Below are 257,858 nucleotides of genomic sequence, written 5' to 3'. Positions count from 1 at the left end.
ATAACAAATAATACCTAAAAATTAAAATAAATACACAAAATACAAACCAACAATACAATAATATTCATATATGGATAAGAGTAATGCCAAGTGTAGTAGGTCAGGTCGGACTAGTTTATGTTAGCAATTTTTTACTAATACAAAAATAGGAGTTCTAAACTTTAGCAATTTTTTTAAAAAAAATGAGTTTTAAAATTGAATTTCATTTTCCCTTTTTTGGCTAAACATAGTATTCATTGGAATTTCCAATACTAATTGATATTGTTGTGACTATTTGGTTTATACCGGAACACTTAATAAATTATTCACAAATATGTTAAAATCGTATGTTAAATGAATTGTTACATAAATTTGTAATAAATATATCATATGAAATGATATTGTATTTGGATAAGTTCTTTTGAAAACTAAAAACAAACTTATGATGTTCTACTCATTGTAGTTAGTTCATAAAAAATGGATTAGGGAAATAATTATAGATTCAAAGTATCACAGATTAAACATTTAAATCTAAAAATCACTTAATGTTTCAAACTATTTTACTTTAATTCAAAATTAATTCAATAAATTAGATCTTTTAGTATATTAAATTATAAAAAAAATAAAATTGAATTATAATCCGGTTCCGATTCCGAACCGGAACCGGTGTTATTTAAAAAGTTGGAACCGGTACCGGAACCGGAACCGGATTTTCCGGTTCCGGTTCCTCAATTAACCGGTCGGTTTCGGTTCCGATTCCGGTTAACCGAGAACCGAAGAACCGTTTAAGCACCCCTAATAAAAGTAGTTAAAGTAGTGTTATTGGAACTCGTATTATTATTAGTGTTTAATGAGTGCAATGATGAGTTATAGAGGTATAAATTATAAAATGAATTAATATATGTGGATAATGAGTGAGGGATAACTTTTTACAAATAAAAATTCTTCTATTTCTATGGAACAGATGACACATATTTTATGAGACAGATGGAGTAATAAAGTAAGCAGGCGACGCCTATAGCGTATAGGTGTATCCCTCCTAATAAAAAATCATTTGAGTTCACAAACTATAATTTAAAATTCTTGATTGTTAACAATGATGTGTTTGAATTGCTAAATTGAGATATTTAGAGTGTATTTAATGGTCTAATTTGGTGTTTAATTTATTGGTTAAATTTTCTGTGTGGCTTGCTCAATTGACAAAGGTCCATTGAATAATGGCTGAAAAATATTGTTTTATTATCGTGAAAAATTCACCGATAATAATATGAGTAACATTGTTTCAGTCTTAAATTACTTAGAATTACAAATATAGCCTAAGATTAATACACTCTTTACACGTTGATGTATCTCCTCAAAATTGGAATGCCCCTCTCACCCACCAACCTGCTATTGACGAAATCTCCATAGAAGGCGACGACAATTGCTAAGAAGAACCACCGTAGGTTAGAAGTTATGGGTTTGAATTGCAAATGACTGAAAATTTACATTATTCAATTTGAAGATCTTTTGTAAAGATGCTTTTATGCTCCTAGATAGTTTGATTTAACTGCAATTTCTCTTCTGTGCCAAATTAATTCATTCTTTGAATCATGTAAATTTTTTTACGGTCAATAGAGCCGCCACTTGCAAAATGAAGGGGCTTTAGCGAGATTTACATTGATTTTGTTGCTAGGGTTCATAAGGACAGTCTTAGAAATACCGAAAAAGTCATTTTTTAAATTTCCTACTATAAGTATAATGTGGCTGTAAATACCAATCAAACATGTGTGATTAAGGACTATAGATAACATACCAAAAATTCAAACACCACAAATCTATACATATATAAAAGGCGAGTTTTGGCTTTTTTTTGAAATATTTATATGTTTTGACCTTATTCTGAAATATTAAGTTATGGACCAATTTGAATATTTTAAGTAACTCTCATGAATATTTATTTAAATATTTTAATGAGCATTTGACTAATTCTTAAAGCACTACAATGACTCATTGGTGGTTACAAATATTTAAATAAAATAATGAGCATTTAACAAATTTTGTAACCTATATTGTCTTGATTTTATAATTTATGATGTTTTAATTCCGTGATATATCATGTACTAATTTTGTACCTATAAAAGACATAGAGTTGCGGATGAAATACACACTAACAAAACATTCTTCATTCTCTCTCAAGATCTCAACATTTTATTGCACATTTAGGAACACTGTTTTGCTCGATTTTGAAGCCCCATCAAGTTTATAGGTGCCTAGCAGGTTTGATCTTATACATTAGGAGAAAGTCGTTTCATCTTTGGAAAAAATACGTCAATCCGAGAGCACTAACCGTGACGTAATTTGTCTTGTGGAAAAAGGGTTTTTCTTGACTAATTTTCATTGTAATTCCATTACAATAGTTAGAGTACCGCGTGTATATAGTTATAGAATTTTATACCAATATTTTTTACAGTTCTTAGAGAGGGAAGAATTTAACATTCTTAACTCAAACATACATAGTATTTATCTTCATCTTTACACAATTTATTGTTTTTAGTAGAGAAATATGAAGGATTGTTTTAAACATATTTTTCAAAAATGACAACACTTAATATAGTCTCTTTATCATTGTCCACATAATTGTATTTGTCTTAATTCCATTATAAATATGTTTAATTTAATGTCTTTAGGTGTAACATGAATTGAGGAGTATATATTTATTGAATTTTTATTATATAGTAGTATATTTTTCCATTTTAAATCTTATAAAATTATATTGTTTTTATTATATAGTAGTATTTTTTTCCATTTTAAATCTTATTAAATTATATTGTTTCTTATTTAATTAATCGATTAACAATTTAAAATCGTATGACAAAAAGATATTCCGTCGTACATCACACGTGGGTTAACACTAGTGATTTAAAAAGTCAAGAAATGCATATATTGAAAATTCCTCATAAATCGATAAATTGAGTGATTTAGCTATACTATAATCACCCTATAATTAGCGGTTACATATATGTTACATTATACTATTATGAATGGTATTAACATTGATTTGACCATAGATTTGAAAAGTCATCAAATTTAATATTTTTCCTACCCCATCGGCAGTTACATATGTTTAAATTATTATTAGTAGTATATTTTTTCATTTTAAATCTTATAAAATTATATTGTTTCTTATTTAATTAACCGATTAATAATTTAAAATCGTATGACAAAAAAATATTCCGTCGTGCATCGCACGTGGGTTAACACTAGTAAAAATAAAATACCAAGAAAAAGCATTGCTACAAAATGATTGTGCTCTTATTTAAAGGAAAGATAAACTCTAATTCAAACACAACTTTAATATAAATTGGAAGAATTAGAAATGTTAGTTTTTTGTCCATGAAAAATGACGGTTTCCATGAAGGCATATATAGATGAAAGGTTTTTAACTATGTTTTCACTTACAAGTGGTGCTAGTCTTGAATCGAAAAAATTATTAGTTGAATTATGTTGACTGTAGATTGTACTACTTGTGATATATTTTACACATGTACTCATGAATTCATAATGAGTATTGGAGAGATGGGAATTGATAATCCTTATCTCTTGGTTGTTAAACTTATCATATTCATTCCTGTTTGCAAATCTTGTGATTGAGAAATAAAGAAAACCTCATTCTTTTGTAGACATCAATCATCTTAATCAAACCACATAATTGTTTGTATTTTTACTTTTACTTTTAAATAGTTGATCGATACTAACAAGAGTACTCTAGTTCAATGGTGGATCTACTTGAAAACAAAGGGATACGACTTTATCCCAAAATATTACTATGTACTCCCTCCGTCCCATTAAAAATGCAACGTTTATTTTTGCGCACTTGTTTAGAAAAAATTATAATAAATAACTAAAGTGGTGAAAAAATAAAGTAAGAGAGAGATTAATGTAGAGGAGAGTCCTCTTTATATTATTCTCTTTTTTACTTTATTTTTTCTCCACTTTAACTATTTATTATTATTTTTTCAAAACATGTGTGAAAAAGCAAACGTTTCATTTCTAATGGGACAGAGAGAGTATTTAATTATCATTTATGATTCTTTCATAACATATTCAAGGCAGTAGCATAGTGATATTGAGTACTTCTGGTTGAATGCTAGGAACTAGGTTTGACTCTCCTTCGAATTTGATCACACACTAGCTGGCCTACGTGCCAGCACACCCGGCGCAAAATGGAGTTGGGTGTGACGCCCAATTGCCCCCTACGAGTTAGCGTCGTTTTTCACCCTTTGAATTTTGATTATTTAATAAAACAAAATCGGTGGAAAAAATTTCTCACTTCCCCTAATATTACGGCTTATTACTATGTTCTCCCATTTTTCATTTAATCCCCTCAATTTATCCTTGATTTATCTGTAAATATCTCATTCATTAAAAAAAAAATTACACCAACTCTTAACATTTTTATTCTCTCTCGAATTTTCTCTCCACAATTTCATTAACAATTATGCAAATATGTCTGACCAACAACCACCATCCAACCCGAGCTGGAGCTGGAGCCAATGGAGCACGCCGAAGCCGAATTACTTGACATTGGGTACTCAAGGATCAAAGATGCCCAACATGTCTGGATCGCGGCAAGTTGTCTCTCGACCTTACTCGGTAGATATGCAGCACACTGACGCACCATTTGGGTGGACTGCCTACTCGATGGCCAACTACGTCCTGACTCAATCTTTGTCCCAATGCTGAAGCGGATAGCGTTCTAGAGTTCAATGTCTGCAAACCGTACTCCTCGTGCGATACTGTAAATTGTTCGAAGTGTGGGTTGCCACTTCGGAAGATCCGATTGTAGGAACCAACCAAAACGCGAAGAAAATTTTGGATTGGGTCACTGAAAGATACGAAGTTGCCCAATCGGGTGGAAATCATGGAACTGTTGTCCGCAGTCCAAAGATGCTTCGCAATCATTTCAAATTAAACAAGCAAACAAAGATATCCTAAAGTTCAGCGGCATCTACGCCATTGAAATGAGGCGGAGCGACAACGGATCAAGCGAAGCCAACGTTATGGTTTCTGCCATGCTTATCTTCCAAGAAGACACCCACAGAGCCTTCAAGTTTGTCACTAATTGGAAGAAGGTTCAAAATCTAGATAAGTGGGTGGGTGACACCCAATCCTTGTTGGCCTCCACCTTGAAACGGTCGAGGTCGCAAGTCAACCCCTGACGAGGACGAGGTCGCAAGCTAGCTCGCTGGAGCTAATTTCGGTGGTTCAGACTCCAGAGCGAGGGGGACCGAAGCCGGTTATTGACGTCATCCTATTGGGACAAAGGCGGTGAAAGCTAGTCGCAGGCGAGGACAAACCCAAACCCACTATGCCCCTAAGCTCCACCCCCTCCCCCGCCTTCTACTCCGACAATTTTATTCGGATATTTAACCTACGCAATTGCAGCTGACACTAGCAGGATGTATCCACAACCAGAATGGGTGCTGTTAGCGAGTTGTGCAAAGAAGATGTTAAGTTGCCTACACAAGATGAGAAGAGAAAGAAATAACTGCCGTGTCTCTTGCAATTCCTTATGATGTTAATGAGAAATAATTAGGTGTCCTTTGTAATTCTGGAGATGTGTATATAAGCTTCATCAGCTTTTTGACAAACGGATCATCTAAATGAAAAATACATTTCTGGAAATATTGTCTACTGCTTAATTCTCTACTATGAAGTTCTTTAATTTCTTTCATGGTATCAGAGCAGGATCTTGATCCTGTCTCTTTTACTCTTTCTTTTCTTGTAATTTTTTTTTAGTTAAAGATGGCAGATTCTAGCAACATGAACGATTCCGCTCACTCTGCTATCTCAACTCCAGTGCTGCCGCAGAATCCACCGATTTCTGTCAAGCTCACTAATGAGAATTTTTTAATATGGCAACAACAAGTTGAAGCCACGATCTGGGGATACGGCCTCGAGTCGCATTTGACCGGAGATGAGGAGCCTCTTCCTGAGAAGATTGCAGGATCCACGGAAGGACAGACCGTGATGAATCCAGATTTCTTGGCGTGGCGACGTCAGGATCAAAGGCTGGCCGCTTGGCTATTATCTTCTCTTTCAGAAAGCGCTATGATCCTTGTTGTTGGTTTGAAAACCACAAAGGACATTTGGGAGGCCATTCAGACTAATTATGCTAATCAATCAATGGCAAAGGTTATGCAGTATAGGCTGCAAATGCAGAACATGAAGAAAGAGTCCCTTCCGATGATGGAATATCTTGGAAAAATGAAATCTTGTTTTGATATTTTGGGATCAGCAGGGAGCAAAGTAGCAGATCGCGATCAGATCCTCTACATCCTTGGAGGATTAGGGCATGAGTATGACCCCATTGTTGCTTCCATCTCCACTAGAGTGGAGCCTTGGACTGTGAAGGATGTTGGAGCTGTGTTGTTAAGCTTTGAATCTCGATTGGGATCTGTTGGAAGCACTAGCATGGAGGGCTCTCAACCTTCTTTACATCTAGCACAATAATCTGGCCAAAACCAGAGAAAGCATTATTTTCCTACCCATAATCGAGGAGGTTTTAATGGCAATAATCGAGGAGGTGCCAGATCCTATAGGGGGCGAGGAGGAAGAAGCTATGGTGGAAACAAAATCGTGTGTCAACTCTGTGAGAAGCCCGGACATTCAGCAAGCAAGTGTTGGCACAGATTTGAGCAGCATTTCACTCCACACCAGCAACATGCTCCTCCTCCACAACAGCCTAATCAATACTCATCTTTTCCCTCTGCTCATCTGGTTCAAGCTCGATCTCAGACTCCTGGTCCTTCTACTATCTGCCCTTCAGAGCTGAGCTATGATCATTCAAGCACAACAGCCTGGTATCCAGATTCAGGCGCCACAAATCATGTGTCTCATGATTTGAACAATCTCAACACAAGTGCTGAATATTCTGGAGGTAAAAAGTTACTTCTTGGTGATGGTTTTGGTATGGATATAGCACATATTGGAGAAACAGAACTTGATTCTAATATTCCTTGTTCTGATAGAAAATTGCTTCTTAAAAACCTGCTTCATGTTCCAAATATCACCAAAAATCTTCTTAGTGTCTCCCAATTTGCCAAAGACAATAATGTGTTCTTTGAATTTCATCCTTCAATCTGTTTTGTCAAAGATCAGGTATCCAAGGAGGTCGTCCTACAGGGAACCCTTGATCATGGCCTTTATCACTTCCTTGTGAAGCAATCCCCGATCAAGAGAGGCAGTAGCCCCAGCTTTTCCTTCAAACAAGACAAGTGTTCACCTGCTGTGCACACCACATCTCTAGGATCCAACTCTTTTTCTGCTTCATCTTCTAGACCTGTTAGCTCTAGTCTTGACTTGTGGCATAAGAGACTTGGACATCCAGCTCTAGATGTTGTTAAAACTGCACTAAATAGTTGTAATGTTTCTTTTACATCAATGAAATCAGTTTCTCTCTGTCCATCATGTTGTCTCTCAAAATCTCATAGACTGCCCTATTCTTTGTCTCAATCTGAATATTCTGCTCCTCTTCAACTGGTTCATAGTGATCTTTGGGGTCCTTCTCCTGTGATATCTAGGAATGGTTTTGTTTACTATGTTTCATTCATTGATCATTACACTAGATTCACTTGGGTATATCTTCTCAAAAATAAAAGTGATGTTTTCTCAGCCTTTAAACAATTCAAAGCCATGGCAGAAAATCTTTGCTCAAGAAAAATTAAGATTCTCCAAACAGATTGGGGAGGTGAGTATCAAGCTCTTACATCTTTTCTCAAGGAGTCAGGGATTATCCATAGAGTTTCTTGTCCATACACCCCTCAACAGAACGGTTTAGCTGAACGGAAACATAGACATATTGTAGAAGTTGGGTTATCTCTCTTAGCTGAATCTGTTTTGCCACAAAAATTTTGGGATGATGCATTTTTAACTGCAGTCTATCTCATAAATCCTCTTCCTTCAAAAATCATAAACAACATTTCCCCTTTTGAGAAATTGCATAACTCCAAGCCAGATTATTCCACTCTTCGTGTTTTTGGCTGTCTTTGCTATCCCTTTACCCGTCCTTACAACAGCAATAAACTTCAATACAGATCTGCCCCGGCTACCTTTCTTGGCTACAGCCCCTCTCATAAGGGGTACAAAGCTCTTCTTCCTCAAGGGAAAATCATCATCACTCGAGATATAGTGTTTGATGAATCCATTTTTCCTTTTAAACCATCTACTCCACCACAAACTTCATCAGTTTTCCCTCCACCTCCCACATCTTTTATCTCACCACCTCCACCTATCACTGATTCTTCTCCATCTCCTATCATTCAGAATCCTCCTGATAATTCTCCTATCATCCATTATCCTCATAACACTCCTCCTATCATTCAGCATCCTCATGACACTTCTCCCGTTAGACATAATACTTCTCCTAACACCACTTCACATGATCCTGAATCTGATACTCCCATTCAGTTTTCATCTTCAGATTCTAGACCACATATTTCCTCTACTGACTCTTCTGTCCCCCCTGTGTCTTCTTCTTCTGCCCATATATCTAGTCCACCACATGTTCAGTCCACTCATCATATGACAACAAGAGCAAAGGCTGGTATTTTTAAGCCAAAGTTGCTCACTGTTGTTCTCTCCCCATTTCTCACTCCTAAGTCTGCCTTGGAAGCCTTATTGATTCCCATTTGGAAGGAAGCTATGCTCCGTGAGTTCCTTGCTTTACTAAAAAATCACACTTGGACTTTGACCCCTCTTCCACCGGGCAAAAACCTCATTGGATGTACATGGGTTTTTAAGCTAAAGAAACATATTGATGGCTCCATTGCTATGCACAAAGCTAGACTCGTCGCTCAAGGGTTTTCTCAGCTTCCTGGTTTTGATTTCAACGAAACCTTTAGTCCTGTAAGCCCGCTACCATAAGAATGATACTAAGCATTGCAGTTTCTTGTGGATGGGATGTTACTCACTTGGATGTAAATAATGCTTTTCTCAATGGCAACCTTAAGGAGGATATATACATACGTCAACCTATTGGTTTTGAACAAGGGGGTCCTCATCTTGTTTGCAAGTTGAATAAGGCCATATATGGGCTCAAGCAAGCCTCTCGGGCTTGGTTCTTTACTGTTCATTCTGTGCTCGTCACCCTTGGTTTTACTCAATCCAAATCAGATGCTTCTCTATTCTTCAGGGTTCAAGGTCAGGATGTTGTTTATGTGCTCATTTATGTTGATGATATGCTTGTCACTGGTAACAACCAAACCTCTATCAACCAAGTCATAACTAAGTTGAACTCTCACTTCTCTTTAAAAGAGCTTGGGGAGGTGAATCTGTTTCTTGGCATTGAAGTTCTTAAAACTGATCATGGTCTTCATCTATGCCAATCATCTTACATCAAAGATCTTTTAAAGAAAGTGAATATGGAAACTGCCAAAGGATGTCCCACTCCTATGGTGTCTAACTGTGATCTCAGCAAGGCAATAGGAGACCCTGTCCCAGATCAGAGGATATATAGAAGCACAGTCGGGGCGCTGCAATATGCTGCTATTACACGACCGGATATAAGTTTTGCAGTAAATAAAGTCAGCCAATACATGTCTGCTCCATTGGACACTCATTGGCGAGCAGTGAAACGGATTCTGAGATATTTGGCAGGAACAATTGACTATGGAATTCATATACAGAAGTCCAGTGGAAAGATTGTTGCTTTTTCAGATGCAGATTGGGCGGCCGATCTAGATGATAGGCGATCCACAAGCGGGTATTGTACGTATTGTGGCAGCAACTTGGTAGCGTGGTGTGCGAAGAAACAATCAGTTGTTGCTCGATCAAGTACTGAAGCTGAGTATCGAAGCTTAGCCCATGCTGTTTCTGAAGTAACATGGATGCAATCTCTTCTTGGAGAGCTTAAAATCAAGAAAGATGAATCAGCTGTGGTCTGGGTGGATAATCAAAGTGCTATGGCACTTGCATCAAATCCAATTCTACATGCTAGAACAAAGCACATTGAGATTGATATTCATTTTGTTCGTGATAAAGTCTTGGCCAAAGAAATTGAATTCCGGCACGTCCCGACAGTGGATCAGGTTGCAGACATTTTAACAAAACCGTTGGCCCGACAAACCTTCATCCGACTACGAGAGAAACTTGGTGTAATCTCGCAATCGGCTCTCGGTTTGAGGGGGCGTGTTAGCGAGTTGTGCAAAGAAGATGTTAAGTTGCCTACACAAGATGAGAAGAGAAAGAAATAACTGCCGTGTCTCTTGCAATTCCTTATGATGTTAATGAGAAATAATTAGGTGTCCTTTGTAATTCTGGAGATGTGTATATAAGTTTCATCAGCTTTTTGACAAACGGATCATCTAAATGAAAATTACATTTCTGGAAATATTGTCTACTGCTTAATTCTCTACTATGAAGTTCTTTAATTTCTTTCAGGTGCATGGCGTGCTAATTGAAATTTGAGTCCATCCAACATGAATTGGGCCTACCGATCAAGTCGCATCCCCTGCCACAGGAGTAGTTTTAACTTTTCATTTTTAATTATGTAATTTTTAATTTTGAGAATTTAAATTATGGCAATTTAATTATTAGGATTTAAATTTTGTAAACTTTAATTTTTAGAAATTTGTGATATTATTTTCGGGTTTTTAGTGCAAGTTTTATCGATGAAATAAAATTTTATTTAATTGTATTTTTAAATTGAAAATAAATAGTGTTGTATGACTTATGAATAGTTAAGGGATGATATGAATTGTTACAAGTGTTGTCCCTTAGTTAAAAGATTGAATAAAAATTGGTTAAAAGTGGTGCGAGATCTATAAATAATTAAGAGCCAACTCGCCATGGAACGTCGGAAAGCATGTTTGCTAAAGAACGTAATAGTTTGAAAGAATGAACAATTATGCGATATAATGTCCGATTTATAGTTTAATTATACACGGGTTTCACTTAGTTAGTTTCACACATATTGATAAGAGAACGTGGGAAAATATTTGAATGTCAAATATTAGGTACGTGTTTGGATGGCGCGCACTAGCTAGTCTTGACCTTGAATATTTTTGTTTGACATTTATGTTTGAAATTTATGTAGAATGTTAAGAGAATGAGCCAAATAATATGGTTTCAATGTGGGATAACAATGTGACCGCTGCGTCACATCACCAACTTTTTTAATCTTCAACTTTTGTAAAGACATGCATGCAATAATAGTACTAACTCAAATGTTTGAAAGAGAGCATCAATTTTTTTACCACTGCTACTTCAAAGCTATTTAAACCATCTCCAAAGATACTAGTACTACAGAACTTAAAATAAGTTTGAGTTTAGTGTAATGATGAAAGATGCTCTTAGTCTCTTACTACTAGTTCCTCAATGTAAAAGAGTTTTCTTTTGCATATTAGGTCGTTCATAAAAATTAGTTTTGTCTGTTTATAATAAGTCACTATCTCTAATATAGTGGATTTCATTTTTTCATTAACAATAACCACTATTTTTTTTACAATATCTCTCTTAATTTATCAATTTTATTGTATTAAAACTAGTATTGTTAAAAAACTATTTTTTATAAATGGAAATAGTACTCTATATAAATATGAAAAAAAAAAATAAGTAGTAGAATACGGAGTTTCACTTTTCTTAAACCTATATCATCGTCATATGATTATGTGAGGCATCCTTGTAAAATGAATACCCCAATGTCTAGTATAAACTCCATTCGTCCACGAAAAATAGGGCTATTTCATTTTTATCTCTCGCTCATTTTAGAAAAATGATAATAAATAATTAAAGTTCATAGAAAGAAAAATAAGAGAGAGTATAATATAGACTTGATAGAAAGAAAAGTAAGAGAGAATAATATAGACAGAATAATATAGACACTCTCTTACTTTTCTTTCTATCAACTTTAATTATTTATTATCATTTTTTTAAAATGAATAAAAATAGAATAGCCCTATTTTTTATGGACAGAAAAATATTATATTTTACATGATACTTATTCGGTACCGGCCTCTGGCGGTACTTGACCTCACATTGATGAGAAAAAAGGGATTGTGAGATTTGCTTTCCAAAGTCAATGGCGGCACATTCTGTTTTAATGACTTTTATTTATCAAAAAGGAAGGTAAGCAAAAAGTTGGTGGATTGATTGGAGGTGAAAAATATCACATAGCTAGTATATATAATGGGGTTATTAATAGTATTATGAATGATGCAATCAGCTTTGTATTTTTTTTTATCTTCTTAATCTTATACTCCAATTAATAGTCAAATTTAAATGACGTAGAAAGCAATGCTTGTTTGTGTGTGATATCTCTTTGAAATTAAAAGAGGCATAAATGAATATAAATATACTATACTTCAATCTGTACATGATTTGATGATTATGGTCCAAATTTAAAAGATGTAAGAAACATAAATAAATGCTATGTCAGTGGCATTTGAGATAAATATTTGTAAATAAGTGTAGCATATTACTCTTCAATTACTAGGTATTATTTTGTAAAGGGGGATAACATGGTGTAATATCTAAGTTTAAATTAGTTAATTATATAGTGAAAATAATAGAGTATATATAACTACCGACGGTTTGATATAGTCAAACCAAGCGATTCAGCAGTTTAAAAGAAAGGAAAGTTTCTTGGAAGTGTTTGGCAACGTGAAATTAGAATTCAATCTCCCGTGTTCCCAATTATTTACTCCACTTGTCAAACTTCCAACCGCGGCGCCCAAGTCAAACAACCCCTATATATATTCCTCAATTATCATGCACATTTTATCATAGTCCTACTATACTTGCATTTCCACACACAAAATCTTCTGAAATATTGAAATGGCTCGGTGTTGTAAATCTGCTCATCTTTCAATACTAATTTTTCTTATCATTTTGATAATTATAAAGCCGAGAATCGTGGCGGGGAGGCCGCGGCTGGCGGATAAGAATCTTCTGATCCAATCTCTTCCGAGAGGCCGCGTGCCACCGTCGAGGGCCAACCCGTGCACCTACATTCCCGGTGGCAAAAGCCGTGGACGATGCGTTATTGCCGTTGCCGGGGAAGAGATTTCCGGCCACCCTGCAGCAGCACCCACCTCAACATGATATTCCATACTCAAACGAGTTTCTACAATTTCATTGTTTTTGTAAATAGTATACTGTGATTGATTATGTATTTTTTCTATACTACTACATTTTAATTATACTTTTCTCAGTTGTAGAATTAATTGAGTGTGAATTTGTGAATCTTGTGATGGTCAAAAATTTACAATCTAATCAATTGAATTGAGTTTCCTTTCCTCACTTTTTATTGAGAGATAGAATGCTAATGTGAAACGGATATATATATATATATATATATATATATATATATATACGTACGACGTCGTTCCCAGAAGTGTAGTTCGGCAACTACGGCGTTTGCTTTGTACTTCCTCCGTTTTGCGTTAATCGAGACGCTTCTTTTCGACATGAATATTAAGAAACACTAATAGATGTTTAATGAGTTAAGTAGATACGTTAATAAAATCGATAAAGTAATATGATGTATTTAAACTAGTGTAAGTGTAACACCTGTACGTGTTTATGTACAGATCTTTTAATTTATATTATAGTATTTGTTTAAATTTTAAAAAATTGAGCAATATCTACATTATATTGGTCAAACCAATATACTCCATCCATTCCATAATAAGAGTTCTGTTTTGCCATTTTGGTCCGTCCCACATATGAATCATATTTCACTTTTACCATAAATGGTAAGTAGGCCACACATTCTACCAACTTATTTCACTCACATTTTGTTATAAATATAACACTTTCATTTGGTCAATGTAATATACTCCCTCCGTCCCAAGGAAAATGATCCATTCCTTAGGCGGCAAGGGATTTTATGCAGCTTTATTTGGTGTGTTAAGTGGAGAGAGTAAAGTAGGAGAGAGAGAATAAAGTAGAGATAAAAGGTGTTTTCGTTTTTAGTAATGAGTCATCTTGATTGGGACAAACTAAAAATGAAAGTGGGTTATCTTCAATTGGACGGAAGGAGTATAATGGAAAGGTTAGAGCATCTCCAAGGGGGAAAAGTATATTGAGAAGGTATTTACCTTCTCAAAAAGGTTATTATACCTTCTTAAAAAGTAAAGGACTCCAAGGAAAGAATGTAAATTAAAAAGACAAACAAAAATAACTAATTTTTTACCTTTTCTATCAAAGTAAAGATACCTTCTCAAAATGAAAGAAAGTATAATAACTCCCCAAATACTCTTTCCATTGGAGCATGAAATTTTATAAAGAAGAGGTAAATATGGTAATTATTTCTCTTTACCTCTTCATTTACCCTTTCTCTTGGAGATGCTTTAAGGTTATAAAATTGCACTATTTTGACTTACGTTTTCTTTTTCTTTTTCTTTTTCTTATTGTCTTTTTCATACTTGATTATTGTATATATTTTATTTTAAAAACTATGAAAGTATATTAATATTTAAAAAACTAAAATTAGAAAATTTAAATATAATTGTATGAATAATGATTAAGTAAGGAAAATTTTAGTTACAATGCTAACAAAATGATTTACTTTTAATTAATTCATAAACAAATTAAAATATAAAAACTATGCGTATTGTGTTGTAAAAACACAACCAAGACGTTTAATCCGCAAGCCCGGTCGAGCAGGATTGGTCGGATTCCGCCAAAAGGCGGGTTCGGTACACCCGTGGTTAAACAAAAAAAAAGTGCTATTATTTCAAAATTTGCTTATTTAATAAACTTTTTACTCCATTTTTCAATTTTTAGTTTTTTTGTCAATCATTCTTCAAAACTTGTAAAAATACTTAAATTTATAAATAAATTTTTAATTATATAGCAATAGACTCTAATTTATTTTTAAATAAATACATAAAAATTAAGAACATGTAAAGAGTAAGGATAAGTGATATAAAGAAAAAGTATAGTACTAAAACTGAACAGTTTTGTTCAGAAACAACACAATTGAGTAAATCATGATTTCATACTATTATATCCCATCTTAGGTTTTATCTCAATGTATTAACAGAAGCTATAGACCGTCCATTGTCTTGCATGTTAACGCCACTAGTCACAATATCGAACCCATCCTTGTAACAAGTCGAGACTCAACCAATCCTCGAGAGCCTCCCTCGCCAAATTACATATTGTAATTGAATTTTATAAAAACAACAGTTCAAGAATTTGCATATTATGCCTAAGCAATAGATTTTGCAAGCGCCTGTTGCTCCGTCCATACTCATTATCTTCAGCCTTACCAGAATTTATAGGGAGAATAGAAAAAATTAATGGCATAAAATATTCATAATGGTCTTTTAGTTAATTTTTCCAAAACTCTTTTATATGTATAGATTGTTATTAATAATATTGGTATGATGGTATTTCTCTTTTCTAACTCACTAAATTAAATTATGTTAAATTTGAAGTAAAGTTGAAAAAATTAAATGTTGTTTTAACTTTTAAGCATAAACTAAATAATGGATGCAATTGAGAATAAATGCTTGCTACACAAAAATTAAATGTTAAATTTAAGAACTTTTCATTCATCCGTAAACAATGAATAATTAAGCATTAATTATATTTTGAGTTCCCAAAATTTGAATTTAAACTAAAATTGAATGCTGGTAAAATTGAATGCTGGCTAAGGGTGTCTCCGGCGGCGCCCCTCCCACTCGCCCTTCCCATGCCACGTCAGCACTAGCCCCTCCCATTCCACTGCCACATCACTAGCCCTTCCCACTCCACTAGCCCTTCCCACTCGCCCCTCCCACTCGCCCTTCCCACAATTAAATTAATTCACAATTAAAATTCACGGAATTAAAATTCGACACAAATACGAACGGAAAATACGAATATTTCAATAAAAAAAAAACATACATCATTCGGAAAAAAAAATTACATAGTAGATAGAAAAAAAAACAACCACATCAATGTCCACCCCTCCGCGTCCAAACCTCTTCGATGATATCCTCCTGAAGTCGAATATGGGCATTTTTTTGCCGCATGTCGGCAAATGCGCGCAACCGCTCAACCTCTCCATGAGGTACCCCCATGTTCACATTCGCGGTGGCCACGCCGTGGCTTGGACCAGCACCCGTGTCATCTTCGCTGGTCCACTGAGTCAGTTCGTCCCCTTCACTCTCGACAATCATGTTGTGCAAAATGATACACGCGTACATGATGTCGCCGATGTTGGGAATATACCACTGCCGTGCCGGACCCCTCACCATCGCCCATCGACTCTGGAGCGCACCAAATGCGCGCTCAACATCCTTGCGCGCTGCCTCCTGCCGGGTCGCAAAGTAGGACTTCTTCGGCCCGACCGCATGCTTGATTGTCTTCACAAAGATGGGCTAGTTTGGGTATATCCCATCCGCCAAATAGTACCCCATGTTGTGCTGGTTGCCGTTGGCGACGAAACTGATGGCGGGACCAACGCCATTGCACTGATCGTTGAACAGGGGCGACGACTGGAGGACGTTGATGTCGTTGTTCGACCCGGCCACTCCAAAATAAGCATGCCATATCCATAGCCGGTAGTCAGCTACAGCTTCAAGGATCAACGTGGGATGCTTGGCTTTGAAGCCGGAAGTGTGTATCCCCTTCCAGGCGGCGGGGCAGTTCCTCCACTCCCAATGTATACAATCGATGCTGCCCAACATCGCAGGGAACCCGTGCACCGACCCGTGCATATTAATCAGCCGCTGGCAGTCTTCGGGGCTCGGACGCCGAAGATACTGATCCCCGAATATCGCTCTAACGCCCGCGCAAAACTCCAACAGACACTGGACGGCTGAAGACTCCCCAATGTGGAGGTACTCGTCGAACATGTCGGCCGGGCCTCCGTACGCCAGTTGCCTGATTGCGGCCGTACACTTCTGTATTGGTGTGTGTCCGGGTTTGCCAGCCGCATCCTCCCTGATTCTGAAAAACTCATACCTTCTCTCAAACGCACCAATGATATGCATAAACAGAGGACGGTGCATCCTAAAACGCCGGCGGAATAAGGCATCCCCAAAACGCGGCTCTGGAGCAAAGTAGTCCTCATACAACCGCTGATGTGCAGGAATGTGGTCCCGGGGTACATGCCGTCGGCGATGGATTGGCCGAGGCACGGCCGCCGCCGCCTGCTGCCGCCGCTGCTGCCTCTGCCGGATCCGTCGATCAATCGCCGCTTGCACAGCGAGATCCAATTCATCATCGCTAAAGCCATCACTATCACTAGCGCCTCCGCCACTACCACCCGCACGACTACTCGCCATTACAGATAATTGAAAAAAGAGGTTTAGAGAGAGAAACTTGTCAACACAAGTGGTGTGAATGAAATGACGTTGGAGGAACCCTATTTATAGAGTTTAAAATATATATATATATATATATATATATATATATATATAAAATGTCGGACGTCTGAGTGGGACGGGCGACCTTCGCCACAGTGGCGCCCGTCCCACTCGCCCGTCGACGGGAGGGGCGAGCCCATCGCAGGGGCACTCGAGACGGGCATGGGCGCCCTTCCCGCCCACTATGGCGCCCGTCGGGTCACCCGTCCCCGACGGGCGAACGGGAAGGGCGCCGTAGGAGACACCCTAAAAGAAGTGGAACCAACAATGAGATTCTAAATCTGACGCCACTTAGTGTTATAAACGCAGGTTTAATGCACTCAATAAAATCTCAAGTTTTAACTCTACACTAAAGAAGATAATTACTCCATCTTCATTAACAACAAGTGGTTCAGTTCCTCAATTCCTCCGGTTGCAATATTTTTTTTTCCTTTCTTATTTCTATTTTAGTTTCTTCTTCATTCCTTTTTCTTCATTTTCTTCTTCTTTTTAATATTTTATCTTTCTTTCTTCTCTCTTTTTTTCTCCTTAGTATATATTTCTTCTTCTTTCTTTTTTCTTCTTTCCTTTTAGTTTTTTATACATACATCAATTGCATTAATAATATAAATCAAGAACAAAATATCTAATTTAATTAATTAATTTAAAATAATTAAATCAATTATTAAATTACTTTATACTCATTTTAAGATTGAAACACCTAACTAAAAATATTCAACTCTTTATATCATTATGAATACAATTCACAATTATATTACATAATATTATATGATTCATAATATATATAATTATACTATAATTATTTATTAATTACTACTAGCTTTTAGTATTATAACAATAATATTTTTATAATAATTAAATATAAGTATAACTATAATTATAATTAAATATATTTGAATGTTATTAAAAATAAATTAATTATTAATTTATAACATCAAAATAATAATATTAATATTGATTAAAAATAATAGTATAAAGAGTGAGGAGAATGAGAGAAGATATTACAATATCACTTTTGGTACTAATTTTATGTATACCTAAAATATCCTTTATGACATAAAATGTATTTGTTTAGAGGGCATTTTGGGAAGAAAATTGCATCAGGTAACAAAAATGTGATTTATAAGTACCAAAATCAATATAAAATAAAGATCAGGTACTATTTACGTGCGAAAGTGAAAGATTAGGTATCGTTTATGTAGTTCATTCTAAAGAATATAAAGAATGTTTGTGTTCTTCGAATAGAAGATTCGCACTAATAAAATAAGAAATAATACTCTAATGCATACAGATCACGCACGGAAGCAGCATGGCTAGTCTAAAGAAGTTATGGTTGAGTTTCTATATGGTAGTAGTATAATTTATTTTTTGAAGTTGATAGTAATATTCATATTTCTCGCAATTGAAGCAACAAGTTGCTTAGTTATCGTTTTTGTGGTGACTAAATGCTCAAAATATAATTTAAGTGATTATTACCATACATTTCTACTTGGAACTTTCAAGTTTGAGCATTTAATATCCCAAATATGCTAATTAAAAACTGACAATGATAGTAATAACGAAATTTTGAGATATAATTGGGTATATATTAGGTTTTAAACTAAACATATATAAATAAGTTTATTTAACTTTAGCTAGGTAGGTCCACTTCTCTAGCCCAAAGTAGTTTCAGTTTGGGCCAATTGGGCTTTCCAAGTTTTCTATGCTGCCATTAATTTTTATCCGCATATTTTGTATACTAGAGGTGTCGTTCGGTTATCATTACTCATTAGCATATGATTATCCATCCAGGATTATTTTAGTTGGATGACGTGGCTATAACTATTTATCATATATAAGAGTATTCATCTAGGATTAAGTTGTGAAATTCAATCTTATGAACCAAACATTATACATATTTAATCATGAGATTTAATCTTACAATCGAACAACCCTAAGAGTATCATAGAATTTCAAAGTCTAAGGCTTCATTAGGTAATTTGGAATTATATCTTATATTTATACTACTAACAATGTTTGGGATAACCCGAGAATGATTAATATTTGTGATCAGACATTGTCCTACAATATATCATAAACCAAATTAAGAAACGAGTGCTATCAGACTGCATGGCAAAATGACTAAATAGTATGGAATATATATACATGTGTAATTTGTGATGTACCATATGGTTAGAAATGAACCGTGTAGTAACATGGTTTTCTCATAGTTTATGGGACGAGCAACAGGTAAATAAAGAGAGACTTTAATCAGCCAATTTTGGACTAATAAAATAAAACAAAATAAAGAGAGACTTTGAACTGCGCTTTCAATTAAATAAACATGAATATATGCATAGACTTGTTCTAATGAATACTCCATATGTTATAAGTATAATAAGTAGTAAATCATTTTCAAATAATAGGTCAGGAAAATTCAAGGTGCCCTAGTCACATTACTCAATCAATTCCTGGTACATGATTATAATTAATCTCATAGGTAGACATGTTTTTATGGATTTATCATTTTCACGAATTGATAATGTTTTATAGTGTTTCAACGGGGCCTTTTTCATGCGATAAATTTGGTTAGGCATGAAAAAAAAAAATTGGTTGTGATGTATTCCTACTTTTTTTTGGGGTCACATGGGTGGAATGGAAGTGATGCAGAGTAGTAAAATCTTGCAAAACTGTTGGACGATTAGTTTGAATAAGAATGTGGTGGCTTATATTATATCACTACATAAGTGGAAAGACATACACCTAATCTTATACTCACTCAATCCCATTAGAAATGAAACATTTGTTCTTCGGCACAATATTTTATATAGCGTTGTTTTATGAGTTATGAATAGAAAATAAAGTAAGAGAGATGAAAGAGTAGAGATGATTTTGTTTCTATTTTAAAAAATGTTTCATTTTTAATAAGACAACCTAAAAAGGGAAACGATTCATTTTTAACGGGATAAATGAAGCATATTATACTATCACTATGGAAAGACATAACATGTAATGTGAACTATGCCTTTCTCTCTAACACACATGCACACCCATTGATATCTACGAGCATTTGCTTTTTGTTAGGGTAAGATTATTATGGAGTGATTAGTTAGTTAACCAAAAAGAGAGTAGAAATGTGTATGAACAAATATAGGGCAGCAGAAAAGCAGCAACCCGTGACATGTCTAATTACTTCCTCAGGCTAAATATCCATTTTTGAATAATCACATAAACTTTGAAAATTTCATAGGTCTAAACCTAGCTAGCTAGCTACTTCCAAACTGAAAATCTTTACAGTGGGAGTGGGACCTTATAATTGGAGAAGGATCATTCTACTCTTTATCTTTGGAGATTTTTTCCCATATGTTACAAACCCTAAATATGTGTATGTCAGTCTCCGATAACGACCATTGAGTTTGTAATGCCACGTGGGATGGCATCATACTGTATATTTTAAAAGTGTAAAAATCGAAAAGTTAAAATTACATTATTGCATACTATAGTTGAAGAAAAAATGTCCAATTGAAGATGATGGGCGTTGAAAATATTCGGATTCACAGTCTCGTGATACATAAATGTGCAGAGAAAAAGAATATTACGAGAGTATATAACCACAAAAACAAATGAAAAAAGCTGCACTGAATCGAAGATATGTAGATATATATAAAATATATGTATGTATGTATGTATGTAAGGGGCATTCACCCTTGATGTTTGCACAGCTGGGAGCACCACCAACTCATTTTTCCATGATATGATTGGAATATTGATTATTGACCCACACCACCCTCTCTCTCCTGTATACTCCCTCCGTCCATCATTAGAAGTAACACTTTGACCGGGTACGAATTTTTAAAAATGTAAAGAAAAGTTAGTTGAAAAAATTAGTGGAATGTGAGACCCACTTTTTTATATTAGTTTTATAATAAAATGCGAGTAAAATGAGTTAGTGGAATGTGAGACCTACTTACCATTTATGGTAAACATGAAGTGCTACTTTTAATTGGGGACGGATCAAAATGGAAATTAGTAACTCTTATTTAGAGACGAAGGGAGTAATCCACAAGAAAAATATTTTCATTTTGCTATTTTTTATGTCTATAAAAAATAATCTAATTTCTTAAAATGAAAAAATTGGCTCTACTTTTTCCCTAATCTCTTATACTATTTACCAACTTTTTCTCATATTTTTTTTATTTTATTAATTTTTCATTAAAACTCGTATTGTCCGCGTAAATGAGATTGTTTTTTTTATTTTAGAGTCCTAGACAGAAGGAGTATATATTATGGTGATGAGAGAGAGAGAATAGAAAGTCCAAAAAAGAGGTTCACGTCACAATAGTAAGCTAAGCATGTACCACCCAACAACCGCGCAAAAGCATGTTATTCATCTTTGACCAAAACAAAAATTGAATGGTAGTATTGGAGAAGAAAAGCTTTTGCTTCCTTCTGCACACCTACAATCTTTGCTGTTTGCAGCTTGCAGGTCCTACTTCTACATTTGATCTATAGTATACATATTCATACTCTTCTGCAAAATAATTAATTACTGTATAATATTCAGAACTACGAAAATCAAACAAAATATCTATGTACAAAAGTAACGGTACTGTCAACGTCCCTCTGAACTTGTCTTTTTATTTTTTTTTAAAAACCAGTAAAAAGATGATTTTGAATTAATTTGATTTCGTATGTGACTAGAGGTGGCCACGGTTCGAAAACCGCCGGTTCCGATTCGTCGAAAGCTTGAACCGTAACGGGCCCGGATACCGGTTATCCGGTTTTGGTTTAACTGCCGGTTCCGGTCCGGTTAATAACCGCCGGTTTTTCACCGGTTCCGGCGGTTCCGGTTCATTTTTTTTTTAAATCTTAGAGTTATTTGAATCTTAGAGTTATAACTTTTATTGCAATTCTATTGTAAAATCCAAAGAGAATTGATAACGATAACGATAAAGAATTGCAATTTTATTGATTTGAAACTTTGAATGTAAATTTCTACAATACAATTACAAGTTACAAAATACAACAATACAAGTACAACTTAAGTAAACAAGTAGAGAGCAAATTGAGAGAATGAGGTAGAGAATAGAGAATTGGAGATTGAGAGAGAAATACTTGTTAACACAGAATGGGGAGAATAGAAGTGATGAATAAGGGGGTATTTATAGATGAAAAATGGGGGGAAAATCTGATATTTAAAAAAAAAAAAATTGAATTTCAAATTTGAAAACGGTCAAAAACCGCCGGTTTTTTGACCGAACCGCCGGTTTCTGACCAAAAACCGACGGTTTCTGACACCTTTTCAGACCCTACGCTGCAACCCTACACGCCTACGCCTGAACCTAGCCCTGAACCGTCGGGAACCGGCGGTTTTGTGTCAGAAACCGCCGGTTTTCCGACACAAACCGGTGGTTTTCCGACCTTTTTCAGCCCTACGCCTGCAACCCTAGGAACCTACCGGCGATAGCTACATATTCCCGGTTAACCGGCGGTTCCGAACCAACAGTTAACCGGCGGTTCCGAACCGACGGTTAACCGCCGTTCCGGTTTCATATTTTTGGAACCGTAACCGAACCGTTATAACCGTGAAACCGGATTTCGAACCGAAACCGTCGTCCGGTTCCGACCTGCCGATTGAGAACCGGCGGTCCGGCTTGGTTTGGCCACCTCTACTGGTATTGTCCATTATAATCAGTTTTGGCAAATAATGAATACTAGTAAGTACTATTGGAGTACATTATTATGTCTATGTTTTATTACTATATCTGTACTTAATAAGAACATCTCTTATTTAATCAATTCGCATTGAAAAGAAATTTCCATTATGAAGAGAGTACTCCTCCTGATCTTCACTAATTAAATGTCTTCTATTTGATTGTTGTAGGTTTAAAAAATTGTTTGATTTTGGAAAGAAAAGTAGAGGAAAAGGTTAGTGGAGTGTCAATACTACTTTTATAATTTTATATGACTAAAATAAGTTAGTAGAATATAAAATTTAGTTATAAAAGTAAAAAAAAAGAAAGTAAATTCTATCCAAATAACAAATAATTTATTGGGATCTATCGACCAAATAAGGATATATGAATAGGCCAGGATGGAGTAATTGTTTAAAAGAGTTTTGATATCATTTCTAAATTTATATTAAAATTGGATCCACTGGTGAATACCTTTAGTAATTGAAAAAAAAAATGAAATTAGTGTAAGTACTAGTAGACAAGACTTTTTCTGGGAAGGATATCTACATTAATATTTATAGGCAATATCTGGCGAAATTAAACTATTGCGGTGATAATGAATAATCGTTATTCTAGAAGGGCCCATTGGGAATAATGCGTTATTGAGTATTATCAGAACCTCAATTACAACTTTAATTATATCTACACCCTCAAATCATGGGCCTCACAATAGTCTCTACTGCATTTCCACTTGTGTTGGATGTAATTTAGCAATATATGTTTAACGCCCGTAACAGATACACCTTGTTCTATTTATTAATCTATATATTACAAAGGTACATGATATTTGAAAAATCAAATATGAAATGCTCGACTTATATAAGTGTATTTAATTTATAGTAGTAATATGCAGCGTCTCAAAAAAAAATGCAGCGCCCATATATATAAGTGTATTCAATCGATGAGTGAAAATGGTTTATGGGCCATTTGGGAAATTAAAGTATCGTAACTCGATATACTGATAATGCAGAACTTAATAAGCCTTAATGGTAATGGACTCAAAAGTAGCACATCTTATTAAAGTTCAACCGGATCAAATAATTGGCACTTGAGCCCAATTTGAGGGATTCGTGATTATCTATCTAATTACAAAAAATTAAATACTAGTATTTGATAAACTATCACAATGTGAATATGTGAGGATTCTTCAAGAATTTGAAATTCTAGCTAACTATAAATTGTCACTTTATCAGTTAAAGCGTTTTAAATTGATATGGTAGATGGAACAAATTTGAGGAGCTCAATCAATAAAATTTAATCTAAAGTACTCCAACTACTAAAATACAATCAATTTAACTGTGTTGCCATTGGATACAGTGGCTCTACTTCACTGTCCAAAAGCAAAAATCAATGCTTATTTTAAAGAGCAATTGTATATAATGACACGAAATTTTAAAATAGTTCGATTTAAAATAGTTCGATTTTTCTCATTAATTTTAAATGTTTATATGAAAAGTCATGGATTTTATCGTATTGTGTAAATTTTCTATCGATCCGACTCGATAAATTTTCGATACAAACTTATCCTACGTAGCGTGTCGGAAGAATGACTTAGCAAAACTCCATAACTTCTGATTGTTTCTTTTCTATCTTTGCAATCTCTGACCCTAAATTTATCATAAACATACAAATAGCACAAATTAAAATATACAAATCGACATAAACATACAAATCGAATTCAGCATAAAAGTCGCATTAATTTCATAAAAATTAAATTCGAATTGAACCATGAATTTGTCATTTGCCAAGTCACGCCTCCGGCGTACCCCGTAGAATATGTTTGTGTTGGAAATCTATCAGGTCGGATCGGACGAGAAATTTACACAGTTCAATAAAATTCATGACTTGTCATACAATATTTTAAGTGAAAAAAAAATCAAACAATTTCAAAAATTATAACTTTACTAAGCAATTTGCCCTATTTTAATAGAGTAGAATTAACTCACCTAATAATCTCTTACTTTGATATTCATAATCTTTTGTCAGCCAAATTATATTACTGCCTTTTACTAGGGATTTTATGTAAAAAAAGATAAAATAACCCGATAAAATATAATCTCTCTGAAAAGCGTGATCAAGTTTGAGTTTGTAGATTTCAAAATTTCACTACCAAGAATATACAATTTTAAATACTCTTAAAAATATTAATGACAGTCATCGAAAGCGTAGAGCTGCTATCCGTGCACCCTACCTTACATGAAAAATTGCCCCGGCCCCGGCCCCATCGCATTGGATGGTGCGAGGAGGCGAAAATCCCACGCAGAGCCTGGAGCGTGCGTCTCTATCGAGGCTTCGGTTGTTTATGGGTGTGAGGGACGCGGTAGTTGGGCGCGTGATGGTGAGAGGAATTCCTCGAATGTATAAAGGGAGAGTGATGTCATGATACAAGTAAGCGACCAATCGGTAATTGTTTGGACCGAGATGGGGCGGCCCAAAGACCAATGGTTATTGTCCTTTCTTCCATTTACCTTGATCTACTCAATAATTATTTTTGTTTTTTAACCTTTTACTCCTACATCATGCTATCTTTTCACATGTTTTTTTACTATATTTATCATTAATATGCCTCAGACCCTATATAAAATCTTTGTAAGTATCAAGGGCCCTCGAACTTGTAAAATTTGGGCAATCTGCCAACTTTTATTGTCTATCTCGCTCTCGCATTCCTCACTCTCTCGCTCTCGCATTTACTCGTAATCCAACCAAAATTTGAATTGAATGTGGTCTTTTTCTCATGAGGGAATTGCTAGTAATTATATACCTCATTATGCTCCCTCGGCTCTTCACCCTGCTTCCAAAACCAATTTATAAAATTACTCCATTCGTTCAAAAAAATATGTACTCCTTCCGTCCCAAGAAAGATGACCCCTTTCTTGGGCGGCACAGGATTTTATGCAGTTATATTTTGTGTGGTAAGAGGAGAGAGTAAAGTAAGAGAGAGGAAATAAAGTAGAGATAAAGGTGTTTCTATTTTAAGTAATGAGTCATCTTGATTGGGACAAACCAAAAAGGAAAGTGAGTCATCTTGAATGGAACGGAGGGAGTAAAATTTATATGGCACATGAATTAAGACAAAATTGATTAGAAAGAGAGGCGATGAGAATAAAAGTTAAAAGTAATTTTAATGGATAATGAGACCTACATTACTAGTAGTGTTTAATAGTGGTATAAGTTGATATATATGTATATTAAATAATTAGGACAACTTTCTACAAATGGAATGCACATATTCTAATTATGGGACAGATGAAAATGGAAGTGTGCATATTTTTATGGGACAGACGAAAATATTAAGGAAAATTGGATTGAAAAATTTAGTGGAATATGAGTCTCATTTTTATATACTATTAGTTTCATAAACAGATGTGAGTGAAATGAGTTAGTGGAATTTGAAACTTATTACCATTTATGGTAAAAAAAAAATAAAAGTGGACAATTAATGGAAGACGGAAAAAAATGGCAAAAATGGACAATTAACGGGAGCAATGGGAGTAATTAATTTCGCTCGATTAGTGATATAAACAAAAATTGATCTCGGTACATAATGAATGCCAAAATTCCAAATTGTGGCCATGAGATTTATCTATCTAATAGTCAATAGTTAATCAAAAATACAAAAGATCACTATTAATCAGTTTTGAGTCATTTTATAAAATCCGTGTTCGAGGCTATTTTTTGATCATTTTAAGTCAATCTTACTAGAATGACCTATAAACAGATTAACAATGACCTAAACATGATCTACATTTGTTCTAAATTTTATATTAAGATTTAATTTTGCATAAACCATAACCCTATATACATATATAGATATAAATAGATAGACTAAATCAATTGTAAATTGCATTTTCACTATAAATCGCAAACTAATATTTGACTATTATAATTTTAAATTTAATGTTAATAGATGATAATTAATGTTAATAAAAAAATATTAAATTAATATCAAGTCGTGGATGATTGCTAATTATGTTGTTACCTTACTTTTAAGAAGTAAAGATGATGTAACTGAAATGTATAAAGACTTACTAAATGAAGTTGAAAATCAATTTCGATGTCGAATTAAGTGTGTTCGGAGTGATAGAGGTATTGTGTATGTGGCATCGTTTGCATAATTATGTTATTCATTTTTTTATAAAACCTGTGTCAAGTCAAACTTGGGCAAAATTTTATGGACGAAGGGTGTATAATTTAATTTAAATGTTAGTAATGTTTATTAACAATATACAATATGCATATCAAAATTTTCAATAATTAATATTTGAATATTAGATGTTACTCCCTCCATCCCTAATGAATATGACATCTCCTCCTGGAAGTCCTACATTAGTTGACGTTCTCTGAAGACTCGAAAAATACTCACTATTTGAAAAATTTACGGTCATATAATTCAATTTGGATTTTTCTTCTTTGATCTTTAGTCGCACTTTTTGTAATATTATAAACAACAACAACAACAACAACAACAACAAATATATGCATTTGTGTATTATAAACAACAACAAAAAAATATTTGTACAATTGTACTTCTCTCAATTTGATTTATTCTACTACTCCTAGATAAGATAATTTTGTGTATGACTTTGAGTTCTATTTCTTTATAATTTTCAAAATATTATTATGTACTATTGAATTTAATTTTAATGAAAATAATTTTCTTATTTTTTGTTTGCATTTATAAATACTTATGTTTTGTTAATAGAAACTGGTAAACTATTTATTTGTTCAAATAGTTTACTTTTTTTTCTTTTATAAATATTAGTATTACATTTTTCTTTATTTGTATGTCTTATTCTATTTCATCGACATATCTCCTCTTTTGTTATTTCTTTTATTTTATACCACTATACTCATCAAATATTAAAATAGTACTCCCTTCGTTCCATAGTAGTGGAGTCATTTTGTCATTTTGATATGTGTCATTGTAATGGAGTCATTTCCTTTTGTTTAGTAAAGTCAACATATTCTTCTCATTTACTTTACTCTTACTTACTTTATTCTCCCTTCATCCCTCTACTTTTTTCATTTCTTACTTTATTCTTTATTTAATTAATCCACATAACACAATTTTTCTTAGATTGTGTGCCGAAAAGAAACGCCTCATTACTATGGAACGGAGGGATAACATAATCATCTGCTAAAATATGAAATGTTCCATTGAGAGTGGGTTGAGAGAAGTACAAATATCTTTATGTTGTTGTTTATAATATTTTTAATTATTTTTTATCTCTAAATATATTTTAATACTTATATACTTTATTTTCTTTATATTCTTTATTTTAAATTAATATATCTTCAATCTTTGAAAATCTTTTGTCATGTGCATAGCACAGGTGTTAACACTAGTTCTCTTAAATCGAATGACGTTATTGAACGTAAAAATCTAATAGTAGTATGTAATAGAGATGATAAATACTTCCTTGATTAATTTATGTGTACCCAAAATATGAGGGAATTTTGTGTTAACAACGAATTATATTATGAACATGATTCAACTAAAAAATAGGGATGAGACTCTTACGAGTTGGGGACTGGAAAGAAAATTTCGTATGCACAACTGAAAATATGAGAGTGCTTATTGAAGGTAGGAGTGTCTACTCTAAAAGAAGTTGCAATTGATTCTTTTGCAATTGACCTAAAAGAATCAATTGTATCTTTATTAAATATACATTTTATAGTAGTGCCTATTGTTTCAAAGAGTAAGCACAACCGTACTCTCTGCAGAGAGCATGCACTTAACTATTTATAGGCCCGACCCCACTCTTCTTCGTATTTTATTCATTGTTCTTAGCTAAGGCACAACACAACAACTAGGGGATGTCAGTGCATCGACAACCCTTGGGGTCCCAAATAGTCCCACAAATTTATAGGATTAGGGTTTAAAATTTCTACCCGGATAAAATTACAACACGATTAGCCTGCAACCCTTTAGGGTCACAGCCGAAAACCCGATAAAATCTATATTGTTCTAGCTATTTGTTTGACTCCTTATTCGACAATTCATTGATTATTTTTATAATTTAGATCACTAAAAAGTAACTTTCAATTTTATATTAAATATACAAATTATATATTAAATTTTAATTAATATAATACTCCCTCCATCCCGCTTTAGGAGTCCCGGTTGATCAATTTTGGGCGTCCCGCTCTAGGAGTCCCGGTTGAGATAAATTAATAAAAAAAGGCCTACAAAGTGTTAAAAGTGTTAAAAGTGGGTCCCAACATCCACTACAACTAATAAAAAAGTGCTTAAAGTGGGTCCCAACAACCACTACAACATTTATTTATTAAACACTCAATTAAAAGTGAGTCTAAATATTCACTACAATATTTATTTATTACACACTCAAACACTTATTTCTTAAAACATGTGCCCAATTCAACTGGGACTCCTAAAGCGGGACGGGGGGAGTAATAAATAAATAAATTATAAACATCAAATTCACTAAAAAATACTTAAATTTCTAAAACATGCTTTGAAATTTCTCGATGTTTATATTTATTTTGCACAAACTCAAATATTAGTATTTGACCATGTTTATGTTTGAGTTTAAGCACATATCTCAAGTTTATTATAATTAAATGTTTTACATTTTGTAAATATAACTTATTTTTATTATTATTTATTGGATTGATCGCATGTTAATTTTTTCGGAAAACTCGATTATCCCGTTGGGGTAGCTCAAAACTCGAACTTTTAAGGTTAGGGTCGAACTTTTATAATCCAAAAAATTACAACCAGATTATCCCGCACACGATTGACTTGCAACCCGAGTAGGGTTGATGCAAAACCCGCGACATACAGGAAGTGTCGGCCACTATAGCCATGAACAACTATTCCATTAAAAGAGTTGTGGAAATTTGCGTGGTCGCTTGATTTGGTTTGTCTCGTCCCTTCCTCAAGACAAACTTGAATTTAGAAAAATGAGTGAGAGATAGTTTCGTTTGATGTTAAAAATGGGTGATGAATGAATTTATTTGTAGATGGTTTGGATGAATTGGGAAGTGGGATTATTTTTCTGATTTTTTCAACTTTCTATGAATTTCTTTTTATTAAAACGGATAAAAACAACGTCCACTCACGGATGGGGAGGGGGCAGGGGCATCACGCCAAGCGCACGACGTGTCATGTGGGTTAGGTGCATGGGCTCTTGCCGGTGAGGGAACAATTGTAACAAAAAAGTTGTTGACTCGACTCTTTTTAATACTCAAAACATCACCCGCAAGTGTATGAGATTTTGTAGGTCGTGGCTAGTTAAATTATCGATTCTCGAAGACTAAATGGTTGTTTGAGTATCACAAAAGGACGTTGAACACTCTATAGACTAATAAAAGGGATTTTTGATTTTCTTAACTAGGATCTGATTGAAACTAAGTAGACAAAATGAAAATAACAAATAAACCAAAGAGATAATAGTTTTCAAACAAATTTGGGAGGATAGGGCTTTGGATCCGATTGCAATGGATCACGGGGTATCAAGTAGCGGACATGCTTAGGTATTGGGCCTCACTCTTGGCTAGGAAAGTTGCTACAATTGGCTAGGTCCTCTCTCGACTACACCTAACACGTGGATCATCTTCTAATGTCGAAGTCTCATCCCTACGGGTCGAATCTAAGTCCTAAAACCTAAAGACTCAAGTTCTCTCTCTAACGTATGCTTCTCTCGAATACATAGACGACACGTAGTTGTTTATTACACTTCATACCCAATCATGCATATCTCAGTAACATTTATTAGGCAAAGATATATTCATTTGGTAGCTAAGCAATTGAATAATAAAAGCACTATAGTCAACAAAATCATGAAATGAGATAGATAAACATCAAATCACAAGGTTAATCCATTGAATCTTTACCAAATCCCTACTAATTAAGTACTACTTAGCTACTCATACTAACATCCATAAAATAAGAAACATCTATGAAAACATGATAAACTAGGAAATAGATAATGGTGAGAAGTCTTCTCCTTCAATCTATTGGATGGGTGAAGGTCCTTAGTCTTTAAATTCCCTTCTAGATCTCAATTTCAGCTCAATTTGGGTGTGTGAAAGTTGTGGGATCGAGTGTGTGAAGTCCCTTTTATACTTGCAGTGAGAAATGGGCAAAATTGGGTACCAGTAACAATCGCCTGACCAGGTGATTTGCATATTTGACAACGCCCAATCAGGCTTTCTCTTAGCAACCGACTTCTTCTAAACAAACGCCCGTATTTTTCAAGACGATTAGACATCCAGTTGGTTAGAAGAAATCTTGGTTTGCGCAACGACAAGAGGGTATGAGGAAGGATGTTGAGAGAGCATTTAGTGTGCTCCAAGCCCGATGGAGCATTATACGGTGCCCGACACGAGTTTGTCATGAAGATGATGTCGCTGATATCATGTATGCATGTATCATATTGCATAACATGATAGTAGATGATGAAGGTATATCCGTGGAGCGTTGGACCGCGAACGATGGTACTGGACCAAGTCACACTGTTGCCACCCCCCTTGCAGATGGGTGTACACTGTACCGCGTAGTGCTAAGGACTTGCTCCGAGTTTTCCTAGATATACACAAGGATAAAGAACATCTTCAGCTCCATGCCGATATGGTTGAAGAGATATGGGCATGTAGGGGAACGAGCACGTTATGATTACTTTCGTTTGTAATTCTCGTTGTATAATTATTTATGAATGAATTATGTTTTATATTTGTAATTATTTTTATCTAATTAATTTTGTTCTGGTTCAATTAAAATATACCAATAACTAAAAAAATGTGAGGCATGACTAGAAAAGTTTAATATGGCTAAGGCCTGATTTTGATGACCAGGCGGACAAGTTTTTTTTTTTTTTTTGGCTGAGACATGACTCTTGCACTATTGTGGACACCCTAAAGTAGTAGCACTTCTGTATAAACCGAGTACCAAATTAAATAGTGACACTCTATGTAGCCATTATTATAAATAGTAGTACTACTCCAAATTAAAAAGTGACGCTCTATGTAGCTATTATTATAAAAAGTATTACTCCACCATTTTCTTTATAGTTTATCCCAATGAAAATGTTACTATATTTTTATTTTTGGTAATTCTCTCTCCAATTAATACATCTAATCACTTTTTTATCTTTCCAATTAAATATTTAACTCTCCTTCTCTCTCCAATTTAATATTTACATCAATCCTTTCTATGCCCAATTAACCATATTGATCAATAACTCTTAAATCTCATGTCGACTAAAAGTGTGGTATTTTAGCTGGGACGGAGGAAACAATACTTTTCACGTCAATAAGGATGCCACTGGTAGGGTTGGCCCAATGGGTATTAGGCCAACCCGATTGATATCCCTCTCAATAAGTACTCCCTATGTTCCACTACAAGTGAAGCGTATCTTTTCGGCTGTTGATTTGTGAAGATGATTATACATAGTTAGAGGGAAGAGAAAGTAAAGTAAAAGAGATAATAATATAGAAAAACATCGTATATATATTATTCTCTTACTCACTTTAATTTTTCTATATATTAACTACTAATCTCTCCATCCCAGCTTAAGTGAGACGTTTTCTTTTTTGGCAACAATCAACTCACTCCTCTCACCTATTTTATCCTCTTATCTCACCTATATTATCATCTTTCTTACTTTATTGTTACTTTCTCTTTTTACTTTATATTGTCTCTTACTTTACTCTCTTTCTTACTTTACTATCAATAATTTAATTCTCTAAACACCTCTACCTAAATTCTTGTGGAAAAATAGAAATATCTCGCTTAGGCCGAGACGAAGGGAGTATTTATTAGTACTTCCTCCGTCCATGAAAAATAGAACAATTTGTGTATGACATGAGTTTTAATGTAGAATTGGTAAGTAAGAGAGAAGGGAAAAAAGTAAGAGAGAAGGAGAAAAAGTAAGTGAAAAGTATTGTTAGTGAAATGATGTGTAGGGTTATTATTTATTGAAAACTTTCCATAAGAGTGTCCACAGTGGTGGCCCTCTTGGGCATGCCCAAACCACCATTTCTTGGGCATGCCCAACAAACTTGGCCCTGCCCATGAAAACTTGGCCACTAGGCCACCAATTAAAATGATTTTCTTACATTTTTTGTTATATTTTAATTTAGCTAGAACAAAAATTATTGGACAATAATATTAAAAAAATCTAAATTAATTTTAAAAAATTTGACAATTACAAGTAAATATATTTATTGAAAATTTGAATTTTAATTATTTCCGTAATTAGGGTGTGAAATCACAATCCTTAATTAAAAAGTTGACCAATTTAATAGGGATTTAGTGATTGAGATTGATTTATTTCCTAAATTAATGCTAAATTAATGCAATTTTTTTTGAAAACTGCCGTTTAATTTTTGTCACATACACACACTCTCTCTCTCGGCTTCATCTTCTCCAAAACCCTAAAATTAACACAAAAACTGAAAAAAAAACATTGAAACCATGGCTTGGGCCGCGGCTCTCGGCCCCTGCAGTGGCGAGCCGAGTCGCGTGCCCAAGGGCCTCGGCCTGGCCGAGAGCTCGGCCCTCTCTCGTGCACCCCCTGGGCCTCGTCCACCTTGCACCTCGGTAGTGGGGGGTCGCGCCTGGGCCGAATCCGGGCCAAGGACCGCGGCCCTCCCACTGTGGATACTCTAAATGAAGTAGTCACTCTTATTGTGAGCACAGGATTTAAAAAATGTAAGAATAGTGTGTCGGAAAAGTTATTGGAATATGAGACCCGCTTTTTATATTAGTTTAATACTCCATTCGTCCCACTTTAAGAGTCTCGGTTGAGTTCGACACGAGTTTTAAGAAATGCAAAGGAAAGTTGGTGAAAAAAGATAGTGGAATGTGAGTCCTATTTTTTTATATTAGTTTTATAATAAAATGTGAGTGGAAAAATGTTAGTGGAATGTGGGGCCTAATGCCATTTATGAAATATTTCAACCGTGACTCCTAAAGTGGGACACCCAAAAATGGTAAACCGGGACTTTTAAAGTGGGACGGAGTGAGTAATAAAATGTGAGTGAAGTAAGTGGAATGTGGGAACTACTTTCCATTTATGATAAAAATAAAATATGACTCTTATTATAAAACGAAATAACATGCAAAACATGTATCGTGGGACGGAGATAGTAGGATAATACCGATGTAGTCAATTTAGAAATAAGAGTTTGGAAAATTGAAACGAGGACAAAAAAATGTGAGCAGCCATAATTAGTAATTATATGACCTCACTTACCTAACATAATGCTGCTCATATTTTTGTAAACGAAAAACTTAGGTATACCAATTAAGCATTTATAGAGGTAACCAATAACCACAAAATAACTAAACTCTGTCCACATAAAAATAGTTGTTCAATTAATTATTACGTCCACCAAAATTTATCCTGTCTCTTAAAATTTGTCCCATTTTTTTATTTTCATTCGTCTCTCAAAATTTGTCCTATTTCACTTTTATCATTTTTTATAGTGAATCCCGCGATCCTCTAATTTTTTCAATTCAATTTTCACTACGTTTTTTAAAATCTATGCCTTGTGAAAGTGGGACAATTTTTTTTGGAACGAAGAGGTGAGATGTTTAGGAATGAAGAGGTGAGATGTTTGTGTTTCTCTCTCCTGTGCGAACGAGTCTCTATCAGCATCCATCACGTGACCAACTTTTTGATCGACAGAGCAACGGCAGCAGACCAAACCCCAAAGTGAAAACTCCCCTTAAATTTTCAATTCACTCAATAATGCTGCTGCTGCTGCCTGCCTGCCTCGGTCCCTCCCTCTGTCCTTTGCCAGATTCTTTTCTCTCTCCTACACCTCACACACTGACAGCGACACACCACATAAACAATCCATTCATTTTCTATTATATTTATGAGTACAATTACAATCCACTTTTTTAATTCACGTAGTACAAGCAAATATCCTCAGCCACTAGTACCTATGTCACTGTTCCAATTATAATATACACGTTGCCCACTGCTCCCCAGATTATTACGAGTATATATTAATCTTGTTAATCTTGTTTATTAGAGAGAGTTAGGTTGAGTTCTTGAACTCCAAGTTACAAATATAAAGCGGGGTTGTGAAGAGATAGACCCAAAACAGGAGGGGCCATATTTCTCCTTGCAGCTCCAGTCTTTCTTGTTAACACAGTCAAACTTACAGAGGGATAGAAAGAGATAGTAGGAATCTTGATATTTTGAGAGAGAGAGAGAGAGAGGGGTCAGTCTGTTGCTGTGTGTGTGTTTTTGTGTGGTAGGGTGGATATAAAAGAGAGAGGCATGCAGCAGCACCTGATGCAGATGCAGCCCATGATGGCAGCCTACTATCCCAGCAACGTCACAACTGATCATATTCAACAGGTTTCCCCCCCTTCCCCCTCTCTTCTCTTCTCTTCTCTTCTCTTCTTCCCCACCTCCTTCTCTTTCTCTATCTCTGCTCTTATCCTGCTCTTTCTCTTTCACTTTTGTCTGCCTCAATACCTGCTTTCTTCTTGCATTTCTGCCAACTTTTCTGCTCACAAATCTTCAGATCAACGAGTTTTGCACATTATATACATACATGTTCCTCTCTTTTTTCGGTTGCCGATTAGTTTAATGTTTTTCATTTTATAAACTCTGCGTCTCTTAAATTAAATGCCTCCTTTTTCCCATTTATTTGGTGATTTGGTGTTGGTGGTGTAAAAGGAGGACTTTCTGCTCTTCCCTTTTCACACTGATATGGATGTTTCAGAACCTTTACAAAGACCCCTTTTTTATTTATGTCTCTCATTAATCTATTCTTCATTTTGAGATTCTTCCACTATATCTATTTGTTTAAAATTGCAATCTTTGTGGGGTTAATTGGCTATTTCTCTTCGTCTGTTGTTGTATATACATATTGGTTCACTAGAATATATGCGCATCCTTTGGGAGTTGGGGATTTTTAATTTTGCTTATTTAGGGTTTCTCACTTTTGATCAAATGAATACCCTTTTTGTCCCTCTCTCTCACTTCTATGTTCTCTACTTCCATGTCTTTCAATATTTTGATTTCTTTGTAGTATCTGGATGAGAACAAATCGCTGATTCTGAAGATTGTGGAGAGCCAAAACTCGGGAAAGCTTAGTGAGTGTGCGGAGTAAGTATGTTTTGGTTGAAAAGTTGATGATTTAGGTTTGTACTAGTAAACTTAGAGTTGTTGATTTGGTGTTGCCTGCAGGAACCAAGCGAGACTTCAAAGAAACTTGATGTATCTCGCCGCCATTGCTGATTCACAGCCCCAACCGCCAACCATGCATTCTCAGGTATAGTAGTATTATTAACTAATTAAGTTTCTAACTAACCAACTGCTTTGGCTTTGTATACTGACAAGAATAGTTGCAGTATGCGGGGGGCGGCGGGATGATGCAGGCGGGCAGCGCGCACTACCTGCAGCAGGCTCAGCAGCAGTCCCTCATGGCAGCGCGCTCCTCTATGCTGTACGGATCCCAGCCGTATCCGTCGCTGCAGCAGCAGGCCCTGCACAACCAGCTCGGTATGAGCTCCGGGGGCCTCATGCTGCAGGGCGAGCCTCACAGCGCCGCTGCCAGCTCGGGCCTCGGATTCCCGGACTTTGTGCGCGGGGGCAGCAGCGACGGGAGGGGTATGGGCAAGCAGGATATGGGGAGCGAGGGCCGCGGCGACGGAGGCGAGACGCTCTACTTAAAAAGCTCCGAAGATGGGAATTGAGGTTAAAAGGTAAGCGGGGAAGGGAAGAGTTGCTTCTTGTCAACTTGTAATCTAATTAGCGGAACAAACTTTTATTTGGTATCGGAATCACCAGGATCTTATCTAGACTACTTATGCTACTTATCATATAATGTATATTTCTAGTTTTAATTTTTTTCTTTGGCATGCTCTTTTATGTTTTGCTTCTTATTCGTTTTGCTTGCAAACATCGTCCCTATTCTTAGTTACGTTATGAATTTGCTCCATTTCTTGTGAGTTGAAATTCTATGTATGTTCATGAATCGTATGATTGATTATTTAAAAATCTTGCATAGGACCAATCTGGATTTGAAATTTTAGTTGTAGTTTTAATTAGTTCAGTTTTAGTGTCAAGTGTCATTTACCAATTACTATGTGCTAACAAAATGCTAGGTGATCACTGAATCATTTCATTAAGTTAATGCTCAAGGTATCAAACAACATAAATGAGCAAATTTTCTTGACTTTTACCAATTATGTGTTGCTTTATATAGATATATGATTTTTATGCTTATAGTATTAGGTTTATATTTGATAGTTTGGCTGCCTTTTTTCTCACTCATTATTGGCATTTGAATTATTATTTCGAATAAAAAATAAAAATTGAACTTTAAATGATTTAACACACAGTGCAACATTCATTTTTAAATAAAGGGATATTGACCTTTAATATTACAAAATTTTCAAAAAGTTAGATTTTTCCCACGAACTTTAAAATTGACAAATAATATCACGAATTTTACCTCGAGTTTATTTTTTTCCACGAATGAAAAAAATCATGTTATTTTAATAAATTGAAAAACAATTTTGGAGGGTGTGCTTCAAGGAAAACTTTTTTAAAAGATTGAAAAACTTGAAACTCTCAAAATTGTTGTCGAGAAATTATGAAAAAAATTCGTATCATAATATTATTTGTGGGAATTTTTTCATTCGTGGGAAAAAACAAACCTGGGGTAAGTTCGTGATATTATTTGCAAATTTTAAAGTTTGTGGGAAAAATCTAACTTTTTGAAAGTTTTGTGATATTAGATGCCAATATTTCTAAAATAAATTATTACTCCTCCTGTCCACTTAAGATGACACGTTTTTCTTTTTAGTTTGTCCCAACTAAGAAGACACATTTCCTTTTTTGGAAATTTTCTCTCTCTAGTTAATACACTCAATCACTTTTTTCCACCCTTATTAAAATATCCATATTTTTTTCTCTCTCTATTTTAATATTTCCATCAACATTTTCTCTTTCCAATTAAACACATTAACCAATAACTCCTAAAATCCCATGCCGGCTCAGGAATGTTTCATCTTAGCTGGGACGGAGGGAGTAGAAAGTTTAATGACCAATTTGATAAATTCTCGTAGTTTAATATTTTATGATAGTATTAATCAATAAGAGGTATCGACCAACTACATAACGGACATCGATTTGCATGTCATGTGATACGAGTATATCTGCGGAATCTTCCCTGCGAACGAATCAATATCTTCTCTGCGATCTCTCGCAGTTATCTCCCTATACGAGTTTACTCGTATCATGATTTAGTTTTTGAAATTGCAATTTACATTCAACATTTATAACATGTTTAGAGGTTTAAAGTACACATGCAGTACTATCTCTTAATCGCGTTTTGGATGATTTATAAAAGTCCCCAGCAACTTACAAAAATTTCAATTCATTTCGTAACAAAATTGCCACATGAAACAAAATACAAAAATACATATGTTATGGTTGGGAAAAAGAAAAGAAAAGTAAAGAAAGATTGTGAAAAATTACGATAGTCGAGAAAGGAAATAGAAATGGGAAAGGGTGCGTTTTTTGTAAGCCACAAATTTCCAAGGAAGAGCTTAAGATCCGAAGTTGCAGGAGCAATGCCATGCAAAAGCTATGGAGACACTTACAGAATACTCGCATTTGCATGCTTCCTTTTCCTATCAGAAGAAACGCGGCGTATTCTTCAACCCAACACATGCACACCTTTCCAGACAGATGATGAGAAGGCCACTCAGAAATTACAAATTTAAGATCTAGAAATGGTACGTTTTGTGTTCAATTTCTGAGAATAGATTGCTGTACAACGTATTCATCTAGTTTAATCGAGATGAGAATTAAGGAACCCCTATAGATAGATCGACTCTTTATTGAATACATCTTTAATTTATAGAGAGAGGTCTTTCCGTATGTGATGACTGATTTTTAGTAAGATCGATTTAGGCTTAATACTATGATTTGCCTTTTCGAAATCTCAGCTTCTAGCAATTACAACACTTAGTGGCAAGTAATCCTCCTCTCATCATGTTACCTAGTTTCTGCTACTTAATATGTTTTCTATTGGATCGATATTAACTGTGACGAGGATGCTGTTTGAGAAGGTTCAGATTGAAGAAAGTATTACTCCTATTGTGGATTGTGGTCAACTGTTTTTAAAAAGAAATTTGGTCCATATGTACGAGCTTGAGTTTGAGCTTTAAACTTGAAACTTAACTAAACTAAAGCTCACTGCTGCCCTTGCTCATGAACCTCAAATAACACGGATTCTCGAATAGTTCCATTAAAAAGATAACTTCCTTGAATGATTACATATCCTTTTCTACCATGAATAATTTTTTTAATTAAAGTCATAAAAGGGCTGGCTTGCTCAAGTGCCCTTAGCAGATGTTATAATGGGATATAGTAACATATTATTGGTTGCTGGCTTCTCAAATTCAAAAGGTCCGATAAACTATGGATTTTGTCTGAAACATTGTCACTTTATCGCATTGCATGCACCTAAATCTCTAACAAAAATGTTATCCTCCGAGTGACGAGACTTATTTGATGTTTTCTCTTCTTTTTCACTTAATGTGAAATGATTTTCTCCATTTGTGCCAAACTTGATCTCTGAACAAATCCACCAACGAATTGCAATTAGAGATTCTCCAGCAATGTGAAGGATCAATAGTCATATATATGAGCGTTGATATGACTAACCACTGTAAGTTGAAATGTTAGAATACTCAGCAACTTAAGTTAAACATTTTGTTTTATCAGTAAACTTATAATTGCTTTTGAAGAGATAATTAGAGTGACTAGGTCAGATGTATAAGATCACTGTTTTCTAGTTCAAGCAGTCTCATCTACCCAGATAACCAAACTGATGATGTCAAATTAAGGCAACTCAGTTATTAATAGTACTATAATTCTCTTCTCTAGAGGAATGTACATGTTACTTTTAGAATATAGGCTTGGTTAATCTTGTCATATACTCGAGATCTATTTTTTATGTACTAAATTTGTTGAAATTACAAGATCTTATCATTATTTAAGAATGTAACTTATCACCAGCAACGTTGAACTTCTAACAGGGTACTCCAGTGAACATAATTGTTGGATCCCATGTCTGGGCTGAAGACCCTGCAGTGGCTTGGATTGATGGGCAGGTTACCAAAATCAATGGCCAAGAAGCTGTGATCCAAAGGAGTGATGGGAAGGAGGTATGTTTTGGATACTTGGTTTACTATTTTTTATATGCTTATGTATCCTTCTATGATTAGTAAACGGTGCAGTATATAGAAGAAATCATATACCGCCACAAGTCATTGCAGGACGTACAAAATTCATCTCCCATTATGATCTTCATCACATTTTTATTCTAGACTTGTTATAACAATTCCTCATCGATCTTGCTATTAGATTTGCATCTTGCCTTCAACCTTGGTCACATTAGCTTGTTTTTTATAACATGCGAACTCTTAGTTAAACTGTTGGCATTACTTGTAACTTTCAGTATGCTACTTTAATCCCTGCCACCTCATGTGGTGCATGCTTTATTCTTGAATAAGGCAAGTGTAACATTTAGAGTCCTTTGTTGAATTTGTAGTTATGTAATCAGTTCATTTCTATATATGGATAGAACTATGACTTTGCTTGCTAGTGGTGCTTGTTACAGAAAACAATTTAGGAAGTAACAGCTGAATATACATTTGATAGTTGGACTTTACTGTTGCTGTTGTATATTTAGTCTTGTTCTATCTATTCACATAAGGTTCACAACCCTGCACCTCATGCACATGTACTTTGTTGCTGGATTACAATAGAACTCTGTAGTTAGCTTATTTTTCATATCCACGAAGTATGGTGATATGAAATTTAATATATAGTCCAGTTTCAATAACAGACTCATTGATAGGGACTTTCCTTGTTTTTTTACAGGTTGTTGCCAAGTTATCGAAACTTTATCCTAAAGATACAGAAGCTCCTCCTGCAGGTGTTGATGACATGACAAAGCTATCTTACCTGCATGAGCCTGGAGTGCTGGCCAATCTGAGAAAGAGATATGAACTCAATGAAATTTATGTATGCTTCCTCGGTTATCCAAGCTATTGATAATCATATCACTTTTCCCCGATTTGGTCTAATCATTGGTAATTGTATGTGCAGACATACACTGGAAATATTCTGATTGCTATAAATCCTTTCCAAAAATTGGCTCATTTGTATAATTCACACATGATGCAACAATACAAGGGAGCTCCTCTCGGAGATCTCAGCCCTCATGTCTTTGCAATTGCTGATGTTGCATACAGGTTAAATTTATCAAACTTTGTCAACAGATGAAGCACAATTATGAAAATGTATCAAATAAACTACATAATGATATTTTTACTGGAAACAGGGCCATGATAAATGAAGGGAAGAGCAACTCTATTCTGGTTAGTGGTGAAAGTGGAGCGGGTAAAACTGAGACCACAAAAATGCTTATGAGGTATCTAGCCTATTTAGGAGGCCGCGCAGTTACAGAAGGACGCACTGTTGAACAACAAGTCCTTGAAGTATGATACACGATAAATCTATTTAGTGATAGTAGTTAAAATTGGTGTTAGACTGTTAGCAAAGTCACTTTTGGCTTGCTATATTTTGTCACTGGAGCAAACAAATGCAGCATAATTAACTCTAGGCTTACTATCATGTGAATGCAGTCGAACCCTGTTCTTGAAGCATTTGGCAATGCTAAAACTGTTAGAAATAACAATTCCAGGTGAAACCCTTTTTACACTTTTGCACTTGTGGATTTCCTATTCATCTCCTAATGAAAGTACTGAAATTTTACATAATCAATAATGAAGTCAAGTGCCTTATGTCATATGTTGTTTACACACTGTAGCCGATTTGGTAAATTTGTGGAGATTCAGTTTGACAAGCATGGGAGAATATCTGGAGCAGCTATCAGAACCTACCTTCTTGAAAGATCTCGAGTTTGCCAAGTTTCTGATCCTGAGCGCAACTATCATTGCTTTTACCTCTTATGTGCAGCACCAAAAGAGGTATTCTAGTTCTTTGTTACTGCTTAATGCTTTTGGTAATGCTTTCCTTCACCATAATTGAAAAGAAGTTCTTATACTTGCTGCAAATGCATTCCCTTCCAGGAAATTGACAAGTACAAGTTAGATAATCCTAAATCATATCACTATCTTAACCAATCAAAATGCTATGAGCTGGTTGGTGTAAGTGATGCCAGTGAGTATCTTGAGACTAGACGAGCAATGGATATTGTTGGAATAAGTAAATTGGAGCAGGTATATCCTATGTTGTTTATGTCCATAACCTCCAGTGAAATACTATAAGTATCTATCATCTCACTCACTCACGCATTAATTCCCCTTCTCACGGTCTTAGGAAGCAATATTCAGGGTAGTTGCTGCCATTCTTCACATCGGTAATATTGAATTTGGAAAGGGAAAAGAAGTCGACTCATCAATCCCTAAAGATGACAAAGCCAAGTTTCACCTGAAAACAACTGCTGAACTTCTAATGTATGTTAGCCTCTAATTTTCATGTTAATCCTCCCATACTGCATTCTAGATGGTCAGATGGTGAAAATTTTTACTACTCTGTCTTAGGTGTGACCCTCTTGCATTGGAAGATGCACTTTGTAAACGTGTGATGATCACTCCTGAAGAAGTTATCAAGAGAAGCCTTGATCCTCTTAGTGCTACATTTAGCAGGGATGGATTAGCTAAGACGTTATATTCTAGACTGTTTGACTGGTATTCAGCTCTTTGCTTGTCAATTTTTCTAATAGATTATAGAGATCTAAAATGAAGTTAATAAAATGCTAAAAATATTTCTAATTTATGGTGATTCATGTGTAGGCTGGTGAATAAGATCAATAACTCAATTGGGCAAGATAAAAACTCAAAATATCTGATTGGGGTCCTTGACATTTATGGTTTCGAGAGCTTCAAACACAACAGGTAGGAACTTTATCTGATTTAGTACTGGTTCCCCACTTCCCCTATGTTGACCACCATAATAACCCAGCAGTGCTGTAGTTCTCGTGGTGGGAAATGCTCTACCACTGATTTCTTATAACAAAAGCATATTATACTATGCAGTTTTGAACAGTTCTGCATCAACTTTACAAATGAGAAGCTGCAGCAACATTTTAATCAGGTTATATTGATATCAGCTGGTTGTATAGCTATCTCCCATTATATGCTTGCTAAGTCTGCTCTACTTGCAGCATGTCTTTAAAATGGAACAAGAAGAATACACGAAGGAGGAGATTGATTGGAGCTACATTGAGTTTGTCGACAACCAAGATGTGTTAGATCTAATTGAAAAGGTACTTCCCAGTGAGATAGGTGTGCACAACATTGAAATGCTAATCTGCTAAAGAGAATTTTGTTAAATTTTCCATATTAATATTTAATGTCATTGGCAACTTGTTTTCCGAAGAACTTCACCTTCTCTTCTTCTTTTATGCATATCGTGTCCAGTTCGCACACTTACTTTCTATAATACTTAGTCGGTCCTTGAAAAGTATGAACTTTCTAATTTTGTACAGTTAAAAAACACATTACCCCTTACACATTATTTTAGTTACAACTTATACCATTACACTACACTACTAGTGATGTGGAGCCCACTCTCTACTGACACTAGCTTACACTACCCTTTATCTATCTCTTACTTTATCAATTATATATTAAAACCCGTGCCGAACCGAATCTTCATACTTTTCAGTGACGGAGGGAGTATTAATTTTATGATGCATACACTACCCTTGATCTTATCTTCCTTAAGAAGCATACTTATAAGCATAAGGCCTACGATCTTCATCTTATGATGTATGCATTTCATCTTTGATTTTGTATTTAACCAGAACTAAGACTAATTGTTTTGCAGAAACCTGGTGGCATTATTGCTCTCCTCGATGAAGCTTGGTAATGCTTTTTAGTTATCCTGCATTTCTTTTTTCTCCGTCATTATTTTGAGAATATATTCCTCTCACATTATTTTCCTAGTAAGCCCTAGATTTAGTTCTTTCTCAATTTGGTTTCATTTATTTCTTGGAACAACTTGTAGGCCTATGAATAATTATACATTCCATTTTCTAATATAATATCTTTACTTTTTGCAGTATGTTCCCAAAATCAACTCATGAGACATTCTGTAATAAGCTCTATCAGACTTTTAAAGTTCATAAGCGCTTCATCAAGCCAAAATTATCACGTACCGATTTTACTGTTGGGCATTATGCTGGGGAGGCATGTTATGTTACACTCGCTCTTTAACTCATTGTGCTTAAAAGCCAAGGCTTTTAATTCCGACATCATATAATTTTCAGGTTCAATACCAGTCTGACCATTTCTTGGACAAAAATAAGGACTATGTTGTACCTGAACATCAAGATCTTTTAGGTGCTTCCAAATGTCCTTTTGTAGCAGGGCTTTTCCCTCCAATAGCTGAAGAGAGCTCAAAATCTGCGAAGTTTTCTTCTATTGGTTCCCGTTTTAAGGTTAAGGCGCTCATGATTAATTCCAGATGGAATTTTACTTTTATGTGTGTGCACCAACACATAAAAAAGATAGTAGTACAATTTTGTTTAAGATATATATCTATCATCGTTATTCTCTGGGAAAATGAGACATACGAAAACTATTTTTTTTTTAAAATTCATTATCTCCTCATGCAGTTGCAACTACAACAATTGATGGAGACTCTAAGTGCTACTGAACCTCACTACGTTAGATGTGTAAAGCCAAATAATCTTCTTAAACCAGCTATATTTGAGAATCAGAACATTCTGCAGCAGCTACGTTGCGGTGTAAGTTATTTCGATATTTTATTCTCTTCTGGTCTTATCCTTCCCATTGGCTGCATTAGAACAATCTGGTTTTAGGTTTGTTATTTGTTTGATCACAAACTATTGATTCAGGGTGTTTTAGAAGCAATCAGGATAAGTTGTGCTGGATATCCGACACGCCGTCCTTTTTTTGAATTCTTGAACAGATTCGGGCTTCTTGCAACTGAAGCTTTGCAAGGCAGGTATAGCTTGATGAATTCGAGGCTCTAATCTGTACTCAGTTACATACTTAAACAAACAGCTCATTTACTGTCGTTTTATTGCTGATACAAGAAAAGCTATATACACCCTTATTATCTATCCTGGTGCTGAATTGTTGTTATATATAATAGCTTGTTTTCTTGGAAGAATCATATTGTAAAAGCAAAGTTCTTTCTTATGCACAGTTATGACGAAAAATTGGCATGCAAGAAGATTTTGGAAAAGAAAGGGATAAAAGGTTTCCAGGTATAAGGATAATTTTTTACATAAAATAATCCTTGTACTAGTACTACTGTTTGAGTGTAATGGTTCCTCTGTGTGTGTGTGTATCTATCTCTCACCCAATTAAAGTAAACCACTAAATGTGTTTCCCTCACCTTACAAACATTTAAAAAAAAAGTGTGCATTAATGTTTCTGTGGCATAGAGAGGTTTCTTCTATTGCACTGTGAAGTCCAGAATATCCTTGAAAACCATCATCTCTTGAGCTCCCCTCCGCTTCATTACCTCTGCACTACTCTCCCATCTCCCTCTGTGGTCAGCCTTCCTTCAATTTGCTTACCCCTCATTTCTCTGCTTCATTCATGCATTTCTACTCCATCCTTGCCATGGTCTTGGAGTCTAAAATGGAAAAACTGATGGTTACACCAGGATAGAATGAATTGATTAATTAAGAAACAAAGAGAGCCACATTTTTTTATTAAGACCTGCTACTCGTGTTTCTAAAATATTATTCACTTAAAACATGGTCAATAAATTTGAACAAATTAATTTAGAAACAAGTACTGGTTGTTAGAATGTCCATAAAACTAAACTCAATTCCCCCTCCCATTGTATTAAACACCATTAAACCATTTTTACCTTCACGAACCTACTGCCTGTCTATATACGCTAACTGACACCCCTTGGAATATTACACACCCAATATCAGCTCTACTTCATGGTAATTTCATGCATTGTGTACTTCTTTTAATGGTACAGAGGGAATCTTAACTCAATATCTTTTAATCACTATACAGGTAGGAAAAACAAAGGTCTTCCTAAGAGCAGGTCAAATGGCTGAGCTGGATGCTCGTCGAACAGAAGTTCTTAGTTCTGCAGCAAAAATTATACAACAGCGTAGACGGACACATATTGCTCGTAAACGATTCATAGCTATGAGAGAGGCTTCCATACAGCTGCAATCATTTTGCAGAGGTGACACCTAGAACTTTAGAGCTTTTGATAAGTATTATGCAGTGTGGTAAAAATCTGTTTAAATTACTTTGTATTTTTTAGAGATGTGCATTTGGTGTTTTGCAACTGTGTCGCCCCTCCCTTTTTTCTAGTCAAGTCACTAGTTTGTCTGCTATGGAATTTTTATGCTGTTCTACTCTTTCAGGCAGATTAGCATGCCACCGTTTCGGGAGCATGAAAACAGAAGCAGCTGCATTGAAAGTTCAACGGAACACACTCAAATTCCTAGCTAGAAAAGCTTATAACACACTCCAGAGATCTGTTCTTGTTATACAAACAGGTTTACGTAGCATGGACGCACATAAAAAATTTAGATATATGAAGCGAACTAAAGCCGCGACTATTATTCAGGTACCAACTTATTTTTATGTCACAGAAAATTTTGGCGTGTCCTATGAAACCTTCAGCTTGCGGCTTATATTTTTTAGACTCAATGCCGGAGGCATAGAGCTTCATCTTACTATAAAAAGCTAAAGACGGGAGCCATAGTTGCACAATGTCAATGGAGAGGAAGAGTAGCCAAAAGAGAACTGCGGAAGCTTAAAATGGTAGGCGTTAATAGCATATTAATATTGAAATAGTAATTCTCCTCTAACTTGTATATCTGAAGCATGATATATTGTTGAAACTGCCTTCATTGTCAATCGAAAACTGATTTTAAAGTTAATATCAGCATTAAGGCTTTCATATTTATCAGAAGAACATCTCATACACAGTCCCGTAATTTTGTCCTTGGGCATAAGAAAAATGTTTTTAATATTATTCTGTAAGTTATGACTGGTATGGCAAATATGATTTTGGTTATATGATATATTGTTTCTTTCCAACTTATAGAACACTTCTTGCAATCCTCTGCAGGCTGCAAGGGATACAGGTGCACTCAAAGAGGCTAAAGATAAACTAGAAAAACAGTTAGAGGACCTCACGTGGCGTTTACAGCTTGAAAAACGATTGAAGGTATGCTATTTTCTTGTGCAAGTGATTGCCTTCTGGATGTGTGTGTATATATAGCATCCATTGCGTGACAACTGAAAGAAGCAAACAACGAATACAGCTTGAAAATTGATCGATGGTGTGTATGTTTGCTTTCATATCATTCATTCATCATGCAGGTTGACTTGGAAGAGGCAAAAAATCAAGAGATAGCAAAGTTGCAGAGTTCTATGGAAGAAATGCAGAAGAAAGTTGATGAAGCGAATGCTCTAGTTATCAAGGAACGGGAAGCTTCCAAAAAGGCAATTGAAGAAGCACCTCCTGTTATCAAGGAAACCCCAGTTTATGTTGAAGATACTGAGAAAATTGAATCTTTAAAGGGTGAACTTGACAACATAAAGGTGAGACACTGGTATGTTAATGTATAAGTCATATTTACATGCAGAGTTGATTTCATATCCTTCAAGTTTTTTGTTTGGGATCTACCTGCCATAGCATGCATGTGTATTTTCCAGATCATAGCAATTTATTCTTGCCATTTGCTTAAGTCTCCATCCGAGACCTCTAATAATACATGTAACATCACTCTATTAGAAGCTCCATTTAATCTCACAAACATCTTGATCAGGCTTATGTGCTAAATAACGGAAAATACGGAAAATGAATTACTGAACCGTATATGTACACTTAGACTTCTAGTCAATACTAGTCTCTGGTATATGAGTATCTGCTCGAACTAGTTACCTGTGAATGATCTGCTTACACAGGGATTCTGCCACTTTTAATGGATCAAGGAATTAATCTAATTCAAAGGTCATACTGAATGCATCCTTTTCCAAACTGAGTTAGGATATGCTGGAAAAGCAGCTAAAGATTCAATAGTCTTCTCCCACGGGCTCAAAATATTTATGGTTAAACTATTTTCTTGGCAGGTTTCTTTGCAACATGAACAGGAAAGTTCTGAAGAATTGCGAAAGAACTATGCTTTGGAAAAGGAATCTAGTGAGGAGAGGCGTGCAAAATTAGAGGAGGCAGAAAAGAAAATTCAACAATTACAGGAATCATTGAAAGGGTAATCAAATGACAAAGAAGTGTTTCCCATTTGTGCTTACATTAGAAGAGCATATTTCATCTTTATTCGCTATTATAATCTATAATTACTCCCTACGGTTTAAAGCTAGAAATAGTCCATTAAACTGGTTATATGGAAAAACAGTGAATTATCTTGGAATAGTATTAGCCGGGGGGAGTGGAATGAGGCATTCACTATTGGATCATGGACAAGATCAGCTTTATTTGGATATTCCATGAGCTTTATATGTTCTCTTCCCACTAAATAATAAGGTAATTTACCAGATTTACAATGTGGAATAATCTATCCACCCTTACCATCATCCTCCACTTTTCTGCACGCCCTTGGCTAGCTTATCTTCTGTTGCTTCTCCTAATTTATTTTCAAACCATTGCAATGGACTGAACCCTCTTCTGTTGTTTGCATCATCTATCCATCTGTCTCTACATTTTCCTCAAAAGCTGTCTTTTGTTTTATGTAAATGTCACCATGAACGAATCAACAATGACTAGTTATGATCATGACTTTCAGAATTTTTTATTTCCTATTGAGCCGTTGGCATGGCCAACAGTATTCTTCGAGGGGTAGTGCAATCTAAATTGCTCCTTCTAGAAAGAAATAGGACAGTAATGGCTACCGGCGTAGCAACCATTTATAGTATCATTTGCAAATATGACAAATGCTGAAAGCTAAACAAACTTCTCTCTCGCAGGGTGGAAGAGAAGCTGAATAATGTGGAGTCAGAAAATAAAGTTCTTCGTCAACAGGCTGTGACTATGGCGCCAAATAAATTTCTCTCTGGACGCACTAGATCAATCATGCAGGTATATGCACGACTCCCTTGTGGTTTGATGGAGACCTTTTGACTATGCAGATATATGAAAGCTAATGGCATTTGCAAATCACAGAGGACTGATAGTAGCCATGGGTTTGGGGATATCAAGCTCCATGTGGTAATCAATGTTCTTCCATTAAATGTTATTTCCTTGAAAATGCTACCTTTTTAACTATGCCTTTAACTTTCATGCAATTCAAATTGTATTAGGAGGCACACAGCCCCCGTAGCCCAACATCTTTTGAAGCTGATGACAGACCTCAGAAATCACTTAATGAGAAGCAACAGGAAAATCAGGAGCTGCTCATTCGCTGTATATCCCAGCCCTTGGGCTTTTCTGGAAACAGGCCGATAGCAGCATGTATCATCTACAAGTGTCTTCTACAGTGGAGGTCATTTGAAGTTGAGCGGACAAGTGTGTTTGACCGTATCATCCAGACAATAGGTCATGCTATTGAGGTTTAATCATTCCATCCTTGTGTATACTAACCATATGACTGATATTTCTTGGTTCAACCATTTCCAATTTTCCACTTATAATCTGCATACTGGCCGTCACCTAAGTGTTTTGAACAATTAGGGAACTGGTAGAGATCAATTCTTGAGAGTTTCCATGTGGGATGTGGAGATCTCTATCCCTACTTTTCGTTTTGATAGTTATCTCGTGTTTTCCTTAATTGAAAAATTTATGTGGGGCTACACTAAAAAGGGATGGAGCTAAAAGATTTGTTCTTGTGGAAGAATTATGTAATTGAATTAGTACATATGCTGGAATTAAGATCCTGTGGACTCGCGTTTTTCATTCTTTCAGCATTATTTTCCTGGGATTCATGATTGGTTATTGTTACTTCTGTTATCAGTGATCAAGTGAGATTTTTTCTTTCTATTGCCTTTAATACCTTTCACTATATCACAATTCTTAAACATGCTGCTTTCTCCATTTTCAGAAAATCCAGGAAAACAATGATATGTTGTCCTATTGGTTATCAAATGCTTCTACCCTACTATTTCTCCTCCAGCGTACACTGAAAGCAAGTGGTGCAGCTGGAATGGCTCCTCTACGTCGTCGGTCATCCACAGCTACTTTATTTGGCAGGATGTCAACGTCAAATGTATGGATTCCTTTCCCTTTCTGATTATATTGAAAGGGTGGACAACTTTTATCTGTCTCTTCTTTCAGAGCTTCCGAGGAACTCCGCCAGGAGTAAATCTTCCTGGCCTACCTGGTGGAGTAGATACCTTACGCCAGGTGGAAGCCAAATATCCTGCTTTGTTGTTCAAGCAGCAACTTACAGCATATGTTGAGAAAATCTATGGAATGATACGAGATAATCTAAAGAAGGAGATATCTCCATTGCTTGGTTTATGTATTCAGGTACTGAAATTGATCATGTACCTACTCCAAAATAAGCCAATGCAGTCCTTTTCTAATCACATTCTACACGTTGCACGTGTCCATTAACAGGCACCAAGAACTTCTAGAGCGAGCATAGTTAAGGGGTCATCTCGTTCAGTTCCAAACACAGCAGCCCAGCAAGCTTTGATTGCTCACTGGCAGGGAATAGTGAGCAGCCTCGGGAACTTTTTGAACACTTTGAAAGAGAATCATGTCAGTAAAGACTTTTTCTCCTATAAACCATCTTTCTTGTTTAATCTGGATGATTCTTGGATTTTATTTTTATGGTCAAACTCAGCTGGTTTTGCAGGTGCCAATCTTTAAAATTTTGTTTGATATTTAGTTTATCTGAAATCCACCTGTTTGTTGTCAATATATTCCTTTTACCAGTTTTACCAGTTGTCAATATATTCCTTCTGCATCCTGTCAGGTACCACCTATGTTAGTCCGCAAGGTGTTCACACAGATATTTTCTTTTATCAATGTTCAACTATTCAACAGGTTTACTATATGTTTGCTTTTCTCTTTCAAGATCTTGAGTGTTCTCATTAAATTTAAATGTCATCCATTAAACTGTTCATGACTGCAGTCTTCTATTAAGACGAGAATGTTGCTCATTTAGCAATGGGGAATATGTTAAAGCTGGACTTGCTGAATTAGAGCAGTGGTGTAGCACGGCAACTGAAAAGGTCCGTCCAAGTATCTTCTAGTTTTTCTTTCAGCCTAGCAAATCCTAAGAGATTAATATCTTTAGACATAATGCAGTATGCAGGTGTAGCTTGGGATGAGCTCAAACATATTAGACAGGCCATTGGATTTCTGGTAATGTATTTAGTGTTGTTCCAGATCTGATAAGCATTATTAACTTTCCCTCAGACACCATATAAAATTAATTTTGAAACTCCAGGTTGTACACCTAAAACCGAAGAAAACATTGGATGAGATAAGTCATGAACTTTGCCCAGTGAGTAGAATGTTGCATGCTGAAACTCAATGAGAGTTTCATAGTACATTCATTACTTTTGAACATATTCTTCCTATCAATGAACAGGTGCTGAGCATTCAACAATTGTACCGGATCAGTACGATGTATTGGGATGACAAGTATGGCACACATAGCGTGTCTTCAGAAGTAAGTTTTTTTAAAACCAAATTAGGTTCAACTCCACCGTGCAGAGAGAGGGACTATGTAAACGTGCATCTTGGTTGCATTAATCAAAAAACATTTTTTTTGTACTTCAATTAGGTTATATCCAATATGAGAGTGTTGATGACGGAAGATTCAAATAATGCAGTAAGCAGTTCGTTTTTGTTGGATGACGATTCCAGGTTAGCATCTACTATCTGGTATTCTGCATATACTTCAATGAATATAATAAGATCAAAAACATATTTAACTGACCTGAGATGTAAAACTTCAAAAGATGTCTTGAGGTTTTTGATTCAAAAGGTGGCATGAGATTAAAACCGGAGAGAAGAAGTTTTACGTATAGACTTTTGGCATTTGTAATATACTTTAAAGGGAGAATGGAAAAGAATAAAGAACTATGGAGAGATTGAATAACCGTAGACATTGTAGCTTGAATAAATTGAAACAAAGAACATTCTTCTTCTCTCTTCTATCAATAGAGTATTTACGTCCATACATACCAGCCTTTTACTTGTATTTATGCTCTTTTATGTGGAATTTGTGGGGGAATTTAAGAGCAAGAATATGTTAGTTCTCAATGAATGTATATAGATATATATATAGAGATGTACTAGTATAACAACTAATTTTAAAGTTACAACGTACATCCAATCTGGTGCAGCCGCGTGGCAAAAAAATGCAATATTGTAAAACTAAAATGCAATATATATTTGTAGAAGCTGTAAATGAATTTCGGCAGATTGCATTTTTGTTATATGCAGATTGCATTTTTTATTGTTAAGTTTTGCATTTTAGATATTGACTGTTTAATTTGCATTTTATATATGGACGGATTGCATTTATATATGTGAAAATGCAAAACTTAACAATATAAAATGCAATTTATGTGAAAATGCAAAACTCAATACTATAAAATGCAATTTACCTACGACTAAAATGCAATCTGCGGAAATGCATATACAACTAGATTGCATTTGTGTTTAAAATATTGCATGTTTTGTGCCACGTGACAGCACCAGATTGGATGTACGTTGTGACTCTAAATAAGGGGGCACCCTAGTGCGCCCCTATATATATATATAAAAATTCTAAAATCCATGGTTCGACTCTTCTAATCTGACTCGGGATAGAACCGACAAAGAAAAGGCAAGTAGATAAACTGAAACCTAAATCCTAATATCTATGACTCAGGCAAGATATTAAAAGATATGCTCTATTCTCTTTTGTGTTTTCAGCAGTATCTTATCTTCTTTACTAAATATGGCAACTTTTGATGAAATTGATGGTGAATTGCAGCATACCTTTCTCCGTGGATGAAATATCAAAGTCAATGGATGAGATAGACATCGCTGACATTGATCCTCCTCCTCTAATGGGTGAGAACTCCGGATTCGGCTTTCTGCTACCACGCATTCGTGAGTAGGATGCTAAACAATATAAATTCTTTGTTTAAAGATGTCTGAATTCCAATTATAATTGTAATTTAGTGTTGGAGTAAGTCTGGCTTATGACAAGTACGATACATCCCCCTCCCCTAGTAAGAGTTAGTCCAGGGAAAAGCTGTATAACTGTTGAGGTTATAGGTGATCATGTTATATTTTGTTTTTTTAGTACGTCCCACTATATGTTTTGTAATACACCATCCACGGATTTTATTCGGTTTAACTTAATTTAATCCGTTATATTTTCTCCATGTACAGTTTTTATTTGTAAGAGAGAAAAAGCTGTTTACTGCCTAGGAGATTAGTTTGCCAAATATTTATGATATATGTTGCCATTTCTTTTCTTTTTTATAAGATTAAATTGCTCATAAAGTCATAAATTTTCAAAATAGTTTGGTTTTTTTCGTGAATTTTAAGTGTTTGGGAAAAGTCATGAACTTTATGGGATTGTGTAAATTTCCTATCCGACCTAATCTGATAGATTTCCGACGCAAACTTATCCTACATGGCGAGACTTGACATGGCAAAACTATACTAATTCTGATTGTTTCTCTTCTATCTTTGCAATCTTTGAAGATATACCACGAACATACAAGTAGCAAAAATGAAAATATACAAATCAAATTCAGTATAAAAGTAGTATTAATTCCACAATTCGAATTGAATCCTAAATTTGTCATTTGACAAGTCACGCCTCCGGCGCACCACATAAGATAAGTTTGTGTCGGAAATCTATTGGGTCGGATGAGAAACTTATATAATCCAATAAAGTTTATAACTTTTCATGCAACATTTAAAGTTCACGAGAAAAACCAAACTATTTTAAAAGTTTATGACTTCACATGTAATATGCTCTTTTTATAAAGAGTAAAGGTCAAAACTGGTCCTAAACATATGACCATTTTATGATTTTGGTCCTATACTATTTATCTTTTGAATTTTTGCATCCTGAACATTTCAACTCGGATCACAGGTCCTACACTAACAATTCCGTCAATTTTTAAACGGTTTTAACCCGATTTTAACCGATTTTGATGGTTTTAACGGTCCCATTCGGGTTAAAATCGTTTAAAAATCGGTTAAAATTGGGTTAAAACCGTTTAACAATTGACGGAATTATTAATGTTGGACCAATTGTGATCCGAGATATTCAGGATGCAAAAATTCAAAAGATAAAGTATAGGACCAAAATCATAAAATGAAGATATGTTCAAAATTAGTTTTAGCCTTTACTCTTTTATAAAATACACATGTATACTACTAGTTAAAATATTTTCAATAAATATACTACTATAAATTATGGCATTAAGTGTTGCACTAGTTTTATAAAACTCAGTTCTCAAATTTTATACTCCCTCCGTCCCAAGGAAGATGACCCCTTCCTTGGGCGGCACGAGATTTTATGCAATTAATTTTTGTGTGTTAAGAGGAGAGAGTAAAGTAAGAGAGAAGGATAAAGTAGAGATAAATGTGTTTCCATTTTAAGTAATGGATCATCTTGGTTGGGACAAACTAAAAAGGACAATGAGTCACCTTCAATTGGACGGAGGGAGTAGTTTTAAAGACGGAAACTACAGATTGGGATACGAGGTTTTTGTGTGTTTGGTGAAATACTTTTCTTTTTGTGAAGCAGAGAAGCTATGTTTGTGAAAACTGCGAAGATTGGATTGAAGTTTTTGTGCGTAGGGAAAAGGTCCCTGTCAGTTTTAGGCAGAGAAAGTGTGGGTTCCAAAGATGGGGAGCTGAGAGTTTTCATCGTCGCTGGGGAGGTTTCTGGCGACATTATTGCGTCTCGTTTTATGAATTCTTTAAGAAAGCTTTCCCCTTTTCCCGTTCGTTTCACAGGCGTTGGAGGGTAAGAAATTACTCTGATTTGGTTCACCCAAATAATCTAAAGCTGATTTGATTAAAGCATTAGAATACCTTTAGATTGATGATGTCGCAGCAAGGGTTGGATACCTTGTTTCCCATGGAGGATATTGCTGTCATGGGCATTTGGGAATTATTGCCGCATCTCACCAAGTTTAGGGTAATTCTAACTGCACCAATCCCAACTCTGAAATTTCCAATGCTTTTTACTTTAATGGGGTATTGCCGCTTGATATCACGAAACTTTTCAAATGTTTGTTTTTTCACACGAACTTTAAACATGTCATTTAATATTAGTTGTTGCATTTTTATCACTGGCGAAAAAATCTGAGTACATTCTCTTACCATCATAGCATGTCAGATATGGTTATCACTGAAAAATGATAGTTATATGATTACAAAGTCCCCCCAGAATGCCGGTGGTAAAAATGCAACAACTATATAAGTTTGTAATATAATATGCCAAGTTCATGCGAAAAATCAAATTTTTGGAAAGTTTTGTGATATTAGGCGCCAATACTCCCTACTTTAATTAGTAGTACTCACTAATGTTTAATTCCAGCTCAGGCTAAACCAGACGGTTGAATCAGCGCTAGCTTTTCAGCCACATGTTGTGCTCACAGTTGACTCCAAGGGCTTTTCCTTCCGCTTTCTCAAGCATTTGCGAGGTGATTTTGCTATAACTGCCCTTGCCTTTTTTCAAAGGATGTCTTATTTAAATAAAAATGTGTAGGAACATGGGAAAAATGCTTTTTGCAGCTAGATATGGTCCACAAGGACTTGCTACTCCTCAACACTTTCACTATGTAGCTCCATCATTTTGGGCGTGGAGAGGAGGTGAATCGAGACTTAAAGGACTTGTGGGGTTTGTCGATCATTTGTTCTGTATCCTTCCGTTTGAGGCACAAATCTGTAGATCATATGGACTCCCTGCTACATTTGTCGGCCATCCAGCACTAGAAGATGTTTTCGACCTCAAGGTGAACTCTCTTGTTTGATGCTCAACCGTTGATGGCCATTCATGACCATCGATGCTCGTTTTCTTCCCTGTTCCATTTTAACAAAATGAGAAACCGACTAAAAATGCTCCCTTATCCATTTTCGAGTCTGACTGATGGCCTCATGGTGCTCTAATTCGGAACAAAAGGATGGTTTACTTCAAATTTGTAGATTTTTCCTGTCTCTTTTTGTTCTAGTTTAATGTTTTTCTTCGCAGAATGACAATTACATGGACAGGGAGTGGAAGGTTCAAGGTGATGGCGAGGAATTTAGAAAGAAATATGGGGTGCCCTCAGGTACATTAAACTAATTTAATCTCTAGGTATTATACCTACATTGGTTGGTTGTCTTCTTTTGTTTAAATAATATATAGTTAGCTTTACAGATTGTTAGTTATTACATAAGGTAGAGAATCAGTAGTCAATCTTGAAGTGAGTCGATCTGTGTAAAAATTGATAAAAACATAAGGGAGTGGCAGTGGTTATGTGTTCATATAAGTTGCAAACTGATCATTTACTTTTGTTATTAAGGATCAAAAATCATTTCTGTGCTGCCCGGAAGCCGATTGCAAGAGGTCACCCGCATGCTTCCAATATATGCACGCACTTTGGAACTAATCAAGGATTCCTTCTCGGAGCTGACAGTAGTAATCCATGTGGCACCTAATAAGCATGTGCAAGAGTATATAAGTGACACTGTTCACAAGTGGCCTGTACCTGTTGTATTGGTTCCGGGTGGATCGACATGCATGAAGTACAATGCATTCAGTGTAAGTGTTCACAGTATTCTCTCTGCATGCTTGATAATGAAAGGTCTCTTCTTCATGTCAAGAAGACCAAATTGATTAAGCATGGTTGTAAATTCATTTGTTAGGTGGCGACACTTTTCCGATATAGTTTCACCATTTATTTGCTCGCTGCTGACGTAGCTTCAGAAATGATTTTCTGAATTTGCTTTCCTTATTGCACTTTGCTAGCTGTACCATCTCGCCCCCTAGTATATCATACATTTAGTATTGGATTCACTCTGAATACTTGTAACTGACTTCAAAATTTGCACAGGCAAGTCAGATAGCACTATGCACGTCTGGGACCGTGGCAGTGGAAATGCAGCTTGCTCGTTTACCTTGTGTTGTTGCATATCGAGCACATATCCTGACTGAATGGTTCATACGATATAAAGCTAAAGTACCTTACATCTCACTTCCAAATATTGTCCTAGATTCACCTATAATCCCTGAAACTCTTTTTGAAGCGTGCACTCCTCCACAGTTAGCTCCAGTGCTCCTGTAAGTCCCACTTCCTCTAACATTTTACTCGTTTTCGTGGTTTTATCCTTTTTCTCGTTAGGGCGTGTTCTATTTGACGGAAAAGTATGGAATACGTATATTTTCACGCTTTTAATATATTCTCTAAGATAGATAGGTCCCCAGGTAAGATGGGCAGAGTACCTCTAGATTGAACTTACATTTCGATATGTTGTGTGAAGTGAGTAGTGCTTAAACAGTTGTAACGCAGGGAGTTGATGCACGATGAGAGCCTTCGCCAACAACAGATTACTGCTGCCAATAAGTTTCTGAGTTTGCTGGATCCTCAACAAAAAGTAGATGCACACTCGATATGTAATCCGTCTTTTGAGTACACACCAAGTGTAGTGGCTGCATCAGCAGTATTAAGATCTACGGTGGGCACTTCAGGTTAGAGATTTTTCCTTCACGGTGATATGCCCGAATAATTTCCTACTGAGTTTCTTACATGATGTGATTGTTTTGAATACTATGAAAATTCTGGGGAAAATCTTGTCAGATATGGTAGAAAACAATGTTCAATATTTTGCTATTAAAATCATCCATTTCTTCTGGCTATTAAAATTTTCAAATTTTGTTGGCAAACTACTAGCTCAAAGTTTAAAATCTCAGCCTGGTGCGTAGATGCCGATCTCTACAGACGCTTTCTCGAATCGCCCTCCCTGATTTCTCGATGCCTCTCCATGCCCACTTCATGGAGAAAATCGTTTTACTCTAAAACATAGAGACGAAGGATCTCACGAAAATGGATTCAGATGCATTAATGGAACTATGATGTCAACTCCATGGTGTTGATGGGCAGGGTAGGATGGGGTTAAGACTTGAGTCATAGTGTCTAAATTTCTGTTGCTTCTGGCAACAAATATATTCATCAAAATAAATTCTTGCTCCAATGAAGTAGGGGTCCAGAAGTATTTAAGTAGAATACAAAATAATTTCAAGCTCAGAAGGTAGTTAGAATGTCGAATCTCTTATTAGTAAAAAAAAGGTTCAAGAGACGACAAAGGATGTAAATGTGATGATACTGAAATCAGTTGAGAAAAGAAGCGCCACTCCACATCTAATTGAGTGACTTAAAACAATTAGTTTCCCTGTATAATCATACATATCTCCAATCAATACTTGTTTCTTCTAGGGTCTACTCAAAATCATATGGTTATAGAACAAACAGGAAATACAAGGGCAAAAATGGAAAAGTATAAATACACAGCTATACCCTCTATACATCCCCGCCAAAAATCTTATGCATTTCTAATTACAATAAAATCTTAAGATGGAAATATACCAAGGTAACTCGTAAAACTATGTATAGGTGTGGAGGAAGAACCTTTGATTGACTTTGAGGCTACATCAGCTATTAACAGCTTTTATGCCTTGTTTCCATAAAACCACAATTTTTTCACCACACTGCTTGTACTTGTGACGCGCATATAGACATGATATGCCTTTGATCCGCTTGAATTCTATTCCCTCTCCAAGTTCACTCCTTTACACATCCAATGCACAGCTCTTGGGTATGTACTAATTGTAGATTCTGACAGGTTTCTCAAACGTGTGCCGATTCTACAATGCCAAGGTAAAACAGATTAGGACCAAATGTACATATATTACCAAGGAAGGAGAGTGCATGGTTAAATAACATTGTAGATTGGATTTCCTTCACCAGAAATTCCTCAATAAAAGCAACTAGTTGACTGTCTAACTTGGCAGAATCTAACAGTTCTCCAACTTGCATCAGAAGCCAGACATGATGTTGCAATACCACTAGTATATTAAAATAACATAGTGACTTAGGCATATGTTCCTTGTATTGAAAGGGCAATTTTGTCTACAGTACTAGAGAATCATCTTTCGATATACTGTGATTCACCATACAAAGGGAATCTAAAAGGAGGTGGCAAGCAGATGAGTTGCATATCATTTTAAAATGACTGTTTCATTAAGTAAAACGTACTTAGTCTAGAAGTAAAGGAAAGTTTTCCGCATTAAAGCACCAATATGAAACTGCAGTGCAGTGAAAGAATTTTAGCTGCCAAGAAAATCCCTATAAAAGACGTATGCTTTTACAAACAACGTCCATGGCATGTACCACCTAAGAGCAGGAGCTACTTATAAATTGAAAGGATTGAGGTGCCATGAAAGTATTGAGCTGCCACCAGTCATCTTTAAAAAAATTCCAATTCAATGATTGGAAGCAATAAGAAAGTAATCAAGATAATTGTATGGTTTCACTAATAAACAGAGAAAGAAGGAAAATTATAGTAGTAGTTCCCAACTATACATCTATTTTGAATTAAGAGGACCGGATATTATAAAGTGAAACAGCTTCAAATAAGTACTAACCTGGTTAGCTGCATATGACCGCTTTGGAGTGTTGTCAGAGTGCTCTAGTCCAAGGTATTGTTCCCAAGCACCGTAAACATCTCTTCTCTGCAACACGTAAGTGAAATAAAGGTGAGAAAATCACATATATATGAGGAAAGAATCTTGAAGCAATAAGGAAATCATTACCTGAAAACGACTGGACACGATGTCTGAATCTTGAAGATATTCAGGCCGACCCAAAGATAAAAATGCAAACTTCCACTGGGATGTTCCAAAATTATCAACACAAAAATGATATCCAAAAAGAGGAAAAGCAAAACATCCCCATTCCACAGGTTTTCTATCAGGACATTTCAAAAGAGAGAACAACATACCTTGGAGAACTCCTCATCAGGAACATGCAATTTTTTATGTATGCGCATTTTAATCTCACCCAAAGTCTCGTTATCATTAATGGCCAAGAAAAAGGGATCTCCAAAATTGTGGATCTGCTGTAAGGAGAACAAGAGAGGCAACTTGAATATCAATTTGAAGAAGTAAAATTTCACTATGCAGGAGTACAAATGTGTATGTCAGACTACACATTTTCAAGCATCTAATTTAATTACAACCTGATTTTGAGCAGTATCTTTCATAAAATGGTATACATGGATCAAGCGATAATTAAGACCAAGGTTTTTCTCCTCCTCGGGTATCTGCATCACAAAGAAAAATATGAATATTTTCAAGCTCATGTTTAAAAAATTATATTCATGCTATCATGCGAACAATATTTCCTTCTTTTGTATGTTTCTGAATTCTACGACAGACCCATAAATAGGGAAAAGAGATACAGAAGATGCTCAAATACACCCCATTGTTTACTGCTAGGTTCAAATACCTACTATTACTGTACTACTGCTATCCAAGGAGTAAACATTAGGTGCACAGGAACAGGGACAGGGGGAAAGAGAGAGTACCTCCTCAGCACGCAACGTCCAGTATTGATCATTTATATTTTCAATCTTTTCTTGGAGCGGGAATATCTGAAGACAAACAACAGAAATAATGTTTTCAATTTTCATAATAGAATTGCATTAGAACCTTAGAACATCATAAATTTAGTGGACTGCAAAAATCAATTGTAATAAACATCAAAGTTAGTTAAAGCACTAACAAGGATGCAAGTACGTGTGCTAAACTATAGCGAATATTTTTTAACTATGGGTTTTAGCAGCAACTCTGCAACCATAGGGTTAACAACAGCAAATCTATAGACTCCATTTACATGTATTTAGTGCCTCCAAAAAGTTTGGATGTAAAAAATGTTAAAGAAAACCCAGTATGCAAAAGAGCTAATAACAGCAGGAAAAAAAATGTACTCGCATGAAACAAAGATGGAAAATAAGCAGGCACTAACAGCAGCTATAACACCATGAACAATCATTTATGGATTTAGAACAAAAAACTAAAAGTCAATTATGTAGGATAATATGACTATGTAATACTACCTGAATAAGCTCACTCATTTATCAAATAAGATAAAGTAACTACACATTTATGTCTCAAGTCTTGCTGCTAACTGCTATACCATGATAGTAATTAATATACTCTCTCCGTCCCTCTATAGTAGAGACATTTCTTTTCGGCACGAGATTCAAGAAAAAATGTTTTAAAAGAGTTAAGTAAAAGGAGAATAAAGTAGAAAGGAAAAAGGTAGAGAGATGAAGAGAGAGTAAAGTACTTTTTGCCAAAAAAAGAAATGACTCAGCTACAGTGGGACAATTGAAAAAGGAATACGACTCATCTGCAGAGGGACAGAGGGAGTAATAAGCAGAATCAAGTACCTTATAAATCTTATGATAGAAAACCTCCAGCAATCTCAGTTCTGCATCTGGATGAGACAGCTCAACCTGAAATAGGAGTGCAATAAATTAATGTGGGATTCATGCTACTAGAAATCTTTAAAAATTATCTAAACGTGACTAGGAGCATACATTTACTAAAAAAGACTTTGAATTAATATGTGGAGTATCTTAACACAAATACTTTTATCTTTTACTCTACATGCATTTTGCAGCAGGATGATTTCCAGGTCTTACCTTACTCTTGAGATCATTAATGACGTCCCCCACACTACTCTGTTTTGGTAATCTGATAGTGTGAATAACAACCTGAATAGTTTTGGAAATGGCATTGAAAGATCCAGGGAAACATTGTACACCCATAAAAAAAAGAAAAAGACAAACAAAAAAAAAACAAAAAAATCCAGAGGACTGGTCCTTGAAGCACTCACTTCATCTTTAGTGGCATGATGGAAAGCAACTTTCAAAGTTTTTAGGCCTTGCAGTTCAGGCAAAGGGATATCCAGCACTTCATAGTATAGTATATCTGAAATCTATATATTCAACAGACATGGAATGGAAAGCTGTTGTCAACAGACAAACTCGGACCAAACAAAAATCAACTGAGAAAGCTACAAGTTTAATATCACAATCATATACCACCTGGTTATAATGAATAAGCATGTCTGTAAGTCGTTCAGCACCTCGATATTTGATTGGTTGTGGCTTTGGTTGCTGTGAATAACAGTTATGGGATGTAAGCCTAATTTTAGATGCATCATCTAAGCCAAGACGCCGGGCCACATATTCAACAACTTCATCATAATTGTTTTGTTTTGACCTGAAATTAATACTTATGTCAAGAAGATAATCCCTTGGAAACAGATAAATGGAACAGCTCAGCCACAGGAATAAATTAATAGACTTCAAAGATTTATAAACTAAGATTCTCACAATTCCAGACAAAATTCATCTTCCTTGGGCTTCTCCAATGAGCGAAAGCGAACCACCTATCAACCATCAAATAAGCTACGTAAAACAACATCCAAAAAATAACTCAATGACATAAGGTTTCAAATGTAAAGCATGAACAGAAACAATACTCCCTCCGTCCATGATTAAATGTCTCATACTTCTATATATTGGTTTTATAATAAAATGTGTGGAATGTAGGGTCCACTTACCGAATATAGTAAAAGTGAAATGGGACATTTATTGGCGGACGGACGAAAAAGGAAAAATGGGACATTTAATGGCGAACGGCTAGGTAAGAAATTTATGTGAGTTATTTCCTAAAGTATAGACAAATTAGATAGCATAATTCCATCCTTCAGTTTAGCACCTGAGGTTAAGCTATAACATCTATAAGCCAAGGTGAATCGCAAGGATTGAGTACATAATTCAATGCATTATGTCCTTGAAAATACACGCTCAACTTTATCTTGACAAATAAGCAAAGAAATAACTGAGTGAGTCATAAACTGATCACAGATTTATCTTTACCACATACTTCTATTCTAGCATTTCGGTCATTTGAATCAACCAATGACTAGGCTGAATTCAGACAACAGACAAAGTCAAATAAGTGGAAGAAAGAAACAGTATCTTTGTGCATGTGCTTTAGAGTATTATTATAGAAAATGAAGATGACTGAACTATCAGTGCTTTCAGATGAGACAATTACTTAAAGTCTTGCCACAAATACAAATGAGAGCGATCCTATTATTACAACTTAATACCTGTGTCATTTTATTTGATAAAACATATTTCAAAACATAGTTCAAGGCTTCAAGCACCAGAAATGAAGTTTCTGGATGAAAATATGACTGCTAGTGCTTAAAATAATCCCTATTTTTTAATCACAGCTGGTCGACATAAAAGAACAACTAGAATGAACTATGAGAGTACCAAACAGGTGAACCCACTAACGAAATCTACAAATGCAAATGGTTTAGCCATCAAAGAGATACCTGGCGATTGTGCACATAAATCAGAAAAGCAGAGACAGTAGGATAATTGCATTCTTCACTGCTCAGACCTTGAGGAGACTTTTGGAAGCAAATTATGTCACCATCTTCAAGCTGAGTATAGCCAAGAGAAAAAGGACATCATGTGACGCATGGCTTGAGAAATATAGAATTTTTTGGTTTGCCAAATTCAATGAATTTACAATTGATAAACCTGACTGCTACGAAAGCTGAGCTTCTTATCAATGTGCTCGCACATGACATTAGGTTCGTATTTGATTTCCTACATAAATCCAGTGTAAGGTAAATAAGAAAACTTAAAGCTTAAAGATTTAGAATGATGCAAACTCTGAAATACTCACTCCGTCCCACTAAATATGAAACATTTTCTTTTTGGCATGGGATTTTATGTAGTGTTGTTTTTTGAGTGGAGAGAGAAAAAGTAGAGATGATGTTGTATCCATTTTAGGACGTGTCATTTTTACTGTGACAACCCAAAAAAGGAAAACGTTTCATTTTTAATAGGACAAAGGGAATAGAACATAGATGAGAAGCTTCGACCTCAAAGAGTTCAATTTCTTCATCAGGAGCAAAGCCAGCCATTTCATTAAGCTTTTTCAATATATCCATTGGCTTTCCATTTCCTTTCACAAACAGCCTTCCAACATATCTAATCACAACAAATAAAAATTCACAAACTATAGTTATCTATCATGATCCCTGATGCTAGTTCCAACTTCCAAGAATTTGTCAAGAGATCAATCTATCTAATGCAATTTAGCTATAATGAGAAGACAATAGACAGCATGACATACTATGAGGTGCCAATATATTTGATGCAAAATTGGCACAAGACAAGATGAGACATACCTGAGCTCCTCTCTGATTGGATCATAAAGTTTGAAAAACAAAATAATATCCTCCTTAGTCTTCTCAGGTGGAGGAAGAGGTTGCATATCCTGTATAAATGGTAATGGGGCACAAAAACTTAAGACATAAAAGTCAGGAGCATAAATAATCATTAAGCATTAGCAAAAAAAAGCAAATTTTTTTTACCAGGCCGACTGCTACTTCCAGAAATAATTTTAGCTCGGCATTATTTGCCTTGTTGGATACTTCTCTTAACTGGCCTACCTGAGGAAAACAATAAGCAGAATGTCATAAATGCATGTAAAAGAAGAGATCCCAATACACAATGTAGAATAACTGAAAAATCTGATAAAAAAAAAACTTGAGCAGGTGAATGTCATTGGACTAGCAGTTTCCAACAACAAAGACCGTATTCTTCTTACTCTCAAATGTCAATCCTAGATGGAAGGTTCATCCCAGTTTAAGCAGTAGAAGAGGGAATTAAGGATTGCCATATCAATCAAGGCCACCATATCAGAAGCTACATGTAAAAAACTAACTATCATTGCTTTGCCCCACCTTTCAAATTTTGTCCTTTTAACTAGAGTGCTTTCTCTTATTGGATCCACCACATGGTTATTCTACTTAGCTTGAGGTTATTTTCCCCTTTAATATAATTGCTTCTAAGTAGTTTAATACTCCAACTTCTTTTCTCATCAGTCATCACCACACCTAGCATCAAGCTATTCCAATATAATCCGACTTGCCATTGCCCTCTACAAGTAGGCATCCAGCATATTGAAGGACAATTGCTTAGAGCCGTTTACAAGTTTTATGATGGAGCAGGAAGTAAATGAAGTGTTAAGATCTTAGCAGCAGTACTATAACAGAAATTAATTATGATCCAACAGTAGTTCCACAATGGCCACTGAACTCTTTTAAAACCAAGCATGCATCCATTGGAAAACCCCAATATTCTATGTTATCATGCCTTGATAGACAAAAAATATTGTATTACTCCGTACATTTTATAAGCTATTATAGACATGTAAAAACTTGACCTAGTTTTAGGTGTGAGCTTCTAGCCAAATGGATATTTTAGCAACCACCAATGTCGACAAGAACATAAGAATCAGGGTGTCAAGCATTTACAGAGAGATGATGTTAACTTGTTTCAACAATACCTACATCAACAAGGACAGCAAAACATAAACAAATAAAAGTACTTACAGATTGATTTTCCTCTTGAGGTGTGAGTGGGCGGTTTGGGCGGTATGTATGATTTTGGCGTTTGGCCCATAACCAGAAACGTTGAAATTGCACTGGTATCCCAAACTCCTTCGCAACTTCTTCCTGAGAATTGACATGATAATGAGATAAGGTGCCACATTGTAGTTAAGTATCTTAAGACCACCAAATCCCCCACCTATGAAAATCAATATTCAACGTATAGTGGTAAAGCTATAAATCAAGTTCATAAAATTAATCTTTGAGAAATTCTGCTACAGGAAATGCTCCAGTTGAGAGAAGCCTAATCTTCATCTTGTATTTTGATAATAAATGGAATCGCTAATTTTAAGAACCAACTCATGCCAAGGTACAATAGTTACATGCACTGATGCACCAAGCCTTTCAGCATCCCCAAGATCAATTGAGTTAGGTAATTAGCCCTCAAAAGGTCAACCACCAGCCATTATGGTGTTAGGTTGACAATGATATAGGTTGGAGATGGATTTCATTTCACCTAGTATTCTTTACACATTAATGGAAGGAAGTACTTAAGACGGATTCAACTGATTCTGTGATTATCCTAACCTTGGTCTCTGTGATACTCCCTCCATCCCAACAAGAAATTGTGTTGAATGAATTAAATGAAAATAAAATAAAATAGGAGAAAGGAATAAAGTAGGAGAGATAAGAGAGAGTAAAGTAAGTAATGACATAAAGTTAAGAGTGGTTAGATGTTTTTTTTGTCAAAAAAGGAAACGGTTGAACTTAGTTGGGACATCTAAAAAGGAATACGACCCAACTTCGTTGGGACAGAGGGAGTATCATGTTTCAGACAAGACCAATCAACCACATCCGTGACCTTGAAAATGATGTAAAGTGATCAACCCAATAGCAGTAACTCAAACTCCAATCTAATGTATACATGTGAGTTGTTAAACTCTTTCTACATTCTGTGTGTGAGTCCAGAAGCACACACACATTGCATACATAATACATAGAGAGGACTTCCATCACTCGCACAAACATTTTTTGAGTTTCCTTGGTAGATTTTGAGACATAAGCATTCAGTAATATCAGTTCCAAAATGATCTTGATGTATATACAACAATGTTATCAATCTCGTATGGCGGCTTATGGCGGTTTGCCTAAAAACCGCCACAGGGATATGACGTATTAGTATGGCGGATATGGCGGTCAATAATTAAATAAATAAAATAATACTTATACATTTATATATAATTCAAAAATTAGAAAATAATAAAAATATAACATCTAAAACTCTTAAAACAATTAATAAAGCATAAAATACAAGTCTAACCTCCATGTTTCTAGCATAATGCTCCATTGCTAAGTGCAGTACACACGCAATGTTGTCAAATGGTGGATATGGCGGTGCTATGGCAGCACCATGGTGCTATGGCGTTTCCACCACCAAACGCCATGGTGCCGTCATATCCGCTATTTGATAACACTGATATACAAATATAATATAATGACAAACATATGTAAAATATTGTTTGAATATGCAATAATATCAAAATACATTAATGCTAAATCAAATAAGATGCAACATTAAGAGGCTCAAGAATATGTAAAGGTGCCTTGAAAGAATAAAAGCTGTCTACGAGATGCAAGAATATGTAAAGGTACCTTGAAAGAATTAAAAGTTAGCTGTTTCTGAATACGGAATTGCCGAACTTTATCATGATCCACAAGATCAAAATATATATCCTTTCCAATCTGATGAACTAGATCCTCATCTTGAGCAACCTACAAAAGCAATCGATAACAGTTGAGAACAACCTTCCATGTAAAACATGTGAAAACGAAGAAGAATAACTACAAAAAATACGAGACCTTAATAATTGTGTAGAGGTGAGCCTCAGCCTTTTCCTTTCTCTTTTGCTCTTTTTCTTCCTGCTCTTTCTTCAAACGTATCTGCAAATAGATCCGATTAAATCAGAGTAATGAATACGATTAAGAGCCAAAACTCATAGACTTACCCTTAGATGTTCTGCTATGTCTTTCTCATCCACATTGCAAATGATTTTATCCGTGTCGCTTTCACGTATATAAACAAGCATGTAAGCGTTTGAATATTTGGTGAATTTGAATGGTGAGTTATTAAATCCAGGATTCGTCTGTGGTAGCTGTGTCAGGGAAGAGAAACTGTGATTTGTGGAACATGACCAAAATGCAACCAGCATACAGGTAGACGCCAAAATTAATGCCTTTAAGTAATTCACTAGTAAAAGGAAGCTAGTGTAATGTAAATTGCTCTACCTCTTCTTCACCACCATATTGCTCTTCTAAGGCACGTTTGATGTCTTCTTTGGTCACACGCTCATCATCAAATTTGAACCTAGAAAAACATAGTCTAGGAAATTCATCAACATAAACCAACAACCTAAATTACATAATGACACGGAAGTGGTGATCCCAAACACAGTTTGCAGCAATATCAGATTGCTATTAAGGAAGCAGAGCCAAAGAAAAGCTCCATAGCAGTCTTGCATTATTTTCCTTGGAAAGACAATGTCTCCAGTAACAGATTAATATAATGAATCTCAGCAAGTACTATTATAGCATACCATGAATAAATAATCTCAAAATTAAATTCAGAAAAACAGAGGGAAAAGGACGAAAGAGAGTGAAGATAATCCAGGATGCATAACATGGCATACCACTGATCAGAAAGTGTTGGCCGTATATAAGCATAATAGTGTCCACCATGCACTCCCCCACTGTGAACCAGGACACTGCAAACAAGGATATTATTCAGTACTTCCTCCATCCCACCCTAAGTGGAGCATTTCCTTTTCGGTACGGGATTTTATGTAGTGTTGTTTTGTGTGTTAAGTGGAGAGAGGATCAAGTAAGAGTGGGAAAAGGTAGAGAGAGTGATATTTCTATTTTAAGAAATGTGTCATTTAGGATGGGACATCCCAAAAAGGAAAATGTGTTAGGGTGGGACGGAGGGAGTATTAAGAATCAATAATATTAATCCCTGCTAGAAGTTATAAAGGTGCTGATAAGTTGGAGGAAGATGTAGAAGCAGACTTGAAAATCATCTAAAGATAAACCAATAGGAGGACATTCACTAACTTGGAAAAATTGAAGTGAAGCAGGTGACAGAAACTACACGGCTGTTTAAAAAGCATGTATTGATAGGAATACCTGTGAAGGGTGTATAGGTTGCGGACACTGCTATCTGCCTCAGGAGATAAATATTTTCTGTTCTCTCTATCAAGGTCAAATTGCAAAGGGAACTCATAACGATCATTTATCTGCTTGGTCATACAAAAGAAAGGTTACAGTTTTAAGCAGCTAGTTAAATCAGAAACTTAGATCATGTAATGTTCTAGTACAATCTAATTTATGATCACTCGTGACTGGATAGATCTAATTCCCTGGTTGAAGATGGGACATAATTATTCAAATAATACAGCAAACTATGTAACAAATGCTGCCAGTCCACAGAGTTACTATTGAAGTAATTATGACATGAGGGATCTCCACCATGAAGAACATAAGATGTTTTCCAGAGAGAGTTATAATGTCTTTCAATGAGAGAGTTATACTGGAATGAGGAGGTTAGTCCATCCAGAGGCATCAAATTAGTTGAGGATTCAAGTTTCAGGCATTTAATTAGATTTTTGCAAGATACAGCTTTCAGAATTGCATTGGCAGTACAGTCCAGAAAATTTTTGACTTGCAAACTCAACTGATTTTTTAGAAACAATGTCGTCAGTTGATCCTAACGTGTAAGTAATCATGTCGAATTAAACTAAATCACCTACGTAAAAACTATATAATGTTACGAGCAAAAAAAGGCACGCATTCATATTCTTAAAGACTTAAACTACCAAGTCTATTCTGGCAAAGATATTAAAAGTGAAAAAAAAAAAAAAAACTTCCCCCTCCATCCACGAAAATAGTCCCATCTTGCCATTTTGGGATGTCCACAAAAACTAGTCCCATTTCTAAAAAAGGAAAGTTTTTCTCAAAGACTTAATCCGCTTTTTCTCCCTATCTGTCTTACTTTACCAATTTTCTAAAAAAGGAAAGTTTTTCTCTTTCTTTCTTACTTTACCGATTTCTGATTAAAACCCATGCCGTCCACAAATGGGACTTTTTTTTTTGGACGGAGGGAGTATAATATTATACTAGTTTACTCTAGAGGAACACAATTGTATATATAACCCACAGCTGACTGCACATAATGGGATGACAACATTGTTGTGGTAGTTTTGCTTTAAGGAAACTGCTGATCACTCATCTCTTCCCAAAGCAAATAAGCATTAGCATATATCTTTGAGACTAAAGGGGAAAAAAGAGAAAACAAAAGGAAAGGAAAATATGAATCATAAGCAGTCAAATGCCAATAGGGGATATTAAGTAAGAAGTTACCTTGACCATAGTATCACGAACAAAATCGTATTCGAATCTTTTTAACTGAAGCTGAAGAACAGGGGGGAAATCAATGAAAAGGACACCTTTCCTAGCATCCTGCACAGTAAGCAGTCGCTTAGACATGAAACCAGGGGGGTGAAGGCACATAAATTTTGTTTAGAGGTATATTGTCATTTTATTTTTCAAGAGAGAAAATTCTAAAGCAAAGGTAACGTCTCAAAAAATTAAAAATTATATAATTTTTACATAAGCTTCAGAGATTTTCTCAACAGTTATACTTTCTATTCTCCATTTCCTGTCCTTTGTTTTTCCTTCGCCAATTATAGGGTGTTACTACCTCTTGACAAATATATCCAGTGAATTAGCCAAGTGATTTATGCATTCAATTAGTCTCTCAACATCCTCCTAAATAAAAAGCTAATGATGAATAGAAGAGGCCAACCTGCAATCCATACTGCTCAGCATGATATTTGTTATCACCTTCAAGACGTTCTACTTCCACATATTTGTCAAAAGAAGCATAAATATCTTTACAACCTTTAACATCAAGCTGCAGATCTGGCACCACATGTGTAAGTAACATTAGGTAATAAATAACAGCTCCAAGTCACTCTAGTCAAACCCTAAGGCATACCATAGAAAGATTCCTTTCTTGTTGATTTGTACTCCACATTAATACATTCTATGTAATTCATATGGTGCCCCTCAAATAACTGCTGTATTGTGCCCTCCACTACAGTTCCCTGAAATAAACATAAATAACAAAATAAGCATCTTATATTAGCAGCATACCTTTAAAAGGATGTTTCATATTCTCTTTTCATCAATTCAGCAACCATAAACTCTGAAGTGTCGTCATATTACTTTCATTTTGTCTTCAAGTTTTTCACAGAGAACCCTGTTCAATTCTTGTACATCATGCTGCATAAAAGAATCATATGTATCCCAACCAAAAGACTTCGTCAACTCCTTGGTTGCAACACTTGTATCACTGTACTGCAACTTATAGAACAAGCTCTGAAGGGCCAGAGGGATGCTTCCATATGGGTTATCATTTTCTGTTGTTGGCATGTGGTATACAGCCTGCAGCAGAATCTCAAGTAAGTTCCTTCCCATGTAAAGTAAAAAAAAGACAGCACAACAGAAGAGCAAACCTTTCTAAAATAAGGAATATGATACAGTGTCTGGAGAAGGGAGTTCATATAGCAAGTAGCACCCTGATTCTTCAGCCCTACATAACCTGTTTCTTTCTTTGAGTCATGGGACCAGTAATCAACAACTTTACGAACAGCAACATCAGCCTCAATTATACACGTGTCATTCACAAGGTAACCACGACCAGGGTCATAAAGGTCACTGAGTGGCATGAATGAGGTGAATCCCCAATCACTTTCTCTGGAATTGAATTGGTGTTGTGTATCTGCAAAATTAGTTAATCAATCATACAGCCAACAATTATAGCAAATGAGTTATAAAGAACCTAATCAAAATCCTGAAGAAAGAGCAAGCCAGCACGAAGCAAAAAAGTTCCAAGCATAAGAATCATACATGCACCTGAAGACTAAATTATACTCCCTCCGTTCCATAGTAGTGGAGTCATTTTGCCATTTTGGTACGTTTCATAGTAGTGGAGTCATTTCCCCTTTTAGTAAAAGTCACCAAATTTCTTCTCACTGACTTTACTCTCTCTTACTTTTTTATCTCTTCATCTCCCTACCTTTTTCATTTCCTACTTTATTCTTCCTTTACTTAACTCACTTAATGTATTTTTTCTTAAACCACGTGCCAAAAAGAACACCTCCACTACTATGGAACGAAGGGAGTATTGATAAAGTGACTGCTTTGGATTATTTGCAGTATTAAGAGACTTGCAAAGATATATTTCGTCAATGCATGTGTAACAGTGTAAAAAACACAACAAATTGCAGCGATAAAGAGTACAATGTGACATATTGTCGTATGAAGCAACTGAAAAGTATTAATAAAAAACAAGAACTATGACCAGCTTTCAGGCATATTTGCCTACTCCCTTTCATATTTTCATGGCTAGAACACTTACAATGTCCCTATCTACAGTTCAGTAATTCCTTATATTGATTGCTGAGCATAGAAAATGATCCCTATGATCACCATCCATATAAAGATATTATCCATGTAGGAAATTTAACCTCTACGTGTACATAGAACTTTTTTTTACAACAAGCATGACAGGCATTCACCCAAGTGAATTTCTTGTTCAAAGAGTGTTTTTTGCCAAGCTAGCTTAGCTAGTCAAAGAAAATTTTATAGTGCCTAGCCTTATTAACATGTTTTTTAGTTTCTAATATGTTAACAAATAAGTTGTCAGTTGACAAAGTTGTGATCAAATAAGTAAGATATATTTTAGAAATAAAATTGGAATCCCCTTACTTCTCTAGAACAACTTACAACCTCCCACCATCTTATTTTGGGAGCATATATATTTCTTTGCATAAGAAACAAGAAAGTTTCATTGAAGTTATGGAAATTGTACAAGATAACAGTTACCTACAAACTTGTAAGAATATAAGTTTTACAAAAACCTGGTAAGTTGTTCTAAAAGCTTATAAACTTAGTCAAACAACCTTTAGATCTTATTCATGAAATCTAAAACCTGTCCAGACAAACTAAACTAACAACCGGAGTGCAAGAGAGAAATTAAATTGGCATCAACCCTTTTCTGTTGACACACATAAAATATCAATAGAAGATACTTGATATACATGATAACTCTCATTATTGTATTTTCTATAAGAGAATTTTAACTACTAATAACTCATTTGACATATTCGAGATTATGGAACTTATAAGGTTTCTTATTTTCTTATGAATGAATAGATAAGTTTAAATATCATGTCACAGTGGAGTGGAATCGAACCTGAGGCCAAAACCTTTGGCCTCGGGCATTAACTACACTACCCCTAGACCCAACACAAGCACATGGCAATTGTGAAGTTTAACTGTTTAAGAGTCTCCATTATATACAATTATTCCACTGGTGGGATATATCCCATACAAATAAACAAAATGGCAAGACAACTATGATTTCCCAAGCCACACATACCAGTATCAAATATGTTCTTGGCCCAGTTTGCGTAGGCACATCTATCCATTTTATAAGAATCAAGGGATCTTATCATTGAGAAAAATAAAATTACAGAGGGGATGAGAATCCCCAAATATATAAATAAATAGTTAGCAAACTAAATGACACTGTTCAAATGTCCAATAGTAGCAAGTACAAGGAATGCTATGAAATCTATGCGGTTTGAAACTGACCAGCCAACCCCTAAATTTAATGCTCTCCCAAACTCATTGATGGATTTCCTCCGAAATTCCAAAATTCCTCCTATTCCTTTCTAACCAAATAGACCATCAGAGCACTGACAAGTATCTGTATATACAAAAAGAAAGAAGATAATTGAGTCTGATAGGCTAAAAAGATTCCCCATTACCAAAGAAACAAGGCATTACATCAGCACTTAAGACAACAAGTGGAAATCAAACTCCAAAACCTGATGTCAAAAAGATACCTCCAAATAGAAACAAGGAAAAGTAGCATCTTAAACTCCCATATAATGAATCTAACAGCTGAACACTATAGTAAAAAGAATGTAGAAATGTAGTTAAGATGCCCTTCTAGCAAACACAACCAACAATGCAGCAAATGAGCATCATTCAGCTGCATGTTGTCCAGCAAGACAGGATGCCTAATAAAAGAAATGGAGACTCGATCACTAACAATAAAAATAAAAATACAAGATTTGGCTGGTATATAATATAGTCCTTAGAACTTAATACTGAAAAGAGAGGAGGTGATCTATTCTATCATTCAGGGTTAGGCAGCAGCAGGATTTGTTCTGCTGATATGGGTAAAGACTAAAGGAAAGTGAAACATAAGAACATCAGCATTGTTCTACATGCACTAGAGGTGAAAAGTGGGAATAGAAACTGAAGAGGGGAAGCTAGGAATCAGAAATGAACAGTAAGCATCTGAAGTGACAAGATGCCTACAACTTGCTTAAGGTTGTGTGAGGACTGCTGGAACTAGAGGCGAACTCGGGGAGTTTATTTGAAATCCATACTTCCATAGGTAGGTACATTCAACTTATGCAGCGAAAATCTTAATGCTCAATGAATTTATATAGTTTAAATCACTAGTTCATTCTGGATTAATTTAAATGTTTGTACTAAACCTAGTTAATTTATATCCCTCACCACCTCCCACACACTAAAGTCACAAAGTTAACACAATCACACACAGAGTTGCGGGAGAGCGCGTGCATTCACACTTCTGCAAACACGCTACAATAACTATTCTATATGACTAGAAATATTATCATAGAAGTTCAATATCATTAACATATAAATTCACATTAAATTAAATTTTCCCTGGTTGTATATTATATAACAACCAAAAAAATGCTTGATCAAACTTGGTGTAAACAATTTGATTGTGGATTAGAATTTCTCTAAACAAATCCACCCTAAACAAATGTTTGGTACAAACAGAGGATTTTTCCCACTCCAACTGAGAACGAACAAGCATGCTGTCGCATCTTAAAGAGAAGCAAATGGCATCAAAATACCATTATTTCCCCCCTTTAGCATTATTTTTTATAATAATATCCGATTAGAATTACTGTGTAATATGTCTAAAGTGTTAGCTCTCCTCTCAGAGCTTGCATTCATCCTATACTAGTAATTCATAGAATATCTTTCTATTATGTATAGTATTTACTAATTAGTAGGAAGCCATAGGCCGAAGGGGCTAAAGTGGCAGGAGAACAGAATATCCTACAGACTTTTTCTAAAATACTTCTACGGGGGTATATTAAAAGATGTGAAAGTGCTGTAGTTTGTAAACATATGAATATCAGAAAGTGAGACAAAAAAGCTTATTTTTAAGATAATAAATGCTTTCAACTTGGCACAGAAGATCTAAGATTAATAATTTAGAAAACCACTTTAAATGACTCTCTAGCGAGATCTGGCATCAGAGAGCATTTCAGATACAACATAATGATGTAGGGTAGTACCCACAGCTGAAGCAATACTAAAGTTTTTCTGGAAAAGTTTAGTCAGTTGTACTTGTATTGAATTAGTGAAACTAAGAACGCCAAGAAAATCAGAGAATTTTTCTTTCGCCACACTACCTAATTATTCCCACATCTACAATATTTTCGAAATGAATATTCCTAAAGCAGCTGCCAATTAATTCTTACCTTTCCTTATTGTGAATTTGCTGTGAATTTGATTAATCACAGACAGACTAAATTGTGCATATCTGCTCCAACCATAGGGTAAAGCAGAAGAGTCCGCAACATCAAGATACATAGACAGATGATCAACATTGTTCCCTTTTGGGAATATAAGAATTCGCCTGACCACCAAAAACATAGCTTGTATCAGCTTGAACATAATACCATCAAAACAAAAGACATAATATGAGGAAAAGCACAATGTAAAATACCATTTGAAACCTCCAACATGAAAAACTTCAGAATAATGTTTCTTCATGTTCACCTTTGAGAAATTCTCGATTTTCCAAGTAAATCGTGCAGATGGTGGTTCATCTATCGCTTGTGCATCCACAGCATTTGTTGTTGCTTCAGTAGAAGCAACTAGATAATAGAGTACAACAACCCAATAAGAAGAAGAAGAAGAAGAATAAAACAAATGAAAAACCAGCCAAACCTCCCGAGCACCAACAACCAATACATGACAATAGATGCCAATTGCTAAATTATGAAAGACTAACCCAACTCAAAGAATCAGAAGTGCGACTGCTGAGATTCCATGATGTTGACAGAATCACAATTAAAGCAGTGGCTAGTCGAAATTAAAACGTAATGACACCTTTAATACACAAAGGCAATACCTTCCATGGGTTGAGGGCCTTCTGGAGCAAAATCAGCATGTGGCACAAGCATCTGCTCGCCTTCTGCCTGCTAAATAAATAGACCAAAGCCACATGTCACGAATATGGATCTAATAGGCCTACTGTTGTACACTTATCCCTGACCCAAACCCTAAAATTTGAGCACTAAGCGTAATACACCACAACAATCTTCAATCTCAATCAATGCAAAACTCGTAATTTCCACTTCCCAAAAAACACGCCATCAACAGGAAAATGCCATCTTACAGCTGAATTCAACACAAAAGTGAAAGAAAACTCAAACAATACAAAGCCATTAAGTAAGGCAATCATGCAAACAAGGGTATCTACGCCCACGAACTGCTATTATAAACATCAAAAAGAAATTTTGTTTAAAAAAAATGAAAAGATAAGTCACTTACGTCGATTGGGGGAGTTGTTAGGAGAGTCATGGGGCAAAACTGGGGGAGCGCGATCGATTGATCGGGATTATTTTGCAGAAATTTCAAGTTTTTGTGTGAAAAGAATAGTAGCAGTGATCGATCTAGAGAAAGAATTACTAGGGAGATTGGAGTGGTTCGAATTCCAAGGGTAGTTTCGGGATTCCAATTGCTGTGATTCCCTTTTACTGTGTTGATTTTATAAATGTTGGTGAGTTAATTAATTTTGATTGCCACGTTGGAGCCAGAATTGTTTAATCAGATTAAAGCTTGAAATTGGATTCACATTTACCAAAAAAAAAAAATGTTTCTAAGTAGTACTATTAATTTTGTTAGCTTTTGATATTAAAGATTATATTTGATCCATATTTAACAATTAATTTAGCTTTTGACCTAGATTGAAGATTTAGAATCAAAAGCTAAGAGTACGTATAATAGTGTTCCATAAAGAACACGTTCCTTACTATTTATTTATGGACCTGGCCTTACTTTGATTCATATTTATTTATTTACCATTCTTTAACTAGGGCACAACACTCACAATCATATTTTTCCCCCAAAAATATGCTCTTCACAACTTATGGGTCTCATTATTCTATTATTAATAGCAAAACTTCATTAAAAAAAAAACCCAAAAATGGCATTACAAATTCATAAAAAAAAATATTGACACCTAATATCATGGAATTTTCAAAATGTTGGGTTTTTTCCACGAAGTTTGAAATTGACAAATAATATCACGAACTTTACCCTGAGTTTGTTATTTCCCACCAATGAAAAAATTTAAGACAAATAATTTTATTTTACGAATTTTTTTTTTGTAATTTCTCGACAATAATTTCGAGAGCTTCAAGTTTTCCAATCCTTGAAGATAGTTTTTCTTGAAGCACACCTTCTAAAATTTTGTTTTTCGATCTATTAATATAGCTGGAATTTTTTCATTGGTGGAAAATAACAAACTCATGGTAAAGTTCGTGATATTATTTGTCAATTTCAAAGTTCGTGGGAAAAACCCAACTTTTTGAAAGTTCCATGATAGGTGTCAATATCCCTAAAAAAATTAAAACTTACATAATTTAAATCCTAAAAATTAAATGAAGCCAAAGAAGCAGAAGAAGGAGTTCTCTAATGTTATGACAGATCAGGTAATAGTATAATCGACAAACAAAAGAACGTAAAGAGACACAGAATTTACGTGGTTCACCAACGTTGTGTTGGCTACGTCCACGGGCAAGAACGGAGAACAAATTGTATTATGACTGCGAACGCAGATACAACGATGCTGATACTAAAAGACTGCTACTACTCTTAACAAATTCTCGTGCCCACTTCTATATAAATAGGTACAAAAGACAAATTGTGCTTGATACAACAATTAAGCCCACAAACAGAAACATATCTACTCAGTTTGATCAGCTCATCCCTTCGACTTGATCAACTCAGCAATGATTCAATAGCAACCTAACAACTGCTCAACTCAGGTTACAACCCCTCAGCTTCATCAACTAAGCAATGATTCAAGGCATCCTAACATCTAATGACGATGAGATGCGTCTACCGAAATCGGTAACACTAGCTATCAATAATTTTTTAGTGGAACTAGCTACTCATTGCCGAATTTATCCCAAACATGTTCGATTAGATCTTCTTGTAATTGGAGGTGGGCGTTGGTGTCGTGCATCGTTGTTCTTATTTCTATCCTCTCGCACACTGATGTGGCGCACCTCGGCGTAGGGGAGAGCTTGTGGTTGAGTTTCCAGGGTTATCCCCATCGAACAAGATTGTCCAATTCGGTCCTTCGTCATCAACATTCATATTGTGCAAAATAATACACACGTAAATGACGTCGATAAGATTGTTTACGTACCACATCTGAGCCGGGCCTTCACAATGTTGAATCGGGCTTGAAGAACCTCAAACACTCTTTTGATGTCTTTCCAAACCGCCTCTTTATGGTGCACAAAAAGGATCTGTTTTGGATCTTGTTGCATGTTGAGTGTCTTCACGAACATCGCCTACCTCGAGTAGATACCATTGGCGAGATAGTACCTCATGTGGTATTGACGGCAATTGGCATTGAAGTCGACCGCTGATGCGTATTTTAGAGTATCTAATCCAGTTCAAACAATATATCAAGTATAATTAATTAACTCTAACAATACTACAATACTGTAAGATTATAGCGTCGTAAGTAGTATTTAAAGCGTCGATCCACAAGGAGGTGAAAGATTGTTTAAACTTACAAGCAAGTAAAATCATAACAAAGGTTTGATTTTTAGTTTTGAAAGATGTTGACAAAATAAAGTAAAAGATTAAATATTGAAAGACTTTTCAAACGAGAAAAATATGTCACTCCAAGTTGCTCGATAGACTTGTATTGTTCTACACCTCTAACAATGAAATATATAAAGGGATTAAAACACCAATCTAATCACATACACTGAACATGCTACGATGAGTAGCTTATGAACCAATTTTCAATGACTACAAATTCCTGCTAAAGCGTAGGAGAAATATTCATCTATTATGATCACTTACTTAATCCATTATCAAATTATCCTCTGAACAAATCAAATTCAATAGCACACCAACAATCAAGAACTCTCAAGCTATGTTAAAGAGACAATAACAAAGGAAATAACAACACTATATTATCAGTAAAAAACATAGTGTATAAACATCAAACACATTGTTAGTGACAAAACACATGGATTCGATGGTGTAGAAACATCCATAGAAGCCTAAATTATAATTTGGAGCAACATTGAAAGTTTAGCCTAAACACATGGTAAATTTTGCAATAAAAACCATAGGAAACATGCTCTCGTTGAGTGGAATGGAGATTTGCAGTTGATTTGTCGAAATGATAACCGAAATTTCTTTCTCATCTTCTTTCTCTTCTCTCTCCTTTCCATCTCTATTTTCGTGTCTGATATTCTGAATAATCTCCCAAAAAGTGCCCCCAAATACTACTTAAAAACTGAATTTCGGCAGTTGGTGCGACAAGACGCCCGACCCGGCGATTTGCCCTTGGAACTCCAACTTTTGCGGGATAGCGCCCGACCGGTGGAATGATGACCAAAGTCGCCTGACTGGGCGATTCGTCTCTAGAATTCCTTTGCCTTTCGAGATAGCGCCATATCGGGTATCAGTTTGCAACACCCAATCGGGCAATTTGTCTGCACTGTAGCAGACATCTCCTAGCATGTTTCCAGCCCATCTCTCCTAGCGAGTATCAAACCACATTAATCAAGTAAAGCTATGGGAATAAAGATGATCAATTTGATTCACATCAACCATTGCCAAACCTCTTAAAACATCGTTGAAGAGGGGGGAAGAGGGAGGCACGTTCAAGTCGTTGTTCGATCTGTCTGCACTGAAAAATGCATGCCAAATCCATAGGCCGTAGTCAGCGACCGCCTCTAGGATGAGCGCCTTCGTGGCTGCTTAGGTATGCCCCCTCGAATCCATCGAACAATTCTCTCACTTCCGATGCATGCAGTCAATGCTGCCAAGTATGGCGGGAAAGTAGTGACGTGCTTCGTGAAAACGAAGCAAATTTTGGAAATCTTCGGTGTTGGGTTCCCAAAGTTACTCCTCACCGAAACTTGGTGAACACCGGTACATAACTTCTTGAGGCATTTGAGTCTAGTGGTTTCCCCCATATGCAAATACTGTTTAATGTGTATGGCTATCTTTCAGTTGCCCAATTAAAGTGATCCTATAAAGATTAAAGTTTTGGCTAAAGTATATTTAATTGTTATGGAAATAAGTGTAGATACCAATTTGTGCTTTTCTATTTGTTGAGGGACCAAATAGGAAATAAAGGAACTTATAGTACTTATAAATATAAGTTATGGTTATGGTCCCCAGACGGCAGAAGAATGTTCAATATCTCATATTCTCTCGGCAGACTATTGTGAAGAACGTCTCTGATTGTTTGGAAAATCCATAGCCGCTGCAAAGCAATTCCAACAATTCTGCGTTTCAATTCGTTATGGATCAAGGTATGCTTCCGCTCTACCATTTATGCTCCTTCTCCGCCAGTTCTCGGTTAATCATCATAGAGAGCTTTATGTAATTGTTCACTCAATTACTCCAACAAGTGGTATCAGAGTCACTCTATTGATGATTCTTTGATAATTGGAAAAAAGGAGAATTAGGATTTTGTGAGAATCATACTCCATCCGTTCCATAGTAATGGAGGCGTTTCTTTTTGGCACGAAGATTAAGAAAAATTGTGTTAGGTGAATTAAGTAAAAGGAGAGTAAAGTGGAAAATGGAAAAGGTAGAGAGATGAAGAGAGAATAAAGTAAGAGAAAGTAAAGTAGACGTGGAAAAATGTGTTGACTATTACTAAAAAGGAAAATGACTGTATTACTATGGAACGTACCAAAATGCAAAATGACAAAATGACTCTATTACTATGGAACGGAGGGAGTATAATTCTGACTACCGATTTTTTGTTGGGAACATTGAATTGGTTTCGTTTACATATATGATATGTTTTTGTGAATTGATTATGATTGAATTCAGTTCATGAACCTTTATATGCACACATATGATTTGAATGATTTTATGAATACATAATATCGCATATTTGGGGTGAATGAACTTAATTTGGTTGTCTTGTGAAAATCAATTCATGTCGTTGTGCCGCTGTTTGCGATATGTTTTATGGATCAAGATTTTTTTGATGAATAGAGATATGGTTTCCTCTTTGAATTCACTTCATAAATCTTAATACATGTAAAAGGCAGTTTTGGGAAAATTGATTTCGCTGAATTTGTGATTATGCATACACACACATATACATTATTATAGAATGGATGGATTGTTTTCAATTCATGTTTTCCTTGCTTGGTTGCTCAAATTGTTATGCACGTCTACCAGATGGTTGGATGAATGTTTTGAAAGTTCAATTCATATGTACTCACGGATAAGTTTGATTTATGGATATTTGATTAGGTATGCATATTGTGAATTGTGAACTATGAATTGAGTTTTTCTTCCATGTTTTTCTCGGTTGGTATTATTTGGCTAATCGGAATTGAGAACTCAAAATTCATGTTTATGTGTTTGGTTAATTCAGTTTCTGTAATGAATTATGCTGAGTTGTATATTCTTGTTTGGCACTACTGTTTTCGCGCTTGTACATTTAGGGAAATCCATAAAGTTTAGGATTTATGTTTTATGGATTGTTTGGCTGTTCAGTTTTTTTGTTTGGCTGATTAATTAGGAATGAAACGGTTGTTTCGTAATTATGGTAATAAATTGAATAGTGAATTTATTATTCAATTTAAATTATGAATTAATTATTCAATTTAATGTGATTTATGTACATTTATTTATTTGTAACGTCTTTACATTATAAAATTTTGAATAATTATTTCACATGAAGTCTCTCAATTAATTGGCTAATTAGTTGAGAATTAAGAATTCTTTTGAGAATTTAATTAAAGTTTTAAATTCAATAATTTTAGTGCATCTCATGTTCCTTTATTGATGTGTGTATTTTAATGCGGATATTAGTCGGTCCACAGGAAGATTAATATTTGACACGAGATACACACACACCTTTGGTGATAAATATGTGACAATTATTCAGTTTTTCGTGTAAGTAGTGTGATGCCCAAAGGTGGACACTATTTGATATGATTTTATTGTCAGTGTTTGATCACTATAAGGAGGTTGTCACTTGCAAGTTCACATTACTGTCAAAAGACTTGATGTGGATATTGTGCTCGAAACCTCGTAATGTTTTACTAATGTTCAAAGTAGATTAGTCGAAGCAAGACGTTGCAAAAGTAACCTCTCTTGTCTAGACTTCTTTATTGCGAATGTTAGGACAGTGATGTGTGTGTGCATTTTAACGCGGATATTAGTCGGTCCAAAAGGAAGATTAATATTTGACACGAGATACACATATACATGTGGTGATAAATAGGTGACAATTATCCAGTTTTCGTGTATGTAATTGTGATGCCCAAATGTGGACATTACTTGACATGATCTTATTGTCAGTGTTTGATCATTACAAAGAGGTTGTCACTTACAAGTTCATATTACTGTCCAAAGACTTGATATGAATGTTGTGTCGGTACCTCGAGATGTTACAATTTTATTTGAATTTTATGATATGAGCGTGACAATTAATTTTGGTTTTGTTATCTATACAATTATGTTGTCTGCTTCTGCAGTTTCTTCCAACATGAACAATATGTCATTGTTGAATGGGTCAAATTTTAAGGATCGCAAAGATTATATTTTGATTCTTTGAGTTGCATGGATCTGGATTACGCGCTAAATATTTCTTATTACAGGACGATAGTATTTCTTATTACAGGAGAAACCACGAGAAGTAGGGATACTCGAATCGTGTAAGTCTACTGATCATTAAGTGTAGCATCCCAAAAGTGTAACACCCGCTTTTATTATTACCTTTTTGCGTTAAGATTTTATTTTGAGAACGAGCGAATGATAGACCTCGAGTAAAATACCGTCTTTGTTTGATTGGTTGCGATTAGAAATAGTGAATGCTTGAATTGTTGTTGGTTAATCGTGTGGGGAAAGTAGTCGACGAAATTGACGTGAGATTCGTCGATGGGAAAATTGAACGTTCGTTTACGAGTATTTGAAATAACACCAAAGTACTAAAATAAACCACCACAATTTAATCAATGTTCTAAATCAAATATTTGGTCCTATCACCTTTATCTATCTTGTTCTAGCCTATTTATTTTTTTAGTTGGGACCAATTTTGAGAAGCCCAATTCTTCATTAATTCAAATTTCAGCCAAAATAACTACCACTCCTCCAACTATCCGGCGGTTTCCGCAATTCTCTCCACTCTCTATTCATTCTCCAACAAATGCAAATCTTGACAGATACTCTTCCTCACTTCAGTTCCCAACTTTTCACACAAAACAGTGAGTTCAAGTTTCATCGCCCATTATCTTTTTTCCAGCAAAGTCAAATTCTGCTTTACCAAAAGGTATACCCCTTCAATTCCATATGAATGCAAATCTCTACATTTTAATCCCATGGCACAATTTCTTGATATCACAGATTGACAGAAATAGATGGAAAGACAGTAAATTTTTCCAAACAAATCCATCCTGCAGTTGCAAGTTCTTTTTGAAGGTATATTTCTCTAATTTCAGAAATCTTCCACAGCATATCATTAACGATAGTTGGCGGACCAGAACCAAAACTGATTTTGTTGATTTCCTTGAAACGGTTGAGTGATACGTTTTTTATAAAGCTTTGATCTTTAATGCTTTTCTAGCTTTTGCTTACCTTCAACCTTAATTTTGGAATATACTTATGCATACCCATAAATAGTTGAAATCGAACAATTAGAAATTTAATAAAAGGTTTAGATGTGGGGAAAAGGCGGAGAGGTTGTGAGTAGCGGCGCTGCCCGATGGAGGAGCTGACTGCCTGGAATGACGGGCGGATAGCGGGGGCCAGAGGAAGTGGCGCCACGGTGGAGTCAGCTTTGTGCTTCTAATCTTGGGATTCTTAGTTCTTAAATTGAGACACCAAATTTGAGAGATGATTTGTGAATTGTAGAAGAATGATAGAGAGTGAGAGAGCGTGAGTTTTACTAGAGGCAGAGAGTGAAGATTTGACATAGTGAGAGAGAGAGTTGTTGCGTTTGAAATGAAAATGGAGAGAGATACGTTGGTGATGGTTGGGAGTATATTTTAGTTCATTTGTTAAATGGCTTGGGCCATTTAATTTATCTACAAATTTTGGGCATGTACTTATATAAAAATGTGTTGGGACGGGACTATATATAGTTTTTGATTACTTATTCTTCATCCTTAGTTTTAGTTTGTGCCCCTAATTAATTTTTATTCTTTTTAATATACTTGGCATCTATTAAGAAATAGGCCAACTTATTTGTTGAGTGGGTTGGCAGTACGGAGATCTTAGTGTTGGATTGAAAAGACTCATTTGTTTATTTATTTATGCTCTATTAACTAATTGTTGGACTGTTTATAAATTCCCGAGATGATAATGCTGGAATTTCCTAAGTTTGAACCCACACATAGGATGCATGCATTGTTTCAATTTAATTTACTTTGCAAAGTCTAATTTCGCATATCGTGTTATTTCGAAAAGGGTAAACTTGTGCACATTGTTTGCGGTGGAAACGGAAAGTGATTTGAGGAGTTAAGCGTTTGAGGTGGGCTTTCGTTTTAAATAAGGACTATGTCCTAAATATTTTTACTATGTGAAAGGAGGTGAAAAATGTTTGTCTTGCCATGTTTTGTGTTTGAATAAACCTATCTGAAGTGGCTATGCCATGTATGTTAACGAATTCGAGTCCTAGTAGGGCCGCAAACCCTGCTCGGACTAGTGTACACCCAGTAGATCGTGCGCTATCTCATTGGAGTTGGCCGGTCTAGTGACTTGGTTCGTGGCCACGTTCCTTGTCATGTAGTTCAGATATGGTATGGTGATGGTGGATGTGGATGGAAAATGGTTGCGCAACCGAATTTTATGGAAAATGTATTTTTACTGTACTTGTGTTCTTTTAATTAAAACCCCCAAGATCACTCGTTATGGCTTCACAAACTGTATTTTGGCATGTGTCCACTGAGTGCATCAAGTACTCAGCCCTGCATATTGTTTTCTTAATGTGCAGAATGAGCGGCGATGGACGTGGAGGATGTTGAGCAGTATCGTTGGAAAATTATGTCTTGTTTAATTGTAGGATTTGTCGAGTCTTCATACTTGGCATTATCCCATGTCTTGACGTTTCCGCTAGTTTCTATGTCTTTTCCTTTGGATTATTTATCTCTTGATTGTATTCTTCGAAGTTAGTTTGTTGAGACAGTATTTGTCGTTTCAAATCTTTAGTTAATCTTTTGCTTGGTCACATATATTTTGTTCTTCCCCTTTTCTTCCCTGCTTCTTTAATCCTCCACTGGTCGCGATCAACCGTGTTTTCTATCCTTAGAAAATGCGGGCGTGACAAAAAGCCTTTCGAAGCACTGCATCTAAGTATATCATTAAGGCCAGTGAATACCTTGCCAAAAATTAAGGAACGTTTTGCGAAAAACATTAAGGCTGAGACAAGCATGCTTAATCTCAATAAAGTATAAGGACAAGGGCAACATAAGGGAGCACATTATGAAAATGTCTCACGTTGCTTCACTTAAGCTTAAATTCTAAAGACTTGCTTGTGCATTTTGTGTTGCACATCTGGTCAATATCTCAAAAAAATAAAGTAAAGGGCATTGAGAGAAACTGTATTGAGAATGGTACTATGGATAAGGGTTCATCACAAAATAAACAACATAAAGATAATAATTTTTGTTTCTTTTGAGGTAGACGTGGATATAAAAAGAAGAATTGTGACAAATATCACGTATGACGTACAAAGGAAGTTACAATTCTTGTTTTGGTCTGTTTTAAAGTTAATTTGTCTTCAGTCCCTAATGATATTTTGGTGGGTACTTTCTGATGCTACTACTCACATAAGGTTATCAATGCAAGGTTGTCTGAGCTGCCGAAAGTCAATTGATGGTGAAAGATACATCTAAATGTAATATGACAAATCGGTGGAAGTATAGACTATTGGGCATTATAGATTGTTAATAAAGACAGAATTTTTTCTGGTTTTGAAGGATATTTTATTGTACTGTCTTTAAGACAGAATTTGATTTCTATTTTTGTTTTGGACAAATTTGGTTTCTCTTGTTCATTCAGAAATAGTAAGTTTCTTCCTTCAAATAATTTCAGTATTGTGGGCACTGATATGTTAAGTGTCTATGACAATCTTTACATGCTTAATTATGTTACTTTATATTCAGAAGCTTTGCATGTTAAATCAAAAGGGACTAGGTAAAATTAAATAATGAAAATTCAGTAATTTATGACACAAACTTTTAGGTCATATCTCAAAATCAGAATTGAGAAACTTGTGTCAGTAATTTAAACACGCATTCTTAGAATGCGTGTCTCAACTGCTTTTAAAAATCACGCAACATAATAGAACAGAACTCGCAACACGCATTCTTAGAATGCGTATTTAAACACGCATTCTTAGAATGCGTGTCTCAACTGAATTTTAAAGCAGCGCTTGCAGATAGAAAACTCACTGACTCGCCATTCCTTATTCTCGCGAACCCCTTCCAAGAATGCCACATTTTCGTCTAATTCTTGCATAAATCGCCCAAATTCGTCTAATTATTTCTCTCTCAAGATAAGTTACGTGCTTTCTTCTTAATTTAGCATTATATTCATAGTTTATGGTGAAAATTGTGATTTTAGGGTTTGTAGCTTAAAATTTAAATTTTATGTTGTTGGTATAAATTGTATGTTCAACGTGTGTTATTAACTACTAGGATTTGGTATGTAGTGTCTTTTGAATTGTTAATTTCTAACATTTGGTATATAGTTTATTTTTAATTATTCAAATTTTGAGATAAAGTTGTGTATGTATTGCAGGATTATGGAACAGAATCCATTTGTGTCCTTTTATTTGGGATGGAAGAATAGTACAAATTGGAGGAATTGGTTTGTCTTATGAGCCACCCGTGGCAAATGTGTACCTTGTGTTAGATAAGTTTGTTCCATACAATGAGTTAGTTAACAAAATACGTGATTGCATTGGAATCGATGTTAATGAATATATGATTAGTTTGACATGGAAGTGTGCAATTCAAGTGGGTAATGGATATAACTTTGTAGGCGTTCAACTTTGCGATGCATATATGAGGGATATGTTTGCAACAACTATTCAATCAGGTCAAATTGAGTTATTTGTTGACTATCAAGCTAAGTTAGCACAACAACGTACTCCACATACGGTTGTTGTCTATCAATCTAGAAGGGCACAACCACAAGTTCTAGATAGAGTACAATATGATGATGGACCATCTGGACATAATGAAGTTAGTCACGAGCCGGCTAATTTTGGGGATGATGGGCCTGGTTTTGGGGATGGTGGGCCTGAGTTTGAGGTTGGTGGACTATCTCCACATGAAGTTAGTGACGATTCTGAATCTGATGACTTTGTGTCAGAAAAATCAACAACCCCACCTGAATTGAGTGAAGATTAGAAGCAACCCAAGATGCATCTGATTGTGAGACATTGAATGTGCCTCGTAGGTATGTCCCAATAGTTCCTGAAGAGCGAAGTGAGCAGGAGTATGAGCATCTAGGGTTACGTTATTTTCGTACTCTACCGACGACAGAAGGTAATTACTATGAAAGTAACCATGATGATTCTGAATCTAGTAGTTGGTTTTGGGATGAGAAGAATCCTACACGGATTGGGTTATGAACTAAATTTGATACCAAACTATAGTTGAAGACTGCTATTACTTTGTGGCATTTGGAGTCATCCACAAAAGAATACTACGTGGTGGAAAGTAAACCAACAATGTGAAATGTGGAATGCAAAACTCTGAAAGATCTGAAGAAAGAGACGGGGAGACGACGGAAGAAAACAGTTTGTATTTGGAAACTCCGAGCAACATTGAGGAAGCACAACCATAAATGGGAAATCAGACAATGGACTGGTAGACATACTTGTGTAGGTAATCCCAACTCCAGGGGCTACGCCAACGTTTCATCAGATATGGTGGCTTTGTGTATTAAACATCATATTCTAAAGGACCCCGAGTATACACCTAACTCCATTATTGAGGATGTGAAGTAAAATTATCATGTTGAAATATCCTACAAGAAAGCATGGTATGCTTGGAGGAAGGCTATAGAGCTTGCTTTTGGTGGATGAGAGTCATCATTCAAAGATTTGTCTAGTTATATGATTGAGTTGCAGAAGCGCACCTGTGGAACAATTGTTTAGTGGAATCATGATGAAAGACATAGTACCGAGACACGAAAGTTGTTCAAGTATGTATTTTGGGCATTCGGGCCGTGTGTGAAGGCTTTTCAGCTTTGCAAGTCAGTGGTAACAGTTGACGAAACTCATTTGCATGGAAGGCTCAAAGGTAAACTTCTTTGCGCTGTTGGGTTTGATGCAAACAATAAGTGTTTACATGTTGCTTATGCAATTGTTGATAATGAAACAAGTGATAGTTGGAATTGGTTTATGAAGTTAATCAAACTTCATGTTATGAAAGACGATAGAGATGTTTGCATCATATCTGACAGACACCCAGGAATATTGAATGCAATGGAGTCTGATATATGGGAACAACCGCCACGAGACATTCACCGATTTTGCTTTAGACATGTACGAAAAAATGTGTTACAGCATCACAAGGGTGTGAGGGTGAAGAGTCGAGTGTGGAAAAATGGGGATAGCCACACAGGAGAGAAAATATTTTAGGAGAAGACGTTCCCTATGTCATGTTAGTCCAGAGGCAGTTGAGTACCTTCGGCGTATTGATGCATAACAATGGACAATGGCATACGGCAAAGGTCGTAGATGGGGTGAAACAACGACGAACATGGTATAGGCATATAACAATGTCTTGAAAGGAGCCAGGGATCTACCCATTAGGGCGTGTATCGATTTAACGTTCTGGGGAACAATTAAATGGTTCCAGACAAGATCGACAGAAGCGGCGCAATGCCAAACTAATTTGACACCATGGGCGTATAACAAATTCAAGGATAATGATGCTAGGGGCCGAAAACATGTGGTTAGACGAGTCAACATCCATGAGGGCATGTATGATGTCTTATCCGAGGCACGATCCAAAGGGAAGGGTGGAAACTCTTTTGAGGTCAGTATTGGAGAAAATTGTGTAGTTGTGGGAAATAGCAGATGTGGAGGTTGTCTTGTTCTCACACTGGCCAGAGATCGATGAGATAACATTCTACGCCTCGTGAGTAAGAACTATTTGAAATCAACTTGGGTGAAACAATATTCTTTTGGTTTCCGTTCACTTAGATACCAGACTATTGGGAGATACCACCATGGACATTGGAGTGTTCAGTAGATCAATTTGTTCCTCGTTCTCGTGGTCGATATAGAAAATCAAGGATACGGAACCAGATGGACAAAAATAACCTGATCAGCCCAGGCGATAGAGGAGTTGCAAGAACTGTAGACAAGTAGGGCATGACAGGCGTAACTGCACAACGGGGCGCACTGTGTGCTTGTTTGTGGTTTGATTGTGGTTTGTAGTTGAACATTACTGTGGTTTGATGGTGATTTGTAGTTAAATATTATTTACTACTATTTGATGTTGGTTTGTAGTTAACATTATTTTTTACTATATGATGTTGGTTTGTAATTGAATATTATTTACTACTATTTGATGTTTCATTTATAGTAGTATTGCTAATTAATTGTTTCATTTAATCATGATGCTGTATTGCCAGCCACAGTATTTGTGATGTGATGAATGTATTGAAAATTAATTAATGTCAAATATAATTGCTATTGAAAAACTGTAATGCAAAACTAGATTTTGTGCTTAGTTGTAGTAATAAGAAAGAGGTTGTGTTCTAATAATTTTTAAAATCACAAATGAGTTTTTTATTAACTTATAAAAATGAATTTCATTTTAAAAAATTGTGGAAAATTAAATAATTTTGAAATTTTAAATATATATCTAATTATGATTATATTGTTTTTAATTGGATTTAAGATAAATTTAAATGCATAATCATTCAAATGTAGAAAACGGATTAAAAATTAAATAAATTTAGTAAAATATCACAAATGTCTACGTTTAACAAACAACCACAAACTACTTGCAACTACTTGGTATAAACTTGTTTGCAGCTATCCCTTTGGATGTACGCAAGGATGTTCTTATAGCAAAAATTTTTGTTATAGTCCGCGCCAATCCTTTAGTGGAGAAAGTAATATCGGAAGCTTTCCCAAACTCCTTACGAGCTGCCTCCCCAGAAGTAAAACGTTCAGAAGCCACCCCAGTCTCATGACGAGTCTTTGTGCGTGACTCGCGCCAAGCTGCCTCCTGTGCCTCATCCTTCTCAGCATCATCCTCCACTTCAGCCTCATCCTCCTCCGATGTCTCTAATGTTACTCCAAAATATTCATCAAGGTCAACATCAGCATAATAGTCGTCACCCATCATCAGCATAACAGTCGTCACAAACTCCTCACACTATTTATAGTTTAAGTTAGAATTAATGTATTTAATTAATATGTTAGATTAAGTTAAGAAGTCCTTTATTAAGTGATGTCTCATTACACTTAAAATTCTAATTTAATTACACTAAAAAATTAATATCAAATTTATGGCCTAAAATGAAAAGTGCGAGTAACATGGGACGGAGGGAGTATATATACATGAAAATTTGTAATAATTATAGGATGGAGGTGAAGAGGGGCAAATGTCCCACATGCTTAAGGCTGGAAAGACATGAAGCGACATATCATGTACTCCTCCACTATTGTCTTCTTACTGTTTCTCTGTCTGTTTTTATTATTAGAACCACTATTATCTTCTAACTGCCTGATTGCTCTTCATCAACCTCCTCTAGATCTCTTGTTGCCTTCTGTTTGCTACCCATTATAACTAAAGATCATTCCATATTTATTGAACAATTACAATCAACACCATGAAAACAAATACTTATGTACTTTTTAGAATACAAATCAATAACCACATAAATTGCACAACCAATATTGAACCAAACAAGTCATAAAACAACAAAATGCAATCACTAACACATTAATCAGCTTCAGATTAATATAAATATAAGTAATAAATCATGACTCAATGCACAACAATCAAATCACACCCAATATTGAATCAATCAAATTTTATGGCAAAAAATGCAATATCTATCACATTAATAATCTTGAAAATTCATTAAAATCGATTTATAGCTTATACAACAAAACAGTCTATGTTAACAACAACTAAATAGGCAATCGTGCTAGCACAAAATCAGGAAAAAGTAAGCCATCATTCTAGCAGAAAAATGCAACAAAAAATTATAACAAATCGCTTGCAAAGCAGAGCATTAAATGATAGTTACCAAACAATATCATTAAACAAAAAATGCAATCACTTGAACCGTTATAAATTGCGACAAAAAACTGAATAGACCAAATCCTCAACAAGCAAATAATCGAGAGCAACAATACAATAAATTAACCCTAGTAATGCAACCAAACAAGTAACAAACCGATTAAACATATAGCATGAATAATCAACACAACAAACTATCATCAAATACAAATTGAAATCAAATAATCTGCACAAAATTTTTAACAAAAAAAGCACAAACCAATTCCTTCACAAGCAAATAATCGATACCAAAAATGTAATCAACTAAACCAAAAATGGTGGTAAGTTGTCAACTTAAAGTACCCCTGATATGCAATATATTGTACATAACCATGCAAGTCGAACTCCGTTCTTTAAATCCAATCTCATGCGCCCATAGAGAGATAAGACGTCCCAAGAATGGTGGTATGTTGTCAACTAAGACCAATCCTACACAACTAGACGCTAAAATGAGTGGATGAGATTAAATCTCACGAATTTCAATAAATAGGTCATAAAATATCAATAAAGGGGTAAGATCGTCAAGTTGTAAAATAATTAGTATAATATTCTTGGTTTTTCTAATATCAACATAATGTATTAAAAATATCAACACAATGACATGCATTTCAACATAAGTACATGAAATATCAACACAGTTTTATTGATACTGTACATGCATTATATTTAAATTTTTTGATGTATTTGTTGATATAAAATTGGTTATCAACATTTACAAAAATTGACATAAAAATTATAAATATTTATCATCCGATCATCGTCGGAATATATGCAATTGAGATTTCGTTGGAATCCTTATAAATTGCTACATTTATTTGGTATATTTATTGCGAAAAATAATTTAAATCGAAAGAGTTATGTAAATTTAAAGTTTTGAGATAATTTTAAGGAGAGATGAAGTGGTTAGTTTTAACTACCATACACGTAAGAATTGACATTATTATCTTTTTTATTTTATTTAATAATGTTTTTAGTTTTAAATATAATTCACTTATCATTATTTCCACTACTAAATTTCTAAATATGATATAGCTAAAGATTGATCTTAGGTAGGAAATAAATATTAAGTAACAATTGATCACATTTCATATATATATACACACTTTTTTTTCTCTCATTTTATATAATTTGAGTTATTTGAGTTATGGGTACTAGGCCCGATTGTCAACTAAAAAGAAAAATATTTCAATATTTATTGGTTGAAATTTGACAACCAAATTGTCCCACTAAACTCACTCTTCATACGTTGTAGAGCAGTAGTATAGTGGTGGAGTATTTCTATTTTTTTTTAAGTATAGTGGAGTAGTAAAATATTACTGGTGCCAATTATTATTAGCATTATTTTTGTGTTTTTAGATTCAAGCATCGCTTTCTCTGTCCACTCCCAGAATAAAACCCTAGCTTTCTCCTTTTTCTCCCTGAACGCTAAATTTCGAAATCGGACGACAATGTCGACGCCGGAAGAAGCCGGAGTGACCGCTAATGCCACCGCATCTTCGTACGGCGGTAGAGGAGTCGGAGGGAAGTTCCGGAAGAAGCCTTTTCGTCGACAAGCGACGCCGTACGACCGCCCTCCCACCGCCTTTCGTGATAACAACACTAATAGCAACGGTAGTGGCAGCTGGTTAACGAAGCTGGTCGTGGAGCCCGCCTCTAAGCTCATATCATATGGTGCTGACCGCTTTTTCGGTTCTGTCTTTCGTAGACGCCTCCCTCCGCTGCCCCCTCCTCAGCCACCAGGTGATATGCTTATTCTGGTTTCTCAGAGTGTGTGATTGGTTTCTTTTATGGGTTCCATTGGCCAAGTTTGTCGATTTCATGTTACTTTTGTGCTCTTTCAATTTAGTATCTGATTTAGGGACGGGATATGGGATGTTCATATTAATTGGACATCAAATTCCGGAAAATGTTCCAAAATTGGCATTGAATTGTGTACTTTTTTGTATCTAAAGCTGTAAACTGATTCATCGGCTGGAATGCTTTGTGTGTTGAAGCTGGTTTATTATGTTCGCATCATCAATAATAATGTACTCATCTTCTTTGAATCAGCCTCCAGCTAGTAATTGTGTTTTTTTTAGTCAATTCTTTGTTTTTTGTACTAAAACATCAGGTGTAAATAGAGTTGCATTATCTCGAGATTCTTTGCCAAGTTTACGGATGAACTTCATTGCAGCTGTTACTGTCTTATAATGTCTACTTTTTGCATTTTGGTCTAATGTGCTAGATATCACGTGTTCTTGTGGCAATAGCATTTCTTAGCATGAGCACTGGACCACTTGAGCTGTGATATCTCACAATTTATCTGTTTTCTGATATAATTGACTAGTTCTTTGTATGATTTCTTAACATGCGTCGTCTAATGGTTTACCAGAGTCAAATGCTCAAGATGGTTTACCAGAGTCAAATTCTCAAGATGGTTTATCAGAGTCAAATTCCCAAGAGAGTGATGGGGATCAAGGGACATGTCTTAATGTAAGATTTTGCATGGATTTCATTTTCCTTAGATTTATCTTGTGCTGATATATGTTTGGATCGCTCCATTGTGTTGTATTACTGTATACAGAAAAGTTTCAACCTGTAATTGTTAATTAAAAATACTGTGGGGTGTAGTGATAGTGTGACTTCAGGAAGAATGATAAATTTTTCCGAGTTTAAAATAGTTCATAACTTTTGTGGATTAGCACTTGTATGTGTACTTTTAGGGACAGTTTGATGTTTTGTTATATTTCCTTTAGTTGATTAGTTGATGTCTTATTGTTAATAAGGTAGACTGAGAAGTATTCTAAAGTACATTCATGCTTACCAGATTAGATTTCTCTTAAGGCCACTTTTAATTTGATGTAGATAACTTAATGTTCCCGAGGTATTAGTCCTCATTGGTAAATGTTTATTGAAAATATACCATGTTACTCAGATCTGCATAAAAATATTGGAAAATTTAGCATCAATCTGCACTCGATGTATCCATAAACATTTAGAAAATTTTGTTGAATAAATGCTTACTTATCTGTAGGTGTTAACATAAGGTTGGCTGCATCATTTATTGTTTTTAGTGCTCAGCTGGATAAATTCATAATGGTATCTTTCTTTATGTAGTAGATTAAAAGATTAGTACTGTATTTGCTTTAGTCTCAAATTAAAGTGCCAACTTTCTTAGCAATTTGACCTCAGTGGTGTTTAATAGTGAGGTGAATGAATGCATAGAATTCTCGACTGATCAAGTTCCACAAAGTTGTACACTCCCTCCGTCCCATAAAAGTTGTCTCACTTTCCTTTATAGTTTGTCCCACTAAAGATGTTTTTTTAGAAAAAGTTCTCTCTCACAATAATATAAATATTAATATTTTCTCTTTCCACCTAACACACAAAACAAATCCTCCTAAGATCTGTGCCGTCCCACAAGTGTGACATCTATTGTGGGATGGAGGGTGTAAATTTTTATTCAATTTCTGGATAACCACTACGGTTTTGTTGATAGGTTCAGCTGTTAAAGTTTTATCCATTTGACATCATATAGTATTATAGTCTTTTGGCTCTTATGTGAGGTGTTGGCTTAATACTAGTGGCTGGTGCCTTGCCAAAATCAGCCAAATTTTCCATTTTGAATTAATCCTGTTCTAGTATATCCTATCTAATGCTTTTGTCTTTCAGAATGTGCAACAATTGATTGATACTTTTGCTTTTTTATTGAAGAGTCATAGAGATGAACAAGAGCCCAGAATTGGTCAGTGCAGCCAGCCAATAAATAATTCTAGCAGCCATGGAGTCACAGTCACTGAGCTTGAGCATTTGTTGAAGCAAAAGACCTTCACTAGGTAAAGTTCTTTAATGGATGCCCTCATTTATACTTATGCGACTCAATGTTTTGATACATGAGCTTTCTACTTTATGGTAGTTCACTAACCATATTTCATTCTAGTATCTTCCAGTATGCTCTTGCTCTTGCATACTTGTTTTCATACATTAGTAAATCGATCTTCTGACATGCATTTTGTATGTTCACTCTTGATGCAAAATTGGTAAACTATGAGAGAGAAAGAGATAGAGTGGGTAAAGTAGGAGAGAGAAAGGGAAAGTGTGGACAAAGAAGGAGAGAAAGATAAAATGTGAGTAATAAATTGGGAGTAACTTTTCATTTTTAGTATGGGACTAATTTTGGTGGACAGACGGAAATGAAAAGATGAGGCTATTTTTGTTGGACAGAAGGAGTATTATTTTACTGCTCATTTTATGACACCATTACGACACTGTATTCCTTGGACATATTTTGACAATTGATAGTTGATATCAATATCAATTGCTGTAGTCGAGCAATTGTTGATATTTTTTGTTTGTACATTAATATGAAACACTCCTTTCGATTTCACGATTTTAACATCCAATTTCTAATGTTCGTGTTGCCTGATGTGTTACTCTGTTTTCTGTTGATACTGTGTATGCGTATAATAATTAATCCCAGATGGTGAGTTTCATCAAAGGTTGGACATTATAATTAATGTGTCATTACATTGACCACTTCCTCGTTGGTTTATGCAGGTCTGAGATTTCCTATCTGGCAGAACTTTTGCAGTCACGAGCTGCAGAAGTGTCTCCTGGGGATGCAAGCCAAATCAATGTAGTGTCTGTTTTAGATTCTAGCAGGCAAAAAGAATTTGGAAGCGGTATATCAGAAGGAAACAAGAATGATGGGATTGAGTCATCGGCTATAGTACTTACTCCTATAAACAATTCAAAAGTAAGATAAACTGTGTCAGATCTAGTCATGTCCACTTTTATTTTGGTCCTCCCAATTTTCAAGAGCTGAATAAATTATTATTACCCAATTAAATGTCATCAGGTGCTTGAGAATGATATTGTTTCTCCAGCTGAACTTGCTAAGTCTTACATGGGAAGTAGGACGTCACAAGTTTCTCCATCATTGCTAGGAATGTGCAATCAACTTGGTAACGATGGCACACGGTGGCTTGCTGATACACTTAATCCTCCAAAGTCACCTATTGTGTCACTGGCTAGGAGAAGTTCTGTTGGCTTGAGTGCTGCAGAAAATGTTTATATAACCCCACGACCCCGAGGCAGATCGGCTATCTACACCATGGCTCGCACTCCATACTCAAGAGTTAATCCAACTTCTATATCGAAGGTTCACCTATACTATTTTATTACAAAATAATTCTTTTACGTTTCTATGGCTCTCTCTTCCATAATACTCTGTTCGTTTCAGAGAAGTGGAATCAACAGTAGTGGTTTTGCTGGGCCATCAACATCAACGTCATCCCTTTCTCCACTGGAGAATGATGGAAAATTTGACTTGCAGCTGGGGGTAAGTGTGGATAATGACTTCTTTTTAATTTTTAAGATCGGATTTTTACTATTCTTGTAAGATGTTGTCAGCTGTTCTCATGGTTCCTATTTTGCTTGCCAGACCTTAAAGCGTAGAAGTTCAGTGTTGGATGCTGAGATTGGCTCTGTTGGTCCTATTCGCAGAATCAGACAGAAATCCGATTTATTGGCATCTAGATTTCATCACAATGCTCATGGAGTGGGAGTTGGCTCGCATGCAAAGCAGAAGCCTCAAATGAATGGGGAAGAAAGGAACAAGACCTTGAAAAATAGTGGAGAAAATGAGAATGAGAGTGTCCCAAGAACCAGTTATGCTCATATTCCTTCCAAGTCTAAAGAAGTTGCTGCCAAAATATTGCAGCAACTTGAAAAGATCAGCCCAAAGGAAAAATCTCCAGTGTCAAAGTTAGTGGCAATGCAGGAGAACTCATCTTTAAAGTTGTTCTCGTGTAGGCTCCCCGGACAGGCCCTCTGCAGCATGGAGGATGTAGGCACTTCAAAGTTGCTATTGAACGCCCAGGATGATCTTAAGTCTGTGAATCAGAACACACTGCCTGATGTTCACGAGTCTTCTCCCCGACAGCAAGGGAAAACAGAAGGGAATAATCCCAATGATTCCTTTATTCCTTCTGGCAGATGGAACTCTGTTCTGAACAATGATTCTGCAGTGTCCTTGAAGGCTTCTACTTCTGGCCTTGGAGCTGGTGATTCTGTTATGAAGAATGGATCATCCCTACCTCAAAAGAAGAGAGCTTTAAGGATGAGGACAGAAGAGGTACACATTGTTTAGCTCTAGTTTTATGGATGCATGCCATATATATCTGTCTTCTCCATATATAAATTATATTTGTCAATGGTTGCATTTGTTTACAGTACTAAAGCTGGTGCAGTATATTTTATTTTCTGAAGATTGTAATCTGCTGGCTCTATTCAGAGCTGGCTTGTACACATCTTGTATATTGTCTGATTGTCTTACATCTTTTCACTAAATATCTATCAATACAATTAAGTAACTAGTTTAATAGTTCTCTCTTATATATCCATCGCTGTATCTTGCCAATGTATTTGTTGTGGTGGAATTTTCTAGGGTTCCTTGGAGCTTGCTGATGCAGAGCGCAATGGACCTTCATCAAAGTCTTTATCCAATAATAATAAAGGGCCTTTTGAGTACTTGCACACCAAACCTGCTGGAGATGCCAAAACAACTCTCCAGTCGGAAGATAACTCATCTACGGGACTTAGTTCGAGGAGTACAAGCGAACTTACCTCTGGGGCAGTCACATTTGAAAAGGGGACTGGTGTCATTGCCATCCCTGCATCAGAAGGAAAAAATGCTGCTACTTCACAATCTCAAATTCTTGCTTCATCAGTTCCTGCATTTGATAAGGCTAAGGAAGCGAATAGTTCTAATTTGTTCAGCTTCAGCTCTAAAGCTGCTGATAATTCTCCTTCATTTCCTTCTGGATCCACCAAAAGGGCTGAATCCGCTGAAAGATCAAGCAGGTTAGTTGTTTTGTATGGTTTACATCAAGTGTCAAGTTTTTGCGATTGTCTTCCATCTTAATATTTTAAATGCATGTTCAGCTTGGCCAATACTTTGATATCAGTTGGCTCTGAAGTCAGAACTTTTGATTCAGAGACAGGATTTCATATGAAGCCTGGAAAAGTGGTAGATACTAATGGAAAATGTGATGATGGTTCTTCTGTGGCATTAACTGGGCCACTTGTTTCAAGATCTTCTCCACTATCTTTTCCTGCAGCTTCTTTTGGTGATATGCATTCGACATCCACGGGTAGTGCTCCCCTGTTTACCTCTTTGACCAGTTCTGCTAACTTTCTCTCCACTGGTGGCAGTACCAGCAAAGCAGTCCCCTCTAGTGGAAGCATTTTTGGAGGTGCAGAAAAATCTCTAGGTTCTGGTGGACCTCTTTTCAAATTTGTTTCTTCCGTAGATCCGCCAACTACAGTATCAGTAGCACCAGAAACTAGCGTCTCAGAGACAGCAGATCAGAGAGCCAAAATAGACATAAATCCAAGTTCTGGCACCTCAAGTAACTCATATTCTACTGTTGCAGCAGCAACAACTGGCTCTACTAATAGCATTTTTAAGCTTGGTTCTTCTTTAAGTAATTCAATGGGAAGCAGTCTTCAAAATTCCAACTTTGCTATTGCCACCAAATCTCCAGTTTTTGGTGCTGGTACCATCTCACAGGGCACATCACCAGAGTCTGTTCCATCTGCATTAGTTCCAGCACATAACATGAATACTGACTCTTATCTTGGTTCAGTGCCAACTCCGAGCATCAGTATTGGTTTTAGTTCATCGACTTCCACATCAAATACCACCTCTCTTGTCCCTGATGTTGGGCCAACACCGAGTTTATTCAAATTCGGTGCAACTTCGGCTGCTGTTTCAGAAGGATCTACTGTTAGCTCCAGTGCTAGTGCAACTTCTAGCCCATTCAGTTTTGGTTCATCTTCTTCAACCACTACAGTCTGTTCAAACAGTGCTACTGCCCCACCAGTATTCGGTTTTGGTGGTACCACAGTTTCTTCAGAAGCGATTAATACAACTAGCTCCACTAGTATGGCTTCTAATGTCTTTGGTTCTGGTTGGCAAAGCAAAAATTCCCCATTATTTGGTTCTCCACCTTCTGCCTCTCCCCAGTCCTCAGGATTTTTATTCTCTGCTTCTGCAAATGCTGCACCACCCATGGCTTTCAATTCATCCAGTGGTACCTCGTCGGGTCTGATTTTCTCATTCACTAGTGCATCTGCTTCCCCGTCTCCGCCTGTGCTTGGTAAGTCGCCAGTTGGTGGTGGTTTTGCAGCCTCTCCTGGGAATAACGATAAGATGAATGCAGAAGACAGCATGGCTGAGGATCCAGTGCCGTCATCTTCACCTACTCCTGTATTTGGCCAAGCATCTGCTTCCCCTGCCACACCTACCTTTGCATTTGGATCAGTTGCTCCACCACAAAACAATCTGTTCATGTTCAACAGCCAGCAAAATCAAGTACCCTTACAGAGCCCTTCTTCCTTCCAGGCATCAGGCAGTCTAGAATTCAATGCTGGAGGCAGCTTTTCACTGGGAAGCGCGGGAGGTGACAAGTCAAAGCGGAAGATTGTGAAAGTTAGTAGATTGAAGAATCGGAAGAAGTGAAGATGTAAACAATGGTATTAATGAGGTTAGTGGTTGGATTTTATTAAATCCCCAGTCAATATAATGAGTCAATCAGCTGGTAATAGATCTGTTTTTTTCTTGTTAGTAGTATAGCAAAATTTTGATAGGCAAATAGTGTTACAGTTTGTCCGTTGTAGGAATAGTGGTGGTAAGCTTTCATGTGTTGAGCCTTGTAATTGTGTAATTGACTTGGCTTCGAGTGTACCATAATGGAAAAATACTCAGTTGTCAGCCTATAAGCCAAACCCTTCCCATGTTCTATATTTTGTGGATGTGACAGTAAATACTTACCCAAATTGGAATATACCGTATATGTTTCATATTCTTCTTCATTATTGATGTGATGCATATGTAATATGCACGTACGAGATCGCTTATACTATCTAGAATTCTTAATTGCACTACATCTATGAATGACATTCCAGGTTCGCCAATTCTTTACGAAAAATTATTCTTATAATATTACTAGAAAATAACACGAATTGCTGATTAAGCGATATTTTTTAATGGGTAAGTAAGTTTGTTCGAGCACACGGTTATTTAGTGATTTTAGTTTGACAATATTATTTCTTACTTCCCCGTCCATGAAGAGTATGCACTATTTTCCTTTTTATCCGTCCTCAAATAATATGAACATTCTAATTTTGAAAAATCTCTTCTCTCTAATGAGGTGATACTCATTCTCACTAACAATACTTAAAAAACTCTATCTGTCCCTCTTACTTTACCAATAATGCATTAAAGCCCGTGACAAACCCAAAGTTTATACTATTTGGGGACTGATGGAGTATTTATTTAAGAGTGTACTACATGTCCTACCTAATATTTCACTTTTGCATAAAAATGATACCTAGAAACACATTTTTATATTTTTTCCATGGAGGACATTTTTAGACATACATAATAAATGACCTAAAATGATATCATAAAAATATTGTTTCTTTTTCTTCTATTCTTCTTTCCTAATTCATTTCTTCTTTATTTAATTGGTGTGCACAATTTGTAGGCAAAATTTTTAATTTTTTAAAAATAAAAGTAAAATATTGTTCAATATATCACAATTTCATTTTTGTAAAAATTTTTAGTTAAACATTAGTAGATGTAATAGTGGATCATGATTTTTTTAAAAAAAACTTGTGTGATATTAAATTTCATTATTCAAACATTTATTTATAGAACACCATGGTATGTGTATCCTTCTTCTTCATGATATTTGATTTTTTTTTAGAAAAATCTTAGTAATAAGAGAAATAAAGATAAATTAAAAGGTTTCATCTTCATACGATCTTTAGCTTCAAAAAACATAACCCATTATTTCGAGCTCATTATATCACACTAAAAAAAAGAAATGGAAAATAGAACGAAGAAGAAATAGAAACCGAAGTAGAAAAAAGAAAGAATAAAGGAAGATAAAGAAGAAGAAATAGAAACTGATGAAGAAGAAAAAAGAAAGAAGAAGAAAGAGAAATCACATGTTTGGTAGTATTACTATTTAATTTAAATTTCTAAAATTATTCTTCATGGCCCAAATATCATATATTTGGTACTCAGAGTCATTTTTGTCACGAAATAAAAAAACGATACGAAATAAAGATCTAAGTTTCATTTTTATGCATCAAATATGTTATTTTAATACTCCCTCCGTCCCGCTTTAGCAGTCCTATTGACTTTTCTGCACTCGTTTTGTAAAAATGATAATAAATAGTTAAAGTGGAGAAATAATAAAGTAAAAAGAGAATAATATAGAGAAGAGTCTTATCTACATTATTCTCTTTTTTACTTTATTATATCTCCACTTTAACTATTTATTATCATTTTTACAAAATAAGTGCAGAAAAGTCAATGGAACTGCTAAAGCGGGACGGAGGAAGTAACTAACTGCTCATTGTGAAAAATTGGAAGTGCGACACGGCGTCGTTCGAGAAGTGTAAAGGTTTTCTAAGATTTAAAGCAGCAGGCAGCAGGGTAGGGCATTTGTGAGCGATTGCGGCGCGATGAGATGGAGGAAGGGTCTAGTGTGCGCCGCGCAGCGACTAGTGTCGCGACCGTTTTCGTCGACGGCGTCGTACACTGTCAATTCAATCATTCTTCGCTCCCTCAAAGACCACTATCTCGAGGTCTCCAAGATGACTCCACCTCCGGTACCCAATTTTTCTCTCTACTTTCGTGTTCCTGCTAATTATTGCTGATTGAATACGACGAATCCTACATTCACTTCATTTTTTCCTTAACATTTTTACTTTACAATATAGCCTCAAGTTACAGTTAGATAGAATTAAATCAGAAAGACGAGGTGTTGTAGGTATACATTTATTTTGTGTTCCAGTTAGTGTTGAATCGGCTGGGAACTACCTATGAGGGTTATGAAGTGCATTGGCTTATCCACAAATTACTTTTTAAATGCATAATGGATCAGGACATTATTCTTTCATGCTTGTAAGCAGATGGATCTGAAATCTATTCTATTGGACTGTTTGTGTTTTTCTGAAATCCTGCTAAACTTCTTCATGAGATGATGTTCACCTGTAGATACCTTTTTGGCTTACTTATTCTAGTTAGATTTTCATATTTCTCAGAAGATTAGCCCACCTTCTCCATACCAAGTTGTAAAGGGGGCACTTGATACTGGGGGCCCTGTTCTCAGGCGCGTGTTTGGAGATGAGGTGGTCAATGTATCAGTTATGAGAATGGTTGACATCATTCCAGGAGGTTCTGCTGATGATTATGGCAATGACAACATTAATCAGTTATTTGTTCATGTTGACATTGCTAAGCCAGGGCAGCAAGATTCTCTGCATTTACTTTGTGGAATGTATCCAGATGCTCTTGGGATTCATTCTGTTTCACTCAGACCAAAAGCAGAGTCTGGAGGCTTCCTTGCAGTTCCATCTAAATATCATGGTCCAGTCTTTGAGTAAGTGAATTTTCTCCCTACATGTTACAAGCTTTTATCTGTTGTGATATCAGGGATGAGTTACAAGCTTTTACCATTAGCCACTTAGATTTGAGTTATCTGCAAATACCCAAAGATTAGATTCTGAATATGAATTGTAGTGATAAGAAAGTGACATGATGTCAGGGTATCATAACATAAATTTGTCACTTCACTTAGACTTGGTAATTGGTATCTTAAATTGTTAATACACTTGAATTGTCTGATGAGACAAATACTATTTTTAGATACATGAATTTTTATATGGTGGTAGCTTTTTATAGAACTGATGGTTTGGAATTTTATCATGCTAGAAGTGGATTTGCATTATGACACTCGTATCATTTTCATGAACAGTTTCTCAATTGATGAGTGCATTTTTTGATCAATTGACAGAGATGTAGATGAAAAGATTCGAGATGCTCTCCATAGCTATATTGAAGAGCGTGGAATAAACGAGAGCCTATTTCCATTTCTGCAAGCTTGGCTTTATGTGAAGGATCACCGCAATCTCCTGCGATGGTTCAAAACTGTTGGCACTTTTGTCAATGACAGCCACCAAGCCCTACCGTCATAAAGAATTTATCAGTGGTCTTCTCAACTTATTGTCAATTTACGCCAAATCCGAAAAGAAAATATATTATGGGTAGCTAGCTAGCTCTTTATCTTTTGAAGTGGACCTAGTCAGTAGTAGTATTTCTTTGGTATCAAAATCATTTTGATTTGAAGGTATAATTTCTCTCTGGTTGGCATATGGCAGTAGCATATTCATATAACTGTTCTGATTTCTGTGATAGTGTGGGTGCTCAATTAACAAGATATTAGTATTTGGTTGATGACTTGATGTGTATACTACTATATCACATCATGTTTCGTGAGTGGAACTGTTAGCGCTGACTTTTTAAATTCCAATATTAATGTGCAAAATGTTAAAGTGTGCTGTGTCAGATGATAGTGTTATTTTATTGTTTCTTTGTGAATATATGATGTCCATTCAATATGAGAATAAAATCATTAAGACTTATCATAATACCGAAGATCATAGGGTTCGTTTGGATTGTAGAAATATAATTTGGAATTGGAGTTGAAAAAAATATATTTTTACAATTCCAAATCCATTAGGAAATTGAATTGATTATTAAAAATTAAATTTGAAAGAATTGTGCATACACACAATATATAGTTCACACATATACTACACATACTCATTAAATGCATAGACTGCAAAATCCACTAGATACATTAAACCACATAAAATACAAACACAAACGAAAAATTGGGACTATTTTTTGGTAAATTAACAAAAATGATACCACCAGAGTTGGAAAACAATAAAAATATTTTTCAATATTTCCAATCTCATGAATTTCAATTTCTTGATCCACCCTCGTCACGTGCGTAAGCACGCCAAAGGTGCGGAGGTGGCGCGTGCACAACTACATGCTTATCAGATAAAGACAAAGCTTCGTGCTTAAGTCATCCGTTGAGACGCTGCCTTTGCCCTAAAATTATGAGGCCCCACCCTTTTAATTATTGTAATTATAAGTAGGGATATTTAAATTGACTTAATAATTAATTAATAATGTGCACGTAAGTTTTAGTATGCGTTCGAGCAGGCGAATGTTTAATGTTCATTGCACGATTTTGAAAAGAAAATAAAAATGACTTGTATGTATTGGGTTGGTACATAAATAAATTATTCTGGGCCAAGTGTATTCTCAAAGCACATTAGAATTTAAATGTCATTTATGATTTATCAGATCTATAATGTCATGATTAAAATGAGACGTATCAACTCATCCATATCCTTTCTTATTTTTTCTTATAGTTTTTTCTAAGAGAGAGTCAACCGTGCAATTACTCTTTTCTCATTGCAAGGTGTTTGTGTGAGAGACGCCTCTCTACTCTCTTACTTATGGATAAATAAATTTCATAAAAACACAGATTCTTCCAACACGAAGTTATCGTGGCTCCAAAGGAAATAAACCACAGTTTTGAATATAGGGAAATTATTCTGGTTGCAGATTCACTTTATATTTAAGTTTGTAGTTTAAATTTACGTCTATTAGTCACAGGTCATTTTAATGGGCCAGATATGTAGGCAGCCAAAAATATGGAGTAGAAGGTAAAGTCAGCAAGTATAATCATGGAGTGCTCGATTTTCAATTTTGGGTAATGATAATATACATAATTGCACGTGCATAATTTAACATTTTTAAATATTTTATATTAAAACTTAATTTGTATATTTTAATTGATTTAAAATAATTTTCATATTAATCATTTTGCAATACTTCAAAAAAATTTAAAATTTTAACTTAAATATTTGTAAAATTAAAAAATAAATATATTTTTTATTAAAGATTATATAATTAATTCGAATCAAGTTCGAAATGATGTTACAATTTAACATAAAATTTCTATATCACTTCTTTCTTATTGCTACATTTTATAATACAATAAATAATAAATCAATTTTTAACTAAATTCAATTAAATTTAAAATTTTAAGAAGATTATGTACATGTAAAATTTATGTACATTTATCTTTTCTCTTCTATATATTTTTTTAGTCAAAAAGACATTTTGATTTTGGGGTCCCTTTTATGCCCACAAATTACAAATATAACACGAATTATGAGGGCCACTTTAGTTGATTTTTTTAAAAAATGATTTGTCCCCGGTAGTTTTTTCTTTACATTTCGGTAGAAAATGTTGTTATAATTAAGGCGCCTAATATCGATCTACTTTTGCAAAATTTATAAGTGAGTCAAAGTTTAAATACAATCAGCTGAAAACAATAATCAACCTGCTATTGTAGAATTACGAACGACAACTTCTTAACAACAATAGTCTTTGACGATGATTAAGAATATAGTAATAAAAAAATTGGGTTAAATGCTAGTAAAAGTTTCAAGAGTTTGGGAGTCATTTTCCAAAATTTGTCGCAGAGCATATGAAACTCTCATAATCATGATCGCATATGACCGTCGAGGGTTAAATATAGGTATAATAAAATTACTTTATTCCATCAGTTTTGAATAGAGACTATGATTATTAATCTTTTTTCCTCATTTTCGCAGCAAAATTATTTAGAGCCAAAACCTAAACTATTTTATCGTTCTATTTTAATAATTTGCCAATAGTTTAAATTTTAAAATTTGTTTTTATTAATATAAATCTGAAAAATAATTAAGTATTTTCAAAATATTCATTTGTAATTTTTTCAGAGGTATGTGACCTCATACTACTATGTTTCTATATTATCACTAAATGTGTATGCAACGCTACAAATAACAATAAAAAATGCGAATATTGGAACAATTTAAACATGTGTCATAAACGAGAATCGAATTTTATGTTTCTTTTAGCAAGTATCCCTAGCTAATATTTAAAATTCTAAATATTTTGATTACATTAATGAGTTATCTAGACGAGTACTTGGCAACTTTAAAATAACTCAAATTCCAATTAAGGATTGGCGATCCTAAACATTCATGGATCCTAACAAAAGTTTAGCAGAAAATGAAAAGAAAATCCATTACATTATTAAATGGAGTATAAAATAAGGATGGTATATATAAAGATGGAAAACTTTGTTCAATATATGTGGTCCGGTTGATATTTGTATAGTGCATTAGTATAGAGTTTGAAAGAACAAAGAACTTTAACATGTGGCTCAAATTTGTTGCTTTAGAGTTGCATCAATGTATGTGCATTTCCTCTGGATTTTTGGTTCTCGTCGAAATTATTTTTAGGTAATTGAATAACTTAATAGGGCAATAGGTCACCCCATTAGATTATTGCACTCTTCTCCAATAGTTTATTTAACATTTTTTTAAATATGAATTTGGGGCCATGAAGAATATTAGGTATGGGTGTATGACATGTATACATACAAATTGAGAGAATTCTCCTTACTTTTGATACCAAATACTGAAATACTTACGTACAACATTGTAAAATGCGGAATATTATTTGAAGATGATTTTACTGTGAAACTACAAGAGTAATCATGATTAAATAAGCCCTAATAATCAATTTACCAACGAAAAGTAAAAAATAATGACATCAAACCTTTCATTTGCACCTACTCAAATGACTTAACAATCTTTAGTCAAGTCACCACCTGTGTGTTGTCTTCTTTGCTATTCGTTTTTGGATTTCTAAATATGGTGTCTTGCTTGTTGGATTGTTGGTTCTGCTGTTGAGACGTGGTTGTCGTATGGCCTTGTTGTAGGTCTCTTAGTTCTACTACGTTGATTGTTAGTTGTTGTCAATTTTGGTTGTTTTAGCGGAACTTTCTTGCTTGCCACTCTTCGTTGGCTTTGTGCACTTTATACTTAATCAAAAAATAATACTCCATCCCGTTTCTAAAATTAGAACTCTTTCCATTTTTAGAAATTTCTCTCTGTATGAAATAAGACCCATTTTTCCACTAACATACTTTTTCTTTACATTTCTCTTAATTTATTTTTATATTAAAATTTATACCATTTTAAAAGTTTTTATTTTTAGGAAATGGAGTGAGTATTAATTCTATTTCCACGAGTTACTGAAGACAGACACACTCTATTTAGAAGTTTTTTTTTCTTTTTCCTTCAAAGAATATATTTTTGTTTGAGTTTATATTTACTAATTTCATTAAAAAGAAGCAAATATATATACTTTTCAATCTATACGTTTTAAAATCACACTTCGAATATATGTTCTTCAATAGCTATTTAATTTCATAGAATAGATTCACCATGACAGTCGAATTAAATTAACCCTGAGGACGAAACATTGTGTGTACCCTAATTCCGGTTTATCACAAAAACAAAAGAAAAAAATTACTTACCACCATAATTATATTTTGGCACAGGAATAATTTATTTACTAACTGTAACAAAGAATCCAATCAAGATTCTAATTAAACTGACTAGTTATCTATTTCTGATCTCTTTCATTAGATTTTGTTGAAATGATTTATGAAATACATTTAATTTGGAGTTCAGATTAATATACACATATATTCGCTATTATATTTATTCTTTTTAATATTTATTTCATTAATAGTCAACTATACAGAATATTAAATACTATATATGTGAACTGCATTAAATAAATTGCATATGAACGATGATGTTAAATATATTGATCATGCGTTGAATCTCATAATTATTTTTCTTCGAAAGTGGGAAACATGAACTTGGAAATGTCCCTTTCTTTACATTTTACAATGAAATGTTATAAAGATAAAATTATGATGTTAGTATATCTTTTGCTACTTCTTTCTTAATTCATTTTATTTTATGCTCTAAGTTGTTACTTGCACTGAGAGAACTTCTCAGATAATAATCATAATTTGCTCTAAAATATTAGTATTCATAATATTGCCCCACTAATTAGTGTTTAAAATGTACTTCTCCAGAATATTAATATGAGAGTTGTATTTATACAATGATTGAATTGTTTCGCATCGGATTCTCGACTTCACATTATGTTTCAGTATTTTTCATTATTACTTATACAGTATACCATGTGAATGTATAATTTCATATCAACAAGTACGTGGAGAATAATAGTATTAAGATTTGAAACGGATAATTTCATATTGAAAAAGAATAATGTTGGGTTTCCTTTATAATTTTAAGTTGGATATAATTTCAAAGCTCTCTCTCAATATTCGTTATATATATGAACTTATATAGTAGTAAGCAGTATATGTTTATAGTAATACCTCCGTCCACCAAAAATAGATCTATTCGTGTATGACATGAGTTTTAATATAGTAGCAATTGGTAAAATAAGATTGAAGAGAAAATAATTGTAAGTAAGCCATGTTTGGTTGACGAGAAAAAAGTTGGAAAGGAAAATGATTCCTGGAAAAATGAATCCCAGAAAAATGATTCTTAATAACTTTACTTTCCAGTGTTTGAAAAATATCAAGATTTTATATTTTATATTTAATTTAAACACCAAACTAAAAATATACTACTACTTATTACCTTTTATATATAAAAAAAATAATACAAATTTTTTAATAAATTATTATTACAAATGATAATAATTATATTGATTGTTACTATGGATAATTTAAATATGAATATCCATCATAATATATAATAATATAATTTTCATAATAGTTACATGGATATTATAATCATAAATGGTTATAATAATAAATAGATGATTATTATTATTATTATTAATATTAATTATGGCTAATATAATCCAAATAAATTATATAATTTAAATTTCACTACGATTTTATTGATTAATTATTAATTTATAAAATAATAGTATTATTATTGTATCATTTATATTATAATTATATTTTAATTATTTAATAAATTATTAATTACTATTATGATAATAACAATTATAATAATATAGTTATAATTATGATAAATTTAATTATAGTTATTTATTATACTGAAATTATGGATGATTTATAATTTTAAATTATTATTAAAATATTGTATTTTATAATAATAATAATAATAATAATAATAATAATAATAATAATGTATTAAATACGTAAGAATCCTAAAGCTGGGAATGAGAATACCTAAGAAAAGCTAGGATTCTGAATCCTGGAAAGTTGTACTAACTTTCCTTGTTCACGGATTCTGATTACTTTTCCAATTTGATTAAAAACCGAAACAAACACAGGAATATAAAATGTAAGGAATCATATTACTTTCCCAGACAGAATCCTGACAACCAAACATGGCATAATAGATAAGTACTGTTAGTGGAATGTAAGATCCACAATATTAATAATATTTAAATGTTTAAACTTTATATTTAGAAATTGATCTAATTTTAATGGAAGGGAAAAAAAATGCAAAAATTAGTCTTTTTTTTAAAGATATAATATGCTACTAATATAATGAGGAATAGTTTATGTTATAAAATGGATATAGCTTCTTATAAAATTTTAAATGCACCGTTCGGTCCAACACCTATCATGCTAGTCCCCAAATTGCACCGAAAAAATATGTTAGAGTAGTAGTAATCCCTCCATTCTATAGTAAAAAAGTCATTTTGTCACTTTGGTACATTCCATAATAATAGAGTCATTTTCTTTTCTAGTAAAAGTCAATATATTTTTCTACACATACTTTACTTTCTCTTATTTTATTCTCTCTTCATGTTTCTACCTTTTTCATTTTCCACTTTATTCACCCTTTACTTAACTCACCTAACACAATTTTTCTTAATTTCCGTGACGAAAAAAAAACCGTCTCCATTACTATAGACAGAGGGAGTAATACTTTTTGGAAACGCATCTTATTATTATTTGTATTATTACAAATTTACAATACTATAAGTATTTTACTATTATTTTGCTTTGGCAATTGGCAATAGGTACAGGGAATATTTCCAGAATCGGACAGATGCTTCTTTATTCATGAGAGGGCCATCGGATTAGGATAGATCATAGATGTTAAATTGCAAATTTCATCCATTGCGTGTATAAAGTTAACTATGCATTTAATTCAAGTTTCATATTTCCAATTTCGAAATTAATACAATGACATTCATTTTTTAAATTAAAATAAAGCACAAATTGCCCCGAAAACTAAGGGTAAACCAGTACAAAGCAATAGATCCACAATAGCGAAGATACAACATAGCTAGAAGGTCCAAGAGGAGCATTCTCCAAACTCGAAGGTCTGCATCAAAGCGGAACATACGTCATTAACAAAGCTAAAAAACCACCCCCAGAAGGAATAAGAGTGTCCACTATAGGGGAGCCGCGGCCGGGCCACGGGAGAGCCGCGAGCCGCGGCTCCCTATAGTGCGGGGGGTGGGCAGCCGCGGTCGGGGGAGGGGGGGGGGGGGGGGGGGGGGCTACGATAGTGGCCTGGCCGCGGCGCTTGGGCGCGAGCCGCGGCCCTCCTATAGTGATGGCCACGAGCCGCGGCTCTCCCCTTTTCAGAATTTATTATTATTTTTTTTTTAATTTTCGAAATTTTTTCTATTCATACCTAAAATTCATAGCTTATTTTTACTCTACTCTCACACACAATTTACCCTATTCCCTTCAATTTGAATTTTTGTGAAATGCAAGGCGGAGACGATCCCGGTTATGGAGATTCAGGACAGGGGGACTTTCCACCCCCCCAACACTGGGGATCGAGTCCCACCCCTCCTCCATCCCAGATGTGGAGTCCGCCATCGCCGGCGCCGTGGCTACAAACACCCCAAAACCGGGGGCAGTCCTCGGCCTATCAGCAGAGATATGCGGGTCGTACCTAACCAGGGACGGGCGACTATCGACCCAACATGGACGCGATTAACTTCCCGTCCCAATTTCAATCCTCCCCATTTCAGAGTTGTCATTCTCCGCTTGATGAATCTGATAGATTCACATGGGAACAATTGATGGGGTCGCCTGATACCCCATTGCCGACGCTCGGTCGTGTAGAGACGGGGAGAGGAGGCGGTGGAAGAAGCGGTGGCGGGCGAAGTGGCGGCGGGAATGGCGGGCGAAGGGGCGGCGGCGGCGGGCATGGCGGAGGATCCGCGCGAGGTGGCGGCGACGGCGACGGTGGGCAGGGCGGCGGCCGCGGTGGTCGCGGCGATGGCGGCGGCGGGCAGGAAGGCGGCGGCGGTGGTCGACGAGGGTTTTTGTACACAGATGCCGAGTCCATTGCTATTGCGAGGGCATGGGACGCGGTGACGACAGATGCCATAGTTGGCACGGATCAGACCGACTTATGCTTCTGGCGGAAAGTCTTGGTGGTGTACAATGAATTCAAACCGTCGGGGAGCGTCGACCGTACACCCGATCAGATTCGGAAGAAGTTCGGCAGGATCACTACAACTCTTCGGAAGTTCATTGGTATATACGAGAACCAACTGCGCACTGCTGAGAGTGGCCGCAGCGAAGCCGACATAAAATCCCTGTCGATGCAGTTGTTCAATGTGCAAGTAGGCAAGAAGTTTACCTACTGGGCAGAATTCCTCGTTCTGCGGGACTCCCCAAAATTCAAAGCCATCTGCGAGAACGCGTCTGATTCTGGGCCAAGCCGTACAAGACAGGGCAGGGGCGGCAACTGCAGCAGTAGTAGCGGCGGTTCAAGGACCTTCGACCTCAACGACGAGGTCATGGAGGATCCCCCCCCCCCCCCCCGTCACTATCCCGGCGTCCACGGCCCTGGGTCAACAGTCCGCCATCCGAGCCGCTAGATCCGCCTCCGCCGCTGCCTCCCAACACTCTGCTGCGAGCAGATGATAAAGGAACTCAATGACACTCTGGCCTTGTATGAGAAGTCGACCGACCCGACTACCAAGATGATGTACTACGACCTTATAGTGAGGCTGAGGTCGTTGTTGGGGTGGGAGGACACGGCCGCGGCGGCGACGGGACCTCAGAGCGGTGGCGGTGGTGGTGACGATGATGACGTTGGCGGTGACGATGCAATGGGTGAAGATGAAGTGGCGGATTCTGATGATGAGACCGAGTAGTCGGCGATGGCGGTGTTTTTTTATGTTTTTGTTTGCGTGTTCCTAAACAATTTTCGTTGTATAATTTTACCCCGTTCTATAATACAACGAAGATTTGGTTTTCGATTTAGTTTTCATTAAATTATGCATTTTATTTAATTATTGTAGTCTAACAATTTTAATTGTAGTAGAATTAAAATATAGACAAAATGGAAAAAATAAAATTTTTGGTGGCTTGGCCATGTCCACTATAGTGATAAACATGGGCATTAGTGGCCCGGCCATCTATAGTGGACACTCTAAGGGGACAAGCCACAAACTCACCTTTAGTTAACCAACCACACGAGATAATTCATCTAGGATTAAGTTGTAAGATTATTTTGGTTGTGAGATTCAATCTCGTGATCTAAACACAATATATATTTAGTTCCGAAATATAATATTGCAAACTGAACCACACCCAAGTATATTAAACTTATTCGTAAGTAGTGGAGTGATCAATTGCTAAATAATGTCACATGGATTATATTTTTAATTAAGAAAATTAATAAATAAAATTAGAGGGTATTAATGTCAATTCTCTCTCATTAAAATTATCTTAAAACTTTAAATTTACGTAATTCTCTCGATTTAAATTATTTTTCCGCAAAAAATATATCAAATTAAAGATAATTTTATAAGGATTCCAACGAGATCTCAATTGCATATGTTCCGACGACGTTCGGATGATGAAATTTGATATTTTTTTTATTTTAGTTTTCGTAAATGTTGATAACCAGATTTTTATCAACAAATACATCAAAAAATCTCAATAAAACCATGTAAAAATCTCAATAAAATCATGTAAAAATCTCAATAAATATGTGTTGATATTTTCTTGTACTAGTGTTGATATTCTTATGTCATATTGTTACACTATGTTGATATAAAAAAAACATTCGCGAAAATTATCATATGATAACATAATGACGATATTAGCCTTTTGTTGATATTTTGTCTACTATTTATTGAGATTCGTAAGATTTAATCTCATCCACTCATTTTAAAATCTAAGGATTGAAATTTGGTCTTAATTTTGGATTAAGATGCTATAAGCATTAGAATTTGAACCTTCGTGAGTATATATATTGCCGCATTTAATTGTAAACACACAGTGTTTACTTCACTGTCCCTTGACGAATAATTAATGTAGGATATATAGTAAAAGAAAACTGGAAATTTGCTGGTTGAACAAGCGTTGAGTTTTATGTTTATCGCTCTGTACAGCCGGCCTTCGTCGTTAACATTAATCATGCTACTCTAATTAGTAATTACCTAACCCCATACTAATATTGACTTGATTTGCTAAGTAGTACTCAATTTATCTTCTCAACATCCAGTTGTTCCATGAAAATTAGTGAATGCAATTTTCCTTATCCGGTATTAATAAAAAATCAAAACTTTATATTTTGACTTAAAAAAATCCCTATGATTTCATCGACATTAATCATTAAATCCAAATTACAACTGTAAGAGCCTAAATTCAATTCTAAGAAAAGAAAAACATTAATTTCACTTTTATATCTTAAAATATATGAATCCAATTTCGGTTGAAAGTACTAAATACGAAAGAATATAAATCAAGTGCATATAAGTAAATGGAGAAATAGATAAGAAAGAATCAAATATAAATATATTGGTTGACAAGTACAATCTTCCGTCATTAATATATAGTGGGGGGCCTTATTATGATAATTTTCCATCCATCCCTCTCTATCTCCAAAGCTGGAAAGTGTAAACTTTCATCACTCTGATTTTATAAAGTCTCATTCACTCTCACCACCATTTCTAATTTCAAAGCGCAGAGCTCTTCCTTAAAATAGAAAAAAGTCAACAATGGTGGTGAAGATGATGAAGTGGAGGCCACGGCAATCGAAGAAATTGGAGGCGAGAATCACCGTTCATCGGCTGGAAAGCGGTGTGAAGCGCGACGATTGCGCCGGCTATTCGGTTGAGATCAAATGGAAGGGCGCCAAAGGGATCTCTCTGAGTTCTCTCAGGAAGAGCGTTAGAAGGAATTTCACAAAGGAGGTGTTGTTGAATCAGCACGGAATTGTTCCATGGGACGAACAATTTCGATGCTTCTGCGCTTTCTCCGCTAATAAGGACGGTCTCTTTCATCCTTGGGAGGTCTCCTTCACCCTTTTCAATGTCAGTCTTCTCTCTCTCCCTCTGTGTTTTTTTTTTTTTTTTTTTCTGTTAATTGATGTTGACTATGCAGGGGTCGAACAGGGTAGCCTCTGCATCATTAAATCTAGCAGGTTTCGATAAACAGGCCAGGGACATTGATATTCCTCTTGATACCAATGCTTCTCTTCATGTAAGCAATCTTCACCCAATTTTTTTTTTGTTTTTTCAATGAATATTTGGTGAATATGGTGTTTCTTTATGTAATGCAGCTGTCAGTCGTTCTAGTTGAATTGGAAAATGTCCAAGATCAATCTGAATCAGCGCCAAAATCCATTCTCTTGTTTCCTCGATCACCATGCTACGGAGAAATGTTTTCCACAGAGAAACAGGATCCCTCTCTCTCCCCTTCCAAGGCCAGCCCCATGAGAATCAACATCTTAAAGGGGCTCTCTTCGTTCAGGCCTAAAAGAGACGAAGGCAGTGATGGCAGGAGCTCCGACAGGAGCGATCCTCTCGACTCCTCCGATTCAGACGACCACGGCTCCAGTGAGGAGGATTCTTGCGACAGGAAGTCCTTCAGTTATGAGACTTTGGCTTATGCAAACTATGCCGGAGCAACAAACACGAGTGAGGACGAGGACTGGCTATACTACACATATCGAACCAAGCACGTGTCGTCGTCCCCCGATGATCATCATCCGATGCAGGAGCAGAGCGCCAAGCCTCGGATTCTGCCGTGGAGGAAGCGGAAGCTGAGCTTCAAGTCTCCCAAGATGAAGGGGGAGCCGTTGCTGAAGAAGTGCTATGGCGAGGAAGGAGGCGATGACATTGATTTCGATCGAAGGCAGCTTAGCTCCTCCGACGAGTCCACCTTAACGGTATTATGCTTTCGATCATTTGCCCAATCGTTTCCGGATGGTCGAGATTTTTTGCTGAATTTGTGTTTACAGAGAGACGGGGAGAGCTCCAGCACGTGCGCCTCGGCCTTTGGAGACGATGATTTCACGGTTGGCGCCTGGGAAGATAAGGAGATCACGAGCCGCGATGGACACATGAAGCTGAAAACACAAGTTTTCTTCGCTTCAATCGACCAGAGGCACGAGCGTGCAGGCGGTGAGAGTGCTTGCACGGCTCTGGTTGCTGCCATCGCGGACTGGCTGCAGTCCAACGACAATGAGATGCCGATCAAGTCCCAGCTTGACAGACTCATCCTTGACGGATCACTGGAGTGGAGAAATCTCTGCGACGACGAGGCATACATGGAGCGCTTCCCGGACAAGCATTTTGATCTCGATACAGTACTGGAGGCAAAGGACCGGCCACTTTCTGTCGTGCCAGAGAAGTCATTCGTTGGATTCTTCCATCCGGAAGGATTGGATGAGAAAGGGTGTGATTTCCTCCAAGGCGCCATGTCGTTTGACAACATATGGGATGAGATCTCTGCAGCTTCCTCAGAGATGCCTACCTCGGCTCGCCCTCTCGTCTACATCATCAGCTGGAACGATCACTTCTTCGTCTTGAAGGTCGAGCAAGATGCATACTACATTATTGAGACTTTGGGTGAGAGGCTCTATGAAGGCTGCAATCAGGCCTTCATCTTGAAATTTGATAGAGATTCCGCGATTCATCAGCTCACTGATAAGCAGGAAGGTAAATCTGCAGAGGATAAACCAGAGCAAAATGAGAATAAGGAAGGCTCATCTACTACTAGTAATCTAACAGAAGGAAAGAATGTGGAAGAATGGAGCGTGGTGGGCACGGGCAAAGAGTCGTGCAAAGAGTACATCAAGAGCTTTCTGGCTGCAATCCCCATCAGGGAGTTGCTAGTTGACCTGAAAAAGGGGCTGCTGGCATCGACGCCTCTTCATCATCGTCTGCAAATCGAGTTCCATTACACCAAATGCCTGGATCCACAGAAGGAGCTTAATACTAAGGAAAGCTTAACAATGGAAGCATTAGAAACTGAAAATCTGTAGGGATTAAAACGCTTTTGCAGTTATGTCTAATTTGCATGTTTGTACATGAGAAGGTAAAGCGTGCAAAATGTGCACTAAGCTTAGTTTTGGCTTGCCTAACCTTTGGCATACACATCAATAACCAATTTTCAAAGAAATGGAGTATATGAGTTGAATACATATATTATCCTTGTTTATATACAAAGAAATGAATTTCGTTCCTGCATAAAGTAGTACTAGGTGAGAAATATCTGAAATGTGCTGCTACTTACCAAGTCCACAACATCAAAGGCTTTACCTGTAGCTCTCAATGATGTCATTCCTGCATAAAGAGAAAAGAGGGAGGTGAAAAGAGGTCAATTATCAGGACCTGGAGCTGCAGAGCGACGAAGCGAATGGGGAGAAGGGAATTTCGAGCTAGCTCATCTGGTGGAGTATTTGATAAAATACTCCCTCGCCCCTCTAAAATTAGTCTAGGCTATACGGACTTTTAATGAGTAAGAGTTGAGGGAATGAAAATTCTGCAGTAATAAAAATCAGCCTAAAAAACAAAAAATGCAACATCGTTTAAGGTATAATAGTGAATGAGAATATCCTGGATGGCAGAGATCCCTTCCCCTCTCCCACCACAAGAGAATATACTCTTTCTGTCCCATAAAAATATAGGTATTTGAAATGACACCAAAATTAATACATACTCCCTCCGTCCCCGAATACTTGACATGGTTTGACCCGGCACGGGTTTTAAGAAATGTAATGAAAAATGTGTTGAAAAAGTTGGTGGGATGTGGGTCCTACTTTTAAAGTACTATTAGTTTTATAATAAATGTGAGTAGGAATGAGTTAGTGGAATATGAGGTCCACTACCAAAAATGAAAAAAGTGAACTGTGTCAAGTATTCGGGGACGGAGGGAGTAATCGGTAAAGCAAGAGATTTAATGTACCTTCAGTTAGTGTTTAAGGTACATTAGTGTTTAATGATTTAACGTACCTTCCATTTTGGGATATTTTATTTTATATTATTGTATATAAATTTATTTATACTAATTTATTTAATTCATATTTTGTCATGAAAATAGTAAATACTCACTCCGTCCCATAAAAATATGCCCACTTTTCATTTTAGTCCGCCCCACAAAAATATGTGCATTTCATTTTTGTAAAATTATCAATTTGTTATATACATCAACTTATTTACAACATACATAACATTTAAACACTACTAATAATGTGAGTCTCATTATCCACTAACAATACTTTAACTACTCTTCTCCTACTCTCACTTACTTTACTAATTTTGTTTTAATTCTCGTGCCATATCAATTGCTCATATTTCTATGGAACGGATGGAAGATAAAAATATGGGTCACACTCTATAAACTTTTTAAAACTCGTGTTTTCTTTACATTTTTAAACTCGTGACAAGTGTATTAATAAGAATATAAGATATATAGTACTACACTAATTAGATTAAGGGATTATTGGTAAATAAAAGTAGCTAGTCACAAATAACTCATTGTAATAGACTTTTCTTTAGAGCATCCGCAATGGTCGGCTAGCGACCGGCTAGCCGATTCGTCGCGCTAGCCGATCGGCTAGCCGAACCATTGCAATCGGCAAACGCGATTTCGGCGAGCGGATCGGCGTGGGCTGGCCGAAGCGCTAGCCGATCGGCTAGCCGCCATTGTGGAGGCCCGATCGGCCAGCGATCGGCCAGCGCCGATTTTCGATTTTTTTTTTTTTTTTATAAATCATATATAAACGCGATTTTCGTTTCATTTCCATTTGCACCGCTTGTTTTAACGAGTTTTCTCTCTCTCTAACATTTTGTTCAAGAGCATCATCGAGTGATGGATCACAACAACGAGTCCAGTCCGACGACGAGCGGCTCTCAGACTCCCACAGTACCCGTGGGATCTGGATGGGGGCAGATGGGCCCGGGGTTTAACATCCCTTGGAATCAGATGATGGGGATGATGGCTGGTGCGCCGGGGGGGGGGGGGGGGGGGCGATGGGGGGGGAACCAGGGGGGTATGCCGGGGGGTATGTCGTGGGGGATGCCGGGCGGCGGGCAGGGGAGCGGCGGGCAGTCAGCGCCCGGGTGGGGGGGTATGCCCCAGATGCAGCAGCAGATGATGCTGCAGCAGATGATGGGGATGATGTGGCAGGGGGGGATGCCGCACGGTATGCATCCCGGGATGCCGGGGGGGGGGGGGGGGGGGTGCAGGGGTCACCGGGAGGGGACGCGGTATATCGGCCCTCGCTTGATTTTTTGACGGCTTTGTCTCACACGTCGACCCCGGTGGAGACGCAGTTCTCTGGCGATGACCTTCTGTCATTGCATGATATGGGGATCGATCTCGGGGACGATGATACTCCCGTTCCAGCGACGCCGGCCGCGCCGAAGAAGAAGACGAGGGGGAAGGGGAAGGGCAAGGCGGTCGGCGAGTCATCGCAGCCCGCTGCCACTGGCCGGAGGAAGTGGACGGAGGATGAGTACGCCGCGGTGGCCAAGGGGTGGTTGGAGGTGTGCGACGATCCACTGGTTGCGAACAACCAGCGGGTCGTCAACATGTGGGCGAAGATCAGGGCTGCCTATAAGAGCCACTGCCCGCACGGGAAGGACTACAACAACGAGGAGGTCCGGAAAGGGTGGGAGCGCACCAGGGCCGCGGTGGGCCGTTTTGCGAATTTGTACGCCAACGCCCTCCGTCAGCTCAGAAGTGGGCAGACTGAGGACGACGCCCGGAGGATCGCCGCGAGTCAGTTCCCCTTGGAGGGGAAGTATAAGGAGTTCACCTTCTGGGAGTGCTTCTTGTTGTTGAAGGACTCCGAGAAGTTCCGGGCTGGGTGCGACGCTGGGTGGCCGAAGAAGCAGCGACTTAACTATAGCGGCGACTACAGCGGCAGCAGCGGCGGATCCCACGACCTCCCCCCGGATGCTGAGGAGTTTCCATCCCCTCCTTCATTTACTGGTCGCCCCCGCCCGGTTGGACACAAGCGGGCGCAGCGGGCTGCGAGGGGCGGATCCCCCTATCGCCCCGCGAGGTCCAGTCCTCCGCCCTCCCAGCCGCCCCACTCGAGTACACTCTCCATTCGCGTAACCAAACGCGGGCTCAGATGTTACAGGTCTTCCGAGAGTGGAAGAACGCCACTGACCCCACGGAGAAGAGGTTTCTTTACGAGATGCTCGAGAGCATGCGTGCTGATTTAGAGATCGCGAGGTCACGGCTGGGGGGTTCCGACGTGGGCTCAGATACCACGGGTGGCGGCAGCGGCGGCGGCGGCGACGAGGACGAGGACGACGGCGACGGCGATGAGGAGTAGAGAGTGGCGGGGCTCGTTTGTTGAAGCCCTTTTTTTAAAAAAAAAATCATGTACTTTTTTTTTAAAATCTTAGTACTTTTTTTTTAATGGAATGGATTATTTTTCCCGTATATGTGTCGTAAATTTAATTCCGTATATCGCAATTTTAATTCCGTAAATGTAGTATATTTTGAATTATTTTTATTGCGGCTGGCCTATGGCTGGCATAAATCTGACGTGACATGTGGTTTTTTTAGTGTTGCTGACGTGGCAGAGGAGAAAATGGCTGGCCTATGGCTGGCCTAAACACCATTGCGGATGCTCTTATCACTTTATACACAGAGTACCTCACTCGCCAGGAGATAACATTCATAAATTTCATAGTCATTATCATACTATTTCATTAAATTGACTTGGTATCTCAACAGAAGTAGGTAAGGAAAGCAAAGGAAATTAAAATACATTACAGAATTAGTCAGGTCAGATGAATTTAAAAAATCAAATTTGAATCAATACATGTCTTTTTCTTTTCTTTTTTTTTTTTTTTTCCTTTTTGAGAGTTCAATGATGTATAATACACATCCACATTCACCTTGCCATTCAGAGATGCGATGCAATATGAATGTGGAAGTGGAAGTGAGTCAGTCGGTGAAGATGAGGTTAGCAAGACGAAGCAAGGGCTGCAAGCAATCCGGCGAGAATTTGCGAGCAAACATGAATGAATAGGCGGTGGAATTTGATTGGCGCAGCTGGTGGATGAGAAGCGGTGACAGCTCCGCGGCTCCGTAGGTGTGGGGATGGCCGCCAACGCTCCCGGTCCAGTTAACCCGGGTCAGCGTATACCCGGTGCACCCATCCGGATCCTCCATTGATAGTAGCGTCGGAAAATAGTGCTCCTCCGGGTAGCACGAGATCATATTGTAGCACGGCAGCTTAAATTTCCTCCACAGCCTCCGGTCCCTCACCACCACCTCCGCGTGCTGCCGTGTCACCGTGAAGAACTGTGACCCCGCCCGGAACCGGTTGAACGGCACCTCCGGCAGCATCACGTCTTTCCCTCGAGCCGCATACCTACATTCATTTTAACAAACTGTCATTATGTTACATTTGAAATTGAGTACTACATGTTGGCAAATGAAAGAAAAATAAATATAGCAATATCTTACGTAGGTGTGAAAAGAGAACTAAAATTACAATGTAAGTTTCATGATCCATGTTTTAATACAAATCAAATATGGGAATTCAGCCAAACTATTAGAAGAGAGAGTCCATTTAATCTATATACCTCACACCAGTTGTTCTCATAACCGATATGAAACATTGAGTCCGTAACATTCTTTCAATCATAAGTTGTTTAAGATGGAATCCTATAAATTTTTATCATGGTATTAGGGCGATCGTCAATTGTAGACCAAAGCTAAATGATCTAACAATATATCTGGACTGAACTGAAAAATGACTGATCTAACATTATACACATGCTTTAAATTACTTTAGGTAAGTTCAATAGAAGGTTGCTACAAACGATTAAAAGAAAAGGTTCAACCGATTTGAAGGAGAATGTTGGCAAATGAATGAAATTAAAAAAAAAAAGAATTAAATCGTGTGTTCTCACCTGTCCCATAGCTTGGGCTTGATGGATGAGACTTCGATGAAGCTGCGGTAGAGCGGGAGGGACGAGGGCAGGCGCGGGCCGGGGACAGGGTGGCGGAAGAGGAAATCATACATGTATGTGAAGGAATGCAAGGGGATGCAATGCTGAGAGACGAGAGCGAAATACGAATTAGCAGGATCGTCGAGGAGAGCGGTAGCGAGGAGGCGACGGGCAGCAGAGATGAGAGTGGGGGAGGCGCGCTGGGTCTTCTTGGCAGCGATGAAGCGGCCATCGAATACGCCGCCGGGATGGGCGACAGCGGCGGAGGGGTCAGCGTGGACGTAGATGTTGTAGAGGCCACGGTGGCGGCCGCGGAAGAAGACCTCCCAGAGCGGGGCGAAGTGGAGGTCGGTGTTGGTGAGGAAGAGGAAGGCGATCTTGGGGCTGGATCTGGATTTGGCGGAGACGGCGTCGAGGGCGGCGAGAGTGGCGCGGCGGAAGAGGGCGACGTCGTCGAGCTCGTCGGGGAGGGAGATTTGGAGGTGTTTAGGAGAAGGGATGATGAAGAGGAAGGAGAGGAAGAGAAGGAATAGCAAAAGGAATTGAGGGTTAAACATCGATCACTATCAAGAAATTGAATCTTGATTGATTCTAAGGCATGCAGAAATCTGCATGCATTGGCGAATCATCAACACACCAATGAATCGCACAAATTGAATGGAAATTTTAATTATGTGTTTATGTTTTGTGATTTGTTTTTGAGATCTGTGGGACAGAGAAACGTGGGGGAGAGGACAGCTTGTTTCTCCAGCAATCTTGCACTTACATTTTTCTTCTTCGAACAAATTCATAACTCTTTTTTTTTCTTTTTTTCTTTTCACGCCATTTGAATGTTAATCTATACATAGGTAAATTCTACTACGAAAATAGATCTTTCCCAAAATAAAACTTTAGAGTGTAATCCTTGATTAGATACGGATACGTGGCAATGCCTTAATTCTTTTCATGTAGGGTGATTACTTCTTAATTTGTCCCGAAAGAAACCGCTTACAAGACCAAATAACAAAGAAGAGCCTATTTTCACAATTTTATGCGTTTCATAACGAATCACTATTACATTTATAATTTAAAGATCAAATAAACACATTTATAATTGATGATTAATAGTAGGATTTATTCTTGGCTGTAAAATATACTACCCCCGTCCCCCAAAATTTGCTACACTTTGACCCGGCACGGGTTTTAAGAAATGTAATAGAAAGTGAGTTGAAAAAGTTGGTGGGATGTGGGTCCTACTTTTAAAGTATTAGTTTTATAATAAAATGTGAGTAAGAATGAGTTAGTGGAATATGAGGTCCACTACCAAAAATGGTAAAAGTGAAGTGTATCAAATTTTCAGGGACGGACCGAAATGGTAAACTTTATCAAATTTTCAGGGACAGAGGTAGTACTTATTACTACAATCATGGAATATAACAAATCTTACTAAATTATTGAATAAAATTTGTAAAAAAATAGTTTTTTTTTCCAAAAACAAACCTATAAATTCGAATTGAATTGTTGAGTAACAATTATTAACAATTTTAAAATGAAACTAGAGTGGTTTGGTTGAGGAGGGGAAGGAAGGTGTAGAATACAAATTAAGACACCCAAAGAATGGGTTACTAAATTACTATCATTCAGCCTAAATGAGTTCACAAAATTAATACTTCCCTCTGTCCCGCTTTAGCAGTCCCATTAACTTTTCTGCTATCTTTTTATAAAAATGATAAAAAATAGTTAAAGTGGAGAAATGGTAAAGTAAGAGAGACAATAATGTAGATAAGACTCTTCTCTATATTATTCTCACTCTTAATTTACCATTTCTCTTCTTTAACTATTTTTTATCATTTTTACAAAAAGAGGACAGAAAAGTCAATGAGACTGCTAAAGCTGGACGGAGGGAGTAAGTCTTTTGGCCCATTGAGTATCGGCAACTGTTGTAAACATATTCAATCATGTTTCTAAACAAAACCACCTACTAGTTAAGTTTGAATATTCCATTCGTTTTTTTCCCGAATCGAATTGACCCAAAAATCAAAATATTGTGAACATGAAAATCGAACCGAATTATCCAAAAAATCCCAAAATTCGAACTGAGAAAACCAAAATTTTATAAAAATATCCAAAAAATCCGAAGGACCGAAATTCAAACTACGGAAATCGAATCCGAAGAACTAAAATTGCAAAACATATCCAAAAAAACTGAAAATTAACTTTCTATACTTAACACAAAAATATCGTATCAACCTATTATGATATTGAAACATTTAAAATATTATTACATTTATTGATATAAAGCAACACAATTAGAGTTTATTTTTAGGGATAATATATTATCTACAGTAATATTTAAAAGAAAATCAGTTTTTTGTCCGATTTAGACCAACTCGAAAAACTGAAATTAGCTAAAAGTTTAAACCAAACTGAACCAAAAAATCGAATCAAATTTTAAATTTCTATTTGGTTCGAATCGGATATTTGATTTTAGGTTATTTTGTCCACCCCTATTCTAAAGCGCATACTTTAACAAGACAATCAGTTGACTGACTTCAAATTATTTCATATATAGTGTCAACCAGTGTCAAGCAACGTCAAACATAGACAATGGATTGAGGAAAAATTACTTGACACCATTTTCTAGATCTTATATATATTGTTTATGCATCCTATTGTAAGTATACTTCCTTGTCCGCAAAAAATAGTCTCATTTCGCTACTATACCCACTTTTTCTCCTAATCTTTCTTATTTTTTCTCCTCTATATCTTACTTTATCTACTTTTTCTCTTTTCTCCGTGACTTTACCAATTTCTAGTTAAAACATGTATCATCCACAAATGAGACTATTTTTTCATGGACATAGAGAGTATCATTTTTACCAAAGCGTTTATCCAACGTCCTGATGATTCTACCGAGTGGGATAATAAAAAACTTTAGAAAGCGCTGACAAAAGATCCATCCGACTCAGCAAACAATGTCGTGTCTTTGTCTTTTACGACTTTAAGTTTAAACCTCACTTCTTTCGACAAGTTGATCCTTTCTTACCGTCAGAAGAACAAGATTTAAAATAAAATTATTTCATGAACGAAAGATGCTTAAAGTGAAGCTATGTCAACCAAAACCGGAAAGTCTACGGTGTGGTCCATGTGGAAAGACAATGAGATGGGCGGCATTGAGAAGGGGCTCACAGGTAGTGCTATGACACACACATATGGGTAATATCGATTCAAGATTTGCTTGTCGCTCAAGAAAAAATCAAGTATAAGAGCTATATATTAAATAAGCTTCAACGGTGTATAAACATGATTTTGGTCATATACTGGCCAAAACACACTTGTTCTTTGACGCTATTACATTACATACAACATATTAGGAGAATATGTGGAAATTCGAATTCAAAGTTTGTTTGTAGTGTAAGAGTTATGCTTCAAATGAGATTCTTCGGTGTATAAACACATTTTGTTGCCACATTGACCAAAACAATCATGTTCTCTAAAATACATTAAATTAAGTGTACATGGATAATTTGGATTCTAGGTATGCTTGTTGCTCAAGAAAAACATGAGAATAAGAGGTATGCTTCAAATGAGCTTATATAGTGTATAAGCACGATTTTGGTGCTACATTGACCAAAACGGTTTCGTTCAACGATGTTATTACATAACATACATAATATTAAGGGAATGTGTGTGGTAATTCGGATTCAAAGTTTGTTTGTTGCTCAAACAAAAAGCTAAAAAATAGCTTGAACACCAAAAAATATATCATGCATGATAGCATGAGCTAATTAATATACACAAAAGCTTTCTATTCTAATAGGTAAATTCTGAACTATTGTTGGATAGCACGAACAGTATCGATCAAATTAAAAGTACTACTGTATACAGAGATTTGTATATTATTATTATTATTATTATTATTATTATTATTATTATTATTATTATTATTATTATTATTATTATTATTATTGAATTATTATTGTTGTTGTTTAATGATGATAATACGAGAAAAAACAATACAAGCAATAAACATTATTTTCGACGCCATGCTTATATTTTATATAAATGGTATCACTTCCCGTAAGAAGTTAATTATACACCATAAGCTCATTTTCATCATACGTGCTATAAATAGACGTTTTGGAAATCGGTTTGAGGAAATTTATGTACAAGTTTTTTTATAAGCCTCTATACTTATTCAACACTTTCGAAGCTTATAAACTATTACAATATCTTGTCTAATTATACGTAAACTATGAAAATATACTAGACATTATTTTTACAAAAAATCATAAGTTAATGTCTTCTACTACTATGAAAATATACTAGAATCACGAGTATTGTGTTCAATTACTTTTTTGTTTTTTTTTCTGGCATTCTTAATTTCTTCAACTTTCAATCTAAAAAAAATAGAAAATGAAAATGACAAAGTTATTGTTCAGATGACAATCCACTATAAACTAGTAGAAATCAAATGTAGGAGTATATATATAGAAATCAGTTTGGGTGGAGTGTATAACCGGGATGGAAGTATTGAACTACATGTGGCTTAGTTCCTAAAAAAATTATTTGTATAATATCATTAAATTTTCAATATTTTATATGAACCACAGCACAAAACTTCACATCAACCAACAAAATATGTGATAATTAATATCTTAAAATTCCGAATTAAAATTATAGAATACTATATATAGTTCATGGCAGATACATTTATGCATCCGACTTGAGTGTATAAACATAAAAATAATAGAAATAATATCCGGACATATGTGCGCAATCCACTATCAAGTTTGTTACATGACCAATAATTTGAACAAGTTGATCCAACAACTAGTGTCATTAAAATAGAATTATTAAATAGACCAATCGTAGCAATAAATATCAGTGCTAGTATTTTATTATTTTTTGCAACTTGCATCCTATAAATGGAGATACGATAAAAGTAGTACACATAACCCACAAATCGACAAAACCGTTGCACTTTTGCTGCACTATTAATGGGGCACACTTTAGTTTTCTTGTCCGATTTGATTAGAGTTAAACTGTAAATGAAAATTAAGATTGAATTTGAACTATATATTTCACTCGTTAAACGGCCGTACAATTTGGTACCATAAAAGATTTTAATGGTGACAGCTCAAAACGAAATTATACTGAGCATCTTATTTAAGATGGTAAGCTTTGTAAAAATAAGTGCAGCATTCAAGCATTTGAACTCTACGATTGGTTTCTTGAAAGCTGATGTTAAACATTGAATTGTTTGGACCTAAAGTGTAATTCACCCAAAATTTTAATATAAACACTAAGTTAATAAAGATAAATTAATTTGATTATCACACGAGTAAAGATAAAGCTTTGATAGTTAACAGGACAATGAAGATCATACAGTACTATAATTTTGAGTGACAAAATTAAATTTTGCGATGTAATCCCGATCGCGCTAGCGACGTTAAATTAACAAGAAGACTAAAATGTTACTTTCTCATGATTTACAAAATCTGAGTTAGATGCAAAATAATCGCATTCTTCATGGTATATAAGATATACATATGAAATATTATCTTCGTTCCCTCAAATTAGTCAACTATCATTTTCAGTAAAAATTTCTAATGAGATGAGTACATTCTCTACTAATATTATTTTAGTAATTTTTTCTAACTTTCTTCTATGTTATTAATTTCGTATTTAAATCAATATCTTTCCCGAATTTTCTATTTTTACGGGATCAAGGGAGTAATTATTTAAGAAAAAATGAGTCACGATTAGTTCTATAGGGCATTTACAATGGAGGCTTCTCCTCGGGCCATGTCCCCATCGCGTCATCATTTTCCTCTTTTCCTATTTCAGATAACAACTCATACATGGAAGACCTCTCTCCATGCCCAAACATTTAACTTACACTATTCATTGTTTTACATCAAAAATTAAAAAATGAGACAAAATATATCACGAATGTATTTCATTAAAAACATTAAAATTTACAATTTACGAACACTTAAAATTACTAAAATTTAAAAATATATTTATGGATGAAAAATCATTAATTAAGGAATTCCACCCATTTTTTATTAATTCAGAAATTAATTAACAAAGCTATTAATTGAGGTTTGTGAGTGAAGTGCTTGTTTGTTTGTCAGTGCCGATTCCTAGTGAGACTTGAGCCAAAAATTATTTTTTGTGTGACTTCATCGAGTGCTTGTATTTTTTTTTTCTAGAACTCGCTCCTAGTCCTATTGAATTCTCCCTCCGTCACAAAAATTAGTCTCATTTTGCTCTTTTGGGATGTCCACAGGAAATAGTTCCATTTCTTAAAATGGAAAGTTTCTCTCTCATACTTTTCTTCGCTTTTTCTCCTTACCTCTCTTACTTTACCCACCTTTTATCATCTTCTCTCTTACTTTACTAATTTCTCATTAAAAACCGTGCTATCCACAAATGAGACTATAATTTGTGGACGAAGAGAGTATAAACTTAGGAGACGAAGTTAGGCCATTTTTGAATACCTACACATCTCTTATATACTTATATTGACTTAACTTGTGAAGGCATTGAGACCAAGTGATGCACGAGATAATAATTCGAAGTGATGTTTGATTGATTTTGTGTTTTGTCATTCCATTAGAACTTGTTCTTAAAAGTTTTATACCTGAAGCAATGTTACCAATCTCTCATCTTTGCATGAGTTTATTTTCTTGATTTTCTTCTTTTTATTTGAGGACAAATAAGAGTTTAAGTTTGGAGGAGTTGATAAACTCATATTTCTATTGGTTTGATTGACGGTTGATATGATTATTGTCGAGTTCAATAGCTTGAATTGTGTATTTTTGGAGTTTAGTGAGTTTTTTGAGAATGCCCAAGAAAATAGATGAAAACGAACCAAAAAGACATATCATCACTCAAAGCAAAATGGACAATGGAAGGGAGTCAGAATGTTAACAGTAACCAACCTAGCAAGATGATCTTCAAATGTTACTTCAAGATTATTATTCTTTTTGCCTTCGAAAGAGCTTCATATGGGTACCTTGCACGCCATAATCGGAGTCATTAGAAGAAGTTATGGTCATTTTACAAACACTTTGCTGTCCAAAAAATTCCACTTGGGCAGGGTCACTTTGGGCACATACCACCCGTGCGGGTGATAAACTTAAAGTGTGAGGATTCTATTAACTTTGACGCGGCCGGGTGACTTTGGTCAATATTACAAGAATTCTTGGGGCAATCTTCAACCGAGATTGAATTGATTGTTTGGATCCATTATTTATAACACATAAAGAAATGGAAGATGAATTTGAAGATAATTGAAAAATAGAGAAATTAGGTGAAATGAAATGTGACGGGACGGGAATGTGCATTTTAGAAAGAGGAATGTAAAAAAATCTCACAATATTGTTAAAAAGGGAAAATAATAGAAAATACAATATTTGCCAATGATCGATTGTTTACAAAGAAAATAATGCGCGGTGAGGTGTGTGTACTCTCATTGATCGAGAGAGGCGCCAACACGACACTCACATGTATGGAACGGGTGCGGCAAGCGGCCCGACCTCCCTGCCGCAAACCCTTTCCGCCCGCAAGTGGTCAAACCTCTTTCTGATGTACTATGAGTGATCTAATTAAGTGATTTTGTTACCGGTGTTAGCACATATCACAAAAGGGAGGTAATCAAATGCAAACTCTAAATATTGTACAAATTTCAAACTATGATCTGGACCGTTAAAAAATGTCAACAGATGATAAAATTACATCAACAGAAAATGTCAACACAGTGTCAACGATTGATGTCGTGTTGACATTATGTTGACATCGTGTTGACATTTTGTGTTGATGTAATTTTAACATCTGTTGAAATTCAACAGTCAAAATTATAATTTGAAGCTTGTACAATATTTAAAGTTTGCATTTTATCACTACCCTATCACAATATGACCTGACTCATGAATTGTTAAACTGGTTAAATTTGAAGTTTGAGACCTAACCTAAAAGAATAGTTTGATAGTTACTAGTTAAGATCGAGTGTTTCTAACAACAAAGTTTATTAAAACAAATTTTTGGATACAAAATTACGAAATAGTAGTAATTTTTTTAAGAGCCCATGTTTTTTTTTCAAATCACTAAATTCGATTTTCACTCTTCAGAAAAGTATTTGCAACTTTTAATAACAAAACTGACTATTTGTGTTAATTAACCTTTATCCCCACTCCATTTTTTCTAACACATAAAACTAATCTTACGAAGTATTAGGGATAAAACTAATCTTACCAAGTATTAGGGATGTGATCAAATGAAAACTCTAAATATTGCACAAACTCAAAACTATGATCCGTACTATTGAAAAATTTCAACAGATCACAAAAAAGCATCAACAGGAAAATGTCAACAGAATTTCAACGTTAGTCAATAATTGATGTTGTGTTGATACTGTGTTGACATTAAAATCTTGAAATTTTACACTGTGTTGATATTGTATTGAAACAATGTTAAAGCTGTGTTGAAGAGTTTTGTGTTTGTACCATGTATAAGTTTGCATTTTATCACTACCCCGAAATAATAATAGAAATAATTGAATTAAAATTAACCTAAACTCAAATGTAACACTAATGCACGATGTAATTAAGGACATTTGATGCGATTAAGGAAAAAGGAAATTCGTTAGATATCAGTTCCAAGTTAATAGTAAATCAAATTCAATATTCAATCTCCCATTTCAATCGGTTACGTTCAATAAATAGTCACCTATTGTGTTTCAAAAATTGAGCGATGGTGACACTCAAGAAAATGTATAAAAATGAGCTGTTCACAACCCCAAACCCTTCTTCTCCGTACATTACGTCGCTTCTCTTTATTTTACCTATTTTCCCCAAGGTTTCTGTTGCTATAATCTTGCTTGCTAAATCGCATATTTTCTTAATTCTGTCAAAATTTACTCTATCTTTCTGCAGAAGCTACTGACTGCACCACTCCAAGAACACGTTTTTTTCCTTTCTTGTGATCAGCAAGCTTTCTAAAGCCTGGAAATTGGTAAAAGGTGCGCAAGATTTTTTTTTTTTTTTTATTATTGGGTTATCGCTTTTTGTTTAGTAGTTAATGTGAATATATGCATTACAGTCGAAATGCTGCATTGAGGTTTCTGCTTATATTTTGTGCTCCTGTTTCATTGCGTCCGTATTTTTAAATTTTTTGTTTTGTAATTAATTCTGTTTCTTTTGTTTTATTTCAATTATGTTGAAAAGTGGCGTTTATTTGAGGAGAAATATGTACAAAATGTCTACTTGAGTAAGTTGTAGTCTCTTGGTGTTACTGTTATGGATTTGTTGAGTTTTAATCAATTGATGCCATCTTTGGGGTAATTCCTGATCTGAAATTCAAAATGTTGAAAAGAAGAAATTGTGGGGATGGATTGATTGTTGATAAAAATTACAAGTGCAGATGAATAAAGATTCCTACTTTGTTCCATGTTTTATCTTACATATCCCTAGTGAAATTATGGAACTGAATGACTGTTTAATTGTTTATTAAGATGATCTACTACTTGATATAGTCTTCATTTGTGGCTGTTTTACTTCATAATTCAGAATATACCTTATTGAGTTAGGCACTTGCCGTGTCGTTAGCAGTTTCTTACTTGAGTTTCATTAAGGAAAAGACCTTCCTTTTGTGTTTCTTGCATGCCTCTATAGTTTTCCTATGTTGTAAGATCCTGATCTATCTTTTGCTAAACACCATCTTGTTTCTTTTTATAGTCTGCTTACTTTTCTGTTTACACAATTGGTTAATATAAATCACATACTGTCTACTGTCTAGGCAACATTATATCATGTTCTTGATGTTTTAGGGCTACAGAGAAAATAAACACAACGTCACTATGTCAAGGCACACTCAGCTCCCTCCTCGCTGCCCTCTCCAGAAGAAAACTGTAGCACCCGAAGTTAATGCATCAATTTCCCTGTTCTCGGGAAAAGGTATCGAGTTTCATTCCATGCAAAACGAACAGTACAAAACCACCTCCAAGAGCCTCATACTCGAGGATCAACCACCTTGGTTGAACGACCTGATAAGTGATTTAGATTTGGATTTGAACACCGATAGTTCATTACCAGATCTAGATCAACTTAATGAGAAGGAAATTACGGAGTCTGATGGACCTAATGATGAATTAGGGTCGTCTTGCACGTACGGCCCTAATTCACCTCGGAAGAGAAACATGTTAGGCTTCCCTGAAAATGAGATCGCATCAGCATTTTCCGAATATGCTGTCCAAAATTCTCTGCTGCATTTGGAAGGATATAATTCTGTCTCTGGAGTGCAGTCGGACTCATATAGAGATGCACGTGCTTCAGCTGATGAGATCAGTTCCGGAATGAAACAAATGAGGTGGTATAGACCCTACTTTAAAGCATTTTTTTAAACGTAATTTCTTTTGTCTTATTTGTTGCTTAACGTATTATAACCGTTGTCTTATTTGTTGCTTAACGTATTATAACCGTTTCGATATAGTTACTAATAACGGCTAGATTTAACATTATTCCGTAGATTTATTAGTTGGAAGATGTCAAAGTTTATTGATTTTTTTCACACGATAAGTAAACTGATTTTTATATTGCTGCAACTTTTGCCAGCATCATGAAAGTTGAAATACCTTGTATTTCTAGAAAGGATAACAACTTTAACAAAGGTCTCATAAAATTATAGCCGTTACTGCTTTATCAAGTACTCTTAATATCAAATAATCTCTTTTTACATTGGTTTAGAGCAAGACAAGAAAATCATTGAATGTCTGTTGTTACATTCGGAAATCTTTGGTGGCATCATTTTGGAGATAAATTTTATTGGGGAATATATATAGTACTGTATTTTGATTTTACTTTGCAGATTGGAAATAAATCTGAAGAAGTAGTATTGAACAAAATTTGGATTTTTCTATGTACTGTTGCATCTGGTGAAACAATTCCAACATCTCAATTTAAGGATTGAGTGGAGTAGGTCGTAATTGTAATCACTAGAAAGATCTTGAGTATATATCATGGCCAGTTTTTTGTTCAAATTGCTGAAACAACATAGAGATTCTGAACGATAGTAGCCTAGTACTGGCATTTATTTTTATTTCCATCTTATTGTTAAATATTACTCCTATATCTTTTCTTGTTCCATTTAATATGTGATGGTGTGATTTTCACAAAAAAAAAAATCAAAGGTGTGAACATTTTCCTTATATGCAAAGCCTTTTCCTTATGATATACATTGTCATTTTATATGCAGTCACCCTGGGCAGAGGTCTAGAGCTCGAAAACTTCAGTATATTTCTGAGCTGGAAGGGTCTGCTAATGCTCTTCAGGTATGGACTCACAAAGAGGCCTAATTGGCTTAATGCATGTACCTTGTGACATAGAATAGAAACATATACTCCCTCAGTCCCATAATAATTGTCACTTTTTGCATTTCGGTCCATCCCACAATAATTGTCACACTTCATTTTTACCATAAATGGTAAGTAGGACCCACATTCCACCAACTCACTTCACTCACATTTTATTATAAAACCAATATAAAAAAGTGGACCCACATTCCACTAACTTTTCCAACCAACTTTTCTTCACATTTCTTAAAACCCGTGCCCACAATAAGAGTGACAATTGTTGTGGGACGGAGGGAGTATTAAATAATTGTTCAAAATCTTTCGAATAATTTTGTATACTTGTGATACTACATTTATTTTATGATGTCTAGAAAGATACTTAGTTTGAAATAGTACTATAAACTATATCTAGCTGGAGTATTTTAACCAGTAATTCCCAATGGTTCTATGCATATACGTTTATGACCTAACATGTGAAATACTGTACCATGACTTGGTTATAGCGGAAGCACGTATAAGTTCAAGTAGGATCTTAAACCAGTAGTTTTCCCAATGGCTGTATGCATATTTTGTTATAAATGTATGTGTCCCTATTGTCTATTTGTAGCTTTACTTCTAGCGGCTTGTAAGTGTTTTCTTGCTCTTTTTTCTGCGATTTGAATCTCGGGTTGATGTTTCAGAATATTGGGTCCCAGTTGGCTGTCAGAGTTGCTTCCCTTATCCAGCAGCATGCTGCTTTGTCCTTGGAGAATGCCTCATTGAAGCAGCAACTTTTAAGAGTGAATCAGAAGAAATTCATCGTAGATAGTAAGTAATTTAATGATTTTCAAGATTTACATAATATCTACATAAAATTATATTTCATTCCATTGCACCTATTATATTTCGATGAAAAGACACCTATTATACCATTCGAAGAATTTCTTTGTTGAGAAATAAACAAATTAGTGCTGAAAACCTATAATGTGTCTGTGCTTTGCCAATCTAAATAGTATGTTCTGGGACTCTTACTTTTCTAGTCCTAGTGAAAATCTCAAGTGCATTAAATTAGATATATTATTGCATTCACGTTCAGGAAATGGTGGAGTCATGTTTTATTTTAGGTCTATACTATTTATTCATTGCAAACCACAACATGGTTAAGAGATTTGTCAGTGATATACACCAAATACTTGACTAGTTTGGATGTTTTGATTTAAGACGCAATGAATAAGATTTTGTTGATCTATACCGTGTGGTTTCCTGCTGTGCTTGGCTATCATTTCAATTAATCGTATCTTCATTTCGTTGGCTGTGAGCTTATCTAAGCTATATATATTACCTCAACAACTTTGCATTTCTGGTTTGTGCAGATGAATATGAAACCCTAAAGATAGAATTGGAGAGGCTGAGAGCCGTTTCCACCGCCACCAACAAGTTCCACAGCAGGTCACGCGCAGTTGATAGCGCCATCTGGGACATGTTAGATATGCGAAAACTTAATCTAAACTAAAAGAAACGACAACATCCTTCTCACGAGCAAAGCTCTTCAGTTTGGTTTTGAACTCTGCAGCAGCTGAGATGACATCTATGATTTTAGGTAGGACTAGTTTTGATGGTTAGCAAAGAATACGACTCTAATGGCCTCAATATGTGTACACTTGTCACTTTTGTTATTGTGTACTTTTATCATTATGATATGCATAAGTTCTCTTTTAATTTGATGCATCTATAAAATTATTTTCATAAAAAAGTTAAAAATTGACTATCCCTCATAGAAGGTGTTAGGTAAATAGATCGTGTGTTCTCACTTAACTTTCCAAAGACATGCTTACAGGAACAGGAATAGTTACTTGAACCTTTTGAGTAATTTATTTTAGGTAAAATCATGAAAACTATAGATAGCAATTATCACTGCAAAAAAAAAACAATTCATGAGCTATGTTGAGAATTAAAACAAGTAGACTGTTGAACGAAGCCCAGAACCAGCAGGAGAATCTGTACAAAAATCCAACTTCGAGTTCATGTTCAAGCACCACAAGGAGGATAAAGAATCACATGGCTATTGACATCGTATGCACCCAACGTTCAACTACTTTTTACCTAGACAGAGATGCAAGAAGAACCACAGACTAATAGCGTATTCTTTACAATAAACTTTTGGTCGATGAATTGCACCATTACTCCCTCTTAACCTCGGAGAGTTGCTCGAGGAACGGCTGGTAAACCTAGTTCATCCTCACCCTGTCAACAACATCAAATCATTTTATCAGATTCAGTTAAGCCAGAACAAGTACCGCAAATACATGAATAGTAATAAATCAATGGGGAAGCAGTCAGAGTTTCATTAGCAAGATTAAATCCAAATTAGTTGCATATGCAAAAAAAAACATACAATACACCCCAATTGGGAGTGACGAACCACAAAACGATCAAGCTAAAGATTCTGCAATAGTTCATGAAGAGCATTTTGTAAACCTACTTTCCACACATAATACGTAATTTTTTATTTTCCTAATCTAACTAGATAAATGGGACACGTCTCATTTTAAATAGTTAAGATACTCAGTTCATAGAAAGGAAACTACGACAGCCAAGAAAGAAAATTAAACCTAGTCATCAATAAGAGCAATATAAGTAGAAGTATGAAAAGATATAGTAATGATTATAATCATAGACCGGCATTCATTTATCGTACACCATTGTAGAATATTCCATGACTGTATGCATAACAGACAGATCAAGTTTGAATTAGTATTCAGTCCAAGTGATAGGATATAAAAATATATATACGGCCTTTAAACTATTTGGCCTAGAAGAAGTGAATTACCTGCATATTCACTCTGCCTGCTGGATTTGCAGCATGCCCACTTGGTGCTGATGGCAAGTTCAGTTCTGAATCCAGATCAGAGTCCTTATCAGGCTGAAGATAAGAAGGTACTCCATCACTCTCAGTTTCAAATCCCATGTCTGCTTCCAGCGCATCAAGCTCTGTGTCATGAGATAAAAGAATCTCAACAGAGTAGTATATGGAACTAGTAACTACTGAAAAAATAGTAAAAAAACATCCAGAGTAGTTGAACCAAAGTGTAACATGAACATTCAAGAATAAAAGTAAGAAAGTTAGTTCCTAATGCTGGTAAAACATCATTTTGACTAGTAAATTAACTTAATTAGCAGCAGAAAGTATGCATTAGAACACTAGGAGCATGCTTCTAAGTTCTACCCTCTCTTCTACAGAAAAGCATCAGGAATAGTGATAAAAAACTCTTAGGAGTAGTTCACTTAGCCATTTAGGAAAACCCATATTTATAACTAGGACAGTATTGAATATGGGTGGCCCACCAATAAATGGATCAAATCTGTTCATTCAGTACATGCGATTTGGGTGAGCTATCATGTGGGCTGTAAATGGAAAAAGCTGTGTAAGGACTAAATTACCCTTCTGATAAAAGTTTGCTTCCAGTCTAATTGGGGGAAAAGAAAAATTTCGGGGGCAAAAGTGTAAAAAACCTCACCAATTCTGGTTCAACTTTCAAGAACAGAATTGAAAATCACGAACTTTGGGAGTTTTCAAACATGAGATGCTTAGATGAATAGTGCGGGCTGTGGTTCATATATTGGGCTTCACAGTTTAATAACCTTAAAACTGAACACCCATATTTCCCCTGTTTTGAGCTCAAAACTAGCCAAAACTGACAAAGTGAACGAGTCCTTACTCTTAATATCAGGTGGAAGTTGGACAAATATAGTTAGTTGAGTTCTAAGTGAATTTAATTCTTACCACCCATCAGATCGTCCTCATCGATATCATCAGGTACATTATAGCTTCTACCAAGAGACTCTTGAATTTCATTGCTCACATCCATAAGATCCATCATCTCATCTTGTAAGTTCTGTATGCATAAAATCCACTGGTTAATTTAAGATCATCATCAACATATATGCATAAGCAAACAAGTGTCAGGATTGAAGAAACAAACATCAATGTCTTGGATTTTCACAGTCTTCATCATTCCCTTAAGATCTTTGTTTGCTGACTTCAAAGCTGACATCTGCAATGAATGCGAAAAAATAAGACAGACCAACTCAATCTATATGCAGTTTCTTAATGAGACAAGTAGACAACCATACAATAGATGGGCAGCAAAGAAGCATATCAAACTTAAGCCGACATATAGAGCTCTATGCAAGTATCAGGACATAAATTAGTCACAAGACATCACACATCAGAAATAGGCAATAGGTTTCATGATTTCATCTGTATTAGCCTATTATACGATACACTTAGTGTAAAAACATTTGAAATTTCTTGATGGGACCAATACCAATCAGGCACATTTTAAATTTAATCTTATTGTGATGAACATAAATAGAAGAAAATCTCATTCACATGTATGTTAGCGGAAATCTCAAAGTGCACATCATATTAAACAACAATATGAAACACTATCAATATTAAAAATTCAGAATTTTCTGGTTTATAAGAATCTCCAAAGTGCGGCCTACAAAATAATAACTAATCGAAAATCCCACAATCATGCAAGAAATCATCAATATATAAAAGCAAGGTACTCATAAGATGCTCTCATCTATGTCCAGTCAAATAATCAAAACTAAAAGGAGACGGTGAGTTCATGACAAGAAAGCAGCATCTCAAGCACGTACTGTTTGTTGAGCATCTTTGATTCCTTCAGCAGCAAATGAAACTTGATCAAGGTTGAATGTCTGATTGTATAGCATATCACGCTGACCTTCATACCTGCTCAATTTGAGAAAAGATGCTCATGGTTACAATCCAACTCCTTGAATACATCAAAACTTAACTTGTAAAACCTCGACTCCCTCAGTTAATATGCAAAAAGAACCCCATGACTCAGAGGGTTGGCATGTCTAAAAACCACTCATGCAGTCACCATCATGGGGAAACATATAAAAAGTTAACAAGATTTCCATGCAACATGAATTAAGATTCAAGCACAACACTGATGCAACTTACATCTTTTTTTGCTTGAGAACCCTCATGGCTCTAGCCTTAACAGCTTCTTGTGCTGGGCCTGGTCGCGTCTTCTTGATCTGCTCTTTATATCTCACTAATTCAGCATCAAGTTTTTGTATCTTTTCATCAACATTTTCACCTCTTTTATTTATCTGTAATAAAAAAATTATAAACTATGCATCCATTTTAACAACTCAAATGAGTACATAAAAGTGACAAGGACAGAAAGAGGCCCCTAAAATTATATAAGAAGCAAAAAAAACAAAACGAAGAACATAGAGGTATTAAAAACCTACAAAATGTCACCTTCTCATATATTCAGCAAAGATGATTTAGATTATGGGAAGAGAAGGGGACAAAAAGAGTGGTGGGAAAAAACTCTCCTTGTTTAATAGGAAGTGGAAGGGAACAGAAACAAACCAAAACAAAACCTATTAACGGAGATGGACTCCAAAATGCGAAATTAGGAAACGAAACAATATAAATGATTCTCGGTTCTATTTATACCGCATGAGGCTGAGTTCAATCTATTCCCCACCTGGATAACACCCAAAACTGTGGTGGTTGTTTATTCCACTTATCCTTAACATCTGAACCCCCTCCCATCCCCAATCACAATCTATATCTGTCTCTCCAGCAAATGCAGACAGCATTTATAATCCAATGACACAAAAACGAAATGTAAAGTGAATCAGTAGAATTTCAAACCCGGTCAGATGCATCTTGAACGGAGGGCGGCGGTTCCTTATCCTTCTTCACTCCAAACACCCTCCTCATGGTGCTGATTTACTATGTGATTGCAATTGGCGAGTATGAGACTTAGGGTTCCAAAATTGATCTAAAATGTATGTTTTGGATGAAAAACAAAATAGTTGAAATTGAGGAGGGAAGAATGAAGGTTGAGGAAGTAAAAGGGAGAAATTTAAAATCAACGTATTTGCAGCGAAGTTTCCAGGTGAATACTGGAATTTTATCGAGAAACTCCATGGACGGCCGTGCATGTGATCAGCATAAGGTGGGTGGGTCCCCCAATGTGTTTCAATCAATTTTGACAAGCCTGGCCCATACCTCTTATTGGGCTTCACTATATAAAAGGCTCGGCCTATTAACAGTTTACACCCGCCGTTGGTTTAATCTCTACATACGTTTGTTTACATCTTAAAATTACAATTTTCGATTAAATTATGCTTCATATTTCATACTTTTACGAAAAAAAAAATTGTCGATTAAATTATGCTTTGTCTTCCTTTTTTAAAATTTGAATGAGAAATTAAGAAACTGTAATTCATAAAAAAAAAAAAGAACTGCCAATCCATGGCGTGCACGGATGGATCTAGCCTTGGCCAAGCCGCCATTCAAGGCAGGGACTTGGCCGTTGCCAGTGATTCAAGCATAAAGCTACAGCTTACAAGCATATCTCTCATATCTTAAAATTTTTTGTATTATTAGTTCATCATATCTTCTCGTATATTGTATTCTTGTTTAATAAGTTAGAGTACTTTTTATTGTAATCTTTAGGGCTAATTGCCTTAAAAATCCATGAACTTTCACAAAAGTTTGATTTTTCCAGTGAACTATAAATGTTGTGTTAAAAGTCATGAACTTTACTTTCGTGTGCCGATTTCCGTATCGGGTATTCCGGCTAAGATGGCGATATTGACGCTGACGTGGATGATGAGTTGGCTGTTGAGATGGAGTTTTTTTAATTTTTTAATAAACAAAAGCATTACTTTTTACACTTATCCCCCAAATCCCCAAATTCACTATCAATTGAAACACAACTCAAACGAATTGACAAACCCATCTTCTGCGCTCAAGTGCTCCCATCTTCAGCGGTGGTAACGGTGACGGCGATGGCGAGGGCTACGGAATCCGATGGCACCACCGGCTACGTAAGTCCTCCCATCTTTAGAGACTCATTTTTTGTTCTAGAAAATCTATATAACTACTCAGGCACAATAAAAATTGATTGTTTCTTATGGGTAAAGCCTCCAATTTGCATAAAAACATCCTTATGAGGGAGTGAGCTTTAGGATTTATATTTTTAATTTTGAGTCAATAGTCGTTCACTTTTAAAGTATACAGGAATGAGTTATTTTCAGGCATTTTCTGATTTTGAGTTAGTTTAGAATTTTTGATTTTGAAATTGAGTTGAGTTAGTTTAGTTTTTTGATTTTGAGTTTGGAATTTGTATATGGATGGTGTTTTTGGCCTTACAGTCACCATGGGGGACATTTCATTTCAAACGGTAAGTTTCAGAAATATGTTGGTGGTGGAACGACATAGGCTAGTGGTCTAGACCCAGACAGATTTGGGTATTTTGATTTAGTTGAGGAATTGAATAAAATAGAGATTGACACATGAAGTAGACTAACCTTTGTGAATCCTATGACAGCAACCCATGGATATTAAAAGTGATAAGGAGGTGATGGAGATGTTATCTGCTACTCTAGGAGTGAGTTTTAACAGAATGTGTAGTATATATATTGTTGATTGGTGGAAGTCTACTACAGGATTAGAACAAATACTGGAACATAGGAGTGTAGGCATGTGTGGTGAACATGTGGAAGAGAGGGTGTTGAATAAGGTTGAAATTGTGAAAAATAGCAAGAGAGTTGTTGAAAATAGTAACTTTGATTCTGCCACAAAGACTAGGAAGTCCACTTCTGTGAGCAAGGGTAAGAGTGTGGTTCAAAAAAGTGTAGAGAATAATGTGGTTCAATCAGTGGAGAAGAGGGTTGTTGAAAGGGTTAGTAAGGATGTTGTTATATCTTTTGGTAAAAGTGGCAGTGAGAAGGTGGTTAAGTCTTCAGAGAAGCATGGAAGTGAAACATTTAGTAAGAATGTAAGTGAGGTTGTGAGTAAGACGATGACTCTGTCTGTGGATGATAATGTGGATAAGGCTGGTAGTAAGAGTTTGAGTGATTCTATGGAGGAGAATATGAGTGCTTCTGTGGAGGAGAATTTCAGTGATTCTGTAGGTAAGTACATGAGTCATGGTGTGAATACAAGTGCTTCTGCTAAACCCACTGATCAGAATATAGAAGAGGCTGTTGAGAAGAATATGAGTGGTTCTGTACATGAGGGGGTTGGATCAGCTAATGAAATTTTGGGAGAGGGAGTGTATGACAGTGAAAGTGATGGGAGTTACATACCATCAAGTGAAGAGGAGACCGATGATGAAATGGAAGCCGATGAGCTAGTGTTTGAGGATGAAGAATATACACAAGGCAGAAAGAAGATGAAAGAGAGGAAGAAGGCCTTTGTTATAACTGATGAAATGTTCCAGAGGATAGTCAATGGAGGTCAGAAGAGTGACTATGTGTCTGAATATGAAAATTCTGAAGAGGATGATATTTACTCTGACTCCACTGATTTTGAAGATGAAGGGAGACGATCTAGACAACGACATGCTAAAGTGGTGTATGATCCAAAATGTGATCATAAGCTTCTCACATTCAGTGCTGGTATTGGATTTATTGATGGTCACCAAGCTAGAGACGCTCTGACAGATAATGCAGGGTTGAATGGATGACAGATTCATTTTAAAAGAGCAAGTACGAAGGAAGTTGAAGCAGATTGTCAGAGTCCTTGTGAATGGATGATTTTTGGGAGTCGAGTGAAGAAGGATGATGCATTTTTAATAAAAAAAAAATCAGGAAGGGGTTCACACTAGTCCTAGGGCTATGAGGAATAAAATTGCTTCATCCAACTGGATTGCTAGGAAATACTTAAAAGTCTTTAAGCTTAAATCAAATATGACTTGTAAAGATCTAAGTAAAGATTTAATGCAGAGGTATGCTGTTGAGGCCTCTAGGTGGAAGTTATTCTATTTAAGGAGAAAAACTATTGATCTGTTGAGGGGAACTGTGGAAGATAATTATGCCAAGCTGAGGAGGTATGTACTTGAATTGAGTAGAGCTGACAAAGAAGGTAGGTTTGAACTACATGTCGATGTAGGTGTTATATTCAAGGCAATGTACATTGGATTTAGTGGTTTGAGAAACGATATTAAGGAGGGATGTAGAATGGTGATTGGATTGAATGGGGCATTCCTGAAGACATACCTGGCTGGCATATTGTTATCGGCAGTGGGAACTGGAGGGAACAATCAAATGTATCATATTGCTTGGGCAGTGGTTGAAGTTGAGAACGAGGTTTGCTGGACTTGGTTCATTAACATTCTAGTGGAAGAGCTGAACTTGAGTGAAAGAGTTGAGATTACTATCATAAGTGATCAGCAAAAGGTATAATCTTAATTGACATTTTACTTTTTCATTCGTTGAACACTTAGCTTACAACTTACACACATATTTACGATTGTAGGGGCTTCAGAATGCAGTAAAGGAGTTTATCCTATTGGCTGAGCATAGAAATTGTGCAAGACACATCTATACCAATTAGAAAAAAAATCACAAAGGTCCTAAATTGAAGCAGCTTTTTTGGAAGTTGGTTAGAAGTACCTACATGCAGGAGTATGAATTGGCATGCCGGGAGTTAGAGAAGGAAGATGGGCAAGCTTTTGCATATTGAATGGACAAGAACCCGAGCAGATTCAGCAAGGCATTCCTCATGCCAACACAATGCTTTGATGCAGAGACGAAGCCAAGATTTTACGGTTGGAGGGTCCAAATAAAAAATTCAAATAATAAAATGAAACATAAATAATATTACATAATATAAATATAATGTTGTAAACATATAGTTCCGTACAATGATACTATAACATTCCTCTTCTACTTTTCATCTTCTGAAACCACTGCATAATAGCTTCATCAGTTACAGTAACAAACACATCATTCTCAATATAAGGAACTAAGCAATCATTCAATAGTTGGTCTCCCATATGATTCCATAGAGAAGCCTTAACGAGTTTCATTGCTGAAAAAGCTCTTCCAACTGAAGCAGTTGTAACGGGTAAGAGCAATGACAATTTAATTAACAAATAAACCAACGGAAAATTCTCATGTTTCCTTGTAGAAACCATATTCTGAGCAAGACCTGCAATTTCCGATACTTTTGAAAACCTTTCATATGTGCTAACATCAAAAATAAAGTTATCAAGCTGACTTTCAAGCTCATACAAAGTAACTTCAGAATATTTAAGTGGATAATACTTGGCAAGGCGGAGCAACTTCTCTAAATCAAATGCAGAAAATGAGTCTCTAGGATCCAAACATGTCATACACAGAAGTAAATTTGTGTTGACTTCATTAAAACGGTGATTCAACTCTTGAGCTTGCATGTCAATGACTGAACAAAACAACTTAACTCGATAATGAGTGTGACAGTGTTAACCACATTGTTAAAGAGCGTGTCAGACATAGGGTGGATTTTGTTGCCAATGCTGATGAAGAGAAATGTGAGGATGAAAAAGAGTCCACGGTCATACATGAAGAAGACGCACGCCCAACTTTCAATGATGGCGTGTCTAGCATAGTGGAAGCCGAGGACGAATGTGAGCCATTGAATGCCCTTCAAATCTTGAACACCGAACCAAAGCTACATGAGGTTGCTAATGGAAACAAGCACTTGAGGGAGAATCGAGAGAAAGAGGAAAAGCTAGAGAGTGAGAGCATGCTTCAAAAGCCAATAGAGTGTGAGAAAAGGCAAAGACGCAAAAGCCAAGAGAGAGTGGTGGGGGTGAGTGTGAATCAACGCTTTCAAGAGAGAAAAACCACAAGCATGTGAGAAAAAAAGGTTGTTTGTTAGATTCTAAGATCACCCATGGGAGGGCTCTCAATCACCCTATCATTTTTCCCCTTGGTGAGAAGAGCGACACTTATTTCACTAACTATTTCGACTTGTCTTTCACCTTTGGTGACCTAGTGATGCAGAAATTGGAAGGTTTTGAATGTGAACCCTGAGTTGAGGAGGCACCGAATAACTTCTTACCGGTAATAAGCTCATGGGTACAATGTCAAGATGAATCACTCATTGCCCAAGGTTCAAGTGTACCTGATCGGGATTTGAGGACAAATCCTTCAAAAGAAGGAGGGGATGATGTGAATCCGGGTGTCCTAAAGAAGAATCGAAGAACAAGATTTGACGAAAAATCATTTCACAAGAAGGAGGATGATGTGAATCCGGATATTCACCACAGAATACAACGATATCGAAGACCATGGGTTGATTGGGGTCCGAGAAGAGGGTTGAAGACATGACAAGGAGCCAAGCTGAATTCAGAGGTCTGATTCAAACTGGAATTTCACTATGAAGATAAAGTTCAAATTCTCTCATCAGACCACCATTGTCTTCATGTCGAAGGATCTTCGCGTGAGTATCTTGCATGTCTCAATCGGAGTCCGGATGAGGAAGTTATGATCGTTTTAAGAAAGTCGCGCAATGCAGAAAGAAACACGCGGGCGAGTTTTTTGCCACCCCGAAAACACCTGGTCAGGCATTTTAGTCGAAAATCCGATTTTTGTCCAGAAACTTAACGCGGGCGGGCAAAATGAGCCGTGGAAAACACCCGGTCGGGTGTTTTGTCTGAGATGTGACTTTTTGACCAAGACTTGTTTTATTTTGCTCCCTTTTCACTTCTAGTATAAATAGTACACTAGGGTTTGTTCTTGGCAAGCGTTGAACTCATTTGTAATCAAACACAGTCTCAACATTGAGCATCCTTCTTCATCTTTGAAGATTTATCAAAATCCCTTGTGGTTGCACTTAATCTATTGTCGGGCTTAGATTAAATGTTAAGGTATGCAATTATAGTTCTTTTGTTGCTAGTTTTATGGAGTCATTAGATTTTTGCTTTGGTGAAAGTTGCCTTGGGTTGTCTTTATTGTTTTGTAGAAGGTCCATAGGTTCCAAGCATCTATCCAAATCATAACACCTTCATCCTCTTCCTTTTCCACCAATTTTATTGTTTCATTTCTTGTTGGATTTGTTTGGGTTGTTAAAATATTTACAAGAGCAAGTCCTGGGCAAACATATGTGTCTTGAATCCTTAACATTCATATTAAAGGTGGCATACGGGTATGGCCTACCAGCTTTGAATGGGGAGAAATTATGGTTTTCCAGTCACACCTCTACATATGAGAAAGATGCCTGGTAGACCTAAGAAAGTTAGGAGGAGGGACCCATTTGAGAAGGATCCAACCAGACCAAACAAGCTATGGAAGATATGTGTGATGACTTGCCAAAACAGAAGGCCACAACACTAGGACATGCAAGAATGAGACTGTTCATTTGCCAGAGAAACCAAAGGTCGATTTTAGTTTGACTTTAATACATTAATTTGTGTCTTGGTCTAACACATTGTAAACTGATTCAATTTTTGTCAGGCAAAAAAGGGAAGGTCTCGCAATACGCCATAAGAATCGACGTCACATAGTGGCGCCACCACGGTTCGAGGTGGAGGTAGGGGAAGATGGAGTGGAAGAAGAGGGAGGGTTGGACCCAGGGTTGGAGCAGGACCGACTAGAGCAGATACAACTGGAATTGGATCTACTCAACAGAGTGCAACCTGAAGATGTTATTTGTTTATGATGTGTTCTTGACTTTTGAGATTTAGTAATATTTAGGATGTATTCTTGACTTTTGGAGATATTTGGGATGTTTTCTTGACATTTGACATTGAGTAATATTACACTATTGCATAATTTGGTCTCTTAGAATCTAGATTAGAAGCCAGACCACGGCACATAAACACAAAACGACATACTTCAAGTTCCGGTTTTGTCGACGCAAATTTTTAGCCACAATTTGAAGTGATTCAAGTTCAACTTCTTTCGAACGAACTTTCTCATGTAGCGTATTTAGCATAGCAACTCTCGCTTGCAATGCTTTTTGCATGTTGACCTGCTCCATCTTCATTTTTTGCATATAGTTCTCTTGATTGGGTGACAAAGATGGATCAATCCAGCGGAAGAACTTGCAGTCATCTTCCTTCCAAATATGGCACCGATAGAAACGTTGCCCAGGATTGGCATTCGTCCTCGATGTTACAACTTCAGCTTCAATTCCGTGATTACGAACCACGACTTCGGGCCTTGGCCAACTCCCGTGGCTCATATTACACGACGATGTGGACATCCTAAATCAAATCAAATTTATGCTCAAACTAAGTTGTTGAAAATCAAATCAAATCTATGCTCAAAGAGACTCAACAAATCTACAAACTTATGGCCAATGAAAGCATTTCAACTCAAATGAAAAATAATTCAACTTGCAACTGAAAATCGAATCAACAATACGTGTTCAATTCATGCCTAAATTCAATTTGTTCGACTTGTTTTTGAAAATTAATGCAAACTCAATCAAATCAACAAATCTGCAAAATGAATACTAATTGTGCTCAACATATCTGCGCTCAACTCAAATCTGTGCTCAACAATCGAAATCGAGTTCTTGAAATCAAAAGCACAAATCCCTCTCATGTATATTATTGAAACCAGTGCTCAAGTGCTCCCATGCGATTCTATTAATCGATTTATTTTTGAACCCTAATTGAAAGCTGCCAATTGTGAAGCACAAATCGAAAGTTAATGTCAATTCGAGTTCTTGAATCGAGGCCTTGCAAAAATTGAATCAGTTTACAATCCAAAGTTAACAAACAATAAAGTTCATGTCAATTCGAGTTCGATTGAATCGAAATCGAACCCTACCCTAAATTCGAAAATCCTACATCTAACAATCGAAATCGAACCCTACATCTAACAATCGATTTCGAACCCTACATCTAACAATCGATTAAATCTAACCTTGTATTTGATTGAAGACGAAATCGCGACGGGATGAAGGAATTGCAGATGGAAGAGGATGAATTGCGACGGGATGGAGGAATTGCAGCTGGAGAAGGAGGACGAGAGGGAGAAATTGCAGATTGGACTTCGTGATGGGAGGAAGGAATTGAAGAAGAATCATATAACCCTAATTGATTATTTAAATTTTTAACAGAAACTGCACAAAACGACGTCGTTTTGTGCGTGTAAAAACGACGTCGTTTTGTGTATTGACAGACGATATCCCATGTCACAACTCCGGCAGCCATGTAGGATAAGTTTCGGCCGAAAATATACCGGGTCGGGTCTTCCAGGAAATTTACACAACCCGATAAAGTTCTTGACTTTTAACGCAACATTTATAGTTCACGGGAAAAACCAAACTTTTGTGAAAGTTCATAATTTTTAAGGCTATTAGCCCTTATCTATATTTACTTTTCTAACTTTTTCATATCTTCCTACTTGATAAGAGATTAAACTCTTATCACCCAATCAGCGGTCGTCCTCGCGCAGAGCAAATCGACGTTTCAGTTATAGAGGCGAGGAGGTGATAGGTTAGTGATGACTGGCATTTGAGTTTTTTTTTTTAATTAGGCATATTAGCCCATTTTATAGTGCTATTTCAAATCAAGTGGGACTAGCGACAGCCTAATCAAACTCGTGGTTTAAGAGCGATCACAATAGGGGCGTCGTCCCGCATCCTGTGCGGACGGCGCCCCCACCAGCGCCTACGAAGGCGACACGCCGTAGGGAAGGGCATGGCCGGAGGGCGCTCGATAGTCAATCTTGACTTTTGTTTTTCTTTTTGTTTTTTTTATTTCAACTCCATATATACAACTTATTGCACTTCATTTTATTCACATCTCTTATTATTTCGATTATAAACTCTCTCTCTAGATATAATTAAATTGGAGGGAAGTTGGGAGTACTCTGACAGAGGGTTGTTAGAGGGTTGTGAATTTTTGGGAAGGCTTTCGAGAAGACTCTCCCTATTGTGAATGTTCTAATAATTATTGCTAAAAACTTTTTTTCTTAAAATTTTTTTATCTTAAGATAATCACTAAATATTCTAAATAAAATATTTTCACGAGATATTCCAAGAACATTTTGCCTTTCTAAGTCAACTTTTCTTAATAAAAATTCTCAAAACTCCATATTAAAAAATTACATTTGATTTATAAAATGATACTCTCTTCCTCCTATAACATACTTTCCTTTTTAGATTGTCTCACAAAAGATGTTCCATTTTATTTTTTTGAAAAAATTCTCCCTCACATTAATATAAATATACTATTTTCTCTCTCCACATAACACGCAAAATAAGATCTCCTAAAATCGGGGGTCATTCTCCAACTATGTCATCTATTATGGGACGGATGGAGTAGTAAATAAAAAAATGGACATTTTATTTTCAATTATACATGCAATATAATAAGAAGAATAAAGAATTTGATGAGACTACTGGGAATGGGGTATGGTGCCCCTTGCACAACGGAAGTCATCTATAAATAAATAAATCATGCATACAGATTTATTTGATCGATTATGGGATCAATTACTCACATGTTAAACAATAAATTGAATAGAAAAATGCACATAAATCATGCTTAAGGAATTAAAACCCTAATTCATGATATTCTACGGTTTAGGATTACCGAACAGATTCTCCGAAGAATCGACGATTTTGCGCCTTCTCCTAGTGATGTTCTTCATACTCAACCACGAACCTTCTAATCTGTATCCCGAACTCAGATAATGACCTTTGGGTGGGCAAAGCTTGTCAAAATCAAAAATGACTTTATTAGAAAGAATACAGAACTTCAGTTCTGTGAAGAACTGAAGAAACCGTCCACTCACAGAGGAGGGGAACGAAATTAATGAGTTAAAAAACTGTTAATCTCCTTTTATATAGAGTTATGATGAGCCAGATTAGGAATCCATGGAGGTTGGACTTGGGCCTAACCTGTTGGTCTTTTACTAATTAAATTAAGCCCCAATTTAGTACAAGTCCAAACAGAATATTATTATCATCCACTATAGTATAATAATATTGACTGCCCGTCCAATCCCAAATTACGAGTAATCCGGGATTTACCTCTTTAATTTATTATTTCTCATGTTTAAGATATAAATATCCATTAATTAATTTAAATTTGCTATTTGATTTAAATTAATTAATATCTTTTTCCAAGAGTTGTCTAGTTCAAAATCTTTATTTATTATTATGGAATAAATTCCAACTGGCTAGGTTTCTAAATAATAAAATCTTTCTTGAACACCTCTCGAGAATATTATCAAACTGGACTCCCCCAGTACACGATTCATTGCAATAACAATACTACACCTCTAGACACTTTATTAAATGGAAGCACATTACAATATAAAATAAAAGGGGAAATTATATTTATCTTTATTCATTATATTTAAAAGGGGTACTTATAATTTTTCAACACCAAATTGTTAATTTGGAGTGCAAGAGGTTCATGCATAGATTCTGTTAAAAAAACTAAAATTATGTGTCAATAAATTGGGCTGCTTTTATGTTAATTGGGCTCAGATTATGAACTCAATTTCAGGCTTTTGAGTGGTGTGATGAAGAAGGGCTAATATGTTGGCCTCCTACCATGATTGATCTGAACACAAGGCTTCTGGTTTTGTGATCTTGCTAGAGGTTTTGTTCAGCTCTCAATAATTGAATCAAAAATTCCTGAGGATAATTCATAGGTATGGAGTTTCTGTTGTTGAGTTCGTTTTGGTAAAACTACTTCAATTTAATAAGATCAAACTAAATATTTAAACTCAGCAATTGCTGTATCCTTCCTGTTAATTTTATATGCTTATCTTGAAGAGCTTTTGCATTGTTTGGTTAAATTGTCAAAAATGCAGATGTAGCACAAATGAAAATTCTACTCAATTATGTTGTTTCCATTGACTTGCAGATAGAATATTGTTGTCACATCATTTCCACCTCTCTCTCTCTCCTATGTAATGCCGTAGGGAAGACCATAAGCTTGCAGTCGCTTCTGTTAAGAATATAATTATCTTTCTTGAAACATGGGCCACACTAATTGGTTATGCATTTTTGTCAACATTCAATATATTTGAACAGGTTTTTCTTGAAGTCAAGGTAAATATTTAATAAGCTGCATTAGAACAGCAGGTTTCTTAGTCCACATACTGAGAGATGTTTGAAATTTGCTTTATTCTATCATTTCTTCTATGCAACAGTTGTCTATTCTTTCAACTGTTGTGTAGTGTACATGCTCATGGAGATACCAAGATTCTGTTGCATTTTTACGCTTATCTTCATGAGCTTTTGCGTTGTTCAGTTGAACTGTCGAAATGCAACAGCTGTAAAGGCTGATATAGGTGCCATTCTTGATCTTCACACTACTCTTGGAAAGATATGCAGGTCTTGCATCTCTATGGCAATCGAAGATTTCTACTCCAACCGTGACCACACCGCCATGATTGTGCCTCATTTCAGGGACTCCGGCACTGATGCATTTGCTGCAGCTTCTGCTGGTAAAAAATCTTATTCTCATCCATACTATTTCACTCTCTGCTATATTTTTCCTCATTAGACCTTTCTTGCAGCCATAGAACTACTCAAGAATACTCAAGTAATGGCCATACTTGGGCCTCAGAGATCCGTTCAAGCAGACTTTGTGATAGATATAGGCGACAAAGTGAGAGTTCCAGTAATATCTCCACCAATGAGCCCGATCCTGTCATCTAAAGAATCGCAGTACTTTATTAGATCAGCGTGGCGTTCGTCCTCCCAGGCCAAAGCAACTGCAGCAATTGTGAAGGCCTTTGGTTGGAAGGAAGTCACATTAGTTTATGAAGACAGCAATTATGGGAGTGGATTAGTACCAGTTTTGGCTGAAGAAATGTTAAACCACAATGTTTTACTGTCAAAACTAAGTGCTGTAACTCCTGCCAAACATCATCAGCTTCTTCAACAACTACAGCAATTGAAGACCCTACAAACAAAGGTGTTCATCGTGGTTATGCTATCAAATCTTGCATCCCGGTTCTTCCAAATGGTTGAAGAAGCCGGGATGCTGGCCAAGGGGTATGCTTGGATTATAACTGGTTTGGATTCTGTTGATTCAGAAACCATTGAGGCAATGCAAGGCATAGTTGGCGTGAGGCCTTACATTCCTAGATCTCGTGAACTTAGCCGCTTCACTAAGAGATGGAGAAGGAGGTTCCATGAGGAGAATCCGGAGATGGACAGAACAGAAGTTAATGTTTTTGGGCTGTGGGCTTATGATATCACAACAGCGTTAGCTGATGCATTCGAACGTGTTGGAGTAGCATCCCCACGGTTCAAGAAACTTATGCAGAGATGGAATTTGACAGATTTGGAAGCAATAGGAACTTCAAATAGTGATCCATCTTTTGTTCATATGATCAGAAACTATGAGTTCAGAGGGTTGAGTGGCAATTTCAATCTAAGCAACGGGCAGTTGAAGGCATCTGCCTTTGAGATAGTGAATGTTGTTGGTTCAGGAGCAAATAGAGTTGGATTCTGGACCGAAAGCTACGGCATTTCACAGAAGCTGATCACAGATGATTCGAATGCAGTTTACTCGACCAAAAAAGATGCCCTTGGGGTCGTGCTATGGCCAGGAGGGACAGTCGCTGTGCCCAAAGGCACGGAGGTTCCGAAAAATGGAACAAGGTTGAAAGTTGGAGTTACTGTGAGGAGTGGTGGATTCTCTGAGTTTACCAAAACAGAGAGGAATTCAGAAACAAATATTGTTGAAGCAACTGGCTTTTGCATTGATGTTTTCAAACAAGTGATGGAATTGCTACCATATGCTATACCATATGAGTTTTTCCCCATTGAATATGTTGATCACCAGAAAGATGGAGATTATAGTGACATTTCTAACCTGAAATCTAATTTGGAAGCCATTTCTGAGGTTTATATTTTCTATCTTCATCATAGTCTTTTAGATTGTTTGGTAAGCACTAACCAATGTCTGAAACAGAAGTACGATATAGTGGTCGGAGATATCACCATCACAGCAAACAGATCGGAACTACTCGATTTCAGCTTCCCCTACACAGAATCTGGCGTTGCTGTCATCGTCCCAATCAAGGACAACGACAGCAGGAACGCTTGGATTTTCATGAAACCTCTCACGACGGGGCTGTGGCTAGCAGCCGGAGCATGCTTTTTCTTCACTGGATTCGTTGTGTGGGCTCTTGAGCATCGCGTGAACGAGGAATTCCAAGGTCCTCCTCTTCAACAAGTTGGAACTGTCTTCTGGTTCGCCTTCTCAACCATTGTTTTTGCACACAGAAAGCCGCATATTTAATTCAATCTCATTATCAATTGAGCTCTGTTTGTGTAAATATGAAGTGACTGACTGTCACAGGGGAGAGAATTGTTGGCAATTTAACAAGATTTGTGGTGATTATATGGATGTTTGTGGTGCTGGTTCTGAGCTCGAGTTACACAGCAAGCTTGACATCAATGCTAACTGTGCAGCAGCTTCAGCCTACCATCACCGACATCCACGATCTGATCGAGGAGGGTGACTACATCGGGTACCAGTATGGCTCCTTTGTCACCGGACTATTGAGAAACATGAATTTCGATACCTCCAAGTTCAGAAGCTACAGAACACTGAAAGAATACGACGTCGCCCTCTCCAAAGGTAGCAGGAATGGAGGAGTGGCTGCCATTGTTGATGAGCTCCCTTACATTAGGATGTTTCTTTCCAAATATTGCAGGAAGTATACTATGATTGGCCCAATATACCAGACTTCTGGTTTCGGATTTGTAAGTCGTATATATATATTTATATCCTTCAAGGCTTCAACGCGTCCAATCAATATTCAAAGGCATGTCCTCTTTCTCAGGCATTTCCGAAGGGCTCGCCACTAGTTGCTGATGTTTCAAGGGCGATCCTGAGGCTGAAAGAGGATGAGGAAATGGAGAGGATTTCAAGAAAATGGTTTAAAGAAGGAAGGTGCAGAGGCAGTGATGGAGCAACAGTGAACACCAAAAGCCTCAGTGCAGATAGTTTCAAAGGCCTCTTTCTAGTAGCTGGTCTCTCATCATCCTTGGCTCTAGCTATATTTGTGTCGAAATTCGTGTACGAGAATCGGTGTATGTTGAACTCTGCTGCTTCTACCAAGCTCAAGATTCATGATCTAGCTAGAGCTTTTTATCAGAAGAAAGATGGTAGTACCATATCAGAGGAGTCTCTTAGTCCTTAGAGGAAGAGTTTCAGCATCCACTCCAGAACCAATGACTCCCATATCTTAAAGATAAACTATTATGTGTTGTGTGTATGTGTGTGTGGAGAAGAGCATTCGCCTGTATAGTAGCATTTGTTAGCTTACAATGTAGAAGATTTCTTTTCCAAAAACTCGTTTGAAATTAATTCAATCATTTTTTTTATCCTACTTAGTCAAGTTTGTACAAAAACTTATGCTGTCCACTGGATGGAGGAAGTAGTAATTGGCAAGGAATTGAGTTATGAATAATCGAAGCACATTATAATATAAAATTAAAGGGAACTCATATTTATAAGGTTAATTATTTTCAGATTTACGTGTCAAACATTATTTAAAAAAGAAGATAAATTTATTTATTTAATTAATTTAGGAAAGGACACGTTGGATTATATAACTACTCATTTAATTGGGCCGCTTTTTGTTAATGGGCTCAGATTATGAGGCTTTTGAGTGTATGCAGAAGCTCTTTTAAACCGAAATTATAAGTCCGGTCCGTTACTCCAGTTCAGCCTGACAAAAATGGCGGCAACGGCAACTGTCACCACCTACCACAGCGGAGTGTTTGGGCGGCGCCGCCCGTCTCAATTCTAACTACCGATAAAGTAGAATCCTCGGAACTGTCAAAGGAATAAAATGTGACAGATTTCCTAAGAAAGTGTTCTAAAAAGATACTCTTCTTATTTAACTCTGCTTGAATTTAGCCCTTCGTAAATACTTATACTCCCTCCGTCCTACAAAAGATGTCGCACCTGTGAGATGGTACGAAATTTTAGGAAGTTTTATTTTGTATGTTAAGTGGAGAGAGAAAATATAATATTTATATTGTCGTGAGAAGAAACTTTTTCTAAAATTTGAAATGTGACATCTCTAATGGGACAAACTAAAAAGAAAAATAAAACATCTTTTATGAGACAGAGGGAGTAGTATGCTATGGCATTTGATGCGCAACAAAATAATCTAAACATGCCCCATCATAAGTTTAGAAACAAATCACGTTTCAAAAATGGCAAAAAGAGATTATGATAACGAAATTATTATTGTCTTATTTTTTCCGTCAAAGGTGTTCGTGCTAAAAGCAGAACACCTTTTAAATGTTGAACACAATACCAAATAATGCAGGCCGTTATAAGAGAATATAAAATTATAATTAGACCATTTTTAATTCATTATAGGAATTTCGAATTTTGAAATGAACTAAATAATCTAAAAATGAACTAGGTCATTTTAAGATTCAGAATACCATATTAAACTAATAATAAAGTAACAATGACCTTAATGGTCTCCTACAATAAACTATTTTCATGTGGTTCTGTGTTCTGCGTTTAAGATTAAATCTGTGTTGATCATGTGCATACAATCCTATAAGGTGTATTAGGGTCCTCACACCTCCACAATATAAAACGCAACACATACCATTAGACTAAAATACAACATTATTTTACTAAAATAGTACTCCCTCCATCTGCGAATAGGAGTGCCGTTTAATATCATCTTTATACCGCAATTTAAATTTAGACAAAATACCAATATAAATGCAAAATTTGTATTTTTGTATAGTAACTTACATCACATAACCACGTGATAATCACTCAATCAAAGACGCTAAAAACAGAACGCAAACACACCTTACATTGAATGGAATACATCAAATATAGACTCAAACAGCATATATGAAGACAGAAACAACACAAAAATGATTTTGAAGAATTTCATATTTATGAACCATAACTCACAACTCTCCCCAACTCATTCCACCCTAATTCGATTTCAAGCCAAGATTCTTCCGGGCCATCCCAACGAACAAATCCCCAGATTTTATCATGCCAGGAATGCGCCCGCTCAAAGTTAAGCACATCATCTGTGCCACTCCCTCCTTTTTACCGAGTGAAACCAGCGCAAATGCTGAAGCTGGCTTGTACGTGGCTAGCTTGCTCTCGCTTTGCCCCTTCATGAGCAGCTTCACGTTCTTAGCAACAACTGCAGCATGCCCCTGAGCTAAGTATCCTTGCTTGAGTTCCTATATTTTACATGATTAGCATAAATCAGTATATTAATCAAGCCAGCCGTTCATCATTTAAAGGATTGCTAAATGATTGAGTGCAACTGTGCAAGTCGGCAAGTCCATTGCTACATTTAGATCCTTCACTATTTTCTCAGTCAAATAGTGCAATCTAATATTTTGATGTTCTTGATCCTAGGATCGAAAGAGATGCAAGGAAGAAGATGGACTTACAGGAACATCGGTGATATCTCCAATAGCAAAAATGTTATTGTGACCCTTAACCCTGAACTTGTTGTCGACCATTAGCCTTCCATGAACATCTAAGCTATCTCTCACACAAGTCTCCCTCAGCCACGACGAAGCAAGTGGCTTTCCGATGCAAAGGTAATGACAATCAGCATGGATTGTTTCTCCACCTGATGTATGATAAACACCATTTGATCCAGACTCCAAGTCGACAGATTGACCCAAGATGACTTCCACCTTCTTTGAAATGAGCCAATTCAGTGCCTTTTTTCCAGCCTTTTCTCCAACGAACTCCAGCAACCTCGGCCCTTTGTGCACCAAAGTTACCTTTTTGTCGGGATAGGCAAAAATGATCTCAGATGCTAGTTCTACACCACTTGGTCCGCCTCCAACGACCAAAACTGATTTTGCTGCCTTTATCTTGTCATGTTCTGCAGAGAAATAAGATTAGTTCAGAGCTTCGTATAACCCAGCAGCATTTATACTTGTTTTACTTATATAGCATTCTTTAAAGTGAAAAGTTTTCAGTGAATTCAGATTCCACCAAGGGAATCACACCTCAAATACTTTACAAGACAAACACATCTGACATTTATCATAAGACAATAAACACGGTCCAAGCATGCAAATATGAAAGGTAGCTCACACAACATAGAGCTATTTGGAGATACTGGAATCCTTTAATATCATGATAGTTGACAGTCAGAACTGTATAATATCATTCGAACATGCAAATTGCTAAAGACAATATTAACATAGGAAAAGATGGCATGTCACGGACAGATGAGAGTATTCAATGAAGACCTACCCAGACAACAGAGAGTAACAAAATAAAGAAATCACATCTAAAGCCTAAGAGTAGTGCAGAATGCATCCTAGTACAAATACGAAGGTCCTAACTCTATTGTCGAGTTAAACTACTTTTTTTACCTCCTTGGTACTTATGGAGCTTCTCGGATCTTGTAAATTCAGGACCACCTGCATGACCAGTGGCAATGACAAGATAATCGAACCCAACGCAACGGCCGTCTGCAGTTGTAACTTCACGTTCTGTGATGTTAGTTGCAGCAGATGTAATAATATGAGCCTGGGAAAGGTACTCTGAATGATTAATCACTGTTCTTTCTGCAAAAGATGGCTCAACAGTGGCTCTCATTTCTGCCCAAGCAATCTCAAAATATTCCTTCCTGAAATAAGTTTTAGCAATCAAATAAACCAAAAACAGAAGTATGTTGATTCAAAAATCAAACTTTCAGTAGAATAAAGCAAAACATTCTAAGAAACTACAGATGGCGCCATCTATAATCCGACACCAACTATCCAGTTTGTTGATAGATCTGCATCATAAGAGGAACTTTTGATGCGAGTCATCCTAAAATTTATATATTTATGTTCCTTCTAGTAAGATATGTTAGACCCTCCTCAAACTAAACATAGGTACAATAAATGACCATCTAACTTGTCCATTTTCTGTTTGGGGTAAATATTAAGTCTCAGCCATGCTTAAGAATTAAATTCTCACTGAGTTTCAAAATTAGACATGCTTGTGTTTCATACTTTCACCAATGATAAGCATATAAGCTAGGGAGCCCTAACACCCCTTTGGTCACACCTCCAGGTAGCCCCTTTCCATAAGCCATCCAGATAACCCAAAACCATGGTCAAAGGCAAAGGGTTGGCTCCCACTTATATGCTATTCCACTTTCATGTGGAACCGATATAGGATTCGTATCACCAAAGTTTTAAACAAAGTAGTAACAAACAATGTTTTTGCTGTGATAATATCTAGTCTTACTGCAAATCCTTCACAAGTGAGAAGACAGCTGAAACTAAATTCCCTTATTCAGCTAAATATCACTCAAAAATTTGTCAAACAGAGATACTTTTATTTCATGAATATGTAACTATTTTGATTCCTCTCCATCATATTCAAACCGGAGCGGATCTCCTACACCACTTTCCCTACTCCATTCCTAATCCACACTCACAACTTAATAAAAATAACATGATATATCAACAAATGAAACATATTTTCCATAATCATAACCTTTTAAAACCTCAAGGTCAACAATCAAAATGATAAAACACACAAAGCAAAATCAAAATGAAATTAAGCAAAATTGAATGAAACAACATGAAGTTGAGGTAGAACTTACGGATCAATAAGATGGACATCGCACTGATCCTGAAGGCCCTTCGCCATCACACAGCCGGCAACTCCGCCGCCGACAACCACCACTCTCGTTCTCTCCATTTCAAACAAATTTAAAAAACCTTGTTTTTCGCTCCACAAATAGCAAAATCGAATTCACGAATCAAATACCGTAGCTTCCAAGCAAACAAATCGTGTGGAAATCAAATTATCTCACAGCAGCGCAAGAAGAGAAGCAGCCAATGAGCCTCTTATATAGAAACGCGGAGTCTACCTGTAAAGTGGATGGAAAAAGTAGTATGCGTTTGCGAAAATTCAACTGCAAATGCAATTAAAAATTAGAGTTGAATTTTAACTGAGGAAGAAGACAAGAATCGATGAGAGATAATGGACTAACACAACATTAACAGTATCTAAACGGCCGCCATCAACGACGTCATCTAGTCGTTAGATTAAACGGAAATCAATTTGTTTTCAATATTATTTTAGAGATGATTATTTGATATCAATTTGTTTTCAATAATATTTTAGAGATGATTGTTTTGACTGCATTTTTTCCAATGAATTGCTGAGCAACGTTGTGATATGACAGAGCAGCGGCCAAATAATTCGGTAATAAAATATTTGAGTATTCTTGACTCTGATCCATGTAGAATTGTGGATGGTGTGATGTTTTTGTTTATAGTCATTGGAGCATCCACTGTACGCCGACACTTTTTAGTGGACATTTTTTCTTTTTTGTTCATAGCTACTTTTTATTTGTTCACAGCTACAAAAAAAAAAATTCCGCAGCAACAGTGGACACTTTTGTTAGTCACATTTCACTTTATTTTTATTCTTTGTATATTTTGATTCAATTAGAATTAAAATTATCGGACTAAAAATAATGGGTGAATCTTCGTCTTTCCCGTGCATTTGGTAAATTCTGTTGAGTGAAATTGGAGGTGGAGTGAAAATGGGTGTGGAGTGAAAAACAAATGGGTGGGTTATTTATTAAAAGAAGTAAAAAAAATAATTAAAAAATCGAAATTTAAAAAAAATAAAATGAAAAACGGCGACCGCCGCGGGGCTTCTCTCTCCTCCGGCTCGTCCACGCCGCATTCGAGGCGAATGCCCTTCCGCCCCACCAAATTCGTCCGCCTCCGGGGCGGACGCGTCCTCCGCAGTAGACCGCCGCGGCTAAGCCGCGATCGGGGCGGCCGGCGCGCCGCTCCTATAGTGGATGCTCTTAGTATTACTCCTTCTCTTGAGCAGTGGTGGAAACGTTTCTATTTAGTGTACGATTTTTAAAAAATTATGTTAAGTGAATTAAGTAATAAAGAATAAAGTAGGAAATGAAAAAGATAGAAAGATGAAAATTGTGTTAATTGAATTAAATAAATAAAAAATAACTATAAAAATTAAAAAGATAGAAAAATAAACAGAGACTAAAGTAAAAGATTATAAAGTAACTGAAAAGATATATGTTGATTTTTACTTAAAAAAAAATAAAAATAATTTTATTACTATAAAATGTAACAAAATAATTAAATAACTCTACCATAGAACGGGTTGAGTATTATTTTCTATTGTATTGAGCAAATAAATACATACGCATAAATAGGTATTGAACATTGGCCGCCACGACTATGAGACATTATATTAAAGTCTTGAGACTGTAAGAGCATCTGCACGTGAAATAGGTGAATTGAGAATGTACAATCCTTATTTAATTTTTCAAAATATAAATATATTTTTCTTAAAAAATAGAGATGTTTAAAAGAAAAAGGGTAAATTTAAAAGGGTCAAACTAAAATGATTTACATTTTACATTTTGTATAAATAAGAAGTAAAGATATCTTTTTATGGTTAGAGCAACTCCAAAGGGAGAAGGTAAATGAGAAGGGTATATCATGTTTATACATTCCCAAAAAGTGCAATATACCTTTCTAGAAATCAATCACCTCCGGATAAAAGGTATATAGAAAGATATATCATTTAAAAAAAATAAAATAATAGTACAAAATCATTAAAATAACATAAAGTGTAATACCTTCTCGAACATCTTTCCCCTTGGAGAATGATTTTTTATGAAAAGAAGGTGAATATGGTGGTTATATGATTTTACCTCTCCATTGATGGAGAGGTAAAGATACTTCTTCAAAATGGGAAAAGGTTTTATACCTTCTCATTTCTCAAATACCTCTCTCCTTGGAGAATGATTTTTCATGAAGAAAAAGTAAATATGGTAGTTATATTAGTTTACTTCTTCATTTACCTCTCCCCTTTGAGATACTCTTAGAGAATGTATAATACTTTTTCAAATACTTTTCCTAATTTTTAATAGAAAAGATACACAATAATTATTTTTTTATACTATACTCTTAAATAATGAAATAATTAAAGGTTCAGATTTTGATTTAAGTTAGCAGTTGAGCTTGAGCCCTAGCTAACAGATTTAATTCGGAGTATTATTAATAGTATAATAAACTCTAATATCTATGCAAGTAAACTTTTCTTACACACATATTAAGATCACTCATAGTCCTAAGACCATCTTCAATAATACATTTAACCTTAAAATAGAGTAGACAATTAATCTCAGTAATACTCAAAGTTTCATTTTGATTTTAAAGTAAAATATACATCTATCTTTAAGTTTATACTAAAAAAATTCAAATCACTTTTTCAAATTTTGTGAGTAAAAAAAATAGAGAATATTCTTTTAAATATTAGTATAAATGGTTAAAGTAAAATTACTATTTAATATAACATTTACATTAAAATAAGATTGTGTTTGATGTAAAAGATTGAAGATACTCTAACAATGGATTAAATGACCACACCCCATTATTTCAAACCAAATCTCTTAGGCCAATGGTATTTTTAGTAGCAAGGTTAGATCTTTATTGGATCAACTTAATAATGATTCAGTTTTTTAAGAGCAAATTAAAACATTTATTTGTTAAGGAAATTCTCATTTCGAACATACATCCTAACTGCTACTGTACATTCATACCTGAACTACCCACATACAACTCGAACCGGTTAGCGACACAATCTATTTAGAATGACACAACACAATCCCAACATAACATGATAATGACATGATAACTATACGAACACGAAATGATTCAGGTACCCGACGACGGCAGGGTAGTGGAGGTCGTGGCACTGAAAGCGAGGAATAATATGGAGGCGACAAATGAAAAGTAAAAAAAACTGATAACCTAATTAAAATAATACTAGTAGTACTACTCCTATTATTTATTAACAGTCTACTTAAATCCGACTCAAACCTAATCCGATAGTATCGTGTATTTATCGGATTGACCCAACACATACGCAATAAAAGCTTGACATTAAATCATTGATTGTGTGCATATTTATGTTGTGTACAAAATTATTAGTCCTATTATACAAATATGATCATTTTAAATGAAATGGCTAGCGTAATAAAAACGTACTATTACATTCTTCACCAAGTGACGGTCAGTTTATCACTTTTTCTTACTTTCATTCTACAATTATTTTCATACGAAGATGAAGCTATGATTTGAATATCAAAAATGTAAAATGACATTTCAATATCTCAATTACATCAATCACAAAAACAAAGTGATGTGTATTACTGCGGCAGAAAGCAATTCAAAATTTGACAAAAATTAGAAGAAAAAAAAAATACTATAATGAAATTGTAGAATATTATAAAATGTGAGACATATTTTTGAGGTTTGAGTGGAATATTGACGTGTGAGATAAAAAAAAACTGTGGTACGATCTGAGGTAAAAAAAAAAAAAAAAATTCTAAATTGCTAGTAATAGCCATGAACAAAAAATTGCGGTTTGATACCAAAAGTGTGTAGTTCCAATTGGACATGCAATTATGTCTTTAAAAAATTGATGTTGATCTAAATAATTCATTGTTATTTTCAAGTTAACCCTATTATGTTCAATGTCTGTGGCCTTTTTTTTGTCTCCCTTTTTACATCATCTATAAGTAATTTTTGTTCAGTTGGACCGGTTAGTATGAAATGAAAAAAAAACAAGCTTTTCATATTTTTTCTGTTTAGCCATAATTAACTTTGCTGGTCCAGGTAAATTGTTTGCAATACCTATTGTTCTGATTGAAATTGAATGATGTAATTAGTATTATGTAGAGACGGTAGTAGACCTGTTGTAAAAGTTTGTGTGAATAGTAATTATATTACTTAATTATGGTTGGTTCGTTATACTTTAATTTGTTCTAGACTTCTCATCTTTGATCCAAACAGCTGCATTATATTCTTTATTACTACTACTAGAAGAGAAGGGTCTAGTTTCAGTTTCACACTTCTCTTTATTTTTTAATGAAGTTGTTTGAATATAATGGAACTTAATTTATTTATCTGAATTCAACTCTTAGATTAGTCTTCAACACTGAATTTTCTATTCATGATTATGTCTAGCTGCCAAATGGTGGACTTTTAAGGTTGTTCTTCTATAAAATTAAAGAAGATTAATAATAGTTTCACAATAATCCTCATCTATTGGTTGGAAGAAAAATATTTTACAAACTAAATTATGTTTTATTGCCTGTTGCCTGTTGGATTTTTAATTTTTAAGGTTCTCGTAATTTATTTTACGTAAACACCATTTTAAAATCAATTTACTAACAACCAAATCATGACATGGATAATCTTGTCATCCTCTTCTTTTCACCAAAAAAAATGGAAATATTAGTAAATGGAACAAAGTGACACTTCGATGAATAAGTGCCGCTGTAAATATATATATATATATATCAAGCTTTGACATATTTGTATGAATTCTGAAATGTAATTTAAAAGCAAATAGTAATTAACTACTGGCTTTGAGTCAATTTCGAAGGGAAAAAATTGCTACTCAATTTCACTATCTACTTCTGAAATGTAAATGCGTCAAGTAATTCAATCATCTATAACACATAAATTCGAATTAATATATAGATTTGCTTATAAAAGTAATTACTGTGATTTTCGTCGTAGCAATTGCACGAAATGTGGGTGATAAATTAGCGGTGTCAATGTATACTTAGATAAGATTTATGTTAATAGTATGCTAGCATTTCATTAATTTTATCCTTTTGATGAAGCTTGCAAGTGAGACAAAAGGGGTAGACCACATCTTGTCACATTTATGAAATTTTGATTGACAAACCCAAATCTGTGTTGGGTGCGTTAAGCTATTTTGATATTCCAACATAATATTACATAAACATGGTATCATCAGCAGAAGGATTAGATACTTCGCTTCTCGAACCATCTTGAAAAGCATAGGGGAATTAATATTCAAGAATTGAGAATGGTCAAAAGGGTAGAAGATAAACATAAGACTAAGAATATTATACAATTGTGGGTCCCACTCATAGTCTAGAAGCCGTGTGATTTAACGGAGAAGAGTCATCCGTAAAAGCTGGGAACGCAAATTTCTATGACTTGCATATAACGGCAACATAATTCTTTGCAAATGGTCAAACTTCATCAATTATGATGTCATTCGCTACATCACCAATCGCCGTTATATTTTTTGTTTACTTATTTTCCGCCATTTTGTGAGCTTTCATCTTTTCCCACTTCCATAACCATAACTATTGTTAAAAAGCAATTCGATTAGATTTGCACGAGTTTAAGTTTTTTAGTGTACTTATCATGTTTGATAACAGGTATAGAACATCCCGTAGTATTTCTCAATCCAAACTAAAAATAGTCGGATATCAAATACTAGCATCTAGTATTTCTCAATCCAAACCAAAAATAGTTCGATATCAAATAGATGTACTGATTTTTAACGGGAGTGATCAGTTGCTAACTAATTAACAATCATAAATTAAGATCAAATCCTAGCCATTAGATTATAAGATCTAGTGGTTGAAATAATACCACATAGATTATAATTTAAATTAAAAAAAATATTAAATAAATTTAAATGGCATTATTAATGTCAATTCTCTCTCATCAAAATTATCTCAAAATTTTAAATTTACGTAACTCTCGATTTAAATTATTTTTCCGCAAAAAATATATCAAATTAAAGATAATTTTATAAGGATTCCAACGAGATCTCAATTGCATATGTTCCGACGGTGTTCGGGTAATTTGATAAATTAGATTTCAATTTTCGTACATGTTGATAAACAGATTTTATCAAAAAAAAATCTCAATAGTACTAAACGTCATATAACTATTTAGAGACCCGAGATTTTGGGTTGATTAATTAAACTACAGATAACAGATGACATAAAACCAAATAATACAAAGCAGGCTAAGAAATATAGAGTTTTAGGAATCACAAACAAAAGCTAATATCCAATCGACTTCCTTGAATTACGGTCTCTAGAGTTACTAAGCTATCACATATGTAAAACTATATCTTCTCCCGAAACATACAATTTGTAGATTGCTACCTAGAACCGAAGTCTTCTTACTAGAACTAAGACAACAACTCCTATAAGCTCCTAAGATAAATTTGCTTCATTCAAAGGCTCAAATCTCTCGATTTATTGGCAAAGACGTCAATTTCTCATCTTTCAAATTAAACTACTTATCTTTCGATTATTGTAGTAGAATCCACATGCATTTATAAGATTATCAAACAAACAAATGTATAAGCACAAGAGAAATTGAAATAACTACAAGAGCTAACAAGGAAAAACAATTGAATAAATAACTCAAAATCATAACATGTCTACCAAAAATTCCACAAAAGATGTTTCCTATTCATAGACGAGTAAAAACAACAATTAAAGTACTAAACATGAAGTAAAACAAAACAAAATCCAAGGTTGGATTATACAATTTTCAGTCTTCTCTTGCCTGGATTTGCAGAGCTTCGTTCCAATGAAAGAATAATATGTGAAATATGGAATGGAGGAAGTATAGAGATGGAGACTCTGAGATAAATATTAGGTTATGTGGTATATATACGCTTGAAAAAGATTTAGAATTGGTAAAGAGTATGCTCCAGTGATGGGAAAGATGGTAAATTCGAGCCCCTCAATTATTAGGAGAGATTTGCTAACAATTTCTTTCCTTCCTTAAATTTTCGCCTAATTTCCGCCATCTGTTGACGGCACTGCGCGACGTTCGTAGAATGACCATAACTTTCTCCACAGAACTGTGATTTAGATGTTCAAGGTACTCACGCGAAGCTCTTTCGAAGACAAAGAGAATGATACTCCCTCCGTCCGTGAATAGGAGTCTTGTTTTTCCATTTTAGTACATCCGCAAATAGAAATCCCGGTTCACTTTTACCATAAATGGTAATAGGGTCTCACTTTCAACTAACTTATTCTACTCACATTTCATTAAACTAATATATACAAGTGAGATCTCTATTCCACTAACTTTTTTTCACCAACTTTTCTTAACAATTCTTAAAACTCGTGCCGCCAAGGAATGAGACTCCTAATGTCGGACGAAGGGATTATGTAGTAAGCATTGATTGAACTTCAAACTCGTTGGCAGAATGGGCTCGAAGAGAGGCCTGCTGCACCTTGACACTTTTGCACATTTTTTCTGTCTTTTTCTATCATTTATCAACAAAAACGTCAAAATACCAAAATGTATAACATATGCAATTTAAGAACATAATTTGCATAATTGACATTAAAAACGAGCCAAATCTAAGCCTTAAAAATATGCAAAACCCGTGTTTATCAACATCGAGCGTTATATGCATGATATTTGACAAAAGAAAAAGATACTCTTGAGACTCGGAGTTGGAGCGACTCATTAATATATTGTGGACTAGGGCTGAAAATTCGGTCGGTTCAAAAACCGAACCGAATTATCGTTTAACCAACTAAATAAACTACCAAACTAGGAAGCAGAACCATGACCGCTAATAATTCGATTAGCCAATAACCGGTCGATTAATAGGTTCTTCCAAGGAACCGAATTGCAAGACTTATGTCTTTTGATGTCGTCCAATAAAAAGCATTCGTCATTCTCTCCAGTGTAATATTGCTCGATTCATGAAACTCAATTAAGTTGTTGATGTCATCTTTTCATTTTATTATACTAGTTTTTTCTTTTAATTTCTCTTTCCTCAAAATTAATCAATCTTTTAACAAGAAGTTGCGGACATGCAATTTAGAGAAAGTTGCAAAGGCAAAGACCTTATTGTCGATGATGACATCTTTAAGCCATGGAGCACGAAATTTGGGTGGAAGGCAATCGACCCGCTAGAAATCTGCCACACCAATATGGAATATTGGAGTAGATATATGTAAATTTTTGGGAAATTGGTCTCTAAAATCATGAACTTTGCCTAAAATTTGATATTTCCCATGAATTTTGAAATTGGTATATAATATCACGAACTTTGCATTTTGTTTGGTATTTCCCGAACTCACTCAAATAAGATATTTTCATCAAAATCTTATTTAACATAGGCAACCGTGATATGTTTGATAATATTTGAAACCACATTTTAAGTTCATAACATGTAGCATAAAAAGTCACGTTGAAAACCACGTTGATTTAATTGTGTCAAGTATGATAAAAGTCTCGTAAGTTAGTCAAATATAGTAATAAACATGTCGTGGGAAATACCAAACAAAATGCAAAGTTTGTGATATTATATACCAATTTCAAAGTTCATGGGAAATACCAAATTTTAAGCAAAGTTCATGATTTTAGAGACCAATTTCCCTAAACTTTTATATTATTCAACAAAACAACGCCGTTTTAATACATAGATTTCGCTACTTCAGCTTTAATTTTATGATATCATCTTCTTATTATTTAATATTGTCACATAATCTTTCACATCATTTAGTTTTATTTGACAACCTTAAAGTTATGATAAACATTAATATTATTGTGGAGTGGTACATGACATACTACATATTACTGCAAAATTCTAAAACCAAACTTTTAAAAGTAAAACACAAATATACTACTTTGGAGCATTTTTAAAGAGAGAAGATATATATAAAAGATATATTATATATTTATCTTTTTAAAAAGTGAAATATACAATTTTAAAAATAACACATTTCAAGAGAAAAGATATATAGAAAAGTAAATAATTTTTAAAAAATAAAATAATATAAAATGCATTAAAAAGTATAAAGTATAATACCTTTTTAAATACCTTTCCCTTTGGAGAAGGACTTTTCATGAAAAGAAGACAAATATAGTAGTTATAAAATTACCTCTCCATGAATGGGGAGGTAAAGATACCTCTTCAAAATGAGAAAAGGTATAATACCTTCTCAAATACCTTTTCCCTTATAGAAGGATTTTTCATGAAAAAAAGTAAATATGGTAGTTATATTAGTTTACCTCTCCATTTTAGGAGTGACAAATCGTGTGGATTGGGTCGTTATCGGGTCAACCCGATATCGACCCAGCCCAATAAGGTCTAACCCAAACCCGACCTGTTAAGAAAACTCTAAACCCGAACACGAACCCAACCTGCTACCTTCAAACCCGAATACGACCCGCATCCGACACGAACCCGTTAATGACACGATATAATTTGGGTTGACAGGACACGATAACGACCCGAACCTGATATTACACGATTACGACCTGATATTACACGATTAAATCTAATATTACACTATTAAGCCTTATTTTTCAATATAATTTATACGATTAAAATCTATTTTATACGATTTAAACCTGATTTGTAAGAAATTAAAATATTAAAGTAAAATTTATTTTTAAAAATAATAATATCATTTCTTAACGGGTAACCCGAATCCATCCCGCATCTAATCCGAAATTATCGGGTTCTTAACAGGTCAACCCAATAAGAACACGAACCCAATAAGGCTTGACCCAAACCCAATAATTTCATGCGAATTCGTGTCGGATTATCGTGTCGTGTCAAAAATTGTCAGCCCTACTCCATTTACCTCTCCCCTTGGAGATGCTCCTAGTAGAACTGCAAAAAATCTCAAATACCAAAAAGTCTCAAATACAGTACATTAAATCGAAACCAAATATAAATAATCATTAACTAAAAAAATGACCAAGTATTTTACTACTCCATCCGTTCCATAGTAATGAAGGCGTTTTTTTTTGGCACTGTGATTAAGAAAAATTGTGTTAGGTGAATTTAAGTAAAGTGAGAGTAAAGTGGAAAATGAAAAAGGTAGAGAGATGAAGACAGAATAAAGTAAAAGAGAGTAAAGTATTATGGAAAAATGTGTTGACTTTTATTAAAAAAGAAAATGACTCTATTACTATGAAATGTAACAAAATGACAAAATGACTCTATTATTGTAGAACTGTTAGGGCCCGTTTGATAAGTTAGTAATGTCAAGATATAGATATCTATCTACTCATTTCTAAATGTTTGGTATTATAGATAACTTACCATACAAGCCCGTGTTATTTCTAAAGCCCATCTAGAGCCCGCAGATATAGCTTCAAAATAGGGATATATGTATCTTACAAAATTCGTCGGATAGCTATCTTCCTCAGCTTATGTACGCAGAATTATAAATTTTCTCTCTTTCACCCTTTGGCGTTAATCTTCACGGTTGTCATCTGCAAAAATTTGATTGGGTGGGTGTTTATTCATTATCGATATGGTGGGTGTTTATTCATTATCGTATCTTCCTCTATTTCTCTCTCATCTTCTTTTTCATGAAGAAATTCTTTGTGAGTTCAATTCGTTGCCTGTTGCGAAGTTTTACTGTTATTTTTTGTCCCCAGTTCAATATTACTGATGGATTTTGTTGGGTAAGGTTGATTGGAGACAAAAAAAAATAGGTCTTTTAACAATATTGTTTGAGGTTTAAATTCTGCACTAGTGACTGGAAACTGTTCTATATGAATTGTCTAAGGATTAACACATTTTGGATATGTTTCTCATATTTGAGGTAAAAACCATTATGCCGTCTCTCGTAATTTTTCATTACTTATTTCTTTGTGTCCAACAATAGAGCATTATTTATTCTCCAATAATTTATTATCTATTTTGTTTATTTTAGTGTTCATACACCTAACAACCATGGTAATTTTGTTGTGGGTTCATGGTTATGCTGACAATTTTGAGGCACAAATTTTAGTGTGTGGGCAAGGTTGTAATAATGGTGCAATGGCTCGAGAAAGAATTTGAAATCTAGTTAGTTCTAATTTTCATGGCTATTGCGCTTGAACTGTTTAGATTTGTAATATGTAGAGCTGTGCTAACAAAATGGAACTAGTATATACTGGAGAGAGTGAGAAACTAGTAGTACTATTTCTCCATGTTTGGATTTATGTTGGTGATCAGGTTGAGCATTTGGAAAAGGTCATCATCTAGTTACTGCTAAAAATCAGATGAAACTTGGTTAGGGTCAGAAGTTGCATTCATCTTTGGAAGGAAGTCAAATAATGGAGCTTTTAGATGCAAATGATCCCGTGTGGCTTAATATATGAGGATTTTCCCCACCACTGATTTGAACACCAGGAATAAGAAGTGGAAGAATGAAGATGAAAAGTGTTTTAAAACAATTGAGATTTGATTGTAGCACACAAAAATGAAAGGAAAAAAGCAATTAAAGAAAAAGAGAGAAAAGGTGCAGAGGGCATTTAGCTAAGGATTGAAAGTTTCTGTTATGTTACAACGAAGATACCTATGTTCTTAGCTTTATTTAGTTTTTCAAAAACTTTGTTAAGTATAATAGAAAGATAAGAAATTATTGAATTGATATAAGGAATTATTTGATAAGGTCAAATATGTCATTACAATTTATTTTTGATTTTATAATTTCCCTACCAAACAAAGTGGACTTTATAGAAAAAAAATTAACTAGAATATCAAACGGGTGTTATTAAAATTAAATCTTTTCCTAACTTGATCCTAAATCTTGATCACTAACTAAACTAGACATATTCCACACCACTTATCAAACGAGCCCTTACTATTTAACGGAGGGAGTAGTTTATACTTCCATTTCTTTTGATGATACTTGATTTTTATCCATTTTGCGGTTGCTTGCTCAACAATAATATCTTCAGATGTTCCTAGTGTAGATGTAAAACATGAATTCACATGAAAATGGACATCCCCAAAACCCACACCCTCCTCAAATCCGAAGAAGCTTCTTCACCAAACCCATTTCTCTAATCTCGATCTTCATACTACTCCTCGCGATCTCCTTCACCATCTTAGCCCCCTCCCTGCCATCCCTCCTCAAATCCACCCACCTCAAAATTTCGCCCCCAACAATTACGAAAACCGACGTTAGCGAACCCCCTTATTGCCTGCTATGGATGGCCCCTTTCCTCTCCGGCGGCGGCTACAGCTCCGAAGCCTGGTCCTACATTCTCGCACTCAACGCCTTCATCAACAATCAGAAAACCCCATTATTCAAATTGAGCATCGAGCATTACGCTGATCTCCAAGATTTGGAATTCTGGGTGGGTTTGCCCTCGGAAATCAAAAATCTCGCCACCAATCTCTACCATACCAAATGCAAACCGAATCGAACCATAGTAATTTGCCACAGCGAGCCCGGGGCTTGGTATCCGGCTCTCTACCAAACCCTACCCTGCCCGCCTACGGGCTACGGTCAGTTTAAGGCCGTTGTGGGCAGGACTATGTTTGAGAGTGACAGAGTGAATGAGGAGCATGCTGGGAGGTGTAATCGAATGGATTATGTGTGGGTTCCTACTGATTTCCATGTTGCTACATTTACTCAAAGTGGGGTTGATCCATTGAAGGTGAGGAAGATCATCCAGCCAGTCGATTCTTCCTTCTTCGATCCGTTAAAGGTCGAGCCTTTGAGCTTGGATTCCGTGAGCCGGGTTGTGTTAGGATCACAAAAGTTTATCTCAAAAGCCCAGTTTGTTTTCTTGAGTGTGTTCAAATGGGAGCATAGAAAGGGGTGGGATGTTTTATTGAGGGCTTATTTAGAGGAGTTTGGTGAAGAAGATGGTGTTGCTCTGTGTTTGTTGACAAATGCATATCACACAGAGAGTGATTTTGATAGGAAGATTGTTATGTATGTGAAGGGATTGAGTTTGGATGATAGATTGGCACCTGTTTATGTGATTGATGGCCACATAGCTCAGGTTAAACTGCCGAGGTTGTATAAGGCGGCTGATGCATTCGTGCTTCCATCTAGAGGCGAGGGGTGGGGCCGGCCTGTGGTGGAGGCGATGGCAATGGAATTGCCCGTGATTGCCACCAACTGGTCCGGCCCGACTGAGTACTTGATGGAGCAGAATAGCTATCCGTTGCCCTATGATAGGATGAGTGAGGTCCAGGATGGACCCTTCAAGGGGCATTTGTGGGCGGAGCCATCTGTTGATCAGCTGCGATTCTTGATGAGGCGTGTTGTGAGCAACCGTGATGAGGCTAAGGCTAAAGGAGTGCAAGCTAGGGTCGACATGAAGGGGAGATTCTCCCCTGAGATTGTTGCAGAGGAAGTTGTGACTCATTTGCAGGAAATTGTCCAAAATTTTGGTTGAAATTTGAATATATAGATAATGGAAAAAGGAATTAGGATTTGGTAAATTGAAGTTTACCTATTTGAATTCTTTCTACAACTATTGGCTATGTAGAATGTCTTTTAGATGGTAGCATTGAGGGTATATTGATTTATTCAGACTATTATTGTGTGAGATGTTGGAAATGAGCTGATTTTATAGGGATCAACTGTACATTGCAGAAAAAATCAAAAGATTGGTGTTTAGTCATCCAAAATGATATGTGTGGGCGTGTTATTGTCTTGACTTGGCTATTCATATGTGGATCAGCACTGCACAAGTGAGGATCTCAAGTTAAGAGGGTTTAGCCTATCTTGAGCTGTGTGTTTCAGAGAATCTACATAGTTTTTTCACTGTTTCTGCTGAAGAAGGTGAAACTCAAAACATGGTAAAAAACTGATGCTGTTAAAAGTGCAAAAAGGTTAACACGAATGAAATTTTATGTCTGATATCATATGTTTGTTTTCATTTTCTTGGAATGGAGTATTATTAGTATATGACATGTGAATCTGTAGTGATGAGAACATCCTGAATTTTCATCATATTTGTGCTGCAAATTATTCTCCTTAAATAAATCAGAGCCAAATGAAAGACAGAACATATAACAGTGATAGCAAGGTAATCCTTACAAAATTATCTTTAATTTGATATGTTATATGAATTTAAAGTTTTGGGATTTCTTTTGAAAGTTGGTTATAACTAATTTTGTAGTTAATTGACATTAATATCCCTATTGATATTTTTTGGAATTAATCATATGGCTTTATTGACGTTTTTTGTTGATTGTAATGATATTTCAGGATTAATGATCTAGGCCTTTAATTTGAATATCTAATGACTATTATTTAATTATAGTTAACAATTAAATATAGAATTAGCAATATAACACTCCCCATATATAGTATTTACATTTCATCGGCCGTTAAAGATAGTAGTGAATGCTTGGCCGTTACTTTACGTTCTATTAACTTAATATTCAAATTAGTTGTAAATCTTAAATATGTTAAAATAGAGTTTTAGAACATATTATATTAAAATATTAGTATTTAATTATTCATAAGTTATTATTTTAAATAGAGTTGTAACGGTGACTAATCATGTTTGAATTAGTTATAGATATAAAATATTTAAATTCATAACCTAAATTTATAAAATATTTAAATTTATACTCAGAATTTATAAATATTCATAAATATATAGATAGGCTATAACTATAAACATCCTATTCCTTACACAAAGACACCATTCTCATTCAACAATAGTTACAAATAGGGATGTCAATTGGACTAACCCGTTCGGGTTCGGGCCAACCCACTCGGGTTGTCGGGCTATTTTGGTGTGGGTTGTTCGTTTTGTGAATTTTTTGGGCTATAAATTTTTGGCCCTAGCCCTAAATCTTCGGATTTCGAGCTAACCCACGGGCTATTCGGGCCAAAAGTGATCTTATGTGTTAATTTCTTTCCAATCTAATATTCTAACTTAAAGAAAATATAGATTGTAGCAAATGTAAAGTGTTATCAAAGTGATAAAGAGTAATAAAATAATAACAATTGAAGATTGAAACAAAATACATAAACATATCAATAATTAGTAGAACATGTGAATCTAACTACAGTTAAATGGAAATCATGCATTTAAAAGGAGCTGAATGGCATTCTTAATTATATACCCCCCAAAAAATTCTAAGTAGTTAAAAAATATAGTATAGATAGTAGTATGTCAAAAATAAATTCTATGAAGTTGCATGATATTCTTCTACATCAATAACTTTTGAAGCTTCAACCGGATCATTCTCTTCGAGAGGAAAGACGTAATGCAACATTTAATATGAGTAAATATTAATAGCATCTATATTCCATATAAGTATATACTTCATATTACCATATAAGTAATTACCATATATACTTCATATAAATATATAACCCAAAATTTAATTATATTTTTATTTTAAATGCTCAACCCATGGGCTAACCCGCAACCCACCCGGGCTAGCCCGCATAATCCGCTGACCCGAACGGGACAGCCCGTGTAGCCCTATTCTGTATCTGGGTTGCGATTTTCCGGCCCTAACCCTATACTTTTACCTGATTATTCGGGTCGACCCACGGGTTTCGGGCTAGATTGACATCCTAGTTACAAACATGAAACATCCAATGCAGCATATTCCTTTGTGTAGATAGATTGATAGATATAGATTTTTATTTCCGAGAAAAAAGATAAATTGATTGATTATTGCCGTTATGATTAGAATTTAGAGTAAAATAATTAAATTCGGCCACCCTGTCCGGGAAATGACTTGTTACCTGTCCAAACCAAATCAACTAACTGTAGGCCACCTCATCATTCACCACTATGTTCTATTGTCATCCTGCCCCCTCAACTTTATATTCATTTATTTCTACCCCTTTTACTTTGAAATATATCTATATAACTAAATTTTGTATTCTATAATTGTTATGGAAAAAGAAAATCTGAGAAATCGCTTCAAAAATGATACAAATGATCAACGCGCATTTGAGAAATTAAGAAATTAGTAGTAATTCATAAATATTATAGTGCCTGGCTTTTAGGAAAACATCATAGATCTACTTTTCTTATTGAATTGAATGACTAAAAATACAACTTATATCAATTTTATATCTATATTTGAGAAATTGGCATTCAATCATATTTAACCGTTTTCAATTTTCATAAATTCATGAATGTTGTAGCAATTAATTTTAATGTTTTACAGCAGTCACTAATCATAGGAACCTTCCTTTATTGTATTTCTTTTATTTTACTTATTCATTTGTTTCAATATATTCACCCTTAAACTTTATACATATAATCTATAGATTGGCGTGGAGAATTTTTTATCTCTTACTAAAAAAGTGAATCTCTTAAACACAAATAAATATTTGAGAGACATTGCATCGCATACATGATAATATATGTAATCGAGATTTTCAAACTTCAAAACCATAATCACATTTTACCTACATCGAATTAATATTAGTATTATAAGTAGTACTATTGCTTTCCAGAATGGTACATTTTTCATATTAAAATTAAAAGCATAACACAATTTTATAATGATCAAAATAGCATCTATTCTTGGTTTTTAAGTTTTCTACTCATATGTATTTTACTCAGATTTTACCAATTTAAAAAATACTTAATAACCAAGCTCCCACAAATATAAATACACATAAATACGAGGTCCCGTATGCAATTTGTCAAAACAGAAAAATCTCATCCCTTTGCACACTAGTGCGTGTGTTTCTCTCCAGACTTCTCCCCTACCGAACAGGAATTCAGGCTGACAAAAACAAGAAATGGGGATTCCGGCGAGAAGAAGAGGAGCAGGAGGCGGCGGAGTTGTGGCAGTGGGAGCGGATACACTGAGTGAGAGAGCAGCACAGATGAGGGAGGCTCTGTTGAAGAGCCAGTCCATCACAGATAATATGGTATCCATTTTGGGATCTTTTGACCACCGCCTTTCCGCTCTCGAAACCGCCATGCGTCCAACTCAAGTACAACTCACTTTTTCTCTAATTCTTCTCAAATTCGTGATTCGGCAAGTTAATTTCTGAGTGGAAGTTTTGAATTTTAACCCTTCTAATTGGTTGGGAATGATGAGTGCGCAATGAACTAGAAAGAAGATCCAATTTCTCGCTTCCCAGATACTTTTGATGCTTTTGAAATGATTTAAACTGATCAACAAATATGAGATCTTTAGCAAAATGCTTTTGGAATGTGTAAATGATCTGTATGTTATAAATTTATGTTATTTACTAATTTCTTTCACTACCTTTTCTGTAGCTTAGAACACATGCTATTCGGAGAGCTCATGAGAATATTGATAAAACCTTGAAGGCCGCTGAGGTCATCTTGTCACAGTTTGATCTTTCTCGCCAGGTAAGACTCTGTATTTGAGGAGACATATTCATCATCTCCGGAATAGCCTTTATATGCTTTCACAACTAACGATACCATAATAATTTATTACCGAGTTCGATATTATTAAATGTTAAGGATACAAGGATAAAGTTCATTAGTTTCTTACACCTGCTATTATTTTGATATAATCTCTCTTTGATGTTAATCATTATTGTTATTATTACATATCCCTTGCTGAATTGAGGTAAGAGGTGGAGCAGCAAAACAAGTTGATAGCATATGGAATGGATATGGAAGTCTGATGGTTGAAAATATGTTACCTTAGTATCTGTACGAAAAATAGAAGAAAATGGTTTAAAAACTTAATGGTCGTACTTATCCTTTGATTTCCTGACTGACTAATGGTGAATATTATAGAACGTATTCTTACCCTAAATTAACAGAAAAGGATTGCGTGCTTGATATTGAAGTGTGAGGAGCATGTGATTTTTATAGCAATATTGTTTTGACTAAGCAGCATCTGATAAAAACCTACACAAAATCAGTTATCAGGAGTATTTTTTTGAGAGAAAGTTATCTAGATTTTGTTTCACCAATGTCTTTAGAAGATCACCTTATAGAGCTTGGTGCTTTGAAAATCCATCAGTCTACCCTTTTAAACTTTGGATATATCTTTTTCTGCTATGTTCAACATCAGTTATTATTTGCGGACACTGATTTTTATGCTTCTGTTAAATTATCTTTTCTGTGTGTCTGTCTACAGGCTGAGGCTAAAATATTGAAGGGTCCACATGAGGACCTAGAGAGTTATCTTCAAGCAATTGAGCAGTTAAGGAACAACGTCCAGTTTTTCAGCAACAACAGAAGTTTTAAGAGTAGTGATGGAGTCCTCAACCACACAAATAATTTACTTGCCAAGGCTATTTCAAAGCTAGAAGAGGAGTTCAAACAACTATTATTGTCGTACAGGTTAGTTCTTCCTTTTATGTCTCTAAACACTTAGTATCAATGTTTTAATATTCTTTTTTTCCTTTGCTTGATGCATACTTTGGGTCCACTAAAACCACAGAATCACAGAAATATTATTGTGGTAATTGCATTTGACTTAGTGTGCACCAAATCTATGGGAAATGAAATGATCAATAAGTAATATTTGCTTGATTGTAATAAACATAAGACTAAGTTCAGTCCGCATTAATTAGGAATAGGATCTATAATAGAATTTGATGTCATCTGATCCACAAATCTGTAGCAAATCTAAATTAATTATACCCAACATAGATATCTTAAAGAGAAATGTACAGGTATGATATAATCACAAAGTAGACAAATAAGTTGATCATCTGGAAGAATCATATCACAAACCAATAAACGTCAGTTTTCTGCCAGCCTTTTATGTATGATCCTTATTAAAGCATACTTTTCTGCACCAATTCATTTTCACGATTGAGAGTATATATTTCACTGATAGCTCATTAGGTGGACCCTGTTTCATTATTTTTTTGTTTTGCTGCTCATTTGTGAGCACTAATTATATTTTTATAAATACTATTTGACTGTTCATTTGCATGTTATATTTATGTATTCTATCTAAAAAATTTTAAATTTTCCAGCAAACCTGTTGAACCTGAAAGACTTTTTGAGTGCCTCCCCAATTCTATGCGACCATCAGAATCACCTGGACATTCTACGGGAAAGATTCAATCTTCAAGTAGTCACCACGATAATCAAAATAATACATCCGAAAGTTCTGTATACACTACACCAGCTTTAATTCCCCCTCGAGTTTTACCTCTGTTGCATGATTTAGCATTGCAGATGGTACAAGCTGGGAATCAACAGCAGTTACAAAAAACATATAGGTAAATGTCTCATTTTCTGCCTTGTAGCTAGAGTTTGTGGTAATTATGTTTGTTTGTCTTTTCTTTTTAAGTTTTCATTGAGATAATTTTTCCAGTAAACTGAACTTCAGAGATATTAATTGTATTATGGGTCCCACGCATTTGATATTAGGATACTGTACAACTTTATATCGGTATTAGGCAGTAAGTTTTGCCATCAGCTCAGTCTGCTAACTTTTTTGGATAGCAAAAACAGCTTTACATACATTCATAGAATATCAACTTAGATTTATCTGTATCTAAGTCGTGTTTCCTTCCATATAATAAATTTGCATTATATTATGTAGGGATACCCGTTCTGTTGTTTTAGAAGAAAGCCTGCGCAAATTGGGAGTGGAAAAGCTCAGCAAAGATGATGTGCAAAAGATGCAATGGGAAATTTTAGAAGCTAAGATTGGGAATTGGATACATTATATGCGAATAGCTGTAAGCCATTTTGTTAATGATACTTTTTTTCTAGTGAATAATGCTCATGTGCATATCATTGGTTCTAACTGAAACAACTAATACAATCATCCTCATACAGGTTAAGTTGCTGTTTGCTGGAGAGCGTAAAGTTTGCGATCAAATTTTTGAGGGATTTGATCCTCTCATGGATCAGTGCTTTGCTGAAGTTACTGCTGGGAGTGTTGCTGTACTACTTAGCTTTGGAGATGCAATTGCTAAAAGCAAGCGATCTCCTGAAAAGTTATTTGTTCTCTTAGATATGTATGAAATTATGAGAGAGCTTCACTCAGAGGTAAGGATAAATTTCAATAGAACAACTATCAAACATCTATGTCTTGATTTTGGCAAATGATGAATCGTTTTGGCAGATTGAAGCACTTTTTAGAGGCAAAGCTTGCACTGAAATTAGGGACTCTGCCTTAGGATTGACAAAAAGGCTTGCTCAAACAGCACAAGAGACCTTTGGCGACTTTGAAGAAGCAGTGGAAAAGGACGCTACTAAAACTGCTGTTGCTGATGGGACTGTCCACCCTCTAACAAGCTATGTCATAAACTATGTGAAGTTCTTGTTTGAGTAAGTCATTCCGAAGTATGCCTATTGTATCTACTAAGACTACAGTTTTTTGGCTTCTAAATAGATAATGGGCACCCAATGATTTTGAGTGTACTTATTTTACCATGTTCAGCTACCAATCAACACTGAAGCAACTTTTCCAAGAATTTGAAAATAAAGATGACTCAAATTCTCAGCTTGCTGCTGTCACAATGCGTATCATGCAGGCTCTCCAAACCAATTTGGATGGGAAATCCAAGCAATATAGAGACACCTCTCTGACTCATTTGTTTCTGATGAACAACATCCATTATATGGTCAGATCTGTACGCAGGTTTGTAAATATGAGACTTGTATTTAGATATAACCATGCTATTAGCTGGTGCTTGTGATTGAAAAAATTGTTGCTTGTTTCTGGTTACTGTAGGTCTGAAGCCAAAGATTTGTTAGGGGATGATTGGGTTCAGAGACATAGGAGAGTTGTGCAACAACATGCAAACCAATATAAGCGGATTGCATGGGCAAAGGTTAGCTCTTTCTTTTTCTTTCTCCCCCATGTGAGAAAAGTTAGCTAAGACTCTTTAGGTGAAATTACAACTTAATGGGTTCACAAATTCATCCACAGAAGCGTCCATCTGAAATTACAACTTAATGTGTTCCACAGATTCTGCAGTGTCTCTCTGTTCAAGGCCTGACATCATCAGGAGGTGGTAGTTCGGTTGGTGCCGATGGAGGAAATAGTAGTGGAGTCTCTAGAGCAATTGTCAAGGACAGGTGCTTTTATTTTGAGATGCTTTGTTATAGTTGACTGGTTTGACTAACCACTGTTGTGCATCCCTAGATTAAAGACATTCAACGTGCAATTTGAAGAGCTTCATCAAAGACAATCTCAATGGACAGTTCCAGACACTGAGCTTCGAGAATCTTTGAGGCTTGCTGTTGCTGAAGTGTTGCTTCCTGCTTACCGATCTTTCATTAAACGGTTTGGGTGGGTGCTTGGCTTTCTTTCAGTAAAATTGCAACGTGATTTTTTTCTCTAATCAATCTATAATTTCCTCAACATCAAAACTAGAGTTAATGTCAATATTACATTTCCTCTTGTGTTACTTAGATGCCCTTTTGATATTGAGCAGGCCTTTGGTTGAGAATGGTAAGAATCCCCAGAAATACATCAGATACACACCTGAGGATCTTGAACACATGCTGGGTGAATTTTTCGAGGGAAAAACTTTGAACGAGCCTAAGCGTTAGATCATATGTGAGCTCTACTCTTCCACAATGGGCTTTATTGATGCCTCCTTCAGATAAGGTGTATTGTTGCTGATGTAGGATATGATTTTGGTACGACGTTGTAATGAGAGCATTTGTTTTGTAAAGTGTCAATAATATGTATTATTGTACATCATTATTAACCAGAATTGGAAAATATTTTGTGTTGTAATCTTGTATAGCCAAGTAATTTGATAGATCATTTGTTCTTTGGCGGATAATTTTCTTGTAAGGTGTATGCATACCTTTTCAAATGTATTTTCCTATTTCTTAATTGTCTTAACTCGAAGCTTGATGTCTGCAAGTATTTTCCTATTCTTTTGTTTTAGGTTGATCAATGTTTTATGCTCAGCTACAATTGTTGATACATACATATTAATCTAGTACAGTAAAGTATTGAGTATCTTGCTCAGTTTCACTTCTAGAAAAGTGTAAAGTGTGTTTAAAAATTGCTGTTTCTTTTTACTTATCCATCTGCATGAGATGAATTAGTTCCTTACCATCCTCTCCTGCTGGACAAGCTAGAATGAGCAAACAATAATTGGGAACAGTATCATCAAACCATATCCTAATTCCCACAAAACAAAAGGGAAAAAAGAAAGAAAGAAAAAGGGGAAAACAACCTTTTATTGTGTTTGAAATGCTCTTTTTTTACCAGCGAGTCATGAGCCCTACCTTGATCAGGAATATATATATGGATTCTTTCTCCATCATTTTGTGTAAGCTTTTATCCACAAAAATGTAAAATATGATGATTTGATTTGTGGGATCCAAGGCATTCATCATTATTTGTGTGATTATAGTATATAGTAAGAGAGAGAGAGAGAGAGAGGGGGTTGGAGATCCGAGGCAACCCTTACTTTCATGCATAAATCAGTTGCAATACAAAATAAAAGGAATAAGCTTTATGAAAGGCAACCATTTTTGAAAGACTCATTTCTCACTTTTCTTTTCCTAAAAACAAAGACTGCAAAAGATCAATGTGTGGAAACTTTGTCTCCATGCCAATGCTTATGCTAATGATGTCTGTGTAGAGAGAGAAGGCAGAAATTGGAAGTGTAACATGAATAGTGAGAAAAGTTGAACTGCCTTAACAAAGTGTGTAAGGTTTAAACAAAATGTTAATATAAGTATCTTCGAAAGGGAAGACACTTAGTGCATGGCACCTTTTGCTTTTCTAGGGGCCTTTGGGACTTTCTATATATTCATAATCATTTATAGATTATATTAGCTGATCTTTGCCTTTTCTATTTGAACAGCTACTTGTCATTATAATTTAATCATATTTCCAAAACGATCATATTTCAATCATTGTTTTTAGATACCAAATGTTTATACACACCCCTCACATGCTCTTTTATGTATACAAAATGTACAGATCAGGAAATATTGTTTTATATAATCTCTTATTGATTTTTGTTTATATTCGCTTTTGCGTTTTAACGGCATTAATTAAATCCAATCATATTGGCATTACTAGAGAAGCCGATCGCCGAAAGGAAAACATTTAATACATTTGTTAGAAAATTGGGTGGCAACACGATGCCATGTACAAAAATATTGTATCTATTGCCATGAAAAAGAGATAAAACAAAAGAAAATTACCATATAAAAAACAAAAAGTAAACTACTAATTGAAAAGTAAGTCGGGTTGAGGAAATCATTTCTATCCACAATACGAATTACGGTCTGATTGAAAGATTAAATGCTGATTAACAATTAAATGAATAATATATAAAAATGTAGTATATCTTGATTTATATGATTAGCCACTAAGTGAAACACAATTGTTGATGATATGATTGAGTCCATAACAAATAATGGGAACAAAGCTCGAGGTCATGTCTGCTGTTGACAAAGACAAGAGCCAATCATCCGATCGCTTCCAATAATTTATGAAAGTTGGAGGATTCCAGTTGCATCATTTTCTTTTAATTAATAATTAATGATCGATCCTGAAAGGATTGATTATTTTGATTATGATAATTAGCCACATTTAAGCGCATAACTCATATATTAACGGAATAAAATAAAGAGACTCCTTTGGAAAGAGTGCAACCATATACAGTCCTTTATCGAATTTTTGGGATCTTATTGTATTGATATTTTTTGTGTATGTATGAATAAACTGAACTGATAGTATATACTATTGAGGTAAACCACTAGTTTCGACAAATATTCTATTTACCCTCGCATATAGGCTATAAATAATTATTAAAATGTTTATGCATAAAACAATATAAACTTTATTTAATTTGAATCATAACATTAACCGCCTCCTGCCTAAACGATGAAGAAGAAGAAAAAGAAAAATTAAAGAAAAAGAAAATTGAAGAAAAAGAAGAAAGTTGAATGGCCCCAACGCTTTTAGTGTGTTAATCTTTGCGATAAAGTATGATGATGTTTCATCATTTGAACTGATTAACATCTCTTTTGTTGGTTCTAGAATCGAAGTTTAGGGTTCATTGTCTTCTTTAATTTTGTTGACTCCAAAGTAATTAAAGATCCTCTTTGATTTTTGTGACTCAAAGATCGAATACTAGCTCTTATTTCAATATTAGTATAAGTTTAAGTGTCTAATCCACTATCTCATTAATTTTTCTAAAGAAAAATTCAAGTTTTCCCTATCCAAGGAAAGCAATAAATTAAACGGCAACTTTCTTTTTCTTTTCCTTTATTTTTTACAAAAAAGAAGGAAGTCATTACTTTTTATTTGCTGCATTACGCAAATTATGGCGCGTTTTAACTTGAAATTTTACTTGTGAATTAAAGCGAGCTTTCAATAAATACTTTTACCACTATTTTCATAGTACTATATTCTAAGGCAATCCACTTGTTTAATATTGATGTAATAATTGAAAGTTTATGTTTGGATTCTCAAACCACAGCAAAGTATTCCAACAATGATTTACAAGATTTTTCAAGATTTGTGACTACAAAAAAAGGAACTCAATAAAGTTATGACATTTTATGATGAGTGTATAATTATTAACTTATTATGAATGGCACATAATCATAGTAAGTAACAAAGACACTAATTAAGCACACAATACTAGTAACGTAGGGGTCATGCGTACAATGCTAACTTTTCTTAAATGACTAACTTGCTAACTCATCACCATAAAGTATTAAAAATGTGAATACGATTACATTAAAATGTCAACACAAATTTGTGATACATATAGCATATGCGCAAATTAAGAAGTAAAGAGTAACATTATAATTGAATTAATAGTTAATCAACATTACATTTCAACTTATATGTGAAAGAACAACAAACCCTAATAGTACTAGTATCTAATTTACAATACTTGGATTCCAAAAATGACTTGCATGTCAACTGAATCCAGAATCCTAATCCCACTCCTCTCTTCCGTCGCAACGTTCAAATCCAACGATACACAATGCTCTTCTTCTTCTCTTTCTCCATTATCAACCGCACAACAACTGAACACCACAATGCCGTCTTTGAGCGGGAAACACTCCTCCCCGATCGAAACGCTGCCGTTTCTCATCGCTCTCTCGAACCTTTTCACGCCGCCGTAGTCCATCTGATCAACATCTTCGACGTAGAACAACCGCCTCGGATTATCTCGAACCGCTTCAGCAAATCTATCGTAAACCGCCCCGCCATGCTCATCTCTCGCCCTCTTGCTGCCGCTCGCCACCTCCTCCGCCGAATTATCTCTCCAGCGGCTGAGGCCGATGACGACGAAGTCGTGTTCGGATCCGAACACGACCTTAGCGGCCTCCTTGGCCATCAACTCCTTGCCGTTATCGTCACCGCCTAGGAATGCCAACCAGCTATCTCTCCTCCTCCTGGACCGGCATCGGAGGATTGCTTTTGCGATGTCCGGAGCAATGTGCTTCTGCCATTGGACTTTCTCCTCCAATGCAGCTGTCAGAATCCTCAGATTTTCCGAATTCAGCTCGTTGAATTTATGAGGGAGCTTCATCATATCTTGGCTTGCTTCGCTCGAGGAAGCTGAATTGGGGCTCGAATTAGGGTTTGATAGGAGTTCCGGTTTGGAAACTTTGGCGATCACCGGCCAGTTGAGAAGAATTTGAGACTTGTTGTGGTCGTTGGATGTGGATGGAGACGACGGCGAGGATGATAGATTCCACACTTTTTCGAGGAAATGTGGCTTCTTGTGAAGTGAGCTGCTGCATATTGTGTTCCACTTCTTACTAAGATCCTTTAATTTGTCAGATTCCTGTATACCAAATTAAAGTAGTATCACTATATGTTCCTAGAATAAATGGAAAGCTACATGACATATCATATAGTAGTTGAAAAAAAAGTTGAAATCTGACCTGATTGCTACTAATTAGTTGCTTTTTCATGTCATCCTTGTACTGTTGCAGCCATGACGGAAGCCTTGCGCCCGATGAACCGCTCGTCACAGCTAATTCGGCCTCTTTCTCGAAACTTCCTGTACAATCACAACAGCAAGCCATTTGCTTCTTCATTCCCGACTGCCACTTCTCATCATGCATGCCACTGGAAATTATACTAAAAACATTAGCTAGCAAGTCAAATTTATCAATAAAAGTATAGAAAAATGAAAAAATGAAAAATGATTGAGAAGTGGAACAACCTGTGGAGGGTGAGATCGAGAGGATGAAGGGAGGCGGGGGGAGGGGCCTTGTGGCGGTCGACGTTGGCCTTGACCTGAGTGCTGGAGAAGCCGGCCTCGCGCATGACTCTGCTGACGCTGGGATCGTCTAAGATGGAGATGACGAGCTGCTCCACCTCCACTTTGAGGGCTAGGATGGACTGCTGCTGCTGCTGCTGGCTCTCGATGGAGCCGCGCCGCTGGTGGGCCTGGGCCCGCTTGAAGGCCGCCACCAGGGCGTTGGAAAGAGAAGGGAGGTGGGAGTGTGGGCCGAGCAGGGGGCCCGGGGATGAGGTCGGGAGGCGGTTGAGGGCCACGTTGAAGCAGAGCTCGAGGGCTTTGCACTGCAATGGGTGGGAATGGGATTGGAGGCATGCCCGCTTCAGCAGGCCGGCCGGTGATGCCAGCATGGCGCTCGCCACGTGTAGGGGGCTCACTTGCGCGTGGCCGCGCCGCCTTGCCAGGCCCACCGCCTGCTTCACGATGGCCGTGGCTTCCACTGTTAGTGAATGGTGAAGGCTGTAACCTCCTCCGCTTCTCATTTTTTATTACTATTGATTGTTAGTAGCAATAGTTTTCTTGATGGTCTTATTGTGTGTGGGAAAAGAGGGAGAAGGAGAATATTGTGGTTTTGAAATGGGAGGAATTGATGGTGATTGTTGAAATATGTGGCTTCCAACTCTATATAAAGGGGTGAAATGAATTGGGTTTGTGCCTTTCTTGTTATGGTTGGTTTTGTGTGAATGCTAAAGGTTTATTTAAAGAGAAAATAAATGTTAAGAGTGTAAAAAGTGAGGCCATGTGAGGCAAAGCTAAGTTGTCTCTCTAGCTTTTTTTCTCTTTGTAAGGGATAAAGTTGGGCTTGATGAATAATATACTACTCCTATCAAGTTAGACTGCATATCTTTTGTGGAAAGCAACAACAAATATTTCATGCATATATAAATAATTAATTAATGATTATATATAATGAGTTTAGTAATGAGGAGTACAAAAAAATGTGAATTACTACATGAATATCAAACTTTGCCAAAAAGAGAGAAAAAGAAAAGAAAAGATGTGTTAAAGAAGAGAGGGAACAGTCAGAAGAGACTGAAAAGAGAGAAGACTGTGATCAGTATGTCTGTTGGAAGGGTTCGGGAAATTAAATGTGTGTTGGCCATCGAGATCGAGTGTATATTATTAGTATGATCATCTTTCTTAAAGAGGCCAACGAATAAAGCAATCTAAATATCGATTTGATGGAATAAAGGAGTTAAAAGGTTTCAAACTTAGCTTTATTTCAATTTTTTATTACGCTTTTTTGCATGAAATCCAAATTTTTAGACCGTCTTCCAGAAGAATGTATAGTTCCCATGCATTTATCATCACTCACCATTACATCACTTTTAATTTCTTAAATCCCTAATGATACGGAACGGGCCTTGTTAAACTCAGTGTTAGCTTCAGAGATGGGCCTGAGCCTGTCCTATAGTGATTTAGGGGTATAATGGGAAATAAGAAGTTAAGTATAATCTGAAAGATTACAAATGATTTCTCAGAGACTCGATGATATTCGCTTTCTTTCGAATTAGACTTAGAAGTGGCAAACTCATTTTTCTGAAATCTAATTTAAAGTTCACTCTATTATAAAAAGTATCTCAAATGAAATATACTATAAATCCTTTCACCATATATTACTTCACGGTTCAAAATATTGATTTTTAACATATAATGTAAATATAAAACTCTCATTCACCAAATATCTTGTAATCTTGTTTAGTTCACTTAGAATATCTCAATAAAAAAAATTATTTTCAGTATTTTGAATAAGATAAATATTTGTATATTTATCTTTTCAAAATATATACTCCCTCTGTTCGTCATAAGGAGTCTCGGTTATCATTTTAGTTCGTCTGTCATTATGAGTCCAAGTTCGCTTTTACTATAAATGGTAGATACACCTAAGGGTGGCAAAATGGGTTACCCGTGGGTACCCACACCTGACAAGTCGGGTTGGGTACCCGTACCTAGAGCTGCCCAAGGTTTACCGAACCGGCAGTTAAAACCGAAACCGTAACCGGCGGTTACGGTTCCGAACCGAAACCGCGAAAAATATGCCGAGCCGAAACCGTGAATTTTAGAACCGTGGTTCGGTTCAGGTTTCGGACGGTTCCGAACCGGCGGGGTTTCACGGTTCCGAACCGCCAACGCAATGATAAATTTAAACATAGTTAATCCTTATATTAAAACTATACTCCATTAAATATAACATTGCTGAATGATCCGGTTTATGAGTTTTATACTCTTATATAAATAACTTTCATTTTTAGATTTGGTAATATCCGTAGAAACAATAACGTGGGACAAAATTTTGTAGCAAAAATAACTTTATAATACTATTTCGTAAAATTGGATGGTAAAAACATAAGATAAAAGATAATAAAATAAAAATAACTAAATTACAAGATGGAGTCTATGTTGTATGGTTTATGGTAATAACTTTATAATACTATTTTCGATTTTATTGATTAACACATTTTTTTACGCATGGAATCTATGGAGTATGGATAATTATTAATAAATATTTATCCAACATTTTAAAATAAACTTAGAAGAATTGATTACTTTAAATAAAGTATAATAAATTAACATTGGTTAATGTTGTAGTCTTCAAAATTGATTAGTTGAGTCTTTAAAATTGATTGGTTGACGGTGGGCGATGGCTGCACTATTCAAAATTGATTGCATAAAACACCATTTGTTTTATTTTTATTTATTTATTTATTTATTCTTAAATGTTGATTTTAAATTCAAATTGGATCTCATTTCTCTCTATTTTTATCTATATTAAATACTCCTCTCTATCCTTACTTACACTCACCTCATTTTAGTGTTAACAACTCAATTTAAACTATCCATTTCCTTGTTCCAATTTATTTTATAATTTCAACTATATGGCAAAAAAAAATTAACGGAAAAAACCGTGAAACCGCGAAACCGAACCTAAACCGCTACGAACCGTCCAAAAACCGGCGGTTCCAAACCGAAACCGTGAAACAGCCTCACGGTTCGGTTCCGGTTCCATATTTCCCAAAACCGGAACCGGCGGTTCCGAACCGAAACCGCCGGTTCATGAACCGTGGGCAGGTCTACCCGTACCCGATTTTAGCCAAATTTGTTGTCCCAATACCCGCCCTATGACATACCGGGATTACCTGATACCTGTGTCGGGTATCACATACCCGACATTACGGGTACCCGTTTCCTACCCGAATTCCTAATAAACAATTTGAAAATCATAATAGCCATCAATGTTCCCTAATTTACTTTATTAATATCGATGGTAAGCTTTGAATAGATTCAGAATAAAAGTGAGGGGACACTCTATAGCTAGTTCCGGTGAGTTTTCAATTGTATGTTCGTTGGAATATAAAAATGTTTCAAAACAACTCTTAGATTATATAAAACAAATATAGTATAAAAATGGGTCATACATTCCACTATCTTTTCTCACTCACTTTACTTTATACTCCCTCCGTCCAGCAATAGGAGTCTCGTTTTTCCGTTTTTGTCCGTTCGGCAATAGGAGTCCCGGTTCTACTTATCATATTTGGAGAATTTAATTACCCTCCCCCTTCTCACTAATTTACTCAATTGCCATTAAAAAACACCCTCCACCCAGATTTAATTTCACTATCTCACTCTCTCGGTCTCTTACCCTCACCCTCATTCTCTCTCTCTCTCTCTCTCTCTCGGTCTCTCACCCTCATTCGCTCTATGTGGAAACACTAATTCATGCCGCCTCCTCTTCCTCCTCCGAATCGCCGCCTCCTCCTCTTTCCCACTCTACCCTAAATGGATGACGTACCCTCTGAAACCCTATCCCCCATCTATGGGTTAGATTCGGCCGGAAATCGTATTCAACTTCCGAATTTCCCTCGTATGAATCCGATACCGAAGTGGACATTCGACACGTCGGAGGGGTCGATCCTGACTCCTATTGCAACCCATCTGTTTCCTATCCCCACATACTCGTGGGAGGCGGGTGATTCGATATCCACCGTAGTTCCTGAAACTCCGATGGTGGAAGTCCCTCCCTGGACCGATTCTCAGCCCTCTATGTTCCTTGAAACCCCAGATCCGGAAGCTATGTCGTGGATGGTGACTGATTCCACCATAGTTCCTGACACGCTGGAGACCATGCTAGATTCGGAGCTTATCGTCCCTGATACGCCGGGTTATGAGAGTCCTGACTCCACTGTGGTACCTGAAACTCCGTGGGTGAAGAGGCGGAAGCGTCCTGTTGAGGAAGAGGAGTGGTTCAAGGAGATCCTCCCGATTCTCTTGCCCGACATGAAAGATCTCCTCTAATATTGTGAGTTGTGTAAGAATCACCCCCTATCTAGGGTTTGGAGATTCTAACTTGGTCTGTATTTAGGGGTATCCATAGGGTTATTTTGTTATGTTGATTTAGCCACCCCCATTTTGGGTTAGGAGGTTTAATCTTGCCCTATATGCTGAAATTAGTAATGTTTGACTGATTATGTTGATGGAATTTGTTGTTGGTTGCTGGAATTTGTGCATTCTAATGTACTGTGGTGATTGTGTTTTGTTTAAGCTACCCCCAATTTGGGTTTGGAGGTTTAATCTACTGCTATATGATGAAATTTCTGATGTTTGGTCGATTAATCCAATTGTGGTGCTTATTTTATGTGAAAAGCCACCCCTTGATTAGGTTTGGAGGCTTTTCTTGCTGCCCTATGCTGAAATTATTCTGAGGTGCTTTTATGATGGTGAATTGTTGCTATACTTGGTGGAATATGTTGTTGGTTGGTGCTTTGGTGAGGGGTATGTTTGTGGTGCTTATTTTATGTGAAAAGCCACCCCTTGATTAGGTTTGGAGGCTTTTCAGACTGCCCTATGCTGAATTATTCTGAGGGATTTTTATGATGGTGAATTGTTGTTATACTTGCTGGAATATGTCGTTGGTTGGTGCTGTGGTGATGAGGTATGTTTGTGGTGATTATTTTATGTGAAAAGCCACCCCTTGATTAGGTTTGGAGGCTTTTCTTGCTGCCATATGCTGAAATTATTCTGAGGTGTTTTTATGATGGTGAATTGTTGCTATACTTGTTGGAATATGTTATTGGTTGGTGTTGTTGTAACAGCCCGACATTTTCTAGGGTATAATAAATACGGCGACTGCTACCAAGGCGGACTTAAAAGCAATAAGAACATAGGCTAGGGTTTCATTTAAAGAGATTTGACCAAGGTATTAAACGAACTATCAAAGCAATAAGTCAACGGTTTAACCAAGAAAATCAATGAAGAATAGATACCATAAACTATGATCAAAAGTCAAGGGTTTGACATAAATTCAACAAAAACACAATAGGTCTCGATCTTCTAATTCAAAAGGAATAAGTCCAAAACAACCAAATGATACTAATAAGTTTCAAAAATTCAGCGGAAGCAACCAAGAGAAAGTGAAGCTATGTATGAAGACACAACTACACTCGAAGTTCAAAATATCCATCTTATTTTATTAATGTGCTTAACACCCGCCAACGCTCGCCGCCGTTCAACCTGCACATAAAGAAAACACATGCAGGGCTGAGTATTTTGAAATATCCAGTGAACTCGTTGCCAAAACATTTTAATAGTTATGCCACCCTTACCATAGTGAACTCGAGTTTGCAATTATCAAAATAAATATCATCGAGTATCACAAAAATATTTTCATAGACTGGCCAGTCAAACAACTCCCCACTTTCTCAACAATCCATCAATCACAACATTTCCATAGTGCGACGAAAGTGTGGCCACACTTTCCGCCCACGAGACTGGCCGACTAGCAAGGACGGCTCCCGTTCCCACCGTGTACACTAGCCTGGAAGGGTTTGCGGCCCTACTCAGACCCGAATTCGTTTATACATATCCATAGCCCTATAGCCCAATGGAGCGAACTCTCAAACTAGGCATCAAGCGCACAACATCATCAAAACAATCACAGGCATGGCATAACAGTTTAAACCACCCTTATCTCTCCACTTTCATAAATTTGCAACATAAAAGAGTTTAAGAATAAAGCCCACCTTGACTGCTTAGATTTCAAGTACGTTTCTCCCTTTTGTTATCCGGCTTCGCAACCAAGGTTTCACCTTTTAATCACATACGCACATATCATGTATTAGTTTCAACATCAACTCCTAAATCATGCATGTCTCAACGCTTTTCCCCTTTTTCCCACCGATCCGGTTTACATTTATCATTCAAAACCAAGACACGTTCATCATATAAGTTTATTCACTCAACAATCCTAGATCTAACATCAACTTATGTCACACATGAGGGTTATTCACATGTCATGCATACACACACGCACGCATACACACACACACGCACACATATTTTCCATATACCATTTATCCCACTTTCATTCAATCTAGATGCATGAGGGTTCAAGAATACCGATTAATCGGTTAGATGAAGAAAGATTAATATATAGGTACCTTTTCTTGTCAAAACGAACAGTAGAAACAAAGTAGAGACTTGATTCTTCAAAAATCTTGAGGCTCAAACTCTAACTCTTCTCAAAAGATGAAGAATTATAGAAGAAAATTGAGAGAAAGAGAAGAGAGGGAGGGGCGTGTGCAATGGGGGTGGGAGGCGAAAATTTTAGAGTTAGGGTAGGTTTTGCTCTTATTTATAGGGTTCAATCAAATCTTTAGGTAATTAAATAGAATATTTGGGAAGATTTGATTCTCCACAATTAAATAAAACAAATATTGTGGAGTAGAGAGGAAGAAATAAAAAGTGGCGTGAATTAGGGTTTCAAGGCTAGAGATTTTCGAAAATCATGGCCTTTTATTTAGCCAAGATTTTGTTTGGTATATTTTTCGGAGTAGAATAAAATATCACGGAGTAAAATAAAATAATAATTCTCCCACCTAAAGATTGGAAATAGGCGTGTATCATGGCTCTTCCATAAGGAATAGATTTTAAATATTAACTAAAATAAGATATGGCAAGATCTCCTTGAGGTATGGTAAGATTTGCTAGAATATTTATATTTATGTATGGAAGGAATCAAATAAGGGATCAATTAAACAAACAAAATAATTCCTCCTTCCCAAACATATGTGATTTTCGAAAATCACATAGAACAACATGGGTGTCGATTTTTCTCATAGAGAAATAGAGAATAATTAGGTTTTGGATTTAATTTGAATAAATATCCCAAGAAATAAATTAAATCCGGAAAAATAGAATTCCTTCTCCAATAATAGTAGAGATCGAAAATTTCAAATAATGTGGTTATAGTATTTATGGAAATATCCTAAAAATCTCACTCACCCTTAAACAAATAATTCACCACATAATTTCACCTTTAATTCAAATATTCATATGCCACGTCATATATTCAACGAGTTTGACTTTTCAACCCAAGCCTCAACCCTAGACACAACTTGGTCACAAGAACTCATGTAATAAATTCACTCATCATTTAATTCACGTCTCCCACGTCATCAATAAAAATTTTACGGTTCTAAAATTAGGGTTCGAAAAAGTGGGGTGCTACAGCTGTGGTGATGGGGTATGTTTGTGGTGCTTATTTTATGAGAAAAGTCACCCCTTGATTAGGTTTGGTGGCTTTTCAGACTGCCCTATGCCTAAATTATACTGAGGTGCTTTTATGATGGTGAATTGTTGCTATACTTGCTGGAATTTGTTGTTAGTTGTTGCTGTGCCGATGGGGTTTATATGTGCTGCTTATATTATGTGTAAAAGCCACCCCTTTATATGGTTTGGAGGCTTGTGTCCATGGCCTATGATGAAATTTTTCTGAGGGTCTTATATCATTATCCTGAATATGTGCATTACATTAGGTTTGCACTATATCTATACACCAAAAAAACAAAAACATTAGACCCTAACCCAAAAAATAATAGGGGCTGACCAACACACCAAAAAAATCAAACTACCATATTCCATAAACACTATGGCCTGACCAACACACCAAAAAGATCAGACCACCCTATTCCATAAACATCACTTTGGCATATTAGAAGCCAAATGCATTTTACAGAGGGCCAATATCATATATTGTTCTCTGGCATTTGTAAGTAGTGCAGCACATCTCTCACAATATCCTCCTCCACCTCCAGCACATTGGGCAGTCCCACAGTCCCCCGGCAACGGCGCCATTTTGAAGGTTCTGGTGTTGTTCCTCGGGTTTTCGTATGTAAATTTATGTGTATCCAACTGATCAGGAAGAGATTCCTGACCCAGCTGAGTCATTGGTACGACAACCGGGACCTGGCTTCAAACAAGTTTTCTCAACCCACTTCTACTGATTAGTATAATGGAGGTAAGGGTCGAATCCCACGAGGATGGACACGTTTTGATAACTGCGGTGACTTTCCTGGGTGTTTTTGGTTAGCTACCACGCTTGGGTTGAGATTTTACCTAGACAAGAAATAAAGGTGGTACTCTACTGACTAGTAGGCGTGAAAATAAAGGCATGTGGTGGTGTTCGTGAAAATAGGGGACAAGGTGTCTCAGAGGCATATGGAAAGTAGACAGTTACTAAAAGAGGAAAATTAGACAACAAGGTATATCTGGTGGCTGGGGGCTCTCTGACAGGTCTGGATAGTACAACTGAAAAGTAGGGAACAAAAGCAAAACTAACTTAAAAGTAAAAGTGGTCTAAACTAAAGTTGATTTTGAAGTTTTCTTCTTCACCAAGTATTGACAAAAATCATATGAACACAAACACCATAACTAAACATCAGATTCATAAACTCAAACTCAAGATCCATCGATTAAAATGCTCAACTTAAATTAAACGGTGAAACTGCAATTTTACTTCTACTGACTGACATGCAAGGTGGTAATCACGGCGCAGAAAAGAAACTCATGCACGAAAATTTAACTAAACATGACTACAACTGCAGGTCGACAACTCTAGATAAGAAAGCACTCAGAAATTAAAAGCAATAACTAGATCTAACTTTCCTAGGCAGAATGAAGCAAACTCGAACCAAAGCGACATGCGAAATAGAAACTTCATAACGTAAACGTTGGAAAATAACAAAGTACTTCAAAATGCAACAACGATGAGTGTTTGCAACAAACCAACGATGAAAACAAGTAAAGATTAAACTAGAAAGCAAAGTAACGATTGTTTTGCCACTCCGGGCGATGATACTGCTATACTACTACGATAACTGGCTTGAACGGTGGATCGATGACTTCTCCGGCAGACTCTTGGACGTCAAGTGACCATGGCTGTGGCGAGGAACGAGAGAATGGACAATGCTTAAGGAACTGATCTTCTAGAGAGAATTCTAACTAAGTGTGGTGGCTGGACTTTTTTTCGAACTCCTTCTCTCTCTCCAAATGGCTTCTTTTATAGGGAGGCTTACCCTTGCTTTTAGGGTAGACTTCCTTCACGTTTTGACTTTTCTGCCCTTGGTAATTATCATCCCAGCTATCCTTCTTCTCCATCTCGAGCCTTTTCTCTGGCATGCCTCCTGGTCAGTATTGCACCCTTCTAGCGCCCTTTTCACTTGCGTCACCTGAATCGTCTCCTACTGACTTGGATCCTTTATTCCTGCACACTTGAGCAACTGTTTTGCAGATAATACATGCATTTCACGACATACTGACCAGTAACCAGGGCTTAGAATACGACTTATCACCTATCCTTGTTGATGTGTGGAACTTTGTAGCCATGTCCACCTCTGCACTGTAGAATTTCAGTGAGGCAAGTCTGCAAGCTCAGGAAAACTCTGTTGAGAGTTTGTGGTGAAAGCTCTGCAAAAGAGCTACACACATTCCCCACAAGTTCATCCACAGTCTTGCATGGTTTCTCATGCTGCAGTGACTGAATTGCTCTAAAAAGCCTAGGTCTAAGATGTTAGTGTTAGGGGAATTAGGTGGTTGACAAATCAGTTGGATTTTAAATCCATCTGAATTGACAACAGCCTGAAAATCTGGATCCATGGTTGTTATGTGTGGGGTTGCATTATCTTGCTTAATGTAATGTCTTTACTTGCCCATACAGGCCACTTGGCCTTAATTGCGAGTATAATCTGGCACGAAGAACAATAACATAACTAAATGATGATCTTTATTGAGTTTTTAAGATTTGATAGAATGAAAAAAGTTGCATACCTTGTTGATAAGGCAGTCCCTAATCACTACCTTTGTGACTGGATTTTTTGCTTTGGTTTCCATGATCCCTCTCAGCCTATTCTTTGACTTCCTCTGTGCTGGCAGTACTTCAGTGAAAGGAAATATTCCCACCTTACCATCATAAGTTGTCTGCCCATCCATACAAAATTGTGGTCTACTGATAGCACACATAAACATAACTTTGGTGATGTATCTCTTGGATTTGCATGACCTATATGTCTCATCCTCATCCGGCAAGAGGTACAACCTATCTGATGCCTTGGTCATATAGAACCATTTTTCATCTATATACACTACATTGTGCATGCTTTGATATTAAACTCTACCTTGAGTAATTTGTGGCTGAAGTTGACTAAGACTCCATGCTAGCTTATTCATATTGGTGAGGGCAGGTTTGATTGCATTTGTATGTGGCCTTAGTTTACCTTGCTTCACCCACTGACTTACTGTGCTCTTGCTCACATTCAATTTTACAGTCATTTTTCTCAGTGAATCTCTCTCAAGAGTAGATAAGTTTCTGATCTTTTCTTCATCTAGTTCTAATCTGTCAGCATGATGGTAGCCTCTAATCTTTCCTTTCGTGATTGCAGGTTCTCCCTTTTGCATCTTGGCTGCCTTCCATAGCCTGTGCACTGTCTTCCTACTAATTTCAAATGTCTCTGCTGCCTCCATTACAGCCCCTCTTGCGAGCACTCCATCATGGATGTGCTTGAGTAGAAACTGCACCACATTGTTCTTGATGCTGTTGTTCAAGTATTTGGTTTGCCTCTCCCCATTATCCATCCTTATGATGAATTTTTTATGAGGCATTTAAATCTACATAAATGTTGAGAGTTTTTTTAGGAGATTTTCAGATTTGGGGTTGGTAAGAGGTGTCTTAAATGAGTGTAGGTGGTGAATAATAGATTTGGAGTTGTACTTTTGGAGTTCAAATTTCTCTCAAACTTTTTGTAGAGGGAAATTTGAATTTTTCAGTTCCCCCTTTGTATTTTGAGCAGATTTGGAATTTGTATTTTGAACAAATTTGAAGTTAATGTGATCAATTAGGATTTGAGGGCATTTTGATTATGTTGAGTGTAATTTTTAAATTCAGTTTTTAATTTCTGTCCATGAATAAATTGGAATCAGGACATAAAAATGGTCATTTTTAATAATGCCATTGAAACTCCAGCAGTGACTCAACAAAAAAATTTGGCAGCTTCTTCAATTTTGGAAGCTTATTCAAATTTGGCAGCTTCATCTCATAGCAATGAAACGTTCAGCATGGAAGAAATTTTTTTAACACAATTGGGGTGGGTTCCAAATTCTACTATCACACACCATTTATTACACACTCCAAAACTTTCTTAAAATCCGTGCCTTTTAGAAATGGGACTGCTATTGCTGGACGGAAGGAGTATTTTTCAAAATACATGTCAAAATGAGACTTCTAATGATGGAAGGAAGGTATCTCTTGAATGTATAGTATTGATACGTGTTTTAATTCAAGGGGTATGGTTGAATGGAAGACTAGTTCACTCTTAGTTAAATAAATGGTCAAATGATCAATATATGCTTTTTGATGTGGAGGATCAAATCTCACTCTTAGAAATGCATATAAATCAGCATGAGTATGAGTGATAGTTATTGGGTCCGTTGATAAATAAAATACTCTTGGTCTAATAATCGAAAAAAAAAAATTGTAGCTATACGTGAAGTCACCTTGTTTGGACTGAGAAGCAATAACAAATAACCATCCATTTAGAAGGAATATTATTTAAAAGAGTGAACTACAAAAATGGTCCCTGGACTATGGGTTTATCTCGCCCATAGTCCCTGGACTTTAAAAATATCGTCAGTAGTCCCTGGACTAAGGGTTTATCTCGAAATTGGTCCTTTTGGCTTTTTTTGGTACGAAAATACCCTTTGATATTATTTTGGGGGGTTTGGGCAATTTGGTCTTTTTACACTTTTAACATTTTAAATCTGATATTATTTTAGTTATGTACTAACTTTGATATTATTTCAAAATTATCATTCTTCTTTCATTTTGTTATCCTTCACTGAATTTTTTTTTATTTCAATATTAGATTTAATTTTATAAAATTAAATTTAATATTTAGATTTTTAAATATCAATAAATTTTTTAATGAAAACTATTAATTCATGGACACTATAAATATTGATTAAAACTATTAATTTTTGTTATTTAATATAATATTCAATTGAATTGAAGAAGTACAGAAAAATAATATTAATCATGATGGAAAAATAAGAGTTATTCTATTTAGCCTCCGTTCGATTGTTATAATTGCTTGTGATTAAATATTATGAAGTTGACTAAAAATTTGATCCTACTTAAAAATTTATATAGGAGTATTTTTGTTGAAATTTTCTAGTAAATTTTGATTGTTTTCAAATTAATAAACAAAAATTATATTAGTCTTACATTAGATGCATATTTATTTCAGAATAAATTGTGTTATATAATCTATTTATGATTAAAGCTATTTAAATATTGATTAAAACTAAGGCGTTGTCATACCTTATTGATTACATAGTACTATACACTATCAAATATTGATTATAACTATTAATTTTTGCTATTTAATAATTTTTATAATTAAAAAAATTTATTGATATTTAAAAAATAAAATTTAAAATTTTGTAAAATTAAATCTAATATTGAAATTTTAAAAAAAAATTCAGTGAAGGATAACAAAATGGAAGAAGAATGGTAATTTTGAAATAATATCAAAGTTAGTACATAACTAAAATAATATCAGATTTAAAATGTTAAAAGTGTAAAAAGACCAAATTGCCCAAACCCCCCAAAATAATATCAAAGGGTATTTTCGTACAAAAAAAAACCAAAAGGACCAATTTCGAGATAAACCCTTAGTCCAGGGACTACTGGCGATATTTTTAAAGTCCAGGGACTATAGGCGAGATAAACCCATAGTCCAGGGACCATTTGTGTAGTTGACTCTATTTAAAATATTATATGTGATTGTTAAAAAGAAAAAGAAAAAGAAAAAGAAAAAGAAAAAGAAAGGACCGTATTTTTGTACTAGGATACATAAAAGGGAAGCAAAGCAGTCCCAAATCCCTCGCCGTCAGCAGCCGCAGCAGAGACAAGTGAGTAAATCCTTCAGTCAAAGCCCGATTGAAATCTCAACGAAAATACTCATTCAATTCCTTCTCCTCAATTATATTTATTTGATTTACTTGTATATATCTCTAATCCGATTAAATTCCGCAATTTCGTAGGGGACGGTCACACTGGTTTCTGCGAAACCCTTCTGTGTTTATCTTCGCTCCCAAAGGTGTGTATTGATTTTTTCTGTGAAAATGACTTGATGTTATGCTGGATTTACTTCACAGACTTTGCTTCGCTGCTTAATTGATTTTGTTTGAATTGATTTTGAATCCTTTTTTTTATTCTTATCAATCCATTCATCAGTCCGATTTGGTCAGTATTTTCACCTGCTGTGATAAATATAAAATATGAATAAAATATGGTAAAATCATGCCCGGATGAGATGGTTTCAGAAGAATCGTGGAGTTAATGATGGATGAGATTAAATGGATGCTTATCGTTAGATCTCTTTGTTGTGGAGGATTTTCGAAGGGAAACGTTGAAATGTATACACATAAGTTTTAATATTTTGTGAAGAAATAGAGAAATAGAGATACAGAGAAAAGAGAATTGAACTTTGTAGATGGATTAGGTTTTTTACATGTTTCTAGTTTCGGTTGAAGGTTTGCTATGTGTAGGTTTGTGGTATATTTTGATGCATTTGGTAGTGTGCATTTACTGTATAATTGGGGTATAGTGCAATCTTTTAGTTTACATACAACTCTGGGCTCACAAGCATACATATGTATTATGATGTCAATGATCTTGTCTACGTGATTCACTTGCTTTCACAATGCTAAAGCTTAACACGTGGCTTTCGTGTTTTTTAGTAGTCGCGTAGACAAGATCATTGCTCTTTATCTTGATAAAAAATAATCCAAGCTAATCCACTGTTTACTTTAATGGATTGATAATTTCGAGCTTGGTTGACCATTTATCTCTCAAATAGTCAATCCTATTCCTGTTTTTATCAATCTATCCTAGTATCCTACTATCACTCAAAGTAAATGCCTCCCAAGAGGTTCTTTGTCTGACTTTATTAATGATATTGTTCTTCACTTGAGCATTGGATTTAGTTTAGAATATTAATTGCTGAATAATAGAATTTGATAGATTTTCATGGTCTTGTTATCATTCTATGACATTTAAGATAAAATTGCTGAGTCTTTGGAATCACAAGATTGTCATCATTGCTTGCTAAGTGGAAGATGAACTAAGCAGGCAAGAAATAGTGAACTGACAAGAAGGACAAAGTTAAAGAGGCTGCTAAATGTCTGCTTCCGTGTTTGGCCTTCAGTGAATTTTACTCATATTTCATAGAAGCTCACAAGAGTGGTAACTGAAATATCATTGAGTACAAGATGAAAATACTATTTTATTCAGAATCCAGTAAAAGCAAGGATTATGTCATGTTTACTGCATTCTTTTCCTTTCATAGCTGCACAAAATTAATTTAAAGCCTAAATGCCTAATAGCCTATATTGTCACGTTAATAAGCATTCTTTCAATTGATTGTAACAAAAGATACAGGCCAATTTCAGGCCTGGGTTACCTGTTAGAAGCTTATATTTATGCAACATGAAAGGCTGGTATTCTGCCTACGTTACTACTGAAAAGAGTTGATTTGTCACTATATTTAATCAGACATTATTTGCAACTAAAAGTTCCACTGGTCCTATTATAAAAGTTTGCAAACTAAGATTGATGTATTTGACCAAATTTTAATGTGGCAAATTCTGTTAGACAAGGAAAATCATGATGTGTCTTTTCAACACTCTTATTTTGTTTTGGATTTCAACCCTTTTGAAGATGAAATCATAAGTGTTTCCTATTGCACTTCTTGTTAGGTCTTTGGTGAATAGCTGATTATACAAGTCACATGGCAGACGGCCAGGAAAATGATAAGAACATCGAAATATGGAAAATAAAGAAATTGATTAAGGCTCTGGAAGCTGCTAAAGGAAATGGTACCAGCATGATATCCCTTATAATTCCCCCAGGTGATCAAATAGCCCGGGTCACCAAAATGCTTGCAGAAGAGTATGGAACAGCTTCAAATATTAAAAGCAGGGTGAATCGTCAATCAGTGCTAGGTGCAATCACCTCTGCGCAGCAGAGGCTTAAGTTGTACAACAAAGTCCCACCGAATGGTCTCGTGCTCTATACTGGAACTATAATAACAGATGATGGAAAAGAGAAAAAGGTCACCTTCGACTTTGCACCTTTTAAGGCCATAAATGCTTCTCTTTACCTTTGTGACAATAAATTTCATACTGAGCCCTTGTCTCAACTCCTGGAATCTGATGAAAAGTTTGGGTTTATTGTTATGGATGGTAATGGGACCCTTTTTGGAACCTTAAGTGGTAATACAAGAGAAGTGCTTCACAAGTTCTCAGTTGATCTTCCAAAGAAACATGGAAGAGGAGGACAATCAGCTCTTCGGTTTGCTCGTCTTCGAATGGAGAAGCGTCACAACTATGTGAGGAAGACTGCAGAGCTTGCCACTCAATTCTACATTAATCCTGCTACCAGTCAGCCGAATGTATCAGGGTTGATACTTGCTGGGTCAGCTGATTTCAAGACTGAGCTGAGTCAGTCTGATATGTTTGATCCTCGCCTCCAAGCCAAGATACTGAATGTGGTAGATGTATCCTATGGTGGGGAAAATGGTTTCAATCAAGCCATTGAATTATCTGCTGAGATTTTGTCCAATGTTAAGTTCATACAAGAAAAACGCTTGATAGGGAAATTCTTTGAAGAAATCAGTCAAGATACCGGAAAATATGTATTTTCTGTGGATGATACGATAAAAGCTTTGGAGATGGGAGCTGTTGAAACATTGATAGTGTGGGAAAACTTGGATATAAATCGTTTTACACTAAAAAATACTGTGACCAATGAGATTGTCATCAAATACTTGAACAAGGAGCAAGAGCATGACCAGAGCAACTTCAAGGATGCTGCATCATCTGGAGAATTGGAGGTTCAAGAGAAAATGCCATTACTGGAGTGGTTTGCTAATGAATATAGAAACTTTGGCTGTTCACTTGAGTTTGTGACAAATCGATCCCAGGAAGGATCACAGTTCTGCCGAGGGTTTGGTGGCATTGGTGGAATTCTTCGCTACCAGCTTGACATTCGATCCTTTGATGAGCCATCCGACGAAGGAGAGTTTTATGACTCAGACTAAGATGAGCCGTTCTGCCTGCTTCTATCAAGTGGAATGATTCCAAAAATACCTGACTGCTTGTAAGTCATTGTGGCTCAGAGCCCTCTTTTGTGTCTGTACTTGTTATTTTCACTTGTTGGCTTCTAGTTACCTGTTTTGGATTTAAATTTTGCTTTCACCTCTCTCAAGGTAAGTGTTGAATCTTTATAGTACTACAAGCCTGATTGTGCTTGACATTGCTGCTGGCTATTTGTTTAAATCAGAAACACTATGAGCTTTATTACTCCCTAGGCCATTTTCTTGTTGCATGCAAATCATAGAGCTTTTACCTTCTGTGTTTTAGTTCTTAAGCGAATCATAGTATGTTTGACGAGTATTTGGATTTTTGTATCAAGAATCAGGAGTACATCCTTTCATTCTCTAGGTCATAGAGGTCATAGTTCTTGTTTTATTTAGAGGATAGTATATCCTCAGTCAAGCTCTACGCTTGTAAGTAGTCCTTAATTAGTTTGATCTATTTACAATAAAATCTTGCTCTTTTTTGAAACTTTAGCAGCAGAAGATTGCATTTGCTCTACCATTGTCCCCCCACAACAGGTCATAAGTTTATAAATAAAATAAATATATATGAACATTCAAATCCGTATATCAAATTTAAGTAGTTTTGCAATTAAATCTTGCCAATATCCTTAAATCGTGTTGATTCAATCAGTGTTTTGCTGTTTTTTGTCAGTGAATTCAAAATTTATTTCAAATGTCACTGTTTTATGGAGCAGTGTATGTCAAGTTGCAGAAGAGTATTTAGTTTAGTTGTATTTGAATTATGTGTTGCTAGCCAATTGCTGACTGGTGCTCGTGAATGAATAGTAATTGCACCATATAGTTTGGATCTCAAAATTTTCGTGCATCACAACCACAATCACATATTTTAATCTCAAATTTTATTTTCTATTTCCATTAACCGCTATGGAATTAGTAAGGTTTATCACATCTTATAAATGGAGTATTACCTCATTGTTTTCTGACAAACATAATCGCCAATGATGTTTTGTCCGAATTTATGGGAAATGTTAAAAACTTAGTAAAACACAATCACATCAATTTGTGAAAGCCAAAAAGTGTAATTTCTTTAACATGGTAGTTCTAAAAGAATCAGAATTTGAATATAAAAACAATTATATGACTGACAATCCTTGTTCTCTAGCATGAAAATGGCGTGACATTTCTGAAAGATCCTAGGCCAAGGTGGAGATCCATGAAATGTAGATGTCAATGAGAGCGTTGGGTACAATAATTGATGCTATACTAGTCGATTAATATATTAAAATTATTCAAAGAATTATGGTCTATTCCTACCTATAGATAATATTTCATATTTGTCATTTGATTGAAAGTGGGTTTGGCGATCTAAGGGGCTGAATTTGTTGAGAAGCAAATGATATCTCTTCTAGTGTTTCTTTGGAGTTGTGTTTTTTCTGACAAGGGAGAAATGTAAGAAAGTATTGGTGTATTTTTAGACATGCCATATAAATATACAATAAATGGTCCCCTATTTGTATCAATGCCACAATCAAGTTGGAAATTTGAATTGGACTATTTCACCACTCCAGCCTGTTTCAATTGTCTCTCTCTGTTTATTGAAGCTTAAAATGGAGATGAGAAAGCAGTGAAATAACAGGAAAGGGGTCAAATTTGATGCTATGATGTTATATTAATGGTCCATAAATTTTCTATCAATTAGTAATTAACCTGTGTGTAAGAGTGGGAGAGAGCCAAAAGCATTGATTCTGAGAGTCTAGTTTTTAAAACCTAGTATACACAGTGATATGTTGGAGGGCCAGATACATAATTAAATGCTAAGATTGTACTACATCAAGGGGAAGAAAAAGAAGAATCAGCTGACGAATACGAAGTCGAATCAGAGCGACAAAGGGCTGTGGTGGTGGTGGAAGAATCCATGGCCATTCCGACGAGGAGATCAATGAAGGCACCAACAATAAAGCCATGGTTGTGTTTAGCATTCATCTTCAGATACCAACCGAGCAGCTCCTCCAGGCGGTCCCACTCCTCCATTCCATGGCTCTCCACCATCTCTTGCATGGATTCCTTGAAATCCATGTATGGGTCGTCCGACTCCACCGCCAGCGCCACGCTCTCCTCGAACGGCCCGCTCAACTTCTTCCCTGCCTCCTTGTCGAGGATCCTCGAGCTCGTGTCACCTGGCTCGAAGAAGAGCCTATCCGATGACCTCCCGTCTCGGATGATCATCTCTAGTGCCTTGCTGTCATTGGCGCCGTTGTTGTCGTTGTTTTCCTCAGAGTGTTCGTCAGTGGAGAAAGCAGTGCTGGCGCACTCTGAGGAGGAGTTGGTGAACCAAGATTCGGGGGTCTCGAGGCCGTCGGAGGTGTCGAGGAAGACGGAGTTGATGGTCTTGAAAACCTTGTCGTTGGTTGCTCGGAAGGAAAGGGTTTTGAGGTTGTTGCATGAGGGCCATTGCCATGGTTGCTTCAGCTCTTGGTTTTTGAAAAGTGATGGCATTTTCATTTTCTTGGGCATTGTGTTTGAGAGAGAAAATGAAGTGAGATTGTTGTGTTGTGTTGAATGTTGGAATGGATGATAGTAATTGATAGGTGAAGTTGTTTATGGGTGTGGTATTAATAGCTTGGGGGTGGAAGGAATGAAGGAAGGTGGAAAGGAAATAGGATGGTAGGCCTATTTAATTAATTAGATTTCATTACACAACAAATCCAACCAGCACACTTTCTATAATGTTTTCCTTTTAATTTGATTCTATAGAATGCCATGATTGTGATTGTTAGAGCACTCCCAATGGAGTTCCCTTATTTCTCCCTTATTTCTCCCTAACTCCTGCCACATCAGCGCCACATCAGCATCACATTTTATCCCCAGTTTTTAGCCAACCCCTACAATGGTTTCTCCCTTATTTCTCCCTTATTTCTCCCTAACTCAACATTTCATTTTTACATCATCACTAATTTAATTGTTTTATTTTTATATATAATAAAGCTAGCTTATTTAATTTATAAAGATAAATCAAATAAATAGTAATAAAGTTCGTTGTATTAAACACGGGTACACATTACAACGAAGAAAATTAAAAAAAAAAAAAGTACACGAATGGAAATAAAAAATCAAAAAAAAAATTCAAAGAAAAAAAAATTCAAGGGCGGTGGGCGCGGTTTCTATTTGCCCACAATTCTTCGATGATATCGTGTTGTAGTGCTTGATGGGCCTCCTTCTGGTGTATGTCCATGAACGCCTGGAACCGTTCATGTTCGTTGTGCGGTACACCCTGGCGGGCGGACTCGGTTGAGACACCGTGACTCGATGATGCAACACTTGGGTCGTTGGTGACGTCGAGGACGCCTTCGTGTTCATCTTCGATGATCATGTTATGCATGATGATGCACGCATACATGATATCGGCAATATCCCCCTGGTAGAAAAAGCGCGTCGGACCCTTTACCAGTGCAAATCGCGATTGGAGCACCCCAAATGCCCTCTCCACATCCTTGCGCGCAGACTCTTGCGCTCGGGCAAAATACCTTCTTCTATCTCCGAGTGGGCATCTGATCGTCTTCAGAAACACGGGCCATTGCGGATAGATGCCGTCAGCCAGGTAGTACCCCATGTTATGCACATTGCCATTGGCCGTGAATTCGATGGAGGGGCCTAATCCGTTGATCCGCTCGTTGAAAAGGGGCGAGGAATTGAGAACATTTAGGTCGTTGTTCGACCCGGCTATACCAAAATAAGCATGCCAAATCCAAAGCCGTTGGTCGGCAACGGCTTCAAGAATGATGGTGGGATGCGTACCTTTGTAGCCGGTAGTAAACTGGCCTCGCCACGCGGTTGGGCAGTTCTTCCACTGCCAGTGCATACAGTCGATGCTGCCGAGCATCCCCGGAAAGCCGTGGGTCCTCCAGTGCCAATCCAGTAGGAACTGGCAGTCAGCTGCGTCCGGCGAGCGAAGGTAGTGCTCCCCAAATATCTCTCGCACGCCCTGACAGAAATTCTTCAGGCACTCGTTGCCAGTCGTCTCGCCGCATTGCAGATACTCATCGAACATGTCGGCGGACCCTCCATATGCCAACTGCCGGATGGCAACAGTGCATTTCTGTAGGGGCGATAGTCCGGGCTTCCCTGCTGCGTCTCGCTGGAGCCGGAACTCGGGGTAACGCGCGGACAACGCATTAACAATGCGCAGGAAGAGGGAGCGGCGCATTCTGAACCGGCGACGAAATACATCTGCCGGATAACGTGGTTCCTCCGCGAAATAATCGGCGAACAGCCGATCGTGCGCACCAGTGTGGTTGCGAGGGATGTATCGGCGCCGCCGGCGGATTGGCCGTTGGGGGGGTGGCTGCTGCATTCGAGCGATCTCGCTTTGTATGCAGCGGGAGATATAGTTGTTGATTGGGTTGTTGGCGAAACCCGCTACATCCCATCCGGTGGGAGCGGGAGGTACCTCTTCTTCGGAAGAAGAATGTGATATTTCCTCGTCGGACTGAGCACGAGACGATGAATCAGAACTCATTTAATAAAGATGGAGAGAAAAAAGATTGAAAATTTGTGTGAATGAAGTTTGTGGGTGATGAATGGAGGAAGAGGATGAAATATTTATAGGGGTGGGATAAAATAGCCGTTCGGCCAAAAAAAAAAAAAAAAATTTTAAAAATCGCCGATTATCGCCGAGCGTCGCCCACAGTGGCCGGCGATCGCTCGGCGATAATCCGGCGATAAATCGCCACTCGGCGAAGCAACGGTAACATTATCGCCGAATTATCGCCGACTTCGCCACAATGGCCGGCGATAATTCGGCGATAATCGGCGATTTATCGCCGAGAATTCGCCACCTCCATTGGGAGTGCTCTTATATTTTTATAACTACTATAAGTATATCACTTGATACAATGCAACATGATAAGGAATTAAGTAATAAATTCAAACATTTATAAAATTAATGTCACCTCACATAACTTTGAATAAATTTATAAATATTTGATATGGCATTATATAGTTACTTGTTTGGTTGGAAAATAGGACAAATATAAGCAAACATGATGTGAGTAATTGAATTGAAATGAAGATGCCCTCCCTAATAAAAGTAAAAAGAGTTAATTTTGATGGAGCCCTAATCTGACTTCCATTTAATGCTTTGTTCCTAGCTATATGTGTGTTCTTCTCCATTAAATATTGCCATGTGCTCTCTGCCTTATACTTTACCTCCCTAATAAGGATGCTTAATCTTTAATTTGCTTAAATATATACAATATGCATATATATATAGGGAAAACTATATAAAACGTCTCAAATCGTTCACATGTATTATAAAACTAATCAATAAAATCTAAGTAATATGGCAAACTAATTATGAGTCTGTATTCAAATAATATTTGAAAAACGCTCAGATCCAAAAAATTGTGAGCCAATTTAACATTTATAGCCGAATCAAAACTAGTTTATTGCGTTGTATAGCACTGAATGAGTAACACAATCGAAATATAGTTAACCAAATAAACTAGAGAAAAACTGAACAAGACCAGTAACCATAAATGCAATTTTTCCATATATGAAGGTCAAATAAATGTCCGATTTATTTAAATTGGACTCCCGGAAATTCTCAAGGGTCTTTCCATAATTCCATTAGATTAATCAAAAGAAATATATGGAGCATAAAATAATAGTAAAAGTTAAAACTATTACATGCACAATATTCACAAAAACTATACAACAAAGTGAACAAACCATTACTTTGAATAAAAACCCACTAATTTATAGAAAATAAAATAATATCCATCCCAAATTCCCAAAACATATCATTGTGATGATATGGATGTGGCACATCTCAACGATCGTAATATTAGTAATTTTTAATTCATTGCGAAATCATTAAATAAAGCAAACCTAATCAACAAATTAATGAACATTATAATAGCATATATTAAGAAAAAAATGAGCACGGTGCATGCTTTTCTGGACAAATGATTTTGGATTGTCTAATTTGGATAATTAAGTTGGGGCAGAGGCAGCATTGGCTGGCAATAATTGATCTGTCTATTAATTGAATATACTTGACATAATTATTAACTCGATCGTCTTTTTATTAAGCTTAAAATACATTTATTTTCTTTAAGAGTTAAATGTGTGGCTTTGACTAATAAGATAACGATTTTGTTAGTCACAAATCATTTTTTTCTTTTTTAATCTCATTGATACGTTTTTTTTCGATCACCTTAATGGAAGAAATAAAAAAATACTCCACGTTTAAAGAGATCGCATGGAATTAGTATGGTATTTTGCTTAAATGTAAGAATATTTGTTTGAATAAGGAAATGAGCACGAAAGATTACAACAATTTTCGAAATGGAATTATTTTCCATCGAAAATACGAGTTCAGGTCCAATAATATGTTGATTTCCGGTGATAGTATATTTTAAGGGAAAGAGATCTGTCCCAAAATGCATAAATATTCTAAAAATGATTTTGACTGAAAAGTATTCTGATTCATAATTATAATTATTGCGTTTGATTTAGTTATGGACAGAAAAAGGAAGATAATTACTAGTTTTTAATCATTAGATTTTTATGTTTAATTTAGTTGTAGAAATTGAAGGAAAGTAATAGGATTCCTAAATTAGCGAATACAATGATGTAGATTTATAAATTCTTGTCCTCATTTTGACTCAAGTATTCGTTTTCCTAGATTGTGATTTTAAAAGTTTTCCATAATGAAAATTGGCTCCAATTTTGTTTGTTTTGGCAATCCAGACGTTTTTTGGTGTGCAGATGATCCATTTGGTTTTTTTATACATGAGATCCACGTTCTTATTTTTATTTGAACTCTTTGGGTTTTGTTTACATATATGGTTGCTTTTTCATCCATATTTAAAAAGAGTAAACAATTACATGGCTTATAAGAAATCACAAAATTTATATACTATGGCAGTGTTCGGTTGGGAGACTAGCCATAATATAATTTGGCTGAGTTTTAATATTGCGTTCGGTTGCCAAAATTAGAAATTATGTCAGCCCAATACTAAATAAAGGCTCGTGGCCGGCCCGTCCACATGATTTAATTTTCCGCGGAGCAATACAGGCTATTCATCGGAGCTCCAACCCTCCGACTATTTTATCTCACCGCCTCTCTCTTTCGTTCCCCTCTATCTCTTTCTTATATTAATTTAGTCTTATAAAAAGCCCACCTCAACTATTCCCATACTCCATCTCATTACTATTTTATACAAGCAACCGAACATTACCTATATGTTTGAAAACATATCTAAAATCAGCGAATGCTCCTGATTTTAGTACTCCCTCCGTCCCACAAAAGATGTCACACTTGTGGGACGGCACGGGATTTTAGGAGGTTTTGTTTTGTGGGTTAAATGGAGAGAGAAAAAAATATAATTTTTATATTCATATGAGAGAGAACTTTTTCCAAAAAGGGAAATGTGACATCTTTTATGGGACAAACTAAAAAGGAAAGTGTGACATCTTTTGTGGGACGGAGGGAGTAATATGTTTACAAACATACTAATCATATTTTGTACTAGTATATAATTTTTCTCCCTAATCATAGTTTTAGAAATCACCAATCTAAAAAATTCATGATTCTAAAATCATTTTGCCTGACAATTTTGCATATATGCCAAATAAAGGGGCGGGGAATTAATTAAATTGTTGCGAATCAAGATGTGGGCATGAGCACAGTGGCGGACACAGAATTTTTTTTCAGTAGGGGCTCTACGAGTAGAAATTTTATACTAATACTCTCTCTATGTTTCCTCATAATTGAGGCGAAACTTTTCGGTACGAAGTTTAAGAAATGGATGTAAAGTGTTATAAATAAATAGATAAAAAAGTAAGAGAGAGAAAAAAAAAGAGTGAAGAGAATAAAGTAGAAAGTGAATAAAGTGGTGAGAATAAAGTAAGAAAGATAAAAAAAAATTACTACTATATACAGAAATGACTCAACTATAAAGAACTTTCCAAAATGGAAAAATGACTCAACTATAAAGAAAAGAATGGAGTAGATATAAAACATAGTAATCATGAAAAAATTAAAGAGCACAACAAGTATAAAAATGCATAAATATTTTATTAGTAAAACGAAACCTATACATAAATGAAAATGTTGCTATACAATAATTATAGAAGCAGATATGACTTAAATCAAATTTAAAATATTCAATTCAAGATTCAAACTCAAAATTCAAAAAAAAAATCTCTAATCCAATCGTCTTAAATTCAAATTAAACATGTTAAACTCAACCATATCAATAAAATATCACAAAATCCTGTATAAATTTTACCAATGGAGAGTATATTTTTGTTTTGCATATTTTAAACAGTTAAATTAAAAAGAAATGAATAAAAAGTAAAGAAAAACTGATGTTATGCGGTAATAATGCAAGAAGACACATATATATATATATAAGCATTTGTTTTTAAATTATTAAAATAAAGAACTTGACACGCTTCTTTAGGCATAACAACTCGGCACTTTTTGAATGGAGTTTTCTAATATAATAATATTTTTTACTCTATTAATCATGTTTTATGAGTTAGTCTTCTTCTTCTTGTAGCCGCCGTCTGCCATAGTTCTTAGTTTTCATCTGTAAATTTTCTTTTTCAGGTAAGTTCAGCCCCTTTAATCAATCAATTTTCAATAATTTAATCCCCAACAACATTCATACAGTAGGGGCTTAAGACATTTTTTCCAAAAATTTCAAAAATTTAGAAGTATAAAAAACCAAAAAATTATTTTGGGTAGGGGCTTAAGCCCTCCCCTCTCCTTTACTAGGTCCGCCCGTGCATGAGCATATGGGGATAATAATTATCCAGTGGCGGAACTAGGGGGGAGGGCAGGAGGGGGCGGTCGCCCCATTCGTGCAACTAATTCTTTCTTATTCGGACGAAAATTTACCATGTCCGACCCCTCCGTTTGCTCCGATGTCGCTCTGAAAATTGAAAAAAATTATCATTTTCGTCGTGAACCAACCTACTAGTATACATTTCGCCCCCTCCATTTCTGAGTCATGGATCCGCCACTGAATTACCCAACTATAAAGGTGAATCCATTGTAAAACTAAAACTAAAATTTTGGTTAAAATTATATGTTGTGGCCAAAGTGGCTAAACTTTTACTTGTACAATAGGTAGTCCCAAATCGTCCTTAGTTTCACTATTAGTAGAATATTTCTCATCATAATGTCGGTGGGAGAACTTCTTTATTACATAGAAAATATCCACTAAATTGGTGTTAACCGCCGAATTTGTAAAATGCGAGTTTTTTAATTAACTCTTCATCTGAGCCATAATTTTGATTTTAGTATTATTGTTAACTCGAGTTTGGGTTGGTAGAAAGAACAAAAAAATACTCTTAAATATTCCAGAAACAATATTTGCTATTTGATAATCTTTTCATTATACATTACAAAATTCCCCAAGAAATTTTTCGAACACATCTCATAATAATCTAAAAAATAATCCCAAATTTTTGTTTTGGTCGTGCGCTTGATTATTTCGACGCTGGAACATTGAGATTTCGTTGTTAACAATAATTGGAGTTGAAGATCAAAAAGGAGTGCAACTCAACTACTTTGTCTCCCATCTTCCATTACTTATTATGATTAGTGCTAAATATAATAGGCACATGTTGAGTTGACCTCATATTATGTTGTTATAAACTAGGAATTAAACTGGCGATTATGATATGTACCCACCATTCACAATGTCTCAATGTATATCTTTTGATATTGGATGCATGGCATGACACATGCCGAATGCATTTTCTTTTCTAGCTAGATATATTTTTCTTGGTGGTGGTACACTTAGAAAGGAGTCAAATAAAGAGTGTGTTTAATAATATTTGGTTGAAATTTGAAGTAAAAATACACAAATTTGCGTAATTCAATTAAAAAATATGGAAAATACATCTGAAAGTAACAAATATGGAAAATCCTAAAAATTTGGTTGAGAACCGATTTCTCTAAAAAACTAAAAACTATTTTAAAGAATTTAATGAGGTCCCCTCCCCTCCAACGACAGACACTTCAATTGCACCTAACTTAGCAAAAGGACATCAAAATCCAAATGTTTATAAAGTCAAATAAGTATGCCATTACATTCTTCACACTGCATGATACAAGAGAGTTGAATACATCACATTTATTTGATCTACATAGCTGAATAATAATTCTACCAACTAATGTACTAACAACTAACAACCAATTTAACATGGGTTCAATAATTAAAAAAAAAAAAGTCAACCATGAAAAGCTTTCACTTAGGAACCTCACTACTTCAATCTTGGCTGTCCTTTCATTACTACATAATGTAGTGATATACCCTAAATAAAAATAAAATACACGAAACTCAACCATAATATCATACAGTGAACAAACACTTAAATTTATACATTAAAAAAGGTCACAAAAAATTCTCTACTTAGATCCAATAAAATCTATACCTAGGCTAACTCTCTTCTACACATACACATCAATGTGAAATCTAGTTAGAACTGAAACCTTTCTTTGAAGTTGGCTTCGTCCTCGCCATCAGCATCGCTGTTGTAGGAAGCGCGATCTCCATATCCGTCCTCGTCTTCATCGGAGCTAGCATCGAGAGCCTTGTGAGAGTTCCAATCAGGTGGGAAGGTCCTCTGAAGGGCTTCTGTAATGGTGCCGCCGCTCCTCTCGATCTTGCGTAAGCATCTGGACCAATGAACTGCAGTGCCCATGTCTACGACCAGCTCGTTCTCCACCATCTCTTGGCATAGGTTGAGGATCCCTGAGTAGATGTAGTCTTCAGCAACGGTAGCCCTCGATAGCAACGCCGTCATTAGGCAGTGGTATACGGCTTTGTCCGCCTTCAATCCTGCCTGCTTCATCTCTTCATAGCACTTGAGTGCCTTCTCCGGGAGAGATGCTCGTGACCACCCGTTTATAAGTGTTGTGTAGGTCTTGATATTTGGCTTCACTCCAACTGCTTCCATCTCTTTCGTTGTTTTCATTGCTCGCTGCAACAAGAGAGAGAATAAAATGAACAGGCTTAGAACATACACATAGAAGAAGCAATAGCTATGAATGGTTAATTCATTACGCACAATCCAGTACATCCAAATGCATATGCATGTTAAGATACGCCCGTGGTTAGAGATGGCTTGTAGAAGAGCTAGACTATCGAGTCACTATCAAGAAGCGAGATAAATTAGGTAACCTGCTCCGTAATATCATGCATAGGCTACTTATCGGGACATTATAGCCGGAAAAAAAAAATCCCAACTAAACTAAAATCCTTACATTTATGCACACTGATTCTTTTGTAACATATTCTTTCAAGATTTTAAACATCCAAATGAAATATTCATTTATCTGGGATATTCAACTTCTTATACACATACCAGCATATCTCCGGCCTTGCAACAAGCATTTATAAACGACGTGTAAGTATGGATGTCGGGTTGTACACCTTCCTGTCTCATTTGCTGCATCAAATCTGCAGCCTCCCAAACATCACCTCTGCGAGCCCATCTGCATTGAAGAAGATATTCGAGATATAAATCAAGGTGGACAGGCCTTGCCACTGTATATAAGAGAGAAGCAAAGCAAGAAGTGGAATCCAAGTATAAGACACTCCATACCCATCGATTAATATGTTGTAGATAAATGTATTCCTGGGGATATTTTGAGTTTTCATTTCTTTTGTAACTGCTAAAGCACTTTGCATCCTGCCTGATTTACAGCATGCCTTGAGCAAGGCTTCGTAAGTATAAACATCAAGCTCGAGTCCCTCGTTTTTAAGTTTGGAAAAGTACTCAAACGCCTTCCCGATATCGCCCAATGAGGCGTAACCATTCATGATGGTTGTGTATGTGTGCTCATTGGGATTAATGCCGGCAAGCAACATCTCATCTAATATATCTACAGCCTTCCCCATCTATAAAAAATAAAGGAGAGTAACTAGTTAAGCAAAACATAAATGTGAGTGGCTACGTTTGGTTCAATACTACTTCTCATATGCTTAACCTAATATTTCAATGAATAATGTACCTGACGCTTTTCAACGAGGCCAATAATCAGAGCATTATACGTCTGCACAGTAGGAATGCATCCACTTCTCCTCATCATATCAAAAACATCGAGAGCTCTTCTCATTTCTCCAGACTTTGCGAAAGAATGAATTATGGGCATAAACGTTCTTGGGGTAGGTCTATGCCTCTCCTTTTTCATTTCTTCGACAGTACGAATAGCACGTTCCATGTTGCCCATGCCACAAAATGCTCTTATTATATTGTTGTAAAGAATGACATCCGGCTTTAAACCATCTCTAATTACATCCTCGAAAATTGAAAAAGCATTTGCCCAATCTTTCAAATATATAAAACCATTGATCAACATGGAATACGTCTTCATGTTATGCTTTACGCCTGCTGATTTCATCATTTCACTTACTTCCAAAGCTTTATGAATTTTTCCCATCTGTGAAGTTAAATAAAGCACTTAGTGAAAATCAAGCAAATCAAACTTTGATAATTATGACAGCTCAATACAGTCAATTGTAAAATTTGTTCAAAACTAAGCAGGATAAATTAGCTTGAAGGTCAATACAAAATTGAAAATCAAATTAAATTCTTATGTAGTGCTCTTTTTAAGTTGACTCAAAAAACAATTGAAATAAATACGTCGCAGATTAAATAGAGAAAGAAGATCCACCATTACATTCCAGAAGAACAAACAGTTCAGTTATTGCAACTAAAAGCATCAGCTACCTTGATATAAAGGTTGATGAGACACCCATAAGTAACTATTGAAGGCGTAAATCCACATTCCTGTAGCAAAAGAAAAAAATGTCAGTGTGCAGACTTGTTTTCGACTAAAAGTTACACAAGAGCAAAAATTCCCTTCATACGGTTTTCTGAGCATTTACATTACATTTTCTAATGTTGAACAGATTAAAGAATAAACATTAAGACTTGGGAACATATTGCATAGATAGTGCCAATTTTCAAGACGAGAATTCCTCCCAAAAAAGTCAGTCTAGAAGTTATATTTCCATAAAGCACAAATCATCCACCAGGCTACTTCGTAAAAACCAGTTTTTATGTTATCTCTATAAGAAACAAATAATAATGCCATTTGCTAAAAAAAGAAAAGCATAAATGTTAAATGCTCCAGTGTTTGAAATCCAGATTGCTTATTCAACTTCAATGTCTTCCACACATCTTCCCAGGATTCTTCGATATCTTCAAAAATATCATCCTTTATCTAACGGTTAGTTATTTCCGCTATAAAAGGTGTAGGGTATGATAGGAGTAAATAATGGCTGCTATGCAGCTTCATACGAGCAAAATCCATGTACTTGAATTAATTGAAAAAACATGTTTACATCTAAATATTCTTTATTTTGAAGAAAATTCCCAAACATTAATTACAGTAGAAGCATGGGAGTAAGCATTTACCATAAGTCTGTGGAAAACCATTATACATTTCTCTTCATTCTGTACCATGGTGTAACCATCCATCATTGTATGGTATATATCAATTGAAGCATCTATACCTTGTTCTTCCATCTCTCTCACCAACACTTCGGCACGACTTAAGTTACACTTTTGACTGCATTTATGACAAGCAAACAACATGATCACACAGGAAGATCCAATGAGGCAATCTAACTAGTTTTTTAAACGAATATCCATCATAGAATACACACTGAAGCTGACACATTAGTCACCTATAATTAGAACTTCATGCTTTCCTGATAAATAGTAGTATAGAATATATACTCGTGTAAAGACTATAATCAACCTACCAATGAGCATAAATTATGTTCCCATATATGATGGCATTTAAGCGTGTAAGTCTCTCTTTCGCCTCCTTAAACCAAAGCTCTGCAGCTCTTCGACAAAAAAACAGGGAACCATATTAGAGAAAGAATTGCAGAAGAGCTAATTTAGGGAAAATCAAGAAGCCAGAAGAAACAAGACTTATCAGAAATCTAGAAATGAATGCCTCATTTGGAGAAACAAAATTCAACAGAGTGCCAAACACTTAAAGAACAACTTTTGGTGAATCTGGTTAAACTTGGTCTCCATGCACCAAAATAGAAGAGATAACTGGTATCAATCCATAAAAAGGTACCAATTCCACACTCTTAATGATCAAAGGATGAAGAGGACAAAGCTTGGCTCAATTGGTAAGATATTTCTTTTCCAATCAATAGGTGGGGGTTAGGGTAATCTCGGGTGCATGTGTGTGTAAATCTACAAAAAAATTATCGAAGGATGACGTGACAAAGAAGATATGGAACTACAAGACAATCTATCAATGTGCTAGTTTTTCTTTTTTTAGAAGCTATTATAGATTTTTGATCAATAGGTCGCATATCTTTGTTATATCAGGATATAGCATACCTGGTTTCAATCATAAGGGTTGTATACTTAGGGGTCAAATGATTGCTGAAAAAACTAGGCATAAAAGTCACTAAAGGATAATTAAAAATTAAAATAAGCATTTCATACTGTTAATGGTACGGATTACTATCTAGTCAACATTCCTAACTCATGCACATCCGCCAACAGTAATACCATATGCCATTAAAAGATAACTAAATAGGCATATGCTACCGTACATGCACCAAATTGCTACTTACTCAACATTCCCAACTCTTGCAAATCCTCCAACAACAATACTGTATGTCACCAAACTCATCTGGATTCCCTCATCCCTCATCTTCCTTACACATGATAGTGCTTCTTCCATGTCTCTTCCTACCGCATAAGCATGAATGAGGCTGCACAATAGAAATCAACTATTTGTTAATCAGCTTATGAGAATGTAACTTGTTGATTAACTGATGAAAAAGGTGTGATAATAAGTTTCTATCATTGGTATCTGATTAAGATGCACAGAAATTCAAACCACCAAATATTTGGGTTTGTTTTATCATGTATATCTGGAGATGCTCAACATGATATATCATGCTTGTAAGATCCCAGTTGCAATAATAATAGAACAATTATCAGCTTTTCACCTTTACCTCAGAACTATACTAAATTTTCAGCAAACTAAAAAAAATAACACCAAGGGGTTCAAATATCATTAAAGAAGCTAAAACGGAAATGGAATAACATGTACTTTGTATATACATGTAATGTTGGTTCAATTCCTCTGGCACGCATGTTCTCAAATGTTTCACGCGCACGATGCATGTCTCCTCGCCTTGCATAATAGTTCACCATCAATCCAAACTCTTTTCTTGAAGGCTACAAAAGTTAAAAAGTATTAATAGCAGATAAAGATGAAGAACAAATGAGCAACATAATTTTTAGAGAGGAACATTCAGTTCCTTGTCAGTTAGAAGCTATATAGTAAGATTTGTATGCGTAATATCCAAAGCAGATGGAGGTCTAAGCCATATAATGCAACACTGACTTAACCAAGTCTCTAGGTGCAGGATAAAAGCAACATGTATAACATTACAGCAGTAATTATATTCAGGTTTCAGTAAGAACTTTCTATACAGTCTAATCAGGAAACCTTGTAGTGCATATACACTTCACTATCTCTTTCAATCTAGTGCCAATGAAGTGATTGACACAAAATAGTCAATGTAAAATATGATGAAATCCCCTCCATCGGCAACAATGGAGATGCTCAAAAACTACTTTCCATACACTATATGAATACTAATTCATATAAACCACTAAATTAAATTCTATAAGTCTTGATAAACTACATTTTATGAGGTTCTCCTAGTGGAATGCAGAGTCCACAAAAAAATTACATTCTCTAATGAGCTCTCATATAACATAGTGAAACTCGATATATTCGCATGGGATAAGCATATGATTAGTTATACTTGCTATTGACTATACCTAGACAATTGTAACCCAACAACACTCAAAACTCAATGCATATTATTAGTGCTCATTCGTTGAAGATAAAAGTTGAAGCAACTGAATAACAGCTTCCCTCAAGACTAGTTAGGAGGGCATGAGCATCAAAAGACACACTTTACCTTCTTTATCCTCTCAAAGGCTCGCAATATGACCTGCCAATTCTCGGGATGAGATTCTAGAACCTTTGCAAATTCTTTTCGTGAACCTTCCCTCTCTTCATGCCACTCTGACCGGTATGCTTCCCCTTCTTTGCCTTCCACCCACCTCGCCCTCTCTGCATATTTACCCCTCACTCTCTGTCCATTATCCAACTTCACCGTCAGCACCCTTCCATGAAACTCCACTCCATCAAACTCCACAGCCTTCATTGCAGCTTTCTCTGCCATATCTCCGTTATAAATCACAAACCCAAATCCCATATTCCTCTCCAATTCATCGTGACCCTTTATCAGAATCACATTCTTTATGGGCCCAAATTGCCTGAAAAACTCAGCTACCTCAATTTTCTTTATCCAAAGAGGTAAATTACCCACAAAGATCTTGCCTTTCTCTCTGAACTCCACTTCCGTTCCATTTTCATCTGAATTTCCAGAAAGCCCGTTATCAGCTTTGTTCTCTTGCAACGGCGGCAAGGGCGGTGGAGGAGGTGGCGGAGGGGAGAGTTTGCTTGACAACCAAAGCTTTGCGCTGATAGTGTCGTGTGGCGGAGAATTGGGGGCGGAAGGGTTACGAAGATTAACCAATTTCTTGAGGGGGTTTTCTGGGAAGTGAGAAGTGGATGTTTTGAGAGGCTTGTTGGTGGTGATGGGGCGGCGGATGTCGGGGGAATTGGTGGTGGGTTTGTGAGAATTGTCTTGCGATGAGGTAGAAGCTCGAATGAATGAAGCGGCGGAAGTGGAGGCGCGGTGGTTTATGGAAGTGGACAAGTGTGGTGGAGTGTGAGAGCATTGAACGGTGGAGGAGATGGACAAGATATCCATACTTTCATCGTCTCGTCTTCTCAACTCATGACATTATTTTATAGTTGTACTACCTTCGAAACTTAGGGAATGAACTAAAACTGAATTCAATTTTAAAAAATTGTTCATTACTAATCAATAGAAAAAGAAGAGATGGAAAATAAATGATAGTGCTATTATTAATTTAAAACCATTTTTAATTATACACTAAATATCATTTTCAGTATAGAAAACTTATTCAATAAAACTGTAAACTTAAACTCAATTTTGCTTTTCTCTATGAACAACACCAAATATATTGTGTATTATAGCTTCAGTAAAAGTTTTATGTTATAAAATTTGAGTTTGGTACAAATAGTGAAATAAAATTACTTTCTTTTTAGTATAATATATATATATATATATTAAAAAATGAATTTGAATTTAAGGTAAATGATTCGCAATTATAGATTTATAGTCATGAAATAGCTCATGCACTTCCATTCCTCTGGGAAATTTGCATAATCTATTTATTGTCAATGATAAAGTACATTTAGGATTGCTAAATCATGTGATTTGAATTGTATCAAATCAATTTAATCACGTGGTTTGAATTGTATCAAATCAATTTGATAATGATTTAAGGGTCTAACTTAAATCTAATTCTTAAAAAAAATCTCAACCTGAATATAAATCCGACTTGTTATCTTTAAACTCAGCACTGACACACACATGTTAATGTCAAAATATAATTTGGATAGAAACAACACGACAACTACACAATAATGATACAAACCTAATTTATACAAATTTAGAGAATATAATGAAAGTATACTTTTTATAAAAAAAAAAGAAAATACAATTGTTTATAATAGTACTCCCTTTGTCCCAACTAAGTTCAGTCAAAATTTTTGGACACGAAGATTAAGAAATTGTGCTGAAATGTAAGTGCTTGTCTGGTATTAGTGTAAATAATTAACATGGATGTGTTAATGGGCTTTCATGACTGGGCAGAATTATATGTTGTTTGGTTCAACCCAAGCAAATTGTCAAGTCATTTTCCATTGTTTGGTTGAATTGGGGTAGGCCTGAAACATAAAAGACCCATGACTTTAATACCCCTCTTCATTTCCAAATTTCTCGATCGTAACTAATGCAGTCTCGACATCCTTACGCTTTTTTAGTCTGGTAAAATGGAAACATCGAACGGGAAGCATTATTAGACAACATACAACAGATTGCATCGGGCGGCAAAAGTAAGCTAAATTCAAAATACAACAAAAAATAAGAGCGGAAGCAAGAAGGTAGTTTCTTGATGCGGAATTGGGAAGGGAGCGTGTGTACAAAATGTGAACTGAATATTATGGACAGCATTACTCCATTCCCAATTGAAAATCAAAGACATCAATGTTTAGAGAAACAGAGTTCAAAATCGAATCACTGCACATAATAATTAAGCAGATGCACCAATCGGGTATCAATGTTCAGAGAAACAGAGTTCAAAATCGAATCATTGCACATATTAATTAAGCAAATGCACCAATCGGGTAGAAATTGTCAAACAAATAATTCAGCATATGCACCATATTACCACCAATTCGAATTTAGCAAAAAATTCGCAAGTCAAGTAAGCCAGGCAACCATTTCAAAAATGCAAAATTTTTTCCCCCAATTCGCCCAAATCAATCACAGCATGCGCCGACGAAATCAGAGTTTGTAAACCAAATTACCAAACTAGAATCGAACAAGAACTCATAAAACGCCGAAAATCGATCCCTAAAACCGTATGAAATTGACAATGCAAAAAAAATCGGACATTTGAATCGAAGTTTACCCGGAATTTGGTCAGCCGCTCGACGAAAAATTGGACCTCCAACGGTAACAATTTGAAGATTTCGGAGGGCAAATTCGAACAATTGCTACGTTTTCAGCCAAATCCTGAAATGCCCGTCACTTATACCAGCTCCACACCCTGTTGGAGTTGACACACCTTCGTTGATAGTTGTAGATGTAGGTGGGAAACCCGCTTGGAGTAAACCGGGTCGCTCAAAAAGTTTGCTTGCTACCAAACGCCGGAAACAAAGTGAGGAGGAGGGTGTTTCGAGCTGTTCCGGACGTACCAGACGAGCCCTAAGAGAGATGAATAAAGTAGGAAAAATAAAAAGAGAGTACGTAGGTGTAGGTGGTGAAATTAAGTAAGACTGATTGAATATTTTATTTCTTTATATAAAAAAAAATGACTCAACTTAGCTGGGACGGATAGAGTAATGTTTATTTTTTAACTAAGTTACCTGAACCCAACTTTAATTTATTAGGTTTTTAACAAGTTGATTCGATAATGACTCAAACCTATTCATTTGTGCGTGTTTGTGTGAAGTAAAAAATTATTATTCTCTTTATTCCAACTAAGTTGAGTCATATTTAATTTTAGATGTATCAACTAAGCTGAGTAATTTTTTTAAAAATAAAAATAATATATCTAATTACTCTTACTATATTTCATCACCTACTTTACTTTCTTTTATCTTTCCTTTTATTTTGGATAAAAAACAAAGCATCTAATATAATCACTTTTATGAGTATATTTCTTCGCCTATTTCCATTTTTTATCTCTCATATTTTATTTTAATTTTATTTATATTTTTATTTAATTTATTCAACCAAATTTATTAATCTACTAAATTTTTTTACCCCAAGTTAGTTGAGAGGCGAGCAAAATTTATTGTCTATAAAAATAAATTGATTACGAATTATGCAGCTCGAATAATGGAGTAAAAATTCCATGGTCCTTCCACACCATGGTGGCATAATGTTTTGGTGTGTCTCACCAATAACTCTTTGACAATTGGAATAAAAAGGGTTCACATGCCACATCACTTCAACATAAATTAGGAACTTAAGGTAAATTTGGATACATCCATTTAATCATTTTATGGAAAGTTTAATACTCCTCCGTCCCACAAAAGATGCCACACTTTTCTTTTTAGTTTGTCCCACAAAAGATGTCACATTTCCCTTTTTAGTAAAAGTTCTCTCTCACATGAATATAAAAATTATATTTTCTCTCTCCATTTAACACACAAAACAAAACCTCCTAAAATCCCGTGTTGTCCCACACGTGTGACATCTTTTGTGGGACGGGGGGAGTAATATTTAATATAAAAATTACACTTATATGAAAAATGAGTTAGACGTTAATATACTAGTACAATTTATATATGTATATTCATCTCATGGGGAATGATCAATCGCTAACTAATTAGCAATCCCAAACTAAGACTAAATCATAGCCATTAGATTAGAAGATCTAGTGGTTGAAATAATGTCACATGTATTATATTTTTAATTAAGAAAATTAATAAATAAAATTAGAGGGTATTAATTCACTCTCATTAAAATCATCTTAAAACTTTAAATTTACGTAACTCTCTCGATTTAAATTATTTTTTTGCAAAAAATATATCAAATTAAAAATAATTTTATAAGGATTCCAACGAGATCTCAATTGCATATGTTCCGAAGACGTTCGGATGATGAAATTTGATATTTTTTATTTTAGTTTTCGTAAATGTTGATAACCAGATTTTTATCAACAAATACATCAAATAATCTCAATAAAACCATGTAAAAATCTCAATAAATATGTGTTGATATTTTCTTGTACTAATATTGATATTCTTATGTCATATTGTTGATATTTGTAATACCCTATGTTGATATAAAAAAATATTCACGAAAATTATCATATGATAACATAATAATGATATTACCCTTTTGTTGATATTTTGTCTACTATTTATTGAGATTCGTAAGATTTAATCTCATCCACTCATTTTAAAATCTACGGGTGGAGATTTGATCTTGATTTTGGATTGGAGTGCTATAAGCATTAGAATATGACCATTCATCTCATAATATAATAGTACTAATATACAAGACATCTCTTTTATAAAATAATAATATTTTTAGATTATATTAATATTTCATTTTTTAATTTTTATTTTCTTGTATTAAAAATTATTGATTTTTTGACATGCTAATAAATCTAATGAAAATTATAATAGTACTAATATACCACAAGACATCTCTTTTATAAAATAATAATATTTTTAAATTATATTTATATTTCATTTTTATTTATTTTTGTTAAAAATTCTTCATTTTTAACGAAAATTATAATATATAACTTACAAAATATAACTTGCATTCATAATTTTTATTTATGTGAATATTTTCTTATATATATAAATACAAAAATAATTAAAAAAAATCTTATCCATAATAATATGATTTTTTTCCTTATGTATATAAATACTAAAACAATTACTTTTATGTGTATATTATTATTATATTATAATATCAATATGCATATATAAATTGTACTAGTATATTAACGTCAATTAATAGTTTATATGATATAATTTCTATATCCAATTTAGATATAAGATTACCAAATTTATGTTGATACGGTATGTGGACCTTTTTCATTTTTAACTGTCAAAGAGTTATTGGTGAGCACACCTAATCATCATTCCACGATGATGTGGAAGGACTTTTACTCCCAATAATGACCCATTTTAAATTCAAAACCCTAATTCACTGCTTATTCCTCATGTTCTATTTCTAAAATTATTGTCTTCTACCCCAAATTGCCTATAAATTTCAGAATAAGAAAAAGATTTTTTTTCAGGAGAATTTTATTGTTTCTACCTTGAATTGCAATCTCCGGCCGTCGTTCGCCGGAGTCTACAGGTTTTCTTGGTAATTTCTTGTTCGTTGTTGATTGTGTTCTATGGATTTATGCGTAATTACCTGTGTATTGAAAACCTTGTATAATTCGTGCGGTTTCTTTAATCAATGCTAAAGATAGTCTAGATTTTCCCTTTTACTATGTTTGAATTCGAGTGCGTAATCGTGTTTGGGTTGTTTATGCGGCAGCAGTTCGCATTAATTTGGAAAATGAGCGGCGCAGGGGAGAAACTGTCAGGCACTAAAACTCCGGCAGATTTTCTGAAATCCATACGCGGACGACCTGTGGTTGTTAAATTAAACTCCGGTGTCGATTATAGAGGTGAACTTCATCTCAATTATCCTTCTCTCTCTCTCTATCCGATTCTATTTTTCTTGGGATTTTGTTTGTGTGGCGTATTTGTTTCCGTCAAAATCTTGCTCTTATTTTTTGTATAGATTTTCTGTAATTGTATCCAAAACATCAACAAGAAGTAATTTTGAAGTATGTTTGGGTGATTTGCATTTAATTATGGGCTGCAAGCTTCTATCTTTCGGCTTGATCAGGTGTCATTGACATTCGAAACTTAGTGTTTACAACTAGTAGTACTATTTAAATTGTACAGTAACATCCAAAGCCAAGACTGCAATGCAAGATATTAGTTATGTTTAAAATTCAGTGATTTATGAAACTCTGGTTGTTCAGCTGAGATCCAATCACTTAGTTAGAAAGTAGAACGTCAATTTTCTTTTAGTGGAGTGACTGTCTGCCTTGATGCAAACAGGGTCTTCATTAGTTTGATATGCTTGTTACGCGAAGGAAATCAGTGCTGGGTGAAAGGGTAGGGGTGCAATGGGTCATTGTTGTGTTTTGGAGTATGCTGATGGTGTTTGTCTGATACCCTTCAAGTAATAATAATTAAAAAGCTAAGAGTTTGGCAATGTAAACGTTATCATGCACGGTTGCACGAGAGATGAGGGAAGAGGCTAGTAAGCTATGGAATGATAATCTATGTTATTCGGCACTAGCTCGCTTTGTTTTTTGTGCCTTGAATTGACTCAGTAGATGAGTTTGTTTAATGGTAATATACCCAAACAACTCACTAGATTCTTCTTTGTGTTTAATGTTATCATTCAGGTATCCTTGCTTGTCTGGATGGATATATGAATATTGCAATGGAACAAACAGAGGAATATGTGAATGGCCAGCTGAAGAACAAATATGGAGATGCCTTCATTCGTGGAAATAATGGTAAGCAGCAACTTGCAGAGGCGTTGAATGTGATTTTTATCTCTTTTCTTGATTCTGAAGTATAGCTTCATTTTGCAGTACTCTACATCAGCACATCAAAGGGAACCTTGGCTGAAGGAGCTTAGCTTTGTGATCTGTCAGCTATATTGTAACCGTGACTTGCCCAGAAAAGTTCCTGCAAAATGCTGCAGCATCTGTAATATCTATACATAATGATAGCGTTCCTTTTGAAATGTGGTTCAGTCTCTGCTTATTTTGAATTGTAGAATGGTAACTGGTTATTCCAAGGTAATTAGTTTTTATTGCTGTAACAAAAACAGTCAGAAAAATATTTGACCACGATGTAGTTGAAAGTTGAAACTGTCCTTATTTCAAATATACTTGTTGTCAGCATTCAATTGAGAGATATGAACCTCGCTCTGCTCTTCAAATATACTGGTTGAAATTAACGGAAACTTATATCAAGAAATTTGAGGATTTAGTTTTGATTATAGAAATGGTTTCTTTGCATTGTGAGACTTGTGTTTGGAGTAGAAGTTACAGTACAAAATTTTTGTTAGTTGATTTACCAGTAAATACAAGAGTAGAACGTATAATGTAGTGGAACATCAACTTGGAAGAAATGATGTACAGCCCACCCGTTTAAGAATCAAGAGGCTGAGAGTAAGCATAAGCTCACACGTAGGCTCTTCGAAAAAAACAAATTCGTTGAGAAGCTTAGCTGGTGCACGGGTTGGAGGAACATTAAGTTGAAATCCGACTAACTGATCTTTCTTCTATGAACTCCATAACTCCAAATGTTACAGGAATACAAATCCCTGTTTTTATCTTAGAGAAGGAACGAGAAAAACCAACAAAAAAAGAGGAAACACTTAATTTTAATTTGATCAGATGGACGTTACAAATGTTGATTGTATAGAAACATCAAAGAAGAGCAAAGACAAAAAACAAAGGTTGTATATTGTTTAGTCTATCAAAAGCAGAGCTAGTTTTTGCATTAACGTATGGAAGTGCAAGGCCTAAACAAAAGCTTCCAAGACAACCGTACATGAACACAGGGAGTTGGAATAACAATCAGCTTATTCAGTGCTCTTTTTCCCTTTGGAATCTTTGGTAGGGGGGACAATAAAAGGAATGAAGGATTTCCCACCCATGAATGGTCGAAGAACCTCTGGTATCTCGACCCCATCCTCCTTTTGGTTGTTCTCAAGGACGGCGCACATAGTCCTCTCAGTTGCTGTCAAGGTGGAGTTTAACATGTGCACATACTCTTTTGACTTGTCATTAGCCTGCAGCAATTTAATTGAGTCAATATCATTCAAATGATATGCTACACACCAGAGTCTTTTTCCAATCACAAATCAATATAGGACTTCGTAAGCTTAGGGCATATATATTTAGACCATAACACGAAACCCTCCTAAATATAAACAAGCAGCACAAAACAGTAGCACTCTTAACCTTTTTTTGTCCAAATCGTGTTTCTAATCTCCTCGACTGATAGTCAGTGCAATTTGAACAGGAAACAAGTTCTCTGTACTTCTGTGATGCTGGAAACCACCCTTCCAAGTCATACTTCTTTGCAGCAGCATCATTCAGGGCACCAGAGACAATAGATACAACTTGATAGGGAATATTTAGCTGCTCACGGGAATAATTTCACAAAATTCAATTAGAAGCATCTAACTTTAAGAGATGAATCGTAAAGTAACCAATTTCTTATGATTAATACTATGCAATGGCATAGTCCCAGTGTGCATAAAAATTATATGAATCAAAAGGGGGACCAAAACATATACCAGCTGGTAAAAAGCCTCTGAATTTTTGAGCATTTCTTCATGCATTTCCCATGAATCACTTCCATTTGGGCTAGTCATACAGAACTGTTCAACCTTTTCAAATTGATGAACACGGAAAATTCCTAAAGTATCTCTACCATGTGAGCCAGCTTCTTTCCTGAAGCAGGAAGAATATCCTGCATATCTAAAAGAAACAATAAAGCTCATCAAACATATATAAAAATACCAGAGAAGGAACCATGTTGAAGGTTTCGAAATAGTATAAGCTAACATAAAAATGCACCAAGACAAGACAAGCGAGTTGGGTCTCTCTCTTAATAGATTTCACACCTCACAGGCAGTTGGGTAGGATGAACCCAATCGTCCATATGATACGCACAAAGTGGTTGTTCAGCAGTAGCTATCAGATATTTGTCGTCTCCTTCTCCAGTAACCTGTTAGACACACAAAAGTCAAGATGTTTATGCATGCAAAGTTCAGACATTCATTCAGGTAAACACTACAATGCACAAGTTTCACCTTTATTTTGTCAAGGATATGATTGCATAGATACAGCCTTGGGGGGGACAATGCGCCAACGACTACATTGTCTAGTAATTTTTAGTTTTCTTTTTATGAAGAACACAAGGAGACAGTGATCTTATGTAATTGCATAAAACTGGAGTTAAGACTTGTATAAAGGAGTAACATTGTCTGGTAATTTTTTGTTCTCTCTTTTATAGAACACAAGGAAGACAGTGATCTTATTTAATTGCATAAAAGTGGAGTTAAGACTTGTATAGAGGAGTAACATTTAAAAAGTACCAAGCTACAAAACATAATTATCATAAATATACTTCATTTCTAGACAATATCAGGTATATGCTTCATCTTCTTTAAGTGTATTCTACTGATTTTGACCATAATTTGAAAAGTACCCATTACTATTGCATGTTGTTCCAGAATGGATTCAGTTAGCCAGGATTACAAAGTTATTATTTCAGGTGGTAATCCGGTGTCTTCTCTCTAAAGTTAAAGAGGTATTAAGGTACAAACCCTGAACTGAACAATACTTTTACGCTATTAGACAAAAAGAAAAGGCTACCTTGTAAAGCTCCTCATCAAACTGGGCAAGCTGGGCACACCTTGCCATAATATCTTTCCGCATGAAGAAAGGGGTCTGCAATGCTGTATATCCCCTCTTGTCCAAAAAATCAAGACCAAAGTTGATTAGAGCTTGATTAAGCCGTACCCCATCTCCTTTGAGATAATAACCTCTACCTCCCGCAACATTTGCACCTACAAATGTTGCAAATGTTGAAACACTTTATATCAACAAACAAGTTAATGCTATGAATATAATAATTGAAAATAAGCCAAGCCCAAGGCTAATAAAATTTTAACTCCACAACTGACAATAATATGAAATTTAAGTCTGGACACCAGAGCTATAAAGGACAAAGAAAGTAAGCTCTACAAGTAAACAAATACTCCCTCAGTCCCACAGAAATAGGCCCTTGGGTTGGCACAGGTTTTAATGCGTAATTTGGTAAAGTAAGAGAGAAGAAAAAGTAGTATAAATTGTGTAGTGGATGGTGGGGCCCATAAATGATAAAGTAGAAGAGGAGAAAAATGTTGCCATAAATGGATATGGACTATTTCTATGGGACGGACGAAAAAGGAAATATGGCCTATTTCTATAGGACGGAGGGAGTATTAACAAACATACTAACGAGTTTCTGGATTGTCCTGCTATGTCAAGCACAAAGCAACTACCAATTTACTTGCACAATTTCTTAAATATGCACTCCCGATGTTCCATGTTAATAGAGGAGTTTCATTTTCTGAACTTGTTTTAGAAAAATAATAATTAATAGTTAAAGTCGAGAAAAAGTAAATTAAGAGGGATAATAATATAGAGAAGACCATTCTCTACATCTTGAGTGGGACAGAGGGAGTATTACTTTTTAAAAACAAATGCAGAAAATGAAACGCCTCTATTAAGGCGGAACGGAGGGAGTAGTATGTAATGTGAGCACCTTTCTTCAAATCAGCAATTCCAAGCCGTTCAACAAGCTCGACATGATCCTTCAGCTTTGGCTCCATCCTCTTCTCTCCCCATGTCCGTATAACAGCATTATTATCCTGAAAAATGACAAAGTTCATTAAAAAGATTATTCAGCACAGGGGAACGCAAGTTCTTATGAACAAGAAGACCTCAAACGCACCTCATTATTGTCAACCGGAACAGAATCATGCACTAGGTTTCCAATGATTCTTAATTTACTCTGCAATGCTGAAAAGGCCTCCTGCACCTCAGCCTCCTTCTGTGTAGTCAGTTCTTTGTTCTCATCTAAACTGCCTTTAACTTCATTTGCATCTCCACCGGACTTGCAATAAAACAAAAGGGAAACATATAGAAGTCAGTTACATCATTGTTTAAAGTTAAGAGTCATCACTAGTAAATGCTGTTAAGTTCTCTTTCACTTTTGCAACATTCAAAGGGAAACAAGAAGGCAATGCAATTAGAAAGACATCTCAATCTAATATCGGTTGGCATTTTCTCTTCTTTTTCACATATTCTAGAAAAAAGAGACAACACTGGCATAACAAATAACTCATATATTTTCTTCGCATAACAAATTTTTAAGAACAAATTGAGATAATCTATAATCGAAAGAACAATTTGATTCATGAAACTCACAATTTTGAGGCGAGACATCTCTTTGCTCATCTTGTTCCTGGAGGCCTTCAAACCATCCAACTCAAATTGGCCTACATCCACATCACAATTAAGTTATATAAATCCACAAAATGGCTAGAGTTATGTAAATTAAGTCAAATAAACATGAACTAGAGACTCACGCTTCCTCCAAGCTTTGTCAAGCTCAATAACCTCATCAACAATATTAACATCTGCGAAACGACGGCGCTGGGACTCCCTAATTATCTCAGGGTTCCCGCCTTTCTCCTCACGAAATAGATTAATGTCCAACATCTTACACTCTTCTCTTTTCAATCTATTGATCTGCAATTTCTAAACCAACGGCTGGAGGGCTGGAGTTGGTCAGCCGGAGACGATTCAGACGATGGAGTAGAGATAGTGAATGGAGGCGCGACTCTATTTTACTGCTTTTCTTTTAGGGTTTGAGTTTTAACTTTTAAGAGATACACATTTCTTACTTTAATTCATTTGCATTTTTATTTACTGATAACATTTTTTTTACTCCGTACATTAATAGCAATCTGATATGATAATTAAAATACATAAAAATCATCATAATACTATATTAAATATAGTAAAAATAGTACATATAAATGCAAACGGAGTAATTTTTGAAGTACTACCATTTTTTTTAATGTATAAAATTGAAAAGTCTTAAAAAGTTCTAATCTTAGGGATGTTAAAAGATTTTTCAATCTTATTATAATTAGATTAAGTGAAACGTATTGAAATAAGCTGACGGTTTTGTCTTGTGCGACAGTTATAATAGTTTTTACCGTGAGTATATTTTTGTACTAAATATCCAAAATATTTTAATCATCATTTATTGGCTAACTTCAATAATTATTTTTTATTTTCTATATATCATGCATAATAGTTTGAAAAAATCTGTACATTAATATAGTATTTGGGAGCCATTATGGCCTTATTGCCTTTATAGTGATAAGTTTCAAACTTAATATTAACCATTAGATTAAAATGTTAAACAGACTATATGTCGAGGAGAGATCATGGTCTGCATTACATTATTAGTTGGAATTGGTACATTATAAGGGTAGAAATGTAAACAAATCATTAATATCACATGTTTTAAAACTGCAAGTCCGAATTAAGCGCGATTTTTGGAGAAACCGATTGATATTCCCTTCCGCATTACCTCTCTGTCATTCCAAAATCCTCTCCCCCAATTCCACTCTCATCCAAAACCCCTAGCCGCCGGAGAGAGACCGAAAAAACAGTTCTCCCCGACGTTTCTCTCTGTGAAAAGCCTTCGACTCTATGTTTCTCAGTCGTTTCAGCCTTCGACTCTACGTTTCTCAGTCGTTTCAGCCTTGTTCGTCGTTGTACGGTTGTTTTGGCAGTCCAGATTCGGTGGAAACTGAACCAAAGCCGGCGATTTCAGGTAAGTGATGAAGCTTCGACGTTTTTAGCAAAGTTTCTATGGTGGATTCTTCTGTAAATCAGCACTTCGTGTTCATCACTGTTAGGTTTTCTCTGTAAATCAGCACTTCGTGTTCATTGTTGTTATGTTTTTTTTCTATAAATCAACACTTCTGTCAATTTACAATTTTTGGTTTGGTGATAGATTTCGATTTTGGTTTGCTACATTATTTAATTGATGCTCATGCATCACAACTCTATATACATTATTCACACAAATTGGCACATTATTTTACTCTTTAATCATTTAGATAGATCAGTACATTAACTGATTCTGCTTTTATGTATTAAGGGTGAGCATTCGGGTCTCGGTTCGGTTTTTTGCCCAAACCGAACCGAACCCGAAAAACCGAATTTAGGCTAAAATTGAAACCAAACCGAACCGAAAAACCGAAAACCGAACTTAAAAAATCGAACTAAACCGAAAAAATTGAAATTATACGAAAAACCCGAAAAAACTAAAATCGAAAAATGAAAAAGAAACATACAAAGTTACAACTTTTAAATTACAAACCATAACATAACATGAATATATCCATAATCCATCAACCAACAAAAAAGCAAACATTCAATCCACATTGCTATGCATCTGTGTCAAAGTAGAGATCTGCACCATCATGGACTCAACAGCTATGCAGCGCCAATTGCTCCGACATGATATGTCCTGCAAACCCCAAATCAAAATCATGAATTCATCACTACATATAAGTTCAACAACAAAACCAATTCAAACTTCTTAAATACCATACATTTTTCATTTTTCTTGCAATACTACAACCGTCAAACCCTCTTGCTATACAAATTTCGACGTTGTTCAAAAAACAAGTCTCTGCTTCATCTTTCTTTGCCACCATTTTGCAGTATAAGAAATACACACAACACAAACACACGACAAACCTTTCTGAAGTTTTAATTTGCAATTTACAGTTTGAAGAAGTACGGGAAAGCATATGTAAAAACATGACTAGAATTGCATAGGCAAAACACATTCTTAGGTCCTTGTACTTTAGTCAAAATGTTAATTAGGTCCTTGTACAATTTTTTCGTTTTAATAGGTCCTTATACTTTTCACAATATTTTTATCAGGTCCTCGTACGATTTTTCGTTTTAGTAGGTCCTTATACTTTTATCATAACCTTCATTAGGTCCTTGTACAATCTTATATTTTAGGGACTTTTTTACATTTATCTTTGATAATAATCTAAATTTAATTAAACTTAATGAACTTTTTAATATTCCATTATTTAACTTAGCATAGTCTATAAAGATAATACTATCATCTTGTTATCCAATAATCTCAATAAGTTGTAGAGAATAATAAAAAGATTAACCGTGATGATTGAAGATTAAAATCGAAGTTTTTTTTTAGAATAACTATCCGAATTTTCAATTGATTATTTATATTTATACTGAAAGATACGTTTCTCTGAATATTTATAATCATAAGATAAGTTAAATAATAAAATTAAAAGATTCATTAAATCTAATTAATTAAATATAAATTATTATCTAAGATAAAAGTAAAAAATATCTTAAAATAAAAAATTGTATAAGGACCTAATAAAATTTATAATCAAAGTATAAGGACCTATTAAAACGAAAAAATTGTACGAGGACCTAATGAACATTTTGATTAAAGTATAAGGACCTAAGAATGTGTTTTTCCAATTGCATATGATGTCTTAAACAAATTGTATTTATCCATGTTCTCTACAATCATATAATAAAACAAAAAAGAATCGAAGAATAGGGGATTGTTGGTGAAGCTGAATCTTACCAATGTGAAGTTGTAGAAATGTTTAAATGAAAAACTATTCCTTCTTCACCTCCTTGATCTTTGGAAGCACCTCAAACTCAAACACAAATTATTTCCCCTTTTACTTTCGTCCTCTTCTTCATCAATAATAAAACACGAAAACATTGTGTATATGTATATATAGGGAGATGATCAAAATAAGAATGCATTTAAATTCAGAAATGCAGCCAAATCTTGGCCCTAGGATTAGATGATCTAATGGTCAATAATTAACCTAAAACACTTCGCATGACCTAAAAATAAACTAACTATGACCTAAAAATTCCCTACGTATGACCGTTTTCTGTGTTTCTGTATTTAAATCTGGTCTTCATAGATCAAAACCATATATATATATATATATATATATATATATATATATATAGTCCCATTATCCACAAACCCACTCTTAAAGACCGAACCACCGAACCATACCAAATTAGGGTTTTTAGATCTAGTTTTTTATGAATGAGATTCACAAATTTATAAATTATTTTCTCCTTCATCACCAGTATATTTTTATTCATCCGAAGGTAAATAAGTCATACTAACACGTGACGAATATTTAACTTCATTCCAGAATATATTACTTCATTCCGGTAGGTTTTTACTTCATTCTAATAGGATTATTACTTCATTCTAGTACGTAAATGCAGTTTCACCGTCGCGTGCCGTTCTTTCTCTCTACAATATCTATCACCACCGCTACGACGCTGATATGGTGTAATAAACACATGGAATAATATAATAAATTATATGAATGAAGTATGTGTAGAAGCATTTGAAGTTCTACTGGAATGAAGTAAATTCCTTATCCAATGAAGTAATAACGTTTCTGAATGAAGTAATAAATTCACTTGAATAAATTGCATATTTTAATGTGAATAAAGTAAAAACTCATGTCAATGAATTCGAACGAAACATATGTTGAATCATTTCAAAACCTACTTGAAGCAAGTAAAAACATGTTGTAGTTTCAATGTATTACGTACAGAATGAAGTAATAAACCTATACAATGAAGTAAAATTGGCTTGTAATGAAGAGCGAAAAAAATTTACACAACAACATATCTCATCAAAAAACTAGATCTTATGGCCCAGATTTGTTCTCTAATTCGGTCTTTAAGAAGGGTTTGACATTGATTACAACTTTATATATATATATAGGGATGTATTGTCATTACACTAAATATTTGTAAAACAGAAAATTAATTTAAGCCCTTGGATATTTAAATCTAACGCTTGTTATGATGCCATGTGGAATTAGTTAAATAATATTAAAAATTCAGGAAGGGTATAAACGGATTGTGCAAAATACCAAGCAGTTATTGACTCCTAAATTCACGCCAACGTGATTTGGTTTCCTTAGTTATTGAATTAACTAAAAAGATATTCCATATCAAGAATAAATTATTAAAATATTTTCTTTAAGATTAGTGTTTTATGCTGTATGCAATTCCTCTTACTAAAAAATATTCTTAATTCAAGACACTATTAGTTGAATTACAAATATTACAGAAGTTAAATTCATAGTTTATGTAGGAGGAGTTACAAAATTTAATTCATGTTTATAATGTACAACTTGTGTTTGTGTAATGTAGATAACATGAGTCATGGACAACTCAAAAGTTTGCAGTAATTAATGTACGAATTTAGTAATTTAATGTATATGTAAGTTAGTTAGTAATGTAGATTTTTATTTGTTCCCTAAGGGCCAAAAGTTAAACTAATCCCCAAGGGTTTAGTAGTCCATGGAGCTAGGGTATAGTACCCACTCACAAGGCAAAACATCACCGAGGGTAGGGAGTTTAAATCGTTCCCCTAGGAGTTTAGCAATCCATGGGGCTAGGGTATAGTACCACCACATGCATTGAATTTCGTTTATATGTGTGTTTTGGATTTTGTACAGTAAATAGTGTACGAAAATTGGCATTTAATGTACATGCGTCATACTAAATGATGTACCTGTGTAGGATTTAATATTTGGTGGGAGTTGAATCCATACCATTTGGGTTTAGTAATCCGCGGGGCTAGGTTGTACTCACTCACAAAATGAAACCATCACCAAGGGTAGGGAGTTTGAATAATTCCGCTAGGGTTTAACAATTCATGGAGCTAGGATATAGTACCACCATATGCATTGAATTTCGTTTTTTAAGTGTGTTTTGGATTTCATATAGTAGATAATGTACGAAAATTGGCCTTTAATGTATATGCGTCATTCTAAATGATGTAACTGTGTACGGATTTCATTCCCCAAGGGTTTTTGAATTAATGTATGAGTTGGTAATATGTCCTAGCCCCATGGATTGTTAAACTCTTTGGGGAATGGATTTAACTTCATTTTTGTGTACATTATTCATTATGCCAATCCTTTTGCACATTGTTCATTATGTCAAGATTTTAGTACATTATTTATTATGTTAAGCATTGTGTGCATTGTTCATTATGTCAAGCTTTTAGTACATTATTCATTATGTCAAACATTTAGTACATGATTTCTATCAGTCGCATATTAAAATTTGTGGCAGAATTTCTACATCATATACTAGTTATTGTACATTACTTACAATGGCAGTGTACATGATTTAAAGATTAACGTACATCGAAAATAGTTTGACAACCAAAAAACACAACCTTTCACCAAATTAATTCCTTATAAAAACAAAAATAGAAATTAAGCGCAAAAAAACTAATGTAATCCACAATCATACATACTGTTAATTGTATCATAAAAACACCTTACTCCAAACCATATTCTTCGAACCACTTTTCGAAGTTGAACTTCGTTGGCATATCTCTCTAATGCCGAGTTGCATAGGTCTGATTAACTCCACCCCTGGTGTTGTGAACTTCACAAACTCAGATGGACACCTCCTGAAATACAGATTGTTTTCCTTCTTGTTTCGAGTTTGTTCAACCACATCTCGACGTTAATATCTTGAGCCATTTTCTTGCCTAGATGAAGCTGGCATTTCCTCCTCGTCATCCTCGTCACAGAGATTTCATGAAAACACTGAACAGAAAAATGTACAAATATAATAGCAATTAATGTATAGACTTGGTTAAATATAATGTACATATATGTACGTATAATGCAATAAAATATGATGTAGAGATCTACATGCATGATGTAGTAAAAAAAAGATACATAAAATTAGAATTCAGTAATGTACTAATCAATGTAAACGATGTAACAAGAAAGGACTTGTGTATTTAATGTAACATGAAAGGATTATATGATATAACACTTCTCATCAATATTATGAACACCTATGTTTCGTACGGAAATACTAACGGAACCCCTTAATGTAGCAGTTTTTTATGACAAGACTGAACAACAAAAATGTGCAATGGCAACATTAATCAATGTACAGATTTGGTTTGAAATAATGTACAAATATGACTGAATAATGTAATAAAATATGATGTAGAGAACAACCTTCGTGATGTAGCAAGAGAAGATAAATAAAATTAGAATCCGGGTAATGAATTAATAAATCTAAACTATTTCACCGGAAAGAATGTTCTTAAATCATGTACACCTTTTGTAATATATAAACCCAGCCTCTGTGTAAACAGATTTGTTGTTGTCAACAAAATGAATAATAAGATGAGTACCAATGTAGATTTATCATCAAGAGACAACAAGAACACCTAATTCAATATAAATCACAATTGAGTAGTTTATAACGTAGATATATCATCAAAACATTAATCTTTTATTGAAAAAAACCAAACAAATATCCAATGTACATAAATCAACAACATTCAAAGCAATTATAACACAAAACACAGACAATCACTGAAGAACATACATATACTTATAAAACCTAGATATTTTAGGGTTGAAATTTACAAGAATTTCGCCCCTTTTACAACCCAGATATTTTAGAGTATAGTCGAAGTACATGATTTAATCGAGCGTCATTTTTGGTCAGAGAAATACCTGAAATCGTCAGTTTTGTATGAAATACACAAAATCCCGTCGTCAATTGTAGAAAATCGAAGTCACTCGCTGCAAATCAACCACGAGTTTGTGAATGATAATCAATAGGGCGTCGATTTTCAGTATCTTGTTCGGCGTCATCTTCAAAATCGATTCAATTTGGGGATAGTAGGGTTTCAGAGAGAGAGAGAGAATGTGAGGGAGACGAAAAAGTGAGGTGATAGGGAGAGAGAATGAATGCATATCGCCAGTTTTAATTAGAATGGCGGAAATCTTGGATATGCAGTTTAAAACAGATTCTGTAAATTAGTCTGATACCAATTTTACCCCGATAATGTACGAAACTGGCCGAATAATGTAGCCCGGGTTATTTAAATCATATCCATCCAATCTAACTATCATATGGTTGAGATTTGTTTTGTGTATAACACTAAAGGGGTGTAAGGACCTTAATGCACCCCTATATATATATATTAAATATAATTCGGTTATTCAGTTTTTTTTCTCGTCTGAACCGAACCGAACCGAAAAACCAAACAAACCAAACCGAATTTTAAATTTTCGGTTTGGATCGGTTCGGATATTCGGTTTTCAGATTTTTTGCTCACCCCTATTATGTATACCCTCCGTCCCAATAAATATGAAACATTTGCTTTTCGGCACATGATTTTATGTAGTGTTGTTTTGTGAGTTAAAGAAGAGAGTAAAGTAAGAGAGAGGGAAAAGTAGAGATAAAGTTATTTCTATTTTGAGAAACGTTTCATTTTTAATGTGACAACCCAAAAAGGAAAACGTTTCATTTCTAGTGGGACAGAGGGAGTATCTTGTTCTGTTACATCATGTAGCTAGATATGTACATCGTGTTCTATTACATTTTTTAGCCAAAGATGTACATTAGTTGGTAATGCTGTGGTAGATTAGATGTTGCTGTCATGAGACATTTTTTTCTTTACATTATTTTGATAGAAATGCTACATTATGACGATGATTTGTACATTACTTCACTATGATGTTCTATCCATTTCCTAAGGGGCAAAAGTTATATCCATTCCCCAAGAGTTTAGCAGTCCATGGGGCTATGATGTAGTACCAACCCATTAGTACATCGTTCAATAAAGGCAGAGAGTCAGAGTCATTCCCATTATATTCATTATAATTGTAATGTACGACTATAGTTATTTCATGTATATTTCTCTTACTAAGTAATGTACGAGAATAGTATTTTAATGTATGCTTTTCTGATTTAGTTTGTGATCAGATGGGACACCATGATTCAAGAAACTCTCCAATGCTGAAAGATATAGAGAATGACAAGGAGAAGCATAAGCAAGAGGGGCTAGCAATTTTTGATCCAACACGATAATCCGACACGAATCCGCACGAAGTTAACCCGACACGAACACGCACGTTTAGGATTTTGGTCCTTATAGGGTCGACCCAATAAGAACCCGAAAATTTTGGGTTGGGTTGGGTTGGGTTATCCGTTAAGAAAAAAAAATTTATTTTTATTATTTTATTAATTAAAATAATATATTAAACTTTGATTTTAATTACTTTTATTAATTAAAAAATATTATGCTTTATTTTTATTATTAACAGTATTATTAATTATTTTTCATAATAAAAAAATATTACCGCATACTTAAATTTTATTAAAAAACAATTATTTTAATTATTTAATTTTTTATTTAAATTTAATTTTAATATACTTTGATTTTATTATTTGAATTTAAAAATTATTTAAATTAACTATTTTAATTTTATAATATCTTATTTTATCTTGTAATATCAAATTTTAATTATATATCGTATAACGTCAAGCTATATTGTAGAGTAACTTATTATCATTAGAAGAAGACATATATTTTTTAGGATGACACGAAAGCCGCACGAATCCGACACGAATTTGTTGCTTTTTAGATGACACGAAATCCACACGAATCCGATACGAATTTGTTGGGTTTGACCCAATAAGAACACGATGATTTCAGATTAGGTTGGGTTGGGACCCGATAAGGTTGGGTCGATATTGGGTTGACCCGATAGCGACCCAATCCACACGATTAAAATGAAATTTTTAATGTGGTGGTGCTATACCCTAGCCCCATGGATTGCTAAACCCTAGGGGAATGAATCACACTTCCTGCACTTGGTGATGGTTTCGTTTGTGAGTGGGTACTACAACCTAGCCACATGAATTGCTAAACTCAAAAGACATGAATTCAAGTTCCTTTAAACATTACTGTACATTATTAACTGATCCGTGCACATTATTAGATACCATTGGTACATTATTTACTGTATCAAATCTTAAATGCATTACAATATGAAATTTAATTCATGTGGTGGTGCTATAACCTAGCCCCATGAGTTGCTAAACTTATGGGGAATGATTTTAACTCTCTGCCCATTGTGATGGTTCCGTTTGTGAGTGGGTACTACAACCTAGCCCCATGGATTGCTAAACCCAAAGGACATGAATTCAAGTTCCTTTCAACATTATTCTCTTCAATCTGTACATTATTCACTGATCCGTGCACGTTATTAGATACTATTGGTACATTATTTACTATGCCAAATCTTAAACGCATTAAAAAATAAAATTTAATTCATGTGGTGGTGCTATAACCTTGCCCCATGGGTTGCTAAACCCAAGGGGAATGATTCAAACTCTCTGCGCTTGGTGATGGTTTCGTTTGTGAGTGGGTACTACAACCTAGCCCCATTGATTGCTAAACCCAAAGGTAGTCCTGTTAGAGTTTGTATACTAGAAATCACCTTTCGAGTGATTGAATACTGTCAAAACTCTTATTTTATTTTCCAAAGGAATAAACAGATTATTTTTATCATAATGTTGTTATGTTTTACATTTAATGAATGTTTATTACATGTTTAAATGTATAAGTAACTTAACCATGTCTAAGTCTTTGTTTTAGTAGACCGGTTGTAGGCGTCGTTCACTTTAAGGTAACACGGTCAGTTTTGAACAAAGAAAAAGAAGAATTTCACAACCTATCGTGAAAGGTTGCAATGTCAGTCCGATTATTTCTAAGCCTTACTGAAATAATTTGGCGTTGGTGTGGTATAGCACTGAATGGATCTAACAGCGAGACAATCTTTATGCTATCTACTGAAAGACGAGGTCTTGTAAATTATTGTTTCTTAATCAATGTACGGTTAGCATTGAGCATACAGTATTGATTATGCACTACTATGACTTACCAAATGGTGCGCATTTTTCGCAACCCAATAAGCCTAGTATATTGGGTAGTGGTGATTAATATCTAGTGGTGCTAGGATTGCTATTATGTTGAATTGTGCGCGAGGTGAGTCTCGTTTGATAACATCCTCAAGAGGAGCTTGAAATAAGGTTTTATTATTCGGAACCTAGCTAGTTGGAGTTTGATTACTCTATGAATAATAAATAAGAATTTCTTGCTGAGTCCACTCTTGGAATAAATAAGACATTAATTAATTAAGTCCATAGCAGACAATAACTAATTAATGGATATTTATATCTTAACCGCGGGAAATAAATATCAAGCAATGGAAACCCGGAGTACTTATAATTTCGGATTTGGATGGGGAGTGCAATATTACTTCTGTAGTGGCTGCTTGTAATATTCCAATTATAAGCTTATATTAGATTGGGTTTAATTTAATTAGTAAAAAGCTAATTGGAGGAGCTCATATCCAAAACCTTCCATAGATCTCTGTCTGGGCCCAATATGTGACTTAATATAAATAGGAGAATAAAGGAGACAGAAAATGCACTTGTTTTTCCATCAAAATTTTCGTCCCCCTCTCCTATACTGTGAGGGACGATTTTTCTCCTCCGTGGGAAAGGTTTTCCGTCTTATTTATTTAAGTCCTAGTATACTGGTGAGATCAGCCCACCCTGATATCAGTTTACAGTCCGGGAACCAGACAGAAGATCCGTGGTTTAGTACTGAAGATCTTCACGTGGAGAAGACGCTAGCTATCTTCGATTCTTTGGAGAATTATCAAGGTAAAATAGCTAAACCGTAGAAAAGCATGTTTTAGGTTTTAATTAATTTAAAGCATGATTTATTTGAGTTGTGAGCATGATACATGTGATAATTGCGCGAATGGAATTTGTCTAAATAATCCGCTAAATTGATCATGATTATTATGTAATCGATTTATGCTTGTGCTTCCGCTGCCAACCCCTTCAATTGGTATCAGAGCCAGTTTTTTGCTCTGATTATTTGGATTTAAGTTTCGCGAAATTCATGTATGCATGCGTTTTTATTTTCGAAGCATGTTCTTATTTTTAGTTGTTATTATTTTATGCATGATGAACTTAAGAACAATCGAAACAAATAACTCGAATATTTTGAACGCACGAGATGTACGATTCGTCGGTGCTTGAGCCGAGACGAATCGCGCTACATGCAATCGATGTAGGGTTGTCAAGTGAGTGGGAGCGAGGGAGGTGATCAGACGGCGACATGCTGACGAGGGTGGACTCGTGCACGCAGCCGGAGAGACCACCGGTTCCGGCGAACCCCAAGAAGACGCGGCCGAACAGTGGGAGCAACAGAGCGATCGGTTGGCGATCGTGCGAACCTTGATCACGAAATAACGATGAAATATTATTTTAATGATTATTTGATTCCTAAATTAAAAGATATCATTAAAATATTATTATTTAATGGAAATAAAATATTTTCGGAAGATTTCCCTAGATTTTAGGAATATTTAGATTATTGACTATATCTATGGAAATAAATATATTTACTTTATTCCTAGATGATATGGACAAGAATAATTTAATAGTTTCCTAATTATATTATATATCTAGATACCTAATAAGGATAGATAGGTAGGATTTTATTAAATAATAAAATATTATTCTCTTCCCAATCTTAATAATGAATTAATTTAAGTTTATTTATTCATGTCAGTCCAAGATATAAATGATAAGTTATTTTAGATAAATCTTATAGAAGACATGAATATGGATTAAACTTTAGTAATTAATATATTATCCTTTAATAAGATGTTTAAAAGATAATAAAAGATTTTATTATCCAGTCAATTAAATGCCAACAGAATTTAATTAAGCCATTTCTACAATAAGGCTAAGGATAATTAATGAAAAACCATAACTTAAATATCTAAGCGATAATTACGAACTAAGTTTGTGTATGGTCTCCATCGATTGGTCCACAACTTTGAAGCTAATTTCTGAATCTTATCGCCACCCATGCCGTGGGGACAATAATCCTAAGAAATAGCGAATTCATATAGGTGGACTTCTCAAATGTAAATATTATGGACTAGAAAGTAGTTTCTAATATTATCGCCACCCATGCTGTGGGGACAATAATCCTAAGAAATTACAAGTTTCAGAAGTCCAAATAGAATTTACGAGATAGCTTGGTCTTGTTATCAACGCATGAGCATTGTTATGGGAGTGTGTTGTAGAAACAAGATTCTGTAATGCTAAATCTGATGGTCGTGCTTAGGCAACATTTGGCGGCCATGCCGTGCTGCGGTCTTTGGACTATTCGTCGGTGTTATGACCAGTAAAAATGTTAAAATTTTAATGCGTATTGACCTCTGCTTGAGGGTACAAAATTTTAATTTTACAGTTGTGAAAAATTGAAAAGTTTTATGGTTTATCTCCTCAATTTCATCACATAAGTTTATGGCAAATAGTAAATATTTTGTTTTGCAGTGCAAACTAAATCGTCAACATGTTACTCAATCCTCTTTCTGCAATTCTTAAAGAAAACAAACTCGAGGGCCAAAATTACATAGAATGGAAACAAAATTTGGACATTATTCTCACGGTTGATGAGTACAAGTTCGTGCTCACTACTCCACGGCCTCCAGTGCCGGCGGCTAATGCCGCGCAGGCAGTGAAAGATGCGCATAGACGGTGGCATAAGGCGAATGAGATGGCTAAGTGTTATCTGTTGGCCTCCATGTCAACAGTGCTTAGACATCAGCATGCCGCCATGACGACTGCCGCCGATATTATGCAAAATATCACAAATCTCTTTGGTACTCAGAATCGAACGGCTAAGTCTCAAGCCTTTCAGAGTATCATGTGCAAGACTATGAAGGAGGTTTCATCTGTGCGGGACCGTGTCCTCGAGATGATGAGCCACCTCAATCAAATTGAGGTTTTGGGAGGCATCATAGATGCCGAGTCCCAAGTTACTATCATCCTTCAGAGTCTGCCCCCTAGCTTTCAGCAGTTTAAGCTCAACTTTGAGATGAACAAAAGAAACTACACCTTGGCTGAGTTGTTGACTGAACTTCAGTCGGCAGAGGATCTCATGAACCAAGCTAAGGTTGCGATGGTTAGTTCGACACATCGTTCCTCTGGCCCTAGGCCTGGCGCAGGAAAGAGGAAAGTGACGAACCAGATCGTACCTAAGGAAGCTAAGGTAAAGAAGAAGAGGAGGTCGGGAAAGAAGCAAATAAGAAAGTGTTTCAAGTGTGGTGAGAAGGGTCATTGGAAGCCAGACTGCCCCAAAAAGGGTAAGGCTACAGGTATGCACCAAGCTCTAGTTGTCGAGTCATGTTTGGCTTCGACTTCATCTCATACTTGGGTTATTGATGCACTTTTTATTAGCACTAAAAATACCTGCAAGTATACATGGTAGATCTAGTATAGCTAAAGGTCAGTACCAGATATCGAACACGAGGAATATAGTTGCAACTGGCTATTATGTACTAAGCGTCAAATACTATCTAGAGAAACAAGAGAAGTTTTGGGTTTTTGAAAGTATAAACAATTAAAAGCAATCAAACAACTAAATGCAATTAAATCACAAAGATAAAGTATGAGAGATAAGAGAATTCCATGGATGTGCCTTCACAGTTATGGTTATACAAATTCCAACTACAATACCCTAGCACAGTTTATACTTTGAAAGGACGAGTCACCTAGCTTATGCTCATGCGATACAAACGTTGATTACAACATTAGGGTTGTCAATCCTAACACGTAACTCCAAAAAGCTCCTAAGACCCTTGAAAAGTCCTCACTCTCAATTAACAGTGCTGTTTTAAGGGAAGCTAACTGTAGTGTCTACTAAGTGAATCTAACTCGCTAGAACTCTATCACAGTTATGAAGCAAGTTATATTAAATCATACACGATTGTGTCACTCAATCATGCAGCATCAAAACTACTTAGGGAAGAAACAAAGTAAAAACAAAACGGATTGAATACTTAGAGTTTGTATACTAGAAATCACCTTTCGAGTGATTGAATACTGTTAAAACTCTTATTTTATTTTCCAAAGGAATAAACAGATTATTTTTGTCATAATGTTATTATGTTTTACATGTAATGGATGTTTATTACATGTTTAAATGTATAAATAACTTAACAAAGTCTAAGTCTTTGTTTTAGTAGACCAGTAGTGGGCGTCGTTCACTTTAAGGTAACACGGTCAGTTTCGAACAAAGAAAAAGAAGAATTTCACAACCTAGATAGACTTAGACTACCTATCGTGAAAGGTTGCAATGTCAGTTCGATTATTTCTAAGCCTTACTGAAATAATTTGGCGTTGGTGTGGTATAGCACTGAATGGATCAAACAGCGAGACAGTCTTTATGCTATCTACTGAAAGACGAGGTCTTGTAAATTATTGTTTCTTAATCAATGTATGGTTAGCATTGAGCATACAGTATTGATTATGCACTACTATGACTTACCAAATGGTGCGGGTTTTTCGCAACCCAATAAGCCTAGTATATTGGTTAGTGGTGATTAATATCTAGCGGTGCTAGGATTGCTATTATGTTGAATTGTGTGCGAGGTGAGTCTCGTTTGATAACATCCTCAAGAGGAGCTTGAAATAAGGTTTTATTATTCGGAACCTAGCTAGTTGGAGTTTGATTACTCTATGAATAATAAATAAGAATTTCTTGTTGAGTCCACTCTTGGAATAAATAAGACATTAATTAATTAAGTCCATAGTGGACTTAATTAATTAATGGATATTTATATCTTAAGCGCGGAAAATAAATATCAAGCAATGGAAACCCGGAGTACTTATAATTTCGGATTTGGATGGGGAGTGCAATATTACTTCTGTAGTGGCTGCTTGTAATATTCCAATTATAAGCTTATATTAAATTGGGTTTAATTTAATTAGTAAAAAGCTAATTGGAGGAGCTCATATCCAAAATCTTCCATAGATCTCTGTCTGGGCCCAATATGTGACTTAATATAAATAGGAGAATAAAGGAGACAGAAAATACACTTGTTTTTCCATCAAAATTTTCGTCCCCCTCTCCTATACTGTGAGGGATGATTTTTCTCCTCCGTAGGATAGGTTTTCCGTCTTCTTTATTTAAGTCCTAGTATACTGGTGAGATCAGCCCACCCTGATATCAGTTTACAGTCCGGAAACCAGACAAAAGATCCGTGGTTTAGTACCGAAGATCTTCACGTGGAGAAGACGCTAGCTATCTTCGATTCTTTGGAGAATCATCAAGGTAAAATAGCTAAAACGTAGAAAAGCATGTTTTAGGTTTTAATTAATTTAAAGCATGATTTATTTGAGTTGTGAGCATGATACATGTGATAATTGCGCGAATAGAATTTGTCTAAATAATCCACTAAATAGATCATAATTATTATGTAATCGATTTATGCTTGCGCTTCCGCTGCCAACCCCTTCAAGACCTGCCCAAGGTTTACCGTACCGGCGGTTACGGTTCTGAACCGAAACCGTTACCCGAAACGAAACCGTGAAAATTTGAACCGTGGTTCGGTTCAGGTTCAAAAATTTTGGAACTGAAACCGTGCTGGAACCGTCGGTTCCGGGCGGTTCCAAACCCGAACCACGAAATAATAATAATAATAATATATTGTATTAAATATGTAAGAATCCTAAAAGTGGGAAAGAGAATACCTAAGAAAAGTTAGGATTCTAAATCCTGGAAAGTTATACTAACTTTCCTTGTTCCGGAATTTTGATTACTTTCCCAATTTGATTAAAAACCAAAACAAATACAAGAATTTAAAATATAAGGAATTAGATTACTTTCCCAGACAGAATCCTGACAACCAAACACGCCCTTAGAGAAATGTTATGCTGCATGCCTAATTTAGGCGCCTTTTGAGCGGTTGTATTCCACGTTGGAATATAGCCTGATTTTTAGGTGTTTTTATTTGAGGATATTATGTAATCTCCAATCTATTTAATATAGCATCTCTTTATTCGGAGTATATTATAGGCATAGTTTTATTTTCCTTTTTAATTCCTTCCCTTTGTATGTTTCTATCTTTTTTCTTAGATTTCAGAACTTGAAGTATCGTCTATTTTGTTTCTTTTATTTCAAAATTTGAAGTATCATCTTGTCTCTAAAATAAAAGGATTAAGTACTAGTATAATTGAACTATGTTAATAGAGGTAAAATTGGATTCTTTTGTTTCTCGTATTCATTTAGGAGAGAAGATGAAAATAGATGATGATGATGATGATGAACCTCAGACTTAGGTCATGTTTTGTTTTGTTCTTTATACACCAGCCGGTCAACCATTTTCCATTAGCTTATGTAAGGCCATCCACAATGGGGCGGACGACGCCATTGCAGCACCCCACCCTAAGCCCACTCCTTAGTTCGCGGACTATGCATCGTCCGCGGACTATGCACACATTTTTGCATAGTCCGGCCTATAGTCCGCCCCATTGCAGGGGGACGGACTATAGGCCTGACTATGCACACATTTTTCATTTTTTTTTTTTTGTATTTTCTTCTATATATATCACCAATTTTTTTTACTTCATTTCACACCTTTCACTTCACTCTCTTCCTCATCTCAATTTCTCTCTAAATTCAATAATGAATTCTGACAATTTCCATATTTGCAAGCATAAAATATAAAAAAAAATAAAAAATTAATACCGACAATAGGATATGCCTTTAATTTGTGGTGTTTTTATATTTTTATTCTTGCTAATTGATATATTTGCAAACATAAAAAATAGGATTAATGAATTTTTGTAGTGTTTAAATGTTCAAATAATAAATAAAATGCTTAGGGCGGGGCTTAGGGCGGGCTATAGTCCGCCCCATTACAGATGCCCTAATGTAGTTGAGTAATACTAATTCTTTCTTACACCAAGTTCTGTGATGCTACCTTGAAGCCTTGTACTGACATCACTCTCTTCTGCTTTGGTTATTTGTGGTGTAAGCATGGAGGGTCCAACCACTATTTTTCTTAAGAAAGTTAAATAACTCACATTGAATAGAATAAATCAGACTCACTCTGTGACGCCCCGGAATTTCGTTCCCTTCTTTCGAGATAAATCGGATTTAGTAGCTTAATTAATTTCGTTTAGAAGATGTGTAATCGTACATTCCTCGTTGTATTTCGACTTTGGAGTAATTTAAGTATTTCATTGAAAGAAATAAAGTGCAAGGAAATTATGTGTTCAAGGATAAAAGTAAAGCTATGCTTTTATTAGATAAATATTTGAGAAATAAGATACACAAGAATGTTGGAGATACATCTAGCACATGTTTACATATGTGAGAGTGACAACACACACATCTATTCTACACCATTTATCCTACTACTCTATTCAACAAGTTGGAAGTGGTCTAAATTGGTAAAAGAGACCAAAGAGCTACAAGAATAGACTCTCTTCCTTTTCCCCATGCTTCACCTCTCGATTTTGAAGCTTGCAAAGCTCCAAGGTGGCACAACCTACAAGGAAAAGTCCACTTACCCAATTAGTGATTGAACATGTACCATGGGTAAGACTTTAACCAAAAGTAAACCAAGAGAGTAATGAACAATTGTAGATTGAGAGAACAAGTCTCTACCAAGAACATGTGAGCATATCCTTCTCTCTGTCCAAGGATCAAATAGGGACAAAAAGGATCATGTGAGGATGAGCTCACAATGAGGTAAAACTACCCCCTCTAGCTAAGGCAAACAAGGCATGAGATCAGCCCCATAAGAATCATCCAAGTATTTCACCAAATTGGCATGGACATTTTTATCATCAAACACAAAAGGTGAGATAATCTCAGCTCTAAATAGAACCCAAGAGAATCTCAAGAACAGCCAAGAGAGAGACAGTCACACATACACCAAAGTAGTAAGAATAACATGAACATCAAGCTCAAAAGAGGGAGAGCTGGCAGCCCCAAAATCGGAGCCTTTGCCTCCAAGTCTCAAGCACAAACAGCCAAGAATAGAGCACTATATAAGCAGCCTCATCTCTCTTCTCCTCCCCACAAAATCGACACCCCAAACTCACATAAAGTCAAGGAATACAGCAAGGAAGGGAGGAGGAGCAAGGAGGAGATTCTGAGGCAGGACATCAGTCCCACCCAAGAGGATTCATCAAAGTGAGGTAACAACCTCAACACCCAATAACCTTTGCATCATGTAGAATAACAAATAGATAGCATAAGAACTTAGAAATTCCCATAAGACCCTCACATCAAGTATGGAACAGTAGCATAGATATCTAAAGGCTCATTTCAGAGAATAGAATCACCACAGTAGACTTCCTATGCAATAAGACATCCATAGCAAGAAAATTCACAATTTGGTTTGGAGCTAAGAATAATGGCAGAGTGGCCAAAATTAAGGACTCTTTCTAGTAGCCAAACTATTTCTCAAGATCAACATTAGAACAACATAATCAAATTCCCAGTTACCAAATAGTTCTAAATCAATATCGCAAAACAAGGAAATAAGTTTAAGGGAAAGGGGGAAAGAGGACTTAGCTTAAGTGTAAAATTGACCGGCGAGGGCGGGACTCCGAGGAGCTCTGCGGAGCAGCTGCAAGCCGCGGCTGAGAGAGGGAGGAGGAGGCGATGCCTCCTCTCTGCTGCCGGATTCGCCGAGGGAGGAAGCGTTCGGCAGAGGACGTGAAACGGAGGGCATTCGACGAAGGGCGTACTGCCTCCCGGAGAGATCGACGGAGCAGTGATGAGAGAGAAAGATAAAAGAGGAAGGAGGCGGTGGCGATGCGTGCCGAACGCTGCCGGCGACGCAGAGGAGGCGCCGAACGGAGCAGCGGCGGGCGCGAGGAGAAGACGCCGCCGTGTTTTTCGATTTGGGAATTTGTGAGAATGAAAGTGAATTAGGAGTGAGAAGTGCCGATGGATTGAGGTGAAGGATAAAGAATTTGGGCTGCCTCTTTTTATTTTAGTATGGGCCATTTAATTGGCTAAGTGGGCTGCTGGAGTTGACTTAAATTAAAATAGAAGGTGGGCCAATTTTTTATGAATGAGAGAAATAAGTGGAGCTTATATTATTGTTGGGCCAAGATTTAATTATGAGAATCTGGAATTATTTAAGAATTGAGATGGAGCTCAATTAATCAATTCCCGAAAAGTTACTAAGTTTCCGAAGATGGAAAATATTTAGTTGGAGCCCGAAGGTCGAGGAATAAATTTCCAAATAATTTATTTAGATTCCGGTAAAATAAAGTAGTAGAGTGGGAGACACGAAAGCCGACCGGCGTCGCCCCGCGACGCCATGGGCGGCCTTAAGAAAAATTCGAAGAAAAGAATTTTAGAAGAGACATTCCAAGAATTCATATTCTTGTAAATAAGGGCCAAGTATTTGTTTAGAGAAAATAGAATTTCTCCAAAGTTTATAAAGAGAATAAATAAACTCTGCAGAGTAGTAAAGCCGAGGTAGGATTAAGAAAAATCCTATAAGACGAGATTGAGGTATAGGTGCTATCCAATAGGATGCATGCGTTCTTTCTAAAGAAAAATAGATCAAGTATTAATTAGTGTGCTATGCTATTTATTTTCAAGGGATAAATTGCTCAAGGGCGAGTGAGGCCAAAACAAGTATTTGAGTTGAGACATAAGCATATTAGGTGGACTTTCTTTTAATATCCAGCACTATAGTGTGGATATAAAGCAAATACTTTTGAAGTTATGAAAAATCATTTTCTCAAAATGAAGCAGTGATTATTTTAAAGTTGTTGTCATGCCATAAAATATTTGTTTTGAGGCCTATCTGTTGGGGTTGTAGCCCGCGGGTTTTGGCGATGCCAGCCCGAGTTTAACGAATTCGGTTCCCAATAGGACCGCAAATCCTGTTCGGAATAACGTGCACGGGAGCCGTGAGCCATCAGCGGTTGGCCAGCGATGTGTCCGCTGAAGGTGGCCACCTTCACGATACACGATTCTCAGATAAGGCGAGAATTCAAAAGAACTTAGACTAATCAGTCAGACTTTTAGCTCACAAAAGAATTTAGTATGCTCGGGCCTCTTAAGAAAAACCCCCGTGCGATACTGTGGATGGATGACAACTATATACTGTATGTTTTGTTTTCGGCATGTGTCCACTGAGTACTCCTGTACTCAGCCCTGCATGTATTTATAAATGTGCAGGTTGAACGTCAGGAGGATGGAGAAATGGTCGGAGTCGATGCTACTAAATAATCCAGTGGATCTTTTACACGATTCGTGTCTTCATACACGAAGTCGTCTAGCATGGACTTATTCCGTTGCTCTTTTGTGAAGTGAGACATCTTAGAATCTCACCATCGAACTCTGATTTATTGATGTAATATTTAATCTAAGCTCTAAGACCATGTAATGGTATATTTGGCTTCTATTCTATGATATGATCGACTTGGCCTTCGGGCATATTCACAAGTTCTTTCCCCTTTTCTTTCCCCGTTTCTTTAATCCCTCTCCTTAGTCGCGATTCACCCGCTTTCGCTATCCTTAGCAAAGTGCGACCGTGACACACTCTTAATAGAAATATAGAATAAAGAGGTATACCATTAAATATTTAAATAGGCTGGAGATTATATAATATCCTCAAACAGAAACACCTAAAAATCAGACTATATTTCCAACGTGGAATACAGCCGATCAGACTATATTTCCAACGTGGAATACAGCCGATCACAAGGCGCCTAAATTAGGCGTGCAATATAACATTTCTCACTAGTACTATACAACATGTCCAAGTCTTTATTTAGGATTTGTTGCATATAAAAATACAAATTATGATCGAATTTTAATTTTTGATAACCAAATAAAAAAAATATGAACTGTATACTTTGGAATTTGGTTTAAGCTCAAAGTTTGCTAGCTAATTACTTGATAGTTTGGAGCTCGACGAGCAATCCAAAGATAACCATTATAAAATTGTTAATGGTAGCTTTCTAACGGTATCCGTTACAATGATATTATTAAGACCCTTTTTGCATATTAGTCCAGATGTAAAATGCCAATCGTCAAATATTTCATAATCCTCTATCAAGATATGGCCCAATAAGCTGTTTGGACTCAATAATTCTCTAATCGTACAAAATTACCTGCTATTTTGTTATGGTGTATTAATCTTTTTATAAGTGGGGTGAGCAATAAATACAAGATGACTTAATAGTTAATTCTTTGCGGATAAGGATCCAATCTAGTGTTCAACTTAAAACCACTCCATAGTGATTTTCTACACTACATACAACTGAAAAAAAAAACAAGTAAAATATGCATGAAAAAACTGAAGTATTTCATAATCATCACAAAACATAGGGAAGAAAAAACCCATACGCACTACCCATCTATTTTGGTGGTGTGTATCAACTATCAATAGATAATTCAATATCAACCTCACAAAATAGGAGATATTTAAACACCAAAACCTCAAACTCAATGGCCTAGCTGGATCCCAACTATCATATCTTTCTAAAAACCAATTAATCTCATCCAATTTGCATGCCCTTTTTTCATTCTTGAAATTGAAATAAAAGTCTTTTGAGCAAGATAACAAGAAAGAAGCTTTAACAAGGGAAAAAAGAGAGCTTTTATGATATACATGTAACTAACAATCATAATGGAAATCATTTGATTTCACACACCAACTACTATACATAAACAAGACAAGTGGAGTGAGCCATATATGTATTGCTAAACCCCTTTTATTTCTCTATCATTATACACAATCCAACTAACCAATCACCTTTCTTCACCAATTTCACATCCATCATTTCACCATCATCCTCCCATTAAGCAAAGTCCCACTTATTTATTAGTGTGTGGTATGTGCTCTATTTCGGGATTGATTCGGTTTTTGTTTTCATCCTAATTTTTTTACCAAAAATATAAAAGCAATTTCATAAAACAATTTTTTCTATTACACGTTTCAAAAATTCAATCCATCACTAATAAAACTAATAGATGTATATCGTGACAAGTCTAAATCTAAGCAATCCATGTAATCGGGGGAGCATGACAAATCACATATTGAGAGAGACATAAAAATATTGATTTCCCAATTGTAAAGTCCATAAAATTGGGAGAGCATTATAAACCTTATCTTTAAAATATCTTTTAAAATTATAAATAATCTTATTAGTTTCTTTACCAACATTATTAGTTCAGTATATGTTAAATTCTTCAAATTATTGTCCCAGATCGGCTTGGTAATGATCCTAACTTCTTTATATTAGTGTGGATAACCCTCCCCCTTACGAGCCTTTTAAGGGGTGAGTGACTCATTTCTAATATGGTATCAGAGCAGGACCCAAGTCGATGATGGTTTATCTCTTTATCTCTTCTCTTGTCTACCCACGTGATGGAAGTCCGATGTGTCAGTCCGGCCCACACGTGAGGGGGCGTGTTAAATTCTTCAAATCATTGTCCCACATCGGTTTGGTGATGATCCTAGCTTCTCTATATAAGTGTGGATAACTCTCTCCCTTATGAGGCCTTTTAAGGGGTGAGTGACCCAATTCTAATAGTATATATAAATGGTTTGAACTTTGGATGAATATGAGTGAAGATTCTAACTTTCTGAATATGGAGAATTTTAGCTATAATCTGAGATGTTAATTCGATATGATTTCATCTAAAACATCATGAACAAATCGCTTCATCATGGTATTTAAATACTAATTCAATCGATCAAAGTAACTAGTACGAGTTAAATTTTCAAACGCCAAATTACCCATTTTAAAATTTAGAATTAATAACATTTATTTAGGTGATTTAAAATGTGATTTGAATTGGAAGAAGGTGGCACATACATATTAATATCCACTCAAGGATTGTCATGATTGACATCAATCTCTTTCATGCAACACTTTTCAGATAAACTTTTACTAATCTTTAGTGAAAAGTCATTATATTGCAACTTTACATTGTCGTGCACAAAGTACCAAAGTGGGCTTCTTCCTTTTCTTTCTTTCTTTCTTTCTTTCTTCTCCTCCTCCTCCTCTTATTCTTTATAATTTGTTTGTCAAAAGGGGCAAAAATTTCTTTAAATCCTATTTAAATTCAGCATATGTTTAATAAATGCAAATGCCGTGAAATTAAGGGAAGTTGCTACATTTGATTGGTAAATGTAGTTATAACTTGAAAGCGGCATTATTTGGCCTTTTTTTATTTTATAGTGCACATTTTGAGATATATATTATTCTCAAAGGAAAAAAAATGATAAGTACAAATGTACGAATATGATAATACATACGGAGTTGTAATTAAAACAAGAGACTCAAATAAAATCTTACCACAGAAAAATCTTGCCGAATCTTTCCTTATCATGCAAGGTTTTTTTCCCCTAATTTTATTTAAAGTACCGCTTTAGGGATAAAATAAAACATAGTACAGCAACTTTGTCTCCGTATATATGCTCAATTCTCTAAAAAAAGGCCTAAAGCATTTAATACTACTACAATACCCAAAATTAAGATATAGTAGTATAGTACTAGTGATAAATAATAATCATAACAACAATAATAGATTTTGTTTTTACAAGAACTTTATTTAGTAGAGAATATTCTAAAAAAATTGACAACCATCAAAATCACGATACATTGTGGTAAATTATTACTCGTGAAACGCCGTCCATCGAGGAATTGTATTTTTTTAACCCACTAAGGTTAAGTTAGTGGAGGACAGTCATTTTTGGGGGTTTATTATATAGTATTTGACAAGCTTTTATGGGTGGAATAATAAATAAGATTATGCTCTGTATTAAGTATTTTATTACTCCTAAACTGTACTCCATACATTAGTTCTAAGTTTTGTGAGAAGTATTTGCTTCGAGTTTGAATCATATAGGGTATACTAGAAGCCAAAATCTTTCTTTTGCTAAGATGCAGTTGGTTGATGACTTGTTATTTCTAATAAATTATAATCACATAACGACATGATGCTTAATGTACATTTGTTTCGCTTATGTGCGTGGTGATTAAGAGTTTAGATAGAGATGTTTTTTTTTAATTGACCAAACCATTTTTAAAAAAATCGTCAATATTTATTACTCCCTCCGTCCTCCATTAGGAGTCACACTTTTGTTTCTGGACTCGTTTTATAAAAATGATATACTAAATAGTTAAAGTGGAGAAATGGTAAAGTAAGAGAGGGAATAATGTTGAGAAAAAAATCGTCAATATTTATTACTCCCTCCGTCCTCCATTAGGAGTCACACTTTTGTTTCTGGACTCGTTTTATAAAAATGATATACTAAATAGTTAAAGTGGAGAAATGGTAAAGTAAGAGAGGGAATAATGTTGAGAAAAAAATCGTCAATATTTATTACTCCCTCCGTTCTCCATTAGGAGTCACACTTTTGTTTCTGCACTCAGTTTTATAAAAATGATATACTAAATAGTTAAAGTGGAGAAATGGTAAAGTAAGAGAGGGAATAATGTTGAGAAATTTTCTCAACATTATTCCCTCAACATTATTTCCTCTCTTACTTTACCAATTCTCCACTTTAACTATTTATTATCATTTTTATAAAACGAGTCCAGAAACAAAAGTGTGACTCCTAATGATGGACGAAGGGAATTCTTAACTTCTTATCTTGATAATTCATATTGGAATTCCCGTATTGCTCTCACAATATAAAATTACTTAAAAAGTTACCTCTGCCTTTCTAATTTACTTAAAATGATGATCGAACTCTTCATAATTTATGTTAAGCAGAACAACTTTATAGAAAAATAATGGATTAGTGGTTTCTGTTGTCAATTGTTGTTTTGCTTTTTTTTTTCCCCTCATTCCTTTCGTATTGTTGGTTTGGTTGCGATGCCGTGGTCTCAAAAGGGTCTGGAGAAGTTCTGAAATACAACCCCTTCCAAGTTCCATCCGCAAAATATTGTTCGAGTTTGACTCGGCACGAATTTTAAAAAATGTGAAGAAAAGTGAATGGAAAAAGTTAGTGAAGTGTGAATCCCACATTTACATATTAGTTTTATAATAAAATGTGCGTGTAATAAGTTAGTTGAAAGTGGAGTCAATTTACCAAAAATGAAAAAAAAAAAAAAAACAAAGTGGACAACATTTCGCGGACGGACCAAAATGGTCAAACTAGACAACATTTTACGAATGAATGGAGTATTATTTCTGCTTTGGCTTTTATGTGTTTTTTCTGTTGTAGCACAGTCTTATTGATTGCTCTGTTGTACTCCCTCCGTGCCACAAAAGATGTCACACTTTCCTTTTTAGTTTGTCCCAAAAAAGATGTCATATTTCCTTTTTTAAAAAAAGTTCTCTCTGACATGAATATAAAAATTATATTTTCTTTCTCCATTTAAAACACAAAATAAAACTTTCTAAAATCTCATGTCACCCCACAAGTGTGACATCTTTTGTTGGACGAAGAGAGTACTTTATTTACTATTGTCAATAATAGGTTGAACATTCTTCTAGAAAAAAGTATTTGACATTCCCCGTCTTTTTACAAATACGGTATATTTGAATTGATTTTAGATTTAGCCTAAAATTCAAATTTGGTCCATTAAATTTATCCTAAAAAACTTTTTGGTCATATTCATTAAGTGCATTACCATTTGATCACAAACAATATATTTTGATCTATAATTAATATTTACATTAACTTTAACGGTGAAATATGTTTTGACCAAATTAATTACTTAACTATGAATCTAATTGACCAGATTAACCTAATTAATTTAATATTAAAATTTATAAATATTTTTTACCTATAATTAAATTAAATTAAATTATATCTATTTTAAAATAATCAAACTAAGTACAAAGTGAAATATATTTACCTATATATTTTACCATAATAAAAATTTAAATTAAAACTGTGAATATTTTTAAATTTTTTAATTATATGTAAAAACTATTTTATGAAATTAGTATATTTTTATTATCGGTAAAAAATACTTTAAATTTTAATATTAAACTAATTAGTTTGATATGGTCATTTGGATTCATATAAAGTACTCTATTCGTCTGCCAATAGGAGTTATGTTTGAGTTCAACACAAGTTTTAAGAATTATGAAGGCACTTCGAGTGGAATAATATAGTGGAATGTGAGACTTATTTTTATATAATAGTTTTATAATAAAATGTGAGTGGAATGTGTTAATGTAATGTGAGGTTTATGAAAAGATAGACGATTCTACCATTTATAGAAACTGAAACGAAACTCCTAATAGCGCACGAACTAAAATAGTAAATTGGGATTTCTAATGACGAACTAGAGGTAATTAATTTCATCGAAATATCAGTTTAAATTAACAGAAATATTAATTTTGGATCAAAACATATTGTTTAGAATCAAAAGTTAATGGACTCAATGTATAATAACCAAAAAGTATTTTAGGCCAAATTAACGTAATAGATCAAATTGGAATTTAAACTTTAATCTTAAATTTATAATAATATAATAAGTATAACATACAACTAAATTGTTAGTTTTGTACAGTGATGTCACCCTAAAAAGATCACATTAAAATATAATGTATGTGCAAACTTCTTCTTTTTTTTTCTTTTTTTTTTCTTTACATGACTTTCCACCTTTACAAAAGAGGAACAATCCAAAGACTCATCCACATTAATTACTCAAGTTATGAAACTAAAAAGGCAAGGAAAAATTAAAAACACTAATTAATTATGATAGATACCGTTAGGTTAAGATCCTCCCCTTCTTTATAAAAAAGAGAGTAAAATATAAAGAAAGAGAAAGACAAAATCTATCACTAATTCGTAAGGGCTAAAGGGGATGGGATTTGGCAAATAGCAAGTCCACTTCGACGGTATATTACTTGGATTTTCTAATTTGATACTAGTAAATTCCAATAGTTTTAGAAATCATTAGAACTTTTGGTGGGATTATCAATAACCTATGGAATTTCAACAACAATTAAGAGCTAATAACTGATTCGTTAGGCAGATTTCAGAATCCTATGCTTGGTTAGAGATAAGTTAATTATACTTATGAGAAGCATTAACATAGTAATCACCTGTAATAGTAGTAAAAAGTGGGATTGATCGTGACTGATTAAATATTTTTGGGACCCATTGATATTAGTCACAACGTAATAAATCATGGTGTGACTGAATAATCCAAATTGGCTGATATGAATGGACCCTAACATGAGACAAAATAGTTAATTGCATTTAAGAAAATTGGCTTAAATGGGCCATGCATTTTAATTTGTCTATCGAGGGAGATATTTGTTAAATAATAAAAATTTGACTCAGAATTAGAATATCAAATCTGTAACTCATACAATTTGACATGCCGAATTACAATTAACAGTATTGTTTTTTCTTATGGGTCATTGATGAAACTCAAAATGGATTCTGGATCAGTACTAATCACTATTTTTCTAGATCGAATTGAAAGAGCTAGGTTTTTATTTTGGAAAACATTTTCTGTAATATTTTTAATGTGTTACTTAATAATTTAATTAACATTAATGTAGCATCTAGACTCGTTGGTTGTTGTTTTGTGTTATGTAAATGAATATGCAAAGAGTGGGGTGGTGAGCATCGTCACCGTCACGCATGGGGAATTTTCGTACTATCACTAATGAAGATTAGCTTACGTCACTAAATATTATATTGAGTTTAAGGTTAATCAATTAGATAAATGTTAGTATTGCTATATGGTGGTGTGTCGTGTGATTAGGCCTACTGCCTAACCCTAGCTCTAGGACACCGATGAGTTTATATTCTTTTACACACCCATAATTGTAGATTAAATAATTTCATTAATGCCTACATATACAATAATCTTACCTAGCTACACTTGAAAATTCAGGCACTTTGAAGTGAACCATAGTGGAGTACATGTATTCAATCACAAATGCATGTACTATTAATCATCACAATTTACATAACGAATTAATTCACTTATCATTTAGCAAATTTAGGCTTTATCCCTGGAATCCAGGTTTTGAGATGAGGTTCGAATATTTGGATTTAACAATACAACAAATACTATTAAAATCTCATCTTATTTGGAAGCCGAAAGTAGGATGATGATTCTTCACAATGTTTCATTTTAATTCCAATCTCATCTTATTTAGTGCATTCCCTCCTCCACCCATAATTAAGTGTGGTCTTTAACTTTAAGTATATTAATATGCCCCTTATTTTTAAACTCCATTTATACTCAAAATACTAACAAAAATTCAACTTATACTGGCCCAAAACCATTAAAATCACTGATTAGAGATATCCATTTCAACTATTTTTACTAGTAATTAAAATACACTTCTTAGTAATTTGTTAAAACACCATATTATTATCAGGATTCGGTGATTCAGGGTATAATATTTAATTTAATTTAATAAATAAGCATTAGGTTAGGCGATAGCTAGGCATAGTTGAGAGTATTTGAATAAATTAAATATCACTATCATTAGCGTGGAGTATAAATGATGAGATAGCATTCTAGCTAGTGAGAGTATATCACTGCAGTCTGCAGCTAACTTACCTAGAGAAAATGATGGAGATGAGGTTGCACTAGTTTTCTTGGAAAATAAATTAATAGCGACTTTTCCTTTATTTAAACGTATGAGTGCAATTCTAAATTTTGTACTCCATTTCAGTAATCAGAAGTGGGTTATCATAAGTTTATCCTTCACCTTTATGTAAACACGTTAAATTTCCGGCCAAATCCAAATCTTTCCAATCATCCACCAAATCCAAATTTCATTTTTAGTGTAGAAATTTTTTTCAATCTTACTATAAAACCAACTAATTTTGCATTTCGATCTCTATGAAATAACACTAAATATAGGTGTGTATTGTAGCTAGTGTAAATTTTTTTGAGAGATATACTTAAAAGATGGTATAAAATTTAAATTTAGTGAAAATAATAGGAGTAAAATTACATTTTGATGCGACATATACTTAAAAATGAGTTTGAGTTTGAGTTTGATGAGTTTGAATTTAAGTTTGATGTAAATATATAGTTGGATATGGTCAGTGGCGGAGCCACGGTGGGGCCAGGGGGCCTTGGGCCCCTCAGCCATTCGAATATTCCCTGTATATATTATATGTATGATAGGCTAAACATGTTTCATGCCTAGCTCAGTTGGTCTTGATGGCAGTTTTTAGACCAGGCTTCCCTAGGATCGATTCCCCTTTTCCGCAATCGTGTTCTTAATTTCTTGTTTCTCTTGGATTCTGTTTTTTAGATTTTCTTAGTAATATTTCTTGTTTCTCTTGGATTCTGATTTTTAGATTTTCTTAGTAGTAATATTTCTTGTTTCTCTTGGATTCTGTTTTTTAGATTTTCTTAGTAATTACTCGGCATATTATAGGTAGTTTATATAGTCTGAGTATTATCGATCAAAACGATGGTTAAATATAGGATTTGAAAAAATAAAAAGAAATTAAATATATTTGAGTATTACTTTCATTATTTTATTTAAAAATTTGTTTATGCAGTTAGATTAAAATTATTTAGTGCGCCGAGAAGAAGAAGAGGGCAAATTATTTCTAGTCGGAACCGCGTTTAATGAGCATAAATTAAAGACAGCGCATGATTCAGGTCAGATAGTAAACATTACCGAACTTCGGTAACTAAATCTATTTTTATAGTAGTATTTTATAAAAGATGGGGTATATTATTAATTAAAGTGATATATGGATCATTTTAAAAAAAATAAGACTTTTAAGTATTAGTAACTTAATAAATTAAACATCTAAATAGAAAATACACTATAAAAAGTACATAAATAATAAAATTACATAATTACTAAATTCTTTACCAATTTTTGTATCTAACTACTAATATTGATTGAATATTTTATGTTTTTTAATATGGTTATAAGAAATTTTGTTTGTGTGTAAAATTATGATTTAATAACTTCAAGAAATCGAAAATAAATTTTAAAATAGAAAAACACACAACACACATACGGTTGGCAACGTGTGGCGTACACACACGTGGGCTGCCAAACACGGCCAATGAGCCGCACTTGCGGCCCTTTTCCTCCCAACTGTGATTGGCCATTGATATGGGCCAGCCCCTCGCTGCACTAGCAGTAGCTGTGCTCTAGTTTGTTGGTGTGGAATGAGATCTCCAAAAGAGGTGGAACTTTTAGATATTGAAGGGACGTAGATTTCAAGTTTGGCCCAACTATTTTTTGCTTCATACTATACAGTTAAAACCAGGATACTCTACGAAATTTACAGTTAAAAGTTGCTCAAAATAGATGGATGCAGCCCTAAAAATAGATATACAGTTGTTGACTATATATTCCTTTAAGTGCAACATTACAGCAAGAAAAGGAGCTATAGAATATAGTCTTCCTTGATGCTCTCTCCAGCCTTCCCACAGAGAATTCCCTCCTCCTCCGCATCGAAGCTCGAATGCACGCTGTACACCACGTACACGAGCACCGTGAGGCCCGAGAAGAACCCGAATCGGACATAAGATCCCTTGTTCAGAGCACCCAACAAGAATATGTTGAGAAAGATCGATACGGATGGTATCCACGGCATGAATGGGACCCCCCAGTTCTCCGGCTTCCAGGCCTGCGGAACCATGAAGAGGAACACCTGCAGGAGTGCAATGGCCGCAGCCACACAAGCTGCGAGCATCACGGCCTTGGGCTTGCCGGTTGGCGCGAAGCGCCAG

General features: G+C 35.5%; 21 protein-coding genes, 1 long non-coding RNA gene and 1 pseudogene across 37 annotated transcripts in view; 13 read left to right on the top strand and 10 right to left on the bottom strand.

The window, feature by feature from the left end:
• The first annotated feature begins 34,982 nt into the window (after positions 1-34,982).
• Positions 34,983-36,884, top strand: AN3 (SSXT family protein). Its single transcript, XM_048102743.2, has 4 exons — positions 34,983-35,373; positions 36,053-36,129; positions 36,211-36,295; positions 36,375-36,884. Exons 1-4 carry the CDS (start codon positions 35,293-35,295, stop codon positions 36,717-36,719), a joined length of 588 nt encoding a protein of 195 aa, XP_047958700.1. The 5' UTR covers positions 34,983-35,292; the 3' UTR covers positions 36,720-36,884.
• A 1,601-nt stretch (positions 36,885-38,485) lies between these two features.
• On the top strand, positions 38,486-53,375 carry LOC125205732 (myosin-11-like). Its single transcript, XM_048104820.2, has 38 exons — positions 38,486-38,768; positions 40,077-40,205; positions 40,924-41,067; positions 41,152-41,297; positions 41,387-41,543; positions 41,691-41,749; positions 41,876-42,035; positions 42,138-42,287; positions 42,388-42,524; positions 42,612-42,758; positions 42,864-42,965; positions 43,107-43,164; positions 43,235-43,336; positions 43,900-43,937; positions 44,135-44,261; positions 44,342-44,512; positions 44,690-44,821; positions 44,933-45,042; positions 45,247-45,307; positions 46,080-46,257; positions 46,442-46,647; positions 46,725-46,844; positions 47,155-47,253; positions 47,409-47,630; positions 48,162-48,301; positions 49,014-49,125; positions 49,210-49,254; positions 49,347-49,595; positions 50,084-50,248; positions 50,317-50,511; positions 50,602-50,745; positions 50,963-51,033; positions 51,122-51,221; positions 51,298-51,354; positions 51,440-51,496; positions 51,584-51,664; positions 51,779-51,861; positions 52,979-53,375. The coding sequence occupies exons 1-38, from the start codon at positions 38,766-38,768 to the stop codon at positions 53,103-53,105; spliced, it is 4,584 nt and encodes a 1,527-aa protein (XP_047960777.1). The 5' UTR covers positions 38,486-38,765; the 3' UTR covers positions 53,106-53,375.
• Positions 53,376-54,704: 1,329 nt separating this feature from the next.
• Positions 54,705-57,836, top strand: LPXB (lipid-A-disaccharide synthase B). Of its 2 annotated transcripts, none has more exons than XM_048101420.2 (8): positions 54,705-54,979; positions 55,054-55,153; positions 55,556-55,661; positions 55,753-55,973; positions 56,210-56,288; positions 56,523-56,761; positions 57,054-57,280; positions 57,499-57,651. In XM_048101420.2, exons 1-8 carry the CDS (start codon positions 54,765-54,767, stop codon positions 57,515-57,517), a joined length of 1,206 nt encoding a protein of 401 aa, XP_047957377.1. In that variant the 5' UTR covers positions 54,705-54,764; the 3' UTR covers positions 57,518-57,651. The 2 variants fall into 2 exon arrangements, with proteins under 2 accessions (XP_047957377.1, XP_047957375.2); XM_048101418.2 differs by having other exon boundaries at positions 54,706-54,979; positions 57,510-57,836.
• A 496-nt stretch (positions 57,837-58,332) lies between these two features.
• LOC125203128 (ubiquitin C-terminal hydrolase 12-like) lies at positions 58,333-76,400 on the bottom strand. Of its 6 annotated transcripts, none has more exons than XM_089061349.1 (32): positions 76,227-76,400; positions 75,805-75,874; positions 75,397-75,547; positions 75,149-75,306; positions 71,060-71,325; positions 70,770-70,988; positions 70,540-70,648; positions 70,348-70,463; positions 69,903-70,001; positions 68,670-68,779; positions 68,177-68,251; positions 67,776-67,854; positions 67,496-67,642; positions 67,350-67,430; positions 67,143-67,262; positions 65,493-65,615; positions 64,470-64,547; positions 64,284-64,372; positions 63,975-64,083; positions 63,628-63,696; positions 63,417-63,527; positions 62,401-62,456; positions 62,110-62,287; positions 61,899-62,000; positions 61,705-61,776; positions 61,450-61,515; positions 60,583-60,648; positions 60,235-60,318; positions 59,998-60,111; positions 59,810-59,884; positions 59,642-59,728; positions 58,333-58,861 (listed from the first exon to the last, which is right to left on the bottom strand). In XM_089061349.1, exons 1-32 carry the CDS (start codon positions 76,254-76,256, stop codon positions 58,820-58,822), a joined length of 3,351 nt encoding a protein of 1,116 aa, XP_088917475.1. In that variant the 5' UTR covers positions 76,257-76,400; the 3' UTR covers positions 58,333-58,819. The 6 variants fall into 6 exon arrangements, with proteins under 6 accessions (XP_088917475.1, XP_088917473.1, XP_088917474.1 ...); XM_089061347.1 differs by having other exon boundaries at positions 59,998-60,114; positions 76,227-76,399; XM_089061348.1 differs by having other exon boundaries at positions 59,998-60,114; positions 75,805-75,871; positions 76,227-76,399.
• A 16,169-nt stretch (positions 76,401-92,569) lies between these two features.
• On the top strand, positions 92,570-100,081 carry LOC125205491 (uncharacterized). The gene is made up of 9 exons (XM_048104465.2): positions 92,570-92,965; positions 93,597-93,697; positions 94,919-95,040; positions 95,762-95,960; positions 96,063-96,365; positions 96,447-96,545; positions 96,648-97,340; positions 97,653-98,068; positions 98,150-100,081. Exons 1-9 carry the CDS (start codon positions 92,674-92,676, stop codon positions 99,726-99,728), a joined length of 3,804 nt encoding a protein of 1,267 aa, XP_047960422.1. The 5' UTR covers positions 92,570-92,673; the 3' UTR covers positions 99,729-100,081.
• Positions 100,082-101,695: 1,614 nt separating this feature from the next.
• Positions 101,696-103,628, top strand: LOC125203674 (Mitochondrial glycoprotein family protein). The gene is made up of 3 exons (XM_048102076.2): positions 101,696-101,890; positions 102,326-102,663; positions 103,078-103,628. The coding sequence occupies exons 1-3, from the start codon at positions 101,744-101,746 to the stop codon at positions 103,256-103,258; spliced, it is 666 nt and encodes a 221-aa protein (XP_047958033.1). The 5' UTR covers positions 101,696-101,743; the 3' UTR covers positions 103,259-103,628.
• Positions 103,629-113,847: 10,219 nt separating this feature from the next.
• Positions 113,848-116,423, top strand: LOC125204489 (uncharacterized). Its single transcript, XM_048103153.2, has 4 exons — positions 113,848-114,311; positions 114,382-114,480; positions 114,560-115,168; positions 115,241-116,423. Exons 1-4 carry the CDS (start codon positions 113,997-113,999, stop codon positions 116,264-116,266), a joined length of 2,049 nt encoding a protein of 682 aa, XP_047959110.1. The 5' UTR covers positions 113,848-113,996; the 3' UTR covers positions 116,267-116,423.
• Positions 116,424-119,986: 3,563 nt separating this feature from the next.
• On the bottom strand, positions 119,987-121,908 carry LOC125203721 (glycosyltransferase BC10-like). Its single transcript, XM_048102139.2, has 2 exons — positions 121,167-121,908; positions 119,987-120,622 (listed from the first exon to the last, which is right to left on the bottom strand). Exons 1-2 carry the CDS (start codon positions 121,760-121,762, stop codon positions 120,193-120,195), a joined length of 1,026 nt encoding a protein of 341 aa, XP_047958096.1. The 5' UTR covers positions 121,763-121,908; the 3' UTR covers positions 119,987-120,192.
• A 7,988-nt stretch (positions 121,909-129,896) lies between these two features.
• LOC125205870 (uncharacterized) lies at positions 129,897-134,240 on the top strand. 5 transcript variants are annotated; one of them, XM_048105037.2, is made up of 6 exons: positions 129,897-130,049; positions 130,127-130,212; positions 131,028-131,561; positions 132,444-132,519; positions 133,221-133,347; positions 133,893-134,240. In XM_048105037.2, exons 3-6 carry the CDS (start codon positions 131,050-131,052, stop codon positions 134,030-134,032), a joined length of 855 nt encoding a protein of 284 aa, XP_047960994.1. In that variant the 5' UTR covers positions 129,897-130,049; positions 130,127-130,212; positions 131,028-131,049; the 3' UTR covers positions 134,033-134,240. The 5 variants fall into 5 exon arrangements, with proteins under 5 accessions (XP_047960994.1, XP_047960991.1, XP_047960995.1 ...); XM_048105034.2 differs by having other exon boundaries at positions 131,020-131,561; XM_048105038.2 differs by having other exon boundaries at positions 129,932-130,212.
• Positions 134,241-134,463: 223 nt separating this feature from the next.
• LOC125205872 (vacuolar protein sorting-associated protein 60.1) lies at positions 134,464-138,491 on the bottom strand. 2 transcript variants are annotated; one of them, XM_048105041.2, is made up of 7 exons: positions 138,227-138,491; positions 137,519-137,670; positions 137,188-137,281; positions 136,503-136,574; positions 136,304-136,415; positions 135,350-135,510; positions 134,464-134,763 (listed from the first exon to the last, which is right to left on the bottom strand). In XM_048105041.2, the coding sequence occupies exons 1-7, from the start codon at positions 138,293-138,295 to the stop codon at positions 134,710-134,712; spliced, it is 714 nt and encodes a 237-aa protein (XP_047960998.1). In that variant the 5' UTR covers positions 138,296-138,491; the 3' UTR covers positions 134,464-134,709. The 2 variants fall into 2 exon arrangements, with proteins under 2 accessions (XP_047960998.1, XP_088917307.1); XM_089061181.1 differs by lacking the exon at positions 138,227-138,491 and adding an exon at positions 137,825-137,969.
• A 1,501-nt stretch (positions 138,492-139,992) lies between these two features.
• LOC148923258 (uncharacterized) lies at positions 139,993-141,079 on the top strand. Its single transcript, XM_089060083.1, has one exon. It carries the CDS (start codon positions 140,067-140,069, stop codon positions 141,051-141,053), a length of 987 nt encoding a protein of 328 aa, XP_088916209.1. The 5' UTR covers positions 139,993-140,066; the 3' UTR covers positions 141,054-141,079.
• Positions 141,080-149,364: 8,285 nt separating this feature from the next.
• LOC125208557 (glutamate receptor 2.8-like) lies at positions 149,365-152,663 on the top strand. Of its 3 annotated transcripts, none has more exons than XM_089060590.1 (4): positions 149,365-149,772; positions 149,845-151,570; positions 151,648-152,047; positions 152,128-152,663. In XM_089060590.1, the coding sequence occupies exons 1-4, from the start codon at positions 149,508-149,510 to the stop codon at positions 152,485-152,487; spliced, it is 2,751 nt and encodes a 916-aa protein (XP_088916716.1). In that variant the 5' UTR covers positions 149,365-149,507; the 3' UTR covers positions 152,488-152,663. The 3 variants fall into 3 exon arrangements, with proteins under 3 accessions (XP_088916716.1, XP_088916715.1, XP_088916714.1); XM_089060589.1 differs by lacking the exon at positions 152,128-152,663 and having other exon boundaries at positions 149,845-151,181; positions 151,251-151,531; positions 151,641-151,928; XM_089060588.1 differs by lacking the exon at positions 152,128-152,663 and having other exon boundaries at positions 149,845-151,531; positions 151,641-151,928.
• A 1,370-nt stretch (positions 152,664-154,033) lies between these two features.
• On the bottom strand, positions 154,034-157,237 carry LOC125207148 (uncharacterized). Its single transcript, XM_048106368.2, has 4 exons — positions 156,913-157,237; positions 155,687-155,943; positions 154,742-155,187; positions 154,034-154,525 (listed from the first exon to the last, which is right to left on the bottom strand). The coding sequence occupies exons 1-4, from the start codon at positions 157,008-157,010 to the stop codon at positions 154,265-154,267; spliced, it is 1,062 nt and encodes a 353-aa protein (XP_047962325.1). The 5' UTR covers positions 157,011-157,237; the 3' UTR covers positions 154,034-154,264.
• An 11,599-nt stretch (positions 157,238-168,836) lies between these two features.
• LOC125204253 (UDP-Glycosyltransferase superfamily protein) lies at positions 168,837-170,838 on the top strand. The gene has a single exon (XM_048102855.2). The coding sequence runs from the start codon at positions 168,893-168,895 to the stop codon at positions 170,321-170,323; it is 1,431 nt and encodes a 476-aa protein (XP_047958812.1). The 5' UTR covers positions 168,837-168,892; the 3' UTR covers positions 170,324-170,838.
• A 2,735-nt stretch (positions 170,839-173,573) lies between these two features.
• Positions 173,574-178,676, top strand: LOC125207568 (exocyst complex component EXO70A1-like). Its single transcript, XM_048106966.2, has 12 exons — positions 173,574-173,856; positions 174,146-174,241; positions 174,987-175,192; positions 175,837-176,085; positions 176,412-176,550; positions 176,651-176,863; positions 176,940-177,145; positions 177,258-177,458; positions 177,552-177,651; positions 177,789-177,898; positions 177,966-178,112; positions 178,258-178,676. The coding sequence occupies exons 1-12, from the start codon at positions 173,659-173,661 to the stop codon at positions 178,373-178,375; spliced, it is 1,983 nt and encodes a 660-aa protein (XP_047962923.1). The 5' UTR covers positions 173,574-173,658; the 3' UTR covers positions 178,376-178,676.
• A 2,922-nt stretch (positions 178,677-181,598) lies between these two features.
• On the bottom strand, positions 181,599-183,700 carry LOC125204640 (protein SMAX1-LIKE 3-like). Its single transcript, XM_048103346.2, has 3 exons — positions 182,992-183,700; positions 182,708-182,894; positions 181,599-182,607 (listed from the first exon to the last, which is right to left on the bottom strand). The coding sequence occupies exons 1-3, from the start codon at positions 183,549-183,551 to the stop codon at positions 181,696-181,698; spliced, it is 1,659 nt and encodes a 552-aa protein (XP_047959303.1). The 5' UTR covers positions 183,552-183,700; the 3' UTR covers positions 181,599-181,695.
• Positions 183,701-196,221: 12,521 nt separating this feature from the next.
• LOC125204961 (eukaryotic peptide chain release factor subunit 1-3 pseudogene) lies at positions 196,222-199,761 on the top strand (annotated as a pseudogene). The gene is made up of 3 exons (XR_016132738.1): positions 196,222-196,308; positions 196,441-196,496; positions 198,157-199,761. The product of XR_016132738.1 is annotated as a eukaryotic peptide chain release factor subunit 1-3 pseudogene (transcript).
• Positions 199,762-201,234: 1,473 nt separating this feature from the next.
• OFP13 (ovate family protein 13) lies at positions 201,235-202,139 on the bottom strand. The gene has a single exon (XM_048103733.2). The coding sequence runs from the start codon at positions 202,032-202,034 to the stop codon at positions 201,351-201,353; it is 684 nt and encodes a 227-aa protein (XP_047959690.1). The 5' UTR covers positions 202,035-202,139; the 3' UTR covers positions 201,235-201,350.
• Positions 202,140-209,753: 7,614 nt separating this feature from the next.
• LOC125205734 (pentatricopeptide (PPR) repeat-containing protein) lies at positions 209,754-216,439 on the bottom strand. The gene is made up of 10 exons (XM_048104824.2): positions 215,522-216,439; positions 214,639-214,766; positions 214,154-214,294; positions 213,314-213,400; positions 212,964-213,117; positions 212,274-212,333; positions 211,555-211,983; positions 211,146-211,441; positions 210,906-211,035; positions 209,754-210,521 (listed from the first exon to the last, which is right to left on the bottom strand). Exons 1-10 carry the CDS (start codon positions 216,380-216,382, stop codon positions 210,018-210,020), a joined length of 2,790 nt encoding a protein of 929 aa, XP_047960781.1. The 5' UTR covers positions 216,383-216,439; the 3' UTR covers positions 209,754-210,017.
• A 4,501-nt stretch (positions 216,440-220,940) lies between these two features.
• LOC125205504 (sm-like protein LSM36B) lies at positions 220,941-222,698 on the top strand. 2 transcript variants are annotated; one of them, XM_048104480.2, is made up of 4 exons: positions 220,941-221,101; positions 221,282-221,411; positions 222,207-222,320; positions 222,399-222,698. In XM_048104480.2, the coding sequence occupies exons 2-4, from the start codon at positions 221,300-221,302 to the stop codon at positions 222,443-222,445; spliced, it is 273 nt and encodes a 90-aa protein (XP_047960437.1). In that variant the 5' UTR covers positions 220,941-221,101; positions 221,282-221,299; the 3' UTR covers positions 222,446-222,698. The 2 variants fall into 2 exon arrangements, with proteins under 2 accessions (XP_047960437.1, XP_047960436.1); XM_048104479.2 differs by having other exon boundaries at positions 221,279-221,411.
• Positions 222,699-223,181: 483 nt separating this feature from the next.
• Positions 223,182-227,245, bottom strand: LOC125205503 (serine--tRNA ligase). The gene is made up of 9 exons (XM_048104478.2): positions 226,964-227,245; positions 226,803-226,873; positions 226,327-226,488; positions 226,138-226,243; positions 225,204-225,397; positions 224,450-224,553; positions 224,120-224,303; positions 223,782-223,961; positions 223,182-223,609 (listed from the first exon to the last, which is right to left on the bottom strand). Exons 1-9 carry the CDS (start codon positions 227,094-227,096, stop codon positions 223,400-223,402), a joined length of 1,344 nt encoding a protein of 447 aa, XP_047960435.1. The 5' UTR covers positions 227,097-227,245; the 3' UTR covers positions 223,182-223,399.
• Positions 227,246-244,446: 17,201 nt separating this feature from the next.
• On the bottom strand, positions 244,447-246,131 carry LOC125204726 (uncharacterized). Its single transcript, XR_007173623.2, has 2 exons — positions 244,834-246,131; positions 244,447-244,714 (listed from the first exon to the last, which is right to left on the bottom strand). It is a non-coding gene; the product is annotated as an uncharacterized LOC125204726 (long non-coding RNA).
• An 11,209-nt stretch (positions 246,132-257,340) lies between these two features.
• LOC125204073 (cationic amino acid transporter 7, chloroplastic-like) overlaps positions 257,341-257,858 on the bottom strand; it is a 2,880-nt gene continuing 2,362 nt past the window's right edge. The window contains exon 2 of the mRNA XM_048102616.2: positions 257,341-257,858. This exon is cut by the window's right edge and continues 202 nt beyond it. Coding sequence (XP_047958573.1) covers positions 257,513-257,858 — 346 coding nt within the window. The 3' untranslated portion in view covers positions 257,341-257,512.

The sequence above is a fragment of the Salvia hispanica genome, chromosome 6 (assembly GCF_029641045.1).
Source record: "Salvia hispanica isolate PSC_SH4W2 chromosome 6, Shi_PSC_v1, whole genome shotgun sequence".
Classification (NCBI taxonomy): domain Eukaryota; kingdom Viridiplantae; phylum Streptophyta; class Magnoliopsida; order Lamiales; family Lamiaceae; genus Salvia; species Salvia hispanica.
This window is presented reverse-complemented; position numbering and strand designations above follow the sequence as displayed.

Bases quoted from the DNA above. Each gene is read 5' to 3' on its own strand.
- AN3 (XM_048102743.2), top strand. From the start codon at position 35,293: ATGCAGCAGCACCTGATGCAGATGCAGCCCATGATGGCAGCCTACTAT. The intron at 35,374-36,052 runs GTTTCCCCCCCT...ATTTCTTTGTAG, and splicing joins CAACTGATCATATTCAACAG to TATCTGGATGAGAACAAATC. The intron at 36,296-36,374 runs GTATAGTAGTAT...GAATAGTTGCAG, and splicing joins CGCCAACCATGCATTCTCAG to TATGCGGGGGGCGGCGGGAT.
- LOC125205732 (XM_048104820.2), top strand. The intron at 46,845-47,154 runs GTAGGCGTTAAT...AATCCTCTGCAG, and splicing joins AACTGCGGAAGCTTAAAATG to GCTGCAAGGGATACAGGTGC. The intron at 51,355-51,439 runs GTAATGTATTTA...TTGAAACTCCAG, and splicing joins GACAGGCCATTGGATTTCTG to GTTGTACACCTAAAACCGAA.
- LPXB (XM_048101418.2), top strand. From the start codon at position 54,765: ATGTTTGTGAAAACTGCGAAGATTGGATTGAAGTTTTTGTGCGTAGGG. The intron at 56,289-56,522 runs GTACATTAAACT...TTTGTTATTAAG, and splicing joins GAAATATGGGGTGCCCTCAG to GATCAAAAATCATTTCTGTG. The intron at 56,762-57,053 runs GTAAGTGTTCAC...AAATTTGCACAG, and splicing joins TGAAGTACAATGCATTCAGT to GCAAGTCAGATAGCACTATG.
- LOC125203128 (XM_089061347.1), bottom strand. From the start codon at position 76,256: ATGACTCTCCTAACAACTCCCCCAATCGAC. The intron at 70,002-70,347 runs GTTGGCCTCTTC...CTTACTGTGCAG, and splicing joins CTGAGCAGTATGGATTGCAG to GATGCTAGGAAAGGTGTCCT. The intron at 68,780-69,902 runs GTAACTTCTTAC...ATGACCAAGCAG, and splicing joins TTCGTGATACTATGGTCAAG to ATAAATGATCGTTATGAGTT.
- LOC125205491 (XM_048104465.2), top strand. From the start codon at position 92,674: ATGTCGACGCCGGAAGAAGCCGGAGTGACCGCTAATGCCACCGCATCT. The intron at 96,546-96,647 runs GTAAGTGTGGAT...TTTGCTTGCCAG, and splicing joins AATTTGACTTGCAGCTGGGG to ACCTTAAAGCGTAGAAGTTC. The intron at 97,341-97,652 runs GTACACATTGTT...GGAATTTTCTAG, and splicing joins TAAGGATGAGGACAGAAGAG to GGTTCCTTGGAGCTTGCTGA.
- LOC125203674 (XM_048102076.2), top strand. From the start codon at position 101,744: ATGAGATGGAGGAAGGGTCTAGTGTGCGCCGCGCAGCGACTAGTGTCG. The intron at 101,891-102,325 runs GTACCCAATTTT...CATATTTCTCAG, and splicing joins CCAAGATGACTCCACCTCCG to AAGATTAGCCCACCTTCTCC. The intron at 102,664-103,077 runs GTAAGTGAATTT...ATCAATTGACAG, and splicing joins TATCATGGTCCAGTCTTTGA to AGATGTAGATGAAAAGATTC.
- LOC125204489 (XM_048103153.2), top strand. From the start codon at position 113,997: ATGGTGGTGAAGATGATGAAGTGGAGGCCACGGCAATCGAAGAAATTG. The intron at 114,312-114,381 runs GTCAGTCTTCTC...TTGACTATGCAG, and splicing joins TCTCCTTCACCCTTTTCAAT to GGGTCGAACAGGGTAGCCTC. The intron at 115,169-115,240 runs GTATTATGCTTT...TTGTGTTTACAG, and splicing joins CCGACGAGTCCACCTTAACG to AGAGACGGGGAGAGCTCCAG.
- LOC125203721 (XM_048102139.2), bottom strand. From the start codon at position 121,762: ATGTTTAACCCTCAATTCCTTTTGCTATTCCTTCTCTTCCTCTCCTTC. The intron at 120,623-121,166 runs GTGAGAACACAC...AAATGAATGTAG, and splicing joins AAGCCCAAGCTATGGGACAG to GTATGCGGCTCGAGGGAAAG.
- LOC125205870 (XM_048105037.2), top strand. From the start codon at position 131,050: ATGTCAAGGCACACTCAGCTCCCTCCTCGCTGCCCTCTCCAGAAGAAA. The intron at 132,520-133,220 runs GTATGGACTCAC...TTGATGTTTCAG, and splicing joins GGTCTGCTAATGCTCTTCAG to AATATTGGGTCCCAGTTGGC. The intron at 133,348-133,892 runs GTAAGTAATTTA...TGGTTTGTGCAG, and splicing joins GAAGAAATTCATCGTAGATA to ATGAATATGAAACCCTAAAG.
- LOC125205872 (XM_048105041.2), bottom strand. From the start codon at position 138,295: ATGAGGAGGGTGTTTGGAGTGAAGAAGGATAAGGAACCGCCGCCCTCC. The intron at 137,282-137,518 runs GTAAGTTGCATC...CAAATTGAGCAG, and splicing joins GTTCTCAAGCAAAAAAAGAT to GTATGAAGGTCAGCGTGATA. The intron at 136,575-137,187 runs GTACGTGCTTGA...CATTCATTGCAG, and splicing joins TCAAAGATGCTCAACAAACA to ATGTCAGCTTTGAAGTCAGC.
- LOC148923258 (XM_089060083.1), top strand. From the start codon at position 140,067: ATGTGTGGTGAACATGTGGAAGAGAGGGTGTTGAATAAGGTTGAAATT.
- LOC125208557 (XM_089060590.1), top strand. From the start codon at position 149,508: ATGCTCATGGAGATACCAAGATTCTGTTGCATTTTTACGCTTATCTTC. The intron at 151,571-151,647 runs GCATATTTAATT...CACAGGGGAGAG, and splicing joins GTTTTTGCACACAGAAAGCC to AATTGTTGGCAATTTAACAA. The intron at 152,048-152,127 runs GTAAGTCGTATA...CCTCTTTCTCAG, and splicing joins AGACTTCTGGTTTCGGATTT to GCATTTCCGAAGGGCTCGCC.
- LOC125207148 (XM_048106368.2), bottom strand. From the start codon at position 157,010: ATGGAGAGAACGAGAGTGGTGGTTGTCGGCGGCGGAGTTGCCGGCTGT. The intron at 155,188-155,686 runs GTAAAAAAAGTA...ATTTCTCTGCAG, and splicing joins GCTCCATAAGTACCAAGGAG to AACATGACAAGATAAAGGCA. The intron at 154,526-154,741 runs GTAAGTCCATCT...TGTAAAATATAG, and splicing joins GAGATATCACCGATGTTCCT to GAACTCAAGCAAGGATACTT.
- LOC125204253 (XM_048102855.2), top strand. From the start codon at position 168,893: ATGAATTCACATGAAAATGGACATCCCCAAAACCCACACCCTCCTCAA.
- LOC125207568 (XM_048106966.2), top strand. From the start codon at position 173,659: ATGGGGATTCCGGCGAGAAGAAGAGGAGCAGGAGGCGGCGGAGTTGTG. The intron at 177,652-177,788 runs GTTAGCTCTTTC...TGTGTTCCACAG, and splicing joins AGCGGATTGCATGGGCAAAG to ATTCTGCAGTGTCTCTCTGT. The intron at 178,113-178,257 runs GTGGGTGCTTGG...GATATTGAGCAG, and splicing joins TCTTTCATTAAACGGTTTGG to GCCTTTGGTTGAGAATGGTA.
- LOC125204640 (XM_048103346.2), bottom strand. From the start codon at position 183,551: ATGAGAAGCGGAGGAGGTTACAGCCTTCACCATTCACTAACAGTGGAA. The intron at 182,895-182,991 runs GTTGTTCCACTT...TATAATTTCCAG, and splicing joins CTCGATCTCACCCTCCACAG to TGGCATGCATGATGAGAAGT. The intron at 182,608-182,707 runs GTCAGATTTCAA...TTTGGTATACAG, and splicing joins AACTAATTAGTAGCAATCAG to GAATCTGACAAATTAAAGGA.
- OFP13 (XM_048103733.2), bottom strand. From the start codon at position 202,034: ATGCCCAAGAAAATGAAAATGCCATCACTTTTCAAAAACCAAGAGCTG.
- LOC125205734 (XM_048104824.2), bottom strand. From the start codon at position 216,382: ATGGATATCTTGTCCATCTCCTCCACCGTTCAATGCTCTCACACTCCA. The intron at 214,295-214,638 runs GTACATGTTATT...TCTATTGTGCAG, and splicing joins ACATTACATGTATATACAAA to CCTCATTCATGCTTATGCGG. The intron at 211,036-211,145 runs GTATGGAGTGTC...TCTTCAATGCAG, and splicing joins TACAACATATTAATCGATGG to ATGGGCTCGCAGAGGTGATG.
- LOC125205504 (XM_048104480.2), top strand. From the start codon at position 221,300: ATGAGCGGCGCAGGGGAGAAACTGTCAGGCACTAAAACTCCGGCAGAT. The intron at 221,412-222,206 runs GTGAACTTCATC...GTTATCATTCAG, and splicing joins CTCCGGTGTCGATTATAGAG to GTATCCTTGCTTGTCTGGAT. The intron at 222,321-222,398 runs GTAAGCAGCAAC...TTCATTTTGCAG, and splicing joins CTTCATTCGTGGAAATAATG to TACTCTACATCAGCACATCA.
- LOC125205503 (XM_048104478.2), bottom strand. From the start codon at position 227,096: ATGTTGGACATTAATCTATTTCGTGAGGAGAAAGGCGGGAACCCTGAG. The intron at 226,874-226,963 runs GTGAGTCTCTAG...ATGTGGATGTAG, and splicing joins TGACAAAGCTTGGAGGAAGC to GCCAATTTGAGTTGGATGGT. The intron at 224,304-224,449 runs GTGTGAAATCTA...TGTTTCTTTTAG, and splicing joins CCTACCCAACTGCCTGTGAG to ATATGCAGGATATTCTTCCT.